Genomic DNA, 269,612 nt, shown 5'->3' on the forward strand with positions numbered 1-269,612 from the left:
TCCCAAACAGGTTTTAAGCAATGCCTTTTTTCTGGCCACTCTTCCATAAAGCCCAGCTTTCTGGAGTGTGCGGCTTAAAGTGGTTCTATGGACAGATACTCCAATCTCCGCTCTGGAGCTTTGTAGCTCCTTCAGGGTTATCTTTGGTCTCTTTGTTCCCTGTCTAATTAATGCCCTCCTTGCCTGGTCCGTGAGTTTTGGTGGGCGGGCCTCTCTTGGCAGGTTTATTGTGGTGCCATTTAAAAAATATATAATGGATTTAATGGTGCTCCGTGGGATGTTCAAAGTTTCAGATTTTTTTTTATAACTCAACCCTGATCTGTACTTCTCCGCAACTTTGTCCCTGACCTGTTTCGATAGCTCTTTCGTCTTCATGGTTCCGCTTGTTTGGTGGTGCCACTTGCTTAGTGGTGTTGCAGACTCTGGGACCTTTCAGAACCAGTGTGCATATATACTGAGAGCATGTGACACTTAGATTGCACACAGGTGGACTTTATTTAACTAATAATGTGACTTCTGAAGGTAATTGGTTGCACCAGATCTTATTTTGGTGCTTCATAGCAAAGGGGGTGAATACATATGCACGCACACTTTACCGTTTTTATTTTTTTGCAGTTTTTGAAACAAGTTATTTTTTTTAATTTCACTTCACCAATTTGGACTACTTTGTGTATGTCAGGTTGTAATTGTAATGCAACAAAATAGGAAAAACTCCAAGGTGGATGAATAATTTTGCAAGGCATTTGAGGCCTCACTCCCCCCTATCTGAGATATCTACTGCAGCCCTCATCCTTCACATACAACACCCGTTCTGCCAGTCACATTCTGTTAAAGGTCCCCAAAGCACACATCCCTGGGTTGCTCCTCTTTTCAGTTCGCTGCAGCATGCAACTGGAACGAGCTGCAACAAACACTCAAACTGGACAGTTTTATCTCAATCTCTTCATTCAAAGACTCAATCATGGACACCCCTACTGACAGTTGTGGTTGCTTTGCTTGATATATTGTTGTCTCTACCTTCTTGCTCTTTGTGCAGTTGTCTGTGCCCAATAATGTTTGTACCATGTTTTGTGCTGCTACCACGTTGTGTTGCTACCATGTTGTTGTCATGTTGTGTTGCTGACATGCTGTGTTGTCATGTGTTTCTGCCTTGCTATGTTGTTGTCTGAGGTCTCTCTTTATGTAGTTTTGTGTTGTCTCTCTTGTTGTGGTGTGTGTTTTATCTTATATTTCTATATATTTCTTTTATCCCAGCCCCCGTCCCTGCAGGAGGCATTTCGCCTTTTGGTAGGCCGTCATTGTAAGTAAGAATTTATTCTTAACTGACTTGCCTAGTTAAATAAAGGTTAAAGAAAATAAATAAATAAAAATAGTGGTAGGCCTGATTACCGACAACGTTGAGACAGCCTATAGGGAGGAGGTAAGAGACCATGCAGTGTTGTGCAAGGACAACAACCTCTCCCTCCATGTGAGCAAGACAAAGGAGCTGATCGTGGACTACAGGAAAAGGCGGGCCGCATAGGCCCCCATTAACATCGATGGGGCTGCAGTGGAGCGGGTCGAGAGATTCAATTCCTTGGTGTCCACATCACCAACGAACTATCATGGTCCAAACACACCAAGACATTTGTGAAGAGGGCACAACAAAACATTTTGCCTCTCAGGAGACTGAAAAGATTTGTCACGGGTCCCCAGTTCTACAGCTGCACCATTGAGAGCATCCTGACCGGTTGCCTCACTGCCTGGTATGGGAACTACTCGGCATCTGACCATAGTGTGGCTCAGTTTTGGCTCAGTTGGTAGAGCATGGCACTTGCAACGCCAGGGTTGTGGGTTCAATTCCCACAGGGGGACCAGGATGAATATGTATGAACTTTCCAATGTGTAAGTCGCTCTGGATAAGAGCATCTGCTAAATGACTTAAATGTAAATGTCTGTATCAGATGACCTGGTCTCCACAATCACCTGACCTCAACAAATCATTCTATCATGATTCCATATGTGTTATTTCATAGTTTTATTTCTTCACTATTATTCTACAATGTAGAAAATAGTACAAATAAAGAAAAAACCCTTGAATGAGTAGGTGTGTCCAAACTTTTGACTGGTACTGTATGTATGCATAGGAGGTAACGCCGAGTAATAAGGGAGATTACTGAGTCTGTTTGTAAATAGTACTAAGTGAATGTGGATGAGAATATTGTGTGCTAGACTAATTAACTGAACAGGGGTTTAGCCCCAGTGTGAGATTACGTGTTATCTGGATGTTTTTTTCTCAAGAGTTCAACAAGGGGATTAAGCATGGGAAACGGAAATAGTAAGAGTAGGATGGAGGATCCGTGCTGGGAACCATAAGGGCCGTGCAGTGTAATGGCAAAAAAAAATTGATAGGGAGGTACTGAACCAAACGGAAGACTGGACAAGATGGACAGATGGACATTTCCCTGTTGATGGGACACTGAGCACAGAAAGACTGGAACCAGGAGCTCATTGCGAAGAGGAAACTTACGTGCTTGGGCGTGGCGTAGTGTTTGGCCAGAAAAAGGAGTCTGGGTTGCAATGCAAAGATATTGGTGTCTGACTGTAAGAAAGCTCTATTCAGCAGGAGTTTAATCCCATTTACCATAAAACACACCGAACAGTAACATAGAGCCTCACAGTATACCACTGTTTTCGCTATTCATGACACTGAAATCTTTCTGAGACTTACTTTGGATTTCAACTCTACAGTATCATTGAGTTGTCAGTGCTGTTATGTGTTGAAAATCATTTCAAGTATTATTGCTCACAATTGTATTACATTGAGTACATCTTACTGTTATTCACAAAATGTGTCTGTTTCAATTGGAGCTCATGTTTTTATCTAAAGTACAAGTAAAATATTGTGAAGAACAAATCCAAACCACATAGAGTTATAACTATCTTCTGTGATGCCATAATTATAAATGTTCAGATTACAGATTGTGAGCTCGCTACATAGAATTCATGCATCTCTGTCTATGTGCAGTGAAGTTCATCTGTTTCGTGCAGAACATAATCTGTATTAGAAATGTATTGATGTTTTAGGCCATCATAGATTTGCCTAGAATGCTGGGCTTTTTGTTGGGCAGATTATCACATTGTGTGATGGGAAATGCACCCAGTTGCAGAGGAGGGGAGGAATTGCTCTGCCTGCAAGGCTCCGATAACAGGAGCCAAAATGGCATCTTCGTTAGAGAAAGTAAATTAAATTGACAGGGCTTGGTGTTTAAAATAGCTGGGACAGAGGGGCAGAGCCTTGACTGATAGGCAGCTTCCCAAATCTCTGATGTTTATCAGTTCTTTGAGAGTGCAGTTTTAGCACCATTTTAGTCATCAGGATTTTTGTGCTGTAAGTATTTCATCTCTCTGTGGCAGTGACGGCATGGTCATTCAAGCACACAAAAACATATTTTTTAGTATATCATTCATACTGACTCAAGCATCATTCTCATGGTATGTATCCTTGTTTGTGTTTCTTGTACTGTAATTATGCCACCGTCCTAAGGTTTAGCATTGAAGCTAGTTTAGGTTATGATAATACCATGGCTACCTCATCATATCCAGTTCCCAATTGGATCATTCAACCCCTACATCTCCTCTGAAATTCTTACCCAAGTCATTGCTGTTAATTACAATGTGTTCGAATTCAACTTGGTATACTACTGAGGGTTAATTAAACTACTGACTTAGTGAAAGAAAGCATACAGTATAATACATGGGTATTATTATATTGCCTTACCATTTCATCATTTTAATTACTGTTTTTTCGATTGTTCATAAAACTACTTAATTACTAATCCCTTGTCTCTCCCTCTGGATCACAAGTCGACACTGACTCAAATATGATATTCCCATAGGAAAGTGTATGATGAAGGCTCTCTTGGTTCGTCAACGCTAACTGGAGGGTCTTATTACATTATACAACACTAAACTGAGCGAAACCAAACTTAATATATGATGCACTTTAAACCAAGATTAAAATCTCCTCAGCTAACAGTGGTATTGAACCAGGCTAATGTCGTCTACATCCAACGAATAACAGAAAAACAAAACTGTAAGGATCACAACCAGCCTTTCAAGTTTGCAGCAGTCAGAGTTTCTTTAGGTGTATTAGAGTGTCAATTCAACGTTTTATGTGATACCCCCTTCCACCTAACCTCATTCACAACAAGGTTATTGTTCACCTAACCTCATTCACAACAAGGTTACCGTCCACCTAACCTCATTCACAACAAGGTTACCGTCCACCTAACCACATTCACAACAAGGTTACCGTCCACCTAACCTCATTCACAACAAGGTTACCGTCCACCTAACCTCATTCACAACAAGGTTACCGTCCACCTAACCTCATTCACAACAAGGTTACCGTCCACCTAACCTCATTCACAACAAGGTTACCGTCCACCTAACCTCATTCACAACAAGGTTACCGTCCACCTAACCTCATTCACAACAAGGTTACCGTCCACCTAACCTCATTCACAACAAGGTTACTGTCCACCTAACCTCATTCACAACAAGGTTACCATGCACCTAACCTCATTCACAACAAGGTTACCGTCCACCTAACCACATTCACAACAAGGTTACCGTCCACCTAACCTCATTCACAACAAGGTTACCGTCCACCTAACCTCATTCACAACAAGGTTACTGTCCACCTAACCTCATTCACAACAAGGTTACTGTCCACCTAACCTCATTCACAACAAGGTTACTGTCCACCTAACCTCATTCACAACAAGGTTACCGTCCACCTAACCTCATTCACAACAAGATTACTGTCCACCTAACCTCATTCACAACAAGGTTACCGTCCACCTAACCTCATTCACAACAAGTTTACCATCAACCTTCCTCACTCAGAATAAACAACAGGGAACAGACCTCTGCTCTCAGCATCTCTGGCATTTTTTTTTTTTTTTTTTTTTATATCTGAAAACTCATCAAAATGTAAGCAATTTCCCTGCTGATGAACTTTCATATCATCATCAGTCAGAGAAGTCTCACCTGAACATTTCTGCCATCAATATTTCAGAGATATTTTGTGATGGTCTTCTTTTGAATGCTGGTGTGATGAGCTGTGATGGTGATAGATATCTGGAGCGGTTCTTTTCCGCACTCTTACAGGGCCTAATTTCACCAATGGAAAATGTCCACATGTACATTTTCTGTGAGCACTCTTGTTGAAATACAATTTTCAACTGTAATGGACATGTTAAAAACAATAGGAGATAAAAGGGTGCAATTTCCAGAAAAAAAAAATAAGACATAAAACTCGAAAATTAATCCCATCCATGGCCCTACTCTCTTAATAATAATAAAAACATGTAAACCCCACAGATTCCCCAGATATGTGTTTAATCCATGATAGAGACCTTGGGATAAAGGTGAGACAAGTGGGTAAATTAGTTTGTTCTAGATCCAGCCATGGGACGATTTTTTATTGAGAGAATGGTCAGGTGCCTGGAACATAATTAGAAATGATTTGTAAACTGCAAATTGACCGCAAAAAGCTGAAACAGATATAATATTTGAGCAAAACAAAATCATTTAAAATCTTGCTTACATTTGTATACAATCACTTGTCTGGTTCGAAATATATAATTTATTGATTTATACACACAGGGCCTGTACGAATTACAATGACTAATACCTGCAATTTAGTTGAAATTTGTCAGTTGATTATACATTTTTTTCAGCTGCAAATTACCCTGGAAGGTGGCACTTGATGTCCAGACTTATGTCAAATTGGTCACCAACCCATGATCTGTCACTTTAAATGTGCAGCTTGCGGGCAATTCCAGAACAGCTACGTTAACCCGAGTACGTTGACGTCACTAACTTTTACCAGCAGCTCTGTGTTGAGGAGATGAGAGGACGGAATGAGAGTGTGTTGATGTGATATCGCCGAGGACCATTTTACAGGACAGCCTGATAAGTATCGTGTTGTTAGGTAAGTAAGTCGATCTTTTTCATGTATCTTTGGCTAACACTTTTCAACAGTTTTGTGTTCGGATGCTTAGTCGCATCATGTTTGTGTAACCTTTTTGTTGTTTACTCTTCAAAACACTTTCGCGCAGCCTAGTGAAGAATAAGGATTCACTTCTTGCAAGTGCAACATGTTTACATTTATTTTAGGCTATTCTATGTCAACCACATCCACATTTTGCACGGTGATATTGTCAAGAAACTTTGCACCGCGTGCGGACAGACAGGTTATTATGCTTCAACACGGCTGCGGAACGTCAAGTGCAAGTAGAATTGAAAGTTTGACTACTCGGAGACATAACGTCACGAGGCAGCGGTATCGCCAATTCGTTAATTGGAATTATGTGCCACAACTGCATGCATATAAATCAAGACACCAGCTCAGTGTTTCAGTTGTTTTTTATTTTCATTGCTGCAGTTTATAGAGACCAGTTATAACTCTGTTACGACATGGTCATTTTCACTCTGATATACTGCTTAAAAGCGTTTGTTTATCGATTTCTCAGACTTTCAGATAACAAACATGTCATTGCCATCCAAATTATACATCCCACAGCTGATTAATAAAATATTATTGATGTTACTACTAGTCTACTACTAACGTTACTAAGACCTGTTTTCAATAATGGTGATATTTCTGTTTGCAGATATCCCGTTAATAGTCGTTGTCACTCAGCAAGCTTTATTTTTCACACTGTTCACTATGGTGCCTTCACTTCACAAGCCTATTGCTACTTGCTGGTCAATACGTTGTACTATTTCCTCCATGGGGGAAGTATTTTGTCATATAATTGGATCACTCATCCAGTGGTTGGGCAGTGTAGAGATAAATACTTTGGGCACTGCAGTTTTCACCTTAGAGCAAAAGAGGAAGTCTGAATGGAAATGACATGCAGTCACTTTCCTCTCAGAGAGAACAGGTTTTGGCTTTTATTGTCAGATTTAACTCTGTCCACTAGACTAGAGGACATGTGGTTAGTATAAGCATGTCTTTGTTGGCATATTTCACATGGTAAAAGTACTGTCGGATGCTGTCTGTGTCCTATTCACCTGCCATGTCTCATACATCACTTCTATTGATGTAGATTTTGATCACTGAAACAGTATTGTACTGTCTCTGTGGTCGTTTGATGAATTGATTGACTAGTTTATTAGGAAATATCTCCACCTCCCAAACAGTGTGTGCTACACACTGCCCATTACCTGAGAAACAAGGATATTTACAGTATATAGCCTACCGTATCTGGGAAAACAATGTTTCCATTGTGATGAACTTGTTTTGGTAAAGTGCTACCAACTATTTCCCAAGCCTTGTTGCTGTTCTAAGATCTCAGAATATGCTTTTGTTCATCTCATCATGTGTTCCATTTTGTTAACAATCTAGAAGAAAAAGAAACGCACACCTATTTAGGCGAGGTGCTGGCTAGCGGAGTAGAAAAAAAACATTTTCTTAACACACATTTTAGTCAATCCCAGTTTGGCCATTATGTAGCAGAAGCCTACTGGAAACTGATATTTTCAGCTTTTTGTGTGTGCCACTTGAGCAGCTCTTAATGCCATGTGTGATGCCTTTAGGCTTTTATTGTACACAGTAAATTCAGAATTAAATTAAGGTCATAATATAAGCAAGGCGACAAAGAACCCAATCTTATTCAGCTAAAACTCCCTGAACTGACATGTAGACTACAGTGTGCCACCGCAGTATGGTTGTGCTCGGTTTAGGAACGTTCCACTGAATTATACCATTCTGATTAATGCTGAGCTCTGTGAAGGATGCACTTGAAACAAGTCAAACGCTGTCAGTCAGTTGTGTGTTGTTGTCTGCAATGGCACTTGTTTGAAGTGCAGTAGAGGGATGATAATCACAGTAATTTAGGTTGACAGGTTTGGTAGAGTTACTCAACAGTTGAGTGTGCAGATCTGATCATAGGCGTATACGTTAACTCAAAGTTGTCCTTTTCATTCTCTTGCTTCCTAGATCTTAGTCTTGACTAGCCTAAATGTTTTTTGGTAATTTGTTTCATCACATTTTTTCTGATGTTTTAAATGTTAGAGAATGCTGTGTCTGGCAATAATTGTCTTCAGAATGTCATTTTAGACGGTGACTAATTGATACGTTTTTAGGGTTGGGCAGTATCCAGATTTTCATTACGTCAAACAGTCCTTCTGTCATATCGGGATATACGGTATTATCGGCTTATACACAAGGGGACACCAAACAACGCAGAAAAAACCTATTGGGAGGCTATTACCAGAATGCTAACAAAATTAGCACAAGTAATAATGAATTTCCGTGGTAGCTGCTAGGGTTGTAAAATTCCGGGAATGTTCAATAAATTCACTGGTTTTCCTGAAATCCCGGTTGGAGGAAACCTGGAGTCAGGAGGGCATAAGCAGGAAATCTGGAATCTTCCAAAACAGGATTTCTGGAAAGGATTTTTTGAAAGTTCCCAGAATTGTGCAACCCTAGTAGCTGCTACCTAAATCTGCAAATGAGAATAAATTAATTGCAAAGACAGGCATTCCAGCTCATAAAGTTAAGCATACAGTGCATTCGGAAAGTATCCAGACCCCTTGACTTTTTCCACATTTTGTTACGTTACAGCTTTATTCTAAAATAGCTAAAAAAATCCCTCTCATTAATCTACACACAATATCCAATAATGACAAATCCTAAACTGTTTTTTAGATTTTTTTGTTAATGTATAAAAATACAAACTGAAATATCACATTTACATAAGTATTCAGACATGTTAGCTACAAACCCTGTAGCTACTGATGGGTTCTGACTTTCTAACTTGAAATATTGTTACACGGAACCCAACCCGGCTGCGCACGTGCGCCATCGTGCTCCATCATGCATACATTTATTTTGTCCCCCTACACCAAACGCGATCACGACACGCAGGTTAAAATATCAAAACAAACTCTGAACCAATGACATTAATTTGGGGACAGGTCGAAAAGCATTAAACATGTATGGCAATTTAGCTAGTTAGCTTGCACTTGCTAGCTAATTTGTCCCATTTAGCTAGCTTGCTGTTGCTAGCTAATTTGTCCTGGGATATAAACATTGAGTTGTTATTTTACCTGAAATGCACAAGGTCCTCTACTCCAACAATTAATCCACACATAAAACGGTCAACCGAATAGTTTCTAGTCATCTCTCCTCCTTCCAGGCGTTTTCATCTTTGAACTTATATGGTGATTGGCATCTACACTTTCATAGTACTACGACGACAACCGGCAAAACAGTTCGTCTTTCAATCACCCACGTGGGTATAACCAATGAGGAGATGGCACGTGGGTACCTGCTTCTATAAACCAATGAGGAGATGGGAGAGGCAAGACTTGCAGCGCGATCTGCGTCAGAAATAGGAATGGCTTCTATTTTAGCCCTTGGCAACGCAGACGCTCGTTGGCGCGCGCGAGCAGTGTGGGTGCAATGATTGAATAACATATATTCCTACATTTATTTTGCAATGCTCGCGCACGCGACACGAGCGGATTAGTCAGGGTATTAGACATCAGGGATCCTATGGAAAGGGGAAGGGCCACAGTCTGCTTGTTACACCAGAAGTTAATGGTAATCTGTAGGAGGAATGTATATGGTGGAGTCAATTTACAATTGGCTCATTCATCCCCCTCCTCTCCCCTGTAACTACTCCCCAGGTCGTTGCTGCAAATGAGAACGTGTTCTCAGTCAACTTACCTGGTAAAATAACGGTAAAATAAAAATAAAATAAATAAATAAAATTAAGGTTGGATATGAGCCAGGGGCTTGGAATGTACTGGTTGCGGACACTGATAAGGGTGCAGACACTGATAAGGGTGGAGAGCTGTGGATTAGTGAGGAATGGGGGCCCAGGTCAGGTCACATTAAGGAAGAAGGAACAGTTTATTAACCACATCACTTAACTTCTTGCCTAGCAATAAAGATGTAATGTTTAGAGGGAAGGAGGAGACTTCACCTGAATTGGGGTATATATACTTGTGCTGGTGGGAACATGTCTTTGTCTGTTCAGCTGTCTGACCCATTGGGTGAGTACACTTGGTTTGAGCTTTTCATAGTTGTCCGTCAGTTTTTACCCTGTTATTTAGAACCTAACTCTACAAATATTAAAATGTATTGAAAAACTTAAAATAAATAGTTTCAACACTATTGATGGTATTGAAAAACCATCCCGCGGCAGTATATATGATATACCGCCCAAGCCTAATAGTTTTGGTACTTACATGCTGACCAGACTGCACAAGTTGATTTTGTCCACCCACACCAGACGTGATCAGGACACGCAGGTTGAAATATAAAAAAAAAACTCTGAACCAATTATATTAATTTGGGGACCGGTCAAAAAGCATGAATCATTTATGGCAAATTAGCTAGATAGCTTGCTGTTGGTAGCTAATTTGTCCTGAGATATAAACATTTGGTTTTTATTTTACCTGAAATGCACAAGGTCCTCTACTCCGACAATTAATCCACAGATAAAACTGTAAACCAAGTTTGTTTCTAGTAATCTCTTCTCCTTCAGGCTTCTTATTCTGCTTTGGACTTTACATGGCGTTGTTTAACCAACTTTAAGGTGCATTACGACAACCAACTGAACTGGAGTGTGATCTCAGTTCATCTTTCAATCACCCGCGAGGGTATATGCTCTTAAAAACCAATGAGGAGATGGCACATGGGTATATGCTCCTAAAAACCAATGAGGAGATGGGAGAGGCAGGACTTGCAGCGCGTCGCGCATCATAAATAGAACTAAGTTCTATTTTAGCGCCTGGCTACACAGACACTCGTTGACGCTTGCGAGCAGCGTGCGTGCAATAATTGAAAAACAGGTATGTGTCAATTTATTTTGCAATACTCGCGCACACGATACGAGCGGTGTGGTCAGCATGTTAGCCATTGTGTCAAGGTTGAGCATTTCCCTTGGCCCGACTTTATATCAACAACAGTATTCTCCTCGGTGTACTCAGCATTCTCGTTCAGTTGTCTTTGCAGACACTTCATGTGTCTGTCTGAGTCAGAGACCATACTCAGTGACTGATAACATCATTACTATCAGCTGATGCTGCCTATTCTTCACTGTCACTGAGATCTCCATCACTCCGTTAATCTTCAAACAGCTTGCCTGGGAGCTGCTCCTCTAGCACTTACTGCTGCATTCTATTGAATTTGGACTTCGATGCCAGATTTAGTATCACGATACTGTATACCGAAACAAAAAAAAGTTGTATCAGCCACAGTCACAAAATGGCACTTGATCCAGACAGATAAACTCAGCTACTGCTCTGTTCAGTCATTGAGCATCTTTTGAGTTCAATATCATTACATTTAACATTGTTATGTAAAACATTTGGAGACTGTGTAACTGTGTAATTCAAGATGTAGCCTAGGTCTATTCACAAAATAGGTGAATGCATATTATTCAATAGGAGTGTGTGCATGCGTTGAGTTATTGAGGTCGTTAGCCGATTTCATGGGGCTACAGATGACAAACAATCCCTTCCATTTAGGAATTATTTAATTGGCTGCTAGGAGGACATATTATTTTATTGTACTGATCAACAACATTTGCATAGAATAAGCAATCTCTTCTTTTCTAAAAGTGTTTGCTGTCTCTTTAAGAATGTAATGACTCATTTGCAAGGCAGAATGTGGCTGTGGGACATGACATTGTGGCTATGGAATGTAGCGGAAACCAGGCAGGAGACGAAGTAGTGAATGAGTTTTTGTTGGCGAAGGAGACAAAGTGAATTAATAATTCTTTGGTGACAATCAGCTTTCAAATCAGCATATTTTGCATATATTACCAAGGAAAGTTGGCCTACATTTAAAGCTGTACACTACCGGTGTCGTCTTCCATTGTAAAAGTATTCTAGCCTGTATGGACATTATTTTGCAAACAGTAACGAACAGTTTCAACATTCCTACATGCCGCGTTGCGTCATTCAAGTGTGTTAACGTCTGTGCAGCATGAATGGGTAGCTAACAATGTAGACAGAAGTACCAAACGTAACCAAAATTCTAGTACCAAACTTTAAAAAAAGTTTCGGTATAGTGTGTAACACTACTATTGATCAGAATTTACTTTTGGCCTCATCCTTATCACAGGAAAACAACCAATTAGGCAAAAGGTAATGGACACTCAATGGAGAACCTGCGCTTATCTCACACATATGCTAATAATTAATATAATGTCTATGTGCAAACTACATGATAATGACATTTCAATGTCTGAATATTTGTCCTTTAATGCAGCACATAGTGTGGCAAGAGTCAGTCACTGAAGCCGATGTCATTTTTATTTTTGTTTTGTCTGACTTGTGAATTGACTACCTTAAATGTCAAAGCTTTGAATTTCACAGACGCAATGAGTTAATAAATCTTATCTGCACTTATTACACATCTCAATTAATTATAGCCCCTTGCAAATGAGGTGGTGGAAAGTGATTAGGTCCTGTTGTATTTCCCCTTCGGTGAGTGCAAAGTATTTGTCTTAATTTTTCCAGGCAGACGGGTATTGTTGTTATTGAATCAAGGCTTTTCAAGCTGTGATGGGACCCTTTGTTAGTCACACAATGTGTCAAACTGGAAGTATATTTGGAACACCCGAGCTACAGAATTAAAAGGCCTACAGTATAAAAGAAAATGTAAATACTGCTCAACTCCCAGGCACACATTAGAATGTATTTTAACATTCAATTGGCACTTTCTGTGTTTTTCTACTTCTGTGCATTTCCATGTTAAAGGACCCATGGGCACTAACATGTAAAGTTCATATGAACATGTCAAACTGTGTTTCAAATGAAAGCTATGAGAATTTTTGAGAAATTAAAGCATATACACTACCGGTCAAAAGTTTTAGAACACCTACTTAGAACACAAGGGTTTTTCTTTATTTTTACTATTTTCTACATTGTAGAATAATACTTAAGACATCACAACTATGAAATAACACACATGGAATCATGTAGTAACCAAAAAAGTGTTAAACAACTTTGAGATTCTTCAAATAGCCACCCTTCGCCTTGATGACAGCTTTGCACACTCTTGGCTTTCTCTCAACCAGCTGCACCTGGAAAGCTTTTCCGACAGTCTTGAAGGAGTTCCCAAATACAGTTGAAGTCGGAAGTTTACATACACTTATGTTAGAGTCATTAAAACTTGTTTTTTAACCACTCCACAAATTTCTTGTTAACAAACTATAGTTTTGGCAGTTCGGTTAGGACATCTACTTTGTGCATGATAAGGGTAATTTTCCCAACAATTGTTTACAGACAGATTATTTCACAATTCCAGTGGGTCAGAAGTTTACATACACTAAATTTACTGTGCCTTTAAACAGCTTAGAAAATTCCAGAAAATGATGTCATAGCTTTAGAAGCTACTGATAGGCTAATTGACATCATTTGAGTCAGTTGGAAGTTTACCTGTGGATGTATTTCAAGGCCTACCTTTAAACCCAGTGCCTCTTTGCTTGACATCATGGGAAATTTAAAAAGAAATCAGCCAAGACCTCAGAAAAAAAATTGTTGACCTCCACAAGTCTGGTTCATCCTTGGGAGCAATTTCCAAATGCCTGAAGGTACCACGTTCATCTGTACAAACAATAGTACGCAACTATAAACACCATGGGACCACGCAGCCGTCATACCGCTCAGGAAGGAGATGCGTTCTGTCTCCTAGAGATGAGCGTACTTTGGTGCGAAAAGTGCATATCAATCCCAGAACAACAGCAAGGGACCTTGTGAAGATGCTGGAGGAAACAGGTACAAAAGTATATTTCCACAGTAAAACGAGTCCTATATTGACATAACCTGAAAGGCTGCTCAGCAAGGAAGAAGCCACTGCTCCAAAACCGCCATAAAAAAGCCAGACTATGGTTTGCATGGGGACAAAGATCGTACTTTTTAGAGAAATGTCCTCTGGTCTGATGGAACAAAAATAGAACTGTTTGGCCATAATGACCATCGTTATGTTTGGAGGAAAAAGGGGGAGGCTTGCAAGCCGAAGAACACCATCCCAACCGTGAAGCACGGGGTGGCAGCATTATGTTGTGGGGGTGCTTTGCTGCAGGAGGGACTGGTGCACTTCACAAAATAGATGGCATCATGAGGGAGGAAAATTATGTGGATATATTGAAGCAACATCTCAAGACATCAGTCAGGAAGTTAAAGCTTGGTTGCAAATGGGTCTTCCAAATAGACAATGACACCAAGCATACTTCCAAAGTTGTGTCAAAATGGCTTAAGGACAACAAAGTCAAGGTATTGGAGTGGAGATCACAAAGCCCTGACCTCCATCCTATAGACCATTTGTGGGCAGAACTGAAAAGCGTGTGCGAGCAAGGAGCCCTGCAAACCTGATTCAGGTACACCAGCTCTGTCAGGAGGAATGGGCCAAAATTCACCCAACTTATTGTGGGAAGCTTGTGGAAGGCTACCCGAAACTTTTGACCCAAGTTAAACAATTTAAAGGCAATGCTACCAAATACTAATTGAGTGTATGTAAACTTTTGACCCACTGGGAATGTGATGAAAGAAGACCGGGAATTTTTACTGGGATTAAATGTCAGGAATGATGAAAAACTGAGTTTAAATGTATTCAAAATTCTTGAAATGTTCCGTATTGACTGACATTCATGTCTTAAGTTTAAGAAACATTGAATGTTCCTTGTATTTCCATTACCAAAAACCCACATATCTTTAAGATATTTTCTAATTTCTCTCCTTTATGAAAAGGGAGGATAATGAAAGTTCACAAAACAAGAAAAGGTAGACCTACCAATTAGTTATAGTGCTTTTACTGATAACGAGTTTGTTTATGTACTCAGAGCATGCGCTGACCAACTGGCAAGTGTCTTCAATGACATTTTCAACCTCTCCCTGTCTGAATCTGTAATACCAACATGTTTTAAGCAGATCACCATAGGCCCTGTGCCCAAGAACACTAAGGTAACCTGCCTAAATGACTACTGACCCGTAGCACTCACGTCTGCAGCCATGAAATGCTTTGAAAGGCTGGTCATGGCTCACATCAACACCATTATCCCAGAAAGCCTAGACCCACTCCAGTTTGCATACCGCACCAACAGATCCAGAGATAATACAATCTCTATTGCACTCCACGCTGCCTTTTCACACCTGGACAAAAGGAACACCTATGTGAGAATGCTATTCATTGACTACGGCTCAGCGTTCAAGACCATAGTGCCCTCAAAGCTCATCACTAAGCTAAGGACCCTGGGACTAAACACCTCCCTCTGCAACTGGATCCTGGACTTTGATGGGCCGCCCCCAGTTGGTAAGGGTAAGTAACAACACATCCGCCACACTGATCCTCAACACGGGGGTCCCTCAGGGGTGCGTTCTCAGTTCCCTGCTGTATTCCCTGTTCACTCATGACTGCACGGCCAGGCACGACTCCAACACCATCATTAAGTTTGCAGACGACACAACAGTGGTAGGCCTGATCACCGACAATGATGAGACCGCCTATAGGGAGGAGGTCAGAGACCTGACCATGTGGTGCAAGGACAACAACCTCTCCCTCAATGTGATCAAGACAAAGGAGATGATTGTGGTCTACAGGAAAAGGAGGACCGATTTCACCCCCCCCCCCCATTCTCATCGACCGGGCTGTAGTGGAGCAGGTTGAGAGCTTCAAGTTCCTTGGCATCCACATCACCAACAAACTAACATGGTCCAACAAACTAACATGGTCCAAGCACACCAAGACAGACGTGAAGAGGGCACGACAAAACCTATTCCCCCTCAGGAGACTGAAAAGATTTGGCATGGGTCCTCAGATGCTGAAAAGGTTTTTCAGCTGCACCATTGAGAGCATCCTGACGGGTTGCATCACTGCCTGGTATGGCAACTGCTCGTCCTCCAACCGCAAGTCACTACAGAGGGTAGTGCATACGGCCCAGTACATCACCGGGGCCAAGTTTCTTGCCATCCAGGACCTCTATACCAGGCGGTGTCAGAGGAAAGCCCTAAATTGTCAAAGACTCCAGCCACCCTAGTCATGCACTGTTCTCTCTGCTACGGCATGGCAAGCGGTACTGGGGCGTCAAGTCTTGGTCCAAGAGGCTTCTAAACAGCTTCTACCCCCAAGCCATAAGACTCCTGAACAGCTAATAAAATGGCTACCCAGACTATTTGCATTGCCCACCCCCCCTCCACGCTGCTGCTACTCTCTGTTATTATCTTATCTATGCATAGCCACTTTAATAACTCTACCTACATGTACATAATTACCTTGACACCGGTGCCCCCCGCACATTGACACATTGACTTTTTTACTTACTTAAACCTGCATTGTTGGTTAAGGGCTTGTAATTAAGCATTTCACTGTATGGTCTACATCTGTATTTGGCGCATGTGACAAATAAAATTTGATTTGATTTGAAACCACAGTTGCGTCACCTGCTACTATACTCATTTCCACTGGCATGCTGTTATGTTCAGCTCATAACTGTTTTCTTTCTCTTTCTATCGTCTGGGAGTCAAAGCAAGACTGTGAAAACAGTCCGGACAACCTCTCTCGCTCTGTCTCCCTCTCGCTCTCTCTCTCTTCTGTTAATGTCACCTCTCCCGGCTCTCACTGTGACCTACCATGACACCTACCACCTGCTTTCCATTTATTGTAACAAGCATCCTCAACCACGGACGTCCATGGACTTTGAAAGTAGTTGAAATTGGATCAGTCCGCCCCGGCCGGACCAAATCTGAACCAATAATGGAAGTCTACATGTATGTTTCACAAGTTTGTACCAAACAGAAGAGATAAGTATAGTACGGTAGAGTTCAGTACAATAGAGCACACTAGAATAGAGTACAGTATAATGTATTGTACTGTACGGTACTGAACTGTACTGAACCCTACTGTGCTGTACTGTGACGTCCAAACTAGTGAAACATAGACGCCTATGATTGGTTCAGATTTGGTCCAGTCTAACCAAATGTGGTCTTGTTTGGGGGCGGAGTTCATTAAAATACTAGCATGTGTGTAGAATAATACCCAAATATGCAAAGGAGCATATTGCATATCTCTACCTTTGTATCTATTCAGGATACATTACCATGAAGAGAATGATATTCACATCCATAATTATGCATTTTTTGTATGGTACAGATCAGGGACCCATGATGTAATTCTTGTTCCGTAATTCTGTTACCGGATTTAAATTCCCTTTACATACTGTACTTCAATAACCAGAAGATACTTTTTTCCAAGTCAAGGTGTCATGTCAGAGCTGACACCCCGATCTTTCTGCAGACATCTTTGAAGCTTAATTCAGAGCAGATATTTAACTTTTAACTTTGAGTTTATGGAAAATGCCACAAAAAACAGGCCGATTTTTACAAAAGTTCTGTTAGAAAACTGCATCTGCACAATTCTTCCAGTAAATGTGTTTTTAAAATGTCCCGTGGTAATTGTTCAAATCAATCGTTCTGCATAGAGTTGTATGCAAAGATGTAAACACACCCTGGATTGATGATGCTATGTATTGGCCAATGAAAGGCTTTGAAGCCAATATTGGCACTCCCCAGAAGAAGCAGTCCTCCATAGGAATGAATGGAATTCTACAGTATTTAAATTAAATGTTCCAAGGACAAAATTACAGGTATTAACAGTGCATTCGGAAAGTATTCAGACCTCTTACACATTTTGTTACGTTACAGCCTTATTCTAAATAGGATAAAATAGTTTTTTCCCCTTATCAATCTACACACAATACCCCATAATGACAAAGCAAGAACAGGGTTATAGAAATTTTATGAAATGTATTAAAAATGATAAACTGATATGACATTTACATAATTTTTCAGACCCTTTACCCAGTACTTTGTTGATGCACCTTTGGCAGCAATTACAACCTTGAGTCTTCTTGGGTATGACGCTACAAGCTTGGCACACCTGTATTTGGGGAGTTTCTCCCATTCTTCTCTGCAGATCCTCAAGTTCTGTCAGGTTAGATGGGGAGCGTTGCTGCACAACTATTTTCAGGTCTCTCCTGAGATGTTTGATCGGGTTCAAGTCCGGGGTCTGGCTGGGCCACTCAAGGAAATTCAGAGACTTGTCCCAAAGCCACTCCTGCGTTGTCTTGGCTGTGTGCTTAGGGTTGTTGTCCTGTTGGAAGGTGAACCTTCGCCCCAGTTTGAGGTCCTGAGGTCTCTGGAGCAGTTTTTCATCAAGGATCTCTCTGAACTTTGCTCCGTTGATCTTTGCCTCGATCCTGACTTGTCTCCCAGTCCCTGTCGCTGAAAATCCTCCCCACAGACTGATGCTGCCACTACCATAATGCACCGTAGGGATGGTGCCGGGTTTTCTCCAGACGTGACGCTTGGCATTCAGGCAAAATAGTTCAATCTTGGTTTCATCAAACTAGAGAATCTTGTTTCACATGGTCTGAGAGTCCTTTAGGTGCCTTTTGGCAAACTCCAAGCGGGCTGTCATGTGCCTTTTACTGAGGAGTGGCTTCCGTCTGGCCACTCTACCATAACGCCTGATTTGTGGATTGCTGCAAAGATGGTTGTTTTTCTGGAAGGTTCTTCCATCACCACAGAGGCTTTGGCCCTTCTCCCCCGATGGCTCAGTTTGGCTGGGTGGCCAACTCTTGTTTGAGTCTTGGTGGTTCCAAACTTCCTCCAGTTAAGAATGATGGAGGCCACTGTGTTCTTGGGGACCTTCAATGCTGCAGACATTTTTTAGTACCCTTCCCCAGATCTGTGCCTCGACACAATCCTGTCTCGGAGCTCTACGAACGATTTCTTCCACCTCATGGCTTGATTTTTGCTCTGACATGCACTGACAGGTGACTGCCTTTTCAAATCATGTCCAATCAATTGAATCTACCACAGGTGGACTCCAATGAAGATGTAGAAACATCTCAACGATGATCCATGGAAACAGAATGCACTTGAGCTCAATTTCGAGTCTCATAGCAAAGGGTCATAATACTTATGTAAATAAGGTATTTTAGTTTTTTATATATTTGCAAACATTTCTAAACCTGTTTTCGCTTTGTCATGAGGTATTGTGTTTAGATTGAGGGGGAGAAAATATTTGATCAATTTTGGAATAAGGCTGTAACTTAACAAAATGTGGAAATAGTCAAGTGGTCTGAACTTTCTGAATGCACTGTAAGCATTTGTGATGTTATAGTGGGGACAGTAACATTAGACCTTTCTAAAAATTATATTTTATAGGTAGACTTAGTGAAATTACGTTGCCACAAGCAGCACTGCAGATACTGAGATGACCGATATGCAAGACTTTGCTCTCACACATTCACACATAGTATCTGCGTATGTGCACGGGTTTGGGTTCACACTGTTCACAGCATGGTAGCCAGGGCACCAAAACAGAGGAGAAGTTGAGCGTCACGCTTCAATACTCTTAGTTGTTGTGGAAATTGCCCCGTTATGCTGTTTACTTTCTGCATCTACATCATATTTCTGAGTCTACTTTTAAGAAAAAAATTAAATGAACTATATTTGTGTTTAGTTCACATAGTACAATTTAAAAGTATGCATTAAGGTGTCTTTAAAAGAATAAACATGGCAAAAACAAATGTAGACATTAAAAAATGCATATCTACAGCTTCCAAAGTATGTTTTACAATGGTGAGGGTGTGCCAAGATGGCGAAGCGGTGGCTTCAACACAACGCCCACTGTTAGTCATCTAGTGTATATAAATAAATTGTTGTGTGTTTTGTTAAACTTTGAAATCAATGGTTTTTGTTTGTTAAAAATTGAACTGAAATCTGAGAGTAAGCGTAATTCTGTTACCCTCGAATTGCCCTTTTTTGGAAATAATTTTAATGGGAAAGCATTGTATAGCCTCATGGATTGTAAAAACTGAGTTGGAATAGATTAAAATACTTTATATTGTGTTGCATTCCTGCAAAGATATCAGAATATATTGAGTGTGAAATTATGTTGGAATGAAAACAAGACATTTTAATATCCATGACCTCATAGAAAAACCTCATTATGAATGCAATGAAGAACCTTATGATCTGGTAAGTAGACCATTATTGTAGATAGAACTTCTCAAATGGCCATTGGAAACAAACCAATAACATACAAAATGTCCAGACATTATAAGTGCATAGATTGGACAGACTTGTCACCGAGAATTTGGTAAATATCCAAACCTAGATGATAGCGACAATAGCTGCATTGTTGCATTGAGTATTACTTAAAATCTTGTGTATAAGTTATATTGCAAAGCACAAATCACCTGCATCTTAGAGTTATTGGGTTAGAGAGTGCAGCTTTGTAATTACGGCCTAGAATGTTTACAACAGTTGCTACTGATCCTTGAAAACACCAACTGGTATAGAGTTAATAAATCTGCCAGATGGATATGGAATAAGTAAGGCTGCAGGCCTAATGAAAACTTTCATTATGATAAATTATGCATCATATCAGTCTGGTTCCTCTGACACTACACAGTAAGTCTAGGAGGAAGGGTTACCACATCGAATGGCCTTACCAAAATAGTTAATTGTCAATGTAAATTAAATATTGATAACATTTGAATGAATACCGATAAGTAAAGTGCAGTTGTAAGACTTAGCCAAGCTAAAACATGCTTATGCTAAGATTGATGGGAATAATCAAGTCAATAAACTTTGGGTAGTTTGATGGCCTATAGTTAATAAACTGAAGTTTGATGTATAACTCCTAACGTTAGGTAGATAGCTAACATACTGGTACATACTGCTGTAATGATGTGGTTTGTAAGGACAGCGTAGCTAACATTGTCAGTCGACATAACGTGTTAGGTAACTTATTAAATTGAGTAGCAAGCTACCGCGAGGACGCACTCTATCAACTCTGCAGCTTGAGCATGCTTTTGGTGCACAGTCAATAGTGCGCTGGACTTCGGGCAAGAAGGTTAAGGGTTCGAAACCAGCTCCCTGCTTGTTTAATTTGAAGTCTTGCACAATTATCTGTTTATTATTTGGTTTATATTGCCCATTCTTTGTCAGTTAGAGACAAAGTAGTGCATTGGGACCCAAAAGCATAATCAGTGCTCTAACTCCCCCTTGGTCGTGAGGGCAAATCTGGTCTGTGATAGGACGTTTTTTTCTTCACATTTACAGTTGAAGTCGGAAGTTTACATACACCTTAGCCAACTACATTTAAACTCAGTTTTTCACAATTCCTGACATTTAATCCCAGTAAAAAATCCCGGTTTTAGGTCAGTTGGGATCGCTACTTTATTTTAAGAATGTGAAATGTCAGAATAATAGTGGAGAGAATGATTTATTTCAGCTTTTATTTCTTTCATCACATTCCCAGTGGGTCAGAAGTTTACATACACTCAATTCACATTTGGTAGCATTGCCTTTAAATGGTTTAACTTGGGTCAAACGTTTCGGGTAGCCTTCCAAAAGCTTCCGACAATAAGTTGGGTGAATTTTGGCCCATTCCTCCTGACAGAGCTGGTGTAACTGAGTCATGTTTGTAGGCCTCCTTGCTCGCACACACCTTTTAAGTTCTGCCCACAAATGTTCTATGGGATTGAGGTCAGGGCTTTGTGATGGCCACTACAATACTTTGACTTTGTTGTCCTTAAGCCATTTTGCCATAACTTTGGAAGTATGCTTGGGGTCATTGTCTATTTGGAAGACCCATTTGCAACCAAGCTTTAACTTCCTGACTGATGTCTTGAGATGTTGCTTCAATATATCCACATAATTTTCCTCCCTCATGATGCCATCTATTTTGTGAAGTGCACCAGTCCCTCCTGCAGCAAAGCACCTCCACAACATGATGCTGCCACCCCCGTATTTCACGGTTGGGATGATGTTCTTCAGCTTGCAAGCCTCCCCCTTTTATCTCCAAACATAACGATGGTAATTATGGCCAAAATGTATGTTTCATCAGACCAGAGGATATTTCTCCAAAAAGTGCGATCTTTGTCCCCATGTACAGTTGCAAACCGTAGTATTGTCACGCCCTGACCTTAGAGAGCCGTTTTATTTCTCTATTTGGTGAGGTCAGGGTGTGATGTGGGGTGGGCATTCTATGTTTTGTATTTCTTTGTGTTTGGCCGAGTGTGGTTCCCAATCAGAGGCAGCTGTTTATTGTTGTCTCTGATTGGGAATCATATTTAGGTAGCCTTTTTTCCCACCTATGTTGTGGGATCTTGTTTTTGTACAGCTCTTGTAGCCTACGGAACGGTATATTCGTTTTGGTTTCACTTTGTTGTTTTGTTGCTGGTTCTCATGTAAATAAATATGATGACCACGAATTACGCTGCGCCTTGGTCTCCTTCAAACAATGTCTTTTTTATGGCGGTTTTGGAGCAGTGGCTTCTTCATTGCTGAGCGGCCTTTCAGCTTATGCCGATATAGGACTCGTTTTAGTGTGGATATAGTTACTTTTGTACCTGTTTCCTCCAACATCTTCACAAGGTCCTTTGCTGTTGTTCTGGGATTGATTTGCACTTTTCGCACCACAGTACGTTCTGTCTCCTAGAGATGAACTTGTCTCCTTCCTGAGTGGTATGAATGCTGCGTGGTCCCATGGTGTTTATAGTTGCGTACTATTGTTTGTACAGATGAACGTGGTACCTTCAGGCATTTGGAAATTGCTCCCAAGGATGAACCAGACTTGTGGAGGTCTACCATTTTTTTTCTGAAGTCTTGGCTGATTTATTTTGATTTTCCCATGATGTCAAGCAAAGAGGCACTGAGTTTGAAGGTAGACCTTAAAATACATTCACAGGTACACCTCCAATTGACTCAAATTATCTCAATTAGCCTAACAGAAGCTTCTAAAGCCATGACATAATTTTCTGGAATTTCCCAAGCTGTTTAGAGGCACAGTCAACTTAGTGTATGCAAACTTCTGACCCACTGGAATTGTGATACAGTGAAATAATCCTTCTGTAAACAATTGATTGAAAAATAATTTGTGTCATGCACAAAGTAGATGTCCTAACCGACTTGCCAAAACTATAGTTTGTTAACAAGAAATTTGTGGAGTGGTTGAAAAACGAGTTTTAATGACTCCAACGTAAGTGTATGTAAACTTCCGACTTCATCTGTAGCTCGGCTATTAGACTATTATTTTTTAAGTTTGAATAGTCTATTATTCAGCTATGAGCCCCCTCCCCAACTTGCAACAAATGGATGTCTTTTTGTCTAGAGCAAAACTTTTTTATTTTTAATCACAAAAAAAATTCTGAAAGCAACTTTTTAAAAATTTTCAATCAACAATATTGTTCTGAAAGCAAAAACGAGGCTTTAATGTCAAAAAGGTTTTGACAATCAAATATTTTGTAGTAGAGCGCAAAACTTTATGCATTTTATTTAAAAAAAAATATTTAGAGAACAAAAAATGTATTTGAAAACAAAACTCCAATTTAATTTCGCTATCAACCACCCTCCATTTTGGCAATTTTTTGAGTGCCAGTTTGGCTACAACCAATACTGTTCAGCCTTTCTTTCCGACATAAAGGAAGTCATAGCGGACACCTACGAAGGACTGTGTGATGATGATATCTCAGGTAAGCAGCTCTGTGCGTTCTTCCGTCCAACTTCTACATAGCTAGTAGTTAGCTCCTGTGATTCAGTGTTGGTTCATAACATTCTACTATATTACATACATACATACCGTATAATTATAAGTCATGTAATTATTATTCTCAAGCTAACCAAAAACATTTAGCTACGAACGCCTGTTCTCGACATTTTCAGTTGAATTCATCCATCTTTCATGGCAACTCATAAGCAGGCCATGTCCTATTTGTTTCATAGTCGATATATAGTCATATTTCATGACAGTGTAACGGTTAGCTTTTTTTACAGAGGGTTGAAAGAACACAATATGTCTGTCGGGGAATGCAATTCTGATATGTCAGATGAAGAGTTAGAACAGAAAGTCAGGGCCATTAAGGCAAGGATGCCCCATGCAGGCTTTAGAATGGTCAAAGGAAGTCTCCAAGCAGTGGGCCATCGGGTACAATGGCGAAGAGTTAGGGGGTCTTTGCAGCGTGTAGATGGTGCAGGTATCATTGCCAGAATTATCCATCTTCGTTGCATTGTTCTGCAAAAATACTCTGTTCCTGCTCCCCTGTCTCGTGTCCACATTGATACAAATCATAAATTGATAAGGTACTAATATGTATAATGTCTCCATCAAATCTAAGAAGTTATTTTAACTTTTTTATTCTTACTTATTCGTAGACAGATTTTCAATGATGTATGAAATTGGGGTTGTTCATCATCAACTGGTTATAGATAAATAATGAAGCAGGCTAATAGGTTAAACAGTTTACTTTTAACTCCAATGCTTTTTTTCAAGATACAACATTGTCATCTTTGGCGGTATAGATGGATTTTCAAGTAAGGTAAGTATATTATTTTGTATGCATATTGCATATTTCCCACCACCTAATGAATAACCACAATACCAGTCTGGTGTTAAGCTTTCTGTGCTGTATTGACGTATCCTGAGAATGACATCTGCTGCTTTAGATTGAACGGTCATATCTCAGTTATTGTTTTAATATCTATAAAAATAAGCTATTTTCTTTACTTTCAGAGAGCAAGCTGACCACGGGGTCGAACATGTAGATATTGCCAGATGTTCACTGTCCGAGGAACAGGCCGCGGAAGCTTTATTGGTGGCAAAAGTGTCCATAACCAGAGGTAATTAAACTGTTCTGTGTTCTTTTTCTCCATGTCTGTCTGTCTTGTTGTACATGGAACCTGTCTCACATGCATTCATTTAAAAACCCTTAAGATGTCAGCTGCTAATTTTAAGATTTACACCACATAAACACTCAGCCATTTTCACCGGACTATCAAGCCCCTGTTGCTGCCAAATTTATTGTCACTAATACAGATTTGTTTCTTTTGGGTATTCCAGATTCAGCAAGGGACCTGCTTTATCAGGAGAATGATCTGGAATCTGGAAACACTGACAATGGGGTCATTGTTCCTGACATCCCATGCCCCCTGTCTACTGAGAATCTTGCTGTGCTGCAACGTCAAGTGAACCCTACAGTACCACTGGCTCCTCATCTTTTGGTCAGGACATATACATGCACGCTCTTCGATTAGTTATGAGTCTCCAGCCTTTTTAGGTGCAGTCCTCCCACACTATGTAGGATATTGTTTTAGCCCCAGTGCCACTCTTGATAATGGCAAACATTTGTATTTTTTGGAGGAGGATAAAAGGATAGCTGGCCCAGCTGTCAAAGTGAGATTGTAGGCTATTCTGGATAGAGAAGCTATCAGTTGAACAGTTGAAGTCGGAAGTTTACATACACTTAGGTTGAAGACATTAAAACTCGTTTTTCAACCATTCCACAAATTTCTTGTTAACAAACTTTAGTTTTGGCAAGTCGGTTAGGACATCTACTTTGTGCATGACAAGTAATTTTTCCAACAATTGTTTACAGATGGATTATTTCACTTATAATTCACTGTATCACAATTCCAGTGGGTCAGAAGTTTACATACACTGAGTTGACTGTTCCTCTAAACAGTTTGGAAAATTCCAGAAAATTATGTCATGGCTTTAGAAGCTTCTGATAGGCTAATTGACATCATTTGAGTCAATTGGACGTGTACCTGTGGATGTATTTCAAGTTCCTCTTTGCTTGACATCATGGCAAATCCAAAGAAATCAGCCAAGACCTCAGAAAAAAAATTGTAGACCTCCACAAGTCTGGTTCATCCTTGGGAGCAATTTCCAAATGCCTGAAGGTACCACGTTCATCTGTACAAACAATAGTACGCAACTATAAACACCATGGGACCACGCAGCATACATACCGCTCAGGAAGGAGACGCGTTTTGTCTCCTAGAGATGAACTTTGGTGTGAAAAGTGCAAATCAATCCCAGAACAACAGCAAAGGACCTTGTGAAGATGCTGGAGGAAAGAGGTACAAAAGTATCTATATCGACAGTAAAAGACGTCCTATATCGACATAGCCTGAAAGGCCGCTGAGAAAGGAAGAAGCCACTGATCCAAAACCGCCATAAAGCCAGACTATGGTTTGCAACTGCACATGGGGACAAAGGTTATACTTTTTGGAGAAATGTCCTCTTGTCTGATGAAACTATTAAATTAACTGTCTAAAATGTGCTAAATTCTCTGCAGTTGTGCGTTTGGTTTGCTAATTTTGTAGCTAGGTAGCTTCTTCAAAAATCAAGCTTCTCTTGCCGGTAACAGCAGAGAACCCCCTCCTGGATCAAGAGTCTTGCTGTCTAATATTTGTTTTGTGCTTTCAGCAAACTGTTTAAATGTATGAGCTGGGATGTCTGTCCTGAAAATAGTTTAGGTCAGAGATTGCATAAAATGTTTGCAATTCCACCATTAGCATTTTGTTAACATTCTCTATGGGATGTTACATATACTTGTTAGCATTGCTAACTTTCAGATTACAAAGGCCCATTAGGATTTGAAAATAGTGCCCCTTGTGTTCAGTGCTGGTATCACCGAATATCCCGGTATAGCACAATGTCGGTATGACAATCTGGATATCACCCAAGCCTAGTGCAGTTCCCCTTTTAACAGAAAATCACCTTCCGGTGTAAAAAACGTGGAAGTTAAAACAAAAAACGCTACATTTTAAGTGAGAAATAGACATTGGTCTGAAGTCAAAAAAAGAAAGGAAATTCACATGACCACCATAATGCCTACTCCACCCATGCTCTACCAAGGTTTTCCAGCACACAACTTTGACCTACTACAGTAGCTATGTTGGTCTATTGTACTTCAAACGATGTGCATGCAGGTTGCTAAGGATTCAAACCTTCTCAAACAGCCTAATTCACACCCTTCAGTGGAATAATGGACTTTACAGTGTACTGCTATTAAATAATATCCATTCTCATTAGGCTGTATGTATTTTTTGTTATTTGTATTTTTTTTTAATGAACTTTTATTTAACCAGGGAAAACACATTGAGACCTAGGTCTCATTTGCAAATGTGCCCAGGGAACAATAGATAAAATAAAATTACACACAATTTAAAACACAAAATAGCAAATATTATATACACAATCAAACAAACAAACACCTTTATCAATATAAACATCCCTTTCTCATAAACTGACCCAGAGACAACAGCACATCCAAATGAAAAGTTACTTGTAGATTATTCCACATGATGGAATTCCACATATTCCACAGGGCCTGGTAGGAAAAGGCATAATTGTATGGTCTCCAGCATGAACCAGCACTGTGATCTAGTGTTGTAATCCAAGTTTCTATATTTCAGCAATGATATTACGTTTGTTATTTAACTTTTTTTTTTTTTACTCTGCAAGGCAGTTAAGAACAAATTATTTTTACAATGACGGCCTACCAAAAGGCCTCCTGTGGGGACGGGGGCTGGGATTAAAAAAAATATATAGAAATATAGGATAAAACACAATTCACGACAAGAGAGACAACACAACACTACATAAACAGACCTAAGACAACAACATAGCAGGGCAGCAACACACAACAACACAGCATGTTAGCAACACAACATGGTAGCAGCACAAAACATGGTACAAATACACTGCTCAAAAAAATAAAGGGAACACTTAAACAACACAATGTAACTCCAAGTCAATCACACTTCTGTGAAATTAAACTGTCCACTTAGGAAGCAACACTGATTGACAATAAATGTCACATGCTGTTGTGCAAATGGAATGGACAACAGGTGGAAATTATAGGCAATTAGCAAGACACCCCCAATAAAGGAGTGGTTCTGCAGGTGGTGACCACAGACCACTTCTCAGTTTCTATACTTCCTAGCTGATGTTTTGGTCACTTTTGAATGCACTCTAGTGGTAGCATGAGACGGAGTCTACAACCCACACAAGTGGCTCAGGTAGTGCAGCTCATCCAGGATGGCACATCAATGCGAGCTGTGGCAAGAAGGTTTGCTGTGTCTGTCAGCGTAGTGTCCAGAGCATGGAGGCGCTACCAGGAGACAGGCCAGTACATCAGGAGACGTGGAGGAGGCCGTAGGAGGGCAACAACCCAGCAGCAGGACCGCTACCTCCGCCTTTGTGCAAGGAGGAGCAGGAGGAGCACTGCCAGAGCCCTGCAAAATGACATCCGGCAGGCCACAAATGTGCATGTGTCTGCTCAAACGGTCAGAAACAGACTCCATGAGGGTGGTATGAGGGCCCGACGTCCACAGGTGGGGGTTGTGCTTACAGCCCAACACCGTGCAGGACGTTTGGCATTTGCCAGGGAACACCAAGATTGGCAAATTCGCCACTGGCGCCCTGTGCTCTTCACAGATGAAAGCAGGTTCACACTGAGCACATGTGACAGAGTCTGGCGACGCCGTGGAGAACGTTCTGCTGCCTGCAACATCCTCCAGCATGACCGGTTTTGCGGTGGGTCAGTCATGGTGTGGGGTGGCATTTCTTTGGGGGGCCGCACAGCCCTCCATGTGCTCACCAGAGGTAGCCTGACTACCATTAGGTACCGAGATGAGATCCTCAGACCCCTTGTGAGACCATATGCTGGTGCGGTTGGCCCTGGGTTTCTCCTAATGCAAGACAATGCTAGATCTCATGTGGCTGGAGTGTGTCAGCAGTTCCTGCAAGAGGAAGGCATTGATGCTATGGACTGGCCCGCCCGTTCCCCAGACCTGAATCCAATTGAGCACATCTGGGACATCATGTTTCGCGCCATCCACCAACGCCACATTGCACCACAGACTGTCCAGAAGTTGGCGGATGCTTTAGTCCAGGTCTGGGAGGAGATCCCTCAGGAGACCATCCGCCACCTCATCAGGAGCATGCCCAGGCGTTGTAGGGAGGTCATACGGGCACGTGGAGGCCACACACACTACTGAGCCTCATTTTGACTTGTTTTAAGGACATTACATCAAAGTTGGATCAGCCTGTAGTGTGGTTTTCCACTTTATTTTTGAGTGTGGCTCCAAATCCAGACCTCCATGGGTTGATATTTGATTTCCATTGATAATTTTTGTGTGATTTTGTTGTCAGCACATTCAACTATGTAAAGAAAAAAGTATTTAATAAGAATATTTAATTCATTCAGATCTAGGATGTGTTATTTTAGTGTTCCCTTTATTTTTTTGAGCAGTGTATTATTGTGCACAAAGGGCAAGAAGGTAGAGACAACAATACATCACGCAAAGCAGCCACAACTGTCAGCTCGTTCCAGTCGGTAGCTGCAGCAAATTAAAAAGACGAGCGACCCAGGGATGTGTATGCAATCTGGTTTCTGCTCAGGTTATGGATGTGTCACTGCAACCTTAAAGGTCTTCAATGATGTCACCATTGCCCTTGATTCTAAGCAATGTTGTGCTGCTATTTTTATTGACTTGGCCAAAGCTTTTGATACTGTAGACCATTCCATTCTTGTGGGCCGGCTAATGCGTATTGGTGTCTCTGAGGGGTCTTTAGCCTGGTAACTACCTCAATGAGTGAAGTGTATAAAGTCAAACATCAGATGTCTCAGCCACTGCCTGTCACCAAGGGAGTACCGCATGGCTCGATCCTAGGCCCCACGCTCTTCTCAATTTACATCAACAACAAAGCTCAGGCAGTAGGAAGATCTCTCATCTATTTATATGCAGATGATTGTCTTATAGAGAGCTGGTCTCTCCCCAGATGTTGGTTAAACGCTCTACAACAAAGCTTTCTTTGTGTCCAACAAGCTTTCGCTACCCTTAACCTTGTTCTGAACACCTCCAAAACAAAGGTCGTGTGATTTGTTAAGAAGAATGCCACTCACCCCACAGATATGATTACTACGTCTGAGGGTTTAAAACTTGGGGTAGTCACCTCATACAAATACTTGGGAGTATGGCTAGACAGTACACTGTCCTTCCTCAACACATATCAAAGCTGCAGGCTAAAGTTAAATCTTGACTTTGTTTCCTCTACGGTAATCACTCCTCTTTCACCACAGCTGCCAAACTAACCCTGATTCAGATGACCATCCTACCATGCTAGATTATGGAGACATAATTTATAGATCAGCAGATAAGGGTGCTCTCGAGCGGCTAGATGTTCTTCACCATTCGGCCATCAGATTTGCCACCAATTCTTCTTATAGGACACATCACTGCACTCTATACTCCTATGTAAACTGGTTATCTCTGTATACCCGTCGCAAGACCCACTAGTTGATGCTTATTTATAAAACCCTCTTAGGCTTCACTCCCCCCTAACTGATATATCTACTGCAACCCTCATCCTCCAAACACAACACCCGTTCTGCCAGTCACATTCTGTTAAAGGTCTCCAAAGCACACAACAGAGAGAATACTATAGACATCAAGAAAGCCGGTCAGTTGATTATTGACAAGTTTTTCCAACACTTTTGATAAACAGGGCAAAATAGAAATAGGCATATAACAGTTAGGATCAGCTTGATCTATCCCTTTAAATAAAGGATGAACCGTGGCAGCCTTCCAAGCAATGGGACCCTCCCCAGAGAGGAGAGACAGGTTAAAAAGGTCTGAGAAGGCTTGGCGATGATAGGGCCAGCAACCTTAAAGATGAAGGGGTCTAAACCATCTGACCCAGTTGTTTTTTGGGGGTCAAGTTTCAGGAGCTCCTTTAGCACCTCGGACTCAGAAAAAGAGGGAGAAGTATCGGGGCTATTCGCTTTAGAAGGGGTGGGAGATGAGGAAATGTTGGACGTGCAAGAAGGCATTGTTGAGTCAAATAGGAATCCTGACTTAATGAAGTGGTGATTTAAAGAGCTCAGCCATGTGCTTCTTGTCAGTAACAACCACATCATCAACATTAAGGGACATGGGCAGCTGTGAGTAGGAGGGTTTATTCTCCAGGTTTGGCCTTCCGGATAGCCTGAGTGCACTTATTTCTCATTTGCCTGAAAGAGAGCCAATCAGCCTGAGTATGCGCGTGCCGAGCCTTTTGCCAAATGCAATTCTTGAGCTGGAGTAACTATGTAATTCTCACGGTCGAAACGGGCTGAACCTGTTTTTTATTCTTATTTTCTTTATGGGTGCGTGTTTGTTAACAATACCACTGCAAATATAAAAAAATAAGGTCCAAGCTTCTTCGACAGAAGGCATCAAGCTGATTCTATACCATTTTACAGAGGCCAGTTCATGAAGGAAGGCTTGTTCATTAAAGTTTTTTAGCAAGCGTCTATGACAAATCAGGAGGGGTTGTTTTACTGAGCAGCCATTACGAACACAGGCTGTAAAACAGTGATCACTAAGGTCATTACAGAAAACACCAGACTGATATCTATCAGGATTATTCGTGAGGATAACATAGAGGAGAGTAGCCTTTTCTGGGTGTTTGGAGTCATACCTTGTGGGTTTGGTAATAATCTGAGAAAGATGTAGGGAGTCCCATTGCTTTAGGACTTGGTTAGGTGGTTTAAGCATGTCCCAGTTTAGGTCACCTAGCAGGACAAATTCAGACTTAGTGTAAGGGGCCAGGAGAGAGCTTAGGGCAGGTAGGGTACAGGCTGGTGCTGATGGACTACGAGAGCACCCAGCAACAGTCAATAAAGAGCTATTTGAAAGTGTAAAGCTTAAAACTAGCAAATCAAATTGTTTGAAGACAGACTTGGTGCAGACAACCGAGCACTGGAGGTGATCCCTGGTAAAGATTGCCACTCCCCCCACCTTTGGGAGATCTGTCTTGCTGGAAAAGGTTATAACCAGAAAGGATAACATCATTATTCAAAACACTCTTCCTTAACCTTTCTAGGACACACGTTCCGCTAGCGGAACCCCCCCACAACATTCTGCTGAAAAGGCAGCTCGGGAAATTCAAAAATATTTTTGGGAAATATGTAACTTTCACACATTAACAAGTCCAATACAGCAAATGAAAGATAAACATCTTGTTAATCTACCCATTGTGTCCGATTTAAAAAATGCTTTACAGCGAAAACGCAACATATGATTACGTTAGGTCAAGTCCAAAAAACACACAGCCATTTTACCAGCCAAAGATAGGAGTCACAAAAAGCAGAAATAGAGATAAAATTAATCACTAACCTTTGATGATCTTCATCAGATGACACTCATAGGACATCATGTTACACAATACATGTATGTTTTGTTCGATAATGTGCATATTTATATCCAAAAATCTTAGTTTACATTGGCGCCATGTTCAGAAATGCCTCCAAAATATCCGGAGAAATTGCAGAGAGCCAAATCTAATAACAGAAATACTCATCATACACTTTCATGAAAGATACATGTTTTACATAGAATTAAAGATACACTTGTTCTTAATGCAACCGCTGTGTCAGATTTCCAAAAAACTTTACGGAAAAAGCACACCATGCAATAATCTGAGACGGCGCTCAGATATAAAAAACATTTCTCCGCCATGTTGGAGTCAACAGAAATACGAAATTACATCATAAATATTCCTACGCCCTTACCTTTGATGATCTTCATCAGAATGCACTCCCAGGAATCCTAGTTCCATAAAAAATGGTTGTTTTGTTCGATAATGTCAATTATTTATGTCAAAGTAGCTACTTTTGCTAGCACGTTTAGTATATATGTCCAAACGCTCGCGCAGGTCCAGGCGAACTCGGACGAAAGTTGTATTACAGGTAGAATAAACTGGTCAAACTAAGTAGAGAATCAAACTTCAGGATGTTGTTATCATATATCCAATAACGTTCCCAACCGGAGCATTCCTTTGTGTCTACAGAAGTACTGGAACGCAAGGCGATATCATTTGGAATCCGCGTGACCAAGAACCAGCACTCTGCCAGTCCACTGACTGAAACATCACAGCAGAGGCTTCATTCAATGTTCTACAGACTGTTGACATCTAGTGGAAGGCGTAGGAAGTGCAAACAAATCCATATCTTACTGGGATTTGAATAGGTGATGAGTTGAAAATCAACCAGCCTCAGAATTTCCACTTCCTGTTTGGAAGTTTTCCTGACATATGAGTTCTGTTATACTCACAGACATAATTCAAACAGTTTTAGAAACTTCGGAGTGTTTTCTATCCAATAGTAATAATATGCATATATTAGCATCTGGGACAGAGTAGGAGGCAGTTCATTCTGGGCATGCTATTCATCCAAAGTGAAAATCCTGCCCCCTATCCCTAAAAAGTTAACCACGTCTCAGTAATGACCAACACAACTGGATTGGAGCTCTGAACCCACACTTTCAATTGATCCATTTTAAATAATACGCTTCTAGTGTTAACCTCTCTTGGGTACGTGAGACGTTAGCGTCCCACCTCTTCAACAGCCAGTGAAACTGCTGGGCGCCAAACTCAAATACAGAAATACTCATTATAAAAATTCAGAAAACAAAACATATTTTACATAGGTTTAAAGATTAACTTCTTGTGAATCCAACCACGGTGTCAGATTTAAAAAATGCTTTACGGCGAAAGCATACCTTACGATTATTTGAGAACATAGCCCAGCAGACAAATCATTACAAACAGTAACCAGCCAAGTAGAAGAGTTACACAAGTCAGAAATAGAGATAAAATGAATCCCTTACCTTTGATGATCTTTATATGGTTGCACTCAGAAGACATTAATTTACTCAATAAATGTTCCTTTTGTTCAATGAAGTCTCTTTATATCCAAACATCTCAGTTTTGTTTGCGCATTTTCTTCAGTAATCCACAGGCTCAAACACAGTCAAAACAGGCAGACAAAAAATCCAAATTGTATCCGTAAAGTTCATAGAAACATGTCAAACGATGTTTATATTCAATCCTCAGGTTGTTTTTAGCCTAAATAGTAGATAATATTTCAACCGGACAATAACGTCGTCAATATATAAGGTAAACCAGAAAGGCACTCTCTCGGTCACGCGCATGAAAATGCTCTGTGACACTTTAGGGTCCACTCATTCAGACTGCTCTTACTTCCTAATTTTTCAGGATACAGGCCTGTAACAATTTCTAAAGACTGGTGACATCTAGTGGAAGGCATAGAAACTGCAATTTGAGTCCTAAATCAATGGATACTGTAATGGCATTGAATAGAAAACTACAAAAAAAAAAAAAAAATACGAAGTCCCGAATAGATTTTTCTCAGGTTTTCGCCTGCCAAATCAGTTCTGTTATACTCACAGACACTATTTTAACAATTGTGGAAAGTTTAGAGTGTTTACTATCCAAATCTACAAGTTATATGCATATCATATCTTCTGGGCCTGAGAAGCAGGCAGTTTAATTTGGGCATGCTTTTCATCCAAAATTCCGAATGCTGCCCCCTACCCTAGAGAAGTTAACGTGCATAAAACCCAGGCTTTTACAGAAGCAGAAATCAGTGAAGCAGATTTCAGAGCACAAGTCAGAATTGGGGCTTGCAACAGTAGGCCAGGGTCCACATGGGCCAGGGTGCACATTTCCAGATATCATCAGCAGTAATACAATCAAGGCACGGCAGAAGACAGGGAGAGCGCTGCAGTGCTGATTTATGACATTTGAATGTGCATTAGATGTGCAACAAGATCATATTTTACAGCAATTTCAACAGGTAACATGAATACAAAGCCGGCGAGAAGTGGTTTGAATAGGATGGGAGGCCAAAAGTTTGTGTAACCAATAGATAGTCAGAGTCCCGAGTGTGTGAACAAACAGTCTGTCTCATGGTTGGGTAAACAAGGAAGTTCATAGTCAACAAAGCATGTTGTGATGAGCTAAAAATAACAAAAAGCACAAGAAAAAAATATATAAACACTTTAGCCTAGCCAATGTAAGTACAGAGTCACTTGCCCCAACAGTGTGTGTGTGCTGGAGGCGAGTGAAAGCTTGGGACAGAGAAGGGAGTGTGGTGGGGGTACCTGTACCAGACAGGGGTAGAAAGGCCAGGGCAGACGCTGAACAGATCGCCAGGTGGAATCCAAGCAGCAGTGCAGAAGGCAACGGGAGTAGGTGTCACACCCACTTGGGATAAGCTATTATTTCTGGAGGTAGATTTCTTGTAGAAAATGCCAGTGGGTGGTCTTTGAACAGCGGGAGGGGGCTTCAAAGACTCCTGCCACTTGTTTGGCCCAAAGGCCTCGAAACCTCTCACTTCACACCTCAGTGCTAATTGAACTTGTATCTGGTATGTCCTAGCAAGCCTGGCAGCTCAATTCCAGGTTGGATGGTGTCCTCAAGTCTCTGCTGTTGGTTTGCTAGAGCACCCTCCGTATAGCTTGGAAAAAGGAATCTTTGGTAGCAATAATCCCTCCAGGTAATTTTGGGCAAAATTAGGTTGTAGGTTTGGAGTTTTGATCTGGAGCGAAGGCCATGCTGTGGAGTGTAGCATCCTGCATATGTCCCTGTCGAAAAATACAAGTTTATCTAACTCCAAATCTATCCTTTTGTAAAAATACATGTTGACAAATATGAGAGCTCACATGCAGCTCTGTCTCTCTCTCTCTCTCATAGGCATAGGATACATGCAAACTAATAACTGTCCATTTCAGTAGACCTAAGCCGAATATTGCCGTATTATTAATCTCGGTGTTATTGTTTTGGTAAAAGTGGGCCAAGTAGGACACAATGCCATGGCATGCCTTTACATGTGAGCTGTTCACCCTCCTGAGTTCATCATAAGCCCACAACCTGTTCAGTCAGTGTAGCCTAAAATACTACATGTAAACTCATAATCAGCTAGATTTGTACTGACTAGAGGTCGACCGATTAATTGGAATAGCCGCTTAATTAGGGCCGATTTCAAGTTTTCATAACAATCGGAAATCTGTATTTTTGGACACCAATTTGGCCGTTTTTTAAAATATATTTTTTTTACACCTTTATTCAACTAGGCAAGTCAGTTAACACATTCTTATTTTCAATGACGGCCTAGGAACGGTGGGTTAACTGCCTTGTTCAGGGGCAGAACGACAGATTCTTACCTTGTCAGCTCGGGGATTCAATCTTGCAAACTTACAGTTAACTAGTCCAACCCTCTAACCACCTGTCTTACATTGCACTCCACGAGGAGCCTGCCTGTTACGCGAATGCAGTAAGAAGCCAAGGTAAGTTGCTAACTAGCATTAAGCTTATCTTATAAAAAACAATCAATCAATCATAATCACTTGTTAACTACACATGGTTGATGATATTACTAGTTTATCTAGCGTGTCCTGCGTTGCATATATTCGATGCGGTGCGCATTTGCAAAAAGGACTGTCGTTGCTCCAATGTGTACCTAACCATAAACATCAATGCCTTTCTTAAAATCAATACACAAGTATATATTTTTAAACCTGCATATTTAGTTGATATTGCCTGCTAACATGAATTTCTTTGTGTCACCCCGACTCTGTTGCAAGAGAAGTATGTGCAGCAGTTTGGGCCGCCTGGCTCTTTGCGAACTGTGTGAAGACAATTTCTTCCTAACAAAGACAGCCAACTTCGCCAAACGGGGGATGATTTAAGAAAGGGCATTTGCGGAAAAAAGCACAATCGTTGCACGACTGTACCTAACCATAAACATCAATGCCTTTCTTAAAATCAATACACAGAAGTATATATTTTTAAACCTGCATATTTAGCTAAACGAAATCAAGGTTAGCAGGCAATATTAACCAGGTGAAATTGTCACTTCTCTTGCGTTCATTGCACGCAGAGTCAGGGTATATGCAACAGTTTGGGCCGCCTGGCTCGTTGCGAACTAATTTGCCAGAATTTTACATAATTATGACATAACATTGAAGGTTGTGCAATGTAACAGGAATATTTAGACTTATGGATGCCACCCGTTAGATGAAATACTGAACGGTTCCGTATTTCACTGAAAGAATAAACGTTTTGTTTTCGAGATGATAGTTTCCGGATTCTACCATATTAATGACCTAAGGCTCGTATTTCTGGGTGTTATTATGTTATAATTAAGTCTATGATTTGACAGAGCAGTCTGACTGAGTAGTGGTAGGCACCAGCAGGCTCGTAAGCATTCATTCAAACAACACTATCGTGCATTTTGCCAGCAGCTCTTCGCACTGCTTCAAGCATTGCGCTGTTTATGACTTCAAGCTTATCAACTCCCGAGATTAGGCTGGTGTAACCGATGTAAAATGGCTAGCTAGTTAGCGGGGTGCGCGCTAATAGCGTTTCAAACGTCACTCGCTCTGAGACTGCTTCGAGGTAACGCTGCTTCGAGGGTGGCTGTTGTCGATGTGTTCCTGGTTCGAGCCCAGGTAGGAGCGAGGAGAGGGACGGAAGCTATACTGTTACACTGGCAATACTAAAGTGCCTATAAGAACATCCAATAGTCAAAAGGTATATGAAATACAAATCGTATAGAGAGAAATAGTTCTATAATTCCTAGAATAACTACAACCTAAAACTTCTTACCTCGGAATATTGAAGGTTCATGTTAAAAGGAACCACCAGCTTTCATATGTTCCCATGTTCTGAGCAAGGAACTTAAACATTAGCTTTCTTACATGGCACACATTGCACTTTTACTTTCTTCTCCAACACTTTGTTTTTGCATTATTTAAACCAAATTGAACATGTTTCATTATTTATTTGAGGCTAAATTGATTTTATTTATGTATTATATTAAGTTAAAATAAGTGTTCATTCAATATTGTTGTAATTGTCATTATTACAAATACATTTGTAAAAAATCGGCAGATTAATCGGTATTGGTTATTTTTGGGCCTCCAATAATTGGTATCGGCGCTGAAAAATCATAATCGGTCGACCTCTAGTACTGACCTCACCTCAACTTAGTCTTCAATGGTAAGTGAATTGGTAGTTTATTGAGTAAGGCTTTATAAGCAAAAACATAATAATGAAGTGACCTACGTGTTTTTATTGAGGTCCAACCAACTTTATGTTGAAGGATGCAGTGGTGAGTGTCAAAACGGTCAGATATTATAAAACGAAGTGCGCTATGATAAATTGTGTCCAAGGGCTTCAAAACACTGGTATTCATGTATATAATATCGCCATAATCTATAACAGGAATAAATGTAGACTGAATGATCTGTTTTCTATTATTTAATTAAAAGCAAGCCCTATTCCTATAGAAGAACCCAACTTAATTCTTAATTTCTTGACTAACTCGTCAACATGCTTTTTAAAAGATTGCTTTTCGTCAATCCAGATGCCCAGATATTTATACACGGGGACACGAGCAATGGGGGCACCATCTAACGTACTTATTCACAAATCACCAGTTACATTATTACATGATTTGGAAAATAACTTGTACTTGGTCTTACCAGCATTTAGTACCAACTTCAGGTCAACCAAGGCTTTCTGCAAGGTAGTAAAAGCAGATTGAAGAATCAACAGAGCCTGAGCTGCCGTAGGGGCATTAGTGTAGACATACATCAGTGTCATAGATACAGATGAAAGTTACAGTTTTGTACAGATATACCAATGCTGTTAATAGAAAATAGTGAAAAGAACTGGACCAAGAATCGAACTCTGACTTCCGGTGAGTATGTGGTGAGGAGCAGCAGCTAAGGTGGCTGTGTAGCTCCAACCCGATTTTAACAAATTATTCAATTATTAATTTTGTAAACTTATTGTCCAAGATATCGGTTACATGGAAAAACAACTTAGAAACGCACAAAAGCAGACACGTTTTGCGAAAAATACATCTCTACCTGCAGCTACTGCTAGCAAGGAAAATGGCGGGAAATTAAGAAAAATCTCGAAGACAAAATTGCGAAAGTGTGCGAAGATGTGGCTGAAATAAAACATAGTGGGCGCACTGAAAACAAAAGTCGACACTATCGACAACCAAGTTACAGACGCCAAAGATAGGATATCAACATTGGAGGACAAGAACACCCACCTAAACGACACTGTTGAAAAAATGAAGACTGTGATCGAAAAACTGGAAGAACAACTTCAATACCAGGAAAATGACAGTCGAGAGAAACACACTTCGGTGCTTCCACAGACCCAAAGAAGTGTGTCGCGGACATCAATGAGCCCGAGTGGTAGGCTAGCGAGGTAGGCTATGGAAGATCCACATGATGATGGTGGTTTATTACGGAAGGACTACCATTTTTCTCTAAGCCGATAGAACTTTCCATGTTGTGAGTAACAGTTTCACTGAGTGTTTATGCTGCGAATGTTGCCTAAAATGTATCTTTCTGGTTTACAGTTGGTAAAATGATAGTACTAAATTGAGCAGAATTATAGTCCAAGCATATCATTCAGTTTCATGTTCATAGTAGGGATGAACATATCTATTCTTTTAAGTTTTCACTCTTATCGTAACAGCAATAGTTGGTCACTATAGGCCAAAACGCGTGTTCGTGCCATGCGTGATGGGCCCAAACCAAAGTGTTAGCTTATTTTATAATTATTATGACCTATACTAGTCTCCCTTTGGTGTTTATTCTCTGCTTACATTCCTGCCTTAAGGAATTAGACAGTTCATGAGAAAGGTAATCTCTTCTCTTTGCGAGTATAATGATCAGCCTGTCTTTATGCCTATATTTGGTGTTGATAAAACGTACTTATTCTGGTTGGAGCGTCAGTGCTCGGAAAACCTAAAGACACTGCACACGGATGAAGGCCTGGTATAGGGGGAGGTCGATTTTTATTTTGTATTTTCATTTTTTTTGTATCTTGTGGGTTTGGGATACGTTTACGTCATAGAACACTAAACTTTCCATAGAACAACTATGTGGGGGCCTCAGGACAAGGTGTTTTGAGAATTCCTTAAAATACATTACCATATTCTTTGAAACAAACAACGATACAGGTACATGTCTGGGAAGCTTTTAAAGCATACACACGTGGAGTAATGATACAACGATCAGATGCTATTAAGAAATTAGATAAACAGAAAATGTATAAACTTTAAACAGAGCTCAAAACTCTGGAGGGAATATTGGTCCAATCCTAACAACATTTCTCTGGTAAACCTGACAAAAACCAAATACGAGCTGAATACTTTATTCAGTTAAAAAGCTCACTATTCCCTGTTCAGATTGAAGCAGAGATGGTACGAATCGTTGAAAGGCAGGAAAACTGTTGGCCAGTCAATTGAAAGCTAGAGAAACAGATTGGCAAATAGGTGGAATTTGAAATAAGACAGGCAAGCTGATAACCAATCAAAGAAATAAACAATATATTTAGAGACTTCTATCAGGAACGTTATACTTCAGACAGTCCTTTAGATATGCAGAAAGCATAGGCATTCTTTCAGAATTTGAACTTTCCTAAACTAACAGAGGAAGACAGGAACTGGCTTGACCGACCCATTACTTTGGAGGAATTGGCCGAAACTATAAGACAAGCATCCAGTGGTAAAACTCCAGGGTTGGATGGGATACCCAGTGATTTCTATAAAAGTTTTGCAGAGCAGATTAGCCCAGGAAAAAATGAAAACATCGATTGACAGGTGAGCTCCCACCTATGAGTGATGCAGTAATCACCCTAATTCTCAAAAAGGGAAAGGATCCCCATGAGTGGGAGTTATTGTCCAATTTCTTTGATAAATGTTAATGTTATATTAAAATTGTTTACAAAACTTCTGGCAACGAGTGTGAATCATATCATTAAGATAATCCTAAATCCAGACCAGGTGGGATTTGTGAAAGGCAGAACATCATCTGACGATTTTAGACAGCTACTGCATGTCATCTGGAAGCCAAAATATTTGGATACTTCAGTGGCAGCCTTATCCCTAGATGCAGAGAAAGCCTTTGATAGGGTGGGCTGGGACTATATACTCACCTCCCCCTCCCTGCTCTGTTTTCAGCTACGTTAGCAATGTGGGTCGACACACAAGTTACTTTGGCAATCTCAATTCATACATTACACACATTATTCTACCTCCCGTCAGTAACAGTATGGTATAAGGAATACACAGACAAGCTTTCATTTTTAATTTAAGTGACGTTTATTGTACTTATCAATGTTATGGATGAGCGCGCTGTTTGTTTATTTCTGTTCTTCTCTTTCCATCTCTGTAATTTCCGGGTATGCTGGAATAAGGACCCCGAGCTGCGCAATCGGGCTGGCTTTGTAGTGCCTGTCCCGAATGGCGCGTTTATGGCAATGGGCGTATTGGAAGACAGCATGTCAGTAGTGATAGGATTCTGTAAATGTGTTATATTGCGTTATATTGTATTATGATAAACTGATTGAAAAGGTACAATGAAGATAATTCATAAGATGTTTAGCTGAGTGGAAAATGTAGGCTTTGATGTTGGTAATTGCTTCATTCATTAAAGAGTTTGGCATGTTCCGATTGGGAGGGGCTTCCACTACAAAAATGAGCCTCTCTTTCATTTCAAGGGGAGGGGGGGGGGATGTTTTGATTGAGCTGTTGATGGGGGCAGCACTGTTCCAGAATCACTATGTAAATAAACATCCTTGCACAGAAGTACTTTTGCTCCTCCGCCATCGTTTTATTTGATAGATGTTTTTGAGTCTAGCATTCTGGCCTACTCTATGTGACACGGAGGTAGGGAGAATAAACTACTGCTTTATGCAGATGACATATTACTAATAATGTCAGACCCCCAACTCTCTATCGCCTTTGCTGGACTTAGTACATGCTTTAAAGCGATATCGGGCCATAAAGTAAACCGGAACAAATCTGAAGTAATGCCGCTATCAAAACATTGTCTGAGAAATGACTTCCTCAGCTGGAGGTTTCAATGGGCCCCTAAAAACTTGAGGTACCTGGGATCGCTTTAAATCCTGGTTTAGAGAACATGATTTCTGAAAACCATGACCCACTAATGAACAAAATTCAACTCCAGTTTAAGAGCTGAGATAAGATACACATCTCATTATAGGGTAGGATACAGGTTATAAAGATGGTCATAGCTCCTAAACTGAATTTTGTCATTAGCATGTTACCACTGTCCATACCTGTCTATACCTTTAAATCCATAGACAAAATTATTACTGAGTTCGTTTGGGCCAGTAATAGGGCCAGGATGAAAGTAGCGAGATTACAGGAAATGACTGAGAAGGGAGGATTAAAGCTCCCTAACATGCAATTATATCAAGAAGCCTTTTTTGCTGCCCAAATAGGCTCTCTCTTTACTGAGAACTCTAATAGGCCAATTTGGGTGGACATGGAGGAAGAAATGAATGCCCCATTCGGAACATCAGATTATTTCAGACTTCATAATCCAATAATGTCCCATTTAAATAATATACGGAGTCAGATTCATAACAGAGAGAAATCTTCACCTTTCCTGACAAGCTCTGCTTCGTTATAGAACAACCCTAAATTGAAAATAGGGGGACACATGGTTTTTTTTAATTATTTTTTTATTTTTTATTTAACCTTTATTTAACCAGGTAGGCAAATTGAGAACACGTTCTCATTTACAATTGCGACCTGGCCAAGATAAAGCAAAGCAGTTCGACACATACAACAACACATAGTTACACATGGAGTAAAACAAACATATAGTCAATAATACAGTGAAAAAAAAAAAAAAAAGTCTATATACAATGTGAGCAAGTGAGGTGAGATAAGGGAGGTGAAGGCAAACAAATATATGTATAAATAAATAAAAATATAAAAGGCCATGGAGGCGAAGTGAGTACAACACAGCAAGTCAAATAGAAACTAAAAAAAAACACTGGAATGGTTGGTTTGCAGTGGAAGAAAGTGCAAAGTAGAGACAGAAATAATGGGGTGCAAAGGAGCAAAATAAATTAATAAATAAATACAGTAGGTAAAGAGGTAGTTGTTTGGGCTAAATTGTAGATGGGTTATGTACAGGTGCAGTAATCTATGAGCTGCTCTGACAGCTGGTGCTTAAAGCTAGTGAGGGAGATAGGTGTTTCCAGTTTCAGAGATTTTTGTAGTTCGTTCCAGTCATTGGCAGCAGAGAACTGGAAGGAGAGGCGTCCAAAGGAAGAATTGGTTTTGGGGGTGACTAGAGAGATATACCTGCTGGAGCGCGTGCTACAGGTAGGTGCTGCTATGGTGACCAGCGAGCTGAGATAAGGGGGGACTTTACCTAGCAGGGTCTTGTAGATGACCTGGAACCAGTGGGTTTGGCGACGAGTATGAAGCGAGGGCCAGCCAACGAGAGTGTACAGGTCGCAGTGGTGGGTAGTATATGGGGCTTTGGTGACAAAACGGATGGCACTGTGATAGACTGCATCCAATTTATTGAGTAGGGTTTTGGAGGCTATTTTGTAAATGACATCACCGAAGTCGAGGATTGGTAGGATGGTCAGTTTTACAAGGGTATGTTTGGCAGCATGAGTAAAGGATGCTTTGTTGCGGAATAGGAAGCCAATTCTAGATTTGACTTTGGATTGGAGATGTTTGATGTGAGTCTGGAAGGAGAGTTTACAGTCTAACCAGACACCTAGGTATTTGTAGTTGTCCACATATTCTAAGTCAGAGCCGTCCAAAGTAGTGATGTTGGACAGGCGGGCAGGAGCAGGCAGCGATCGGTTGAAGAGCATGCATTTGGTTTTACTTGTATTTAAGAGCAGTTGGAGGCCACGGAAGGAGAGTTGTATGGCATTGAAGCTCGCCTGGAGGGTTGTTAACACAGTGTCAAAAGAAGGGCCAGAAGTATACAGAATAGTGTCGTCTGCGTAGAGGTGGATCAGAGAATCACCAGCAGCAAGAGCGACATCATTGATGTAAACAGAGAAGAGAGTCGGTCCAAGAATTGAACCCTGTGGCACCCCCATAGAGACTGCCAGAGGCCCGGACAACAGACCCTCCGATTTGACACACTGAACTCGATCAGAGAAGTAGTTGGTGAACCAGGCGAGGCAATCATTAGAGAAACCAAGGCTGTCGAGTCTGCCAATGAGGATGTGGTGATTGACAGAGTCAAAGGCCTTGGCCAGGTCAATGAATACGGCTGCACAGTATTGTTTCCTATCGATGGCGGTTACGATATCGTTTATGACCTTGAGCGTGGCTGAGGTGCACCCATGACCAGCTCTGAAACCAGATTGCATAGCGGAGAAGGTGTGGTGGGATTCGAAATGGTCGGTAATCTGTTTGTTGACTTGGCTTTCGAAGACCTTAGAAAGGCAGGGTAGGATAGATATAGGTCTGTAGCAGTTAGGGTCAAGGGTGTCCCCCCCCCTTTGAAGAGGGGGATAACCGCAGCTGCTTTCCAATCTTTGGGGATCTCAGACGACACGAAAGAGAGGTTGAAGAGGCTAGTAATAGGGGTGGCAACAATTTCAGCAGATAGTTTTAGAACGAAAGGGTCCAGATTATCTAGCCCGGCTGATTTGTAAGGGTCCAGATTTTGCAGCTCATTTAGAACATCAGCTGACTGTATTTGGGAGAAAGAGAAATGGGGAAGGCTTGGGTGAGTAGCAGAGGGGAGGGCAGTGCTGTTGTCCGGGGTAGGGGTAGCCAGGTGGAAAGCATGGCCAGCCGTAGAAAAATGCTTATTGAAATTCTCAATTATAGTGGATTTGTCGGTGGTGACAGTGTTTCCTATCTTCAGAGCGGTTGGAAGCTGGGAGGAGGTGTTCTTATTCTCCATGGACTTTACGGTGTCCCAGAACTTTTTTGAATTTGTGTTGCAGGAAGCAAATTTTTGCTTGAAAAAGCTAGCCTTGGCTGTTCTAACTGCCTGTGTATATTGGTTTCTGGCTTCCCTGAAAAGTTGCATATCACGGGGGCTGTTCGATGCTAATGCAGAACGCCATAGGATGTTTTTCTGTTGGTTAAGGGCAGTCAGGTCAGGAGAGAACCAAGGGCTATATCTGTTCCTGGTTCTAAATTTCTTGAATGGGGCATGCTTATTCAAGATGGTGAGGAAGGCATTTTTAAAAAATGACCAGGCATCCTCTACTGACGGGATGAGATCAATATCCTTCCAGGATACCCCGGCCAGGTCGATTAGAAAGGCCTGCTCGCTGAAGTGTTTCAGGGAGCGTTTGACAGTGATGAGTGGAGGTCGTTTGACCGCTGACCCATTACGGATGCAGGCAATGAGGCAGTGATCGCTGAGATCTTGGTTGAAAACAGCAGAGGTGTATTTGGAGGGCAAGTTTGTTAGGATGATATCTATGAGGGTACCCGTGTTTACGGAATTGGGGTGGTACCTGGTAGGTTCATTGATAATTTGTGTGAGATTGAGGGCATCAAGCTTAGATTGTAGGGTGGCTGGGGTGTTGAGCATGTTCAAATTTAGGTCGCCTAGCAGCACGAGCTCTGAAGATAGATGGGGGGCAATCAGTTCACATATAGTGTCCAGAGCACAGCTGGGGGCAGAGGGTGGTCTATAGCAGGCGGCAACGGTGAGAGACTTGTTTTTAGAGAGGTGGATTTTTAAAAGTAGAAGTTCAAATTGTTTGGGAACAGACCTGGATAGTATAACAGAACTCTGCAGGCAGTCTTTGCAGTAGATTGCAACACCGCCCCCTTTGGCCGTTCTATCTTGTCTGAAAATCTTGTAATTGGGGATGAAAATGTCTGAATTTTTGGTGGTCTTTCTAAGCCAGGATTCAGACACGGCTAAAACATCCGGGTTGGCAGAGTGTGCTAAAGCAGTGAACAAAACAAACTTAGGGAGGAGGCTTCTAATGTTAACATGCATGAAGCCAAGGCTATTACGGTTACAGAAGTCATCAAAAGAGAGCGCCTGGGGAATAGGAGTGGAGCCAGGTACTGCAGGGCCTGGATTCACCTCTACATCACCAGAGGAACAGAGGAGGAGTAGGATAAGGGTACGGCTAAAAGCTATGAGAATTGGTCGCCTAGAGCTACTAGAGCAGAGAGTAAAAGGAGGTTTCTGGGGGCGATAAAATAGTTTAAAGGAATAATGTACAGACAAAGGTATGGTAGGATGTGAATACAGTGGAGGTAAACCTAGGTATTGAGTGATGATGAGAGAGATATTGTCTCTAGAAACATCATTGAAACCAGGTGATGTCATCGCATATGTGGGTGGTGGAACTGAGAGGTTGGATATGGTATAGAGAGCAGGGCTAGAATCTCTACAGTGAAATAAGCCAATAAACACTAACCAGAACAGCAATGGACAAGGCATATTTACATTAAGGAGAGGCATGCTAATTGAGTGATCAATAAGGGTCCAGTGAGTAGAGGTTGGTTGGGGTCGTGGCGATCCGGACAGCTGGCCGGGTATATGGCTAACGGTAGCAGCATAGGATGGAGGTCTGTTTGTAGATACCTCGTGCGTTTCCGTCGGTAGGTTAGTGGGGTTCCGTGTAGTGGGGTTCCGTGTGGTAGAGGGGATCAATCCAAATTGGCAAAATAGATAAAATAAATAAATAATAATAATAATAATAGTTGTCCGATATACTTGTTCAAATAGCAGCCGATAAGACAGCTAACGATTAGCGGGCCTCAGATGAGCGTTCAGGTAACGTCGGGACGGAGGTGCCAGTTGGATAAATCCCTCGGGCAGATAACGTCGGCAGTCAGTCGCGGCAGTCAGTCGTGAAGGCCCGGTGGGGTTCCGTATCTGCAGCAGCAACAAAAGAAACGGGTCCGGATGGTGATGGAACTCCTCAGCTGGCTAGCTCCAGAATGATTTGAGTTTGCTCCGGGGTCGACGTAAGCCAATAGTCACACGGTTTGCAGCTAGCTAGCTGCGAAATCAAGGTGCAAGTGTCCAGAGCCTGCGGCTGGAATCCGGGGAAACTGAGAGAAAAAGAGTCCCGGAATGCTCCGGTCCGAGTCGCGTTGCACAAAAGTGCCGGTAGATTATCGAGCTAAAGGAATAGCTGATGACCACTAAACGTGGGCAGCTGAAACACCAACGCTAGCCAGCAAACCGGCTAATTTCGGGGCAGCTACAGATTAGCTTCTGGCTAGCTATCGGAGTAGCTTCTGGTTAGCTTTCAGGCTAGCTTCTGAATTAGCCCCTGGCTGGCTTCCACGATGGATTTTCAGATTGAGGTAAATAATACTTTTTGTAATTGGTGAAGCGGGTTGCAGGAAAGCTTTTGCAGGAAAGCTTTTGTAGTTGAGTTCTTGGATAATAAAATAAATAAAAGATATGCGAAGAAAGGTGTAAATATATATATATACAGGACACGACAATACGGAACAGAAAAAGACGTCTGAACTGCTAAGCCACCTTGGACGTGAAGTAACAGTTTTCTGGAAAGATTGGTATAGAAAGGGGATAAAGAACATTGGTTGTCTATTTCAAGAAAACAAGTTCTCCAACCTCTAGGGATAGTACTCAATATAAGTGTCAAGTTAAAAATATGTGTTCACGCTTCCACAATCAGAAAGCTGTAATAAAAAGGGATCAAGCATGTCAGCCCCAGTAGATTTTTTGGCATCAATAGTAAGTAGTTGTTCCAGTACATCAGAAGTACAGTTGCTCCAGAGACTATTCACTGGGGGTTGCCTGGTCCTCTATCAATGTACTGGGCCGTACGCACTACCCTCTGTAGTACCTTGTGGTCGGAGGCCGAGCAGTTGCCATACCAGGCAGTGATGCAACCTGTCAGGATGCTCTCGATGGTGCAGCTGTAAAATCTTTTGACGATCTGAGGACCCATGCCAAATCTTTTCAGTCTCCTGAGGGGGAATAGGAACTTGAAGCTCTCAACCTGCTCTACTACAGCCCCCTACTACAGCCCTCTACTTTTCCTGTAGTCCACGATCATCTCCTTTGTCATGATCACGTTGCGGGAGAGGTTGTTTACCTTGCACCACACGGTCAGGTCTCTGACCTCCTCCCTATAGGCTGTCTCATCGTTGTCAGTTATCAGCAAACTTAATTGTGGTGTTGCAGTCGTGCCTGGCCGTGCAGTCATGAGTGAACAGGGACTACAGGAGGGTACTGAGCATGCACTCTTGAGGGGCCCCCGTGTTGAGGATCCGTGTGGCGGATGTGTTGTTACTTACCCTTACCACCTGAGGGCGGCAGGAAGTCCAGGATCCAGTTGCAGAGGGTGGTGTTTAGTCCAAGGTCCTTAGCTTAGTGACAAGCTTTGAGGGCACTATGGTGTTGAATGTTGAGCTGTAGTCAATGAATAGCATTCTCACATAGGTGTTCCTTTTGTCCCGGTGTGAAAAGGCAGTGTGGAGTGCACTAGAGATTGCATCATCTGTGGATCTGTTGGTGCAGTACGCAAATTGGAGTGTGTCTAGGGTTTCTGGGATAATGGTGTTGATGACCAGCCTTTCAAAGCATTTCATGGCTACAGATGTGAGTGCTACAGGTCGGTAGTCATCTAGGCAGGTTACCTGAGTGTTCTTGGGCACAGGGACAATGGTGGTCTGCTTGGAACATGTTGGTATTCAACCTACAGGGAGAGGTTGAAAATGTCAGTGAAGACACTTGCTAGTTGGTCAGCGCATGCTCGGAGTACACATCCTGGTAATCCGTCTGGCCCAGCAGCCTTGTGAATGTTTGCCTGTTTAAAGGTCTTACTCACATCGGCTGCAGAGAGCGTGATCACACAGTTGTCCGGAACAGCTGATGCTCTCATGCATGTTTCAGTAGTTTTTAGGCCGTCTGGTAGGCTTGTATTACTGGGCAGCTCTCCGACGAATGTAATCGGCCATAATCGGCGTCCAAAACTTAATCGGTCGACCTCTACTTCTAATCCCTGGCAAGGAGATGTTCCTTACCATTGAGCTTCCAATGATGAGCGCCGGTCAGATCCCCCCTTCTACCGTCTCTCCGAACAGTGACAGAAGCCTCCGAAATCGGCTAGGGAGAAGGCAGCATAGATCCCGACTGCCGGGGGGGAGTTGCCAACCGGCCGGCACACTGGACACGAGAGCCCATAGTATAGCTTGTAGTGGAGGTGATCGTCAGTGTAGAGGCTACAGCATCTGCGTACCCGGTGTCCGTATGCCCTGAGGAAGACAGCGGGGACAGTGGCTAAAAACGATTTGAGAGTTTAATATCACGACTCTGATATCCTCCTCCTGGATCCAATGTCTTTGAAAAGAGGCATCAGCAAATGTAGTTAAACTTGAGGCTTCCTTATTCAAAATTAGACGCTAATCCAGATGTTTAATTTCCTCAAGTAAAGTAATGATCCTTTTCTTGGCAGCATTTAGTTTGTGGCGTTTGACACAGGTGAAGTTTTCAGAAAAGTCCTTAACTGGGATGAATAAACTGCATTTAATGGCCTTATGGTCGGGGATAGTCAAAGGAGTTTTCACTGCTTTGTGTAGAAGCAGGAGAACACCCTTTACTCATTTCAGACATTTTGTCATCGATATAGGCCTATTATAAATGTGTATTGTTGCAGCATCACCATCTTTATTGCAAAAATAAATAAAAATATACACTAAATGACCAAAGTGTGTGGACACCTGCTCGTCAAACATCTAATTCCAAATTCATGGGCATTGATATAGAGTTTGCTGCTACAACAGCCTCCACTCTTCTGGGAAGCCTTTCCAATAGATGTTGGAACCTTGCTGCGGGGACTTGCTTCCATTCAGACACAAGAGCATTAGTGATTTCGAGCACCTATGTTGGGCGATTAGACCTGGCTCGCAGTCGACGTTCCAATTCATCCCAAAGGTGTTAGATAGGGTTGAGGTCAGGTCTCTGTGCAAGCCAGCCAAGTTCTTCCACGCCGATCTCGACAAACCATTTCTGTATGGACCTCGCTTTGTGCACGGGGGCATTGTCATGCTGAAATAGGAAAGGGCCTTCTCAAAACTGTTGCCACAAAGTTGGAAGCACAGAATTGTCTAGAATGTCATTCTATGCTGTAGTGTTAAGATTTCCCTTCACTGGAAATAAGGGGCCTCGCCCGAAACATGAAAAACAGCCCCAGACCATTATTCCTCCCCCACCAAACTCTACAGTTGGCACTATGAATTGCGGCAGGTAACCCAGATTCGTCCGTCGGACGGCCAGATGGTGAAGCGTGATTCATCACTCCAGAGAACGTGTACTGGAAAACCTTGGTAGAACATGGGTGGAGTAGGCATTGTGGTGCTGTAAAACCTTGGTAGAGCATGTGTGGAGTAGGCATTGTGGTGCTCATGTGAATTTCAGATCAATACCTACTTCTCACTTAAAACAGTTTTTTCCCCTTTATCTTCTCATTATGATCCTGTCTTAGTAAGAGCTATTTTCAATCTGTTGAAAAATTGTAGTATAGAAATAATGTAATGCTATAAGCCATATAAGACTTTTAAGAGCTCATACAGTATATGGCAAGAGATTACGCATTATACCCGTTGTTTTTAAATATGTTACCAAAATATATTTGAATCTCCATGTTACAATGTTCTTTTTAATGTGGACTTCTACATGCTTTTGTATGTTACTCAATTTGTAAAATGCTTTGGGCACAGCCTCTACTGTACTATATGGATATCCTCTAATAGCAAGCTCTCAACAGTTTGATCCCCAAGGATATGGTGACCTCTGTACAGGGCGGGAAGAGACACAAGAAATCACTTAGCATACAGTAGATTCTGTTGTTCCAACACTCTCAGCAGGGAAATGGCTTTGTAGATAGTATCATTTGTGAGACCCTACCAGTGATGAATTCTAAGACTTTTGTAATACTGCCTTCAGTAAGTCATTCTGATCTCTGAGCTAGCCCAAGTTGAAGGACAAAAGACATGCTTCATAAGGGATAAATCTCATTATATTAGTGGCTTTTTGATGAAGCCATTATTTACGGAGTCTGAATTTATAGCCGCAGGATACCTGTAGCTCTTGGCTAGCCATGATTTTAATGCTCCATCCAAATAGCATGAGTCTTATAGCCTATCACTGATTATTTAGAGTTGAAAGCAAATGTGTGAACACAGTTATTTCACTTACTCCTAACGGATATGAATTTGTGATTTTCAAGTTGAGATGTGGTTATGATGAATTATAGCAACCGTGAATAGAATGACTCTTGACCTCGTGCATTTTTTTGTGAACATTCAATTAAACAGAATTGAATGTTCACTGCAACACACTTTCCTCATGTCCTTGTAAAACTCCAGTGTTTTATTTATTTCACCTTTATTTAACCAGGTAGGCAAGTTGAGAACAAGTTAACTAAATATAAGAGTTGTAATGAAATTATTTTGCCTAATCTTTGACAGTAACAGGAAGAAACTTGTATTAGTTTGGTGTCAAAGGTGTACTGTTTAATAAATACAGACTCTGTCATACAGTATATAGTATAGTATATAGTATTATACAGTATAGTGTCAGTTCTAGACTAGCGGCTCAATTCAGTAAATTGCGGTATTTACACAGTCTTAGATTTTTTCCCATGGTTACAACAAAGTTACAGAATAGTTGTGAGTAGGCCTACTGTAAGAACCTACTTTTACTACTCCCCTCACGGGTAGTGTGGATGATTCCAGTTTTCAGAATTAGACATCTGTACGTGTGGGAGTAGCTAAGCTTTGTAATGGAGGGTTTACTCAAACCGCTTCCAAATCCACCTGCCCACTACTCTGTCTTCTCTTATGACTACACTTAGCCTCAGATTGCTTTTTGATGAATGAAGTATCTTCAAAATCTTATGTGTTGATAAATGTGTTATTTATTTTGTAGATGATGAGATAATAGGATGTGGAACATGGCATTACACAATTAGCTAGTTAGAATTCAAGACGGCTGCATGTTCTAAATCAGTTTTCCTTTCTCTTTATGCATTTGTAATAACTCATTAAGGTTCAAAATTCAAAGGTTGAATGTTGTTTCTCCTGTTCAGTTGTGAACATGTTGTTTTTCATCTGAATGTTTTTTTTACTCGTTTAGACAGTCTAAAGGCAGTTCTGCATTTTTTTACTTCTCAGATCTCTTGTGGTATAGAGTGAAAACTTTATTACTTAGCCACCCATTAGGGAGTGGATTACGTGTCAAATATCTACATTTCTTCGTAGGAGGATGTTGACGAACAGCATTCAGAGCTGGCGGCTCACCGAACCCAGCTAAGCAGAGCTAAGAAAGAGTCTGGCACTGACATAACATGGCATGTATTTTATGGACCAACACCCCTAGAGAAATTACCGTCATGTGTTTCTCAAAAGTGTCTCTATCTTGTCAAAGAGAGCTTTTAAGAGGGAATGGATGTGGGAAAATATCACAGTATGGGCAAAACGGCAGCTTTTAATGTCCACATGGTTCCAAAATGACCTTTTTTTGTTATTTTATTTCTAGATGGGTGCCAGTCATTACACACTCATTAGTCTAGATTTCCCATTCATTTTCAAGCGACAAGCTCCCCAGCCTCGAGGTGCTATGATGTCTGACAACATGTTTGTAGTATCCTACTATTCATAATGAATCAGGGAATTATCTGTATTTTATTGGTTTTGTTTAGTGCTTCAGGGGGAAAGGGCTGAGACTGCCATTCGTCCTCTATGGGTAGCCAGACTGCATATCTCATTGTGGCAGGCCTGAAACGTCTGTGGGTCATATATTTTGGCAAGGCTGCAGATGGCGTGATACATAACTTAGCTTCGATAAGTAAGTTATTCATTCTGTCTCCCCCCCCAATCAGCCAAGGCAGGAGAGATACCTCCCAGGCAGATACCCTCATAAAGTTCATCCACAATAAAACTAATGAGATTTATAGGGTAGCCTTCACAGTGCTGCTTCCTCCTGTCAATATAATCAGGTTTTGCATTGTTTAATGTTGTTGCTGTTGACCTGTCAATACTCAAGGCCTGCATATCAGGGTGTTGAATCACATATTCACATATTTTGTCTACAAGGGAGTTAGGCGTCATGAAAATGCTGACAAAATCAAAGACTTCCTCTGTCAGTGTTGACCCACTAAGGATTCGGGAGAGATGAGATTGTAATTTTCACTTCGCTCTGAAAACAATATTTATTTGAGCTGCAGCATTATAGTGGTATTATAACATTATCCTCTGGGGCACATGACTTGTCATTCACTGATGAGCTGAGAGCTTAAGTGCCACCACAGTTCCACTCCCTCAAGGGACTCAGAGTCTGCATGCGGCCGTCCTTGATGCATTTTTTTCAGTGGCTCCTCTCAGAAGAGCTTTTGGGTGTTCGATTTGCATGGCAAGTCTGTCACTGAGGTTTGGTTTCAAATGGTAATAAAAGTGTCCTGGAACTGTCTCCTTGAGACTCACACATCGTGACACATTGCGTTCAATCACTTAACACATTTTGAGTCTGGATCTATGAACTACTTTGACTGTGTATTGAGCTCGTCTTCATTAACATGGCATCTTTTATCTTCTGTTTTGTCAAACAGTGTTTGCCCTATTTACTTTGTGTCTGTTATCAATCTAGATTCTCCCTCTATTGATGTACTGTAAGAAAAAGTAGACCCGCTGCACTTATTGAGTTGCAATGATATTCTCTGTATCCAAATATCTTTAGGTTGCGTGTGGGATAATGAGCTGGCAAATTTAAATCCAGTTCCCTCTCAAATATTACATTAAACTTGAGGTATAAACATAGACTCTTCCCTAAAGATTTACTTTGTGTGAGTATGAGTGACACATTTTTTATATATATGTGATCCCAAATCCCACTGCTTCCTAAAACTTTTATTAGGCGTGAAGTCACCATGTCTATTTCCTCTACATATTTAACGTCAGATTTCAAAATATATTACAATTATGATTTTCACCTGTCTTACAAAGGGTGGGTATAGCAAAGTTAAAGAGAAGTCTCTCATTCGCTCCCAAAATGTAGCCTACACTAATCAACCTGATCTGATGTCATCATGAGGTCGCACAGTTTTGGGTTATTCAATCGAAAACTTTTCATGTCCACTACGCTTTTAGGAAGACATTCAGTCACAAATGCTTGAAAGAGATTCAAGAGGATTCCATGGCTAGTAAGCAAGAGGGCAGACCTCCTCAAAACCAATTTCTTCAACAGTCATCTAAAATCTCTTCAGACTTTGGAAAGGGAGATTCAGTTTGCTCTGCTCGGAGAGGGTCAGTGGGGGTATTGACTCAATGGTGTCTTGAGTGGTTGGCTGTCTGGCCCTTCTCCAACAGACATTGTTCTCCTGCTCAGACCCTATTCTCACTGCGGTTGATTGCACACCCCTTTCTTTTTTGCATTCAAGAGAGAGGTGTGGCCTGTGTTATAGAGGAGTGAGAGTGGGGTAAGTTGAAACAAAGGGGTAAGTTGAGCCACCCTTGTTTCCAGGAAACTGTAGGTTGGTGGAAATCCCCATCGACTAAGGTTGACAGAGAATTAGTGCAGGAGAAATTTGACCATAAAATAATCTTTGTTCATCAATCTGACTCCATTTTTATGTGAATAAATGCAACAGGCCCTGTACATCTCTGGAGGATCTAGTCAAGGTAGAGAGCCTTGCATCACCACTCAGTATGACTATAATGAGCATGTGTCTATTTCACACCGCTATGCAATTACTAAAGGAGAATTACAACATTTTGCAACTTCCTATTTATAATCTCCAGCACCACCCTAACATCAACAAATGTGAAAATGGCGCGTTTCTATGTTTTGTAGTAAAAAATATAGAAGAAGATAAGTGTTTCCAATGATATCATCTACCAATTAGTAGGTAATGCCAACTCATACTTGGTTAAAGTCACATGATGCACACCAATTTTTAGCACTGATGCTACGAACATTTTCAGTTGGTGGCAGCAGCACATGATTTGGTCGCACCATTGTTTTCTATATAAAAATCATATAAATAATAATGACCTAATAATAAGCCATAGAGGGCTCGACATTCAGGTAAATTTGCCAATGGCACACCGGATCAGTGCCAACTAAAAGCTACTGGCCCTAATAAAATAAAATAAAAATACTGGCCAAGGTCAATATCTGACAGGAAAGTTAATGATGCGTGCATAATTTAAATCGCAGGTGAATTTATCTTTCATTTGCAGGTTGAGCAAATAGACTATACAGGGTTCATAGAAACTGGGGAAAATTGGGGGAGACTTTATCAAGCACTTCATTGTAATTTTCAAAGACCTACATTTTCTATTTAATTGTTGTATTAGCCTATAAAAAAAACGAATCCAAATGTATGCAAAAAAAGTATGCATTACCACTTTAACAATAATTCATATTGCCTACCCAAGGCAGGCCTACCCAATGGCTTTATGAATTGACATATTGCCTGACTGAATAGACAGCATGCTCCCGACACAAACAAACAATGAAGGCTGTCCATGTGGTAGCTACAGTATAGTCAGTCTTGCAATTTTGAGATGTTGAAGAGTTAAGGAGGGGTTATTGTATCATGTTTTAAAACAACAACAAAAAAAGCTACCAAAAAACAGGTTCCCTTTGTAATGGAACACTTTGTATGTAAAAACAGGTTGAAGCCAACTGTTGTCTTGCTCATAATAACAGCACATGGTTTTACCGCAACAAGCGAACCAGACTAGCGAAACACCCTTCAATTGAAATGGCAGGAAATAAACAAAAGTGACAAACTGATCAGAAATTAAATCACAGAATAATTCTATTGGAGCAGTAGAACTTTTAAATTGTCTACCATAACTTCAATTACTTTTAAAGGACCAAATTGCCTAATCAGGACACCTGATTAAGGTAGGCTATCCCATGATGACTGAATTGTGCATCACAAATTGGCTTGGGTGGTATGCAGCTTGTCATACTGTCATACCGACCTTATGCCATACTGAGATATTCAGTAATACAGGCACTGAACACAAGGGGCACTATTTTCTAACCCCACCGCCTCTGTAATCCGAAGGTTGGCAATACTAACAAGTACATGTAAAATCCCATAGAGAATGCTAACTAAGTGCGAACAAGTGCATTACGGACATTTTATACAGTGTCTGACCTAAACTAATTTCATTACAGACATCCCAGCTCATAAAGTTATACAAGTAACAAAAAAATCCTACTCATAATTTTCTGCAAGCACAAACCAAATATTAGACAGCAAGCAAGGCTCTTGATCCAGGAGGGAATTATACGCTGCTACCAAAAATAAGCTAACCATTTAGCTACTAAATTAGCAAACCAAATGCACAACTGCAGAGCATTAAGCCCATTTGAGACAGTTAAATTAATAGTTATATGATATCTAGCTGGCAAACTTTTAGTTGTGAATTCCATACTGTAACTAGATCACCTGACGCATGCTGCACAATAGTGAGTGACTCACAAGGCTCCGGTCTCTCGTCGTTGTGTGCTTGTAAACAAACACCACGGGATTGGGGACAAGCTTCATAATGAAAAATTATGTGGCAGATGAAATGAAGAACGTGATCTTCTTGTTCTTCTTTATCTTCTAACCCATTGTATAAGTTGACTGCAGGTATTTCCTTAAAAAGTAGGTACAAATAATCACTTTTATAAAAAAACTTCTAAGAAATAGTTTAAACGATATTGACAGTATTGAAAAACCATTCCGTGGCTATTTCCAAATACCCCAGTATACAGTATATTTGTATTTTTTATGGATCCCCATTAGCTGCTGAGTCCAGCAAAATTAAGGCAGTTATTATATATTTTTTTATTTCACCTTTATTTAACTAGGCAAGTCAGTTAAGAATAAATTCTTATTTACAATGACGGCCTATCCCAGCCAAACCCGGAAGACGCTTTGCCAATTGTGCACCGCCCTATGGGACTCCCAATCACGGTCGGATGTGATACAGTCTGGAATCAAACCAGGGTCTGTAGTGATGCCTCAAGCACTGAGATGCAGTGCCTTAGACTGCTGCGCCACTCTGGAGTTTTATGCAATTAAAAACATTACATTACATTACATTTCACAACACAATAAGTGTGTGCCCTCAGGTCACTACTCTACTACCACATATCTAAACTCAGCAAAAAAATAAACGCCCCTTTTTCAGGACCCTGTCTTTCAAAGATAATTCGTAAAAATCCAAAGAACTTCACAGATCTTCATTGTAAAGGGTCTAAACAAATGTTTCCCATGCTTGTTCAATGAAGTATAAACAATTAATGAACATGCACCTGTGGAACGGTCGTTAAGACACTAACAGCTTACAGACAATAGGCAACTAAGGTCATAGTTATGAAAACTGAGAACACTAAAGAGGCTTTTCTACTGACTCTGAAAAACACCAAAAGAAAGATGCCCAGGGTCCCTGCTCGTCTGCGTGAAGGTGCCTTAGGCATGCTGCAAGGAGGCATGAGGACTACAGATGTGGCCAGGGCAATACATCGCAATGTCCGTACTGTGAGACGCCTAAGACAGCGCTACAGGGATACAGGATGGACAGCTGATTGTCCTCGCAGTGGCAGACCACGTGTAACAACACCTGCACAGGATCGGAACACCCGAAAATCACACCTGCGGGACAGGTACAGGATGGCAACAACAACTGCCTGAGTTACACCAGGTATGCACAATCCCTCCATCAGTGCTCAGACTGTCCGCAATAGGCGGAGAGAGGCTGGACTGAGGGCTTGTAGGCCTGTTGTAAGGCAGGTCCTCACCAGACATCACCGTCAACAACGTCGTCTATGGGCACAAACCTACCGTTGCTGGACCAGACAGGACTGGCAAAAAGTGCTCTTCACTGACGAGTTGCGGTTTTGTCTCACCAGGAGTGATGGTCGGATTCGTGTTTATCATTGAAGTAATGAGCGGTGTGTCGCAGCATCATCGGACTGAGCTTGTTGTCATTGCAGGCAATCTGAACACTGTGCGTTACAGGGAAGACATCCTCCTCCCTCATGTGGTACTCTTCCTGCAGGCTCATCCTGACATGACCCTCCAGCATGACAATGCCACCAGCCATACTGCTCGTTCTGTGTGTGATTTCCTGCAAGACAGGAATGTCAGTGTTCTGCCATGGCCAGCGATGAGCACTGATCTCAAATCCATTGAGCACGTCTGGGACCTGTTGGATTGGAGGGTGAGGGCTAGGGCCATTCCCCCCAGAAATGTCCGGGAACTTGCAGTTGACAGTGAGAGGACGTTTATTTATTTTGCTGAGTTTACAACACAAAATCCATGTGTACAGTGCCTTCAGAAAGTATTCATATCCCTTGACTTATTCCACATGTTCTTGTGTTACAGCCTGAATTCTAAACATATTAAATATATATATAAAAAAAACAATATACCCCATAATGACAAATGAAAACATGTTTTTGTATTTCTTTGCACATTTATTGAAAATGAAATACAAAAATATTTAATTTACATTCAAAGTATTCACACCCCTGAGCCAATACTTTGTAGAAACACCTTTGGCAGCGATTACAGCTGGGAGTCTTTCTGGGTAATTCTCTAAGAGATTTTCACACTGGGAATGTGCACCATTTGCCCAATATTCTTTTCAAAATTATACAAGCTCTGTCAAACTGATTGTTGATCGTTGCTAGACAACAATTTGCAGGTCTTGCCATATATTTTCAAGTAGATTTAAGTCAAAACTGTAACTCGGCCACTCAGGAACATTCACTGTCTTCTTGGTAAGCAACTGCAGTGTAGGTTTGGCCTTGTGTTTTAGGTTATTGTCCTACTGAAAGGTGACTTCCTCTTCCAGTGTCTGGTGGGAAGCAGACTGAACTTGGTTTTCCTCTAGGTTTTTTACTGTGCTTAGCTCCATTCCGTTTATTGTTTATCCTGAAAAACTCCCCAGTCCTTAACGATTACAAGCATACCCATAACATGATGCAGCCACGACTGTGCTTGAAAATATGGAGATTGGTACTCCGTAATGTGTTGTACTGGATTTTACACAAACATAACACTTTGTATTCAGGACAAAAAGTGAATTGATTGAAGTATTAGTTTAGTACCTTGTTGCAAACAGGATGCATGTTTTGGAACATTTTTATTATGTACAAGCTTCCTTATTTTCACTCTGTCAATAATGTTAAATTCTTTTTTATTTAACCTTTATTTAACCAGGTAGGCTAGTTGAGAACAAGTTCTCATTTACAACTGCGAGCTGGCCAAGATAAATTAAAGCAGTGCAACAAAAACAACACAGAGCTACACATAAACAAACGTACAGTCAATAACACAAAATAAAATAAAAATAGAAACATCTATGTACAGTGTGTGCAAATGTAGAAGAGTAGGGAGGTAGGCAATAAAAATAGGCCCTAGAGGCAAAAATAATTACAATTTAGCATTAATACTGGAGTGATATATGTGCAGATGATGATGTGCAAGCAGAGGTACTGGGGTGCAAAAGAGAAAAAGGGTAAGTAATAATATGGCGATGAGGTAAGTAATTACAATTTAGCAAATTAACACTGGAGTGATAGATGTGCAGATGATGATGTGCAAGTATAAATAGTGGTGTGCAAAAGAGCAAAAAAAGTAAATAAAAACAATATGGGGATGAGGTAGGTAGTTGGATGGGTTATTTACAGATTGGCTGTGTACAGGTACAGTGATCGGTAAGCTGCTCTAACAGGTGATGCTTAAAGTTGGAGAGGGAGATATAAGACTCAAGCTTCAGAGATTTTTGCAATTTGTTCCAGTCATTGGCAGCAGAGAACTGGAAGGAAAGGCGGCCAAAGGAAGTGTTGGCTTTGGGGATGACCAGTGCAATATACCTGCTGGAGCACATGCTACTGGTAGGTGTTGCTATGGTGACCAGTGAGCTGAGATAAGGCAGGGCTTTACCTAGCAAAGACTTATAGATGACCTGGAGCCAGTGGGTTTGGTGAGGGATATGTAGCGAGGGCCAGCCAATGAGAGCATACAGGTCACAGTGGTGGGTAGTATATGGGGCTTTGGTGATAAAATAAATGGCACTGTGATAGACTACATCCAGTTTGCTGAGTAGAGTGTTGGGGGCTATTTTGTAAATGACATCGCCGAAGTCAAGGATCTGTAGGATAGTCAGTTTTAGGTTATGTTTTGCGGCATGAGTGAAGGAGGCTTTTTAGATTAGTATTGTGGAGTAACTACAATGTTACTAATCAGTTTTCTCCTTTTGCAGCCATTTAATTCTGTAACTGTTTGAAAGTCAATATTGGCCTCATGGTCAAATCCCTGAGTGGTTTCCTTCCTCTCTGGCAAGTTAGTTAGGAAGGATGCCTGCAATGTTCCTTCTATGCTCCCCGGCACTGCCACACAGAAATATCAGCACACAGAGAGAAGGACAAGATTAAACTTCACTCAACTTTCTAGAGCAGTGGTCACCAACCGGTTGCTCGAGAAGGAGGCATTCCTAGTCGATCGCCAAACATTTCTGTAAAAAAACAAACGATAAAGCCTTCCTATTTTATTTTTATTTGTCTCGGACTGTTTCAAATGTAGGCATGCAACTTATTATTATATGTGACTTGTTAAGCATATTTTTACTCCAGAACTTATTTAGGCTTGCCCTAACAAAGGGTTTGAATACTTATTGACTCAAGAAATTTCAGCTTTTCATTTGTAAAAATGTCAAAAAACATAATTGTGTGTAAGCCAGTGACACACAATCTCAATTTTAAATTCACGCTGTAATACAACAAAATATGGAAGTCCAGGGGTGTGAAAACATACTGAAAGTACTGTAAGTGTGGGTATGCGTGTGTCTGTGCCTGTGTGTGTGTCTCTTCACAGTTCCCGCTGTTCCATAAGGTGCATTTTTATTAGTTTCTTAAATCAGATTTTACTGCTTGCATGAGTTACTTGATGTGGAATAGAGTTCCATGTAGTCATGGCTCTATGTAGTGCTGTGTGCCTCCCATAGTCTGTTCTGGACTTGGGGACTGTGAAAAGACCTCTGGTGGCATGTCCTGTGCGGTATGCATGGGTGTCTGAGTTGTGTGCTATTAGTTTAAACAGACAGCTCGGTGCATTCAACATGTCAATTCTTCTCACAAATACAAGTAGTGACGAAGTCAATCTTTCCTCTACCCTCAGCCAGGAGAGATTGACATGCATATTATTTATGTTAGCTTTCCATGTACATTTAAGGGCCAGCCGTGCTGCCCTGTTCTGGGCCAATTGTAATTTTTCTAAGTCCCTCTTTGTGGCACCTGACCACATGACTGGACAGTAGTCCAGGTGCGACAAAACTAGGGCTTGTAGGACCTGCCTTGTTGATAGCGTTGTTAAGGCAGAGCAGCGCTGTATTATGGACAGACCTCTCCTCATCTTAGCTACTGTTGTATCAATATGTTTTGACCATGACAGTTTAGTCTCTTCAACTTGGTCAATTCCACATTATAAATTAACCGATTTAGTTGAGGTTTAGTGTTTAGTGAATGACAAACTTATTTCTTGCCACCTATTCTGAAACTGACTGCAGCTCTTTGTTAAGAGTTGCAGTGATTTCACTTGCTGTAGTAGCTGACATGTATAGTGTTGAGTCATCAGCATACATAGGCACATAGTTTTTACTCAGAGACAGTGGCAGGTCATTAGCAAAGATTGAAAAAACTAAGTGGCCTAGACAGCTGCCCTGGGGAATGCCTGACTCTACCTGGATTATGTTGGAGAGGCTTCCATAAAAGAACACCTGTGTTCTTTTAAACAGGTAACTCTTGATCCACAATATAGCAGGGGACGTAAAGCCATAACACATACGTTTTTCCAGCAGCAAATTATGATCAGTTATGTCAAAAGCTGCACTAAAGTCTAACAAATCAATTTTTCTCAGCCAACCATCAGTCATTTGTGTAAGTAAGTGCCGTACATGTTGAATTATCTTCCCTATAAGTGTGCTGAAAATCTGTTGTTAATTTGTTTTAGGGCTGTCCCTGACCACAACAAAAATAATTGGTCGACCAAGAGTCGTCTGTTTTGGTAACCCTTTTTAAACGTATATTTTTCCATAAATTGACACGTCCTATGTGTTTTAATCAAATCAACACTATTCACTGAGCTTGTCTGATGCTTTAAGCACATGGTTTGATTAAATAAAAAAATCAGGTATGAACAAAAATATTCACTGTGAAAGTTTAATAGGCTACATGTAGGACATTCATATATAGCTTATGTGCAGCATTTATTGAATCACTTATTGTTTTCTTGTGCAAACCAAGAGCAACACCTGTCAAACGCAGACGTTTTTCTCAAAACACAGGGATGTCAATTCGCACAGGACTAGTATTATTAGAGGACATTGAAGTTACCCGAAAAAAACCAGTAGGCTATTCTGGTTGGAATTGTTACTCTCCTGCCATGCAAATATTACTGACATGGCAGATTCGGACGGGACAAAAATGACAGATGTTTTGTGCTCGTGCACATAATTACATTGCCCGACCTCCCAAGTAAAATGAATCCCATCCAGATAGGGCACAATAGGGCCTGACCTATAGCCAGGGCCGGTCTTTGCCGTTCTGCCGCCATAGGCAAGACCAAAAAATGCCGCCCTCCCGCAAACCTAAAATAAGCCCAGTAAGCAAAATTACATTGAAAAGATGTCTAAAATACTTATTGTCCAGACATTGAAGTTAGGTTCAATTTGGGTTCCGAATGAAAGGTGAAAAGGTATTTTCTTTATCTTTAAAATATATATTTTCCAGGACACGTAAAAAATACATATTTTCTGGACGTTGAAATCAGGTTCATTTTCGGTTCTGAATGAAATGTTGAAAATATATGTTTTTTTTCGGTGTTGTAAATCAGACTAATTTTTGGTTCTGAAGGAAAGTTGAAAATAAGTCATTTATAGATGTCGATGTTTGGACCAAATCAAGGATTGTTGAGACTGAACTCATTCTGAACCAAACATAAACATCTATGTGTAAGACCTGGGTGTCGGAGTGCGAAGTCAAGCGCAGGGAAACAGCAGGTGCAATAACAAATGTTCTTTAATGAACACGGAGAAACTAGGCCACCCTACTAACACACTGGGTGTACTCCTCAAACAACCCCAGACACGGGGGAAACGAACACAGTCCAGTAAACACGTTGAACGAAACAAACACCACCTCTTACTAACAAACAATCCCGCACAAAGAAACGTGCGGGCCGGCTGACTAATAAGCCCAACTAATTAACCCTAATACAAAACAGGTGCACCCAATAAACACATAGGGAGGGGGAGAAAAGGATCAGTGGCAGCTAATAGGCCGGTGACGACGACCGCCGAACGCCACCCGAACGGGAAGGAGAGCCTGCCTCGGTCGAAGTCGTGACACTATGATTGATTCAGATTTGGTACAGATCGGACGAAAAACCAATGTCAGTGGATGTGGAAATCAAGGCCGGTCCGGAACTGCACCAAAAAAAGACGTCCAAAGGCATCGGCGTCGGTCCATACTTTCTGAGGTCTAGCCTACAGTGTTGCCTGAAATTGAATGTTATGAATGCTGATCTGTGGTAAGCCTACTGTTTTTAAAACACAAAAAAACTACGGCTGGACAGGACCTAAAATATATGTCCAAAAGACGTCTGCTCGTGCTTACTAGGTGGTAGCCTACCACGTCGGGCCACAATGGAATTTTATGAATACTCATCCATGCGGTAGGCCCACCGTTTGTAAAATAGGCCATTGCATTGGCTTTATTAGTCCTGATTCCTGTGACTAATCAATTTGCCTATTTTAGCACTGAATATCAGCTACCCAACTTTATCAGGAGTTATTTGCAATATGTTTACAATATGTGTCAAAATATATACGGATACCAACTTGAAACCACTGATCATGACAATGGGGTGAAACTCCTGGACAGTCGTGATTGTCCATTTCATAATGTCCCTTTTACTTTGGCCTGTCCTGTTTTTAGGATATGTTGCTTTGTTAACATGACAGCAATTTTTTTTATTTGATTGAGCGCCATTTAGGATAGGCTATTTGACCGGAGAGACCTGCATGATGTAATACATTTTGTCATACATTTGATCTTCAGCTTATATTCTACAGAAAAGGCTCTTTCTACCATATCCTATATCTGCTACATGATTTATGTTAGATAATTGTTTTGACTGAACGTTGGTGGAGCGCTGCAGAGATGCGTCTCTCCAACAGCACCCTGGAGAGGCACACTGGGAAATCACAAGTAAAATATTTTGCTCCCCTGCCTTTGACAAAGTGTGCACTGCTTATTAAAGCGTGGCATCAGCGCTCACCTAAAACGCCCAAATGCCACTGGTTGAGAAAAATGGTCATTGTTTTTGGGTATAATTATGTGGGTGTTATGTGTTGTTGTTGGAGGTGCGTCTTGGTCAGTTTAACCCTCGTCAATCTGCTGCCATACGCGGCCGCCTAATCCTGCCTAATGAGCGGGCAGGCCGTGCCTGTAGCATTTCATCATAATCACATCAATAAATTGGTTATAACAAACTCTGAACAACACTTAATAAAGTATAAGCATACCAAAGAGAATATTGTGATGTTTTTTTGTTAAGCCTTTATTACAGCAATGATTAAAAACAGTCACATTCATTCTTGAATGCAATGGAACAGTTTATTTATTGTTTAAGCTAATTATTCAAGGCTCACTTTATTTTAAAACTAAAATGCTTGATTGCATTTCAAATCATGTGATGACATGAACAAATGAATGATTGATACAGTAGCCTTTAGAAGTATTAACATTTAGGCCTAAGTAAGTTACGGTATTAAGACTAAACAGGATGTGCTCTTAGGCCTACAGCTCAATCAATGGTGGTTATACAAGGCTGCTGTACTAAGCCTACTAATGATAATGACATACCTTATTATTATAATAGTAATAATAACAATAAAAAGGAGATCAAGAAAAATAAACGTTATTATTATAAGTATTATTTTTCTGACAATTTGAAAATGTGTAAACACTAAAAAAAGTATTATGAGAAAGACTGTTCTAATGAAAAAAAAAACCTGTAAAGCCTTTATTACAGCAAAGATAAAAAAACTGCCAAATTTGTGAAATTCTTTACTTCCTAACGTTGCGTTAGGCTTGTTGCTCACGGAATCAGTAGGCTATTAAACAAACACTCAAACAGGCCACAGAAGCAGGATCTGTCTTATTTCTGTGGATATATTGATGATTTATAAATAAAGTCAAGCACATTTAAAAGTTAAGCTATTGATTTCTTAGACAATAAGGCAAGAGCTGTTTTCTCATCTACTCATTCTGCTGCTGCCTCCAGCAATGTTGTCAACACCAATATGCTGGTTAACTTTGCTATTATTAACATAGCAACATGGTCTAGGAATAGGCGCCAATTCAACAGTGCACTGATGTGTTTCAGAACCGTGGACAGCGACCGCTATCCAACGAGGGAGAAAGCGCATTTGTCATAAAATAATACAATTTTTATTTGTGTTGCACCATTGTTCTTATGTAATATAACCATATATCATTTCAGTAGCACGTCTTAGACTGATGTATTGTGCCATCCCTACGGCCTCCACAATGGGTCAGTCCACTCAGCATCAATCAGACAGGTGTCTTGTACACCATGACATTTTTTTAAGTAAAACGTTTTGCTACTGTTCAACTAAAGTAATCTCGGTCGACCAGCAGTGTATCGGGGGTCAGCCCAAATTTGTTTACTGTGAAATAGCATTGTATCGTGTCAAATACTATTTTTTCCAAACGTTTACCTAAGGTTTGGTAACAGGCTGATTGGTCAGCTGTACGAGCCAGTAAAGGGTCTTTAAAGGTAAAGGTCTTTACAATGAAAAAATCATTAAAGTAGTGTTGTAACTTTCCACCCTGGAGACCAAAAGAACACTGTCCCAATTCAAAATATCTTAACTCTCCTCATTTGGTAATACAGGAAATTGCCACAACAGTAGTTGGCAATATCAGTGGGTTTTGTGATGAATGAGCACTCTGATTCTATGAATGATGGAGCAGAGTTTGCCTTTTTGCACAACATTTCATTTAAGGTGCTCCAATGCTTTTTAGTCTCATTCTTTACATTATTTATCTCTATTTCATAGTTTAGTTTCTTCTTCTTTTTGTTCAGGTTAGTCACATGATTTTTACATTTACATTATGTTTGCCAATCGGCTGTGCACCCAGACTTATTTGCCATTATTTTTGCCTTTCACAAATATTCAACCAAGACTTTGAACTTTTTAAATACCTGGTTTGTATTAAGGCTGGGCAATATGGCCTAAAAATCATATCATTTTTTTTTTAAATTGATGGGCTATTCACGATATATATCAACATTTAAAAAATAGTTATTTAAATAAGCTTTGTTGTACAATTAAATGTAAAATACACTGCATTTCAAAGCGTCAGCAATAATCAAATTAATTCGGTGCTTGTGAAATTCTACCTAGGCTAAATAAAAGCCTACCACAACCATAAGACCCACTAATAAATGAATGATTAGTGATTTTTTTCAATAATCACTGATCTGGCTTTCAAGTCTGTCTATGAAAATGCCGTTTTGTTACAAATTTAACCATACATAATGCACATTCACTAAAAATAAGAACTTATTTAAGCAGGTATTATAGAAATGATTAACATCGGTCTCATAAATAATTTCTCAAGCACAAGTGCTAAGCCAACTTGGATCTATTTTCTAGCTAACAGGGCAGAACAGTTACATTGTTATGAACACACCCTTCTGTTTGTCTCTAACTGTTTGAATAGCATGCAAAACTGTTCACATGTTGAAATTGTACATTTGAGTCATTTAGCAGATGCTCTTATCCAGAGTGACTAACAGTAGTCGCTCAGAGTTCATACATCTTCATACTTGTTTTCAGACTGGTCCCTCATCGGAATCAAACGCACAACCCTGGCGTTGCAACCGGCATGCTCTACCAACTGAGCCACACGGACCTACCTTATTTCTCAGAATGAGAACGAGTTGCCAGTTCCTTATATAATTGTGTTTTATGCTTATTGCACATGTACAAAACACAGACTAGACAGCTCGTATAACAGTCTGGCTAAAATCCTGCTCGCATGACAAACTGAGCATAAATTGTCTAGAATCAATGTTCATTGATACTCCCATTTTGTAGTGTATGCTCTGCATGCAATTTGAACAGTTGAGACATAAACAGGGTATTGTTAAACAAGTTAACTTCTCTATTACAGTAAAATAATGTCTCAATGCGTTTCAGTGTCCATATGACCCATTCTGTTGGACCAAACCTCAAATGCCATCTCTCATCTTTGTTGTTGTGAATGGCAGGAGAAGGAGCTTAGTGTGTGCATGTATGTGTGTGTAAATCGGAAGGTGCACAGCCACAGCAGAAAAAGCAAAGTCAGGGGTTAAAGGTCTCCATCACTGCGACGGATTTCCGACATATTGATTCTGGAGAGGACATGGAGAGAGAGAGAGAGGGGGGGGGGGGGGGGCTGGTTTGGAGATGACTAGTAGTACACACAGAAGCATATATATTCTAGTACACACAGAAGCATGTGTCTAGTACACACAGAAGCATATATATTCTACTAAATATATTCCCAAATAAATGTTCTCAAATATTGTATTTTTTCTGTTACGTTGTGTGCACTGAACTATGCATGATAGTTGATGACACTCTGATGTTAAGATGAAGGGAAATACAGTATATAATCTATAATGTGCACCACAGCAGCGCTCTACTCAGGCGTGTGTACCCTACTGTAGCTGCTGGCAAAGTCATTCAAAGCCTATACTTTATCAATCAGGATGTAACTTTCCAGTGCTACAATTTTTGCAATGTAATGTTTCATTATAACTAAATCAGACAACCCGATAGTATAATAGTTTACCTTTTTACCTAGTCAGCTTGTTGTGTTCTATGTGAGAGTAATATTCATCTCGAGGTGCATTCAATTTGGGAGAGCCATTGGAGTGAAACATGTATTCAAGCGGTGAATGCACAATTATTATTTTTTGTGAATATAAAATTTTTCAATTATTCAACAACAGAACATTACAATACAGCATGAGTAAGTACTACAACAAAAGGTAGTTCAACCCTCCCCAAACCCCAAAACAAAACAATTATAAAAACAATGACAAAATAAAATAATTAAATTAGAATTGTAATAATACTAATAATGACTAAATAAGACACATGACAAGAGAGACCAACATATACACAAAGCAATACAAACAGTACATTACAGTGAGACAATAGCTACATCGTATACATGGATCTACCAGCTCACATCCACCAACCCCAATGGAAGTGTTTCCATCTAGTCCAGGAAGGGTAGCCATATTTTCACAAAGTAGTTGAATTTATTTGTTAAAGCACAAGTAATCTTCTCGGGATCTTCTTTGGAGAGAGGAATCTGATTTCCAAGTCAATGCAACACATTTTATTGCAGTGGCAAGGGTGATTTCTGTACATTTTATGTTGAAGTTATTCCTCAAATTCACATTTGTGAAGTTACCCAGAAGGTGTAAGGGTCAAGTGGGAAAGGGACCTCCATAATAAAGGCCAGGGTATCATAAACATCATGCCAGAAGGCTTGTCATTTAGTAGAATGCAAAAAAGTGCCTTCTGTTTTTCCACATCTAAAACACATTTCTGATATTTCAGGGTTTTATCTATGTAACCTCTGAGGTGTCAGAGTTGGTGGAGGAAGTTGAAATGTTTTAGTCTGTGTCACAGATCCCCCTGTACTGCTGCTTGTTCTGTTCACCAGCTCCGGAGGTCTACTTCACCGGCCTTCTAGGCGTCACTGAATTGGATTAATTACCACCAACCCCGGACTGTCTTGTCCTCATTACGCACACATGGTTCCCATTCCCCCTGATTAGTATGGTTATATATGTGCCCTCTGTTCCCCATTGTCCTTGTCGATTATTGGCCCATGTCCGTTGGTCTTATGAGCACTTGTGCTCTGTTGTATCTGCTTTCGTGCTACGTGTTATTGTGCACTTGTTAAACCCCATATTACGTATTCCTGCGCCTGTCTCCTATTATTATAAAACGTGACAATCTGTATCTAGAGTTGATGGTCACTGACACATTATCTTGGCATAGGTCCAAACATAGCCCCTCATCAATTGTAGTATTTAAATTGGATTCCCATCGCTCTCTTGACTTATGTACATCTGGTTTTGGGCATTGTTGCGTTAGCAATGAGTACACTCTGGATATAAATGTATATGAGTAATGGTTATTATGGAGTAGTTGTTCATATACTTGATAGATTTGGTAGAGTCATATCTCCAAGAGTGCTTCTGAGAAAATGTCTTAACTATAAATAACAAAATAAATGATTATTGGATAACTGGTATTTCTCTTTTAGTTGCTCAAATGACATAAGTACCCCATCTATATAACAATGTTCTAAATGTGTTATTCCCTTCTCATGCCAACGTTGAAACATTTTGCTATCCAAGATTATTGGCAGGAGTCTGTTTTGCCACAAGGGTGTTTTGGGTGACAAGTCTTGTTTCAGACCAAATAACTTACACATTTCATACCAAGATCTTACTAAATTGATGGTACAGGGATTGCTAGTTTTTGTTGATATAGTCTTGGGGTTCCACTTGTAGATAATATTACTCCCAACCTCTTAATTAAGATCAAACATTTCCATCTGAGTCCAAGAAGGGGCTGGTTCAGTTTCAAATAGGAATGAAATTAATCTAATTTGCGCTGCCCAGTAAAACATCTTGAAATTTGGTATGCAGAGACCTCAAAGACTATAATCCCATGTTCATTTGTTCAGGCTCACCCTTGGAGTTTTATGGTTCCATACAAATTGTCTTCTAGTCTTGTTAAGGGACTTAAAGAAACTCTTGGGTAGGGATATGGGTAAAGATTGAAATAGATACATCATCTTAGGCAGAACGTTCGTCTTAATACAGCTAATTCTACCAAATAATGTAAGAGGCAAATCTCTCCGTCTATTCAAGTCATCCACCACCTTATGAACCAAGACAGAACAGTTTGTAGACATTTCTTAAGTCATTATCAACTGTGATTCCTAGATATTGAACCCTTGTGGCGACCATCTAAAGGGACCTGTTCGTTTACAGATGCTATGGTCAAAGCGAGTCAGTAGAAGTATTTCACTTTTGTCCATGTTGACTTTGTAACCTGATATAGAGCTGTATGTACACAAAAGCATCTGTAGTTTTGAGAGGGGTCGGGTAAGAGAGGAACAAAATAATGTAGTCTGTGAACAATGAGATCTTGTGCATTATCTGGCCCACCTGAAAGCCCTTCATTCCAGGATCCGTTCTTATGGTCCCCACCAGGGGTTCTATGACTAGCACAAAAAGGAGTGGGAAAAGTGAACAGCACTGTCTACTACCGCTAGTGTGGGAATGTGGCTGACGTCATGCCATTAGTGGTGATCTTGGCTTGCGATTTATGGTATAAAGTCTTAACCCAGTTGACAAACGAAGGACCAAAGTTACATTTAGCAAGGACCTTGAATAGGTATGGTCACTCCAGCCTATCAAAGGCCTTTTCAGCGTCTAGAGATATTGCTATACTAAGATCGCTCCGCACACTGGCCATATGAATTACATTGAATAACCTGCGCAAATTATTGATGGATGATCTTTTCTGTATAAAGCCCTTTCGATCGGTGTTAATCAGGTTTGGCAAAGATTGTCCTAATCTATTAGCCATCGCCTTAGAAATCAATTTATAGTCGGCGTTGAGGAGCAAGATCGGCCTATAGGAAGAGCATTGTAGAGGATCTTTATTTTTTTAAATGTATAACTGTTATAATAGCCTGTGGAAAAGGAGTCCGGTAGGCTCTGCGTCTCAGCAGCTACATTTAGAACATCTATCAAGAGAGGAATAAGCAAATCCTTAAACTCCTTGTAGAAACTTGTAGGGGGGAAATTGCCTTTTTCGATTTCTGTTTTTGTAAAGGGGCGATCTTTTGTCTTAGTTCAATGGTAGACAGAAATGTGTCTATCATTACTGGTTCCATTCCATCAGAAGTGTATAACTTAGAATATAATTGTTTAAGTGAATCATTAATCTCTTCTGGGTTGTAAGACACTTGACCGTTCTGTGTTTCAATAGAGTTGATGGTTCTCGAATTCTCCTAAGCTTTTATCTGCCAGGCCAAAACCTTGTGTGTTTTCTCCCCCAATTCATAATATCTTTGCCTAGTTCTAAGAATAGCCTTTTCAGTTTTGTAAGTACTTAGGGTATTATATTTTTGTTGTTTTATTCACCAATGAGCGGTATGTTTCTTTAGAGACATTTTTAGTGTTATTTCTGTGGTAATAGGATTTCATTCAAAAATTCATTCAATTCAGCAGGGCATTTCTTTTTGAGACCTTTGGTATAGGAAATGATTTGACCCCTAAAGGGCCTTTAATGTATCACAGAGTACAAACTATTGGGAGAGGACGGATTGTTCGTTTAACAGAAAAACGTAATTTGGTCTCTGATAAATTGACAAAATTCTGCCTGTTTCCAAAGAGTTGGGTTTAGGTCCCGTCTATAGGTGCCTTGAACTCCATCCGACATCCAAACAGAAAGTGTGAGGGGAGAATGACCTGAGAGAGTTCTGGATAAATACTCAGTTTCCACAACTCTATGGGTTACCTGTGCTGATAGGAGAAACTAATCAATCCGAGGAATGAGCGTTATGCGGGCAGGAGTAGAATGAGTAATTCCTATCTTGGGGGTGGAGCTGTCTCCATGTGTCTTTCAAATTGAAGTATTTCATAAATGATAGAGTGCATTTGGCTGAGTTAGTCAATGACGTTGCTTTAGTTGAGGATCTATCCAGAAAGCGTCCCCAACTAAGAGTGTTCCCTGAAATGACACTACCTTGAGGAATATATTTTGAATAAAATAATTAGGTGCATATACATTAAGCAAGGTCCAAGATTCAGAATACATTCTGCCATGGACCACTACATAACATCCCAGTGGATCAATAATTGTTTTTGTTACACAGAAGGGTAAATTCATATTAATCAACACAGCTGCTCCCAGTATCTTTGTGTTATATGAAGAGGCAAAGACCTGTCCTAATATACCCATTCATTCTTTAACTTCTTATTTTCTGCCCGTTAGATGTGTTTCTTGTATAAATGCCGTCTTCAGCTTTTTCAAGTACATAAGGACTTGTTTTTGTTTAACAGGCCCGTTCAGTCCATTGACGTTTAATGATGTATGATTTACTATCTTAGCCATATTGTTCACGCAATACATTAATGCAAATGTCAGGAGTCCAATAAGGGTGTGGGATATTCTATTGCCAGTTTTCGGTGAGCCTGTAGTCAAACACATATTAAAAGCGAATGTCTTTCACAAAACAATACTGTAATATAAAGTAAACAAAACAAACAAATTCCCTCCTCCCCCCCAGTGTTGTTATTGAACGCGCCCAGCACAAATCCAACCTGTAGTGGAGCTACGCTCCCAGCATCGGTATTCCTAAATTCAATTTCTAACATGAATGCAAACATGAACTTGGAGCTCGAGCCCAGTAAATCAACAAAAATAGAGAATTGTTTACCTATCCTAATATGATGCAACTCAAAAACCAGACCAATTATGGGTTGATCGCAACACACCTACTATGACAGGAAGCAAAATAAAAATATAACACTTTATACGGCTTAGCCATATAAAAAGGTATAACAAATCATTTTGACGCTTCTGATGGCCATGCCTGTCCCGAATAACAACTTTTAAAAAATGTCACTCTGGTAAAAACAAATAGTTTGTTTACATGGATATTGGGATCTTACCTTATTTATCTGTCAGTAAGCTATCACATAATCCAGTAAAGCAGTCTTACTGGTTATGCAAGCAATAAGGCAGGCTAGTGGGACACAGCCCAGCTAGCAGGGAAATTAACCCAGTCTGCTAGCCAATCAACCATGTTCTGAGCCGGTTGCCTGCAGTCCGCGGAGAAAGGTTGCGACTTCTTTGGACGTTTTCAAGAATCTTCTCTGTCCGCCATGGATGATTCTCATCGTTGCAGGTTGAAGCAGCGCAAAGGGAATGTTCTTGGAAGTAAGTTATTTTTACACCTGGTCGAATTTCTTCCTGCGTTTGACCATCCCGGGACTCATGTCTGTAAAGAATTGAATCTCCTTCCCGTTGTGTAGGATCACCTCTTTCTCCTTGAAATATTTGGCCGCGGTTCTGAGAACTTTCTCTCTGTCCTGGTACCTCAAGAACCGAACAAGGAAGGGTCATGGGTTCTGATCAGGGGATGGGTGAGTGACCTGTGTGTCCGTTCGATAACCAGGGGTTCAGCAAAATGTTCTTTGCCCAGTAGGGAGGAGTTAATGGCAGCAGAGAAATCAATGGGGTCCATCCCCTCACAGACCTTGCGGAGGCCGATAATTCTAATGTTGCTTTGCCTACTGAAATTTTCCAAATGGTATTAGTCAGGTATTCATTGTTCATTATTCATTATTTTTGCTCGGTTTCTGTAGTTCCGTCCCCATTCCCTCTAACTTGTCCTCAGCAGTGCTGATGCGCTCTTCAGTTTCTTCCATTTGTGATCCTAGCGTGTTGATAGTCGTTGTCGAACATGAAATGGAGTTTTTGATTTCAGCCAACTATGCTGAGATGGAGCAGCTGAACTTGGCTGTTTTCAAGTTAAATTGTGTTGTGAGGGAGTCAGTGCCTTCTTTGATCACTTTGAGGATGTGAGCTAATCTAGCTTCTTCCTGAGGTGTCATGGTGCCATCTTGGGTTTCTGAGGAGGCCATGGTCAGAGGTTCTTTCTCCGTTGTTTCTTGGTCTGTTTCGGTGCTTCCCTTGCCTTTTTTTGTCTCGTAGGCATATCACCACTCTTGGCTACAGTGTAGTAATAAGTATGGGTGAAGTTATCAAGTTTAAGGATAAGTTTGTTAAAGATTTTTCGGGAGCTCTCGGTCACGCTTTTTCATAGCATCATGTGGGTCACAATTCTTAACGCAATCGCAGAAAAACACTTTTGAAGGCAGTTTTGGCAAATGTACATTGAAAGTAGTTCTGGCCTTTGTTAAAAAAGAGCTCTTAAAGGGACAATGGCGTCTTAATAGGGAAATTACATACTCTGTAATGGATATCCCAAAATATATTTTTTGAGTAAGTAATAATGATTTCTAGATTCATATTTATAATAAAAGTATTATTATTATTAAAAAGAACAATCAGGATGTTGTGTCCAATGGGGTAAATGCAGATGTCTACAGGTGATGATGCCTATTGCTAATAGCACATCTGATAATATAGACCATGTATAGGCTATATGCATGGTCCAATATGTCTTTTTCTTTCTTCTTCAAAACATACTTTTTACCAATATGTTATTGGGACCATTTCTGGAAGTAGAAATTATATTTTAGATGGTGTCAGCATCATATTATTTTAATAAATGTCCTTTTAAAAAGTCACCGGACCACCTAAACAAGAGGACTGGCAAACTCGCAGTTTAATACATGTAAAAAATGATCTTCTTGATGGTCATGACTTTCTTACATGAAAGGGGTTAACTTGGCCCCAATCGATCTGAGATCAACTTAAGTTTCAGTCATGGGAGGTTTTTTTTAGCTTTAAACCTTGAAGGAAGGAAACGAGACCAAAAAGACAACACGAGAACCAGTATAATATAATAAACACTCATAATTATATAAAAAAAACATTTTTAGAGATTCTTGTGATACAAGCATTTGAAATATTGCGCAAAAACATGCATACTGTATATCACCCAGCCCTAGTTTGCATACCCATTCTTGCCTTAGGATTTACTGGTAGATACCATAATTTGGAAAATCTTTCCTCCTGCTTTCCTACCCCTACCGCTGTCGGTCTTTGGTAAGCTGCTCCACGCAACAACTAATATAGGGGCTAATATAGTCAAAATGTTTGCGATGGGGTAAATTGAGCCAATGATTAAGCCAATGGCAAGTTTAGCAAATTGAAATGTTTTCTTCCCAGTTATAATGCAAGGCATTATTGCTGGAATATGAAGTAACAACAGGGCATGGCCTATGTCAAAAGCCTTTTTTAAAGTGTTTGTTAGGTGTTAAGCCTGTGCAAAAATATGATTAAAATTATTAAAAAAAATAAAAAGCAATTGTGATTGATTGACAGGGTTTTAAAAGGTATTGGTAGTATTTAATTAAGTACATAAATGTGTATGCTGCTTAACAATAGAACCGCCATAGGCCAATGGCCACTGACATTTGATTTTGTAAATTTAAAAAATCTTCCAAAAATTGCTATTTCCTTCCTGCTCCTTCCTTGACTTTTCCCAAATGTATTTTCCTAAACTGCTAATTTATCCGAATTTTGCAGAAAAGTATTTATAGCCTTTTTACCAGTTTTTTTCCCTCACACCTATTCCTAACTTAAAACCTCTAACGAGTCTCCCTCCCGGATCCGGGATCCTCCTCATCAAAAAAGCTGACTAGCATAGCCTAGCCTAAAGCGACAGGGATATCATATAATATAATTTCATGAAATCACAAGTCCAATACAGCAAATGAAAGATAAACATCTTGTGAATCCAGCCATTATTTCAGATTTTTTAAATCTTTTACAGCGAAAACACAATATATATTTATATTAGCTCACCACAATAACCAAACACACAACGCCATGTTTTCACCATGTTTTCACCGCATAGGTAGCTTTCACAAAACCCACAAATAGAGATAAATTAATCACTAACCTTGAACAACTTCATCAGATGACAGTCTTATAACATCATGTTATACAATACATTTATGTTTTGTTCGAAAATGTGCATATTTGAGGTATAAATCGTAGTTTTACATTGCAGCCACCATCACAAATAGCACCAAAACAGCCAGAATAATTACAGGGAGCAACTTGAAATACATAAATACTCATCATAAAACATTTATGAAAAATACATAGTGTACAGCAAATGAAAGATAAACATCTTGTGAATCCAGCCAATATTTCCGATTTTTTAAGTGTTTTACAGCGAAAACACAATATATTAGCTCACCACAATAGCCAAACACACAACGCCATTTATTCACCATAAAGATAGCTTTCACAAAACTCAGAAATAGAAATAAAATTAATCACTAACCTTTGGACAACTTCATCAGATGACAGTCTTATAACATCCTGTTATACAATACATTTATGTTTTGTTCTAAAATGTGCATATTTAAAGCTACAAATCCTGGTTTTACATTGTGAATACGTAGCCATAATGCACAAAATTCCCCGGAGATATTTTGGACAGTTACGTTATCTACCCAAAGAACTCATCATAAACTTTACTAAAAAATACATGTTGTACAGCAAATGAAAGATACACTTGTTCTTAATTGAACCGCTGTGTTAGATTTTTTAAAATAACTTTAGGACAACGTACAGCATGCAATATTGTGAGACAGCGCTCACATATTCTCCGCCTTGTTGGAGCCAACATTTACCACAAAAATACGAAATAACATCATAAATATTCTCTTACTTTTGATGATCTTCCATCAGAATGTTGTGCAAGGAGTCCTAGTTCCAGAATAAATCGTTGTTTGGTTTTGAATGTCCATTTCTTCTGTCGAATTAGCAACTTTGGCTAGCCATGTGGAGCTCACGTGTCCAAGAAATCGTTGCGCCTGGAACGAAAAATTCCAAAATTCCCAATAAACGTTGAATAAACTGGTCAAACTCGGTTGAAAATCCTACTTTATGATGTTTTTCTCATATGTATCCAATAAAATCAGAGCCGGAGCATTTCGTCGTGGAAACGTAACGCATTTCAGAAGACAATGTGGAGTTCCCCTGTGCGCCGTTGAAAACTGACAAAAGAGCGGACCTGTCACTCCAAAAGCTCTCATTCGGTCTCACATCAAGCTAGACACCCTATTCAACCTTCTACTGCCTGTTGACATCTAGTGGAAGGCGTATGAAGTGCATACAGATCCATAAATATAAGCCAGTTGAATAGGCAGGCCCTGACACAGAGCCTCATTTTCAGAATTTTCACTTCCTGTATGGAAGTTTGCCTCCAAATGAGTTCTGTTTTACTCACAGATATAATTCAAACAATTTTAGAAACTGAGTATTTTTCAGAGTATTTTATATCCAATAGTAATAATAATATGCATATTGTATGATCTAGAACAGAGTACGAGGCCGTTTAATTTGGGCACGATTTTTTCCCAAAGTGAAAACAGCGCCCCCTATTAACAAGAAGTCCCACCTAGACAATGGGCTGTAGGACGTTGTTACCCAGCGTGTCTCTCTCTCCTCACTGAATGAATGACAAATGGATGAATGGGCGATAATTGTGCACCTTACTTCACAATTTAATTTAAATTAGGCCTTACTGAATAATAAGGAGGATGAAGCGGGATGATTTAATTTAGAAATACAATAGTTTAATGATTGTTATGCCTATTTATCAGCAGCAAATAATTTAACTCGCGCCTTGAGGCTTAATACCATTCCCTTTTATGTTTTACTTTGTAAAAAAATAAGCTATTATGGGACAGTTATATTTACTATAACTCTATTACTAAAAAACATAGTACATGTTGCAGTAGGCCTTTGGAATAATGCAAAACGTATCCTTTACTCCATCCAACGAAGCAAACCGTCCCTGCCCCACTAAATGAATGACAAATGCATGGAATGGGCGATAATTGTACAAGTCACTTCACAATCAAATTTAAATTAGGCCTAACTGAATGATGAGGGTGAAGAGGTTGATTTAATTTAGAACATCAATAGTGTAATGATGAGTTTTTGTTTTGCCTATTTATCCGCATTGGCGCACATGTTAATAATTTGACCATGCGCCTTGCGGGTTGATACCATTCTCTTTTGCGTTTTACTTTGTAAAAAGAAGCTGTTACAGGACTGTTTTACTTACTGTAACTCTTACTAATCAAATGTATTGTAATGGAAACGAAAACATGCTATGTGTTGCAGTAGACCTTTTGAATAATGCAAAACATATCCTTGACTCTACCCAACTTGATGAGCGGGAAACAAACAATGCCATTCAGCCTGCACAGCTGGCCCATCGAATCTACACCAAAACTAATTTCACACATAATAAGAGTTAGCCTATAGACAAGATTACATTGACACTAATCTTATGAGTACCAATAGTAGGCCTATCAGTTATAAAATTTTACATGAAGAGATGGGCGTATCTAGTAATTTACAGATGCAGGGAAGATCATCACATTATCAAATCCTCCTTCAGAGTCACATGCAGGTAAAACATTCAGGTAAAACATTCTATATAGTATCAGAAAGAGCATATTCTGCAGTTTCTATTACACTTATGTTTGTCAAATAACTCTCATAACTCAAGAGGTGCAGCTCTATTTCTAAATTTCACTTTTCCAAGAATATCCCTGCTGTCCATGCATTCAGCACATGACCACTCACATTGCTCTGGCTACTAAGCAAAAACTAGTAACATAATAAACGTAAAGTTAAAATATGCTATTGTCGTGTCTTTACTTTAATTAATCTGATGACTGTTATTTATCAAATCAACTAACTATGTTTAATTGTTACATGATTTAAATTAATAATGTAACAGTTAACTCATTAGGAATTTGGGGCACCACGAAAGCAGTTGTTTAAAGCGTTACCATCTCCCGAATTAAACTGTAAAGGTCTTTACCTATCACATCCATAAAACAGTCAGCGTATTAATCATAATCTCATATCATATCATCATTCTGAACAGTCGTAACCTCCTGCATCTGCAAAAAACCCAGCCTTACTTATGATTCAGTACTAGACTTAATTATTTATTTACTAACTAACTAAATGATAAAACAGGATAACATACACACTTAATATATGAGAAAAAGGTCCCTAGTGGACTGACACAACATATGGCGGCATTCTACAAAGAAGACAAGAGGGAGGGAGAGAGAGAGAGAGAGCGAGAGAAAGTGACACTTATCGTTGATACATTTTAGAAACTGTTCTCATAGTAATCATATACTTTGCACACAAACCGCCGCTCGTTTGGAGTAAGAAATCATTAATGTATTTACGTGTGAATGCCTTTGTTCGCCATCTATCTCTGTTGGAACCAGGCCTTCTTAGGAAGGATGTGGGCCTTTCAGCAGAACGCTTGTAAGGCTCTGATTGTCCAAAAGGGGTTCCCCCGTCTTCTACTGTTGTTCACTCTGGAAGATGCTCCTTGGAAGATAGGCTAGCCAGCCATGTTGACAGTTCCTATTATTGATTAGAGTAGTAAAATACGGTGATTTGAGAAGAGTAGTAGGATGGTCCCACAAATGTGCTTTTCTAGATATTTAACTTAGGACAGCTAATCAGTGATTGTCTGGGAGGTGAGCTTCTCGCCTATACCTCGTGTTGATATTCGGGGATCAAACCACTTTACACGCGCAGCTGCAACCTGGCAATGTTCTGGTCTGGATGTTAATTTTTTTACCAAACCATTGATGCACTCTGGTTGAAAAGGATGGTTCCGTCAGGCTGACACGCTCTCTGACGTCACTCGAGGTGTGGCTACTTACAGTGCAAAGTTTATAGATATTATCTCTTATTACTCCTCAAATCACATTCCTATCTTAACAAAAATACATTAATATTATATGCACAAGGTATTGGATGGAAACTTGACAGATAAAGGGGATATACTTTCCATGTCACAGTATTTCCTTTATACCATTTTTAATGACATCAGAAAATAACAAACTATATGAAAGTTTTATTCTTTAGATCATCTCTGACCATTCCCCACATTCTTATGTTAGAAATATGGTTCCAGTATTCGCTTTTGAACGTGTTAGGGTTTTGGTGGGAAAGTCTGTTAACAAAATACATTTGGTTAATACTGGAGGGGGAGAGAGAGTCTTCTTCTCCTTTAATTTACAACAGGGTTGAGTTGAGTTTTTTTTTTTCTCATGAGTTGTCAACCCAGCCCAGTTACCCCCTCCCCCTATCGGTGGGTGAAAGGGGGTCTGGTTGAGGTATTCATTGCAAACCTGATCTGACCCATTTGGATCCTCACAGGACAGTCATGACTATTTATTTGTGCAATTCATCTTTTACAATATTACCACTACCTTTTAAAACCATGTCAATCAATCACAATCACAAGCTAAAAGTAGTCCCCGAAAATTGCGTACTTCGTCACATATGTGCAGATATGTGCACCACGTCATTGCTCTCTCTCTACTGTGTCTACTGTGCCATTGGGCCCGCCCTGTAACCTCATTGTCACTCAAATACGAGGGAATGAAGATTATTGGCTAGAACTCTAATTGCTAGGGGGCTGGCCCACGTAGGGGGCAATGTAGGGAAAATGGCACGGCACAGCTTCAAGAAAGCAGTCGCTTTCAAACTAGGGATTTTGTGGATAATTGAGGTAAAACAGTAATTCTGCTCATAGATTATGCATGTATGAACTACACATTGACACATTCTTGAAGCTGTGCCGTGCCATTTTCCCTACATTGTCCCCTACGTGGGCCAGCCCCCTAGCAATTAGAGTTCTAGCCAATAATCTTCATTCCCTCGTATTTGAGTGACAATGAGGTTACAGGGCGGGCCCAATGGCACAGTAGACACAGTAGAGAGAGAGCAATGACGTATGTATGAGGTAAATTGAGCCAAGAGACCACTTTTTTGGAACAAGGAATGTTTTCAAAACTGTAATGTTTACACTAATTCTGATTATTTCCAGGGATACACAATATCCTGAAATATATGTAGATATCTTTGCTGGTAGAAGGATACTATGTTTCCCTTGACAGAGTGATGCTGAATGTAAAAAAAAAATTGCTCAGTTTACCCCACTGTCTAACATTTTGAAATACATGTGGTGTCCATAGTCTTAACAATGAATGCATCAACACATGTCAAGGGAGCATGGTTAAAATGGCTTCTGACTTGTAAGCAAGCTTGTCAGATTGCTCTTCTCTGTATCTTTTCACCAGACCTAGCCATATAACATACTTCTCTTAGGCAGTATGCAAGGCAAGCCATGGGAGATGGACATATTCGCCTTGAGAAGTTTCCCTTGGTGACTCACTGAACAGCGACTGACTTGCAATCAAAGGGTTTTCACAGACCGTACAGCTTGTTGTGGTAGAAGACATGCTCAACAGACATGCATACATGGACATATTTTGTTTACTTTACAATCGTATTTGTGTTGCACAGTCTCAGTGCTCCAGAAAAGGCAGAAAATGAAATCAGTCCTTTGTATCATTAGCGTAATGCATGTCATTAGAAGCAGCAGGAATTGCCAACCTTGCCCCCTGGACTAGACAGTCAGTGACTGATACTTTTTGAATCAATATCCAAATGCATGAGCATGATAGCATTTTTCAACAATATTGTGACCCACAAAGTAATTTTGTCCTATTTCTTTAGAGCTGCTCCTTACATAGAAAAATGCGCTTAGGTCAAACAATTGGTGCACTAATGGATGACGATGCACTTTCCAGGATTTGCATGGCTATAGTTATTTGGATGTATTTCAGTGTGCTCATTCAGTACACATCAGATCCAAATGTCATTTGGATGTGGATATGTTTTGATAATGGCTCTTATTGAATTATGTTACCTAGCCATTATGGATACAAACATCTCATTGGTCTGTGTTTGTGTAATATTGTGTGAGAGAATAATGCAATAACCCTTAATGTTCTTTGTAAATCTCAAACAGCATCCGTAAATGTCAGTTAAAGATGGATTGGTTTGTATGATATTAGACAGTTTGCTAGATTTGTTTATACGATCCCAGTCCTTCAGGGGTATTTTCCTTCAAATTATATCTCCAAATCAAAATATATCTCCCATCATTTCTATTTGATCTTATCTCCGAAATGTAATAAGGAAACTTCCAAAAAGAATAGCCTTTCAATAAAGTCACCGATATCAAAGTACCTTGATGGTGACATTGCAAACATTTCATACGTGGGCCCTTGTCAATCACATTTTTGCACAGCAGCTTTGTTGTTGTTTTTTTGTCCAGCCTTCGAAATACTGTAGCTCAAGTCTGCCTGGGGGTCAGTGTGAAGTGGCTGTCTGATTGCATTGACCAACTCAAGGTCTGTGAGGACATCCAGTGTGTAATTCTGGCGCTAACATTCTGGGAGTTAGCTCTTTGTGCAGGGGCTAGATACAGACCTGGAGGATTCCTCCTCTGAAATGTGCTCAGCCAAGCCTTAGCTGACACTTTTTGTGGCCAGACGACACCCTAGCTGAGAGAGCTCCTCGGGTGGAATTACAATCAAAATTGTCCTTCTCCACTCGAACTAGTGCAGTGCAGGAATCTCTCTCTCTCTCTCTCTCTCTCTCTCTCTCTCTCTCTCTCTCTCTCTCTCTCTCTCTCTCTTTCTCTCTCTCTTTCTCTGTTTCTCTTTCACACACACAAACACACACATATTTTCTTTCCTTTCTTTGTCCATCATAGGTTGATGACTATGACACGATTCATTGGGATGAGTCTGCGGTACGGTGAGTGCGCAGATGGCTGATGAGACCAATCTGAGCCCGGAACACTGTTTGGCACACTGGACATGGTATCTTGTTAGCAGTCTCCTGTGGGATGGCTCTGTTAATACTGGTATTCTACTGTTGTCTCTACACCATGCCATTTTTGGTCCTGCTGGTTTCAGAGGTAGTAGCGCCACCCCAGATGAGATTCCGCCAGGTGGGACGATTCTGAGTACGGCTTTCCCATGACCTTAGATTGATGTTAAAGCTCGAGGGAGACCTTCAGGGTGTCTTTAAAGTGTTTATTTGGCCCACCTTCTCTCACTTCCCATTCTTCAGCTCTCCGAAGAAGATCTGCTTAGGGAGACTGGTAGCAGGCATCCTGGTCACATGGCCCTCCCATCTGAGCTGTGCTTTCAGTGCCACTTGATCCTCAGCAGGTTCCTCAAACAGTTCAGGTGAAAAGTGATTTCGTTTCCTGGCATGGGGTTGGTAGACTGTCCAGGTTTTGCAGCCATAAGTAATGATCGGTAATATGACTTCCTGCTAAACCTTCAGTTTTGTTGCCAGTTTGATGCCAGTCCTTTCCAACACCGAATCTAGCAGGCGACCAAAAGCTGCACTAGCCTTGGGTCCACGTAAGGATTACTGGGGTCAGGTTGGTACACAGTGATGTAAAGTACTTAAGTAAAAAATACTTTAAAGTACTACTTAAGTCGTTCTTTGGGGGTATCTGTACTTTACTTTACTATTTATATTTTTTACTACTTTTACTTTTACTTCACTACATTTCTAAAGAAAATAATGTACTTTTTACTCCATACATTTTCCTTGACACCCAAAAGTGCTCGTTACATTTTGAATGCTAAGCAGAACAGGAAAGGGGTCCAATTCACACACTTATCAACAGAACATCTCTGGTCATCCCTAATGCCTCTGATCTGGCGAACTCACTAAACACACATGCTTCGTTTGTAAATTATGTTGGAATGTTGGAGTGTGTCTCTGGCTATCCGTCATTATTTCTTTTTACCCGAAAAATGGTGCCGTCTGGTTAGCTTAATATAAGGAATAAAAAATGATTTATACTTTTACTTTTGATACTTAAGTATATTTTAGTTATGACATTTACTTTTGATACTTAGGTATATTTTAAACCATGTACTTTTAGACTTTTACTCAAGTAGAATTTTACTGGTTGACTTATACTTGAGTCGTTTTCTATTAAAGGTATCTTTACTTTAACTCATGTATGACAATTGGGTACTTTTCCCACCACTGTTGGTAAATAACTTCAGTCTTTTTTGTACTGATTGTGAGGCAGAAGTTGCCACAGGAAGATGAAACATGGTGCCAAAAAGCTTTTGTCAGGTTGACAAAGGTGAGGTGCAGGTCAGAGTGTTGTGCTTGACACACACACACACATAAACAATTGTCAATTCAACTGAGCGTTAATGGCATGAATGCACCTTCTGCTGCCAAAGCTATGCAATTACACCAGAAGTGACAAATTAAACTGATTTTGTTCATCTGTCAAAACATATTTGGGTAATACACTATTTCTCCAAAGTTGTGTTAAGTTAGCTACCAGGGGGCCAAGCAGATGTTTTAAACATCCAACTAGAGGTCTGTGCAGGACTGATTTCTACTTCCCGGTCCATCTGACTTCTTGTCCGACCCACCCGCTCCTGCAATAACTACTGCAGTCTCGCAAATGTTATTTTAAGTATGTGACGCAGCTCGCCTGGCAGCCGCGGTACCAGTACTTTTGCGCCATATACAGAAAGAGGTTAAAAACACCACATGGCCCATTATATTAGGCTATCGGTATTATCTGGCTATATCAGCCAATAAGCTGAGCATAATTGTTGAAAGAGAGCAGAGTTGGGGCGAAATAGAATAGGTGAGCGGACACTTGCACTTGACTTGAACTACGTTTTGCATAACCTTTAGCGGCGGGACGATTTACAAATAGAGTAAATGTGCTATTAATATTTAATTCCAGTCGATGTTGGAACTTTAACTATAGTTGAAGCCGGAAGTTTACATACAGTTAGGTTGGAGTCCTTAAAACTAGTTTTTCAACTTCTCCACACATTTCTTGATAACAAACTATAGTTTTGGGAAGTCGGTTAGGACATCTACTTTGTGCATGACACAAGTCATTTTTCCAACAATTGTTTACAGATAGGCTAATTAATATAATTTGAGTCAATTGGATGTGTATCTGTGGATGTATTTCAAGGCCTACCTTCAAACTCAGTGCCTCTTTGCTTGACATCATGGGAAATTCAAAAGAAATCATCCAAGACCTCAGAAAAAAAATTGTAGACCTCCACAAGTCTGGTTCATCCTTGGGAGCAATTTCCAAACGCCTGAAGGTGTAACAGTCCTGACCTATTTATGTTAGTTTTTATGTGTTTATGGTCAGGGCATGTGTTTTGGGTGGGCAGTCTATGTTATCTGTTTCTATGTTGGTTTCGGTTTGCCTGGTATGGCTCTTGATTAGAGGCAGGTGGTTTGCATTTTCCTCTAATCAAGAGTCATATTTAGGTAGGGCATTCTCACTGTTTGTTTGTGGGTGATTGTCTCCTGTGATGTCTTCGTGTCGTTATCGATGTTATTCACTTTCGGAGCTGTTTGGCTGTTCGTGTGTTTTGATGTAACGTTCCTGTTCGTGAGTTTACGTTTGTCTATGTAAGTTTATGTTCAGGTTCCGTTTGTTACGTTTTGTTATTTTGTAAGTTTTGAAAGTGTTTGTTTTCGTGTCATCGGTTTTCGTTATAAAATAAAGATGGCATATTTCCCTGACTCCGCATTTTGGTCCGAAGATCCTTCTCTCCTCACCTCATCCGAGGATGAGGAGAGCGACAGCTATTACAGAATCACCCACCACCAAAATACAGAGACCAAGCGGTATGGGAATGCTCGACGGAGCAATAAGGATTTCTGGACTTGGGAGGAGATCTTGGACGGTAGAGGACCCTGGGCGCAAACTGGAGAATATCGCTGCTCTCGTGAGAAGAGTGAGAGAGCCACAGCCCAGGAGCGGTGGTTTAAGGAGGCAGCTAGGAGACGTGGATGGAAGCCGGAGTATCAAGCTCGTAACCGGAATTATGAGGGGACACGTCTTGCACGGAAGCCCGAAAAGCCCGTGAGTAACTCCCAAAAATTTCTTGGGGGGGGGCTAAAGGGTAGTGGGCCAAGGGCAGGTAGGAGACCTGCGCCCACTTCCCAGGCTAACCGTGGAGAGCGGGAGTACGGGCAGACACCGTGTTACGCAGTAGAGCGCACGGTGTCTCCTGTACGTGTGCATAGGCCGGTGCGGGTTATTCCACCTCCCCGCACTGGTAGGGCTAGATTGGGCATTGAGCCAGGTGTCATGAGGCCGGCTCAACGCGTCTGGTCTCCAGTGCGTCTCCTCGGGCCGGCATACATGGCACCTGCCTTACGCATGGTTTCCCCGGTTCGCCTACACAGCCCGGTGCGGGTTATTCCACCTCCCCGTACTGGGCGGGCGACCGGGAGCTTTCAACCAGGTAAGGTTGGGCAGGCTCAATGCTCAAGAGAGCCAGTACGCCTGCACGGTCCGGTATTTCCGGCGCCACCTCCCCGCCCCAGCCTAGTACCTACAGTGCCTACACTACGCACTAGGCTACCAGTGCATTTCCAGAGCCCTGTTCCTCCTCCACGCACTCTCCCTATAGTGCGTGTATCCAGTTCGGTGCCTCCAGTTCCGGCTCCACGCACTAAGCCACCTGTGCGTCTCCTAAGTCCTGTACACACTGTCACTTCTCCCCGTACTAGTCCTGAGGTGCGTGCCCTCAGCCAGGTGCCACCAGTGCCGGTACCACGCACCAGGTATAGAGTACGCTTTGAGAGTTCAGTGTGCCCTGTCCCTGCTCCACGCACTAGTAGGAAGGTGCTTATCATTAGCCCGGTGCCTCCAGTTCCGGCACCACGCACCAGGTCTACAGTGCGCCGTATCCGGCCAGAGCCATCCGTCTCCCCAGCGCCATCTGAGCCATCCGTCTCCCCAGCGCCATCTGAGCCATCCGTCTCCCCAGCGCCATCTGAGCCATCCGTCTCCCCAGCGCCATCTGAGCCATCCGTCTGCCAGGAGCCTGCAAAGCCGCCCGTCTGCCATGAGCCTGCAAAGCCGCCCGTCTGCCATGAGCCTACAGAGCCATCCGCCAGACAGGAGCCGCTAGAGCCGTCAGCCAGACAGGAGCCGCTAGAGCCGCCCGCCAGACAGGATCTGCCAGAGCCGCCAACCAGACAGGATCTGCCAGAGCCGCCAACCAGACAGGATCTGCCAGAGCCGCCAACCAGACAGGATCTGCCAGAGCCGCCAACCAGACAGGATCTGCCAGAGCCGCCAGAGAGCCATGAGCAGCCAGAGCCGTCAGAGAGCCATGAGCAGCCAGAGCCGTCAGAGAGCCATGAGCAGCCAGAGCCGTCAAAGAGCCATGAGCAGCCAGAGCCGTCAGTGAGCCATGAGCAGCCAGAGCCGTCAGAGAGCCATGAGCAGCCAGAGCCGTCAGAGCGCCATGAGCGTCGAGAGCCGTCAGCCTGCCATGAGCGTCGAGAGCCGTCAGCCTGCCATGAGCGTAGAGAGCCGTCAGTCTGCCATGAGCGTCGAGAGCCGTCAGCCTGCCATGAGCGTCGAGAGCCGTCAGCCTGCATGGACCTGCCAGAGCCGTCCAAACAGGACCTGCCAGAGTCCTTCAGCCGGGATCTGCCCCTTGTCCCGGTGTTGCCCCTTGTCCCGGTGTTGCCCCTTGTCCCGGTGCTGCCCCTTGTCCCGGTGCTGCCCCTTGTCCCGGTGCTGCCCCTTGTCCCGGTGCTGCCCCTTGTCCCGGTGCTGCCCCTTGTCCCGGTGCTGCCCCTTGTCCCGGTGCTGCCCCTTGTCCCGGTGCTGCCCCTTATTCCGGTGATGGTCCTTATCCTGGTGCTGCCCCTTGTTTTTGTGCTGCCCCTTGTCCCGGTGCTACCCCTTGTCCCGGTGCTGCCCCTTGTTCCGGTGCTAGCTGTTTATTTAGGGGAAGGTAATGTTTGGGTGGTCAGTGGAAGGGGTAGAAAGAAGAGGGGAGTGACTATGGTGGTGCGGGGACAGCGTCCTGAACCGGAACCACCACCGTGGTCAACTGCCCACCCGGACCCTCCCCTGGACTTTGTGCTGGTGCGCCCGGCGTTCGCACCTTGGGGGGGGGGTACTGTAACAGTCCTGACCTATTTATGTTAGTTTTTATGTGTTTATGGTCAGGGCATGTGTTTTGGGTGGGCAGTCTATGTTATCTGTTTCTATGTTGGTTTCGGTTTGCCTGGTATGGCTCTTGATTAGAGGCAGGTGGTTTGCATTTTCCTCTAATCAAGAGTCATATTTAGGTAGGGCATTCTCACTGTTTGTTTGTGGGTGATTGTCTCCTGTGATGTCTTCGTGTCGTTATCGATGTTATTCACTTTCGGAGCTGTTTGGCTGTTCGTGTGTTTTGATGTAACGTTCCTGTTCGTGAGTTTACGTTTGTCTATGTAAGTTTATGTTCAGGTTCCGTTTGTTACGTTTTGTTATTTTGTAAGTTTTGAAAGTGTTTGTTTTCGTGTCATCGGTTTTCGTTATAAAATAAAGATGGCATATTTCCCTGACTCCGCATTTTGGTCCGAAGATCCTTCTCTCCTCACCTCATCCGAGGATGAGGAGAGCGACAGCTATTACAGAAGGTACCACGTTCATCTGTACAAATAATAGTACGCAAGTATAAACACCATGGGACCACGCAGCCGTCATACCGCTCAGGAAGGAGATGCGTTCTGTCTCCTAGAGATGAATGTACTTTGGTGTGAAAAGTGCAAATCAATCCCAGAACAACAGCAAAGGACCTTGTGATGATGCTGGTTTGCACAGGTACAAAAGTATATTTATCCACAGTAAGACGAGTCCTATATCGACATAAACTGAAAGGCCGCCCAGCATGGAAGAAGCCACCGCTCCAAAACCGGCATAAAAAAGCCAGACTACACATGGGGACAAAGATTGTACTTTTTGGAGAAATGCCCTCTGGTCTGATGGAACAAAAATAGAACTGTTTGGCCATAATGACCATCGTTATGTTTGGAGTAAAAAGGGGGAGGCTTGCAAGCCGAAGAACACTATCCCAACCATGAAGCACTGGGGTGGCAGCATCATGTTGTCAGGGTGCTTTGCTGCAGGAGGGACTGGTGCACTTCACAAAATGGATGGCATTATGAGGACTCAAATTATGTAAATTAGCCTATCAGAAGCTTCTAAAGCCATTACATACATTTCTGGAATTTCCCAAGCTGTTTAAAGGCACAGTCAACTTAGTGTATGTAAACTTCTGACCCACTGGAATTGTGATACGGTGAATTATAAGTTAAATAATCTGTCTGTAAACAATTGTTGGAAAAATGACTTGTGTCATGCACAAAGTAGATGTCCTAACCAACTTGCCAAAACTATATTTTGTTTACAAGAAATTTGTGGAGTGGTTGAAAAACGAGTTTTAATGACTCCAACCTAAGTGTATGTAAACTTCCAACTGTACCTTTGTTGGGTTGTAGTGTGTAATAGTCTTCGTTTTTCTCAATATTGTGTCCCAGTCGATGGCAACTGTCGGATGCATAACACAAACTTTCTTTCTTGCCTTGCATTGATAAAGTCTGAGTGTGGAGTATAGCTGCTGTGTACTGGCTTTGTTTTGTGCAGAGGAAGGGAGCTCCAGTCTCGCTTTGGTCATGGTGCCTACCAGGCTTATTTCCTATGCATTCTATGCTTCCTCTTACTCATCAACTCACCCATTCCCCCCCTTTCGCCCTCTTCATACTTTACTTCATGTATTTTGTCTGTTGTTATATGTATGAAATTAGTTTCGGTGTAGTTTATTTTCAGTTTCGAAGCAATTATCGGGGTGATTATCTGGGCATGGCACCTTCAACTATCGGGGTGATTATCTGGGCATGGCACCTTCAACTATCGGGGTGATTATCTGGGCATGGCACTTTCAACTATCGGGGTGATTATCTGAGCATGGCACCTTCAACTATCGGGGTGATTATCTGGGCATGGCACCTTCAACTATCGGGGGAAACCATTCCACAAATGACATGCCTTCCTAAAACTGGTTATAACTCTAGTTCTGTTTGTGATATTAAGATTCTAACAGTGTGTTATATAGATGTCTTTAGGAAAAGTCTAGGATGGGGGGAAAAGACTTTAAAAATCGCAGAGTAATACAAAATTTACATTTGTTTTGCTTCATTATGACACTCTCTGCCTTTCTAGTGTTAATGCAATACAAACGGAAAGACAATCATTTCAACAATCTGCGGGACAAAAAAACAAATTTCAAAGTTGTCAGTCTGACCACCCGCTCCTGCCGCAGCATGAAAAATGCGGACTGCACCGCAATGATCTATGTCATTGCTCTCTACATCCAACCACCACTAATTATATACTCTCTATATAGCTCAGTGGTGGAGAAAAATAAGACCAGTGTAAATATACAGCAAATTGTGTAACAGGGTTGTAGCCTTGAACATGGGTTCCAAATATTTCATTTCCTGTTTATATATTGCATCCATTCATCAATCCCCCTATTTTATCCTTCACCCTCAGAAGCATCCAATGACCTGTCACCCTTTCCCATTTAATTGGCTCTGTTTCAATACAGCACATATGAATGAATCCCCTTAGATGGTTTAAGTCGCACTGCTGCGAAGGACAATGTGGGGTGTTTAGATGAAGGGAGCAGCGCTGAAATTAACGTGGAAGATCTGTGGCATTATCCGATGATCCAACTTTGAATTAGCCACCTGGGCCCCCGATGATCAGGGACACCTCATTTCCTACCCAGTTAAATATCATCACTGATGCCTATGATAGCAGGTTTCTATGGAAATGACCAAAACAGCTGATGCACGAAGTCTGGAACCAACTGGGCCCTGAACAGCTTCTACCCCCAAGCCATAAGATTTGTAAATAGTTAACCAAATAGCCTCGTGGACTATCTGCATTGTCCCTTTTTGCACTAACTCTTTTCTCATCACATATGCTGCAGTTTCTGTTTTTTTTCTATCCTGTTGTCTCGTCACTTTACCCCTACCTTCACTGATTCTTTTTAAAATGCAACATGCAGCAATTTCAAAGATTTTACTGAATTACAGTTCATGTCAGGAAATCAGTCAATTGAAATAAATTCATTAGGCACTAATCTATGGAGTTCACATAACTGGGAATACAGATTTGCATCTGTTGATCACAGCCACATACAAGCCTAAGATCACCATGCGCAAGTGTTGGCTGGAGTGTTGTAAAGCCTGCCGCCATTGGACTCTTGAACAGTGGAAACACGTTCTCTGCGAGCCTGGCCTAATCGCCCAACATCAGTGCCCAAACTTACTAATGCTCTTGTGGCTGAATGGAAGCAAGTCCCTGCAGCAATGTTCCAATATATAGTGGAAAGCCTTCCCAGAAGAGTGGAGGCTGTTATAGCAGCAAATGGGGGACCAACACCATATTTATGCCCGTGATTTTGGAATGAGATGTTCGATGAGCAGGTATCCACATACTTTTGGTCATGTAGTGTACCTTAAAAAAAAGGTAGTGGCGTGGATCAGAAAACCGAACAGTATCTGGGTGGCCACCATTTGCCTCATGCAGTGCAACACATCTCATTTGCATAGAGTTTATCAGGCTGTTGATTGTGGCCTGTGGAATGTTGTCACAAATGAACATTACATTCTCTGTCAACAGCTCTGGTGGACAATCCTGCAGTCAACATGCCAATTGCACGCTCCCCAAAACTTGAGACATCTGTGGCATTGTGTTGTGTGACAAACATATTTTAGAGTGGCCTTCTATTGTCCCCAGCACAAGGTGCACCTGTGTAATGATCATGCTGTTTAATCAGCTTGTTGATATGCCACATCTGTCAGGTGGATGGATTATATTGGAAAAGGAGAAACCCTCACTAACAGTACAACATTTTTGAGAAATAAGCTCAAACTCGGTACTGGTACCTTGTGTATATAGAGCCAAGTTCTGTATTTATTTATTGTGTTATTATTTGTCTATTATTTGTCTCTCTGAATTGTTCGTAAGTAATAATTTCAATGTTAGTCTACACCTGTTATTTAGGAAGCATGTGACAAATCAAATTTGATTTGATTGATATCCGGCATTTTATCAACAAACAACAGGAAAAGGGTTTTAAAAAGATAAGGCAAACACAAAATGTAGCAATACATAATTAAAGCTGTATAATTTCGCTATGTGTAATCATCCACTGGGTCAATCAATCGTTTTCCATAGCTATCTTGAGTGATCTGAGATGTTGGACATAATGCAGGGCTGCTGCAGTAAGAAACTGGCTTGTCAATGGGTTATTCAGTGAGTATTGCATCTTTGTGGGGTACCACAAAGAAAGAATGCTCAAGGACATATAATTCAATGCCAATTTAGTCTGTAATTTCACCCGAAGGAGCACTCTCAGCTAGGGTGACATCTGGCTACTGAGAGTGTCAGCTAAGGCTTGGCTGAGCACATTCTCTGAGGAAGAACCCTCCAGGTCTGTATCTAGCCCCTGCACAAAGAGCTAACTCCCAGACTGTTAGCGCCACTCTTGCACATTGGATTTCCTTACAGTCACAGACCTTGAATTGGTCAATTGCAATCAGACAACCAACCAAACCACAGCAGTTGTGTAGTCAACTAGTGTGTGTGCAGAGAATGCCCCTATGGAAACGTTCAGTGTTCTGGGTTGTCTATAGGCTGACTACAATAATGCAAATTATACAAATTAAAAAACACAGCACCAATCACATTTTCAATGTTTACTGACAACTATTGGGTTGACAGTGATGCTCAATTACCAGGTATTTAATAATTTGTTGCAGTTAGTTACCATTTGTTACTTGAAGTACTAGAAATTACCCATTGTTTTTACATGATGTCCAATGAAATACCAGACAAATAGGGTAATAGTACCGTATAGTTAATGTCTACCTATATTCTCATACAGTGCCCAATTTAGATGAAAGCTTTGTGATTCATTCAGATCGCCTCTTGCTGTTAAATAACTGCGTTGTTTTGCCTGTGAATGTAGTTGATTAAGGCTGCAAGGCTGAGGGTTTCTTTCAAACCTTTTTCAAAAATATTATGGACTGCAGAAGTTCAGCCTTAATTGAAGAGTGCCTTGTGGACCTCCTGAACATTTAGCCTTAAAGGAGGTCATGCTAAAAAGATCATTTATGATGATGATGATGATGATGATACTGTATGCATACGTAGGCCTAAATAACGCACATCATTTCAACTGTAATAATTCAAATCAAATCCAAATGTATTTGTCACGTGCGCCGAATACAACAGGTAGGTGTAGTAGACCTTACCGTGAAATGCTTTCTTACAAGCCCTTAACCAACAATGCAGATAAAGAAATAGAGTTAAGAAAATATTTACTAAATTAACAAAAGTATATATTTTTTTTCAAAAAGTAGCACAAGAAAATGACATAACAATAACGAGGCTATATACAGGGGGTACCAGTACTGAGTCAATGTGCAGGGGAACAGGTTAGTCCAGGTCATTGATCATTCATGTTAGTTTACTCTTATTAAAGACATCCTTCCTATGTTTTCTTCTCACCTCAAACCACCTCAGTCTGTGTATGTGTTGGTATATCAACACATTAGATCTCTGTCTCGGATGTTGCATCTTTCTGTGACGTCTGTTGCAAATATATCTCATGCATCTTTCTCACATGAGATACAGTACATCGTTTGATGAATTGTTTGATGTCTGATCTCATCAAGCTTTTTGATCCCATTTGATCTTAGAAAATTCTAGCATTGTAGACAGTGTCTAAATTGTGTTATTTTTTTAGGGGGGCTGTCTTGTCTTATTTCTCCATCCCTTTTTCCCATCTCAATTTTGTGCTCCCTTAAGTGTCTCCTTCGTCTGTCAGAGCTCAATCTGTCTGTCTGAGGTAATAGACTGGGATGGATGCTAATCACTCTGGCCAGGCTGCCTCACAGACAGAGCCCAGGCAAGGCTCCCACTTCACGCTATGAATAAATTACAATTTTCTCATTGCTGGTCGATCATACCCATTAGGTGTAGGTTACCCTGTTATTCAGATTGATGGCTGCCAAGGTTAAATCTGCAGGTCCAAGATCTGAGGCCAGCTGTCGGCTTGCACAAGGCTTTAGCTCAAAGTGTTAATGCTGTCTTACTTGGTGGTCTGGATGTGGTGCGTCTACGACCGAGGTTGGAGTTCCGGGCTGTACAGTGTATACAAATACTCTCCAGTAGATTAAACTTTGCAGGTAATAGCAATATGGTGGTAAGCCACTCTTTCCCTGCAGGCCCCTCTATGATGTTAAAATAATGTAAATTGAGTTTCTACCATATTGCTTTCACCCATTCTGCCTTTAGAGATCAATGCTTATAAACAAAAGGAAATGGAAGGAATATTTTCAGCAGTACTGGAAAACAGGCATCTTTTGTGCTTGGTTGCATGTTACACATGTTACAGACACACTTTGAGCAATTGTTTGAGTTGTATTACTTGAAACAGATTTGTAATCTACTTGAGTGAGTGGTCTGCCAATCGTGAGTGAGTGGTCTGTCAAAATTGACTCATCTTCACAAATTAACATTATTATGAGCTTTTCTACTTGTTGGCTTGCCAGCTGCCCTCATGATTCTTTCCTGTTCTTTTGGAGCTAACAATCTAAAATATTGATGACAATATTTTGATGGCACATATTTATTGTCATCTAACTGATTAAAATCTTGTTTTAGCTAGTGTTGTCTCTGTAAAGGAAAAATGAGATGTGCGCTTGCTTTGTGGTTTGCAACTAATTGACAACATCATGAATAGAAAGCAAGTTCATTATCCTTAACCATGATGTGAATTATATTTGATCAATTGCAATGTTTTGTGAAACCCTACACCAGTTCTAGATTATCAAATCAATTAAAGTAGTGAGCTACAGAATTAAGCTGTTGGCTAATGAGACCCTAGGCTAAGAAATATTGCTGGCAATTAAATAACCCTGCAAAATGAGTCCTATGTCAAATTGCTGAAGGAGAGAGTTAACCATCTAAAATGAGGACTGCTCATTTGAACCATTAGTCCTCAAGAAAATGATGCTGCCTAGTGAAATCTTACACAATTGGTGCTGCTATACACATTCTGCATGGCATTGATTCAGAACATGGACACAATGTATAAATTATTACATTTTGACTTATTCAGCTGGTCTAGCTTTCAGCGAAACCCAATGACCTGAAACTGAGGACTATTATATTCTACACTGGACTTCTACACCGATGCAGTGGATTCACTCTGGGTGGTTAAGCTGCACAGTTATTTGTCCCTGTCTGTTTTCTTAGTGGCCTTGGAGTTTAAAAGTCTGTGATAGATATGACTTCACCTTGACTGTCAAATGAAATAGCAATGTTTATTTGTCACAGTATGCAATGTACCATGCAGTAACATCGGCAATGGGCCAAACAGATGATCCAGGGTCCCTGTTGGTTTGAACATCTTTTCAGCTCCCTCTATCAATCCCTCCATCTAATGTACATATTTTTCCTTCCATGAGAATACTGGTCTTATTTTGACCTAAAATGTTTTGTTGCTTTCTGTCTTAATGCATATTGCTCAGTCATCTCAAGTCTTTGATAGTACAATTACATAAGTTAGCTTTTTTACAACCAAATCAACATTTTTGATGTAAATAGCACCCAATTACTTATTTTTTTGGCAATTTCACTTATTTTTGAGAAACTGACCCTGATCAGCGATTAATTTCCTCAGTCTTGTTGTGTAATACAGGGGCTCTAAAAAACATTACAAAATACTCTAAAAACACGAAAATACATCCTTTTAGAAACAGAAATGTTCCGAGCATAGTGATGCATGTCTTTAGATGTTGTACACATGAAATTGTCATTCCGAACTTTATCCGCAACGTCGTATTCCATTTTGTGTGACTAGAGCTGTTTTCCCTATACAGCTGTTCCATTCTCTGTGTAGCCTGCTGCTACAGTTAACTGCCAAAATAATGGAAACATCAACATAAAGTATCTTAATAGGGTGTTGGGCTACCACGAGCCAGAACAGCTTCAATGAGCCTTGGCATGGATTCTACAAGTGTCTGGAAATTCCTGTGTGGAAGCACCTGCTTTCTATATACTTTGTGTCCCTCATTTACTCAAGTGTTTCCTTTATTTTTGCAGTTACCTGTAGAATGGATGGAGAGGTATCGCTGAAGTTTCAACAATATGGAATATAACTTTACGGATAAAGTTTGGAATGACACAATTTCATGTGTACAACATCTAAAGAACTGTGTCACTATACTATTAGCTTTTCCGTTTCTAAAATGACATATTTGGTGTTTTTGGAGCCTTTGATCATGTTTTCTGGATGAATATGTATGAACTTTCCAATTTGTAAGTCGCTCTGGATAAGAGCGTCTGCTAAATGACTTAAATGTAAATGTGTAAATGTTTTCTTCAGAGCCCCTGTACTGCACAACTAGGATGAGGAAATTCATCCCTGCTTGGGGTAGGTTTCTCAAAACAAGTGAAATTGTAAGAAAACGTGTCTGGATTATTCTATTACATCTCTTTACATAAAAAATTGAGATTTGGTTGTAAAAAAAAAAAAGAATGTTCCTTTAAGATATGCAGGCTGTTTTCCATATGCTTTTTATTTTAACTTAAAAATTACTCTGGTTGGGAAATACATTATTGATTAACAAATCTAAAAACTTCAAGCAATTGTCCAAAGCAGCACTTTGAATAGATCCGTGATTGATTTACTATTTATCAAGTTATCCATGTTTCTGTTTTCCTTAGCACGGTATTATGCCTAATATGCCCCATAGAGCCAAATGTTCTGCATAAATCCAGTTCTAGGAGTGTCTGCATGGTGAACAGCGGTGACAGTAATTGATATACACATTTAAATAGCTGCTCACTTCAAAAGTCTCAAGGTCCCAAATAGATCTCTTCTACAGCATATGACCTTCTCAAAACTGAAGGGCACACTTTATGTTGGATTGATATACCAGATGTTTTGATATACTGTTTACTGGCCACGTGAGCTTCGAAGGTATTGTGTCACAACAAATAAACAAGACATAGGCAAGGTTATCTTGTATGTTATATCTGTCAGTGACAAATGCACTGTAAGGTTTACTCCTGGTGGCAAAGTGGCCCTTTCAGTGTTTTTGTGCTTCTTTTGGACATTGTGCTAACTTGCCATAAGCACAATATATTTCACTAGTTTAACTGATACATAAAAAACACTGTCTGAGATATTGATTAGTAAATTCTGCTAAGGCAAGTAAATATGTTAAGACCTTGAACTAAGTTGTCCTTTGTCCAGCCTCACATCTACCATCCCCTTTGATGTTTCAAGGATTCTATTAGGGCTCATGTGCCTATTTTGAAGCTAACGTTCAAATCAAGACAAGTTGAAAATCAGTTGAAGTTGTGTTTGCTAAACAGTTCACTGTAAGGCCACACTCTGTCAAAGCTAGCCTGCTTGCTGACTGAAAAAAAGATAACCCCAATGCAGATTGAGTTGGGCGTCTGCCTGTCCGTACACTAAACTTTAAAGTCGCTGTAGGACCTGTAGGCCTATACAGATTTCAATACAGAACTGAAGTTCTGGCTTTGCAAGTACGAATTAGAATGTAGAAAAAAATCGTCAATGCACATTATCTTGTAGGACCTAGCATCAGGCATAGGACGTAGGACCATGCAATGGACCTAGGACTAGCCATACCAAGAAGAGTAGAAATGACTGTCAAGGAACATTTGATGAAAGAAAATATACACACGTACACGTATAGGCCTACACATGACATTGGTTTAGATGCCGGACAGAAAAAATAATAGAAAAAGACTAAAGTGATTTAAGGTGGCCTATATGTTGCTCTGTTATTGATGTCAAGTGATGTAGAAAAGCCACAATGTCAATCTTTAGCTGATTAAACTTCTAAACATTCTAAACACTTCAGCTAGGAGGCCTCTAATCGACCTGGCCCGGGTATCCTGGAAGGATACTGACCTCATTCCGACAGTAGAGGATGCCTGGTTATTCTTTAAAAGTGCTTTCCTCACCATCTTAAATAAGCATGCCCCATTCAACACATGTAGAACCAGGAACACCTGACTGCCCTTGACCAGCACAAAAACATCCTGTGGCATACTGCATTAGCATCGAATAACCCCCGCGATACGCAACTTTTCAGGGAAGTTAGGAACCAATATACACAGGCAGTTAGGAAAGCAAAGGCTAGCTTTTTCAAACAGAAATTTGCATCCTGTAGCACAAGCTCCAAAAAGTTCTGGGACACTGTAAAGTTCATGGAGAATAAGAGCACCTCCTCCCAGCTGCCCACTGCACTGAGGCTAGGACACACTGTCACCACCGATAAATCCATGATAATTGAGCATTTTTCTACGGCTGGCCATGCTTTCCACCTGGCTACCCTTACTCTGGCCCACAGAAACTTGCCCAAGCCTCCCCCATTTCTCTTTCACCCAAATCCAGATAGCTGATGTTCTGAAAGAGCTGCAAAATCTGGACCCCTACAAATCAGCCGGGCTAGACAATCTGGACCCTCTCTTTCTAAAATTATCCGCAGAAATTGTTGCAACCCCTATTACTAGCCTGTTCAACATCTCTTTCGTATCGTCTGAGATCCCCAAAGATTGGAAAGCAGCCGCGGTCATCCCCCTCTTCAAAGGGGGAGACACTCTAGACCCAAACTGCTGCAGACCTATATCTATCCTACCCTGCCTTTCTAAGGTCTTCGAAAGCCAAGTTAACAAACAGATCACCGACCATTTGGAATCCCACCGTACCTTCTCCGCTATGCAATCTGGTTTCCGAGTTGGTCATGGGTGCACCTTAGCCACGCTCAAGGTCCTAAACAATATCATAACCTCCATCGATAAGAGACAATACTGTGCAGGTGTATTCATCAACCTGGCCAAGGTTTTCGACTCTGTCAATCACCACATTGTTATCGGCAGACTCAACAGCCTTGGTTTCTTAAATGACTGCCTCACCTGGTTCACCAACTACTTCTTAGACAGAGTTCAGTGTGTCAAATCAGAGGGCCTGTTATCCGGACCTCTGGCAGGCTCTATGGGGGTGCCACAGGGTTCAATTCTCGGGCCGACTCTTTTCTCTGTATACATCAATGATGTCGCTCTTGCTGCTGGTGATTCTCTGGTCCACCTCTACGCAGACGACACCATTTTGTATACTTCTTGCCCTTCTTTGGACAATGTGTTAACTGACCTCCAGACGAGCTTCAATGCCATACAACTCTCCTTCCGTGGCCTCCATCTGCTCTTAAATGCAAGTAAAATGAAATGCATGCTCTTCAACCGATCGCTGCCCACACCTGCCTGCCCGTCCAGCATCACTACTCTGGACAGTTCTGACTTATAATATGTGGACAACTACAAATACCTAGGTGTCTGGTTAGACTGTAAACTGTCCTTCCAGACTCACATTAAGCATCTCCAATCCAAAATTAAATCTAGAATCGGCTTCCTATTTCGCAACAAAGCATCCTTCCATCATGCTGCCAAACATACCCTCGTAAAACTGACTATCCTACCGATCCTTGACTTCAGCGATGTCATTTACAAAATAGCCTCCAACACTCTACTCAGCAAATTGGATGCAGTCTATCATAGTGCCATCCGTTTTGTCACCAAAGCCCCATATACTACCCACCACTGCAACCTGCTCTCGTTGGCTGGCCCTCGCTTCATATTCGTCGCCAAACCCACTGGCTCCAGATCATCTATAAGTCTTTGCTAGGTAAAGCTCCGCCATTTCTCAGCTCACTGGTCACCATAGCAGCACCCACCCGTAGCACGCACTCCAGCAGGTATATCTCACTGGTCACCCCCAAAGCCAATTCCCCCTTTGGCCACCTTTCCTTCCAGTTCTCTGCTGCCAATGACTGGAACAAACTGCAAAAATCACTGAAACTGGAGATTCATATCTCCCTCACTAACTTTAAGCACCAGCTGTCAGAGCAGCTCACAGATCACTGCACCTGTACATAGCCCATCTGTAAATAGCACATCCAACTACCTCATCCCCCAAACTGTTATTTACTTCATTTATTTTGCTCCTTTGCACCCCAGTATCTCTACTTGCACACTCATCTTCTGCACATCTATCACTCCAGTGTTTAATTGCTATATTGTAATTATTTCGCCACTATGGCCTATTTATTGCCTTACCTCCCTTATCCTACCTCATTTGCACAAACTGTATATAGACTTTTTCTACTGTATTATTGACTGCATGTTTGTTTATTCCATGTGTAACTCTGTGTTGTTGTTTATGTTGCACTGCTTTGCTTTATCTTGGCCAGGTCACAGTTGTAAATGAGAACTTGTTCTCAACTAGCCTCCCTGGTTAAATAATAATAATAAATAAAGGTGAAATTATTATTATTATTTTTAAACAGATGTTCACATTTTATTTCAAGGAACAGGTTTAACTAAGGTTTTGAAACCCTTAGATTACAAGACAGTTAGGAATTACCTGCTTTGATCAGTTTATCACTGTGCTTTTTCTTTAGTTTTAAACTTTATTTGGCCCGTGGTTGCAATTGCAGGAATACTTTTTTCAAGGATACAGTTACATGTTAAATGTGCAACCAGAGGGAACAAAACTCTTGACTACTTTTACTCCACACACAGAGAAGCGTACAAAGCTCTCCCTCACCCTCCATTTGGCAAATCTGACCATCATTTTATCCTCCTGATTCCTGCTTACAAGCAAAAACTAAAGCAGGAAGCACCAGTGACTCACTCAATAAAAAAGTGGTCAGATGAAGCAGATGCTGAGCTACAGGACTGTTTTGCTAGCACAGACTGGAATATGTTCCAGGATTCTTCCGATGGCATTGAGGGGTACACCACGTCAGTCAGTGTTTTCATCAATAAATGGATCGTTGACGTTTTCCCTACAGTGACTGTAGGTACATACCCCAACCAGAAGCCATGGATTACAGGCAACATCCGCACTGAGCTAAAGGGTAAGAGCTGCCGCTTTCAAGGAAGCTTACAAGAAACCAGGAAGCTTACAAGAAATCTCGTTATGCCCCCTGACAAACCATCAAACAGGCAAGCATCAATACAGGACTAGGATTGAAATGTACTTCACTGACTCCGACGTTCGTCGGATGTGGCAGGGCATGCAAACTATTACAGACTACAAAAGGAAGCACAGCCGAGAGCTGCCCAGTGACACAAGCCTACCAGACGAGCTACATTAAGTCTATGCTCGCTTTGAGGCAAGTAATACTACCTAAATGACGACCGACCCGTAGCACTCACATCTTTAGCCAAGAAATGCTTTGGAAGGCTGGTCATGGCTCACATCAACACCATTATCCCAGAAATCCTAGATCCACTCCAATTTGCATACCGCCCCAACAGATCCACAGATAATGCAATCTCTATTGCACTCCACAATGCCCTTTCCCACATGGACAAAATGATACCCCCTGGTACAGAGGGTAGTGTGTACGGCCCAGTACATCACTGGGGCCAAGCTTCCTGCGATCCAGGACCTCTATGCTAGGCGGTGTAAGAGGAAGACCCTAACAATTGTCAAAGACTCCAGCCACCCTAGTCATAGAGTGTTTTCTCTGCTTCCGCACGGAGTGCCAAGTCTACGTCCAAAAGACTTCTTAACATCTTCTACACCCAAGCCATAAGATTCCTGAACAGCTAATCAAATGGCTACCCAGACTATTTGCATTGCCCCCCCCCTCCCCCTCTTTTACACTGCTGCTACTCTCTGTTTATTATCTATGCATATTCACTATAACTCTGTTATTTTTCAGCTGCTCTTTAATTGTTTGTTACTTAAATTTTTTTACTTAACACAAATTTTTCTTAACTGAATTGTTGGTTAAGTGCTTGTATGTACAGTGCCTGGCAAAAGTATTCATCCCCCTTGGCGTTTTTCCTATTTTGTTGCATTACAACCTGTAATTTAAATAGATTTTTTATATGGATTTCATATAATGGACATACACAAAATAGTCCAAATTGGTAAGGTGAAATGAAAAAAATTACTTGTTTCAAACAATAAAAATAAAAATGAACGGAAAATTGGTTCATGCATATGTATCCACCCCCTTTGCTATTAAACCCCTAAATAAGATCTGGTGCAACCAATTACCTTCAGAAGTCACATAATTAGTTAAATAAAGTCCACCAGTGTGCAATCTAAGTGTCACGTGATCTCAGTATATGTACACCTGTTCTGAAAGGCCCCAGAGTCTGCAACTCACTAAGCAAGGGGCACCACCAAGCAAGCGGCACCATGAAGACCAAGGAGCTCTCCAAACAGGTCAGGGACAACGCTTTGGAGTAGTACAGATCAGGGTTGGGTTATAAAAAAATATCAGAAACTTTGAACATCCCCACGGAGCACCAATCCATATATGAAATCCATTATTAAAAAATGGAAAGAATATGGCACCACCACAAACCTGCCAAGAGAGGATCACCCTGAAGGAGCTGCAAAGCTCCACAGCGGAGATTGGAGTATCTGTCCATCGGACCACTTAAAGCCGTACTCTCCACAGAGCTGGGCTTTACAGAAGAGTGGCCAGAAAAAAATAACCAAACACGTTTGGTGATCGTCGAAAGGCATGTGGGAGACTCCCCAAACATATGGAAGAAGGTACTCTGGTCAGATGAGACTAAAATTGAACTTTTTGGCCATCAAGGAAAACGCTATGTCTGGTGCAATACCAACACCTCTCATCACCTCGAGAACACCATCCACACTGTGAAGCATGGTGGTGGCAGTATCATGTTGTGTAGATGTTTTTCATCGGCAGGGACTGGGAAACTGGTCAGAATTGAAGGAATGATGCATGGCGCTAAATAGAGGGAAATTCTTGAGGGAAACCGGTTTCAGTCTTCCAGAGATTTGAGACTGGGACGGAGGTTCACCTTCCAGCAGGACAATGACCCTAAGCATACTGCTAAAGCAACACTCGAGTGGTTTAAGAGGAAACATTTATATGTATTGGAATGGCCTAGTCAAAGGCCAGACCTCAATCCAATGGAGAATCTGTTGTATTACTTAAATAGTGCTGTACACCAGCGGAACCCATCCAACTTGTGGGAGCTGGAGCAGTTTTGCCTTGAAGAATGGCCAAAAATCCCAGTGGCTAGATGTGTCAAGCTTATAGAGACATACCCCAAGATACTTGCAGCTGTAATTGCTGGAAAAGGTGGCTCTACAAAGTATTGACTTTGGGGGGGGGTGAATAGTTATTCACACTCAAGTTTTCAGTTTTTTTGTCTTATTTCTTTATTGTGTCACAATAAAAAATATGTTGCATCTTCAAAGTGGTAGTAGGCATGTTGTATAAATCAAATGATACAAACCCCCCCAAAAATCTATTTTAATTTCATGTTGTAAGGCAACAAAATAGGTAAAATGCCAAGGGGGTGAATACTTTCGCAAGCCACTGTAAGCATTTCAATGTAAAGTCTACACCTGTTGTATTCAGCACAAGTGACAAGTAACATTTGATTTGATTTGATCAAGCAGCATGCGTTTCAGTGTTTTGCCATTCACCCAATTTACATAACATAGATAGTTCAGTTCAGTATGTGTCATTTAGCAAATCATTTAGCTAATCAAGTAAAATGTTTGATGTACTGTATATGCCAGTAGTTTTATGTTTACCTATGGAGCATCCATCTTTTTAGCATTCAGTTTGCAATATCCAGTTCGCCACAAGCTTCGGGCAAAAATGTTTACTGTAGTTTTGCACATTAAACACAGTGGGAGAGGAGAACACTGTTGGAACTAGCAGCATGCATGGGCAGCTCTGTTGATTCTAAATTAAAGAGTGCAGGTAGTGTTTAATCAATAACACAAATCTGTTGGGTCGCTGTCTGCAATTGAAGGATTGAGTCGGATTAATTCTACTTTGCTCCCATGGAATTACAGTCCAACCTCTCTTGACTGCAGTTGACATATTAAATCAATGATCTTTTAAATGGGTCAGGGAGGTCGCAGTGCGGCCCATACCTCTGTTTAAACCCACTCTTTTCTAATGCATGCAAGAGCGATGCAATGGGTTGTGTAGCATACCTTGGCTTTAGAAGAGCAGTCTCGAGTGGAGCAGGGGGTTGAGCTAATATCTTTAAAGGTAATGTGTGATACACGCAATATGACTGCTCGATCCTCCTGTTGACTTGGTAGTAGTAATTTAAGTAGATTACGTTTCACCACAGATTGGCTACTTGTTTTGCATGGTGAAAGTATGCATTTTATAAAGCCTCTGTGGTCCCAGGTTGGGAGGAATTTGTGAAGGCTCGAGAATGGTTTTCCATGCAGCATATTGTTTCGCACATTGCTTTGTCTTCACGCATACTGTCCCTCAGTGCTTTAAAAGCTGTTTTATTCATCGTCAGTATAGTTTTATTTGCTACTATAAAAAAAGAAAACAGCATAAGCTATTTATAAATTCCTGGGGCTTGGAGTCGATACATCTGCATCTGATCAACATTGCTTTATACAACAGTGTATTTTCAATGGTTTTATGGGTTGACTTTTGTCATGTTTTTATAATTGGCAACAGTAATGCATATGATGCCAGTTTTAGCCTCAGCTAGCTTCCAGTAAGTGTTGTGGTGTATTTTAGAATGCTTGGTCCCCCTCCACACTAGTAGGACCCTGACAGTGCAGGCCCGGGGTCTTCCCCTCAGGAGATGAGCTGGCTAAAGGATGGCCTGCCTAGCTCTGCCTCAGCCTCTTATCTACCCCCGGCAGCAGCCCTCAGGCAGTGGAGCTGCTGCTGGGGCTCGAACACACAAACCTGTCCAGATGCTTGGAAGAGTAACCGATGTTGCCACATCACGTCTAACACCTTTTGGAATGTAAAGAACAGCAGGAGAAACACTTTCCCAATGTATGAGAATGAGATGAAAGGGAAATAACTTTTTTCCAACATGTATTTTTAAAGCCAGTGTGCTGCTGGCCCTGCATATGTAAGTCCCTGTGGGGTTTTCATACTACACTTACACAAATACACAAAGATGGATACCTTGCACCGAGTAGGAATATTGGCTTGTTGCCAATGACTTTTGCTATGTTCAAGGAACTCATCTAAGGACTATGGGGATCCGGTTTTGATACTCTATTTCTACAGTTTCAAGTTGGCGGTTGTAGTTGCAATACTCTCATCGTGTTGCTGTGTCGTTCTTCATTAAGAGTATTCTATGCACATACTGCCTATATTTTCTAAAGAGACTTACCCAACTGCATTTTTTGTTCTTTTAATCCATGTTTCTGTTAGAAATTGTAACCCCCTTCTGCTCCCAGGTGGTCTATTCTCATAATGGATTTAAAAGCGTCTCTGAAAGGTGCTCGCCTTGGCTCAGCAGGGCTTGCATTTAGAACTATGTGATTTGTTCTCGTGCAACATTACGCCTTATTATTTCCTGCCGACAAGAAACCATGGTCTGCCAGATTCACATTTAAGTCGCACTGTCCCGCTAGCTGGAGGGTCTGTGAATGTGATGACTGCGGCAGGACCAATGAAGCAGCCAGGGAGAGGGCCCTAGGACAATGCATTAACAATGTCTCCCTGTAGAAGTTTTGGGTATGTCTATGCTGCAGGCTCCTTCTGTTCACACACAAGCAGCTGCTGAATAGCAGATGTGTTGGAGGTCTCCATCAGTCCCTAGGCAGTATTGAGATACTAAAGTCTCATTTGAACAAATGAGGCCCTCAAATAGTTCTACAACTTGAAACTTGAATTTCAAACTATATGGCTTGGTTGTGAAATGTATAGCATGTCAGCACTGAAGCAAAACCTTAACTTTTTCCAACTTAGGGGTATAAACCATGTAACTGTTCAACTGAATATTGAAATATTAATTTCAGAATATGTGACTGTGAAGTAGGACGGTGCATTACCACTATTCTAGGCCAAGAACATATGCAGAGCTTGACATTCAGGTAAATTTGGCAGTGGCAAAACTATTTTCAGGTCTTGCCAACATTTTTTAAGCAGATTTAAGTCAAAACTTTAACTCGGGAAAATTCACTGTCTTCTTGGTGTATATTTGGCCAGTGTATATTTGGCCTTGTGTTTTAGGTTATTGACCTGCTGAAAGGTGAATTAACCTGTTTGGGCTGCAGGGGCAGTATTGAGTAGCCAGATAAAAGGTGCCCATTTCAAACGGCCTCGTACTCAATTGTTGCTCGTACAATATGCATATTATTATTACTATTGGATAGAAAACACTCTCTAGTTTCTAAAACCGTTTGAATTATATCTGTGAGTCAAACAGAACTCATTTGGCACAAACTTCCTGACCAGGAAGTGGAAAGTCTGAAATCGATGCTCTGTTCTACTTCCTGCCTATAAATGGGCATGATACGTATGAGTATACATGCACGTCATACACCTTCCCCTGGATGTCAAGAGGCGGCGAGAGAAGCAATTTAGTGTTTATCTTGGTCTGAAGTGGAATACAAGCTCTTTGTATGACGTGTCCCCATTTCCTATTTTCTGGAGAGCGCGAGGCGGTACCTGGATTTGCCTTCTGTTTAGCTGCCGTTATAGGCGACTACTATCTCCGGCTTTGATTTTATTTGATACATGTGACCATATCATCGTAAAGTATGTTTTTTCAATATAGTTTCATCAGATTATTGAACATTTTTCAGGAGTTTTGCCGTGTTCCGTTCTCTGACTTTGTTGACGATGGAGCGATTCGTGCCACTTGGCTAGTGCGCTTGCTAAATCGAGAGGGAAAATGAACGTTCTAAATCCAAACAACGATTGTTCTTCACAAAGGACACCTTGTCCAACATTCTGATGGAAGATCACCAAAAGTAAGAAACATTTTATGATGCTGTTTCATATATCTGTCGTGCATGTGAACTAGTCGCCGGCTCCCAACTTTGGGGTACTCAGCTATACCGAAGCTGGATGTCGTAATGAAGTTATTTTTTAGAATTCTAACACTGCGATTTCATTAAGAACTAATGGATCTATCATTTCCTATACAACATGTATTTTTTAGTTATGTTTTTTATATTTGGTGGTGAGCTAACATAAATATACGTGTTGTTTTCGCTGTAAAACATTTTAAAAATCGGACATGTTGGCTGGATTCACAAGATGTGTACCTTTCATTTGCTGTATTGGACTTGTTAATGTGTGAAAGTTAAATATTTAAAAAAATATCTTTTGAATTTCGCGCCCTGCACTTGAAGTGGCTGTTGTCATAAGTGTACCGGCACCGCCCTGCAGCCATAAGAAGTTAATCTCCCAGTGTCTGGTGGAAAGCAGATTGAAAACTCCCCAGTTTTTAACGATTACAAGCATACCCATATGTTGCAGCCACAATATGCTTGAAAATATGGAAAGTAATACTCAGTAATGTGTTGTGCAGGATTTGCCCCAAACATAACACTTTGTACTCAAAAGTGAATTGCTTTGACACATTTTTTTGCAGTATTACTTTAGTGCCTTGTTGCAAACAAGATACATGTTTTGGAATATTTATATTCTGTGCTTCCACTAATGTTGAGTGATTAGACCTGGCTCGCAGTCGCCGTTCCAATTTATCCCAAAGGTGTTCAATGGGGTTGAGGTCATGGCTCTGTGCAAGCTAGCCAAGTTCTTCCACACCGATCTTGACAAACCATTTCTGTGCGGAACTCGCTTTGTGCACGGGGACATTGTCATGCTAAAACAGGAAAAGGCCTTCCCCAAACTTTTGCTACATAGTTGGAAGCACAGCATCGTCTAGAATGTCATTGTATGCTGTAGCGTTAAGATTTCCCTTCACTGGAACTAAGGGGCCTAGCCCAAACCCTGAAAAACAGCCCCAAATCATTATTCAACCTCCACCAAACTGTACAGTTGGCACAACCGAGGACAGACGATTTTTACTCATCACTCACTTCAGCACTTGACAGTCTCATTCTGTGAGCTTGTGTGGCCCACCACTTCGCGGCTGCATTTCCATTTCACAATAACAGCACTTACAGTTGACCATGGAAGCTCTAGCAGGGCTGAAATATGACGACTTGTTGGAAAGGTGGCATCCTATGACGGTCCAACGTTGAAAGTAACTGAGCACTTCAGTAAGGCCATTCTACTGCCAATGTTTGTCTATGGAGATTGTATGGCTGTGTGCTAGAGTTTATAAACCTGTCGGCAAAAGGTGTGGCTGAAATTGCCAAATCCACTAATTTGAAGGGGTGTCCACATACTTGTGTATATAGTGTACATCCTCATTTTTCTCCTATCACAGCCATTAAACTCTCAAAGGGATATTACTTCTTTTTTTTACCCATCTAGCAATAGGTGCCCTTCTTTGCGAGGCATTGGACAATCTTCCCTGGTTTTTGTGGTTGAATCTGTGTTTGAAATTCAATGTTCAACTGAGGGACCTTACAGATGTGTGGGGTACAGAGATGAAGTAGTCATACAAAATTCCTGTTACACACTATTATTTCACACAGAGGGAGTCCATGAAACATATTATGTAACTTTGTTACTCCTGAAATTATTTAGGTTTACCATAATAAAGGGGTTGAATGCTTATGGACTCAAGACATTTCAGCTTTTCATTATTTTATGTGTTTTATTTCTAAAAACATAATTCCACTTTGACATTATGGGATATTGTGTGATGGCCAGTGCCACACAATCACAATTTAATCTATTTTAAATTCAAGCTGTAACACAACAGAATGTGGAAAAAGAAAAGAGGTGTGCATATTTCTGAAGGCACTGTATGTCCTGTATGTCCTGTATGTCCTGTATGCCTGTATGTCCTGTATGTCCTGTATGTCCTGTATGTCCTGTATGTCATGTATGCCTGTATGTCCTGTATGCCTGTATGTCCTGTATGCCTGTATGTCCTGTATGTGCTGTATGTCTGTATGTCCTGTATGTCCTGTATGTCTGTATGTCCTGTATGTCCTGTATGCCTGTATGTCCTGTATGTGCTGTATGTCTGTATGTCCTGTATGTCCTGTATGTCCTGTATGCCTGTATGTCCTGTATGTCCTGTATGCCTGTATGTCCTGTATGTCCTGTATGTCCTGTATGTCCTGTATGTCCTGTATGTCCTGTATGCCTGTATGTCCTGTATGTCCTGTATGCCTGTATGGCCTGTATGTCCTGTATGCCTGTATGTCCTGTATGTCCTGTATGCCTGTATGTCCTGTATGCCTGTATGTCCTGTATGCCTGTATGCCTGTATGTACTGTATGTCCTGTATGCCTGTATGTCCTGTATGTCCTGTATGCCTGTATGTCCTGTATGCCTGTATGTCCTGTATGTCCTGTATGCCTGTATGTCCTGTATGTCTGTCAGTTTTTTTCTGAGGTATTTGACACAGGGGGCTATTTAAACATTACCAGAATCTACAGGTTTCAGCTGGATAACCAACTCAAACTGTTGTTTTCAAAAAGATCTGCACTTTTTTGTTTATATAGGCTATATTCTCTTGTTCTTGTGTGGTATCGACCAATGGCAGATGATGGTACAGAATCAATTCAGTATTCCCAAAGCCTCAATGCTGTAGGACTAACCTTTCTTCTCTTTCTCTTCTTCCCCCACAGAAGACACAGCACTCATGAAAATTCTGAGGCCATTAGATGAGTGAGGCCCAACAGAGGATCCTGGTCGTTCACAATCAAAATTATCGGTAAGGCACCTTATCCGCTGTGGAGCTGTCGGATTACTGCTCATCTTCAAATCTAGCTCACCCGAGGAGCTTCCAAAGCAATCTTTATGTGCTTGGTGTTACAAAACAGCTCATAGAGTGGGTAACAAAATTGGAGGCACCGCTGGAATGTATTTGTAGCTTTTAATATTATTATTTTTATCCCACATACTGTTATTAGAAATCACAAGGGGATACTACTTTTCTTTTTTGTTTATGTGAGCACAAAGCAAATTGCTAGCCCAGGAGGTAAACTATTAAGAAGGATTGTTCAACTTCTCCAACCTTAGTCATGGCTCAATTGTCTGTCCAGCAAGCCCTCCCCTGCAGTCCGGTCTCAAGGTCTCCGGCCATCACTAAGGCATCGTAATAATGACACGAGTCAGATAAAGGTCTCACCCACCAGGCAGCTCAGCTAATGTTGAATAGCAGTAACCGGGTATCCGAGATTTAAAGAGATTTCTCGGCCAAACCAACATCCTTTTCCCGGGATAAATAACTGTGAGAAACCAGTAAAGTATAATAAATGATTTCAATGAACAGCATGATGTGAAATTGAACTGTTAAATTAGCCTATATGTGATGTCTAAATCTGGCTTCTCTACGGCCTTCTCTCTTATATCTGCATGATCAATCATCAACGCTGAGGTGGGGACAGACAGCGCATCCTAATATTCTTTTATCAAAATGTTTTTTTGGGCAGAAATGCCTTCTCGAACATGTGAACTTTCATGTGCCTTAATAACAAACCTGTATGCCATCTGTAAATACGAATAAAAGTATTAAATTACGAGACTTGTTGGTTAAGCCACAGAAAAAGTTAGCAACCTTCCCACTAGCCATGATTGGCTGAGATAATGAGTGGCCTGGACATGCCGAGAGAGGATTTTGGATTGATCTGCCATATTGACGGCTTCTGTCTATTTGAGCTCGTCAGTCTGTGTTGGTAATGCTGTTGAACATGGCTTTTAAGAAATATATATTGTGTAGTGGAGCTGCATAAGTGTTGCTCTCCACTTTCTGGAGGATCAAGTTTTGAAATCAGTGGAATTAGAGTATGATGGCTAAAGAGATGGAGAAAACACCTGTCTCCGGGTTACATCTTCAAAATAAGGGCAACCGTGGTATGGCATTCCTGACAGGGAGGGAGACGCGTTCATCATGCATGATGATGTATACAGGTAAGATAGTCTAGCGCTAGCTAGCTACATTTTGAGATATTACACGTTTCTAGTTTTGAAAGAAAGTAGTTTCATTTCAAGATAAAGTGTACTGACGTTATTTGTTTCCCAAAGCCATTTGCTTTTCTAGTCAACCAGGTTGGTTAGCTCCCAGCACTGTGGCATTGTTTGCACTTTGTTCATTGTTGCTTAACTAGCTGACGTTAGCTGGCTGGCTCGTGACGTGACGTGTGTGAAAGGTACACATCTCGTGAATCCAGCCAACATGTCTGATTTTTAAAATGTTTTACAGGGAAGACGAAATATGTAAATCTATTAGCTAACCACGTTAACAAAAGACTCCACTTTTATTACTCCATCAGTTTTTGACTCCATCAGTAGCTATCACAAATTCGGCCAAATAAAGATATAAATAGCCACTAACCAAGAAACAACCTCATCAGATGACAGTGATAACATATTTATTGTATAGCATATGTTTTTTTTCTCGAAAAATGAGATTATTTCAGGTATAAATCATAGTTTACATTGCAGCTACATTCAGAAATTACACCGAAAGCAGCCATAATATTTACAGACACCAACGTCAAATACCTAATTACTCATCATAAAACATTTCTGAAAAATACATAGTGTACAGCAAATGAAAGACAGGCATCTTGTGATGCCAGACAATATTTCCGATTTATTAAGTGTTTTACAGCGAAAACAAAATGTAGCGTTATATTAGCTTAGCACAATAGCCAGAAACACTTGGGCGCCGGCGACTACGACAGATATATGAAACAACATCTTAAAAGGGGTCTTACTTTTGCTGATCTTTCATCAGAATGTTGAACAAGGTGTCCTTTGTCCAGATGAGTCGTTGTTTGGATTCAGAATGGCAACTTTCTCTCTCCATTTAGCAAGCGCGCTAGCCGGGTTGCACGGATCTCTCCATGTAAACAAACGGAAGAGAACGGAACACGGCAAAACTCCCGAAAAAATGTCAATAATCTGATGAAACTATATTGAAAAAACATACTTTACGATGATATGGTGACATGTATCAAATAAAATCAAAGCCGGAAATAATAGTCGCCTATAATGTCAGCAAAACAAAAGGCAACCCCACTGTCCAAATCACGTTCTTCAGAGTACCGGAAATGGGGTACACGTCATTCCAAGAGGATTTATTCCATCCCAGATCGAGATAATCACCTCATTTCTTCTCTCACAGCCTTCTTGACACCCAGAGGAAGGTGTATGACGTGCATGTATACGAATAGCTCTTGTGCCCATTTATAGGCAGGAAGAGGAAGAGAGCATCGATTTCAGACTTTGAACTTCCGGGTCAGGAAAAGTGCTGCAGAATGAGTTCTGTTTCACTCAGAGAAATAATTCAAACGGTTTTAGAAACTAGAGAGTATTTTCTATCCAATAGTAATAATAATATGCATATTGTACGAGCAAGAATTGAGTACGAGGCCGTACTAGCTAATGTTACGTGACGTTTAATATGGCCATTGAATATGGCCGGTGTCAGTAAATGTCTGTTAAAAAGCGTAATGATATTGTTGCCAGCAGAGCTGGTTAGGCTGTTTTCATGTAATCCAGAGGTAGACAAATCATCGGCCAGAGCGTCAAGTGTGGGCTCTGCATGCTTCGAGAGCGAAATGAGGTGGGTGGGGCTAAAGCTTAAGAGGGTGTGTACAATGCTGAATGGGTGTAGACAACGAAGAGCTCTTCACTAGATACCAAAACATTCAAATGCCATTTTCTCAAAAGTGAGTTTACAAGTTGATCAACTTTCAAAGCAGAATGACTTTCCCATTGTTCCTCAAATGTAGTGTATGATATACCATTTTGTAGCTCTGAGTCTCTACTTTTATTCAATGTAAAAAACACCATTTCACATTTTGCTACATAAGACCGAATCCAGGTGGTGAGTCACACATGGTGTTCGATGGGGTTGAGGTCAGGCCTTCACACTGATCTCGACACACCATTTCTGTATGGACCTTGCTTTGTGCACAGGGGAGTTGTCATGCTGAAACAGGAAAGGACCTTCTCCAAGCTGTTGCCAGAAAGTAGCATAGAATTGTCTACAATGTCATTGAATGATGTAATGTTAAGATTTCCCTTCACTGGAACCAAGGGGACTAGCCAGAACCATGAAAAACCGCCCCAGACCATTATACCTCCTCCACTAAACTTTTCAGTTGGCACTATTAAATGGGACAGGTAGCGTGATCCTGGCATCCGCCAAACTCAGATTCGTCCTTCGGTCTGCCAGATAATGAAGCGTAATTCATAACTCCAGAGAACGTGTTTCCACTACTCCAGAGTCCAATGGCGACGAGCTTTACACCACTACAACTGACGCTTGGAATTGCGCATGGTGATCTTAGGCTTGTGTGTGGCTGCTCGGCCAAGGAAAACGATTTCATGAAGCACTCGACGAACGTTTGACATTGCTTTCAGAGCCAGTTTGGAACTCGGTAGTGAATGCTGCAACAGACGATTTTTACGAACTTCAGTACTCGTCGGTCCTGTATTGTGAGCTTGTGTGGCCTACCACTTCGCGACTGAGCCATTGATGTCTCCTAGACATTTCCTATTCACAATAACAGCACTTACAGTTGACCGTGGCAGCTCTAGCAGGGCAGAAATTTGACAAACTGACTAGTTGGAAAGGTGGCATCCTAAGCTTTTCCAACAGTCTTGAAGGATTTCCCACATATGCTGAGCACGTGTTGGCTGCTTTTCTTTCACTCTGCAGTCCAATTAATCCCAAACCATCTCAATTAGGTTGAGATCGGGTGATTGTGGAGGCCAGGTCACCTGATGCAGCACTCCATCACTCAACCTCTTGGTCAAAAAGCCCTGACACAACCTGGTGGTTTTTGGGTCAGTGTCCTGTTGAAAAACAAAGGATTGTCCCACTAAGCACACACCAAATGGGATAGCGTATCGCTACAGAATGCTGTGGTAGCCATGCTGGTTAAGTGTGCCTTGAATTCTAAATAAATCACAGACGGTGTCACCAGCAAAGCACCATCACACCTCACCCTCCATACTTCACGGTGGGAACCAAACATGCGGAGATCATCTGTTCACCTACTCTGCATCTCAGAAAGACACGTTGGTTGGAATCCAAAATATCAAATTTGGACTCATCAGACCAAGGGACAGATTTCCACTGGTCTAATGTCCATTGCTCATGTTTCTTTGCCCAAGCGAGTCTCTTCTTACTGGTGTCCTTTAGTGGTGGTTTCCTTGCAGCAATTCGACCATTAAGGTCTGATTCACGCAGTCTCTTCTGAACAGTTGATGTTGAGATGTGTCTGTTACTTGAACTCTGAAGCATTTATTTGGGCTGCAATTTGTTGAGCTGGTAACTCTAATGAACTTATCCTCTGCAGCAGAGGTAACTCTGGGTCTTCCTTGCCTGTGGTGGTCCTCATGATAGCCAGTTTCATCGTAGCGCTTGATGGTTTTTGCGACTGCACTTGAAGAAACGTTCAAAGTTCTTGAAATTTCCCTTTTGACTGACCTTCATGTCTTAAGGTAATGATGGACTGTCGTTTCTCTTTGTTTATTTGAGCTGTTCTTGCCATAATATGGACTTGGTCTTTTACCAAATAGGGCTATCTTCTGTATACCACCACTACCTTGTCACAACACAACTAATTGGCTCAAGCACATTAAGAAGGAAAGAAATTCCACAAATTAACTTTTAACAAGGCACACCTGTTAATGTAAATTTATTCCAGATGACTACTTCATGAAGCTGGTTGAGAGAATGCCAAATGTGTGCAAAGCTGTCATCAACGCAAAGGGTGGGTACTCTCAAATATGACATATTTCTATTTGTTTAACACTTTTTTTGTTACTACATGATTCCGTATGAGCTATTTCATAGTGTTGATGTCTTCACTATTATTCTACTATGTAGAAAATAGTAAAAAATAAAGAAAAACTCTTGAATGAGTAGGTGTGCCCAAACTTTTGGCTGGTACTGTGTATACTGAACAAAAATATAAACGCAAGATGCGACAATTTCAATGTTTTTACTGCGTTACAGTTCATAGAAGGAAATCAGTCAATTGAAATAAATTAGTTAGGCCTTGAACTATGGATTTCACATGACTGGGCCTCTGCCCAGCCAGTCAAAATTAGTTTTTCCCCACAAAAGTTTTTTTTTACAGACAGAAATACTCAGTTTCATCAGCTTTCCGATTAGCTGGTCTCAGACTATCCCGCAGGTGAAAAGCCTGATGTGGAGGTCCTGGGCTGGTGTGGTTGCACGTGGTCTGCAGTTGTGTGGTCGGTTGGACGTACTGCCAAATTCTCTAAATGACATTAGAGGCAGCTGATGGTAGAGAACTTAACTTCCAATTCTCTGACAACAGCTCTGGTGGACATTCGTGCAGTCAGCATGCCAATTGCACATCCCATCAAAACTTGAAACATCTGTGGCATTGTGTTGTGTAACAACGCTGCGCATTTTAGAGTGGCCTTTCATTGTCCCAAGCACAAGGTGCACCTGTGTAATGATCATGCTGTTTAATCAGCTTCTTGATATGCCACACCTGTCAGGTGGATGGATTATTTTGGCAATGGAGAAATGCTCACTAACAGGGATGTAAACAAATTTGTGCACACAATTTGAGAGAAATAAGCTTTTTGTGTGTATGGAACATTACTGGGATCTTTTATTTCACCTCATGAAACATGTGACCAACACTTTACATGTTGAGTTTTTAATTTTTGTTCAGTATAGATATATAGATGTCTTAGCCTAGATTTGACTAATGAATGTTGGGATGTGCATAAACTTCTAACTTGCACAAAATACACTTGCGCTCCCCTGGCCACTCTCCTTAAAAAACAGTCCTTGGCTCTTGGAGTCCCAGGAAAAGCTAGACTACAATTGCTTGCAGGACCTTTGTTGCAATCTTTTGTTTACTGAACGCTAAAGACCTCATCCAATAAAAGTCACATGCAATTTGAAAGAGAGCACGCACGATGGCAGCTATAGCAGTTGTTTATTCAGACCATAACCATTCAATCTTTGTGATGAGAAGTGAAAGCCGTTTGCATCTTACTGCAGTCCTAATTTATTCAAACTTGTCATTACAGTGATGAAGATGAGGACAATCAAAGGTATTTAATTTAACTATTGAAAGTGAGGTAGGAATGAAGCAACAATCGAAAGAAAGAGAAGGTAGGCTAATACCGACGTCGCACAACATTAGGGGAAATATTATGAATGTTAGCCCAATAATTATCAACATTTAAAATGTTTTCAAAATGTAAATCAAATTGCTGGCCGAAAATGTTTACTTTGTAAGCCTCTTGTCCTGCACCAGCATATCATGTTCTCTCCCAGCTTCATGGTTTTGAACGAGGTATGTAATTCCAGTCCATATAATACAGTATTATACAGTACAGTACAGTAATACAGTCCACACTCAAAAAGATTAGCCTACTGGAGCTTTCATTTTCATTTGTTTACCTAAGGAAGCATAGCTACATCTATGGGCTTTTATGTTTTTCTGTCACACGTAATATAACGGCATAATCATTTCATTTGGCCTTTTTTGGGCTTGGGCTCATAAAATGTATAATTTATGGCTAATCGGGCTCAGGTAGCATCAGGCTGGAGTTTTCATGCCTATCAAAGCTCGCATCAAATCCAGACATATGTATGTGCTTTAGAATGACATTTCCGGTTTGGGCTGGAAATACCTGGTTACCCGGGAGAAAAGTGATTTATTCTAGGGACGGAACATTTGAAAAATACCAGGAAAATATACACCCCTAATCTCTACCCCTGCCGCTCCAATTTATTCAGATAAATTGTGAGTGATCCCAGAGGTTACTCAGGGTAGCCCTCCCATCCATTCGTATATACTACTAGGATATGGTGAACAACACCTTGCCTGCCTGCCTGCTTGCAGTGCTCCCACAGCTTTGGAACTCCATGTAATGCATCAGCGGGTGGTAATCGGATTTCCAATGACTACACAAGCAAATCTGCAATGCTATTGTGCTTAATAAAAGGCTCCCAAATAGGTTAAGTTGATTTAAAAAAAATCCTATATGGAATTGGCTCACTCATTAGATCCCATTGAGAAGCAATAGGCTACATGCAAAAATCCCAAATAAATCTTATCAATTGCTACACCCCCTCATGCAAATATGTTTGTCTCACTGTGGGGGACGGGTTAATATGAAGATGGGCAATGGATTGAAATCAAAAGTTGCACTATGTGTTGCAGATGAATAGTTTCAACAGTGTGTGTGTTTGAGGGGGAGTGTGTGTATGGAAGTGGGTGCTGGGTTTTCTAACAACAGGAAACGAAGGGAACAAGTGGAGATTAGTGTATTTCCAGCTATGTGTGTGGTTGTGTGATGGCTCTTGTGAAATGGGTCTGTCGTGATGATACACAGCCCACCCTCCACTTCCCCAAACTCTATAAACATGATGATGTCACAACATGAGAAAACCAACATTTCTGTGTTTGTGCATGTGTATTTAGTGCCAACCTACACACATTTTGGTCCAAAACAATGTATGAAGAAGAAAAAGTGGAGTTTGCATTATTGACAGCAACAACAACAAAAAACTATCTGGCAAACCTTTTCTCCTCAAATATAGTCATTGAATTAATGTTTTCATTTGTTCAAGAATACTGGCCAACCTCAGCAGCAAGGTAGGCCCGCATTTTTCATATGTAAATATTAGAATAGGATGACAGGTGTTTATGATGAAGGCATGTTTGATAATCTAACAAAGCATCTAATTAGATACCATTCTCTATAAAGCACAGCTCCATTCAACTAATGCAAAGATGTGTAACCTCTAACCTCCTCTAACCTTTTCCTGCTGAACCCTCTTCGTCTTCATCAGATATTACTTTGACATATTGAAAGTGGGCCATCTCTTTACACTCACTTGAAGCACTTGAATGCATAGAATTCTATGAATATGCATTATAAACTACAAAGTAGAACATATTGAAATCCTGTCAGGTATAATCATGGCAATCATCCAATCTAGAATGCGTTATTTAAACCTTGGGGAGAAAGTGGCACTGACATATATAATTTAATAAGTGATTTTCACATCACTGTTGTTATATCAAGCAACTTGCGTACAATTTTGAGATTTTAAGAACCATTAGGAAAGTTGATGGGGGTTAATAACTAAATGTTCCTGTCATCCAACGTCAAGGTAAATGTGCATAAACTTTTTAGCACAAGTGTCAAATGCAATGTGTCCCACAGTTTGTACCCAGAGGTCCTAAGGCAGTGTAAATTGGAAACTTGATAGAATGTGAATTAAGCTTGGAGTTAATCACTATGTCAGCAAAAAGTAACAATGTCAATGAATTGTTACCAAAAATGACTCTGCAGAATATCTGACCTTGTTGAATGGATGCTTGAAAGATGCTTGACTGTGGGGGTTGAGGGGGAAACTATCTGTGGATTTCCTGATGAAGCTGAAGCAAGATACAAGGGAAGCATTCAATTTATCAGGGCTGCCAGACAATGACCCTTGACATATTAGATCATTTTGTTCAAACATTTCAGAGAAGTTGACATGCCTTTCCAGAAATGGTGTGCTTTGTCAGCTGTTTCCACTTTCTGTTTCCAAGATTCAAATGACCCCATTGAGCAAGACTTTAAAAAAATTATATTTTTGGATGGATTATTTTATTTTTAACAGTGACTCAATCCCCTCTCCCCTCATTGACTTACTGTATCAGGAGGACAGTGCTTTCTGGAATGTCGATGGCCTAATAACTGTTTAACTCTTTACTCCCAATGAATAATTCTCTCTGCTTGTGTGATTTGTTTGACTTTTTTTATCAACTCTAGACTTGTGTTGAGTTACCCTTTTTCTGTGCCAGGTTGTTGTACATTGATATTAAGTTACAGTATGATATGATGGAACAGTCTAATGTGACGGGGCGGCAGGTAGCCTAGTGGTTAAAGCGTTGGACTAGTAACCGTATAGGTTGCAAGATCAAATCCCAGAGCTGACAAGGTAAAAATCTGTCGTTCTGCCCCTGAACAAGGCAGTTAACCCACTGTTCCTAGGCTGTCATTGTAAATAAGAAATTGTTCTTAACTGACTTGCCTTGTTAAAAAATGATGAGGATTTGTTAGTTGATGATTTTTTATAGATTTTACTAAGTTAATTGAAGGGATGCTCACAGTCATATTTCCCACATTTTCCACTTCTCTCTTAAGGTATTAGTTAAATGTTGGTAGATTTCAATGTATTCTTTTGATCATTATATTTCTCTGATATTGAAGCTGTTTTTCAATATCCTCTGTTTTCTACTCTCCTTTGTAGCTTTGAAACACTATTTGTCAGTCCTATATGTTGCTTTACTGATTGTCAAATGTCCGCTTTTAATTTATCTCTGGTAGTCAGACATATACACTACTGTAGGTGAGACTACTTGAATAATTTTCTCTGCGATGTGGTTTCATTTTTTTTTTGCTAAAGGACAAAGGAGGGCAAAGAAAACACAGCTGTGATTTAGTTTTATAATGGAAAAGTCAACACATGCCAGCACTTTTCATAACTTTGATACTAACAGTGTAGTACAAGGAATTTATAGAAATATTAATTGATTTACGGTATAATGAGCAACAATGCAACAGCATACTGAGCAAAAATTCATTGATTCAATGTTTTCCATGAATTTTAACCCAAAAATACAGTTTTATTTTCTTTTGTCATTTAGGTTAGTATTGTGGAGTAAATACAATGTTGTTGATCCATCCTCAATTTTATTCTATCACAGCCATTACACTCTGTAATTGTTTTAAAGTCACCATTGGCCTCATGGTGAAATCCCTGAGAGGTTTCCTTCCTCTCCGACAACTGAAAGGACGTCTGTGCCTTAATAGTAAAAGGGTGTATTCATACACCATTCAAAGTGTTATTAATAAATTCACCATGCTCAAACGGATATTCAATGTCTGCTTTTTTTATTTTGACCCATCTACCATTAGCTGCCCTTCTTTGTGAGGCACTGGAAAACCTCTGTGGTCTTTATGGTTGAGTCTGTGTTTGAAATTCACTGCTCGACTGATGGATCTTACAAATAATTGTATGTGTGAGGTACAAAGAGTAGCTTTTCATTTTTAAGTAATTTATTTTTAAAAATCAACTTTAATATTAAAGTGTATCGTGTGCAAGAGACACAAAATATTAATTTAATCAATCTTAAATTCCTGCTGTAACACAACAAATGTGGAAAAAGTCAAGGGTTTGAATACTTTATGAAGGCACTGTATATTGTTGACATTACCTCATACAATAACAAAACATCTTTCATTCTCCATTCAAGTCACTTTATTGTGCCATCCCTGTGCTCTCATCTCAGAAACTTTTCAAACTTTTATGGTGAGTGGTGGTAGATATGATCTCTGAAAATAAATATGAGATAGGATTCCAAGAAGATACAAAACTGTGACCTTCTGAAAGCCTTCAAACTCTTGACATACCCTGAAGACATCTGTTATTTTCTGAGGAATATCTGAGAACTTAATAAAAACTGCTGTTGGGCAAACTTTTGATACTACTCGATGACATATTTATTTGCAGAGGGCCGGTGTATTTTTAATCAGGTGTGTAACTGCTTAGTTGGAACAAATGCCTGCACCCACACTGGCTCTCTGTGGATAAGATCAAACCCTGATCTAAGCAGTGTGAAAGCAACAGCTACTTTGAGAGTGACATCAATGGGTCTCTCTGGCTGCTTGTACACAGGCAGTCAAATTCTGGTATTTTTTTCACTAATTGGTCTTTTGACTAATCAGATCAGCTCTGCCTGTGTAAACGCAGCTCAGATAAAAGGTGAAACTCATTTCCTAATTTCTGAAAGAGATTAGCCTTTGTTTTCATTAATGCATAATACCACATACAGTGGGACAAAAAGGTATTTAGTCAGCCACCAATTGTGCAAGTTCTCCCACTTAAAAAGATGAGAGAGGCCTGTAATTTTCATCATAGGTACACTTCAACTATGACAGACAAAATGAGAAAAGAAAATCCAGAAAATCACATTGTAGGATTTTTAATGAATTTATTTGCAAATTATGGTGGAAAATAAGTATTACAAAGTGTACATATACATGTACATGTACATACAAAGTAACACAGTTACAAATTTAAGATGACAGAAGTTCAAATCATCAATTCAAATGAAATCTGATTTGTCACATGCACCGAATACAACAGTTGTAGATCTTACAGTGAAATGCTTACTTACAAGCCCTTAAAACAATGCAGTTTTAAGAAAATACATATAAAAAAGTAAGAGATAAGAATAACTAAGAATTTAAGAGCACCGGTAAAAATCAATAGCGGGACTATATACAGGGAGTACCGGTACAGAGTCAATGTGCAGGGGCACCGGTGTCGAGGCAGTTGAGGTAATATGTATATGTAGATAGAGTTATTAAAGTGACTATGCATAGATAATAACAGAGTAGCAGCAGCATAGAAAGGGGGGGCAATGCAAATAGTCTGGGTAGCCATTTGATTAGCTGTTCAGGAGTCTTATGGCTTGGGGGTAGAAGCTGTTTAGAAGCCTCTTGGACCTAGACTTGGCGCTCCGGTACCGCTTGCCGTGCGGTATTAGAGAGAACAGTCTATGACTAGGGTGAATGGACTCTTTGACAATGTTTAAGGCCTTCCTCTGACACCGCCTGGTATTAGAGGTCCTGGATGGCAGGAAGCTTGGCCCCGGTGATGTACTGGGCCGTACTCACTACCCTCTGTAATGCCTTGCGGTCGGAGGCCAAGCAGTTGCCATACCAGGCAGTGATGCAATCCATCAGAAAGCTCTCAATGGTGCAGCTGTAAAACCTTTTGAGGATCTGATGACCCGTGCCAAATCTTTTCAGTCTCCTGAGGGGGAATAGGTTTTGTCGTGCCCTCTTCACGACTGTCTTGGTGTGCTTGGACCATGTTAGTGTGTTGGTGATGTAGACACCAAGGAACTTGAAGCTCTCCACCTGCTCCACTACAGCCCATCGATGAGAATAGGGGCGTGCTCATTCCTCCTTTTCCTGTAGTCCACAATCATCTCCTTTGTCTTGATCACGTTGAGGGAGAGGTTGTTGTCCTTGCACCACAAGGTCAGGTCTCTGACCTCCTCCTTTTAGGCTGTCTCATCGTTGTCGGTGATCAGGCCTAGCACTGTTGTGTCATCAGCAGACTTAATGATGGTGTTGGAGTTGTGCCTGGCCGTGCAGTCATGAGTGAACAGGGAGTACAGGAGGGGACTGAGCACGCACCCCTGAGGGGCCCCCATGTTGAGGATCAGCGTGGCAGATGTGTTGTTCCCTAACCTTACACCCTGGGGGCAGGCCGTCAGGAAGTCCAGGATCCAGTTGCAGAGGGAGGGGTTTAGTCCCAGGGTCCTTAGCTTAGTGATGAGCTTTGAGGGCACTATGGTGTTGAACGCTGAGCTGTAGTCAATGAATAGCATTCTCACAAAAGTGTTAATTTTTTTTGTGGAGTGCAATGGAGATTGCATCATCTGTGGATCTGTTGGTGCGGTATGCAAGTTGGAGTGGGTCTAGGTTTTCTGGGATAATGGTGTTGATGTGAGCCATGACCAGCCTTTCAGAGCATTTCATGGCTACAGACGTGAGTTCTACGGGTCAGTAGTCATTTAGGCAGGTTACCTTATTGTTCTTGGGCACAGGGACTATGGTGGTCTGCTTGAAACATGTTGGTATTACAGACTCAGACAGGAAGAGGTTGAAAATGTCAGTGAAGACATGTCATGCCCTGGCCATAGAGAGGCTTTTATTCTCTATTTTGGTTAGGCCAGGGTGTTACTAGGGTGGGCATTCTAGTTTCTTTTTTTCTATGTTTTCTATTTCTTTGTTTTTTGGCCAGTGTGGTTCCCAATCAGAGACAGCTGTCTATCGTTGTCTCTGTTTGGGAATCATACTTAGGCAGCCTTTTTACCCACCTATGTTTTGTGGGTAGTTCTTTTCTGTTTAGTCTCTGTTACCTGACAGAACTGTTCGCTTTCGTTTTGTTACTTTGTTCGAGTGTTTTTTGATAATAAATAAAATCATAAACACTTTTCACGCTGCGCTTTGGTCCACTCCTTCCGACGACAGGCGTTACAAGACACTTGCCAGTTGGTCAGCGCATGCTCAGAGTACACTTCCTGGTAATTCGTCTTGCCTAGCGGCCTTTTGAATGTTGTCCTGTTTAAATGTCTAACTCTCATCGGCTGCGGAGAGCATGGTCACACAGTTGTTCGGAACAGCTTATGTCCTCATGCATGTTTCAGTGTTACTTGCCTCGATGTGAGCATATCATTTATTTAGCGTAGGCTCGTATCACTGGGCAGCTCTCGGCTGTGCTTCCTTTTGTAGTTTGTAATAGTTTGCATGCCCTGCCACATCCGACAAGCGTCAGAGCCGGTTAAGTATGATTTGGTCTTAGTCCTGTATTGACGCTTTGCCTGTTTGTTGGTTCGTCATAGGGCATAGCGGGATTTCTTATAAGCTTCCGGGACAGAATCCCGCTCCTTGAAAGCGGCAGGTCTAGTCTTTAGCTCAGTGCGAATGTTGCCTGTAATCCATGGCTTCTGGTTGGGGTATATACGTACAGTCACTGTGGGGCGGATGTCCTCGATGCACTTATTGATAAAGCCAGTGACTGATGTGGTGGCTCCTCAATGCCATCTTAAGAATCCAGGAACATATTCCAGTCTGTGCTAGAAAAACAGTCCTATAGTTTAGCATCTGCTTCATCTGACCACTTTTTATAGATTGAGTCACTGGTGCTTCCTGCTTTAATTTTTGCTTGTACGCAGGAATCAGGAGGATAGAGTTATGGTCAGATTTGCCAAATGGAAGGCGAGGGAGAGCTTTGTACGCGTCTCTGTGTGTGGAGTAAATGTGGTCTAGAATTTTTTCCCTCTGCACATGTAACATGCTGATTGAAATTAGGTAAAACAGATTTAAGTTTCCCTGCATTAAAGTCCCCGGCCACTAGGAGCGCCGCCCCTAGATGAGCGTTTTCCTGTTTGCTTATGGCGGAATACAGCTCATTGAGTGCGGTTTTAGTGCCAGCCTCGGTCTGTGGTGGTATGTGGAGAGCTACAAAAAATACAGATGAAAACTCTCTAGGTAGATAGTGTGGTCTACAGCTTATCATGAGATACTCTACCTCAGGCGAGCAAAACCTTGAGACTTCCTTAGATATCGTGCACCAGCTATTGTTTGCAAATATGTATAGGCCCCAGGCCCGTGTCTTACCAGAGGCTGCTGTTCTGTCCTGCCGATAGAGGGTATAAGCCACCAGTTATATGTTCTTAATGTCGCCGTTCAGCCACGACTCGGTGAAACATAAGATATTACAGTTTTGAATGTCCTGTTGGTATGATATACGTGCTTTCAGTTCGTCCCATTTATTTTCCAGAGACTGACTGTTAGCTAGCGGGATGGATTGCTAGGGCAGATTAGCCACTCGTCGCCTGATCCTCACAAGGCACCCTGATCTCTTTCCGCGAAACCTCCGTTTCCTTTTCCATCGAATCACGGGGATCTGGGCCTGGTCTGGTGTCTGTAATAGTGTATCCCTCCCGTCCAACTCATTAAAGAAGAACTCTTCGTCCAATTTGAGGTGAGTATTCCCAGTTTTGATGTCTTGAAGCTCTTTTTGGTCATAAGAGACGGTAGCAGCAACATTATGTACAAAACAAGTTACGAACAACGCGAAAAAACAAACAAAATAGCGTGGTTGGTTAAGAGCTGATAAAACAGCAGCCCTCCCCTCCGGCGCCATTTTCACAGTTCTGTTCCCATCTTGGGCAAAGGGTCGATCAAACCCATTATAATGACACTGCGATAGATGAAAATGTTCTCTCCCCGCATTTGGTTCACCTCCAGTCCAGGGTTCCCTCCTAAACTACTGCTAATTGCCAATTAGGTTTCCTCCTCACAGTGTTTACTTCTCTCACATTCCTCCCTCATTATGTTCCATAGCAGAGCAGCCAACTAGACAAATTATTCCATCAAGAAATAGCAGCCGATAACCCCTCCGCTACATCAACTCCATGTAACGGACACTAACATTCTCTGAGAATTCTGTATGCAGACCTACATTCAATTTCACTGTTCTGGAAGTGGTGGATTAGCCTTAAGCTTTGGACACAACAGCTGTGTATTGATATAATAAGACAGTCCCAGCAGATGGTGGTTTTGCCATTAACCATAAGATGTTTTGGATGTGGGGGAAACCAGTTGTTACGAGCATTCAGGACTGCTTATGCTGCTGGATCAGCATGCATGACCTTGGGACAGCTTGGGAATTGGCCCTGGGAAGTGGATGACTCTATCTGATTGGCTGTCATGTTTTATTGTTGGAGGGAGATGCAGCCAAATCCCTAGTGACCGTTGGATAAAGTAGTGTTTTCTAGTTTCTATCTAGACAATAAAACAGTGGTGAAAAGTACTTCAGTACAAATACTTTAAAGTACTACTTAAGTAGTTTTTGGGGCATCTGTACTTTACTATTTATATTTTTAACTACTTTTACTTTTACTCCACTACATTCCTGAAGAAATTAATGTACTTTTTATTCCGTACATTTTCCCTGTCACCCAAATGTACTAGGTACCTTTTGAATGCTAAGCAGGAAATTGTCTAATTTGTGCACTAATCAAGAGAACATCCCCAGTCATCCCTACTGCCTCTGATCTGGCAGATTCACTAAACACAAATGCTTTGTTTGTAAATGATGTCTGAGTGTTGAAGTGTGCCCATGGATATTCATAAATAAAGAAAATAAAGAAAATTGTGCATTCTGGTTTGCTTATTATAAGGATTTTGAAATGATTTATACTTTTACTTTGACTTTTGATACTTAAGAATATTTTAGAGATTACATTTACTAAATTAATGTATATAATTTACTTTTTATTTTTTTATCAAGTATGACAATTGAGTACTTTTTCCACCACTGTACTTAAGTACATTTAAAACCAAATACTTTTAGACTTTTACTCAAGTAGTATTTTACTGGGTGACTTTCTTTTGTACTTGAGTCATTATCTTTTAAGGTATCTTTACTTTTACTCAAGTATGACAATTGGGCACTTTTTCCACCACTGCAATAATACATGACACAGCGTATTATTTGAGCAACTCTATGACATGTGCAGAGAACTAGTGTTGGTATGCGTTGCGAAGGACTAGTGTTGGTATGTGTTGCGAAGGACTAGTGTTGGTTTGCGTTGCGAAGGACTAGTGTTGGTTTGCGTTGCGAAGGACTAGTGTTGGTTTGCGTTGCGAAGGACTAGTGTTGGTATGTGTTGCGAAGGACTAGTGTTGGTTAGCGTTGCGAAGGACTAGTGTTGGTTTGCGTTGCGAAGGACTAGTGTTGGTTTGCGTTGCGAAGGACTAGTGTTGGTATTTTACATTTACATTTAAGTCATTTAGCAGACGCTCTTATCCAGAGCGACTTACATGTGTTGCGAAGGACTAGTGTTGGTTTGCGTTGCGAAGGACTAGTGTTGGTTTGCGTTGCGAAGGACTAGTGTTGGTATGTGTTGCGAAGGACTAGTGTTGGTATGTGTTGCGAAGGACTAGTGTTGGTTTGCGTTGCGAAGGACTAGTGTTGGGTTGTGTTGCGAAGAACTAGTGTTGGTTTGCGTTGCGAAGGACTATTGTTGGCATGCGTTGCGAAGGACTAGTGTTGGTATGCGTTGCGAAGGACTAGTGTTGGTATGCGTTGCGAAGGACTGGTGTTGGTTTGCGTTGCGAAGGACTAGTGTTGGTTTGCGTTGCGAAGGACTAGTGTTGGTTTGCGTTGCGAAGGACTAGTGTTGGTTTGCGTTGCGAAGGACTAGTGTTGGTTTGCGTTGCGAAGGACTAGTGTTGGTTTGCGTTGCGAAGGACTAGTGTTGGTTTGCGTTGCGAAGGACTAGTGTTGGTTTGCGTTGCGAAGGACTAGTGTTGGTATGCGTTGCGAAGGACTAGTGTTGGTATGTGTTGCGAAGGACTAGTGTTGGTTTGCGTTGAGAAGGACTAGTGTTGGTTTGCGTTGCGAAGGACTAGTGTTGGTATGTGTTGCGAAGGACTAGTGTTGGTTTGCGTTGCGAAGGACTAGTGTTGGTTTGCGTTGCGAAGGACTAGTGTTGGTATGCGTTGCGAAGGACTAGTGTTGGTATGTGTTGCGAAGGACTAGTGTTGGTTTGCGTTGCGAAGGACTAGTGTTGGTTTGCGTTGCGAAGGACTAGTGTTGGTATGCGTTGCGAAGGACTAGTGTTGGTTTGCGTTGCGAAGGACTAGTGTTGGTTTGCGTTGCGAAGGACTAGTGTTGGTATGTGTTGCGAAGGACTAGTGTTGGTATGTGTTGCGAAGGACTAGTGTTGGTTTGCGTTGCGAAGGACTAGTGTTGGTATGTGTTGCGAAGGACTAGTGTTGGTATGTGTTGCGAAGGACTAGTGTTGGTTTGCGTTGCGAAGGACTATTGTTGGCATGCGTTGCGAAGGACTAGTGTTGGTATGCGTTGCGAAGGACTAGTGTTGGTATGTGTTGCGAAGGACTGGTGTTGGTTTGCGTTGCGAAGGACTAGTGTTGGTTTGCGTTGCGAAGGACTAGTATTGGTTTGCGTTGCGAAGGACTAGTGTTGGTTTGCGTTGCGAAGGACTAGTGTTGGTTTGCGTTGCGAAGGACTAGTGTTGGTTTGCGTTGCGAAGGACTAGTATTGGTTTGCGTTGCGAAGGACTAGTGTTGGTTTGCGTTGCGAAGGACTAGTGTTGGTTTGCGTTGCGAAGGACTAGTGTTGGTTTGCGTTGCGAAGGACTAGTGTTGGTTTGCGTTGCGAAGGACTAGTGTTGGTTTGCGTTGCGAAGGACTAGTGTTGGTTTGCGTTGCGAAGGACTAGTGTTGGTATGCGTTGCGAAGGACTAGTGTTGCGAAGGACTAGTGTTGGTTTGCGTTGCGAAGGACTAGTGTTGGTATGTGTTGCGAAGGACTAGTGTTGGTTTGCGTTGCGAAGGACTAGTGTTGGTATGTGTTGCGAAGGACTAGTGTTGGTTTGCGTTGCGAAGGACTAGTGTTGGTTTGCGTTGCGAAGGACTAGTGTTGGTATGCGTTGCGAAGGACTAGTGTTGGTATGTGTTGCGAAGGACTAGTGTTGGTATGCGTTGCGAAGGACTAGTGTTGGTATGCGTTGCGAAGGACTAGTGTTGGTTTGCGTTGCAAAGGACTAGTGTTGGTATGCGTTGCGAAAGACTAGTGTTGGTTAGCGTTGCGAAGAAGACCGCAGATATTTGAGTTTGCAGGACCACGCATACATAATGGACCACAGCTTGTCTGTATGCACAATATCATTGTCTATGAAGTTTGATTTCAATACATTTTTTACAATTGAACAGAATCAACAGTTGGCTCATCTGTCAAAAATGATCTCCCTCCTAGTATTTGTACTTTCATTTTGCTTGCTTTATGTAAGGACATGTTTTTCAAGAAGCATAGCCTGCATCCATGTAGAACTATAGTTAGAAAGACCGCGTGACTATAAGCTAGCTTTCCTTTTTCTGCTTTGTGTGCTCTAGTTTGTGACTGTGACATGAAGACCTAACACAACCTTTCCTGCCCTGTAGCACACCATGGTTTAAAACAAATGCTCAGCTGAATCAGCTGAAGCCTTACCTCAAAGATGTGCTTGCAGTTTTCAGGAAACGGCTGGCTTTGTTGACTTACGTGGAAGACTTAGACTGGGGGGTGGAAAACAAAATCAAAGCCCAAATGCTCCTGGTCACTTTATGTGGAAAATATGTACACAGGTTCCTGCATAAGAGTATAAAAACATGTTTGTTTGCTTTCTTAGTGTAGTAGAGTATTGTACAATGTAAACTGCTCAACCAAAATATATCTGCAGTTCACGAAATGTCTCCCGTGTCTGTGGTAAACCAAAGTGTAAACAGATGGTGAGTGTGTTTTATTGTTGTACCTGCGGTTGATGTCATGGCCATGCAACGTGTGATGACCGAGGGAGTGTACCAATGGGTTTCCTGACAACTGTCCTCTTACAACCAAAACATTGTTTGCACTCTAGAATTAGACTCAGCTGACATTTCCGGTCTTTATAAAAATGTATATTGTTTATTCGCCAGTCACACGACTCACACTTCGACTTAGACACTCTGGCCTTTCCAGCTGTCTAGAAAGCGAGACCTTGTCTTACAGGGCCGTACACAGACCTTTCAGGGAGCAGGTCCTCAAATTGAAAAAGGGCACCCCCAAAACGACTTTCATAATTCATATCTCGAAACGCAAAACATACCAATTGCCTCTGTAGCAAAAAAAGATACATTATGGAGCATAGGCCTATTTGTATCTATGACAACACACTCACTCATCACAAACTGTAAGTGTGCCTCTTAAGTTCATGATTGACGTCGGGAAAAGAGTGTGGGCTATCATCTGATCATTGATGTTGATGATTGATGTAAATTTGCTATTTAGCAGCTCAGTGTTTTGTTTTTACTGATTGTGATTTATCTTCAATGCTCTTAAATAATAACTTCATAATATAATATTTATAATCTTCTAACTTAAGATATATTGGCTGGCTGGCTGGCTAGTGGTTTGCGGGATATTTTAGAATATGATGGTTAGAGTCTAGACTACCAGTTTTGCTGCTGTCGACTGAAGAAGAGAAGGAGTTGGGTTGGAGCGAGCTCCTATCTGTCTTTCTGCCTCTCTCTGATGTGCGTATCAGCCAACCAGACTGATATTGATATTGATGATGATGTTAATCAAATGTTATGCTGCAGTGGCAGTAGGGCTGGGAATTGCCAGGGACCTCACAATACGATATTATCACAATACTTAGGTGCCGATATGATATGCTTTGTGATTCCTATGATTCTATATGTATTGCGTTTTGGTTCTGTGATTTTATTGCGATTCGATGTTCCAAACATATTGCTCACCATATTCCTGCTGCAGCAGGACAATTGACAGTCAAGAGAAAATTAATTTTGATCAGTCATGGAAATAAAAGTGCTGAAAACAAATTGGCTCCCTATTTAAAAAGAAGATGGAGAAGAAGCTATGAAGAAAAATACTAGAGTTTTTCCAACTAGTCCAAAAATAATATTGCGATGCTTTCAAAACTATACGATATATCGCAAAAACATTGATCCCGATATGTAACTGTATCCACCATCACCATGTGGCAGTACTTAAAGCTGCAATATATAACTTTTTGGGCGACCTGACCAAATTCACATAGAAATGTGTGTTATAGGTCTGTCATTCTCATTGAAAGCAAGTCTAAGACGTGGTAGATCTGTTCTATTTGCACTATTCTATGCTTCCTGTTCTTAAGTTGAGTTTTTGTGTCTTCAACTTTCGGTTTTATAATATATAATGTAAAATATATTTCAGAGCGGTTTAGATCGTACACTTACCACATTTAGATGTGCACAGTATTCCAGATAGTAGCTCATATATAGGTCTTATTCGGGATAAGATGTTTACATCCAACTTTGATATCCCATTCACGAGTATCCCTGTATCCATGAATAAACAGAATATTCCTCAATTAAAAACATATCGTTAAATGGAATACTAACTGAAATACGGACACTGACTTTAAGCCTATACCTCTCACATGTAGCATAATATAAAAATAACTCCTATTGAAATTAGGAATTTCTTGCAGTGAAATTATACAACAAATGTTAGTTTTTTGTCCCGGTGAAAAGTGGCAATCTTATACTGTAGTGTTGGGTGTAGATGTTATTTGGGTCATAGTCATTTATATTTTTACTCATAGATACAGTATTTCTGACTGTATCAGGGATATGTATGTGGTGAGACACTAAAGGTTCACTTAATCATGAGATCTTTTAACTTTACAGAGAAGGTGCGTTGGTGTCAGCGGATCTTCTAATGGCTGTAAATTATTTCCATACGTGATCTTGTACTTTGCAATGTGTTGAAGGGTCTCCACTTTGAGAGCTGGAAAATGTCTGCTGAAACCTTTTAACACTCTACCTCACCCCAGCTGTCCATACAAGATCGAAACATGAAATGATGGAGGGCGAAACAGAGAAAAGCGTAAGGAAAATAAAGTGTGAACAGTACCTCAGAATCCTGAGAACAGGTCTCTTCCTGTTTTAAATTGTACTCAGAAATCAGAGACCTGGGAACTCCCAGCCAAAACAATCATGGCAACACCTTGGGGCCTGTATTAAATCAAAACCAATACACAGGATTCGGGGGTAGATCAAATCCAACATTTTGTTCCCAAGAGCGAGAAGGCTTTTAACATGCAATTTTGTTTCTTTTTGTTTCACACTGTGAACTGTGTTTGTTTTCGAACCTGACTTGCTGTGCAAGAATTCCAGGAAACCTGGTTACCAGCTTTGATTGAATAAGGACCCTAATGTCAGATAGCCTGGACCTCTCAAAAATAAGTAACACAATGGTTTTTGGTCAATGGTGTTTGTTTGTCAGTTTCAGCGATGTGTTATCCTGCCTGATGAGCAGTTCATCTCCAAGCGTTGAATAAGACATGGAAGTGTCAGATTTCACAAAGGTATAGCACAGTTCAAGCTGCTAGGATCCACTGTTCCTACGCTTAAGTATTTCTACAGCCGCAGTGGAAACACTTTTTCATAGGATATTGTCTTCGCCAATTCTCAAAATGAAGCATTTTCTTTTGCTTTTTATAGACTCAGGGTTTCTTTTCAGGCACATTACATGGTGATTTGAATATCTAAAGACAAAAAGATATTGGCATGTCTCTCCAAAAGTGATATAAGTCAAAGAGATTTACAGTTTGGACTGAAACCACTGGAATGTTATAGGTTACCTCTGGTATGTTTCCTCTTTCTTTAGGAAGCAGTTATTTTTGCTGACGTTTTTTTAACATCCTCCCAGAAAAGTTAGCAAAAAACTACTTTTGCATAAATTGTGGGTGGAGGTATTTTGACTCTGAAATCCAGCTATCGTGTTTCTGTAAAAAAGCCCTTGTTGGAGTTTTTCAAACCCATCATCTCCTCTACCGCAGTCCTGAATGTATCTCCATCTGGTCCACAGCTGAAAACTATTAGACTGTGCTTGAACTTCCTTCTTCTCAGTATTCCACACGGTTTCAAAGCAAGTAAGTCACTTTTATTTTGGTCCTGCCGCTTGGTCGTCTTTGCATGTTTCTGTAATACCACTCTTAAGCCACTCTCTTATTTTCATTCCTCTTGGCAACAGAGTAAAGGATTTCTGTGCTTGGTTTAGGTTCCCGGCTGATTCAACTGTGGAATGTTGGGTTAAATTAATAAACAGATTGTTTTGGCAATGTCTAACGTGTTGCGCTTAGCAAGCTAAATTCCAGAGTGGGTGAAAGCGAGTGTAGAAACAAAGAAGCATTGTTGTTTTCCGAGCGGCATTATGTTAGGGGACTGCATTATGTTAGGGGACTGCATTATGTTAGGGGACTGCATTATGTTAGGGGACTGCATTATGTTAGGGGACTGCGTTATGTTAGGGGACTGCATTATGTTAGGGGACTGCATTATGTTAGGGGACTGCATTATGTTAGGGGACTGCATTATGTTAGGGGACTGCATTATGTTAGGGGACTGCAGTGCTTGTTTTCATCTCATGTCAAATGCTAGATGCCTTTCTATGCATATGGCTCAGATTAGCGGCTGCTAGAGAGACTTTTATAGGGGACATCAACTTTTGGGTTTTTCAACTTTTTTTTTCTCCATAAGGTGTCACATGTTTTCACACTGCTTTTTGTTTGCGGGTTGCTTTTTGGGCATGAGAGATGACTTGTTCCTTGGGGTCAAAGTAGGTATATTTTGTTTCCCAAAAGTTTGTTTCCCAACCTAAATTCAAACTGTTTGAGTTACTGGAGTTGAATTGCGCAACTGACAGCGTGTTTGTCTGAGCAAATGACCAATGATAAACCTCGTTAATGAGTTGATGCCACGCTTAGTGAAACATTTGCTTATAAGTGTTTGCCTCATTATGTAGCAGTAATGCAAAATACATGCATTCTGGTATGTTATTAGTGTTGAAAGATTGAATTGATCGTTGTTGTTTTAGTCTTTCAAACATTGCGCTTATATGTTTGCACATCTTTGCTCCCAACTAATATACTGTGTGTTGTACACTGATCGGAAGCTGTTTAGCCCCTAAAGTGTCAAGTGGCATTATTTATGTTCCATTTGCTTTGATAATCAGACCTGATGGTGTTTATTCACTACTGTAAGTGCGCCGAGGATCAGTGGTTCTTCAGATGCTTTTGGCCATGTGAGCGTATTGTAAACTATGGTCTTTGGCGTTCCTCGGGTACAATCCATTCCTTCTCACTCTTAACACTCTCGGCTATAGGCTATGTTACAAGCATGCTCTCAGGGAATTTGAAACCTGAGCAACGGCCTGTGAGAATAAGCATTACTCAGACTGCCTGATTCTCCAGACGGCTGTGTATTACCGCAACCGTGGGCTCAAACATGCCTGACCTCGATGCTCACACAGTTGCACTGCAGATGGTAAATAGCAGTGGGGAAGTTTGAGACTCTGTGCTAAGACTGAGGATACGGTTCTCCCAAGACAGGGTGAATCACCAGCCCAGGAAGCCATTAAAAAGAGCAAACACAGCTTCTGTCAATCATAAGGAGTGACATCACAGCCAGGCATACACAGTCCAACACTATAGTAAGAAAACATCCACTGTTAGAGGGTATTGCAGTCTGCTCCCCTATATTCCCTTAGTGGTTGCTGTTAGATATAGGCTAGCACTTAATTGTGCCTCTGGATAATTATATTTTGCAGTCAGTCTTTTGGAAGAAAGTTATTGCTTTGAATTGGGTTGACTGATATGATTCTACTGAAATAGTGACTCCAATTGAGTGTCGGTCATGTGTATCTTAGTCCTGACGTATTCAAATGGAATGGTGTAGTAGTAGGCATTATAGGCAGTAATGCGGCAACATATTGGCATGAACAGACAGCCAACAAGGAAAGGGGGAGAAAAGGATATTGGCACTTACTCCAGCTATCCATGGCACATTATTTTGACGGAGTTCTCACCTTTAATGACATAATACTGCAGTGTGACTTGGAAGAGTTTTGGGAAAAAGGGAATTAGGGCTCACACCATGCTGTAAGTGTGTGTTTGAATACACTGTAAAGTGTAGCCCAGTTCTTAATCAATTGACTTGAACTTGAATATAGCTTTATGCATGCTCAGTTTAGTGCACATTTTTATTTATATATCGTGGAAGGGATACTTTAGGTTTAATTTGATTAGTTACGGTATTATACCGTGGTGCCCCAGGCCGTGAGTTGGTTTAAGGTTAATCCCTGAAACAAATGACTTCCTGCAGAAGTAGGTCGAGGTGGAAGTTGTTATTATAGCTGTGGTCTATGGGTCTAAAGTCCTATTGGTTAAGATCATGATCAGGAGAAAGAAGGTACAGGGACAGCACTTAGGGAACACTTCCCCTTGAGCATTGGTCTACAGAGTAATCAATCCATACGCTCCAGTGAATGATACATATGGTTGTCCAGGTGTCCGCTGTTGATCGTAGTAGGCTGTTATTTAAAGGCCCAGTGCAGTCAAAATTATGATTTGCCTGTGTTTTATATATATCGCCACACTGAGGTTGGAATAATACTGTGAAATTGTGGAAATGTTGATAATGCGCTTTTAGTGTAAGAGCTGTTTGAAATGACCGCCTGAAATTACAGCCTGTTTTGGTGGGATGGAGTTTTGGCCTGCCTGGTGACATTCCCCTCCCCACTCAGAACACTCCCAATCAGTCCTAGCAAAATTCTTGCTTGAGAAATGTATCTTCGCTAAGAAGCTATTTTTGTTTCTTTTTGACCATTTTAATTTAAAACAATCACAATTGTACTTAATTGTTACTCAGAAATTATTTAATTTCAAATCGGAAACTCCAGATATTGAATGGCTGTTTCAATCTACCACTCTTAAATTAGACTAACCATAATGAATCATATTCCCCTGTTAATCTGGACATCACCTGCTTAAGGCCCTTAAAGACTGTGTAAAAAGCAGTTTTGGTACCATTTTCATCATGCTCGGGATGATATAAATAAGTGACTTGGCGCTAAGCCTATTGTTTATGTCTAACGTATTGAGATGTGCAGAAAAGTTGCCCTGTCTCCCCTCAATTGTGGACATGGCTGCTGTCCATGTTCATTTGACTCTGCATTGCTCTGAGGCGGGTACAATATTTGTCTGTAAAAAAACAAACACAAGCTGTCTTTTTAAGCAGCAAAGCTATTCTGTTTTGGCATACTGGTTTGGAAAAATCCCAATCGACACTCTATAGCTCATTTCAGTTGAACTTTGCCCCCTGAAGGACCAGTATAGATAGAAAGAAAACATCTCCAAACATCACAAGGTGGTTTTAGATCTTTGTGAAATAAAGTTGTCTCTGTGAAAAATAAATCATAATAATTGCATGTCTAATTGCATCATCTTTTTGTCTATTTGACATTATCCATTTGACATTATCCTAGTATCCTTAGCTACATAGTTATTGTTGGAAGCTTGTTGCTATGTAATTACAGAAATTAAAGAGGTGTTGGTGCTATAGTTCTGTTTATGAAAGGAAAATTGTTTTAGTTTAATGTGGAGGAATCATGTTTCTCAGTGGCATGCTGAAGGTGTTACACAATAGTCAGTCAGAGCAGGCATTTCCATGTGGCGACTCACATAATGTCATTTAATGTCATAACAATAAACTGTCAACCACATATAATACAGCATATCTTAAAGCTAGACTAATTGATATGGGTAATGCTAAATAGCTAATTTCAGTTTGTGAATTATATCTCTCAAATAGGACAGATAAGACATGGGAACACTTGCAATTGCTTTCTGTCATGTTTTTGGATTAGTAATACTAAAGCTTTCGTCACAGTTTCCAGCTCACAGTTCACGTTCGTTAACTTTGAGACTACTCTCTGCATGGAGTAAGGAAACATTACTGCTCTCTGATTTCTATCGCTATTAGCACATTTTATTATTGTACAACAGCTCAGTCTCTCAGGTCTGGTTGTCAAATAGCATGTTTGTCTTCTCTCTTCAGACTCCTGCGTTGCGTGAGCCCCAGTGTAGTTAGCACCACACCACTCTTTAAAAAGTAGCTCTGAAATCATAGACCTATTCACAGAGCTAGACATGTGATTTTCTCCCCCGCATGTAAGAGTCATTATATCCTGAATGTTGCAATGTTCCTCTGCATATGTCAGCGAATAAAAATGTCCTTTCTGAAGTTAGAGTTTGTCAGTTTGTCTCAACTTATGAAAAGAGAAATGCCTGGAACTACTGTCTTTAGCTGGACTATTGTAAGCATTTTTATATACAGTAAATGTCACATATTATATCTGCTAGTGTCACAGAAGATGGTATAGCACGTGTTTTAGTATGTTCTTGGCCTGCTGCAGTGTCAAATAAAATACATCACCTTCAGGGCCTATAGAGTACACTTACTCATCCTATGCAACCTCTGTTGAGCATCTGATTAAGGTTACTAAAGTATATGCCTGCCATGAACTCTTCAGTGTGATGCGTTACACACAATGGTCAGTGTCATCCTCATTGCAATGCATACAATTCACCATTGAAAGAGTACTGTAGCCCGATGCGACATTTTCCATCTAGAAAGGAAGGTCTCATCCTTCCGTTGTATCGAAAGGATACCTAACAAAGACAAGAGCCTTAATTATTTTAAAGTGGACTTTTCATTCAAGTGGACATTTCAATTATATTGTTTTTATTGACAATGGCTCGTATGTCTGGAAAATAAAGTAATTTGTATCCTTGGAACTCATCTGAGGTATTCCATTTGTTTCCTTAGCAGAAAATTTGGAAATTGGCCTTTGGAAGATACACCAGAACCAGAAATGATCAATAACCTACCTTAATGATCAACTCAATGCTTCCTCATCTCGTGATTCTCATGGTTTATCAGAATATGTTTGAAGCACATGTAGCCTACCTAATGAATAAAGAGTTAAATCAGTACTTCATTCTATTTAAGTTTTATCAGAGTGAGAGGTTTTGAAGGAGAAAAGATTTAAGGAAAATTAAGTGAAATTAGAAATGAGTTTCTACCTTTTTCTGAAATCACTTTAAAGCAAATGATAAATTGGCTTAGAAGGAACTTAATCACTATATATAAGGAAAGAGATAAAAAAAAACAGAAACTGTCAAAATAATTGAGTCAACCTATTCTGAGGCAGAACTTACTTACTTGGCTATCTGTATGAGAGTTGGTTTTAGAATTTAAACCAAAAACAGTTGATAGCCTATGTGCTGTTAATGCCTTATTGCATGCATAATGTTTTGGCTTCTCAGCTGATGTTTCTCACAACATCTTCTTTGATACACTATGTTGGAGTTTTTGGGGGGGAGAGATTGCAAGGTTGCAACAAAACATGTACATGTACCTTTGGTATTAAAAGGTGTCACTTGGTTGGGATTATCAGTGAATGGTCAGAGATAACATGTAGATAACCAAAGTGTGCCATGCCTATTCACTGTTCATACATGTATATCCAGCAGAGAATATGACAGCATATAACTCCGCTTTATGTGAAGGTTAAAACGGACATTTCTGATATCAGAACTGATGTTTTGCTACAGTAATGCATCTACTTTGGTTTGATGTATTCAGGCAGTCATCGACAAGCATATATCGCCATTCTCCCAGGAAGATTAGACTGTAATGCAACATATTGTGGCTGAGAAAAATGTAAAAGTCTTAAAACCTTTTCCAGAAAATGGTCTCAAGCAATATTCACTGTTACTACGAAATCAACCAGCAGTAGTAGTCTTTGTCATGTTTGGTGTGCTAAATTGACAATGACAAATTATCCTACTAACAAGACTAGCCATAAAAAAAAAAAATGGTCACCTCCCATACTCAGATGGTAAATCACTTTAACCCAAAGGTAAATACAACGTGTTTTACTGGTCGGTTTAGGTTTTCATTGGCGCATATTCTGACTGACTAAACATTAGCTTTCTGTGAGAGGGTGCGTTTCCTAAAGCAGAGGCTGACACCTGGCCAGTTGTTTAGTAAAATTTTCCAGGTTTTGTTTGTTGAAGGCCTGAGGTTTTAAACGATTCTAAAACTCTGTTTTTTTCCCTCCTGAGGTGGAGTATTGGCAAATACACAGAAGGGACCACAAAGGCGCAAGGTTTTCCAGTATGAACCGGGCCTTTAACAGGAAAAAAGGTAAGCACTCAGACAGATTTTAGTTCTGTTCCCCATCTGTAAAGCCCAGTTTCTCCACGCCGTCGCTCATATTATGACTGTGCATGTTCGGTGAGCTACTTGTTCTTATACCTGGAGATAACTACGTAATCTACATGTGCACTGTCCTACTGAAAATGTCTGACGCAACCACTGCGGTTTCGCGACAACAGCTTTACGTATTTGCCATCTGTCCTACCACTCCAACTCCCTCCACTCGCATGAATCAACAGACCTGGAAATGTCCAAAGACCCTGCTGGACAATTTTTGGGCCCAGGTGACCCTGAGTGTTCATATGATATTTCAGTTTTAAAATTTACCTCAGCCCTGTCAGGCACCCATGAGGAGATAAAGACTTATCAGGTTAGGCAGATCTCTACTCCTGGTTCAGATTAGATTTCCCTTTCATGGACAATAATAAAATACAGCTTGGTGCTAAGGTGCTCCACTACTGCTGCTACTGTCCTTTTTTCATAGGTTTTACTTTCTCATGAATCTAAGTTGATACTTTGTCATATTTTGAACTCAGACTCTGGAGGGCACGTTTAGGGAGTCTGTTGAAAGATTGGGCATAACAGAGAAGTAATGGCTTCACAGCTGACACAGAAAGTAGTCAGTGAATTAGACACTGTGGCCCCGGTTACCATTCCCCATCTCTCGCACTGATGGGCCCACAAATGCTTCCATACATACTTGCACACAGTCCAGTTCTGTGTGATTGTAGAGAACTACAGAGGCGCATCCAGCCATCTGGCATAAAGAGGGCATTAAAGCCTTTTAAGCGAAGGACAAAGGTCCCTCCGAAACCTCCCCGAACACAACCAATATTTTCCACCAGACCGACACAGAACACAGGGCTTTTGGAGACAACCATTAATTACCAGAGCATTGCTCATAACTGATTAAGAATAGGGCTTGGTAAGGAAACACAAAAGAGGATGACAGATCTAGTTGCTCTGAAGTTTCTTATCCAGATTATAATTTTATTTTCCAGGTCTCATTAAGGTGCATGACTGTGCAGATTCATCGCTAGCTATTCATCAATATGTTGAGTCGATATTGCACTCTCAGCACGCATGCATTTGTAGTAGTTATTAAAAGCCTCCTGTTGAGATAGAATGTTTTAGCACAGATTCTTCATTGTACTTTTTAAACACTGGGACTTTCATCCTTTCACAATTGCATTTGGGAATTAGCATTATTGCATCTATATTTCTAGTGTCCAATGAGCAAAGTTGCTGCAGACCCGTGTCAATCACTTTGTTATAATTAGTAGTTAGAAAATATTCTTTATTTCTTCTACGTTCCTTCATCCTATATTTATTCATTTGAACTGATGACAAAATGTGGTTGTAAAAAGAAAGAAAACTAAGTAAATTACTGTTCCTCATTCACCTTAATATGCAAGTTATTTGTTTGGTCTGTCTGGCTACATACTGGGCATAATTTTTGTCTGACGTTATCTTGCTGTTCCTATAAGGCATTGATGAATTCCAATTAGATTACTGCCTCTTTTCATACAGTGCCTTAAAGTATTCGCACCCCCTGACTTTTTCCATATTTTACAAAGTGGGATTAAAAGTGGATTTAAATGTCTTTTTTTGTCAAGGATACACATACACAAAATGCTGCAATGTCAAAGTGGAAGAAAAAGTATAACATTTGTAAAAAAAAAAATATATATATATATACATGAAAAATAAAACAATAATATATCTTGATTAGATCAAATGTACAAATATAATTTTTAAATACAGGGCCTTCCGAAAGTATTCATAGCCCTCGGCTTATTCCACATTTGTATGTGTTAGCCTGAATAAAAAATTGATTAAACCAGCGTTTCTTAAAGTATGGGTCACGACCCAAAGTGGATCGCGGACTTGTTAATGGTAGGTCGCGACGTAAATGTATAATTAATTAATGAATTACTGGAATTGATTTGGCCAAGCGCAATTGCGCTCTCGGTTTAGTGTGCTCTCTGTTTATCAGCGGTCTCTGCTCAGTTTGGGAGCTGCGCAAGTGGGAGAGGTAGATATAGATGCCCATGTGCTTCGCTGTTTACCGGATCTTTTTTCTGCAGTTTTCTTGAAGATCACTCCGCGACCCACACGCTGCAGCGATATCGTTCAAGCCACTGACTTGTTATTCCCACTCGCCATCACTCACCGCTGTCATGAAATGGACTCATGCTAGCCACAAGTTCTGACTGAGCTCAATCGTCATGAAACGCAAACACAGTGATGAATTTTTGTCTCTTTCATACAAACTTTGAGAAATAACGAGGAGCGCCCGTAATGTGTTTTGTGTGGGGAAGTGCTTAGTAATGATTCTCTCAAAACAAACAAATTAATAAAACGACACATCCTGACCAAACATCCAGGCACAACATGACAGTAAACCCAGGGAGTTCTTTCAGAACAGGGCAGAATGCTTCAGTGCTTTGCAAGTGGAAAAGTAAGTCAACTAGCAAGACATTGTTGTCATTTTGTAACAGGTGATGATAAGCCGAAATAAGGGAGTACAGTCGTGACCAGAAGTTTTGAGAATGATACAAATTTTAATTTTCACTGCTGCTGCCGTTTGTATGATGGCAATTTGCATATACTCCAGAATGTTATGAAGAGTATTCAAATTAATTGCAATTAATTGCAAAGTCCCTCTTTGTCATGCAAATGAACTGAATCCCCCCCCAAAATATCCACTGCATTTCAGCCCTGCCACAAAAGGACCAGCTGACATCATGTCAGTGATTCTCTCGTTAACACAGGTGTGAGTGTTGACGAGGACAAGGCTGGAGATCACTCTGTCATGCTGATTGAGTTCGAATAACATACCGGAAGCTTCAAAAGGAGGGTGGTGCTTGGAATAATTTTTCTTCCTCTATCAACCATGGTTACCTGCAAGAAAACACGTGCCGTCATCATTGCGTTGCACAAAAAGGGCTCACAGGCAAGGATATTGCTGCCAGTAAGATTGCACTGAAATCAACCATTTATCGGATCATCAAGGAGAGCGGTTCAATTGTTGTGAAGAAGGCTTCAGGGCGCCCAAGAAAGTCCAGAAAGCGTCAGGACCGTCTCCTAAAGTTGATTCAGCTGCGGGATCGGGGCACCACTAGTACAGAGCTTGCTCAGGAATGGCAGCAGGCAGGTGTGGGTGCATCTGCATGCACAGTGAGGCGAAGACTTTTGGAGGATGGCCTGGTGTCAAGAATGGCAGCAAAGAAGCCACTTCTCTGCAGGAAAAACATCAGGGACAGACTGATATTCTGAAAAAGCTACAGGGATTGGACTGCTGAGGACTGAGGGAAAGTCATTTTCTCTGATGAATCCCCTTTCCGATTGTTTGGGGCATCTGGAAAAACGTTTGTTCGGAGAAGACAAGGTGAGCGCTAACATCAGTCCATTGTGTCATGCCAACAGTAAAGCATCCTGAGACCATTCATGTGTGGAGTTGCTTCTCAGCCAAGGGAGTGGACTCACTCACAATTTTGCCTAAGAACACAGCCATGAATAAAGAATGGTACCAACATATCCTCCAAGAGCAACTTCTCCCAACCATCCAGGAACAGTTTGGTGACGAACAACACCTTTTCCAGCATGATGGAGCACCTTGCTATAAGGCAATAGTGATAACTAAGTGGCTCGGGGAACAAAACATCGATATTTTGGGTCCATGGCCAGGAAACTCCCCAGACCTTAATCCCATTGAATTTGTGGTCAATCCTCAAGAGGCGGGTGGACAAACAAAAACCCGCAAATTCTGCCAAACTCCAAGCATTGATTATGCAAGAATGGGCTGCCATCAGTCAGGATGTGGCCCAGAAGTTAATTGACAGCATGCCAGGGCGGATTGCAGAGGTCTTGAAAAAGAAGGTTCAACTATGCAAATATTGATTCTTTGCACCAACTTCATGTAATTGTCAATAAAAGCCTTTGACACTTATGAAATGCTTGTAATTATACTTCAGTATTCCATAGTAACATCTGACAAAAATATCTAAAGACACTGAAGCAGCAAACTTTGTGAAAATTAATATTTGTGTCATTCTCAAAACTTTTGGCCACGACTGTACTATCTCTCATAGTAGTAGATGTGAGTTTTTCTTTCAAACAATTCCCTGGCTTTGGAATGTTACAGAGCTAATAGCTAACGTTAGACAAAGCAAGCAAACTAGCTACTGATAGTGCAACCCTAAGAAATAGTACAGATGAATATGAAAAATTAAGTCTAGGTTGGAACAGTTGCTTTTATTCTGAACTGGAATAAACTGATTGAAGCTGATGCTTTTTGACACTCACACAGTTCAGGGTTGCTCATCTGCAGCAGGAAGCAGTCTCCTGCCGGACGGAGAAAGTAGTAGATGTTCTGATCCAGTTTGGCACCACGTACCTATGCAAGTCAGGGTTGGCATTTCCATGTGGTGTCTCACGTAATGTAAAATAATGTCACAATTATGAACTGTCAACCACATATAATACAGCATATCTTAAAGCTAGAGTAATTGATATGGGTAATGCTAAATAGCTAATTTCAGTTTGTGAATTATATCTCTCAAATAGGACAGATAAGACATGGGAACACTTGCAATTGCTTTCTGTCATGTTTATGGATTAGTAATACTAAAGCTTTTGTTTCAGTTTCCAGCTCACAGTTCACATCCATTAACTTTGAGACTGCTCACACCCCTGAGTCAATACTTTGTAGAAACACCTTTGGCAGTGAGTGTTTTGGGGTAAGTCTCTATGGACTCACTCTGTGTATAGTAATAGTGTTTTTAAAAAAGCAGACATTGAATATTTTATTTTTATTTATTGAACCTTTATTCAACTGGGCAAGTCAGTTAAGAACACATTCGTATTTACAATGACGGCCTACCCTGGCCAAACCCTAACCCGGAGGACACTGGGCCAATTGTGCGGCGACCTATTGGACTCCAAGTCATGGCTGTTTGTGATACAGCCTGGAATCGAACCAGGGTCTGTAATGTTGTTTCTAGCACTGAGATGCAGTGCCTTAGACCACTGCAACACTCGGGGAGTATCCCTTTGAGCGTGGTGAAGTTATTTAATACACCCAGTCACTACAAAGATTCAAGTGTCCTTCCTAACTCAGTTGCCGGAGAAGGAAACCCCTCAGGGATTTCACCATTAGATCAATCGTGACTTTAAAACAGTTACAGAGGTTATTGGCTGTGATTGGAGAAAACTGAGGATGAATCAACATTGTAGTTACTCCACAATACTAACCTAAATGACAGAGGGAAAAGAAGGAAGCCTGTACAGAATAGTACACAATAATCCAGGTGTGCACAGCTTTTTGAGATTACCCAGAAAGACTCACAGCTGTAATCACTGCCAAAGGTGATTCTAACATGTATTGACTCAGGGGTGTGAATACTTATGTAAATTAGATATTTGTGCAACAATGGCCTATAGGTGGTGCTGTTATAAGCTGTTTCAAACCCTCACATCCAACGCCCGGTTTGACCTAGATACTTGTAAGTATGTAGGTGTCTTTCCTCGTGCTTAACAAATTTGCCTCAAGGACCAATTAGAACCAATCTTGGACATTTTTGAAAACCTTTGAAAAACATATTCTCATGAACCATGAGTCCAAATAACACCAATTTGGTATGTAGGCCCATGGTACATCTCTTAACTTCGTTTGAGAAAAGCTAAGGGATTGGTTAAGAGATAGCTGAGTTATTGATAAATCAGGAAATCTGATTTTACGTGTCCATTTAAATCCTTTGTAAATTGACTCCATAATGGCCTATCAACTTGAAACATTTAGGGTCACCAAAGACATTACCATGAATAACCATGTTAAGTTTGGCATTAATATTTTTAGATGTAAGGAACTATTAACAGTTAACTTTTTTGACATAGTCAACCTAATGCTTAAAATAATCATATTAGATCTTCTCATGGACTAATAGTCAGATTCACTCCAAATTTGGTCTATGGACACATCACAATAGTCCCTAAAGAGTTTGAGAAAATATCGTTGATGCATTTGAAGATGAAGTTAAATGCTAGAATATGCAAAAAATACTTATATTTTCTTCTCATGAAGAATTGCACCTAATGAAAGATAGTTCCTACACAATAGTGCTTGCTTTGTAATCCAACTGATCGTGTGTCCTTTCTGCCATCCTGTTAACCCCATTCATTGCTGCTCGCAGCTATATTTTCAAATAATATTTTCAAATACCTGGGTTAAATGCAGGGGAGTGTATTTGAATCAGTGTATTTGAGTATTTTCAAATACAATGTACTCTCCAAGTTTATTTCTAAATACATTAAAATACCTGAATACTTACTTTGAATTTACAGTGCCTTTGGAAACTATTCAGACCCCTTGACTTTTTCCACATTTTGTTACGTTACAGCCTTATTCTAATATTGATTAAATGTTTTGTTGTCTCATCAATCTACACACAATAGCCCATAATGACAAAGGAAAACAGGTTTTTAGACATTTTTGATAATTTATTAAAAATAAACTGAAATATCACATTTACATAAGTATTCAGACCCTTTACTCAGTACTTTGTTGATGCACCTTTTGCAGCGATTACAGCATCAAGTCTTCTTGGGTATGATGCTACAAGCTTGGCACACCTGTATTTGGGGAGTTTCTTCCATTCTTCTCTGCAGATCCTCTAAAGCTCTATCAGGTTGGATGGGGAGTGTTATTGCACAGCTATTTTCAGGTCTCTCCAGATGTCAAATCAAATCAAAGTTTATCTGTCACGTGCGCCAAATACAACAGGTGTAGACCTTACAGTGAAATGCTTACTTACAGGCTCTAACCAATAGTGCAAAAAAAGGTGTGTGTGTGTGTGTGTGTGTGTGTGTGTGTGTAAAGAAATAAAACAACAGTTAAAACACATTTGAAAATAACAGTAGCAAGGCTATATACAGACACCGGTTAGTCAGGCTTATTGAGGTAGTATGTGCATGTAGGTATGGTTAAAGTGACTATGCATATATGATGAACAGAGAGTAGCAGTAGCATAAAAGAGGGTTTGGCGAGTGGTGGGACACAATGCAGATAGCCCGGTTAGCCAATGTGCGGGAGCACTGGTTGGTCGGGTCAATTGAGGTAGTATGTACATGAATGTATAGTTAAAGTGACTATGCATATAAGATAAACAGAGAGTAGCAGCAGCGTAAAAAGAGGGGTTGGGGGGTGGCACACAATGCAAATAGTCCAGAAACCATTTGGTTACCTGTTCAGGAGTCTTATGGCTTGGGGATAAAAAGCCTTTTTGTCCTAGACTTGGCACTCCGGTACCGCTTGCCATGCAGTAGGAGAGAGAACAGTCTATGAGTGGGGTGGCTGGGGTCTTTGACAATTTTTAGGGCCTTCCTCTGACACCACCTGGTGTAGAGGTCCTGGATGGCAGGCAGCTTTGCCCCAGTGATGTACTGGGCCGTACGCACTACCCTCTTTAGTGCCTTGCGGTCGGAGGCCGAGCAGTTGCCATACCAGGCAGTGATGCAACCGGTCAGGATGTTCTTGATGTTGCAGCTGTAGAACCTTTTGAGGATCTCAGGACCCATGCCAAATTTTTTAGTTAGTTTAGTTTCCTGAGGGGGAATAGGCTTTGTTGTGCCCTCTTCACGACTGTCTTGGTGTGTTTGGACCATTCTAGTTTGTTGTTGATGTGGACACCAAGGAACTTGAAGCTCTCAACCTGCTCAACCTGCTCCACTACAGATGTTCAATCGGGTTCAAGTCTGGGCTCTGGCTTGGCCACTCAAGGACATTCAGAGACTTGTCCCGAAGCCACTCATCAAATCAAATCAAATGTATTTATATAGCCCTTCGTACATCAGCTAATATCTCGAAGTGCTGTACAGAAACCCAGCCTAAAACCCCAAACAGCAATCAATGCAGATGTAGAAGCACGGTGGCTAGGAAAAACTCTCTAGAAAGGCCAAAATCTAGGAAGAAACCTAGAGAGTAACCAGGCTATGAGGGGTGGCCAATCCTCTTCTGGCTGTGCCGGGTGGAGATTATAACAGAACATGGCCAAGATGTTCAAATGTTTATAAATGACCAGCATGGTCAAATAATAATAATCACAGTAGTTGTCGAGGGTGCAGCAAGTCAGCACCTCAGGAGTAAATGTCAGTTGGCTTTTCATAGCCGATCATTAAGAGTATCTCTACCGCTCCTGCGGTCTCTAGAGAGTTGAAAACAGCAGGTCTGGGACAGGTAGCACGTCCGGTGAACAGGTCAGGGTTCCATAGCCGCAGGCAGAACAGTCAACACTCATGTGTTGTTTTGGCTGTGTGCCTCGGGTTGTTGTCCTTTTGGAAAGTGAACCTTCACCCCAGTCTGAGGTCCTGAGCGCTCTGGAGCAGGTTTTCATCAAGAATCTCTCTGTACTTGGCTCCATTCATCTTTGCCTCAATCCTGACTAGTCTCCCAGTCCCCGCTGCTGAAAAACATTCCCACAGCATGATGCTGCCACCACCAAGCTTCACCGTAGGTATGGTCCTCCAGACGTGATGCTTGGCATTCAGGCCAAAGAGTTCAATCTTAGTTTCATCAGACTAGAAAATCTTGTTTCTCATGGTCTGAGAGTCTTTAGGTGCCTTTTGGCAAACTCCAAAAGGCTGTCGTGTGCCTTTTACTGAGGAGTGGCCACTCTACCATAAACGCCTGATTGGTGGAGTGCTGCAGAGATTGTTGTGTTGCAGATATTTTTTGCTACACTTCCCCAGATTTGTGCCTTTTAAAAACTTTTTTGCTTCATCATTATGGGGTATTGTGTGTAGATTGCTGATATGTTGTTTTAAAAAAAAATCTAATTTAGAATAAGGCTGTAATATATCGAAATGTGTGAAATGTCAAGTGGTCTGAATACTTTCCGAAGGCACTCTATGTGAAAATATTTGAAGAAGTATTTGAACCCAGGCCTGGTGTCAATACAAGCAATTCCCACTGTTCAGACTGCGTTAAAATTAGGTTGTTTTAACTCATTGTATAATGCAGTATGTGTATGTATGAAAGACACCTAATTATCAAAGTAGTGCATGTGATTCATCAAACACATTGCAAGTGTTTTCAACCCTGGATACAGTACTGAATGTGCATTTTTCTTTTAATCCTACATCCTTGACCATACCAGAATCAAATGGTAGGTTTGAAATTGCTATCCCCAAATAATAATAATGAAGTATGCAGATATCCCTTTAAACGGCATAAGCCGCATGTGGCTAACCCATTCATGCTAACCTTTAAACTAATGAGGTGCAAATTTAAATAATACACACATCTCTATGTCCACCAGCAACAATTTTCAGGGTATATGATTCTATCATCCATGCAAAGATTTCCTAAGACTTTGCAACTTTAAACTCAACAGGTAAAAATATACTTGTGCCTCCAAGTGAAACAGGCTATCCTGTAGTCACCAGGGGCCAGTGGCAAAGAGACACTTTTGTGTCTGATGATGACAGAGAAATAATTGGGTACAAATCTCTCTCGTCAATTTCTTTCCGGACTTGTGCATCCAATTACCAGTCACTGAACATTGAACGACAAGACTGCTGTGATTTAGAGATAAATGAAAGCAAGAGGATGTTTGGAATCACCAAGGAACCATAGTACATGTCTGGCTGCACAGTTATGTCCCGTTGTGAAGCCTTGTGTTCAACTGACCAAATGATTATGCTTATCAAACTATTTGATGTTTTTGTCATTGTAATATTAGTATCATTCTGGTACAGGTTTGGTTGACAATCTGGAGGTGACAACATGGGGGCCTTTATTTCTGTGTTTTGTTGAGTTGATCATATCTAGCAAGTGCTGCCATGAGGGGTTTTGATCATTTTTATCACCTATGTTTATTCCTGATGCCCAGAGACAAGACTGGGTGGTCTTGTGATGATGTTGGATGCAGCTTTCCTGGAGGAAGATGATCAAGGAGAGTTGGAGACTTGCAGAGCAGTAATAAAATAGAATGTACTGTACAGTCTTGGAAAAATGTACAACAAAAGATAAGCTTTGGTGTATGTTGATGTTGTGCATAAGCATGCACGCATGCGCACACACACGCACACACACACACACACACACACACATACACACACATACACACACACACACCACACATACACACACAAACACACACACACACACACATACACACACATACACACACACACACCACACATACACACACAAACACACACACACACATGTCCATTTTCCAGGAAGGAAAATAATGTATATAGGCTAACTCAGAAATAGCTAAGATTTCAGTCCACAATTTGTTTTATTCAGCGTTGATACTGTGAGTGGGGCAGTTTTGATCCTGATTCCATGTGCTATTCCACTTCTGAATTGGAATTGACTTCAGTCCTTGTAACAATGGGCTTTCCATATAGTGAATATAATGTCAAAATTATTCATGGTGCTCAGAGAATGACCTCCTTTGAAACAAGGGTCACATTATACTTATTAAAATATGTCATTTTGACTTCCTCAAAGAGGCATCATAAGTGTTTGGATTGACCAGGAAATATATGTTTATGTAATCATCAATGCATTGGGAGTAAGATATCAGGGCAGTCCACCAGATTGTTTTATATCCATTGAATGACAAGATGGGGAGGATTAGAAACAAAGAAATTAAATGTGAGATTGTGTACACTCGCAACAGTATTGGGGCATACTGTATATCCACTACTATTTCCCTTGATTTGTCATTTGGAGATCAACAACACTCGTGAAGAATTTGTTTTAGCGGTTACCAGAGGCTTTTCAATTTCGCTGGACCACCTTGGCAGTTGGCAGTCCAGACAAACTGTAAACCAAAGTATCAGAGGTGCTAAACCATTTGAGTTTAGCTTAACTCATCTGACCAGCAGACAAATGAGGCAGCTGGACAAGTAATATAGGGAGCTGTGCCTTGTAAAAATTATTGACAACTATTATATGCTCGCTTTTTTATGGGGATGGAAGACTGATTGTACTAAATGTGTTTGGGGCCTGTTAAGTCCAATTTTATTTGGAATGCCATTCATCCCAGAGATGACAAAGTATACCTGTAGATAAATGTCAGAGGTCATCTATAAAATTATTATATTTTTTTTTTCAACAGAGCTGTTCCCTATAAACCATTTGGGTCATTCATTATACAGCTACTGTCTTTTCAAAAGCTGCTTTTTCTTTGACAGGGAAATTATTAATGAGCATCTCTCTGGAAATGGTTCCCTCAAAGGGCAGTGCCTTAATGTCATTGTGACACTTATGAATGTTACCTAGCCTATGACATTTCCCTTAGCTTTAGGTGTGAACCACTGCTTTTTGTCCAAGCACTACACAGTTGATTCAAATAAATAGGAAGTTTTGATTATTTAAATAGGGCAAAAAGCAAAATGTGCAACGGGGGGGGGGGGGTGGGGGGGTCATGACCAAATTTGGGAAAACCCTGAGAAAACGGACTTGACTAAGGGTCAAAGCAGCCATGCAAGCAGTGGTTCACATCTAAAGCTAAGGGAAATGTCATAGGCTAGGTAACATTTGTAAGTGTTACAATGACATTAAGACAGTGGGAACCATTTCCAGAGAGGAGAGATGCTCATTAATAATTTTCCTGTCAAAGAAAAAAAAGGGGGGGAGACCGAGTTTGGGGAAACCCTGAGAAAATGACTTGACTAAGGGTTTGCAAACCCAGCAAACTCATTGTCAGTTTTGACTCGATAGAATGCAGTGTTGAATTACTGTTTCCTGCATTGAACAACCTTATCGAAGCGATTGTGCTGCAATCACTGTACCTATGCAGTGTATGCTAATTAGGTTTAAGCTTACAAGGTGTTTTTAAAGGGCTTTCTCTTGATTGAGCAAATCAAAGTTGTGCTCTTCTCACTCTGACCTTTGAGTCTTCCTCTGGAAGGATGATGATGAGTAACCTTTGGGATAATGGAAGGCTTTACTCTTGTAGCTTCAACAAACAACATATGTTGAAAAGGTCTAAATATGATTCAAAATGGCCTTGAGATCAGTGCAACATATATATAAAACCATTATTGACTGTTGAGACAAAATTCTCAGTATCTTCATTACCCTCAGGTGATGATGGTTGGAAATCTATGTGCAAAAGGAACACAAGGACGGTCTCCACTCTGTCCTATTCACTGGCAAATACGCTCCCCTCATTGTATTGCATTGTTGGAGGAGGTCCATTGTATTTTATTTTACCTTAATGTTTAACCATTTGTATCTGTCCGCTCCATTTAATTAAAACGGATATCTAGAGGCTTTAAATACTGCTGGAGGTATTTTAGACTTCAGTCCCCCGGAGCGTACTGATCGATCCAGCTGAACTCTAAACGAGACAAATGGGAGATTAATTGGACATTGTTTTGCTGTATGAGCCGAGTGCTGGCAATGGCTAGCCTGGCCCATGAGCGATGCATTGCTGCCGTCCCAGATAACATTACCTGTGTAATTCATTAGAGTGAATATATATAGAGAGGAGATAATGAGCTCAGGCTTGGGCTTGGTCCGTCTGGAACTCCAGAAGGCTTTACTACTAACTGTAGTTCTGAAAATGCACTTGTTTTAAGTTCACACAAAGCACTAGCTTGTATGTACTATTATTGTTTGATTACTTTCAAATACTTTGAAATATGTTTGATTTGAGCGGGTCTGCAGTGCCAGATGGGCAGGGGTTGTACTATTTGGAAATTACAGTGGTGTCATTGTGACAGGCAAGCTCAATAAAGCACATCTAAAATATTTGAAAGAAAACAGATACTATTTTAATCCAGCTCTGTATTACTGTATCATATCTTTACTCGTGTGGTGCTGTATAGGCAGTCAAGCTAGCTATATGAATATGCTCAGTTAGTTTTTTTTATAGGAATAAAGCATTGAGATGCATCATCCCCTGTAGTCTCCATCAGGCACCTTTTTTTAAATGACATGTAAACTTAAAGCTGTCACTGATTCAGACTGTTTAGGACACACGCCACATGAAACGGACCTTCAGACTCTCAGACGCATCCTCTCATGCCCGCAGCGCTTTATTTCCCCCGTCAACTTGTTTCCCCCCGGTGCCAATCCATTTTTTGAGCGATTGTACAGTCCGCCTTTTGCAGCTTTATATCAAGTGGGCACGAGAGGTGGGGACGCCTCTATTAATCAAGACTGGGTGCTGACGCATAGAAAAAGTGTCTGGGCTCCCTGCCTTCTCTGCTGCAGTGACTTCTGGACCTGCTCCAATTCATCATAGTTAGAACTTGGGGGGGGGGGGGGGGGGTCGGTTCGGTTATAAAAAAATTATCACAGTTTTCGATTTCGGTTTCTATTTGAAAAATAATTACAACATTAAATGCATTATGAAATAAATACATAAAAAATATTTGAGCTTTTAAAAACCTGTCTGGGATAAGGGGCAGTATTTTCACGTCCGGATGAAAAGCGTGCCCAAAGTAAACTGCCTGCTACTCGGGCTCAGAAGCTAGGATATGCATATTATTAGATTTGGATAGAAAACACTCTGAAGTTTTTAAAACTGTTTGAATGATGTCTGTGAGTATAACAGAACTTATTTGGCAGGCGAAACCCCGAGGACAAACGATCCAGGAAATAAAACATTTGAGGTCACTCTCTTTTCAATGGGTTTTCATTGAGAATCTAGAATTCAAAGGCAATTGCTTGCAGTTCTTATCGCTTCCACTGGATGTCAACAGTCTTTAGAAAATGGTTGATGTTTTTCCTTTGTGAAATGAAGAAGTAGCCCTGTACAGAACGAGGGTCGAGGGAAGTGTATTGTTTGATGGAGCGGGCGACCTGAAAAGCACGCTCCACAATGTTTTCCTCCGGTATTGAACGCAGTTTATCCCGTCTTAAATTTTATCGATTATTTACGTTAAAATATACCTAAAGTTGTATTAGGAAAGTTGTTTGAAATGTTTGGAAAAAGATTACAGGTAACTTATGAGATATTTTGTAGTCATGTTACGCGATTTGGAACCAGTGTTTTTCTGGATCAAGCGCGCCAAATAAATTGACATTTTGTATATATAATGACGGAATTAATCGAACAAAAGGATCAATTATGATGTTTATGGGACATATTGGAGTGCCAACAAAATAAGATCTTCAAAGGTAAGGCATGAATTATCTTTATTTCTGAGTTTCGTGTCGCGCCTGGCGGGTTGAATTATGATTGTCTGTCTTTGTTTGATGGGGTGCTATCCTCAGATAATAGTATGGTTTGCTTTCGCCGTAAAGCCTTTTTGAAATCTGACACAGCGGCTGGATTAACAAGAAGTGTATCTTTAATCCTATGTATAACACTTGTTTCTTTCATCAATGTTTATGATGAGTATTTCTGTAATTTGATTTGGCTCTCTGCAATTTCAACGGATGTTACTTGAGACAATGCATTACTGAACATAACGCGTCAATTTAAACTGAGGTTTTTGGACATAAAGAGGGACTTTATTGAACAAAACAAACATTTATTGTGTAACATGGAGTCCTGGGAGTGCCACCAGATGAAGATCATCAAAGGTTAGTGATTCATTTAATCGCTATTTCTGACTTTTGTGAGCCCTCTCCTGGCTGGAAAATGTCTGTATGGTTTTGTGGCTAGGCGCTTTCCTAACATAATCGCATGGTGTGCTTTCGCCGTAAAGCCTTTTTGAAATCGGACAATGTGGCTGGATTAACAAGAAGTTAAGCTTTCATTTGGTGTATTGCACTTGTGAATGTTGGAAAGTTAAATATTTATAATATTTTATTTTGAATTTCGCGCTCGGCCAATTCACAGGATGTTGTCGAAACGTTCCGCTAGCGGAATCCCTAGCCATAAAAGGTCCCAAAATAGTGAACATTCAATTGACAAAACATTGAAAACATTCCAGTGTCTCTGTCAGATCCACATTGGGGAAACATCAATAGAAAAAGAGGAAGTTACTATAAAATAAAAAATATTTCAGTTGTGTATATTACTTAGTTTTTATTTGACGACTTTATTATTTTAAATATTTTTTGGTCATCTCATCTCTGCTCAGGCAGTAACAGCTTGTCAGGAGACAACCATCTAACGTTATCTCTGTGCTCCTAATACCATCTTTGGGTCATCCTACGTAGCTAGTATGCTGCAGAGCTGTCTTACAAAATAATTTGACTAGTTCTTCAAAGTACATAAGACATACTTTGAAGACTGCTTATTACCAACTACCAATCGGGTAGAGCAACTTCACAGACTGTCTCCATAACTTTCATTGTTGTGTTGTGTACATTCCTCTCACATGTGGTCTGTGTGTAGGCTATCAGTCTCTGTCCAATCAGGGAAGAACAGGCACAATGGATTATGGTCATTCTAGTTAATTGCCACGTTTCTGTGCTGAACTAGCTTGAATATTTCCCTAATGAAAACTACAACTCCCTTCAGCCCACCGACCTACATACCTCTTGTCTTAATTTATCTTGTGAAATATTTTATTTCTCTCTATAGAAACGGTGCATTGAGCTCACATAAGAACAAACTAAATGGAATTCAAGTAATTAAACCGACTTTGGTCAATTAGTTGTTTGATAACCAAAAATCCCCAGAAACTTTGGTTAATCGCTCAGCACTACCCCGAGGCACTACCAGGAGATTGATCTCACTCATTCACTCTTTGATGATATGTAGTATGGTGGTTATGGATAGAGCTAGTGCTGTGTCACTGCTTAGCAGATGGGTCAGCTGTGTTGGTCAGAGATGTTGTGGCTATGGTATAGGTACTTTCATTCACATCATTGGCTTGTTGGGAAAGGTTCTATCTAAATGACCAGGCCTCCACAGGTTTAATGCTGTTCAAGGACACTTGCAGGTATAATTGTTTTGCGCTTCATTCAGACATACAGCCCCTCCACAATTTATTCACACCCCTTACAGCCTGAATTTGGATTAAATTGAGATTTGTTTTCACTGGCCTACACACAATACCCCATAATGTCAAAGTGGAATTATGTTTTATTATGACAAATTAATAAAAAATTAAAAGCTGAAATGTCTTGAGTCAATAAGTATTCAACACCTTTCTTATGGCAAGACTAAATAAGTTCAGGAGTATACATTTGCTTAACAAATCACATAATAAGTTGCAAGGATTCACTCTATGTGAAATAATGGTGTTTAACATAATTTTGAATGACTACCTCATCACTGTACCCTACACATACAATTATTTGTAAGGCCCCCAGTTGAGCAGTGAATTTCAAACACAGATTCAACCGCACAGACCAGGGAGGTTGTCCATTGCCTCACAAACAAGGGCACCTATTGGTAGGTCAGACATAAAAAAACAGACATTGGGTATCCCTTTGAGCATGGTGAAGTTATTAATTACACTTTGGATGGTGTATCAATACACCCAGTCACTACAAAGATACAGATGTACTTCCTAACTCAGTTCCTGGAGAGATTTAGATTTTGGAGCTTCTGAGGCTGAACCTCAGTTATGAATAATCGTCTTAAATAATTGTATTATTCGACTGCCTTTACAATGTAATTCCCATAACTTTAAGTTGGCCGTAGCTGTTTCCAAGGATGGTTAAAGTTACATTTCTTTATTTTGGATTTGTCTTAGATTCTCTTGATTCGTTCTTTATATATATATATATATATATATTTCTTTTTAAAGAACTTTGATTTATATCAGTTTAAAAGATAAATGACTTTAAACACATTTGTTGTATTTTTAAGTGACACGAGACCCAACTGTGATATCTCTTTTCAGATAAATCCTGGATGCACACTCCAGAAGCTCTGGCAAAGCATTACATACCCTACAATGCCAAGGTACGTATCATGACCTCCCTTTCCAAAGCAATCAAGATCAAGTTCCCTCACAGGTTTTTGGAAGTTAGATGAAAAATACTTTTTACCTTTCACTGATTCAGATTGATGTTCAGCATACCACCATGCATACCTATTTACAGGTCTCACACCTAACCAAGGCTTTGAAAAAGACATGTTTACTTGGGAATAGTTCTCTGATTGTTTTCTGTTATACAAAGTTTTTGACTTTGTCAAAAAATAAAACCCTTTCAATGAAGCGATTGAGTTTTTCCCTAGCTCTGAACAAGGTGTCTGCTTCACACTACAGTCAAAGAGTAAAAACACACACAGGCAGCCGAGAAAAACTTCCTGACTGACTGCAAAGTAAACACAACAGTAGATTTTGACTGGAAACCCACAGACCGTTACAAAACAACTGATTTGTTTAGTCTTCTCTGTCTTTGTTATGCTGCACACATCTTAAAGGTAAACTCCCGGGAAGAGAGTCTCCCATCTAAAGGTGTTTTCTGCTCTACTTCACCCAAAGACTCCCCTCATATTGGAGGCAGAGCGCCTGTCGGTGAACATCCAGCAGCTCCCGAAATGTCTTATTGAAGTGAACCGAAAAAAGGCTAAAGTAGAAAGTCCAAACTGACACATCTGCTGCCGCTCAAGACTGGAACTGCAGAGAGGAGAGCAAACCTTACGTCAGGCATTGGATGGGAGTGAGGTGCAGCAGAGAACAGTACCTGTGCCAATAACCTTCCCAAGATGATGGATCACCCCAGGCTGGGCTTAGACAGTGGAACAGCCTCTACAGTCCAGCAGAACAGAATGCATAGGTCAGGAACATCCCATGTAGCGTATCTGTCATTTGCTGCATCCACTTGCAGAACCCGGCTGCGCTCATATGTGTCCTTGAGTGCGGACAGCATTTGTCACGGCGGTGCAAATGCTGACACCATTTGAATACAGGCCCATCCGTCTTTCCGCTCTATTGATAGGAGGGTGAAGTGTCGTTTTTGGCACCGTTTGCCCAGATTTTTGGCATTGTTTGCCCATTGTGTACCCACTGTGTGTTCTGTAGTGGAATTAAATCATGAAGGAAGTAAGTGGATACAGTGTCAGAGACCAGTATACAGTATGGGCTGAACCACCGATGTCCATGGTTTGAATTTTTAAACAATTGTTGCATCTTATTATGTTGATGAATGAAGAATCTTAGGAAACCTTAAATTGCTGTATTATTTGATATTACTCCCCTTGTCATGTTGAAACAACCTGGTACCATTACATTGGGAAACACTAACGGGGAGAGTACAGAGTCTCCTTACTAAACCAGGCAAGCCATATTGAGAACAACTGTTTCTATGGACAGATGGAGTTTAGGTCTGAAGGTCCTTGGCTCCATCTGTTGGATAGCAGCAGTAGTGCTGCCCTTTTTGGGGGGGAGGGGCGGGATTCCTGCAAACCCCTCCTATAATCTGAAGCCTTTTTTTTCTCTTTTATACAGATATATAGAGACACTGTAAGGCATTCATATATACTTTAACAGTCTTATAGTGCATTGTGACTTAGTTCTGTATAGCTGTATGCCTAAAGTAAAGTGACACTTTATTATTTTCCCTTTTTATTCCAGTTTCTTGGAAACACAGAAGTTGATCAACCGAAAGGCACAGAGATTGTTAAAGATGCTGTTAGAAAGTTAAAGGTAAGTTAGCGATACACTTTTTTCCCCTTGGAAACCTGAATTAAAGCTGTATTACATCACTTTTTCATCTAGGGGTCATGGTGAGTATATAGACGGTCCCCGAAATTGGACTTCATTGGACAGAAAAGTGCACTCCAGTGCGGGCCTCTCTATGCCCACCAGCAACAGCTTAGAAGTTTAGGTCAGTTTTGATTTCCACATGTTGATACCCTAAAACTCAGGATTTTGCGGTTAACTGTAATCAGATCAATTTAACCATACTGTACATTCTAGCCAGAATCAGATAAATGTAACCATACTGCACATTCTAGCCATAATTCAAGGTATACTAATAGCAACTATCTTCCAAGTTATACCTTCATTTTGAGGTCTGAGGATGTGAGAAGGAGCATGTAGCATGTTGTAGCCAGGAATTTACTATAGCATGAATCATAATTACTTAATAGTCTACTAAAAAAGACCACTACTTATAGCTAACCTCATTTTCGTAATCTTTAGAAATATAGTTTCCCCCAGCTAGAGTTCAGCCAGCTTTGCCGCCACCAATCTCCTTTGCACTGCCTCGTTCTGCTCTCAGCATGTCAGCTAATCTGGTGTTTTCTTCTGTAATCATTTCAATTGTCAAACCATTCAAGGGGAAACTTATTTTCATACCCATCCACCCTTCTGTTACTTCGAGGTATTGAACACTTTGCTGTCAGGCTGTTCAGTGAATGGGTCATGATAGTTGAGTCATCATTGGCCATATCTTTGACCATTGGTCAATGCCAGACCCAATCGGTACAGCACACTCCAATTCACCCTGCCCCATCTCTCTTTTGATTCTTTCCTTTCTTTCTTTGTGTGCTTCTCCCTTTATTTTCTGAACCTTACCTTAACACCACTGCCAATGGATCTCAAGTGTGGAGTTCAGGTCAGACCAAGGTAAGATCATTGAATACAGTCTTATTTTGGGGATTCTGCCTCTTGGTATGTTGAACTCCACACTTGAAAGACTGTGATTATAGTATTTGTGTTCTTCTTTTTTCGCTCTCTCTCTGTTGTCTCCATATGTAAATGAAAGTGCTTTTGTCATATGGCCATAATAAGTCTAACTTGATCTGGACTGGTGAAACCATTTTATAGCATGAACGATCAGTCAGATTCATGTAGTCAGAAAATGAGTGTGAAAAAAAGCTCTGATTGCACAATTTACATTTGTCCTAATTCAAATGAGTATTGCACTGTGTTGGAAGAATGCCATTTTCTAATTTACTTTGGATATCCTTTTTCGGTAAATGGGGCTGGTTATCATTATTTTATGATATCATGTTGATATCATGACTTTCACCACTTTCAATAAAAGACTACACTTCAGAATGAGCTAGGGCAAGTTGGAGTACCATGACCATCAGACTGTAGCTTTGATAAGTGAATTCTAATGTTTCTACTCTACCCTCTCTGCAGTTTCAAAGGCATATCAAGAAGTCAGAGGGACAGAAGACCCCGAAAGTGGAATTGCAAATATCCATTTATGGAGTAAAGATCTTAGATCCCAAGACAAAAGTATGTCCACATGACATGGATACTTTTAATAAGTGCTTCAAGTTTTTTTAATGCATATTATGGAAGCATTCGAGTGAAGGCCTATCAAGGAGGTATTGTTGTCTTAAACCGAAGCATTTGTGTTTCTTTTTATTTTCAGGATGTCCAATATAACTGCCAATTGCATAGGATATCCTTCTGTGCAGATGACAAGACGGATAAAAGGATATTCACCTTCATCTGTAAAGACTCAGAGTCAAACAAACACCTCTGCTACGTGTTTGACAGTGAGAAATGTGTAAGAAATACAAACTTTGAGAGTTAACAACTTGAGTTCATGTTCTATCTGTATAGATCCGGCTATATGTGACAATCACTAGTCAATTATAAAGATAATGACCTACAATTAAGAATTGTTTCTGGTGAATAATCGATGCAAATGTATAATTATGTTCAGAACAATTGTTCCTATGCAGTTCGAAATACCATTTTATAAGAAGTTTTGTACAAAAACTCATGGATGATGCTGTTGTCTTCCAGGCAGAGGAGATAACACTCACTATTGGCCAAGCATTCGACTTGGCCTACAAGAAGTTCCTTGAGTCTGGTGGAAAAGATGTGGAGACACGGAAACAGATAGGAACCTTACAGAAAAGAGTACGATTCAACTGTTGGACAAGGGTGATATGGGAGAGACTGTTCCTTCTTATGGGATAGGGATTGGATATACACTACACCCCCATTCAATAGTATTGATGATAACAGATTATATTTGTATTGAAGGTAGGCAGCTAAAGATCAATTCCAAAACAAGCATCCTTCTTTTTCACAGATTCAAGAACTGGAAACTGAAAATTCTGAGCTAAAGAAGCAGCTTTCAGATCTGGAGGAGCAGTTGATGATTGCTCCTGTACCACCAGTAAGAACTGCATGGACATCCTTTCCGGTCTCTAGACTTCCCTAAGTAACCCATAATACCCCAAATAAGATGTTTGTCATGTTCTGTGTGAACTAACTAGCCACTTTCAGTCTTCCACTAAATCTTCTGCATGCAATCTCTTCACAGCTGCTGCACATAAACTCTACTAATGAGGCCTACATGCTCTCAAGGCCCTCCTCGCTCTTCTGGTGTCATAATCTGACGTCCTTCTCGTGTCTTGAGATCTCCTCGGTCACACTCACCCCTATGAGCTCGCCAGAGTCCAACCTCTCAGCAGGGCTACTAACCCCTCCTCCGGCTAAATCCGCTCTCCTTCCAAAGACTGCCGACGGATGCAGCATCCCCCGACCTCGCGTACTGTACAACTACCTTTCTCCTCTTGCCTTTTATTTCATTCTTAATACATTTTTAGTTTTTTTTTTAATACATTGATTTTATTTCTTTATTTTCTTATTAACAATAGTCCATTTTAACTCGTATACACTGAGTGTACAAAACATTAGGAACAATTGCTCTTTTCATGACATAGACTGACCAGGTGAAATCTACAATCCCTTTTTGATATAATTTGTTAAATCCACTTCAATTTGTGTAGATGAAGGGGAAGAGATAGGTTAAAGAAGGACTTTTAAGCCTTGAGACAATAATGAGACATGGATTGTGTATGTGTGCCATTCAGGGGGTGAATGGGCAAGACAAAATATTTAAATGCCTTTGAACGGAGTATGGTAGTAGGTGCCAGGCACACCAGTTTGAGTGTGTGAAGAACTGCAACGCTGCTGGGCTTTACACGCGCAACAGTTTCCCGTGTGTATCAAGAATGGTCCAATATCCAAAAGACATCCAGCCAACTTGACAAAACTGTGGGAAGCATTGGTCAACATGGGCCAGCATCCCTGTGGAATACTTTCAACACCTTGTAGGGTCCATGCCCCAATCAATTGAGGCTATTCTGAGGGCAAAAGGGGGTTCAACTCAATATTAGGAAGGTGTTCCTAATGTTTTTTATGCTCAGTGTATATTGTAGAGTAGACAATGCAGGTACATAAAGTATGCTCATTAATATTTAATCAACTTCTAAGTCTTATCTCAATAAGTTAGATTTTAAGTCAGACTGTAGTTCTAATATATCTTCATAACTCTGACTTCAGAATATACAATGAGCTTCAAAACTATTGGGACAGTCACACATTGTTGTTTTGGCTCTGTACTCCAATACTTTTGATTTGAAATGAGACAATGACTAGAGTGTCAGCTTTAATTTGAAGGTATTTTCATCCATATTGGGTGAACCATTTAGAAATTACAGGACTTTTTGTACATAGTCCTTTGTACATCAAAAGTATTGGTACAAATTCACTTATATGTATTAAAGTATTAAAAAGTTAAGTATTTGGTCCTATATTCATAGCGCACAATGACTACATCAAACTACAGCTGTTGGATGCATTTGCTGTTTGTTTTGGTTGTGTTTCAGATTATTTTGTGCCCAATAGAAATGAATGATAAATAATGTATTGTGTCATTTTGCAGTCACTTTTATTGTAAATAAGAATAGAATATGTTTCTAAACACTTGTACGTTCATGTGGATGCTAACATGATTACGGATAATCCTGAATAAATCGTGAATAATGATGAGTGAGAAAGTTACTGACGCACAAATATCATACCCCCCCCCCCCAAAGAATATAACCTACCCGAATATTACAATGGTGAGAGGTTAGAGTATAGTGCTGGAGTACAGAGCCAGAACAGCAAAACATTTGTCCTTGTTCCCACTACTTTTCGAGCTCACTGTAGCTCAGAATAAAGCTCATTTCATAAGGGACTAATTGGAATGAACCAATTCCCTCTACACTCACAGGCTGGCAGCATCTCCTTGAAACCCCAGACATCCACAGATGTTTTTGACATGGTTCCCTTCTCTGCTGTCACACCCCTGGTGCCAATACCCGCAAGCAACGGCACACCCCCTCCACCCCCTACAACATCTTCTTCAGACATGAGTGAGTACACTTCTCTGGTTACTTTACAGTTTCAGGATGACAGTGAGATTAAAATTAGAATTCAACCACACACAGAATAGGGGATAAAACACAGGTCGTGGTCGTTAGGGAGAAAATGTTTTGGTTACACTATGAGAACATAAACAATGCCTACATAATAAATATGTGTTACCAATGAAAGCCCATTTAAACACTACTACGTTGTGGCATCTCCATCAGTATCTTCCTATCTCCCTTACAGGTAAAGACCTTTTTGGTGCAGCACCTTTCGATCCGTTCACCTGTGGGCAAGCCGACTTCCCCCCGGACATCCAGTCCAAGCTGGACGAGATACAGGTGACTGCATGTCTGTGAATGATCTTAAGCTATTATAAAGGTTTGGAGAGTAGACCTCCGTCCTAGTAGCGGGACCCCTACCCTCTCAAGTTGATATAGTAGGAGAAAAATCCCTTAAAAGATTTGGTTGAGTGCTAGAGAGCTCATATTTGTTTACGACCATTCAGCATCCCTCTTAAGCCATAGACCCACCAATTTCTTTAAGAATTGACATGTACAGTTGAAGTCAGAAGTTTACATGCATTTAGGTTGGAGTCATTAAAACTCGTTTTTCAACCACTCCACAAATGTCTTGTTAACAAACTATAGTTTTGGCAAGTCGGTTGGGACATCTATTTTGTGCATGACACAAGTCATTTTTCCAACAATTGTTTACAGGCAAATTATTTCACTTATAATTCACTGTATCACATTTGTAGTGGGTCAGAAGTTTACATACAAGATGACTGTGCCTTTAAACAGCTTGGACAATTCCAGAAAATGATCTCATGGCTTTAGAAGCTTCTGATAGGCTAATTGACATCATTTGAGTCAATTGGAGGGGTACCTGTGGATGTATTTTAAGGCCTACCTTCAAACTCAGTGCCTCTTTGCTTGACATCATGGGAAAATCAAAACAAATCAGCCAAGACCTCAGAAAAAAATTGTAGACACCCACAAGTCTGGTTCATCCTTGGGAGCAATTTACAAATACCTGAATGTACCACGTTCATCTGTACAAACAATAGTATGCAAGTATAAACACCATGGGACCATGAAGCCGTCATACCGCTCAGGAAGGAGACGTCTTCTGTCTCCTAGAGATGAACGTACTTTGGTTTGAAAAGTGCAAATCAATCCCAGAACAACATCAAAGGACCTTGGGAAGATGCTGCAGGAAACGGGTACAAAAGTATCTATATCCACAGTAAAACGAGTCCTATATCGACATAACGTGAAAGGCTGCTCAGCAAGGAAGAAGCCACTGCTCCAAAACCGCCATAAATAAGCCAGACTACGGTTTGCAACTACACATGGGGACAAAGTTCGTACTTTTTGGAGGGAAGGACTGGTGCACTTGTAACAGTATAACTTTAAACCATCCCCTCGCCCCGACACGGGCGCGAACCAGGGACCCTCTGCACACATCAACAACAGTCACCCACGAAGCGTCGTTACCCATCGCTCCACAAAAGCCGCGGCCCTTGCAGAGCAAGGGGCAACACTACTTCTAGGTTTCAGAGCAAGTGACGTAACTGATTGAAACGCTATTAGCGCGTACCCGCTAACTAGCTAGCCATTTCACATCCGTTACACACTTCACAAAATAGATGGCATCATGAGGGAGGAAAAGTATATGGATATATTGAAGCAATATCTCAAGACATCAGTCAGGAAGTTAAAGCTGGGTCCTCCAAGTGGACAATGACTCCAACCATACTTCCAAAGTTGTGGCAAAATGGCTTAAGGACAACAAAGTCAAGGTATTGGAGTGGCCATCACAAAGCTCTGACCTCAATCCTATAGGAAATGTGTGGGCAGAACTGAAAAAGTGTGTGAGGGCAAGGAGGCCTACAAACCTGACTCAGTTACACCAGCTCTGTCAGGAGGAATGGGCCAACATTCACCCAACTTATTGTGAGAAGCCTGTTGGAAGGCTACCCGAAACTTTTGACCCAAGTTAAACATTTTAAATGCAACCAACTTGCTACCAAATACTAATTGAGTGTATGTAAACTTCTGACCCACTGGGAATGTGATGAAAGAAATAAAAGCTGAAATAAATCATTCTCTCTCCTATTCTTCTGACATTTCACATTCTTAAAATAATGTGGTGATCCTAACTGACCTAAGACAGGGAATTTTTACTAGGATTAAATGTAAGGTATTGTGAAAAACTGAGTTTAAATGTATTTTTCTAAGGTGTATGTAAACTTCCGACTTCAACTGTAAATGCATGGCCAACCGTCAGCATGGTCAACTCCTCCATTATCTCAGCCAATCTCCCTATAAAGCTCTTTCTCCTTGGCTAAACTAGGCTCATGATTGATCTTTTTTATTTATATTTACAGATCCCATACAAGTTTGTAATTAAGGCACATGAAAGTTCACTTTTTCAAGTAGGCATTTCTGCAACAGCAACAAAACGTTGCTACTGTGAAGTAGGTACTAGCGTCATCTGCCCCCTGTCGGGCAGGCATGTTACATTTATCATTTTAATCTAATCCTCATTCACTTATCTATAATCCTTATGGGATATACTATAAGTATTTTGTAACATTTGCCATGATTTTAGGGCTTGAGTGGAATGTCATTCTATATTTTAGCTATTTCAAAGCAATTGTTACAAATTATTAGTTGTCACTGATTGATTACAGATAAAAAAAAAAAAAATGTTGTCATCGAAGCAAAACAACAACTGTTAGTAGTTGTGTTAAGGATGCGTGAGGAATAATATTATATTATGTTCCCTTTTATTGAATAGGCATGTTGGGCTTTTTTTAACACATTCTGTTGCACCACATGAATAGGTACTTTTGTTAATAACTGTCATTATCATAGTTGGAGCATATCTTATCTGTAATTACAAATACAATGTCAGTTTGAACCGCAATGCTCCCCGTCTTTTACATAAATGCCCATGCTGACTGACTGAAGCGTGGGGGTTGTTTTTATATTTCAAACTCTTTGTTTTAATTACAATTGTACTTTGGGAACCTAGCATCCAGATGCAAATTGCTATCTGCAAACCTTTACAATAACCTTTCTGCATGATTATGGGATTCTACTGTAGTTCCAGTAGGAGGCATTGGTTTACTAGCATGCTGCTAAGCATCTCTTTCTTCTCCTTCCTGCCTTTTTCTGTTTTAACTGTTGGTTTCCATATATTTTTTCCCCCTTTTGCTGCAGCGTCAGAGATGGTTTGTACCTTTACACTATTTTGACCCATAAGAACCCTTCTTGTGGCTGCCGGTACTGTGACTGTGACCTTGTCATCGTGAATGAATGTGCATGTGTTCAGTTTGACTCTGTTGTATACTCTGCATACAGTCCGTCCGTGAAGTACACCCAGCAGGCTTTTTGAAACGTCACCCTTTCATAATGCTGTACACATCTATTGTATGGAGTTGAAGTTACATTTGCCTGTAAACAATGTGATTAATAGCATTAACCTTGTTTTAACTTGTATCAAGATGATGCATATGAGTTAAAAGCGGTTGGCTATGGAAGTTTTACTTTTCTCAGTCAGTCTCTTTTATTTGATCTTTCGTGTCAACAACAAAATATGAATAAATAACAAATCTGATCTAATACTGTGTTGGGTGTACTTGGCTGCAACTAGTATTATCTTTGTCCATCGTTTTGCAACTGAAAATGTGTGGCAAATGTGAAATTGCTTGTCAATCCGCTTCATCATATTTGTATTACTTGTTGTCTGGAACATTCTAGGGTAACATAGGGTCAGATTTATTCAAAGCCCTGTAGTTCTTATTTTCTACATCCATAGGTCAGACAGATTCTTGTTTATATATGATGTTTCTACATTTATTTAGAGGGATTTGGACCAAAGCTTCCTCAGAACTTGTCATTTTTCGGACTGCTTCTGAAAAGGACTTGGGCATTCTAGATTTCACATCCCCTAACCATTATTTTGTAGACTTGGATGCATGCTATTTTGGATCAAACAAGAATAAAAACTTGGGGCCAGTATGACTCTTATGTACAGTGTCTTGGTTACAGTTTGCTGACTTTAAGAAACTTTGTTATTGATTATATTGACTACCTCCGTTTGTTATCTTTCCTCCTTTAGAGCAAGTTGACATGGGATAGATTCTTTCTAACAGCCGTTCTCCCCCTTGTTTTACAGGAGGGGTTCAAAATGGGACTAACCCTAGAGGGCACTGTCTTTTCTCCTGACCCACTAGACAGTCGCTGCTGATGCCAAGTAGACATGTTGCTTTTACATACTGTTAAATCATTTGTATTAAAAGTGCCAAAATTGGGTCTAAAATTCAAGATGCCAATGTTCTTCTCATCTTGAGGTTTATATGTATTTGCATTTGAATTTGGTTTTAGAATAATCAAAGGTATATTCAAATCTGATATAGAAAGCACTATTTTTGTAAGAACTCACATGGGAAGGAGTAGTTTTGAGACCTCTTGCTTGTACAGGCAATGATGGGTGTAAATAGTGTGTCCAATGGTACCCTCTGTGGCCGAATTTTCTTATGTGTAGAATCAGTTTTATTGAATATACACCACTTAGAACGACGCTGTTACCACATTCTTATTTGTCTGTCAGACGTGACTTGCTTATCATCAAGTCACAAGACACGTAAATGTAGTCAGTCTTGTATTAACACTCATATACCAAACTCTCAGCTTGCCCTTCATTTGACATATCTTCTATGTTCTTTTTACTCATATATATCTTTAGTTAACTGAAATTCATTTATTCTGATAGTTTTGTCCGGACATCGGATTTAATAGTTTTATTGTCTTGATAAACATTTAGGTATGTATTGCCGTTTATTTACTTTCTTATGATATATATCAGTATCCTCTTGCACCAGAAAGCACTTTTGAAAACCTCTGTCCATATACAGTACTATATACTTGTTATTTTACTTTGTATGCAATATGACTTTGCTGTTACAGTTATTAAAGAAAACATTACGGCATCAATTATCAACACTCAATCATTTTTTTATGTTATACAATGAATAAACATGATTTGTTTTTGTAATTTAAAAATGTTATGCATTTAAAAATGTATATATTTGATATGTGAAAGTCTGCGAGATTAAGTGTGTTGGGTAACACTTTACATTCAATTTGTTACATAGTAATTTTGTAATGGTATTACTAAAGTGCTATGTAACAACATATTACAATGTTACTAGTGTAATTACAGCATTACTACAGAGGTATAAATAAAGGTAAAATAAAATAAAAAGTATAAGAAAAGTGCAAATTAACATGTTAACATGTTGGTCATTCTGAAAATGTACTGGGGGTGTTCAAGCATGGATCTCTACTGATAGATAGGCATCAAGAAGAAACGAGCCTATTGCTTGTTTTCTTGCTAGGTGGCATCACACTGACAGTAAGTAAGACCGTTTTTCAGTCGCTTGTATACATACTTACTTATAAGACTTGATGAGCATATCAATTTAGGACATTCTTTCCTTCACTCTTATTAATTATGTATAAAGTATATCATACAGTATTATGCCAGCTTGATTTAAAGCTTATGTACCCCATCAAGTACCAAGAGCTTGGGGTGAAGAGAGTTGTTGAAGCATGAAAGACAAAGGCTAGTTTCGCTTTTTGAACACTTCCATTGGTCCTAACTTGTAAGCTTTGCCCTTTTGTGTGCTTACTGAAAAAATGAATTATATAGGTATAAACTGTTATAGTTGTAAGCATCAAAGGTCAGCTGCGGAAGATATTGTTCCAGCTTCCAGCATTGTTCAATACTAAAGAATGACTTATAAACAAATAAACTTTGAAATGAAAACAAGCAGAACAAAATAATTTCAATATTTATTTCAGTGGATGGAACTGACTTGATTCCAGGATATCTTATTGATCTGCCTCGGAGATGGACCTATCAGCCACCAGAATATTTACAGTTTGGAAATATTTAATAAATACTATCATTATGGTAAGTTACCTCAAACAAAGAAATCAGAAAGTTGATGAAGGGGGAAAAAAACGCAACTAAAAAGGGACATGAAGCAACAAGACAATGGACATAATACATTTATAATTACAAAGCTAAATATATGTTCAATCCACATGTAATCTGCCTTCAGCAATATTTAATTTATCTCTGTGCAAACAAATTACTTAGTAAATGCAGTCAGGCACAGCTTTACCTAAAAAGTAGGACCGTAGCTAATTAATGTGACAAGAAAAGAGCTTTGGGGATGGACAAGCTTTTTGTTTAATTTGTTGCACAGCAAAAACACATGAAGCAAATAGGCTTTCAAGGTCATCTTATTGAATGTCTCAAAAGCTGCTATAAAATAAAACTAAGAGAAAGTGACTTAAAGGGCAACATGCAGAAAAAACATTACGCACTTGTAGTGTTAAAATGATCATGAATTTAAAATATAACACACTCAAAGTTTTAAAATGACCACAAATTAAATTCTTCTTTCACAATCACCACACTTTCCAGGAGACACCGATTCCACCTCTCCATCTTTATTTTTAGCCGCAAACCCTATCATGTACCGTAGCTGAGAGAAGAGCACATGATCACCACTTACAGACAGCACCAAACCTGTGGCATCCCAGTTTGTGTCGACGAGGTAGCTAACACTGAGGAATCGACAGTCTGGTTCGATCTTTAATTTGTATTCAATGGAGTCAGTACAGAGTTGATAACTTGGATACAGACATCAGTTGTATTAAACTGTCTTTCAGTTCTGGAAAGAAAAAACAACAATGTATGCCAATGAAAGCATTTAGCTGAATTAATTTCCTCAATAGCACCATAAACATTCATTTGACATTGAAAACACTTTATACATTTTTTAAAAACCAATTATGTAAAACAAAAGGTTAGGAAATCTAAGAGGTGGAATATACCATTGTAGTTATATTCTCTCAGAATGAAGCTCTCATCTTACGAACAGCAGTTAATGACTACATTTTTGGTAAAGCATTCATATTTGTCAAGGACTTTTGGCAGCTTTTTATCTTCGTTCCATAAAACCTAATATTGTATCAATGCACTGGATCTTTGTACCTTGGCATGAACTAAATGTAATTACAGATGAAACATGCTCATACTATATTTCTCAAGTGCAAGCAAAGTTTCTAAATGTTGCTTGCTTACTCTTTATTTCTCCCAAACATTCATCTAACGTACACGGGGCGAAAACATATCGACTACGATGGGTAATGGTTGGAAAGGCACAATAAATATCTTGCTACGGGGCGAGAATAGTCCACCAGTACTTGTATGTACAAGGCTGATCGTGTCAGCTGTCAGTTCAAGAGTCTCTGGATTCTCTTCTATGCATCCCTGTTGTTGTTGGCTTTTATAGGAAGCAAACCGGCCCAATATCGATACCAAACTCCTGATTCGAACCACCGATGTCCACAGGGGCCATATCCATGATGGGTAGTCTGGCTGTTTTCTGTGTCCTGTACTCAAACACTGTCTTGCCCCATTTACCATTGGATTGCTTTAAAGAGAAAGAAATTACAAAGGTTCAATTAAGATCTCAGGAAGTCACTGTTTCCAGTGAGGACCCACCCTTACCAAACAAATATTAACAAATCATGTGAAAAAACTTGGTTTTCAGACTACCACAGATGTGTGAAGTTTCACATGTATGTTTTTTCCGTCATGTGGAAACTCCCCCGCATATGAATAATTTTTTAGACTACGCTATGGATGCAAGGACTGACCATCCATCAAATTAAAATGATAGTTTTACCATGTTTTTAGGCTATACAGTGGTTGTTTACGTTTACTTTTACCAAATCATTCCCCTAGCCCAAGAGTGGAAACATTGCTACTGCAATATGTTAACACCATCTTTTCACATGTGAGGAGAATAACATTATTTCAACCCTACATGTGAATCTGTAATTCCACATGTTAAAGTGCGATTTTTAGATGTGGAGTTTTCTTACATGTGAAACTGCAACAAAAAAAAAGTACTTTCACATGTGGAATTGCAAGTTCACATGTGAAAAATAATCACGTGGAAGATTTTCACATGTGAAAGTGTGATTTGCACATGTTTTTTAAAATGTGAAGCAGCAAAAGTTTTTCGTGTGATTTTTACGTTAAGTTTTTTCATGTGAAAATGCAGTTACACATGAGAAAGTGAGATTTTCACGTGAATGTTTTTCACATGTACTACTGCATATCCGATTTTCACATGTGAAAGTTTTTAACACGTGAAACCGCAAATTTCACATGTAAAACGGCAATTCACGTGTGAGGTGAAAGCATGTTATTCTCTTCACATATGAACAGGTTGTGTTAACATGTGAACTCTAATTTTAATAAATGTGAAAATATGGTTTCACATGTGAAATTTAAGCTCAACATGTGAAAACAGCTATTTCACATGTGGAAATAAAATTTCACATGTGAAACTGCAAATTTGACATGTTTTTTTTGTAAGTAAAGATTGAAATGTTTCAGGAACCAAACTTAAACTGCCACAAAACATCTATAGAAAATACTCACTCCACAACTGTCCTCCACCACGGTGTATCTGAAGCGGTTGTTTCCCTCTGCCTTGAGCTCCAGGTCATTCGACCCCTTGAGGATGACTGCTTTCTTTAGGTTCCCAGTCGCCTCATCCTTGTAGCCCACTGTGTTCTTGCAGTGGTAGGTGATGGTCTGAGAAGCCTCTTTGGAGAGCAGACGGATGAATGTCATCTGGACGGTGACCGAGTTGGCAGGTTGATCTTTGTTACCATAGGTGAACTGCAAAAACACAAAAAGAGAAAACAAAACAGCGGCAAATGATGAACTCACTTTTCAGATACATTTCAATATGATGTTATCAGCAGTTATCGGTCAGGTCGTAGTTATGTACATGTGTCACATTTACATAGCAAATATTATCTGTGATTGTCAAATGTGTGTCTATTACTAGATTTAGTCTTCAGACTTGCTTTACAACGAAAGTATTTTTCCTCAGCAATACCGCACTACCATACTTTTATCCCATAATTTTGGTGGAATGCATGGAAGCAGAATTCCCACAGACTTCTGAAATTAAACCACTGAAGGGGAACATTTTCAATACCCAGTGATCCAACGGGTCCCAGAGCAGTTTCCTTTCTAATTAGAACGCTAATCACAGTAATAAATTATTATTGTGGTGAAAAATTGTCCTACTTGTGTTCCTCTATTGATATCAGCTCCAAACCACACAGGCTTCTTCCTTGAGGTGTTCCACCATACTTTCTTAGGTATGCTGTCGGGGTTGGCCGAGATGCAGGTCTCTCCAGTCTCCATATTACAATGTACTTTGATAGCATCCTCTGAGCTTCCTTGGTTTGGATCAACCCAGTATTCACCTGGAATAGAGAAAGGGAATATTGTCCCACAATTGTCCCATCTGCCCTGGTCTATTGACTTCTTTTACTAAAGAGATGTTTCTAATGTGATTTAGGCATCCTTAGGGGTAGAAGTTTTGCCAAAATACACACCACCCCACATCACATGAAGCAATGGCTGCATGATAAGACATGGTCTGAATACTGAAAAACTACAAAAGAAACACCTCATTGATGTACTTCCCGCCTCATGGAAACAACAACTCACCACTTTTCTTCAGTGGGTAGCACTGCTTCAAGTCCTCACAGGTCCTGGCCGGGTGCTTCCTGCTGCCGTCGGGACTTTTCATGCTGTCGATCTGGCTGCTGAGGGCCTTCAGAGTGGCCTGAACACCTGGATCTAGCTGCTGAGTGGCATTGCTGTTGGGCAGAGCCTCATCCTCATTGAACTCTGGAAGAGGGGGTCCAGCATCATAGTCATGCATGCCGCCAAATAGGTCATCCATGGCAGCTGTGGGGGGTCCGGGAGGCCCGGGAGGACCATTGGGACCAGGCTCTCCGGGAGGTCCCTGCAAACCAAAGAGTTATGGTAAATAGAGAGTAATTACAAGGTGTGAACAAATTAAGTGTTTTGACATTGTGTGCCAAATGTTAATGATGTTTGTGCTGACTTCCCAGGAAATGTCCATATCAGTTGTCCATGTAGGTGAAACGGTTTTGAAGTGGAAATGTACATGCCTCAGGTCCGATTTCGCCACTAATTCCACGGGTTCCAGGAGGTCCCATTGGTCCAGGTTGTCCGATGTACCCTTCTTTTCCTGGGGGTCCAACTGGTCCAGGGGGTCCCTATTATATCATACCATGATGAAGATCCATTATAATGAAATAAATACATTATGGTTGACAACATGGACCATAATTTAACAGTCTGATATGATACCTACTCTTTGACCGCTTGGTCCGATGATTCCTGATGCTCCCTGCTCTCCTGTTGTACCCTAAAAATAAAGGAGTAAATTATGAATACTGAGATTGATATCAACTTTAAAGGGTACACATACACTCATTGTTAAAAACATTAAGGACACCAGCTCTTTCCATGACATAGACTGACCAGGTGAATCCAGGTGAATGCTATTGTGCAACTCGATATTAGCAAGGTGTCCTTAATGTTTTGTACACTCAGTGTATATAAGTTCTACTCAATTAAAGATAAGTATTGATTTGACATACAGGTGGTCCAGGTAGACCCTGCAAACCGGTGAAACCTCTGTGTCCTTTCTGTCCTCTCTCTCCATGGACTCCGAGGTCACCCTTATCACCCCTTGGTCCTTGTGGTCCCTGTTGTTTAGAACGACACCATGCAATCACATTTTATGGGACGCCCAATGAAAAACGAGAAAGCTCATTTCTGTTTGTGGTTACGTGTCACCATACAAATATGCAATGGGCAGTTGTCACATGAGTCAAGCCTAATGCTTTAGTAGTCAAAACCACAGCGTGCTGTGTTTTCATTTCTGTGACTGCTCATTTCTATTTGGACATCGAATATGTTTGACCATAAAAAAACATTTATTGGTGGTTTAGGCATTAAAGTAAAATTAAATGATAACCATTGATCATGTATATGTGTATGATGGTCTTACCGTTAACCCTCTCTTTCCTGCTGAACCAGGTGGACCGTTTGGTCCTCTGGAACCCTGTGTATGAATAGGATACCAACATGAGTTAACTAGATATATATATTATTTTATGTTTATTTAACCTTTATTTAACGAGGCAAGTCAGTTAAGAACAAATTCTTATTTACAATGACAGCCTTATGCCTGTATATAAGGAACATGTACACATTGTCAGGACCCTTTTCTTTTTCCATCTTATCTAATCTTGGGATTCTCATGTGTTGACAAGGAAATTCCTTACATAAATGAAAAGGGCATATTACGTACAGCGTCTCCTCTCTTTCCAGAACCACCGGTGGCACCGACTGGACCTGGAGTTCCTGGTTGTCCTGGGGTCCCAACCAGACCCTCTGGACCATGGTCCCCTCTATCTCCCTGTTGAAATCATCGAAATCAGAACCTTTAAATGAACATTACCAAAAAAGGCATATGACATATATACACAAACACGAAACCATTCCCTCAGCCATCACATGCGGAAACGGTCAGAAAAGTTGGGGGAATGGGGCACAGTTAGTGTGACGTCGCTCTTCTTCAGCTCCAGCAGTTTGTAGCGTCTGATGTATATGCTACAAAAGGTTGTAAGACATTTGTCTTGCTGTTTCAACACGGTTGGTCAAGCACCATAAACAATACGAGACATTCTGGACACATTGTTGCACTTACCCTTTGACCAATGACTCCACCTTTGCCTGGCGGCCCATCAGATCCAGCAGGACCCTGGAGGAAAACAACGTATTGTGAATAAATACTATAACCTGTACGAAATATGTGAGGAATAATCAAAGAGGGGCTATGCGTTCTATGGAAAATAATGAACAACGTGGGAGGTGTGTTCCATGGCGCGCTGGCGGACTGGAACAACCTTCCACGGAGTTGCATTGTTTTGATTATCCCTTTTATACCATGGCTATAATTTAACATATTTGCCACTAGAAATATGTTCATTTGCATTTACAAATGTGAACATCCACTAAAGTAGCTAGCAAATGTACTATATATTTCTACAGTAGTTGCCTTGGTAACCAAACAAACAGACTTGCTAGTTTAGCTAACCAAACCATCAGTCCTTGCATGCTATTATGAAAATCGAATTCAACAATGCCAATAATGTTTTAAATTTGACTTTTGCTTTCAAAAGTAGCTCAAATAGAAAATGTAAGAATGAACTATAGCCATTGAATTCTACCGTGCAGATATACCGTGCGTTATAGAGAATTATAAACTGGGTGGTTCTAGCCCTGAAAGCTGATTGGCAGACAGCTATGGTAAATCAGACTGTATACCACGCGTATGACAAAACATTTATTTTTACTGCTCTAATTACGTTGGTAACCAGTTTATAAAAGCAATAACGCACCTCAGGCGTTTGTGGTATATGGCCTCGGGGGTTTGTGGTTGTCACGTTCCTGACCTATTTATGTTAGTTGTTATGTGTGTTAGTTGGTCAGGACGTGAGGTTGGGTGGGCATTCTATGTTTTCTGTTTCTGTGTTGGTTTTGGGTTGCCTGGTATGGCTCTTAATTAGAGGCAGGTGTTTGGCGTTCCTCTAATTAAGAGTCATATTTAGGTAGGCGTTGTCACAGTGTTCGTTGTGGGTGATTGTCTTCCGTGTTTGTGTTATGTTTGCACCATACGGAACTGTATACGGTTTGTTCGGTTTATGTAGTCTGTTTCCTATTCGTGCGTTCTTCGTGTCTATGTAAGTTCTCATGTTTAGGTCAGTCTACGTCGTTTGTTATTTTGTATCATTTCAAGTGTAGTTCGTGTTCGTTTTTCGTCTTGTTTAATAAATATGTGTTCAAGCTTCGCTGCGCCTTTGTTCAATCCCTGCTCCTCCTCTTCGGATGAAGAGGAGGAGGACAGCCGTTACAGTGGTATACTCCGCGTTGTGTCGTGCGAAAGAACAGCCCTTAGCCGTGGTATATTGGCCATATACCACACCCCCTTGTGCCTTATTGCTTAAATAATGCACGCTCTAGAATTCCCTTTTAGCCAATCAGAAACGAGTATTCGACAATGCCATGGTATAAACTCTCTTACTGCTAGCACCAAGAGGACAAATAGTGAAGTGAAAAGTTTTGGCGAAAAAAAAACGTAAGGGGAAACTTACATCGGGACCAGGATCACCACGAGGTCCGTTGGCACCGGGAGAACCGATTGGGCCAGTGGGGCCTTTGTCTCCCCCAGGTCCTGCAGTCCCCTGTTTTCCTGGAGGACCCTACAAACACCACAGGGACAATGGAATCATGAGGAGCACTGTGTAACATGCAATGTGGAAGCAGCTCAGATTGCGGACACATTAGTGGGATTCAAAAAAAATTGTAGAAATCAGAACATACTGCTGGTCCTGGAAGTCCCAGCATTCCACGCTCTCCCCTTTGACCAGGAAGACCCACAATGCCTCTCTGTCCTGTTGTTCCGGCTGGACCTGGAGGTCCATCAGGACCCTGTGGAAACAAATCCAGTTGATATTGTCTAGATATTGCTATGTAACAGGGTTATGGTCAATCCAATTCAACAAGACTCAAACTCCAAATTCAGTTATGTTCATGAATTGGATGATTCCTGATATTTTTGTTGAGTTTTGTTTTTCTTATTTCAATTCATATCCTGACTTAATGGACAAACAATTATACAGCAATGTGTTTCTGTACAAACAGTTCCTGAGCTGTACTTTTATGTTCTAAACCGGCAAGAACACATCCGATCCAACTTATCAAGGACTTGGTGATGTGCAGCCCTTGGGATTCTCCCAGGAACGGAATGAGAAACATTGTTATTCAGCAAAACGTAATAGTTTACCGTGGGTCCATCTTCCCCAGAGTCTCCTTTGTCTCCTGAGCCCCCGGCTGGTCCTGGGGGGCCTCTTTCTCCTTGTCTTCCAGGGGATCCATTCTCTCCACGAAGGCCAGGAGGACCCTCTTTCCCAGGGGAACCAAGGGGTCCGGCCTCTCCATCTGGACCCTGTTACAAAGAGAATGTTGTTTTGTTACTGTTGTTGTTATTCTTTATCTCTGAGAATAATATGAAGTGTGTAAGTAACGGGTGATCAGTGGTTATAATTTTTGTATTCAATAGTGATTGGCATATTGAAATGATAGCTGGTGGCTACTTCCAAATTGATACATTAACCAATAGAACCAATAGTGGTTTGATGACTACTTACAGTTGAGCCTGGTGGTCCAACCCTGCCTGCAGATCCAGGGAAACCAGTGGGGCCCTAAGAGTAAAAAGATGAGAAGATCCACATGGTTACTATTCATTCATTACATGGTTATATACTATCTGTACCACATGTGTCAATACCTGGGCACAATTCTGTCACAGTCCCAAGAGGCTTTGGTCATAATTCATAACATGAACTTACAGGTGCACCCTGGGTTCCTCTTCCACCCTTCAGTCCAGCCACACCGACAATACCCTACGGAGAGATGAAGATTGCTGAATGAGATAGTTCCTCCTGTTTAGTCTGTTGTCTGATAATGTAGCACAAGATAATGTAGCTTGTTAACTCACAGGAGGTCCATGGGATCCAGCCAAGCCCTGAGGCCCTGGAGAACCAGCATCACCCTTCTGACCAGGCTCTCCAGGCTCCCCCTTGACTCCTGGTTGACCATCGGGTCCCTGTATAAGAACAATAACACAACAAGCATGAGAGCTGGAAACAGCCCAAATTCACTACTTATCTTACTAGAAAGCACAAAAGGGGGTCTAAGAATATGAGATTATGAAAAGCATTATAGAAATTGTACAAATTATTATTATAGTTATTACAACATGATACACTGATATGATATGCAGTACAGATGTAGGATCTTAATTTGAGCCACTTTCTACAGCAGGAAAATAATTCTGCAGCAAGAGGAAATGTGAATAATTATGTGTATTATAATTCATGGACATTTCTGTAGGGGTTGATACAATTTTCACAAGGGAAAATGTATCGCAGGAAGGTTCTCCTGCAACAGGGGGATCAAATTAATATCCTACATCTGTATGACATGAATTGTTATGATCACTATGACTCAAAGAAAATCTGTTTGTCGTCTCATAGGCATGGGTTACAGAAAATAATGACTTACGGGTGGTCCACCAAACCCAACAGGACCAATAGGACCAGGTTCACCACGGGGTCCCTGGTGGAACAGAATATAAATCTAGCATTACAATGCCATAATACCTGATATGATCATTTCAAGGTAAATGTGTCATTGTATACTTTAATACTCAATGTCCAGTTGTCCACTCACAGGCATAGCTCTTGATCCATGAGGCCCGGGAGGACCTTTAGGTCCAGCTTCTCCCTGCAATTACAACAAGCTTTAGTTCTACCGTAACAACAAAAGATGAACTAACTAATAATTTTAGCTTTGGCAAACTATGTCTTTACTTTTTCACCGCTAGGTCCATTGGGTCCGGGTGGGCCGAGAGGACCAGGAAGACCCTGAGGTGAGAAAACATATTTTTAGGGGAAATACGTTCATACAATTTTTGACTTGAACAGACAATTGTTTCTCTGACAGAATATGCAGCAACATGTTTCCAAGCTGACTCTTACTGTAACACTCCCCTGTAAATACCTAGGAATAAGGTAAGGAGTAAGGAACACCTAGGATAGGATAAAGTAATCCTTCTAACCCCGCCCCCTTAAAAGAGTTAGATGCACTATTATAAAGTGGTTGTTCCACTGGATATCATAAGGTGAATGCACCAATTTGTAAGTCGCTCTGGATAAGAGCGTCTGCTAAATGACTTAAATGTAAATGTAATGTAAAACAACTCATCCCTTATAAAAAAGTGTCCTTTTTTTTTACAACCCTTAAGGTCAGAACTTTTCCTGTTCTGACACAATCACTGCATGCCAGCAGGGCTTGCCAACTGTATGAATAAGCTTGGTGAGAACCTGGGGCAAGCACTTTTCAAATGAGACAAATCTGCTTTCTGTCTTCACATGATCAAGACACAAAACTATTTGTCTTAGGCCAAAATTAGAAATTACAAAATGTGCGTTAGTGTTACATTGAAGTGAAAGAAGTCACGTGTAAATTTGACTCACTCTTGCGCCATCATTTCCAGGTGTACCTTCTGATCCCTTCTCTCCACCAGACCCCTAAATGATGGAGAATGTCACATGTGAAAATCTGACAGTTAATATTATTTATTGTGTTATCATATATATACACAATTGTTTACTTCAGTCCCCATTAGCTACTTGTTATTTCAACAATAGCTACTTCTTGGGCTCCACACAAAAGAAACGGTAGAAAACAATCTTACAAATACAGCAGACGGAAACAAAGACACAGATAAATATACATAATCTCCCATGGATATGATAGGATGAGAAGCTGATGATGTAGTGTGTGAATACTTACTCTGTCACCTTTAGGCCCAGGAGAACCAGATATCCCTCTCTCGCCAGGCATCCCCTGAAGACCAGGAGGGCCTAGGTCACCAAGACTACCAGTGGGACCAGGACTACCCTTTGGAGAGAAAAAAGCAATGGGTTCATATTCCTATCCAATACACATAACCCTCCATAGTGGCTCCATATTACTATATCTCTATACATGGACAACAAATACCTTTGGTCCATCGGGTCCTGGTGCTCCGGGGATTCCCTTGGCTCCAGCCAAACCGTGAGGTCCGAGTTCTCCTCTCTCCCCTGGGATTCCACGCTCTCCCTGTTAGACACAAAATGTCTGTCAGTCATGCTGTGTCTACTGCAATACTACATTGTATATATGTGCAATATATTCCATATATATTGATATTAGTAAAATGATCAATGTACCCTTGGTCCAATCTGGCCAACAGCACCTCCTTCTCCAGGGATACCCTAAACAAGAGAAAGAAATTAATACTCCATCGTCATGATGTCACAAATGAGTATTGCATCCCAAGAAATAGAGGATCTACAGTATTTATCTCATTAGATATAAACTTCAGCTAATTCAAACAGTGCAAGTGTTCATGAAACTCACCAGATCACCTGGTTTTCCTGACTCTCCAGGAGGGCCTGGGGGTCCAGGTAATCCCTAATACACAAAAGCATATACACTTTAGATGACGACAACCGTGCCCAGTTGATTCAATCATCCCTTATGAGTTACAATCTTTGTTGCCACTTTCAGTGAGCAACTGCTGCTAGGGAACATCATCCATGCATCTATGACAAAATCCAGAATGACCTACCTGGAAACCATTCACTCCAGGTGGTCCCTGTTCTCCTCTTTCACCTGCAACGCCCTTCAGACAAAGAGAGAATCAACATTTGTTGAACATGAAGAGTATGTTATGAGAGAGTATACTTTACAAATCAGATGTGCAGTGGCGTTACATAATATTGACTGCTAGGAAAATGCTGTACCAAAATGTCAGTACGAGATATGAGTCATAACGACAATCAGAGACAAACAGTTGACTTACCGGAGGGCCAGCGGGACCGGCAGGGCCAACTTCCCCATCTTTCCCAGGGGGACCCTAGAAAGGAAGTCATCATTAGTAAACGTCCTCATGAACACAATTTTCCCCATAAACATGTATGAGGGCAGAGGTAATTTAGTGCTCATTGACATCCGTACTCACTCTTTGTCCTGCCACTCCCAGAGATCCTTGTTCACCTGTCTTCCCTGGGTCTCCCTATGATTTGAAAAGACAAGAAGTCATTCAAGTAATCATGAGGAGAAAGGAGAAATTTGAAAGCAAGACATGTTGAGAAGGTTAGAACTTCTAAAGTTCCTTACGTTAAAGCCCTTTGGTCCAGGTGTTCCCATGGTTCCTGCAGGACCTCTGGTTCCAATCGAACCTGCTGGTCCTGGGCGGCCATCTTCTCCTGCTGGACCCTTCAGACAGAGGGCACGAAAACAACTCTTACCTCTGGCCTTTCATTCAGTGCTATGACTACTGATACCAATGGTCAAACTCGAAAATAGGTATTCTCCGGTCATTGATCACCTGACAAATAGCCTGTTGGTCTAAACCTTGTTTGTGTATCACTGAAAGCATTAATTTAAGAACACTTGTTGGAGAGGTGACAATCACTGAGTGCATTACCTTTTTCTCTACAGTTGTTATTTTTTGTTCAGCTCTGACCTAAATTGGATGTGTGTAGACACTCTTTTGTCAACCTTACCAGTGGTCCTGGTTTGCCCTCTGCTCCCTGGACTCCTGGAGTGCCAGTCAGACCCTGCAAAACAGACAAAATGATGAGCTTCAGAAACAAAGACAACAATCTTGGAAAGCTATTCATGATATTTTCACATTACCCGTGCGCCTGGGAGGCCAGGTTCACCAGTGCGCCCGGGATCCCCTCCGGAACCTTTAGGCCCAGATATGCCAGAAGGTCCACGATCTCCTTGAGCACCCTTCAGGAGAAACATATTAGTGAATTAGGTTCGGGCTGGGGCTCCTGTCCTAAGAATCCAGTCTAACGACCACCAATGTAGCTGTAATAGAGCTCTGTCTGTACCTTAGGTCCAGGTAATCCATCAGCACCAGGGAAACCTCTGTTACCAGGAGACCCCTGCAATACAAATGCCCATCCATATATGAAATGAAGACACATACAATATACCAAGATTACATCTATGACACAATATACTTTCTGCACAGGGTTGAGGATATCAATGTCAGCTAAATCAATTGGATTATGAACTGGGATAAATCTGAGATGGACGACTGAAATCCATCGTGAGAAGTCCTAAGTTATAGTCACTGACCTAAATCCTAATCATCTAGAAGTGATCAGTAATAGGGGCCAACGGTAGACTCACCCTCTCACCAACAGGACCGAGTGGTCCTAGTGAGCCAGAGTCACCCCGAGTTCCTCTCTTTCCCTCCTCCCCCTGCGGCCCGATTACTCCTTGGGAACCAGGGGGACCCTATGAATCAAAACAAACTATATTTAACATTTGTTTAACCATCTCAATACACTTTGCTCCATTTATGACAGTGTCTGAATTTCATTCAATGGGAAATAATGAGCATTTAGACATCCAAGTATTGTACAATATAACAAGTACTGTACATAATAGCATAAATATTGTACATATTCTCTGTGAATGGTCACATATTATTTAGGCTTACAGGTTCTCCTTTGGGTCCGGCCTCTCCTTTGTACCCAGCTATACCAACATCTCCCTGAAGAAAAATGAGAGCCATAAATATACTGTATCACTATAGTAACATTTTATTCTGCACCTGAGATAATGAATAATGTATCATAAAATGAAAATCAGCATTACCATCTTGTCAATCAGTCAAACAATTGTTCTGCAGTAATGGTACATTAGTTAGGTGATCTGGGCCATATTATCTGTGCTTTGGTAAAGTCATGCATGCATGTCATAACATTGACAGTGTATGTATACATCTACAGTGGGGCAAAAAAGTATTTAGTGTGCCACCAATTGTGCAAGTTCTCCCACTTAAAAAGATGAGAGAGGCCTGTAATTTTCATCATAGGTACACTTCAACTATGACAGACAAAATGAGAAAAAAAATCCAGAAAACCACATTGTAGGATTTTTAATGAATTTATTTGCAAATTATGGTTGAAAATAAGTATTTGGTCATCTACAAACAAGCAAGATTTCTGGCTCTCACAGACCTGTAACTTCTTCTTTAAGAGGCTCCTCTGTCCTCCACTCGTTACCTGTATTAATGGCACCTGTTTGAACTTGTTATCAGTATAAAAGACACCTGTCCACAACCTCAAACAGTCACACTCCAAACTCCACTATGGCCAAGACCAAAGAGCTGTCAAAGGACACCAGAAACAAAATTGTAGACCTGCACCAGGCTGGGAAGACTGAATCTGCAATAGGTAAGCAGCTTGGTTTGATGAAATCAACTGTGGGAGCAATTATTAGGAAATGGAAGACATACAAGACCACTGATAATCTCCCTCGATCTGGGGCTCCACGCAAGATCTCACCCCGTGGGGTCAAAATGATCACAAGAACGGTGAGCAAAAATCCCAGAACCACACGGGGGGACCTAGTGAATGACCTGCAGAGAGCTGGGACCAAAGTAACAAAGCCTACCATCAGTAACACACTACGCCGCCAGGGACTCAAATCCTGCAGTGCCAGACGTGTCCCCCTGCTTAAGCCAGTACATGTCCAGGCCCGTCTGAAGTTTGCTAGAGAGCATTTGGATGATCCAGAAGAAGATTTGGAGAATGTCATATTTTCAGATGAAACCAAAATATAACTTTTTGGTAAAAACTCAACTCGTCGTGTTTGGAGGACAAAGAATGCTGAGTTGCATCCAAAGAACACCATACCTACTGTGAAGCAGTTGGGGGTGGAAACATCATGCTTTGGGGCTGTTTTCTGCAATGGGACCAGGACGACTGATCCGTGTAAAGGAAAGAATGAATCGTGAGATTTTGAGTGAAAACCTCCTTCCATCAGCAAGGGCATTGAAGATGAAACGTGGCTGGGTCTTTCAGCATGACAATGATCCCAAACATACTGCCTGGGCAACGAAGGAGTGGCTTCGTAAGAAGCATTTCAAGGTCCTGGAGTGACCTAGCCAGTCTCCAGATCTCAACCCCATAGAAAATCTTTGGAGTTGAAAGTCTGTGTTGCCCAGCAACAGCCCCAAAACATCACTGCTCTAGAGGAGATCTGCATGGAGGAATGGGCCAAAATGCCAGCAACAGTGTGTGAAAACCTTGTGAAGACTTACAGAAAAGGTTTGACCTCTGTCGTTGCCAACAAAGGGTATATAACAAAGTATTGAGATAAACTTTTGTTATTGACCAAATACTTATTTTCCACCCTAATTTGCAAATAAATGAATTCAAAATCCTACAATGTGATTTTCTGGATTTTTTTCTCTCATTTTGTCTGTCATAGTTGAAGTGTACCTATGATAAAAATTACAGGCCTCTCTCATCTATTTAAGAGGGAGAACTTGCACAATTGGTGGCTGACTAAATGCTTTTTTGCCCCACTGTATATGGTACATGAATGAATGGACCTCCCATGAGTAGAAAATTACTTCTATACAAAGTAAACGGACGCCACATTACCAGTTGACCTTTGATCCCAGGCTGTCCAGTGCTTCCCTGAGGTCCGGGTGGACCATGGGGGCCGAGGTGACCCCCGGGACCCTGCACACCCATAGTACCCTACAAAACAACAGGAATATCTCTCAATAGACATCAATCTTGATCGTATGAATCTATCTATGCTATGTGATAATACAATTATGTTGATGATACAATTATGTTAAATTAGGGGTACTAGATTCATGATAATATACGTACCACTGGACCCTTAGTACCTGGGCCCCCGTCTGTTCCTGAAGGACCCTAAATATAGCAAATATATCATATTAAAAGTACAGCACAATGATGTTTAACAAAGAGAGTAGGTGTTATAAATAAGACCCTTACTTGTTGGCCAGTTGATCCTGCCCTGCCTTGGTGTCCTGTCTCGCCCCTCTGTCCTTGTTGCCCCTCGGGCCCCCGCACTCCTGTGGCACCAGGTTGGCCCTGGAGAATAGAAACAGAAATCCTCATTAGTTCATTTTATGTACATAGAGTAGTCCTACATTACCTTATTAGTTAGCTATATACTGCATGTTATTAGGTTGCATTTACAACATTTTGCATACACTGCTACATATACAGCCTCGGAAGTTACTATTTAAATCACATTGATTTGAACATGTATTGAATACTTAATGTTCTACTTGATAGTCTACAGTACTTGCCTTCATTCCTGGAATTCCTGGATAACCTGGGGGACCATTGATACCTAATGGACCCTGCAAGTATAATACCAGAAAATTGAATTAATGAATAGCTCAAATGCTGTATTATATTAGTAGCAACTGCAGGCCAACTTACCATCGGACCAGATTTACCAATGTTCCCAGGAGGACCTTTCATTCCCTACAATCCAAAAAATAAAATAATTATTGGATTCACACAGAATACAGTCTACAATTACAATTCTTGTAAAGACATGCATCGGAAATGTGTATCGTGTGCACTTGTCAAATACATAATATATATTTGAAAAAATAATTGAGGACTTGTAATGGTGTGAGTGGATGTAACAATATCTTGTTATTTGGAGTCATTACATTTATACTCTTGTATATAAAAATGAGCAATACAATTGAGAATGATATTAACCTTAAGATCTAAGTAACATAATAAAAAAAATGTCCATCAAAATCCGACAGTTTAAGCTAGAGATACTTTTTGCATGGGCTGCGTCTCAAGGATCCACCGCATCCACCCATGTCAGCCTTCTGCATCTGCTTTGGAAGGTGGTCGAGCTAAAGTGGTGTTTGTCAGACCATGAGACATCCCGAAAATCGGTCTTCTCACTAAAACGTCTGTGGCGTCCCAACAGACCACTCTATAGATGAGACTCTCACAAACACGATGGTGTTCTTCATTTTGCTCTACGACCCCACAAGCCCCACGGGACTCGTCTAAAGTCGGTAATGCTGATGTGCCAGCTTCTGTCTGTAGCGTCTGAACCGTTTGGGCTATGAACTGAAATGAGCCCACTGTCGAAAGAGGAAACTCTCACGAACAAGATGGTGTTAACCCCCCAACTTTAAGTGTTCTCATTCTTACCGGCACTCCATTTGCGCCTAAGCGACCTCTCTCCCCAAGCATGCCTCTAGGGCCCTAAAAGGAGCATTTAATCATGATTACTTTTAGTGTGGCAGAGCAATAAACATATGAATGTATTGACAAAATTACCATTAAGCAATAAACATATAAATGTAAGGAAAAAGGAAAAGTTGAAAATAGGTGTTAATTGGCAGAGTTGATACACTAGGACTAGTCCTGCAAATAACAAAAGATGCTACAAACAGTCCCATGTTATTATTATACTTTTATTTATATGGGGGATCAACTGAGACCAATGTCTCATTTGCAGTAGAGCCCTGTTTTCAATACAAAGAAAAAAAACACACATACTGTGCATTCTGAAAGTATTCAGACCACTTTACTTTTCCCACTGTTTTTACGTTACAGCCTTATTCTAAAATTGATGACATTTTTTTCTCTCATCAATCTACACCCAGTTCCCCATAATGACAAAGCAAAAACAGGTTTTTGTTTCTACAACTTGACCAGGCCATGAGGTCGAAGGAATTGTTCATAGAGCTCCGAGACAGGCTTGTCTCGAGGCACAGATCTGGGGAAGGGTACCAAAAAATGTCTCCAGCATTGAAGGTCCCCAAGAACACAGTGGCCTCCATCATTCATAAATGGAAGAAGTTTGGAACCACCAAGACTCTTGCTAGAGCTGGCCGCCCGGCCAAACTGAGCAGTCGGGGGAGAAGAGCCTTGGTCAGTGAGGTGACCAAGAACCCAATGTTTGCTCTGAAAGAGCTCCAGAGTTCCTCTGTGGCGATGGGAGAACCTTCCAGGACAACCTTCTCTGCAGCACTCCACCAATCAGGCCTTTATGGTAGAGTGGCCAGACAGAAGCCACTCCTCAGTAATAGGCACATGACAGCCCGGTTGGAGTTTGCCAAAAGGCACCTAAAGGCTCTCAGACCCCGAGAAACAAGATTATCTGGTCTGATGAAACCATGATTGAACTCTTTGGTCTGAATGCCAAGCGTCACGTCTGGAGGAAACCTGGCACCATCCCTACGGTGAAGCATGATGGTGGCAGCATCATGCTGTGGGGATGTTTTTCAGCGGCAGGGACCATTCAGGATAGAGGGAAAGATGAATGGAGCAAAGTACAGAGAGATCCTTGGTGAAAACCTGCCCCAGAGCGCTCAGGACCTCAGACTGGGGCGAAGGTTCACCTTCCAACAGGACAACGATCCTAAGCACACAGTCAAGACAATGCAGGAGTGGATTCGGGACAAGTCTCTGAATGTCCTTGAGTGGCCCAGCCAGAGCCTGGACTTAAATCCGATCGAACATCTCTGGAGAGACCTGAAAATAGTTGTGCAGCAACGCTCCCCATCCAACCTGACAGAGCATGAGAGGATCTGCAGAGAAGAATGGGAGAAACTCCCCAAATACAGGCGTGCCAAGCTTGTAGCGCCATACTCAAGAAGACTTGAGCCTGTAATCGCTGCCAAAGGTGCTTCAACAAAGTACTGAGTAAAGGGTCGGAATACTTACGTAAATGTATTATTCCATTTGTTCATTTTTAATACATTTGCATAAGTAAAAAAAAACAACTGTTTTTGCTTTGTCATTATGCGGTATTGTGTGTAGATTGATGAGGGAAAAAATCTATTGAATCCATTTTAGAATAAAATAAAAATTGTAATAATTCATGAATTTAAGCATACCTAAGTTAGTTAAGCACATTGCACTGTTTATTTTAGACAGCTGAAAGAAATCTATCCAAAGGTTATGTACAGTACAGGCATGGCTCCTCATCATGGGCTGCATCCATATAGTGCCTTCCAATGCTTGTCTCCTTTCATTCTTCTTCACTACACTATGAAGAATCTAGACTGGTCAAAGCTAACACTAGGTAGGCATCCACCATTTTGCTTTAACCTATCTTATCTTTTGTGAACTGTGCAGACGGAGAGGAGTCTTCCAAAGAACCAATAGATCCTTATCAATAAAACATCACAATAAGGTTCAGTGCGTTTTGTCAGTGACTGCATAAGTTGCTAGTACACAATACTGTACATTTGAAATATTTTCCACTTACCATAGGGCCAGGTGTGCCAATCGGACCAGTGGGACCTAATGCACCCTAAGAGATCAATTACAAAAACATTGCATTCATTAATACATGCTTTTCAAAACTTTACAGTATGCATATACGTAATATCTACTGAACAAAAATATAAACACAACATGTAAAGTGTTGGTCCCATGTTTCATGAGCTAAAATAAAAGATCCCTGAAATTGTCCATACGCACAAAAAGCTTATTTCTCTCAGATTTTTGTATATTATAGACTCATCTATATACTATCTATATGATTATCACTGTCATATCATGACAGGAAATGACTATGATGTCAATATGAATCATAAAAACATAGTGAGTGAGTTATAGATATAACATCATATAGATGCTGTACCTTAGATCCTACAGTTCCAGTTTCACCTCTTAGACCCATTGGACCTGCGTGACCCTGAAACAACAAAGTGTTATTTCTCCATTAGTGGACAATAATGGCGTGACACATGAGTTCACAGTGAGGTTCTTTGAATGTTTGTTTGGGGGGGGGGGGGGTCATACTTACTCTATGGCCTTTCAATCCAGGAGGCCCAGGTGTCCCTGGAAATCCTCGAGCTCCCTGAAATACATGGTATTTTAGTACAGTTTCAATACAGTATTCCAGTCATTTTAGTCATCATTTCAAGTTGAACACTTCCATTGATATATAACTTACCGCTGATCCAGGGAATCCCATCTCTCCCGAATTTCCTGATTTTCCTCCTTCTCCCTAGGATGACATCATAATAAATAAGTAACATGGCCATTACCACTAGCCCACTAAAACCATGTCTTTGATATGCAGGGGGGCGTCAGTACTCCGGCTGAACAGAGATGAGTGTTTACTCACGTCTTCACCCGGCTTTCCCGGTGGCCCTTCAGGTCCCCTTTGTCCAGGTGTACCCTACAACAGAAGAGAATTATAAGACCTTGTATAAAGGGGTTATACATGCTTATGACAAGTCCTACAATGCATTAGAATTGCATCATCATTTATTATACCTGTCTGCTTTATGAAAAGTGTGACCAGGAGATTAAATAGTCAACATAAACAGTTGCATAGAAATTGTGTCTACAACAATGTATGCCTTCTGACATTCTACAGTCTGTCAGTTTTGTGTTGTTTAAGAAGATGAATGTGACTACTGTGGTGCCAACATGATTCAAGGTGTTATCGTCATAGACACATTGTTGAAAATTGTTGCAACAAACAGGGAACACCTGACTAGAAACATGACAAGGAGAATGTCCTACCATGTGACCTGGATCACCGACTTCCCCATGGGGTCCTTGCGGTCCAGCATGGCCCTGAGAGAGAGAGTGAGAGAGAGAGGTTGGTGAACGGCTAACTCCAAATATAGTTGTTTGAAATGATTTCATCATGGGTTGCTTTTAACTTACAGGGTTTCCATTTGGCCCAGGAGGTCCTCTTGCTCCTGCCTCCCCCTAAAACACAGATGACATCAATGCACTCACAATCATTATTGGTAAAAAAGTATGGCCCCACAGACTCAACAAATAGTTGTTTCAAACATACATTAACATCATTAAGATAAAAACATTTGCTACATCACAAAAGTTTAATTATCCAAGCCATAGCAAAGAAATATGGCACAAGAGACTTAAGTGACCCAAGATAGTGTCACTGCGCCCTTCTTACACTAGTTCCTTGCACCATGGCCGTTTGGCCGGCAGATTTCTCATCCCCAAAGCCTCCAGCCATCTGAGCTCCCAGTCCCTGGAGAAACAGAACCGTGATTTAGAGTATTAGAAATGCAATCTGCAACTCAGGGAACACTCAGCATCTCAATGGGACAGCTAACAGTCAGGGGGGCTGCCCTGTCCCCATACAATGCTTCTCAATAGGTGATAATCAATCTGCTAATGTTTTATGGTTAGGTACGTTCATGCCCCCCCCCCCCCCGATCCCATTATCACCTCCCCCCACTCCACTCCTCTACTTCACGCCTGGTATCAACTGCTGCCTCATTAGTCAGGTGAAGCTTCCTGCCATCCAGGATCTTTATACCAGGCGTTGTCAGAGGAAGGCCCTAAAAATTGTCAAAAACTCCAGCCACCCTAGTCATAGACTGTTCTCTCTGCTACCGCATGGCAAGTGGTACCGGAGTGCCAAGTCTTGGTCCAAAAGGCTTCTTAACAGCTTCTACCCCAAAGCCATTAGATATCTGAACAGCTAATGAAATGGCTACCCAGACTATTTGTATCCCCCCTCCCCACCCCCGCTACACTGCTGCTACTCTCTGTTTATTATCTATGCATAATCTCTACCTACATGTACATATTACCTCAATTACCTTGACTAACCTGTGCCCCCGCACATTGACTCTGTACCGGTATCCTCTGTATATAGCCTCGCTACTGTTATTTTAATGCTGCTCTTTAATTATTAGTTATTTAAATTTTTTCTTATCTATTTTTTACTTAACACTTATTTTTCTTAAAACTGCATTGTTGGTTAAGGGCTTGTAAGTAAGCATTTTCTCTGTTGTATTCTGCACATGTGACAAATAAACATTTGATTGGATGCAGTCAGTCTCTCCTCAACTCTTAGCCAATAGAGACTGGCATGTATTGCATTTATATTAGCCCTCTGATTACAATGAAGAGCAAGACGTGACTCTGTTCTGGGTCAAACAAGGACATTTCTAAGTGACCCCAAACTTTTGAACGGTAGTGTATATTTAACCAATAAGGCACGAGAGGGTGTGGTATATGGCCAATTTACCACGGCTAAGGGCTGTTCTTATGCATAACACAACGTGGAGTGCCTGGATACACCCCTTAGTAGTGGTATTTTGGCCATATACCACAAACCCCAGTGCCTTATTGCTATTATAAACTGGTTACTGTAATTGAGCAGTAAAAATAAATGTTTTGTCATACCCGTGTAATACCACAGCTGTCAGCCAATCAGCATTCAGGGCCACCCAGTTTATAATTCCCATTATACATTGTTTATGAGGGGTGGATATTGTGGTACTTACCCCTGGTGGACCCTGGTTTCCTGCAGGTCCGGGTTCTCCTGGATTTCCAGGCACACCAGGCTCTCCGTCATATCCTGCTGCTCCACGTAGCCCCTTCAATTAGAGAATGTCATGTTCATATAAACAGAACGAAGCAAAGCATTACAGGTTCATACGGTGTCATTCATTATGTGCCAAATCATAACTGGATGTGAGACCTACATTTCTGCTCAAATCATGTATTGATATCAGTGAGACTTGAGTTACGGATCTCCATTTAGGTTTAGTAATATATGTGTAGACATTCATATTGCCTTCTGGTTCTAAAGCATGTTTTCTAGTTGATATGCAATGACAGTGGATGATGAAAATGGCCACAAATGAGAGAGAAAATGATTACAGCGTATGCTTGACAAAACCGATAAATTGAATCAAGGGTGTTAAACATAATATGAGGCAGACCAGCAACATATGTTATAAATCATAAAGACTAATGTTGTTTTGCTAAATAATATTCTGCTTAATGTATGCCCTCAATATGATCAGCATTCCAATGAGGGCAGCATATACATTCATCATTTATGTTTTGTTGTGTGCTGAATTTAAACAAAATACATACGTTTGCGGAATGGGTCTATCGGAATGTTTTCTAATGCTAATGTATTGTCCAGTTTTGTTTGCGCAATCTCTTGATCATCAAGACATAATTCATCAAAGAGACAAATCTCCAGAAAGTGCACAGCACATCAACTTGAACTATCTTCAAGTCATGTAGTCGCCATTATCTTTGAAGACATTGTATTATATTTAAGCATGACAATGAAAGCCATTAATAAATTAATCCATCTAATTATATTATAGTTATCACATAAAGTAGTTGCTTCTCTGAAATATTCTAATTCAATAGTGACCAAGTAGTAAGTTTATTATCATGTCTCAGCTTGATTAGCCTCAAGAAAAAAATTAAGGCTATGCTATACTTTAAAAAAGGCTTGAGGGGGTGTGGTATATGGCCAACATACCACGGCTAAGGCCTGTTCTTAGGCACAATGCAAAGCGGAGTGCCTGGATATAGCCCTTAGCCGTGGTATATTGGCCATATACCACAAACTCCTGAGATGTCTTATTGCTATTATAAACTGGTTACTAATGTAATTAGAGCAGTAAAAATAAATGTTTTGTCATACCAGTGGTATACAGGCTGATATATCACGGATATGAGGTCATGAGCGCTCTGGAGCAGGTTTCATCAAGGATTTCTCTGAACTTTGCTCCATTCATCTTTCCCTCGATCCTGACTAGTCTTCCAGTCCCTGCCCCTGAAAAACATCCCCACAGAATGATGCTGCCACCACCATGCTTCACGGTAGCGATGTTGCTAGGTTTCCTCCAGACGTGACGCTTGGCATTCAGGCCAAAGAGTTCAATCTTGGTTTCATCATTTAGGTGCCTTTTGGCAAACTCCAAGCGGGCTGTCTTGTGCCTATTACCGAGGAGTGGCTTCTGTCTGGCCACTCTACCATAAAGGCCTGATTGGTGGAGTGCTGCAGAGATGGTTGTCCTTCTGGAAGGTTCTCCCATCTCCACAGAGAAACTCTGGAGCTCTGTAAGAGTGACCATCGGGTTCTTGGTCACCTCACTGACCAAGGCCCTTCTCCCCCGACTGCTCAGTTTGGCCAGGCATCCAGCTCTAGGAAGAGTCTTGGTGGTTCCAAACTTCTTTCATTTAAGAATGATGGAGGCCACTGTGTTCTTGGGGACCTTCAATGCTACAGAAATGTTTTGGTACCCTTCCCCAGATCTGTGCCTCGACACAATCCTGTCTCGGAGCTCAACAGACAATTCCTTCGACCTTATCTCAGCTCACTGGTCACCATAGCAACACCCACCCATAGCACACGCTCAAGCAGATATATTTCACTGGTCATCCCCAAAGCCAACACCTGCTTTGGCCGCCTTTCCTTCCAGTTCTCTGCTGCCAATGACTGGAACGAATTGCAACTTTAAGCATCAGCTGTCAGAGCAACTTACCAATCGCTACAGCTGTACACAGCCCATCTGTAAATAGCCCATCCAACCAACTACCTACCTCATCCCATATTTGTTTTTGTTTTTCTGCTATTTTGCACACCAGTATTTCTACTTGCACATCCTCATCTGCACATCTATCACTCCAGTGTTAATTGCTTAATTGTAATTACTTCGCCACTATTGCCTATTTTTTCCCTTACCTCCTTCTCTTCTTTTGCACACACCGTATACAGATTTTTCTATTGTGTTATTGTGTTTGTTTATCCCATGTGTAACTCTGTGTTGTTGTTTTTGTCACACTGCTTTGCTTTATCTTGGCCAGGTTGCAGTTGTAAATGAGAACTTGTTCTCAACTGGCCTACCTGGTTAAATAAAGGTGAAATAAATAAAAAATACATTTAAAAAATTGCTTGGTTTTTGCTCTGACATGCACTGTCAACTGTGGGACCTTATATGTGTCTTTCCAAATCATGTCCAATCAATTGAAATGATCACTGGTGGACTCCAATCAAGTAAATGCGTGTCAAGGATGATCAATGGAAACAGGATGCATCTGAGCTCAATTTCGAGTCTCAAAGCAAAGGGACTGAATACGTATGAAAGTAAGGTATTTCTGTTTTTTATTTATTTATACATTTGCTAAATGTTCTAAAAACCTGTTTTCGCTTTGCCATTAGGCAGTATTTTGTGTAGATTGATATGAAAAAAAGTTATTTAATCCATTTTAGAATAAGGATGTGGAAAATGTCAAGGGTTCTGCATACTTTCTGAATGCACTTTACCTCAAACATCTTTCCCAAATCAATCAACATTTTTATGTAACAGTCACTGTGTTGACTGGACAGGTGGGTCCACATGGATCATACTACTTCTGAGGTGCTGTCACATAAAAGCGATGGGTAATCACACTACTGCTTTAGTCCCAGGACAAGGAATGATAAAGGATTTGAGATTTGGCAAAGATCCAGTTTGAATCAAAACGCTTTTTTTTGTCAATGTGCCAATGGAAATAATTATGCAGTACAGAACTCAAGCTTTGCTAAAGCATAATGGATTTTCTATGTGAGTCATGTTTGGAACGTACAGGTCTTCCTTTCTGTCCTCGGTCCCCTCTGAATCCTGGCGATCCGGGAGGCCCCTGTTTTAGGACAAACAGATGAAAAATTCACAATAGCGTAGACACAATAATGTTCCTCCATAAAGCCCATGATAATATCATTACTATGGAAACAGAGTAAAGTCATTCCGGATGCTCTGTCAAGTACAGTTGTACTACACAGGAATGCTTTCAGGTCAAGTTAAAGGTAACTGCTCTCTTCTGCCATCTAGTGTCGACTCAAATAGTTTTACAAAATCAACACCACAGCTGAGAAACAGCTGGTTAAAGCTATATGCACCAATAAAGCTGTATGTTGTTGAATCGCAACAAAGTTCCATATCATAAACTCAATTTATAATAGACTTTGAAAACAAAGTGAACTATAAGCTTACCATAGGCCCAGGACGACCTCTGATCCCAGTCACCTGTGGTACTTCTCCAGGTTCTCCTTTCTGACCCTACAAACGAAGAGCAAGAAGACAGACATTGCTCCACCGTTTAAATTCAAGTAGTAATACGATTTTATAAAGATGTATCACAATGATATACTAAAGCTTACCCTGTAGACTCTGCCACCATCTGAAAATGACAGAACACAACAGACATAAAGAATCATGTCACAAAAGCATCTAGTCTACGGAGTGGAGTTAATTCTTATTTTCTTCATAGCGGAGCACTGGGTTCACACGTAGTTACATTAGTAGTTACACATTCATGAACAGTTCACACTGGGTTCTCTCGTAAGAAATGTTTTTCATGACTTGGGGTCACAACAAATTTTAGGTCACGCTTTCTAACCACTCACCGGGTCTGCCGTTGCCACTGGTGTCTGAGCCGCCCTCGCTCTGGCAGATGGGACAGCACTCGCCCTCGGGGATGGTCACCTTCTCACAGTTGGACAGTTCATCGCACTGGATCTCATCGCACAGGACGGAGCCGCTGTCGCACACGCAGATCCGACATGGCTCTGGTTTCCAAATGTCTCGGTTGGTGTACACCTGGCCGTCGACCGTGCAGCCCGCGTCATCTCCTGTGGAAGGCGGGACCAACAGGACAGGTCAGACAAAGGTCAGAGGTCAGCCATGGGAAGTCAAACTTAATGCCCCCCTTCCTAAACATATTTTCTGAATGCCAGGATATGAAATGAAACAAAATAATGGCAATAGGAAAAAGAAAACTCATGCTCTACAGAAATATTTTAAGTGGACGACAAAAAATATTAAATACTTAGGATGCTTAATAAGTGACAACAAACAACAAATATATAAAGATAACTTTATCCCATTTCTCAACAACATGAAAGCAGATCTAATTGAATGGTACATACCAAGAGTGTGCAAGGCTGCCATTAAGGCAAAGGGTGGCTATTTGAAGAATCTCAAATCTCAAATATATTCTGATTTGTTTAACACATATGTGTTATTTCATCGTTTTAATGTCTTCACTCTCATTCTACAATGTAGAAAATAGTCAAAATAAAGAAAAACCCTTGAATGAGTAGTGTAGATGTTCTAAAACGTTTGAACGGTAGTGTATATGGAGACTTTAGTGACAAAAATAAGAGGTTACATATATGCAATTTAAAAAAAAAATGTTTCCTGATCTTTCTTAAATCTCTTAGATATAGGATAGACACATTAGAACAAACTTCCTTTTGCGTCTATCTGTTGTTTCATGGACTTCATCTGTTAATTGATGCATTTATATGGTCTAATAACAGTAAGGTCAAATAAATGTTTTCAGCAAATCATTTTGGTATATATTTTTTTGATACGTCAAGAGGTCTTAAAATTCAAAATCAAATAGCAAAAATATCCTTGGTATGACCGTCTTAAAACAATTCCATATAGCTTAGTAGTATTTTGGACTGACCAATGTAGATATTTTCAAATAAATGCAACTTGAGTTTCACAACAGTTTTATTTGAAATCTTTTGGACATCAGAGCAATCTTAAGGGGATCCTATTTTATTCAGAAAATGATATTCATATGATAGTTAAGATATAAAAAACCTTGCAGAGAGCATATCCAACTGACAATTTCTTTGAAAAAATAGAAACTTTTGGCACTAATACTAAAAATAACTGATATTGCACAAGATGGAGGGAATGTTGGAATATACTGTATCTAACAAAATTACAGCGAAAATGTAAGCTTAATCAAGTATAAACTAATGTATAGAACTGAAGAGACAAAATGCACAAATTCTACAGTACAACGGCAGAGTCATGTCTGAAGTGACAATAATGCATCCATTATTTGTCCGCGGTCAAACGACCACCCCTCATCACTGTCAAACTCTCCCTAAAACACTTCTTCTAATCGACCTGGCCTGGGTATCCTGGAAGGATATTGACCTCATCCTGTCAGTTGAGGATGCCTGGTATAAATAAGCATGCCCCTTTCAAAAAATGTAGAACTAAGAACAGATAAAGCCCGTGGTTCACTCCAGACCTGACTGTCCTCGACCAGCACAAAAACATCCTGTGGCGTATTGAACTAGCATCGAATAGTCCCCGCGATATGCAACTTTTCAGGGAAGTCAGGAACCAATACACACAGTCAGTTAGGAAAGAAAAGGCTAGCTTTTCAAACAGCATTTGCATCCTGTAGCTCTAACTCCAAACATTTCTGGAACACTAAAGTCCATGGAGAATAAGAGCACCTCCTCCCAGCTGCCCACTGCACTGAGGCTAGGTAACACTGTCACCACCGATAAATCCACGATAATCGAGAATTTCAAAAAGCATTTCTCTACGGCTGGCCATGATTTCCTCCTGGCTACCCCAACCCCGGCCAACAGCTCCTCACCCCCCACAGCTACTTGCCCAAGACTCCACAGCTTCTCCTTCACCCAAATCCAGATAGCAGATGTTCTGAAAGAGCTGCAAAACATGGACCCGTACAAATCAGCTGGGCTAGACAATCTGGACCGTCTATTTCTAAAATGATCAGCCGCCATTGTTACAACTCCTATTACTAGTCTGTTCAACCTCTCTTTCATATCGTCCGAGATTCCTAAAGATTGGAAAGCTGCCGCGGTCATCCCCCTCTTCAAAGGGGGTGACACTCTAGACCCAAACTGTTACAGACCTATATCCATCCTGCCCTGCCTTTCTAAAGTCTTCGAAAGCCAAGTTAACAAACAGATCACTGACCATTTCGAATCCCACTGTACCTTCCCCACTATGCAATCCGGTATCCGAGCTGGTCACGGGTGCACCTCAGCCGCGCTCAATGTATTAAATGATATCATAACCACCATCGATAAAAGACAGTACTGTGCAGCCGTCTTCATCGACCTGGCCAAGGCTTTCGACTTTGTCAATCACCACATTCTTATCGGCAGACTCAACAGCCTTGGTTTCTCAAATGACTGCCTCGCCTGGTTCACCAACTACTTCTCAGATAGAGTTCAGTGTGTCAAATCGGAGGGTCTGTTGTCCGAACCTCTGGCAGTCTCTATGGGGGTACCACAGGATTCAATTCTCGGGCCGATTCTTTTCATTGTATATATCAATGAGGTCGCTCTTGCTGCGGGTGATCCCTTGATCCACCTCTACGCAGACAACACCATTCTGTATACATCTGGCCCTTCGTTGGACACTGTGTTAACTTCTTGCGACTATAGGGGGTGCTGTTTTCTCATTAGCATAATTTGCATTACAGATTAAACGGCTTCCTACTCAATTCTTGCTCGTACAATATGCATATTATTACTATTATTGGATAGAAAACACTCTCTAGTTTCTATAGCCGTTGGAATTTTGTCTCTGAGTGAAACAGAACTCAATCTACAGCACTTTTCATGATAGGGAGTCAGATTTCAAACGTTTTGGCCACTGATCTGGAGTTAGTTTAAAGCTCACTGTAAATGCTATGGAGAAACAGACACTTCTTACGTCTTCCCCTGGATGTCAGTGCGTGATGACGCTTTGAATGGTGTCGATTGCGCATTCAGTTTCTCTATAAGACACCAAATAGCGGAAGTAGCTTCCCTTTGCTGCCTGCGCCTTGCGCGCGAAGGACATCGGACTCGCCTCCTTCCAAGCGTTAGTTTAGCCAGTAATATTTCTCCGGTCATGTTTTTACCCGTTATAGGTGTTAACAGCATCATAAGGTAGTTAATTTGAACCGTTGTATAGCAATTTATATCCTTTTAGTGCGATTTTGAGGCATTGCTTTGTTGTGCACTTTGACGCGCTGGGCACATTTCGGGGTCCCGGTCGTACGTTAGTGGGCATTTCGACGGACAAGTGGACATCTTTCGACCAAAAGAAGATTAGACCCAAGAAAGGATTCTTTGCCCAAGATTCTGATGGAAGAACAGCTCACAGTAAGAACAATTTATGATGATAAATCGTGTTTCTGTCGAAAAATGTTAAACGCTTACGCCGCCATTTTGTTTTGTATAGCTTCGCTTGGCGCAACCTGTATTGAAAAGTAAGGATCATTTAAAAAATGTAAATAAGCGATTGCATTAAGAACTAATTTGTCTTTCGATTCCTGTCAACCCTGTATTTTTTAGTCAAGTATATGATTAGCTATTGATTAAACTAGATCACTCAAAGATGGCGACCGACATTTCCAGGCTTGTTTTGCTACTATTTTCATTGTATAACCACGTTTTTTATGGCTAAATATGCACATTTTCGAACAAACTGTATATGTATGTTGTAATATGATGTTACAGGAGTGTCATCTGAAGAATCCTGAGAAGGTTAGTGAAAAAATTAATATATTTTGGCGATGATACGATATCGCTCTCTTTGGCTAGAATCAGTGCTCGGGTAACGTTTGCGTATGTGGTATGCTAATATAACGATTTATTGTGTTTTCGCTGTAAAACACTTAGAAAATCTGAAATGTTGTCTGAATTCACAAGATCTGTGTCTGTCCATTGCTATGTGCTGTGTATTTTTAAGAAATCTTTTATGATGAGTAAATTGGTAATACATGTTGCTGTCTGTAGTAATTCTAGGAGCTTTGGTGAGATTTGTGATGCTAGCTGCAATGGCAAACTATGATTTATACCTGAAATATGCACATTTTTCTAACAAAACCTATCCTATACCATAAATATGTTATCAGACTGTCATCTGATGAGGTTTTTTCTTGGTTAGTGGCTATCAATATCTTAGTTTAGCCGAATTGGTGATAGCTACTGGTGTTGAGAGAAAATGGTGGACAAAGAAAAATTGTGATTTTTGCTAACGTGTTTAGCTAATAGATTTACATATTGTGTCTTCCCTGTAAAACATTTTAAAAATCTGAAATGGTGGCTTTATTCACAAGATCTGTATCTTTCATTAGGTGTCTTGGACTTGTGATTTAATGATATTTAGATGCTACTATTTAATTGTGACGCTATGCTAGCGATGCTAATCAGTGGGGGGGGGGGGGGGTGCTCCCGGATCCGGGGTAGAGGCTCGTTAGAGGTTAACAAACCTCTAAACGAGCTTCAATGCCATACAACACTCCTTCCGTGCCCTCAAACTGTTCTTAAATGCTATTAAAACTAAATGCATGCTCTTCAACCGATCGCTGCCTGCACCCGCCCGCACGACTAGCATCACTACTCTGGACGGTTCTGACTTAGGTATTTGTGGACAACCACAAATACCTAGGTGTCTGGCTAGACTGTAAACTCTCCTTCCAGACTCACATTAAGCATCTCCAATCCAAAATTAAATCTAGAATCGGCTTCCTATTTCGCAACAAAGCCTCCTTCATTCATGCTGCCAAACATACCCTCGTAAAACTGACTATCCTACCGATCTTCGACTTTGGCGATGCCATTTACAAAATATCCTCCAACACTCTACTCAGCAAGCTGGATGCAGTCTATCACAGTGCCATCCGTTTTGTCACCAAAGCCCCATATACCACCTACCACTGCAACCTGTATGCTCTTGCCGGTTGGCCCTCACTACATATTCGTCGCCAGACCCACTGGCTCCAGGTCATCTATAAGTCTTTGCTAGGTAAATCTCCGCCTTATCTCAGCTCACTGGTCACCATAACAACACCCACCCGTAGCATGCGCTCCAGCAGGTCTATCTTACTGGTCATCCCCCAAGTCAACAGCCACTTTGGCTGCCTTTCCTTCCATTTCTCTGCTGCCAATTACTGGAACGAATTGCAAAAATCGCTGAAGTTGGAGACTTATATCTCCCTCACTAACTTTAATCATCAGCTATCTGAGCAGCTTACTGCAGCTTACCGATCGCTGCAGCTTACCGATCGCTGCAGCCCATTTGTAAATAGCCCACCCAACTACCTACCTCATCCCCAAATTGTTTTTATTTACTTTTTTGCACACCAGTATTTCTACTTGCACATCATCATCTGCACATCTATCACTTCAGTGTTAATTTGCTAAATTGTAATTACCTCGCTCCTATTGCCTATGTATTACCTTACCTCCTTATTCCATTTGCACACACTGTATACAGATTTTTCTATTGTGTAATTGACTGTACCTTTGTTTATCCTATGTGTAACTCTGTGTTGTTTTTTTCGCACTGATTTGCTTTATCTTGGCCAGGTCGCAGTTGTAAATGAGAACCTGTTCTCAACTGGTTAAATAAAGGTGAAATAAAGAATCCATGCCTTCTGGGAATGCTATAATATCCAAAAGTTATGGGTAGAGTTAGAATAGTTGGCTGTCAGAAGTATTACAATGTAAATGTAATTTTTATCCACCTGTCTGCATAATTTCAAGATAGGGCATATGAGGGAGCAGTGAGAAACCTCATGGGATGGACTATACTTTTCCCATCAATCATCTTGATAAAATGCATTCTTAAAAACTGGAAATCAACCAATCCTCCATTGTTAACACAATGGAAAGGTCAAATCCTTTATTATCTAAATGTAGAAAGTGGGTGGGCGACAGAGAGAAACAAAACAGTGCAGTTTGAGGCCATCTGGCGGAGAGTGATGCAGGCCCTGGAGATGGGAGGGTGAGTATGGGGGTCTGGGTAGGTGTGATGTCGTTGATGTTTGTGTGTGTCTGTGTGTTGTCATTTGTATGTGTATGTTTTGTATTTTTAAAGAAATATAATAAAAAATATTATCTAAAAAGATCAAAGTGATTACCTCAAAGGAACTTTGATGGTAAAGAGCATATTAGTGAGATCTGCTTTCTGTGTAAAAATGTATGAGAACAGGGACAGGAAAAAATTGAACGCTCAAAATTACACCACTGCTCTTGAAATTCACTTTAAAGATTATGTGGTGTCATTTTTACAATATGTTATAGCTAAATGCTACAAATCATGGCACAGAGGATGGCACAGAGAGATGGCACAGAGGATACCCAGTTCTGGGTTACTATTTTAAGATAGGCTAGATGTTAAATGTTGAAAAAGAGAAAGTAACATGAAGACACTAGAGCAAAGCCCTGGTTAAATGTTATACTTCAGACATGTTTTCATAGCTCACTTCCTATTAGCTTTATAATAGATTACAGGTTTCCTCCCTAGACCTTGACATCGCTAAACCTTCTGATTTCTTTGCTATCATGCAGTATCACTGACAACAAAATTAACACAAACCCAATTGGACACTTTAAACACAGAAGAGTTCATGCAGGGCCTCCTGAGGGGCGCAGGGGTCTAACGCACTGCATTGCAGTGCTTGAGGCATCACTACAGACCCGGGTTCGATCCCAGACTGTGTCACAACCGACCGTGACCAGGAGTCCCATAAGGCGGCGCACAATTGGCCCAGCATCGTTCGGGTTAGGGGGCTTTCCTTGGCTCATCGTGCTCTAGCAACTCCTTGTGGCAGGCCGAGCGCCTGCAGGCTTACTCAGTTGTCAGTTGAACAATGTTTCCTCTGACACATTGGTGGAGCTGGCTTCTAGGTTAAGTGGGCGGGGTGAAGAAGCGCAGTTTGGCAGGTCATGATTCAGAGGACGCATGACTTGACATTTGCCCCCCCCCGAGCCCATTGGGGAGTTGCAGCGATGAGACACGACTGTAATTGGATATCATGAAATTGGGGAGAAAAAAGGGGGTAAAAAAACAAACAAATAATAAATCAACAACAGTTAACTGTAAAGGTGTGTTAAGCATTAATGTGGAACATATCTTTTCCATTAGGTACTGGATAAAATCTCAGTTCAACTGCAGGGAAAAGAGGGTTCTGGAAAAGGTGATTGTTGGTTATAGTAAAATCGCCCCACTGTCAGACATTAGCTAATTTCCTCCAAACTAATTCCTCTAAAGCTTGACTTACAGGAAAAAAGAAAGACCCAGACACCAATGAAAAATGTCTCTGCATGCAGTTCAAGTCGAAAGTTTAAAGACACCTTAGCCAAATACATTTAAACTCAGTTTTTCACAATTTAACATTTAATCCGAGTAAACATTCTCTGTCTTAGATCAGTTCGGATCACCACTTTATTTTAAGAATGTGAAATGTCAGAATAATTGGAGAGAGAATGATTTATTTCATCTTTTATTTCTTTCATCGCATTCCCAGTGGGTCAGAAGTTTACATACACTCAATTAGTATTTGGTAGCATTGCCTTTAAATGGTATAATTTGGGTCAAACGTTTCGGGTAGCCTTCCACAAGCTTCCTACAATAAGTTGGGTGAATATTGGCCCATTCCTCCTGACAGAGCTGGTGTAACTGAATCAGGTGTGTAGGCCTCCTTGCTCTCACACGCTTTTTCAGCTCTGCCCACACATTTTCTATGAGATTGAGGTCAGGGCTTTGTGATGGCCACTTCAATACCTTGACTTTGTTGTCCTTAAGCCATTTTGCCACAACTTTGGAAGTATGCTTGGGGTCGTTGTGCATTTGGAAGACTCATTTGTGACCAAGCTTTAACTTCCTGACTGATGTCTTGAGATGTTGCTTCAATATATCCACATCATTTTCCTCCCTCATGATGCCATCTATTTTGTGAAGTGCACCAGCCCCTCCTGCAGCAAAGCACCCCCACAACATGATGCTGCCACCCCCGTGCTTCACGTTTGGGATGGTGTTCTTCGGCTTGCAAGCCTCCCCTCCCCCTTTTTCCTCCAAACATAACGATGGTCTTTATGGCCAAACAGTTCTATTTTTGTAACGTCAGACCAGAGGACATTTCCTCAAAAAGTATGATCTTTGACCCCATGTGCAGTTGAAAACCGTAGTCTGGCTCTTTTATGACGGTTTTGGAGCAGTGGCTCTTCCTTGCTGAGCGGCCTTTCAGGTTATGTCGATATAGGACTTGTTTTACTGTGGATATAGATACTTTTTTGCCTGTTTCCTCCAGCATCTTCACTAGGTCCTTTGCTGTTGTTCTGGGATTGATTTGCACTTTTCGCACCAAAGTACGTTCATCTCTGGCAGACAGAACGCATCTCCTTCCTGAGCGGTATGATGGCTGCGTGGTCCCATGGTGTTTATACTTGCATACTATTGTTTGTACAGATGAATGTGGTACCTTCAGGCATTTGGAAATTGCTTGAAGGACGAACCAGACTTGTGGAGGTCTACAAATCTTTTTCTGAGGTCTTGGTTGATTTCTTTTGATTTTCCCATGATGTCTAGCAAAGAGGCACTGAGTTTGAAGGTAGGCCTTGAAATACATCCACAGGTACACCTCCAATTGACTCAAATTATCTCAATTAGCCTATCAGAAGCTTATAAAGCCATGACATAATTTCCTGGAATTTTCCAAGCTGTTTAAAGGCACAGTCAACTTAGTGTATGTAAACTTCTGACACACTGGAATAGTGATACAGTGAATTATAAGTGAAATAATCTGTCTGTAAACAATTGTTGGAAAATGTACTTGTGTCATGCACAAAATAGATGTCCTAACCGACTTGCCCAAACTATAGTTTGTTAAAATAAGTTTGTGGAGTAGTAAAAAGCTTGAGTTCTGTACTGCATAATTATTTCCATGGGCACATTGACAAAAAAAAGCATTTTGATTCAAACTGGATCTTTGCCAAATCTCAAATCCTTTATCATTCCTTGTACTGGGACTAAAGCAGTAGTGTGATTACCCATCGCTTTTATGTGACAGCACCTCAGAAGTAGTGTGATCCATGTGGACCCACCTGTCCAGTCAACACAGTGACTGTTACATAAAAATGTTGATTGATTTGGGAAAGACGTTTGAGGTAAAGTGCATTCGGAAAGTACTCAGACCCCTTGACTTTCTCCACATTTTGTTACGTTACAGCCTTATTCTGACAATACCCTATAATGACAAAGCAAACGTTTTTGCAAATGTATAAAAAAAAAAAACTGAAGTATCACACTTAAATAACTATTCAGACCCTTTACTCAGTACTTTGTTGAAGTACCATTGGCAGCGATTACAATCTCAAGTCTTCCTGGGTATGACGCTACAAGCTTGGGACACATATATTTGGGGAGTTTCTCACATTCTTCTATGCAGATCCTCTCCAGTTCTGTCAGGTTGGATGGGGAGCTTTGCTGCACAGCTATTTTCAGGTCTCTCTAGCGATGTTCGATCTGGTTCAATTTCGGGCTCTAGCTGGTCCACTCAAGGACATTCAGAGCCACTCCTGCTTTGTCTTGGTGAAGGTGAACCTTTGACCTAGTCTGAGGTTCTGAGCGCTCTGGGACAGGTTTTCATCAATGATCTATCTGTACTTTGCTCTGTTCATCTTTCTCTCGACCCTGACTAGTCTCCCAGTCCCTGCCGCTGAAAAACATCCCCACAGCATGATGCTGCCACCACCATGCTTCACCGTAGGTATGGGGCCATGTTTCCTCCAGACGTGACGCTTGGCAATCAATGGAGTTAATCTTGGTTTCATCAGATCAGAGAATCTTGTTTCTCATGGTCTGACTCCTTTAGGTTCCTTATTGCAAACTTTGTGCCTTTTACTGAGGAGTGGCTTCTGTCTGGCCACTGTACCATAAAGTCGTGATTGGTGGACTGCTGCAGAGATGGCTGTCCTTCTGGAAGGTTCTCCCATCTCCACAGAAGAACTCTGAAGCTCTGTCAGAGTGATCATCTGGTTCTTGGTCACTTCCCTGACCAAGGCCCTTCTCCCCCGATTGCTCAGTTTGGCCAGGCGGCCAGCTCTAGGAAGTCTTGTTCGTTCCAAACTTCTTCCATTTAAGAATGATGGAGGCCACTGTGTTCTTGGGGGCCTTCAATGCTGCATAACTTTTTTTGGTACCCTTCCCAGATCTGTGCCTTGACACAAGCCTGTCTCGGAGCTCTACGGACAATTCCTTCAACCTCATGGCTTGGTTTTTGCTCTGACATGCACTGTCAACTGTGAGTCCTTATATAGACAGCTGTGTGCCTTTCCAAATCATGTTATCACTTGAATTTACCACAGGTGGACTCCAATCAAGTTGTCGAAACATCTCAAGGATGATCAATGGAAACAGGATACACCTGAGCTCAATTTAGTCTCATAGCAAAGGGTCTGAATACTTATGTAAATAAGGTATTTCTGTTTTTATTTTTAATACATTTGCAAAAATGTCAAAAAAACTGTTTTTGCTTTTTCATTATGTGGTATTGTGTGTAGATTGATGAGGAAAATATATAATTTAATCAATTTTAGAATAAGGCTGTACCGTAACAAAATGTGGAAAAGGTCAAGGGGTCTGAATACTTTCCGAATTTACTGTATAACATAAAAATATGACATTTTTATTACACTCTACATTTTGAATTCTTATGTGAATTTACAACACATCTTCATGGGTTTACCTCATTTACCTACTCCAAAGGCAGCAGAGAGTAGGCTATATCAAGAAAAGTTCCCATACGTTTTAACACAATTTATCCACAGTTACAACCAAATACTTATTCATTATGATGAATCTTTTTATCTACTTAATTATTTATTGAACTTCAATTCTACCAGGTACGTAAGTTGACTGAGAAGAACACATTCTCATTTACAGCTAAACCTGATGAAGAGATGCAGGGGGAAGGAGAGTGGTTGAACTGTACTGTAAGCTGCATTAGCATGTCTAGGTAATCATGATAATTGACAAAAGAAACAAGCTAATTTATCAAAGAGCTAAGTAGTGTAAGCTCATGGAGTAGAAGTGACATGCAGATCCTTTACCTGTTACCATTGTAAACACCAGGTGGCACCCCTGAGCTTCATAGGTAACCCCTTGACAAGAACACACCTCACAGACTGGTCAGTGCCAGACTGACAGTGGAACATGTCTACCAGGCCAACAGCTCTTACAAAATACTAATTTTATAGCGTTCAAATGTTTCCATTTATTCAAATGTGTCCATGTATATATTTTCTTCAGTGAAACCTGTGCTGTGAGGTCTGACTGGTTGGAAACAGACTGAGCAGTCGGCTATGTCATCACTTTGGCATTGTGGGGTTAATGGCTCATTCCAGATAATCTTCTAAATGAACCATGTGTTAGTTCACTCCACAACATATACAAAATGACCACAGGCAGAGTTTTCCCTGAAGTCAGACTTCCTAAAATGGATGCCGTAGACCATGACCAAAATTTAACAAAAGTATGAAAAAATGATGACAAAAACTATACACAAAAATATCATCCTGGAATATTTGGTTCACCAGGATCTTATGTTCTATATTGGAGGGAGATATAGTGTGTGAAAGAGTTTGACTATACAGTGCTGTGCTGACTACTCAGCAAAGAGAAGAGAGAACAGATAAGGAGAAACTAAAACTCTTATTCTGGGAACTGGATCAAACAAAAGCAAATAAGTCCATGATAACCGCGTAGAAAGCCTGTGGGAGGATGTTACTGATACCATCAATCACTTTTGCCTTAACAAGGAACAATGAGGACCATATGGCTATCCCGGCACAGCCCGAAGAGGACTGGCCACCCCTCATAGCCTGGTTCCTCTCTAGGTTTCTTCCTAGGTTTTGGCCTTTCTAGGGAGCTTTTCCTAGCCACCGTGCTTCTACACCTGCATTGCTTGCTGTTTGGGGGTTTAGGCTGGGTTTCTGTACAGCACTTTGAGATATCAGCTGATGTACGAAGGGCTATATAAATACATTTGATTTGATTTGATTTGATGTCAAATTAGAAGGAACTACAGTCTTGTCCAGCTACAATATGGCGTGATCAAATATACTGTAAGTAAATTTAAGTGATTGACTGTGGCAGAATTAAAGGTTTTTCCCATGCCCCAATGAATGTCTGTGGTTATGAGTCATGCCGCCCCCATCAGCCGCCACACACAGCAACCCCCCACCGACACCCACCCTTATGTCTCAGAAAGCCGTATGGCGGTGGTGGTGGAACACTCCCCCTCCGTGGCAGCGTTGATCCGTAGAGCCTGTCCTCCACCATGTCTCCATTCTTTATCTGTGGACCTCTCTGTGGAACCAGTTCTTCACTCTACACTAGTCTAGGCTACTTAATAAACAGTAGATAGGCCCTCAGGAAAGATTCTAGGTTGTCCATGTTCTAAACATTTGATGAGTCTAAAAAGTCCCGGGATGGGTTAAGTTGCTTGCTAAAAGCTCTGCTGTCCTGCCTCCAAGTACCATCCATAACTAAAGCCGGGACTTTCGTCAATGAAAACCAGTTTCCAGGCTATTGCTCTGTGAGAATGGACATTTGGAATAATTGAATCAATAAAACACTGGAACAAACAAAGAAGAAAATCATCTTCATATGAATTCATACATCAAACATGTTTTTGCAAACCACAATGACATTTTTGTTGTTATTGCCGTAACTGACTGATTGAAAAGGTCTTGGTTTGGATTCCTGTCCCCATGTATTTACTGTGTTTCTGTAACCTTGCAGATGTATTGTTATTATTTGTGGCAGATTCAAATTGACTACTGTCACATAGGACATTTCACATCAGCTATATACAATATGCACATAGTTTGATTTAGTTCGCTTTTCTGAAACTCTCCCACAGAAAGTATTGCGCAACTGGAGAAGTGGCGGCCTGGCTTACTATAGGTCACGCTCATTGTGTAGTGTCACAAATATGACAGAAATGTAGTCAATAGTTATAATCAATGACATTTAAGCTATGGAGCCTGTAAGAGTCTTTAATAGCCTAGTTGTGCTCATCCTGTCGAGCTGATTGGTGAGTGTTGGTAGGTGCAAAAAAGGATACACTCGTATGTTGTAGTGGGGCCCATTTTTTTCTGTGTTTTAATATAAAACAATACTTGTTGATGTGTACATTTCAGAACCATTTTGTACATCTGAATAGCAGTTTGACCAATCTACCTTGTTTTATTTGAGCGCTAAAGCAATACTTTTTGTACTTTTTTGATTTAAAATACGCTCTCAGACATGTCATCCTGGAGCCAGGCCTACTCGTGCCCTCATAAACGCTCTTTGCAAGTGCACCCAGCAGCATTGGGTTGACTCTTACAGGTAGGATGAAAACAACTACATTGACCATGATCCTTTGCTTGTTATGGACACTTTCACCATGATCCTTAGTGATTTTTTGGTACCATTCAGCCCCATTCAGCAATATGGCATGCTTCAAATTCAAATACTTCCAGCTTCATGTGCCATCAAGGGTTTTCCATAGGAATACGTGGATGATGTCAGCGCTATCACTATCTAAGCTGACATGTTGACCACACCGCTCACATTACATGCGCGAGTGTTGTAAAATAAATGTACACATACATGTTATTCAATCCAAACTGCCCGTACAATGAGCGTTTGCGTAGCCAGACTCTAAATAGAACTTGGTTCTATGTATGATGCGTGATGCGCTGCAAGTCCCGCCTCTCCTGTCACCTCATTGGTTTTTAGGAGCATCTACCCACGTGGGTGATTGAAAGATCAACTGAGGTCCACTCTCCAGTCCAGTTGGTGGTGGTAAGACACCTTAAAGTTGGTTGCCAACTGCCATATAAAGTCCACAGAAGAAGAAGAAGAAGAAAAAGAAAAAGATTACTAGAAACTAACTATGTTTCCCCTTTTATCTATGGATTAATTGTTGAGATCACACGATAGAGATCACACAATTTTGTGTGACTCAAAATGGGTCAAAATTCTACAAAGATCCAGAAAAGGGACCTTGTGCATTTTAGGTGAAATAACATCCCAATGTTTACATCCCAGGACAAATTAGCTAGCAACAGACAAAATCGTGCGTGCCCGGTCTAGTCAGTGCAGAGCTTGGAAAATGCAACCCCCCACCCCCTCTCCTCTCAGATTAATTCATTGCAGGTTCCATACTTTCCTCGAACAGGTAAAAACCTGCTAACAGTGAAAAAACATGCTGCCCCCCTTTTGTGGAGTTCGTCTGAATACTAATGTATTTCTCACTCAGACGGACCACTCCTGTTTGAGAACATGGACTTTCTCTAGGTTACTGAGAATGACAGAATGTTTAGTTGTGTTCTTAGTAAGACTCCCTAGACTGTTAAACTACCTCGGGGGAAACAAAAGCCAGATAAAGCTTACTACAAGCTCTATGGAGACGCAAGATTCGGAGCGTAGCAATGTATTTTTTGTCACAAAAGGTGATCCTTGAAATCCAGAATTCAACATACTTTTGTATTACCTGAAAATTGAGACTCGTCGTATCATTCATTCCACAGCCGTGGGGGGCAGTGTTGTTGCTTGGTTCCTTGATCTGATCAATAGGCTTTATAGGCTATTCATCAAAGTAGTCTGTTTTGCATTGATAACCAAATATAATCTCAGCGACTGTTCAAACTGTAAACCAAACAAGAATCCATCCAAAAAAAAAGTAAAAACAAATGATTCCAGGCTATTGTGAAATGGTTGAACCTGCTGTAGCCAACTAGCTAGCCATGTTTTATCTTTCTCCGTGACCAATAAATGATGACGTTCTATTTGTAGCTGATATGGGAATTAATACACAAGCAGCATATCAAACTGGGATAATGTTTAAGGTTACACCAGCAAGTATAAGAATATTTTCCACAGCATATTATTTTATTATACATCTGATTATTTCACATGGAGATGTGGGAAGCTAATAAGGCTAGATAGCTTGCTATATTTTTAGCCAGGCTAAAGCCAGGTAGCCAGGCTGCCATCTAGCTACTACTGGCAAGGGAAGGGAAACACCATATTCACGCCACTTCGATACTGAAGTGAATTTTTCTTAGCAGTGTAGGGAAACTTATGCAGCAGGCTAGGATAATTAATGTAGCAGGTTAGGAGACTATGGTTAAGGTTAGGGTAAGGGAACATTCTCTCCTAACCTGTTAAGAAAATCACTTTGTATCGAAGTGGCGTGAAAAGTGTGTCCCAGCAAGGGACACACTTTTCCGTGCGTTCACAAAATGAAATGACAAGCAAAAAAATTTAACTTTGCTATCACCCCCTTGGGAATGGGAGTGGGACTGGTGAGGATATCATGTTGCCAAAAGGTGTCCGCTGCTCCAAAAATCCCCCTCCACCCACGCACATGCACGTAGATCGTTGGAGCGGAGCTTGTAGTGACCTTAAAAGTGAACCGCAGCATCCAAACTTGAACGATGTCAAACATCTATGATCAAATTCCAGTGAATCTAGCAGAAGGTGAAAATTAATGGGTACTTCATGGATTTTCCTTGGCTAATGTGGAAATACTCATAACACGTTGTGTTTGGGGAGTAGACTATTGCAGCCAGAAGTGTAGAGGTTACAAAATGACCTGATGGAAACAATGAGTCATTTATACTCAACTCTCTCTTTCCCAAAAGCAAAAAAAACTCAATGCCAGCCAAACTGTTTCAGATAGTAGGCTTACGTTTGTTCAAATAGCAACATGTCCCGAATGCTCTGTCAGGTGTCAGACACATCCAAAAGCAGCCTAATCCTTTTGATATGACTTAGTCATTTTATTATTGTTTGTTTTCTATGTAGGCCTGAACAGATCTTCCATTTGGGAAGACCAGAGTGTTCCTGCTGACAGTGTTGATCCTGTAGGAATACTGTCAGCTTTTTCCAGGTCATCCTGATGAGTTACAGATGCTGGGTGGCTTTGCGGCTGCTGTGGTGCCTGCTGTGGTGCCTGCTTTGAACCCTTTGGTGTCAGAGCCTACATAAATCTCCCAGTTTCTCCTCCCCTTTGACGCCCTCCTGTCAATGGTTTACTGAGAAAGCTATCCAGGACAATGATTGGTCACACACAACTGGGTCACTATTGTGTCTATGAAGCTTAATGAAGGCTTCCTAACCATTTTTAACCTCCCGGGTGGCGCAGTGGTCTAGAGCACTGCATCGCAGTGCTAGCTGCGCCACTAGAGTCTCTGGGTTCGCGCCCAGGCTCTGTTGCAGCCGGCCGCAACCGGGAGGTCCGTGGAGCGACGCACAATTGGCATAGCGTCGTCCGGGTTAGGGAGGGTTTGGCCAGTAGGGATATCCTTGTCTCAGTATGTAAAAATGTAATAAAATGTATGCACTCTACTGTAAGTCGCTCTGGATAAGAGCGTCTGCTAAATGACAAAAAAAGTAAAAATGTAAATTAACACCTAGGTAGATGTTTCACAAATAATTTATAAGTAAATGCCATAAAGGGCGATTTGACAGGTCCTTACACCTGGCATTATTGCCACGTAGCAGACGGCGTATTATGTGTGCAGCTTTTGAAGGCTTCATTAAGCCTTTTTATAAAACGGGTGGGACTAATCCTGAAAGCTGATTGGTTAAAATCAAATTTCATCCGGTGTCTATTCCACAAGTTACCACCGGCTAAATCTATGACGTTGAAATGCCTACTCTATTCCATCTCACTGTACAATCCACTGTCTCATCAGCCCAGCCAGGCAATTTAATAAACTTGATCCCCACTGTAAAAAGCATCTCGACATTATCTCCCATTTCATTTAGACTAGCAATTGGTTTTCAGTAGCAAATATTTGTATAAACCTTGCTGTCTATCTCCCTGACATTTGCAACATTGTTTAAATATTGCATTTCAGTCTCCAGCTGTCCCATAGTAATGAATGTGTAGGGGTCGGGACTCGGGATGAGTCAGATAGGCAGGCAGCTTTTCTCAGTCAGTCGAAATCATGAATCAGCTTAATTTTTTGGAATATATACAAAGAAACGGCAAAGAAAACAAGTCAAACTAAAAGAGATGCAGTTAGTTTGCAATCTTTCCAGCTTCAGTTTGAAGTGATTGTGTTAGCTGTGATGTTGGCTAGCTCTGAACAACAGTGTCCTGATGAGAGAGCACATTTCTATGCCAGGTGAAATATCGCATCATTAGCTCATTGTTATGGATGTATTCAAATATATGTCACTAGAAAACAGATTAAACAAATGCAAATGCAGCTACTTTGCCGTTATTCTGGATGCAGTGTTTGACGTGACTGTAAGTTAGCTGTAGTTGGCTTGCTAGCAAGCAAGGGATAAGAACATTGCCAGTCAGTATGGCAATAGAACATTTAGAACGAACAACTGGATACAGAACAAAAAATACTTAACTGGGTAGCATATCTGGCAACCGAACCAATAGAATGAAACACCAGCTGGCTTGGGTAGCAACCCTAGATTTGTGTTGGGGCTATATCTTGTGGAAAAATGAAATAGTATGATTAAATTCATACAAATAATTTTTTTAATGAAAATATGTCAATCAATATTTGAATATGTTGGTAACCCGTTGTATAAAAGTGATAATGCCCTCGAAGCCGGTGTTTGGAGTATATATTGGCACGCTTTGCCGGTCCTCGACTTTGCCTCGGGCCTATATATCCTCCAAACACAGGCTTCTCTGGGATTATCACTTAAATGACATACAGTGGGGAGAACAAGTATTTGATACAATGCTGATTTTGCAGGTTTTCCTACTTACAAAGCATGTAGAGGTCTGTAATTTTTCTCATAGGTACACTTCAACTGTGAGAGACTAAATCTAAAACAAAAATCCAGAAAATCACATTGTATGATTTTTAAGTAATTCATTTGCATTTTATTGCATGACATAAGTATTTGATACATCAGAAAAGCAGAACTTAATATCTGGTACAGAAACCTTTGTTTGCAATTACAGAGATCATAGGTTTCCTGTAGTTCTTGACCAGATTTGCACACACTGCAGCAGGGATTTTGGCCCACTCCTCCATACAGACCTTCTCCAGATCCTTCAGGTTTCGGGGCTGTCGCTGGGCAATACGGACTTTCAGCTCCCTCCAAAGATTTTCTATTGGGTTCAGGTCTGGAGACTGGCTAGGCCACTCCAGGACCTTGAGATGCTTCTTACGGAGCCACTCCTTAGTTGCCCTGGCTGTGTGTTTCGGGTCGTTGTCATGCTGGAAGACCCAGCCACGACCCATCTTCAATGCTCTTACTGAGGGAAGGAGGTTGTTGGCCAAGATCTCGCGATACATGGCCCCATTCATCCTCCCCTCAATACGGTGCAGTCGTCCTGTCCCCTTTGCAGAAAAGCATCCCCAAAGAATGATGTTTCTACCTCCATGCTTCACGGTTGGGATGGTTATCTTGGGGTTGTACTTATCCTTCTTCTTCCTCCAAACACGGCGAGTGGAGTTTAGACCAAAAAGCTCTATTTTTGTCTCATCAGTCCACATGACCTTCTCCCATTCCTCATCTGGATCATCTAGATTGTCATTGGCAAACTTCAGACGGGCCTGGACATGCGCTGGCTTGAGCAGGGGGACCTTGCGTGCGCTGCAGGATTTTAATCCATGACGGCATAGTGTGTTACTAATGGTTTTCTTTGAGACTGTGGTCCCAGCTCTCTTCAGGTCATTGACCAGGTCCTGCCGTGTGGTTCTGGGCTGATCCCTCACCTTCCCTATGATCATTGATGCCCCACGAGGTGAGATCTTGCATGGAGCCCCAGACCGAGGGTGTTTGACCGTCATCTTGAACTTCTTCCATTTTCTAATAATTGCGCCAACAGTTGTTGCCTTCTCACCAAGCTGCTTGCCTATTGTCCTGTAGCCCACCCCAGCCTTGTGCAGGTCTACAATTTCATCCCTGATGTCCTAACACAGCTCTCTGGTCTTGGCCATTGTGGAGAGGTTGGAGTCTGTTTGATTGAGTGTGTGGACAGGTGTCTTTTATACAGGTAACGAGTTCAAACAGGTGCAGTTAATACAGGTAATGAGTGGAGAACAGGAGGGCTTCTTAAAGAAAAACGAACAGGTCTGTGAGAGCCGGAATTCTTACTGGTTGGTAGGTGATCAAATACTTATGTCATGCAATAAAATGCAAATTAATTACTTAAAAATCATACAATGTGATTTTCTGGATTTTTGTTTTAGATTCCTTCTCTCACAGTTGAAGTGTACATATGATAAAAATTACAGACCTCTACCTGCTTTGTAAGTAGGAAAACCTGCAAAATCGTCAGTGTATCAAATACTTGTTCTCCCCACTGTATACCGTGTGTAGTGTGACCTAAAACTGCCTTTGCATTTTCAGTGTTGAAATTGGTGTTAAGGACTCCGAAATGTCTTGTCAGCAACTAGTTACTACAAAGTGTCAGTTCAAAGTGAATGTAAACCCTATGATACCTGGCCCTCTGTGCTTTGTTAGAGGTGTCCAGAGGAGTTGCCTCCCTTCAGAAGGTTATAAACAACATTATTTCATATTCCAAAGTTGAGGTATGAGAGCTGGGGATTATAGGCAAACCTTGTTGGCACAACAGAACACTGTTGCTTCCGGTTTGAACACGCACTTCACCTTCCCTTCCATTCCATAAACAAGGTTAGGCTGGGGTAGGGATGGGGAGTGAAATGAATAAGTAGCTGATTACATGCCTGTGCTTATTTTTCTTCTGGAGCTGTCTCCGACGGTCGGGGCTTCCTTTAAAGAAAAATGAAACCCTTGAGTGGTTCCAACGATGTTTGCCTGGGGAGGATGCAGTCATTCTAAATGACTCCTATCCCCCTTCTACTGACTACTAGTTTTCAATTGTCTTTGTTCCACAGAGCTCGTCTGTGGTCAAGTACCGTCTACACTGCAGGCCTGGGTTTAAATAGCATTGAAATCTAATAATTACTTGTGTTTTGCTTCATTGAACTTGCCTGGGAAAAATTGCATAGTCCTAAAAGCGCAAACCCTGCCTCCAGGCAGGCTCAAAGAAACGGTCAAAGACTTAAAAATCTTAGAAATCATTTAAATACGATTTGAACCCAGGTTTGCCACACTGAGATGTCCCTCTTAATTAGATGCAGAATATTTACAGTAATTCTATGGTGTTCAAGGAAGGATTGAGTAACTATAATATGTGGAAAACGTATTTATTCGGCTATAACATATACTTATACTGGATTAAAAATACAGCCCTAGCAAGCCAGAACAGAAAGTAATGGCGCCTGGGGAAGGTTATGGGATAAGATCAGTATGGTAATTAATCCTTCACATAATCATATCACACATGACTGGAAGCTACAGTAACAAGCTAGGTTTTCTCTTTTGCACGACTAGCTTTCTGCAAAATGCAGTGAGTTTAGACCAATGCACAGCAAACCATCCAACTGCAAACCAGTAGTGCTCAAAAGGGAGAATAGTAATAGCTACATATGTCCACACTTCTACTAGCAAGGCACAACAATATGCCAGTTACTGAAAATAATAACATTTTCAAGTCATCAACTTGACTTCAACCTTATCTGGCCATGTGGTTTACCTCACGATGGCATTTGGCTCTATAACTGTGTATGGTTTGTGTGTTTGCTTTTTTCCCTTTCAGATGAATTACAGTGCTCTGACCACAAAGCCAATGATGTTGAGCATATAACATATAATTTATGGTATTATAACACACCTGGCACATAAAAACAGGCATGAAGAAGAATTCCAGGTCAAAGTATATATTTCATCTCTATGTTAAAGCCCCTATTAAATGCTCCTTAACCTGAACCAGCTGTGCTATACGTTGCATGTCTATTACTGTAATCAATTTCCATTTCACTCCAAAGTGGTCTTATATGGCATATCTTACAATTTGTGAGATAAATGTGCATGTCATTTCTAGACAGAATCAACAAAACAGCACTTGCACTATCTATAGGTCGAGTGTGAGGCAAGTTAGTCTATGTTACGGGCCTAATATCTCCTGTGTGTATAGTGTTAACAATTGTCATATCATCATTTGCATACATTTTTTGGTGTGTAAACTAACCATATACAGGTACAACATGCTCTTTGGTTTCCACAGGTGTAGACTACCTGTTTCATTTGTAACCATGTGTTATCTCTACAGTGTTCGGGCTAGCAGTAAAACTTCTCACCTCTCAGGTGGTGTCCAAAGGTACACTCGATCAAACCAAGCAGAACATGTTGACACCCTTCAAGTGTAGCTGGGCACATTTTTTCTCTTTGTGAATACATACAGGCTATCCTGTATCATACCTTCTGAATCAAACTCAGATACATTACAATCCAGAAGTTCTCTGTCTCTGGTGTTTAATTCATTTGGTGTCAATTGAGCCTCATAGACTGCAAGCACCAATCAACAGACACAATGTACACCTTAAAAACCAATAACAAGCACCTCATTGATCATGACACAGCTGGAACAAACTTCCTCATTACTTCGATAGTGATTTCAAGCTCAATTTCTTCCTTCCATCTTCCATGCATGAGAACCCAGCCAGTCCATACATCACACCAGGTTCATATATATTAGGGCATGTAATAGACTTTTTTTTTTTTTTTTTTACATTTTGGAACTGAACATTTAAATGAATGTTTCTTATTGGAGGTAGTTCCTCCCAGTTTCAGTTAATTTCTTCCTCTTTAATGCCAAATGAGGACAACCCACAATGCAAAGGAAACTTTGCATGGTGACGTACAACATTCCAGTTTACCAGCCTGCACTTTAACAAATCCACAAGGTCACGGGATCCTGGTGTTTTATATCAACTAAGTGCATATCCAGATGTGGGAGAATAAACTCTCTGCTCTACAGCGAGGAGGAGGAACAGTAAGGGGATGTCTACCGCGATGTTTCCCATATTTTTTACATAAAAAAATAGAGTGAGAGTAAATGTTTGATATAAATGGAGATCTTAACAGAAACACTTACTGAAACAACTCACTGAAACAACTCACTGAAACAACTCACTGAAGCAACTCACTGAAACAACTCACTGAAACAACTCACTGAAACAACTCGCTGAAACAACTCACTGAAGCAACTCACTGAAACAACTCACTGAAACAACTCACTGAAACAACTCACTGAAACAACTCACTGAAGCAACTCACTGAAACAACTCACTGAAACAACTCACTGAAACAACTCACTGAAACAACTCACTGAAGCAACTCACTGAAACAACTCACTGAAACAACTCACTGAAACAACTCACTGAAACAACTCACTGAAGCAACTCACTGAAACAACTAACTGAAACAACTCACTGAAACAACTCACTGAAACAACTCACTGAAACAACTCACTGAAACAACTCACTGAAACAACTCACTGAAACAACTCACTGAAACAACTCACTGAAACACTCACTGAAACAACTCACTGAAACAACTCACTGAAACACTCACTGAAACAACTCACTGAAACAACTCACTGAAACACTCACTGAAACAACTCACTGAAACAACTCACTGAAACAACTCACTGAAGCAACTCACTGAAACAACTCACTGAAACAACTCACTGAAACAACTCACTGAAACAACTCACTGAAACAACTCACTGAAACAACTCACTGAAACAACTCACTGAAACACTCATTGAAACAACTCACTGAAACAACTCACTGAAACAACTCACTGAAACAACTCACTGAAACACTCACTGAAACAACTCACTGAAACAACTCACTGAAACAACTCACTGAAACACTCACTGAAACAACTCACTGAAACAACTCACTGAAACAACTCACTGAAACACTCACTGAAACAACTCACTGAAACAACTCACTGAAACAACTCACTGAAACAACTCACTGAAACACTCATTGAAACAACTCACTGAAACAACTCACTGAAACAACTCACTGAAACAACTCACTGAAACAACTCACTGAAACAACTCACTGAAACAACTCACGGAAACAACTCACTGAAACAACTCACTGAAACACTCACGGAAACAACTCACTGAAACAACTCACTGAAACACTCACGGAAACAACTCACTGAAACAACTCACTGAAACACTCACGTAAACAACTCACTGAAACAACTCACTGAAACAACTCACTGAAACAACTCACTGAAACAACTCACTGAAACACTCACTGAAACAACTCACTGAAACAACTCACTGAAACAACTCACTGAAACAACTCACTGAAACAACTCACTGAACTTGAACAACTGAGGGGGATAGAAGCATAAATCTACATGATTTAATCATTAAAAGATAATCATGTCTTCACTTGATCCTTCCCTAACAACTCCACCTATAACAGTCTCTTTCTACAGCATATAGTTTGTCATCTGTCCTACTACCAGCACCATGTCATCAGGCTGAGGGTGATATCATTCTAAATGACACAATAACACTGAATGGCTAAGAAAGCATGTCAGTCATGGGAACTGATGTCTCACCTCCTAGGATATAATATGTCAACTGACACCAAACAAAATGGCTCACATGCTACCCAGAAACATCAGTGACAATATCCACTAGGAAAAGTAAACAATCACCGGCGTGTTTATAACAGAGCAGCAGCTCTTGCAACTCATCCCTCAAGAAAACTGCTCACCTGTCTTCGATTAGGCCTACTTCTACAATAGGGTTTTTCAGATCATTGGCCTCCTTGAACTAAGAACATAGTAATTACTGTGTAATTAGCATCTAATTGATGCTTGGGATAAAACCAATTCTATGTTTTTACAGTGGTAATGCTGCTCCAGCTGACCTCAAACCCTCTTTATGCATGCCACAAAGCAGACAACAAATCAGAGTTTTTAAAAACTTTTTCAAAGGACTTGATTTGTTTACAGAGCTGTCTAAGTTTCTGTGTGGATTCGTAATTGTCCTTCTCTGGAACGGAGAACTACAACTGCAGAGGATGTACTCAAGCTGGACCTCTATCTGGCTATACTTCTTAAACCTTGAATAAGCTAAACTCCAGTTGAAAGATGAAATCACATGTTCGATCATAGTCATAATTTTTTGAGGGACAGACTTTGAGTTGTTGTATGTGGCATCGTATATATGTAATGGGAAACATCCCTGGGCTATTGAATATATACTTACACCACCTTTCGTTTGAACCCTAGGCGCAATAATTAAATAATGCCATATTCTCTCCCTAGCGAGGGAAACATCCTTGCCTGTTGTTTCCTAATGCTAATTATCTTGGTCTCGCTCTCTCTTTCTCTTCCTCTTTTCCATTCCATCTCTCTTTGTTTGTAAGGTCTGAAAGCTAGCAGAGCTGATGCAGCTGATTTGCAATGACACTGACTTACATTACAGTGTGTTGATCAGAACAGCCTAGGGCAAGGCAAAGATGTGGTCTAAATATTTACATCTCACGACTGCACCGCAGATTTGCGTACTTTAGTCATGCATGTTCATGCACTTCATTCATGCACTTTAGTCATGCACAGTCTAGAAATGAATGGGAACTTGTTCACAGCAAATTCTCCAGTGTTAAATCAACACGTTTCATTCATTAAATTAACACTGGAATAGTGTTAAATTAACACACTACTTGGTGTAAAGCCTTATTTCCTGGTGCCTTGCCTTTCGAGTGAATTGCAGAGTTACTACCAATGATTGTATTTGTTAGTGACAGAGACATGGCTGTTGCGTTCATCCATTTTCAGTCCTACGGACTTCACCAAGTGAGATCCTGAGCGAATATGTCATCATTAAAATGTTATTATTGAACACAATGCAATGTATTTCATAAGGCCTTATTTTAAAGGCCTACACTCTAAACATAACAATTAACTCTGTAAGTGTTTAATTAACACTCATTGGTGTAAAATAACCCCAGTGTTGGTGTTAATAACAACAGTTGAACCAAAACCACACCAATCATATTTCACAGCATGCTCTATTGCAGGTTGATTTTTAAGAATTGTTTGTTTCAATATCTATGTTTTGGGATTTACATTGACTGATTCATTAATCTATGCTTCTCCAATCTAAATGACATACATTTTCTAAACTAATCCAATATGTTACTTGGACTTATTGCATCCGTTACTGAAATGGTGTTCCAGTTTAGATGCTTTAGCTAGTCTCATATTTCAGTCTTCTCAATTCCGGCAGTCTTGCTGAATGCAGGTTGCGGGTGATTAAAAATGATCAAGTTTGGATATCCTCTCTCTGGCTGGATTTCAGTAGGAATTACACATCACTTTGCAAGACATGACAGATTGCGTGAATAACCCGAATAACCTGACCCAAACGTGGGTTAATTTAACCATCAATTGGGGTTTTGCTCACTTTCATGCTGGGTTGACCAAGCAGCTGGGTTTTATTTATGTAATCCATAGGTTATTTTCAGGAGGTGTGGCTTATTACGAGAGTGGTTTTAGTTATTTTTGGCCACCCGTGAGAGTAAATGTAATTACTGTTGATCATGTTAGGTTCGTACACACCGATGTAAAATTTTCCTTGAATATTATTGAAAATTACATACTTTAATACAAAAATACTGAATTACCATTATTATATAAATATTGCACCTAAGTGGTTACTATTCCATGAGGGATTTCAAATTGGAATCTGTATAGGCTTTTAAGGAACTCATACACTACTGTAAGCTTTATTAAAGCTACGAAATTGTCTGTGTTCAGCCGTAACATGTGATAACAATTCTACTGACAGATGAATCAGAATGACATTTACTTTCCCGGCTCGACAAAAATACATTTACCGATATCGAGGCCCCTACTAAGCCAAACATCCGGTCTTCTGAGCTGACCCGCTTGGTCATATCTCAATAACCCAGCATTAAAAACTACCCAACTAAGTGACCCATTGTCTGCAACCTAGCTGTTGAGTCATCCAAACAGTCCAGTATATTACATTTTATAATTATAATAACATATGAATGATAACATATTCACTTAGGACTGAAAATGGATGTATGAAAAAAGCATTTCTCTGTCACTAACAAATTCAGTCACTCGACAATTCACTCGAAAGGCAAAGCACTCTAGGAAATATGCAAATGAAGGTTTGCAGTAAGCAGGGTGTTAATTCAACACTGTTCAGTGTTAATTTAACACTGGGGAATATGTTGTGTAGGAATTCTGACCAAAACTCATGGAGGAAGAAGGAAGAAGAGATAGAAGGCAGTTTGCAAGAACAACAACCCTTTATCTAGGGATAGCCCCCCTTGCCTTCGGTGACATCACTCAAACTAATGCCTGGGGTGGGGGAGTGACATAATGTATGGTTTTCACTTTATTAGTAAATGGACCCCTTCAAGTTTACGGCGTCCTACAGTATATCTCTGTTAAACGTGGAGAGAGCTCTAGAGCAGTCAAAATAGTGTTATTATAGATACAGAGTAGACTCCAAATTGCTCTCTTTAAAATACTAGCATACACTTGGTGCTTACATTACTTTTGCGTTAAAACAATACTTGAACGGATTCTGTAACTGCAGTATCCAACATAGCATAAAGATGCAGTACATGTTCTCACTTCCCAGTAGTGAGACCCAAAATGTTGACTCGAATCAGCCTCAAGAAATACATAATACATAAAACAAGGATTTAATAGAATTTCATGTTTTGAGAGCAAATCAAGTCATCATTTAAATGTTGAAGTCAAATCCCAAACACAATGGCTTTGAGTTCTAGGATGGATGAGTGAGAGCTGTGGGTGGAACATTTTAAACTATATGTTCTACTGACCTCTTGATAGTGGTAAAAGGTAAAAAAGCGACATGAAAGTTACATTCCAAACATACTTACTTAAATAGAACTGCCTGAAAGGAGGCCAGGGAATGTCTCTTTTCCTCTCCTCTTATGAAAAGTAAAAAAATATTCTTAACTGTAAAGTTTGCATTCAATCAATCAATATATTTAATCAATATATTCAATATATTCATATACTCTGTCAATATAATGTATTACTGCCAAACTTTGAATTCATTCTTGGCAAGTTGTCTCCACTTATTTTGCTGCAGCTCCTCCCTTCTATCAGGAGCCATTGCATATTTTCTGACTATGTCATCAGCAGCTGTGTGAGCTTCAACAATTCTAAAATGTCTGGTCTGCATTCAGAGTAGGGTGGACCTTTTCCCATTAGGAAACAAGTATGTTCTTCAGTTTTAAAGGAGAGTTCATCCATATCTCCTTTTAGAAATAGACCTAATTACATGGATAACCAGTAATAAATCCTATTGACGCTGAGGTACAGTATATACACCAAAATGGTTGACTCAACCACTCACAATAGCATTAACATTGTTGCAATCAAAACAACATGATTGGTATGCCCATAATGTCATGCTCCAAATGGTATGCTTAAATCAAACAGAATGCTTGAACTCTAGATTATAGAATCTAAGTAATACATCCTCTTAACACATATCTGCATCACCATGTGTCCTCGTACACAATATCCCCTAGAGACGTAGACACAAAATAAATGTTTCCTTTATCTCTCCAAGGTTTTACAGGGGGATAAACAACTGTGGATATGAATAGCCCCATCCCAGAGAGCAAACACGGAACTCTTCCAGAGGAAATTCCGCTGTGACAGGGCTTCCTGTGATGGAGCTAGCCCAGCCTGTGGGGAGGAGACTGGGCTGAGAGAGAAGGAATCTGCCCTGGATAAAATGTGCTACACAGGGCTATCCCACCACATATCCACGCACGCATGGATGCACACACAAGCACAGCCCCCCCCCCCCAACCCAACCCTAAACCTAACCTTAACTCCCACCTCTAACCCTAATTGTAACCCTAACCCCTAAACCTAAAATAGCCTTTTTCCTTGTGGGAACAAGCGAAATGTCTGAATTTTCCTTGTTTTACTATCCTTGTGAGGACTTCTAGTCCACACAAAAATAGTAAACCACACACACACGCACACACACATATCTGTTTTACTATCTTTGTGGGGACTTAACAATTGATTCCCATTTAAAAGGCTATTTTCCCAACCCCTTACCGTAAACCTTAACCCATAACCTAACCCTAAACTTAACCTTAACCTTAACCATAACCCCAACCATAACCCTAACCTGAACTCCTAACCCTAAACCTAACCCTATGTCTTAACCCTTACCCTAATACCCTAACCCTAATTGTAGCCCTAACCCTAATTGTAACCCTACACCTAACCCCTAAACCTAAAATAGACTTTTTCCTTGTGGGAACCAGAGAAATGTCTGAATGTTCCTTGTATTACTATCCTTGTGAGGACTTATGGTCCCCACAAGGATAATAAAACCAAACACACACACCCACCTTAATAACCTGCCAACACACATAACTGGGGATGGAAAAGACAGCATGACCATGTCTTCAGTCAGACAAAACCATTAAAACCAAATATCAAGTACTTTAGTGGCCTCACTGAGTCTGGGTGGGTAAATAAAGATTTGTATGACTGGAGCCAGAAACCCTGTACGGTTGTGTAGATGCCGTGTTAACTAGAGATCATCCACGGCCTATCAAGCATTGCTTGAACGGAAAATGTAAATAGTTTGTCTTTTCACAATGGCAATTACGAGGCAATTTTGCAAGCAATTGTTCCCCACAGAAAACACACGTGGAACCGCTTTCAGCACCGCACACATTCACAGCATCCAGAAGCTGCACTCAATAATACTTCACTCACTGAGCCTTTTTTTTGCCAGTAAATGACTGCTTTCAGATGTTTGATCACTGAAAACAGCCATCAATCTTTCTTAATAGCTGTTGTATAGGTTAAGAAGTCTATGTCATGTGGTTAAATGTCACATCTGATGTATAATATGTCATATAAAGTAGTTATAATATGACATCTCTGCATAAGAAAAGGCAACACAGCCTGTGAGATTTTCAAAGTTATTAAACAAACCAAACGTATCGGTTAACAGCCCGGCTCTTTCAAATCATAGCGACCCTGGTGAAATCATCCAGTTTAGTTTCCTAGTACCCATGACTCACAGTGAAACTTGCAGACATTTCCATGGCCAGACATTCCCATTGGTCTGGCTTACTGTGTAGTCTGCTTGTTGGGCGATGCTGTAGTCTGCTTGCAGGAAATTAGCTCTAAAACTGAATTTCTTTCTCTCTGCCCCATGGCAATATATGTAGAATTGCAGGAAATTTGCTTTAAAACAGCTATAAAACATCCACCAAGAACTACCCAGATTCAAACTGGCAGCATGCTAAACTGGTCAGTGTTGATTTTTTTAGTGTAACATTTCTGGTGAAATTAACACTCTTTGGTGTAAAATAACACCCAGTGTTGGTTTTAATAACCAGAGTTATTGTTTTACACTTTGGAAAGTAAAACAGTCCCATCAAAACAATTCCCATCATTATCATATTCCCCAACATGCTCCACTGCATTTTTTTGGTGGGGGGAATATCTGTGTTTTTGCATGTAAATTGATTTTATTAATCTTATGCAACACAAAAATAAATAACATTCATTTTCTAAACTAATCCAAACAGTTAGTTAAATATATTTTGCCCGTTACTGAAATGGTTGTTCCAGTTTAAATGGTTTATGTCTTCTTATCAACTTTCTGAATGCAGGTTGCAGGTGAAAAGAACTTCCAACTGTTGGATATCCTAACTCCGGGTGGATTCCAGTTGGAATTACACAGCAGCATAATGTGACTTGCAGGCCTGATGTGGCCTGTAAACCAGTAGTTTACTAACACCACTGTTTTACATACAATTTAGCCAATCAAAGTAAGACCTGGTGTAGGTATCATCAAGTTACAGTTTAATGATAGCATTTGCCTAGGTACTCATTTGGTGAAAGACATAAGAAGTCCATAACCATTTTTCTGTCACTAACAAATACAGCCATGAGTGGAAACTCTAAAATTCACTCTGAAAGAAAAGGCACCCTGTGAAATATGCAAATTCAGTTTTTCACCATAAAGTGTTAAAACAACATCCCCCCCAAAATACTGATATAAAGGTTCATTTCCCAACACCTTGAGAGTTACAACTCACAACACTGAAAAGTGTCATTGATATATGGATTAACACTGTAAGAAAGTACATGAGTGTTAAGAGCACAACACTGCTTAGTGTTGATTTCAAATATGAACATAGCTAAAATATACATTTCATAACACCTAGACCAATATAAACACTAAGAAAGTGTTGATTTTATAGAAGATACATGTAGAATTTTAGCATTGTAATTTCAGAAATCGTCCATAATATATCTCCAGTAATGGTAGAATGATAGTGTTTCACAATAACTTTTTGGGCCAATACAAAATCGTAATCTAAAATGCTAATTTCTGTTTCACAACTGCACCTTCCCTCACTTACATTTGCATCAATATAAGGTGTGGTCATCTACTCCTCGAGCACAACTAACAATGGCATACTGGGGCAAGCAAATAGAGAATGATAGAGGCCTCTAGTGGCCAAAAGGCTTCCACCATTTTAATGTAGTCAACTCGGTGGGGCTTCCAACTTCATTGGCTGATCTCTCCTGGTGACCCTGTTGGAGTCATGTCCAACTGGAAAATTGACATCTTTAAAATGGAGATAACCTCAATGGCGCTGCCATTTCTGTCACGGATGCTATGATGGCACAGATACAAAAGATGAGGGAAGACGACTCCTTGCTCCTAACTGATTGTGTTTTTATGTTCGTTTTTTTTCGTTGTTTGTAACTTATTTTGTAACTTATTTTGTATATAATGTTGCTGCTACCATCTCTTATGACCAAAAATAACTTCTGGACATCAGAACAGCGAACATCTTTTTTTTCCTTTAACGAGTTCGACGTGAACAACATACTGCTTTCCCGGGAACAGGCCCTCATTTGCGTGAAGAGACGTCAGAGAAAAAGAAGAGAGAGGTCGGGCTGCCTTCTAAGAATTCGTAGGCGATGGAATAAACCCCCTCTGCCCTCCGTTCTACTATCTTATACTTCATGGAGTCGTGGCTGAACGACGACATTATCAACATACAGCTGGCTGGTTATATACGCTGTATCGGCAGGATAGAACAGCGGTGTCTGGTAAGACGAGGGGTGGCGGACTATGCATATACAGTGGGGAGAACAAGTATTTGAATCACTGCCGATTTTGCAGGTTTTCCTACTTACAAAGCATGTAGAGGTCTGTAATTTTTTATCATAGGTACACTTCAACTGTGAGAGACGGAATCTAAAACTAAAATCCAGAGAATCACATTGTATGATTTTTAAGTAATTAATTTGCATTTTATTGCATGACATAAGTACACTGCTCAAAAAAATAAAGGGAACACTTAAACAACACAATGTAACTCCAAGTCAATCACACTTCTGTGAAATCAAACTGTCCACTTAGGAAGCAACACTGATTGACAATAAATTTCACATGCTGTTGTGCAAATGGAATAGACAAAAGGTGGAAATTATAGGCAATTAGCAAGACACCCCCAATAAAGGAGTGATTCTGCAGGTGGTGACCACAGACCACTTCTCAGTTCCATGCTTCCTGGCTGATGTTTTGGTCACTTTTGAATGCTGGCGGTGCTCTCACTCTAGTGGTAGCATGAGACGGAGTCTACAACCCACACAAGTGGCTCAGGTAGTGCAGCTCATCCAGGATGGCACATCAATGCGAGCTGTGGCAAGAAGGTTTGCTGTGTCTGTCAGCGTAGTGTCCATAGCATGGAGGCGCTACCAGGAGACAGGCCAGTACATCAGGAGACGTGGAGGAGGCCGTAGGAGGGCAACAACCCAGCAGCAGGACCGCTACCTCCGCCTTTGAGCAGGAGGAGCACTGCCAGAGCCCTGCAAAATGACCTCCAGCAGGCCATAAATGTGCACAAAAATTGTTTAAGTGTTCCCTTTATTCTTTTGAGCAGTGTATTTGAATCATCAGAAAGGCAGAACTTAATATTTGGTACAGAAACCTTTGTATGATTTTGGGGTGCAAAGGAGCAAGACAAATAAATAAATACAGTATGGGGATGAGGTAGGTATAGATGGGCTGTTTACAGATGGGCTATGTACAGGTGCAGTGATCTGTGAGCTACTCTGACAGCTGGTGCTTAAACCTAGTGAGGGAGATATGAGTCTCCAGCTTCAGAGATTTTTGCAGTTCGTTCCAGTCATTGGCAGCAGGGAACTGGAAGGAAAGACGACCAAAGGAGGCATTGGCTTTGGGGATGATCAATGAGATATACCTGCTGGAGCGCGTGCTACGAGTGGGTGCTGCTATAGTGACCAGTGAGCTGAGATAAGGTGGGGCTTGACCAAGCAGAGACTTGTAGATAACCTGTAGCCAGTGGGTTTGGCGACGAGTATGAAGCGAGGGCCAAACCCACTGGAGCATACAGGTCGCAATGGTGGGTAGTGTATGGGGCTTTGGTGACAAAACAGATGGCACTGTGATAGATTGCATCTAGTTTGTTGAGTAGAGTGTTGGAGGCTATTTTATAGATGATATCACTGAAGTCGAGGATCGGTAGGATGGTCAGTTTTACGAGGGTATGTTTGGCAGCATGAGTGACGGATGCTTTGTTGCGATATAGGAAGACGATTCTAGATTTAATTTTGGATTGGAGATGCTTAATGTGAGTCTGGAAGGAGAGTTTACAGTCTAGCCAGACACCCAGGTATTTGTAGTTGTCCACGTCTTCTAAGTCAGAGCCGTCCAGAGTAGTGATGCTGGACGGGCGAGCAGGTGCGGGCAGTGATCAATTGAATAGCATGCATTTAGTTTTACTTGCGTTTAAGAGCAGTTGCAGGCCACGGAAAGAAAGTTGTATGGCATTGAAGCTCGACTGGAGGTTAGTTAACACAGTGTCCAAAGAGGGGCCAGAAGTATACAGAATGGTGTCGTCTGCGTAGAGGTGGATCAGAGAATCACCAGCAGCAAGAGCAACATCGTTGATGTATACAGAGAAGAGAGTCGGCCCATTAATGCTAGTTAGTGCTAAGAGGGCCACCAGAGGGCGTCTTTGAGAAGAATTTGATAGCCTTCAATAGTTGCTGTACTAGAGAATTTTTTGTAAAAACATAGTATATGGGACTGATTTTAAGAAATTTTGCTTAATTAATTTGATTAATATTATGGTGTTTCTATTCCAAGAAATACAAAAAACCCTTTGGGTTTCCATTAGGATGGAATGGAAGATATGGCGCTGTACAACGTGACTGTCGGGAGTAGACTACAGTACTTGGCTATTTAGCTAAAGAATCCCTGTGTCATGCGGGAGACTGTGGTTCAATTCCTTAATGGGGAGGAAGGAGTAGGCTGCACTTGTAAATAAGACTTTGTTCTTAACTGACTCGCCTACCTAAATGGAGATTCAGTGAAAATAACAATCTCATTGATTTATCAAGACCAGTCCCCATGCTTGTCTCAGAGCAGCACAAAATGGTGCTGAAATAGTTGACCACACGCGGGTAGGCTATTGCTTCAAATCTTATTGCTTCTAACTTCAATTTGCTTTTTAAATAAATAAGACCTACACCACTTTTAACAGCATATTACTCAACACTAATCAGACTCATGTGACCTATGGTAGGCCTACAGTATATTGAAAAATATGACGTGCCTCTCCGCCAATAATTACATATAGAGGATTGGAGGATATTTCTGTAATTCAGTGAACTTTAATCCCTTAGTAATTCGTTATGAATCCATAACTAAATAAACATCGGCATTTTGAAAGAGTATTTTTATCATTATTTTATTAACGAAAGCATAAAGATGCCATCATTAGTTACATTGTTTTAGATTTAACATGCAGATTGGCAATAAGCCCCTTAAAGTGTTGCTCTGTGCTACCCAGTGTGGCAGGGTGGGGGTCCACCCCCCCTTCCTCATGGGCTAGGTCAGTCTTCTGTGCGCGGCTCTGGGGCCCATACCGTGCCCCCTGCCCTCACGTCTTGATCCTTGCGGACTTTCCGTGGATACAGCTGGGGAACTGCAAGGCAATCCCATTGTGCGCGACTCGGGAGCCATGACCAATATGGCCAATATATATTGTCCTGCTAATAATAACAGGGTTAATAATATATCTGTGAGAATATCCAAGGGGCTTTTATATAATTCTAAATTAATAATAATAATAATTGCTTTGTTTAAAAATATATATATATTTTGGAGATGATTTTGTTTTCAAATAACGTAAAATGAGTGAGAAATAGCCAATTTTTGAACATGGGGTGAGACATTGTTACTAACTTGTAAATAAATAAAGCCAGTTTATTATTTAGAATGATTTATTTCTGTTTTTAGAGGGAGGGTAACCAAAAACCTACAGTCATCTTATGGTTCTCCCAGTCGAGGCCAGCACAGGTATTGAACTAGCATCTGCAGCAACACAGCTTGCTCTGTCATGCAGTCTCTTAGACCATTGCGCCACTCAGGTGGTGTACAACATGACTGGTCGGGTGTGAGCTACATAATACTGAAGTTGTGCACAATTTTCAGTTTCTATTTAGGTTTATGTCGCCCATACATTGTCAGTTAGAGACACAGTAGGACCCAAAAGCATAATCAGTGCTCTAACTCCCCCTTGCCTTGGTCTGGAGCAATGAAGTGGTGACGCAGGGTCCCGTACTAAACCACAAATAACCTCTAAGTACCGCAGCATACTCGCAAAACCTTTAGTTGAGCAACCACTGTAGAGTTTTCATCTGTATTTTTCATAGCTGTCTACTTACCACCATAGACCGATGCTGGCACTAAGACCACACTCAATGTGCTATAGTCCACCATACGCAAACAGGAAAATGCTCATCCAGAGGCGGCGATCCTAGTGGTCGGGGACTTTAATGCAGGGAAAACTTAAATCTGTTTTACCAAATTTCTATCAGCATGTTAAATGTGCAACCAGAGAGAAAACTCTACACCGAAAACTCTACACCGCCTTTACTCCACACACAGAGATGTGTACAAAGCTCTGACCATAATTCTATCCTCCTGATTCCTCCTGACAAGCAAAAATTAAACCAGAAAGCACCAGTGAGTCAGTCAATAAAAAAGTGGTCAGATGAAGCAGATGCTAAGCTACAGGACTGTTTTGCAAGCACAGCCTGGAATATTCTTCCGATGCAAAGAGGAGTACACCACATCAGTCATTGGCTTTATCAATAAGTGCATCGATGACGTCGTCCCTACAGTGACCGTACGTACATACCCCAACCAGAAGCCATGGATTACAGGCATTCGCACTGAGCTAAAGGCAAGAGCTGCCGCTTTCAAGGAGCGGACTCTAACCCGGAAGCTTATAAGAAATCCCTCTATGCCCTCCGACGACCATCAAACAGGCAAAGTGTCAATACAGGACTAATATCGAATTGTCAATAACCAGTAGTTTAAAGTACTTAAGTAAAAATACTTTTAAGTACTACTTAAGTCATTTTTTGGGGGGGTATGTATACTTTACTTAACATTTTATATTTTGTACAACTTTTACTTTTATTCCACTACATTCCTAAAGAAAATGATGTACTTTCTACTCCATACATTTCCCTGACACCCAACAGTACTCTTTACATTTTGAATGCTTAGCAGGGCAGGAAACTGGTTAAATTCACACATCTGATCACCCCTACTGTATCTGTTCTGGCGGACTCACTAACACAAATGCTTAATTTGTAAATTATGTCTGAGTGTTGGAGTGTGCCCCTGACTATCTGTCAATTTAAAAACAAGAAAATCGTGCTGCCTGGTTTGCTTAATATAAGGAATTTGAAATTATATATATTTTTACCTTTGATACTTAAGAAATACTTTAGAAATTACATTTACATTTGATACTTAAATATATTTAAAAACAAATACTTTTAGACTTTTACTCACGTAGTATTTTACTGGCTGACTTTCACTTTTACTTGAGTCATTTTCTATTAAGGTATCTTTACTTTTGTTCAAGTATGAAAATGTGATACTTTTCCCAACACTGTCAATAACAAATATATAATTTTTAAGGCTGTTTGAAGTTGGTGGACGAAACTGAAAGTAAAATAATCTCCACCATGGTCCATACTAGATAGAATTCTTGGGATGTAATCAAGATGGTCCGTGCTATCTGGGGTCCTTGGGATGTCGGATAGCACTAACCTTTCCTCTGTATTGCTGGGAAATGGGATACGGGGGACAGAGGAGTGTTGTTTATATTTAGCTTTAGTGTTGTTGCAATTCACCTAGCTTCCACATGGGTGAGACATTCTACATGTAGCGCCTTTAACACTCCTGGTGTTGAATCCTGTTTATTTAATTTAAATTGCTGTGTAGTTTTGCAGAATCTAAATTCCCTTATTATTGAGTCTTTAGAGAACTGATACACATGTATATCTGATACACCATCTCCCCAGAGAATGATCTCTCATGCCTTGTATGAGTGTGTGTGTGTTTGTGCATGTGCATATGTGCATGCGTGCATCATTACAGATGTAGGATCTTAATTTGACCTATATCTCAGCAACAAGTGATCAAATTAAGATCGTACATTTGTACATTCATGATGTGTACAAATGTATGAGGTAGTGTCATTCAGTAACAGTTAATCAACTAACAAATCCATTGTATGGTAATGAGAGCCAGAAATGGATATAAAATCCCTTTTTTGTCACCACATCTGATATAATCTACATGTCACAGCACTCAGTACTTGACTCTGTGCTGAGTCTGAAATGGATCTGCTTTGCCTACCATATGAGTGTAATTGCGAGGAACATTACAGAAACGGTCATACTTGGAACTGGCAGAGAAGTAAAGTATTCTGCACTTGCAGACAGTGTTGTAACTTTAATGGGTTACAGAGTTAATGTTTAAGTTAATTCATCGAGCTCTATCTAAAGATATTTGTAATTGTATTAGAATTTGTGTGTTGGAGATTGAGAGAACTACATACATATTTTGTACTGGTTATTATTGAATTAGGCTTTTGACTGCACGTTCCAGAATGCCTTGCGACAGGAAGTAGAGAGAGAATGCGCTAGTTAAGTGCAATTGACAGGTGATTATCCTGATCTTTCCGCTAGCAACTCATTATTCATTGTTCTGTAGAATCTAAAGTTTGTAAATGTAAGTATTATTACTAAAAGAAGCTTTCATATCAAACCCGACGTCCCGAGTCATTACTTTGAAGATAGTTATTCTATAGACAGACAAACTACCTGAACCTTAGCAGTCAGTAGTAGTATAGTAGACACAGAACAGTTGTAATCCTTGGCTTGACTCAATGCCAAGGAATTCTCTGAACATATGTGTTCCAAATCACCCGAAACTTCAATTCAGCAAATGTTCTGGTTCTGGTATTTGACCAGGAACTCTAGAATCATGCAATCTGTATCGCAATATTTTTTTCCATGGCAAAAATGAAAACACGAAGCAAACCTTACTCTGGTCCTTTAAAAACCTGCTATATGTAAAATGTTGTGCACTATAGCTTGGAAAATAAATAAATGTGACTCTGGATGACAAAATAGTTTGTTTCCAACATTAGGGCTGTTTTCCTAAATCTTCATGTTTTGCTTCCTTGCCATGAAATTGATTGCGATACTGGTATCGTCCCGACCCTAATTATGTTGTCTATATAGCTCTTTGGGTCTCAAAGTCATGCAAACAGAGTTTACATTTGATGTCAACATTAGCAAATTAGCCAACATAATAGTGCTTCAGTGAAAATCATTCAAGTAATTGAAGAATCTAAACTACTCATGGAAGGGTCATATATTTGCCATGCTAACTGACAACATTGGAACCCTTTTCACTTGAGCCAGTAAACTTTCACCTGTGAAAAAATTAGATCATGCCCTACATAGGCAAGAAAATAGACGAGCAACTGGCACCCGATTTAAATCGTTGAATGGAGTTGTTAAGGCCAATACAATGAATACTCAAATATTGAGCAAACATGGCGGACAAGCTAAGTTTAAAGGGAGATAACACATATCAGACTGTCTGACTTCCATTCGACTTCCATTCCTTTATTCATTAGTCATATACTGTGTCATGGACCTGACTGAGCCACTAGATGTTCTTCTGGGTAAGTGCTCTGCAGAGGTTGGTGGGAGGAGCTATAGGAGGATGTGCTCATTGTAATGGCTGGAATGGAATTAATCGAATGGAGTCAAATGTGGTTTCCATATGTGTGATATGTTTAAAACAGAGGAGGTTGGTGGCAACTTAATTGGGGAAGACGGGCTCGTGGTAATGCCTGGAGTGGAATAAGTGGAATGGTAGCAAACATGTTTTCAATGTGTCTGATGCCATTCCATTCGCGCCGTTCAAGCCATTATTATGAGCCGTCCTTCCCTCAGTAGCCTCCACTGATTTAAAACTGTTCCATGTTGACACACGAGAGGAAGACCATGCACATGGAAGGAACCTACCTCTAACCCCAGTCAGCTGTCAATCACGTTTCCTACACAACAAGAGCATGGAACTTAAACATGACCACCATAACCATTGCCACCTACTAGTCTTTGCAGGCAGCAACCATAGACCTTAACCACAGAATCAAGCCTAGAATTTAGGTTTGTGCAGGCCACATGTACTCAAACATCGGGCAGCACATGGCCCGCAGAAGGCACAGTACAGACAAGAACCTATAAGAAACGACTTCTGACATCATACAGTCAGTATCTAACGAGTATAACTGTATATCAACAAGGTTTAATAATTGCACTGATCAATTCAGGGAAGTACATGTTTAGTTGTGCTGCAGAACTGGGTTCAAATAGTGTCTAAAATATTTGACTTCTGCCTGAGTGCCAGATGGGCACTTTTGGGACTATTCTATTGGTTTCATTATGCCAGGCTCAACCAAACACAGCTAAACAAATACTGTTTTAACCCAGGTATGTAGTGCTGACTCATTACCTGGGTCTCAAGCATTGAACCTGCATGGCAGAACCTCCCATAATGTGACATGACATGTCATGAAATTGGACAATTTAAACCAATTACGCAGGCTTTGAAATGGTCACCAGGGGACAAATAAAGAACACGCTTAGTGGAAGAGAACAGTATATTTAAGACTGCCAACCTCCAGTGGATCAACTCCAGAGGGCAGACACCCCTCCTGATCTCCTCTGACAAAATACAACCAGCTGTATAAACATTCAAAACCTGCAAAGGCAACTCAAAATGACAGACGCACACCATTTGCCAGCCAGTTTGTGTTCATGAACGAAGCAGGTGCTAACAGACCATCTTGTCTGGACAGGTTGTTGAATGGATCACAGAGACGGTTCAGAACGAAGTGCCATTCAGAGCTGACGCAACATGTGCAAAATGGATGATTTCTCACTTTAAAACAGTGGAGGCTTGGGGGCTGGAAAGAAGAGAGGGGGCTCCCTCCCTTAAGCAATGAACCTACATATCCACAATTTCCACATCCCCCAGGCCCCAAGCCATACCTTGACACACCACATCTTACATCAGCTCTATAACTTCCTCCCCAGCCTCCCTCCTTTCAGCCAATGCTTGTTTTAATACTTTCCAAATACTGCCAAAGCAACTATTTTAACATCTGGAAATCATCCCCCCTCCACCCCACCGTTTGCTGACTGCCGTCATTTGGTTTATAAGTAGTGGCCTTTTGGGCACGAGCTGTATTAAAAATCTATCTGCTCCGTCAGTCTGTGGTGCCAGTGAGTCATCCAGGTTCAATGCCATGGGCTATCATGCTAGGCAGTTGATAAAACAAGGATATCTGGCACTCTGGTTGAGATATAACCCACAAAGTACAATCTGGATTTATTTTAGTCCAACACGGGGAATAAAAGATGCATGTAATCAAGTCATACGGCAAAAATACAGCACATGGTTCTAATCAGTGTCGTGTCTGGTGGACCTGGTTGAATTCAAGTTTGGACATTTAGTGTTTAATGAGAAAACCGTCCATTTGATGCAATGTAACTGATGTGGCAATAACACCTGGAACCGATTTGCGAGTCAATGTTACCTCATAGAGTATAGGTTTTTTGATTCAGTATACCAGCTTTGTTTGCCCGTTGCAAATTACCCGGCAGAGAGAGAGAGAGAAAGTATCCCTTTGTCTCTTTGGCATTTGTCCTAAATAAATACCAAAAGGTTCACAAAAAAATAACAAAATCTAGTATAAAGACGTTTATAAGTAAATAAAAATAAGGTTCGACAAGAGTTAAAATGGTTTAATGTAAAAAGTGAAGTCCCTTTGATGTACAGTGTTAAGTGGCCATCTTTGAAAATGTTTTGCAGGCGTATCAGTCTGCCCTTTGGGAGGGGGAGTGTTCACACACTAACATATTCTTGAATGGTTTCTCACAGCTCTACTGCTGGGCACGAACTGCTGCTTTTGGTTACTTGGGACAGTGATCCTTGCACAGTATATACTCAGAAAAAGACTAACAGGACATATTATATTGTGCCAGTAAAGATCTACCTGTCAGAGAAACGATGGTGTGTTTTGTTTGCATGTGTGTGCCAAGTTTTGACCACTCGTTTGTCACAAGACTATTAAGAGTTTGAGACCCTTCAGCAAGCAAACTTCCAACAAGCGCATACACATACAGTATGACATTAATCTAAACTGTAAAACTCAACTTAACATTTGGATTTCAAACATTTGCTCTAAACATGTTTCCAGCCTTCAAAGGTTCATCTTGAACCCAAATTCTTTCCAAGTCTCCCCCTCCTCTCAGAAATCTAGCCAGTTTTTTAATATATTTTTTTTACTTTAAAACCCTCCACCATCTTCCTCTTCATGGTTACAGTCTTTTTTTCCAGAACAGATAAATATTACTGTTATATGCCTATTACTCACTTTCATCAACATTCAACCACACCCAATTTCAAGTTGCCATTTTCTCCATATAAAATCAAAATTAAACCCAGTCACACTGCATATTATAGATGAGGTCATATATGCTTACTAAACTGAAAACAAATCTTGGAATATTATACAATACATTTACACTTTTGACAAAGAGCCTTTAAAATGTGCAAAAGAGCACAATGAATCTTTGAGTGTGTCTCGAGTTTTCCTCAGTAACACCTCAACATATTCAGCAGCTCATTGCTGTCACCACATTAGAGACTTTATTTTTCATAAAATCTTTATATAATTGCAATACACAGATCTTAATTTAAGTCAGTTTCACACAGCAGGAAAATAATCCTGCAGAAACAGGAAATGTGAAGTGTTATGTGGATTATAATTACAGTGGCTTGCGAACGTATTCACCCCCTTGGCATTTTTCCTTACAACCTGGAATTAAAAAAGATTTTGGGGGGGATTTGTATCATTTGACGTACACAACATGCCTACCACTTTGAAGAGGCAAAATATTTTTGATTGTGAAATAAACAACAAATTAGAAAAAAAACTGAAAATTTGAGCGTGAATAACTATTCACCCCCCAAAGTCAATACTTTGTAGAGCCACCTTTTGCAGCAATTACAGATGCAAGTCTCTTGGGGTAAGTCTCTATAAGCTTGACACATCTAGCCACTGCGATTTTTGCCTATTCTTCAAGGCAAAACTGCTCCAGCTCCTTCAAGTTGGATGGGTTCCGCTGGTGTACAGTAATATTTAAGTCATACCACAGATTCTCAGTTGGATTGAGGTCTAGGCTTTGACTAGGCCATTCCAAGACATTTAAAATTTTCCCCTTAAACCACTCAAGTGTTGCTTTAACAGTATACTTAGGGTAATTTTCCTGCTGGAGGGTGAACCTCCGTCCCAGTCTCAAATCTGTGGAAGACTGAAACAGGTTTCCCTCAAGAATTTTCCTGTATTTAGCGCCATCCATCCATCCTTCAATTCTGACCAGTTTCCCAGTCCCTGCCGATGGAAAAACATCCCCACAGCATGATGCTGCCACCACCATGCTTCACTGTGGGGATGGTATTCTCGGGGTGATTCTTCTGTAAAGCCAAGCTCTGTGGAGTGTATGGCTTAAAGTGGTCCTATGGACAGATACTCCAAGCTCTGCTGTGGAGTGTTGTAGCTCCTTCAGGGTTATCTTTGGTCTCTTTGTTGCCTCTCTGATTAATGCCCTCCTTGCCTGGTCCATGAGTTTTGGTGGGCGGCCCTCTCTTGGCAGGTTTGTTGTGGTGCCATATTCTTTCAATTTTTTTTATAAAGGATTTAATGGTGCTCTGTGGGATGTTCTAAGTTCATGATTTTTTTTTATAACCCAACCCTGATCTGTACTTCTCCACAACTTTGTCCCTGACCTGTTTGGAGAGCTCCTTGGTCTTCATGATGCCGCTTACTTGGTGGCGCCCCTTGCTTAGTGGTGTTGCAGACTCTGGGGCCTTTCAGAACAGGTGTATCTATACTGAGATCATGTGACAGATCATGTGACCATTAAATTGTACACAGGTGGACTTTATTTGACTAATTATGTGACTACTGAAGGTAATTGGTTGCACCATCATATTATCATATGCACCATCATATTTAGGGGCTTCATAGCAAAAGGGGTGAATACACATGCACAAACCACTTTTCATTTTTTTTTTTTCAAATATTTTTTTGAACCAGTAATTTTTTTTATTTCACATCATCAATTTGGACTATTTTGTGTATGTCCATTACGTGGAATCCAAATAAAAATCAATTTAAATTACAGGTTGTAATGCAACAAAATAGGATAAATGCCAATGGGGCTGAATACTTTTGCAAGGCACTGTAACTTACATGTTTTGGAGGGGTTGATACGTTTTCATTAGGGCAAATCAAGTCTGACATTTTTAAGTAGAAATTGCAAACTTTAGAAGCCTTTTTAAACCTTGAATGCAATACAACTTTTAATTTCTATCTGTGCAGGAAAATTCCTACAACAACAGTATGACCAAATTCAGGTACAGCATCTGTAGTCTTGTTCTGATTCAGAGTTTCAAACAGAGTTTGATGGGTTCTTGAAATGACAAAGTTCTAAATACAGGAATTTGTTGCTGACGTTCTAAGGACTCATAAACACTTTGGAAAATAGGATGGCTATACCTTCCTGCTCATAATGATGTAAAGTGGCTTAGATTGTAATCCATTCAACACTGACCAACTCTCTATACTTAATAGTAATTTAATGATAGCCATATACTAAAACATCCCTCAAAAACAGTTGACTCCTTTTTGACTTAGTTGTAAGAATTTGAGTCAACATTCTGCTGCTTTGACAGGAATACATCTTTGATGGTCTTTTCCCTGGGCTGACATAATTTGTCAATGTTCTGTGGGAACATGAGTTCAAGTTCTCAGTGCCTTGTTTCATATGGACAAATATGGAAACCCTGGCATCCACCGAGAGCAGAGAGGAAAACGATAGACCCTCTGGGACTAGTGCTCTGAAATAAAATAAAATGTGAGGAACATAATTTTCCTCTGAGGAGGAGTCATCACCAGTCGTCCATTTTGAAGAGGCATTAGGTCAGGGGCCCTACTTAAATATGGCATATTTCAAGAGTATTGGATTTATTTTCCCATCTTGTCAGGCTTCATAGTTGGCCATATATTCCTATAATAGCTAAAGTAATACATACTATGGAAGAGATGGCTCTATAGCAACATTATTTTCATAACGGTAATTAACTCAACATAAAATGTGCCGACATGTCGAACATCATTGCGCTTTATACATACACAGACGTAAAACAGGCATTTTAAAGTTCCTGTTCATTCCACCACATGGGGGCTCCCTATCTAGGTTACACCGGTGTCATGTTTTGGGTGAATTACTTAAAAAAAAAAAACTAATATATACAGTATCTATGGGTACTTGGAAAACAAACTCCAATTGAGCTTAAGCTACAAATCAAACATATTGTTTTGACAGCTCACAGAGCTGAAATCAGGAGCCACTCAAGCGCCACAAAGATCCTTTTCAGTAGCCTGCTTTATGGTTTTCCCCTCATGACATCATACAATGAACAATATTCCATGACATCATAACATTTAAAAAACATGACGTCACTACAACAATAACACTCAGCTCTGGGTTTTTAAGTGCTGGGTCGTTAGTCTGTAGGCTACCTATAGAGAGCTCCAATGACTCTGCATTAGAAGGCAAGCTGTGTTCCATCCGAGACGCATGGTGTTGAAATAGTCTAGGCAGATGTAGAATGAAGAGACAAAAATCTGGTTGCTGGTAACACTTAATGAACAAGAGATGAGGAATAAAGTTAGTCCTCTGGCACTTTTTTTCTCTCTCAGGGCTTTCTTCTGGCACCTTAGAGTAACATGTAACATCACTGGCAATCACTGACATACTGTATGTCCATACAGGACAGTACAGTATATGATTGAGAGCTGATTTGCCGCTTTAAGATAATCCACACTATAGTTACTCTCATCCAAAACTGGAATACATTTTTGAGATCCTGCCAGCTAAGGTCTGTGCCAATCATCCTTTACATAAATGTATCTTAAATGTTCCATGCCTTCACTGTGTCCTCAGCTGCTATCCATTAGAATGTCAAAAAGAACCCACCCCCTCAAAGGTAAAGGTGAAAATTCTATTTGTCATGTCCTTGCTATCTACTTTGGCAAAAACAGATCCAATTCAAAAAACATTTTTTTTTCTTCTATTTGGAAACAACATCAAAAAACACAAATTATTCTGTATAATGAAAAGTGCATTACAAATGTAGTACACTATTATTATTATTTATGCTTTATGTTTTGTTTAATTGTTATCTGTATTTAGCAGAACACACTCCAGAACTACCTTAACATCCAACAGTTTGAACCAAATGAGGCTCTTCACAGATAAATGTTCAAATTCAACAACAGAAAAATCATATCAATTCCTAATCCAACAAGCTCATGTTTAAAGTTCAACTCATCGTGGAACCAGCAGCCACACTCTTAATGCTATACCAATCAGCAGTTATTTGTTCAAATAAACAAGCAGGGATCTACTTACCACTGTTTCCTTCCTGGCATTTCACTAACAAAACCTGAGCCACTGAGACAACCAGAAAAAGGCAAATCCTTGAATGCACAAAGCTCATCATGTCTACAAGAAAGACATGGGCTCTACTTGTGCACAAAGTGGGAAAAAAAGGGATGAGAAATGCCCAGTTTATCACTGTACCATGTAGCCAGAGAACACTTCCAATAAGCAGTGAGCAAGGCAGACCCAACCCAGACTGCACGAGTGCTTTTTTGGGGTAGTTACAGCTTTAAGTGAGAAGAATGCTGGCAACCCTAATTTTCCTCCCCCTTTTGTCAGACCTCTCTCATAACCATCCAATCACAGGCCTTTGTGGCTCTGAAAACTACACCCTTGTTCCCATCTTTCGAATCATAATTTTTTGTTACTTGAACAACAAGATCAAAATTAGAGCAGAGATGAGAAGAAACAGATAAGAAAAGCTTTGTTTGTTTAAAACTGTCACTGATTTGCTCTTCCCCACCCCCTCCCTGGAGTGGTTGCTAAGCAGGACTGTTAAAGTGCTGTTTTATTGTCTTCAAGGCACCAAACTTAGCAGGGGCTGAAAGGCAACGTTTAATTAGAAGAATAAGAATAGAGTTCATGGCACATTGTCGAAAGGTGATAGGAAATCTGAACAGAAAACATGTAATAACGTTGCTTAAATGCTCTTAGGCAGGTCCTTTGACTTTGATTGATGGGCCCTCAGAAATGAAAGGAATGACAGTTTGATTCTCCTTTTACAATAACAGCAGCCAATGCAGACTCGCCAGAAAAGGCTAACATCCGGTTTTCAGGGATACAGCATTTTCCCCTGAAAAGCTGAAGTAGGAACTCCACTCAAGAGTCTTTCTGTGCCTGCTATGTTAGGTTATAATATCAACGTAGAGTAGGTGGCAGAGCAGCTGTATCCAATATGGAACTCAGAAGGCTCAGCAATTTACAGAAGCGATAGGGGAAGGGGAAGCCTTGTCAATTTGTCACACAACCTTATGGAGCAAGAGAATAATTTCATTGCTCTGGAAAGCCTCTGCCATATTGCTTTCACCTATTTGATTCCTTCAGATCTGCAAACCTCAAAGAGGGACGGACTGGAGGGAGTAGTCTCTTGAGACAGCCTTAGCTTATTTGGTTCTGAGTGCTGAGATTAGGAGGGAGGAAATATTTCTGGACCAGGCCTGGAATCAAACGAGCATATTACACTTGCATTTGGCAGAGCCTCTTCTTTCAGATTCAAGACAAACCTGTAGTAACCTTTCCAGGAATTAGCATAACTTGGAGAGGAGCTATGATCATTCCTAGGCAATTTTTTCTTAAACTCATTATTTGTTTAACTCAGAGGAAGTTTTCATGGGCATTCAATGACCATCAATTCAGGGTAAAATATTGTCCCCATGGAGTTTGTTAATTTAAAGTTGAAAATGGAAAGGTTTTCTTGATTCACTTTCTGTGACAAACTATATTTACTGTAAAATGTCTACTGTGGTTTTCAGGAGCTGAACAGATGTGAATAAGATTTTCAGCACTAGCTCCTTTAAGTGTCTTGAGTCGAGAGAGGAGTGAGGTGCTGGAATATGCTGTCAGCAAGACATACTTTGTTCTGAAGTTCAACAGTTATGTCTTACCTGTGTATGTGTTCTCAATACACATAACCGATCACAGAATGTGGATTAATCCATTGACGTAACAATGCAAGGGTTGTGTTCAGTATGTCGAAAACGTGAAATGGGGAGGTACTACCTGAACTCGTCCAATAAGAACACATATTTTCATTATTTGTTTCAACATTTTTTGCCACAATGAACCCTACTGAACAGGACCAGGATTTTAAGCGATAGAGAGGCGTCTACATCTGAAGTTGACATTTAAAGTCCTTTTGACGTAACATCTCAAACCCATGAAATGGGTCACATACTGTACAGTTGAAGTCGGAAGATTACATACACCTTAGCCAAATGCATTTAAACTCAGTTTTTCACAATTCCTGACATTTAAATCCCAGTAAAAATACCCTGTCTTAGGTCAGTTAGGATCACCACTTTATTTTAAGAATGTGAAATGTCAGAATAATAGTAGAGAGAATTATTTATTACAGCTTTAATTTCTTTCATCACATTACAAGTGGGTCAGAAGTTTACATACAGTCAATTAGTATTTGGTAGCATTGCCTTTAAATTGTTTAACTTGGATCAAACGTTTCGGGTAGCCTTCCACAAGCTTCCCACAATAAATTGTGTGAATTTTGACCCATTCCTCCTGACAGAGCTGGTGTAACTGAGTCAGGTTTGTAAGCCTCCTTCCTCGCTCACGCTTTTTCAGTTCTGCCCACAAATGTTCTATAGGATTGAGGTCATCGTTTTGTGATTTCAAACTCCAATAGCTTGACTTTGTTGTCCTTAAGCCATTTTGCCACAACTTTGGAAGTATGCTTGGAGTCATTGTCCATTTGGAGGACCCATTTGCGACCAAGCTTTAACTTCCTGACTGATGTCTTGAGATGTTGCTTCAATATATCCACAGAATTTTACCTCCTCATGATGCCATCTATTTTGTGAAGTGCACCAGTACCTCCTGCAGCAAAGCACCCCCACAACATGATATTGCCACCCCCGTCCTTTACGGATGGGATGGTGTTCTTCGGCTTGCAAGCCTCCCCCTTTTTCCTCCAAACATAACGATGGTCATTACTTTTTTATGGTGGTTTTGGAGCATTGGCTTCTTCTTTGCTGAGCGGCCTTTCAGGTTATTTCGATATAGGACTCATTTTTACTGTGGATATAGATACTTTTGTGCCTGTTTCCTCCAGCATCTTCACAAGGTCCTTTGCTCTTGTTCTGGGATTGATTTGCACTTTTCGCACCAAAGTACGTTCATCTCTGGCAGACAGAACGCGTCTCCTTCCTGAGCGGTATGACGGCTGCGTGGTCCCATGGTGTTTATACTTGCACAGTATTGCTTGTACAGATGAACGTGGTACCTTCAGGCGTTTGTAAATTGCTCCCAAGGATGAACCAGACTTGTGGAGGTCTACAAATTTTTTTCTGAGGTCTTGGCTGATTTGTTTTATATTATCCCATGATGTCAAGCAAAGAGGCACTGAGTTTGAAGGTAGGCCTTGAAATCCATACACAGGTACACCTCCAATATACTCAAATTATGTCAATTAGCCTATCAGAAGCTTATAAAGACATGACATCATTTTCTGGAATTTTCCACGCTGTTTGAAGGTACAGTGACCCACTGGAATTGACCCACTGGAATTGTGATACAGTGAATTAAAAGTGAAATAATCTGTCTGTAAACAATGTTGGAAAAATGACTTGTGTCATAAGTAGATGTCCTAACCGACTCTCCAAAACTATACTTTGTTAACAAGAAATTTGTGGAGTGGTTGAAAACGAGTTTTAATGACTCCAACCTAAGTGTATGTAAACTTCCGTTTTCAACTGTATGTGTAACAGTTCCTCTGTCACAATCACACTTCAGACTCCTGGCTGTGTTGTACGTCGTGGGTAGTTAATGAGAGGAAAGAGCATTGGACTGTGTTCTCAAAGTGCAAAAAGCTTCAGGTGATTTACTTGCCATCAGGACTGGATGCGTGGTGAACCACTGGGACTGTGGCGGAAGTAGAGGAGAAAGGCAGCTGTTATAGGCCTGTCATCAGAGAAGGTTGCCAGAGGGAGGCTATATTGTAGCTGCACAGGGAGCAGACATTAGCATGAATCATGGCCTGTCTCCCCTCCTTGTCTATGTTCCTGGCTGTCTGGCAATGGATTGCTGAAAGTAAGGCAAATGCTTAAAATACATTTTTTGACCCCTTTTGATGAAAAAGTACAAAGATGTTAAATTAATGTCTGTGTAAGTGTATGTGCCTGAATGTCTGTCTGTCTACCTGTCTCGCACTGGGGAATAACTGGTGGAATCAACGTTGTTTCCACGTCATTTCAACACAACAAATCAATGTGATGACGTTGAATCAAACTGATTGGATTTGCAGAAAGTCATCAACGTTAGGGCATTTCATATTTATTTCACCCAAAACAATGACATGGTGACCGTTTTTTTTGAATTCACGTTAGTTGAAAACTCAACTAAATGTAAATCAAAACGAGTCATTGAACTGACATCTGTGCCCAGTGTGCTGTCTCTCTCTCTTGTCTGTCAATATTAGCATCTCTGCTGGATGTCTTTATAATTAATTGTAAAGCTAGTTGGAAGCTTTACATTGCCTTCATATTGTACATACCCCTTGACTTTTTCCACGTTGTGCTACCTGAATTCCAACTCGATTACATTTTATTGTTTTGTCACACATCTACACACAATACCCCATAATGACAAAATGAAAACATGTTTGTACATAAAAAAAAACTAGTATTACAAATGAAATACAGTATCTCATTTACATAGATACTCACACCCCTGAGTCAATACTTTTGTAGATGCACGTTTGGCAGGGATTACAGCTGTGAGTCTTTCTGGGTAAGTCTAAAAGCTTTCCACACCTGGAGTGTGCAACATAGCCCATTTTTTTTTTCAAAATTCTTCAAGGTCTGTTGAATTGGTTGTTGATTTTCAGGTCTTGCCATAGACTTAAGTCAAAACTGTAACTCGGCCACTCGGGAACATTCACTGTCTTCTTGGTAAGGAACTCCAGTGTAGATTTGGCCTTGTGTTTTAGGTTATTGTCCTGCTGAAAGGGGAATTCATCTCCCAGTGTCTGGTGGAAAGCAGACTTAACCAGGTTTGCCTCTAGGATTTAGCCTGTGCTTCGCTCCACTCCAATAATTTTTTTATTTTGAAAAACTCCCCAGTCCTTAACGATTACAAGCATACCCATAACATGATGCAGCCACTGGTATGCTTGAAAATATGAAGAGTGGTACTATGTAATGTGTTGTATTGGAGTTGCCCAAAACATAACACTTTGTATTCAGGAAAAAATTGAATTGCTTTCCTACATTTTTTGCAGTTTTACTTTGGTGCCTAGTTGGAATATTTTAATTCTTTACAGGCTTCCTTCTTTTCACTCTGTCAATTAGGTTAGTATTGTGGAGTAACTACAATGTTGTCTATTCATCCTCAGTTTTCACCTGTCACAGCCATTAAACTCTGTAACTGTTTTAAAGTCACCATTGGCCTCATGGTGAAATCCCTGAGCGGTTTCCTTCCTTCCTGGAAACGGCGTTAGGAAGGGTGCATGCATTTTTGTAGTGACTGGGTGTATTGAAACACCACCTAAAGTGTAATTAATAACTTCACCATGCTAAAAGGGATAGTCAATGTCTGGATTTGTACCCATCTACCAATAGGTGCCCTTCTTTGCGAGGTATTGGAAAACCTCCCTGGTCTTTGTGGTTGAATCTGTGTATGAAATTCACTGCTCGGCTGTAGGGACCTTACAGAGAGTTGTATCTGTGGGGTACAGAGATGAGGTAGTCATTAAAAGGTCATGTTAAACACTATTATTGCACACAGAGTGAATCCATGCAATGTATTATGTGACTTGTTAAGCAAATGCTTACTTCTGAACTTTTTTAAGCTTGCCAAAGGGTTTGAATACTTATTGACTCCATTTTGTATTCATTAGTAAAGAAATTGACATTATGGGGTGTTGTTTGTAGGCCAGTTACAACATATCTCAATTATATATATTTTAAATGCAGTCTGTAACACAACAAAATGTGGAAAAAGTCAAGGTGTGTGAATATTTTCTGAAGGCACTGTATGTAAATAGTCCCTAGAGTCATCCCACAGGAGCAAACAGTCCATGTCAATACAATATACAGTAGAAGGAAAACCTGTTGGAACAATGTCCAGAAAAAAATGCAAGGCCTGGTATTTCCATTGAGCATGACAGGTTGTGCAAAGCACTCTACTGTGCTGTACATGTGATGAAAAGAGTTGTGAAAGAGACTGTATTATGGGCAAATACCAATCATGCTGCCCGCTACAAAGGAGAGGCTCAATTGTGTATGTAGGAGAGCATGCTTATGTCCTGGGATTGTGAGTGGCACCTCTACATTTGAATGGGGCAATCTGTTGTTCAAACAACAACAAAGCGGGCACCCCGCCACGTTTTTAGATAGACAGCTTAGGGATGGGCTGAAGAAATGTAACCACTCTCAAATTCGTGTAGACCTTACCGTGAAATGCTTACTTAAAAGCCCTTACCCAACAGTGCAGTTCAGGAAAGAGTCAAGAAAATGTTGACCAAATAAACTAAAGTAAAAAATAATCAAAAGTAACATAATATAATAACAATAACAAGGCTATATACAGGGGGTACCGGTACCGGGTCAATGTGCGGGGGTACAGGTTAGTCGAGCTAATTTGTATATGGAGGTAGGGGTGAAGTGACGAATGTGGCTATGAATGCAAGGACTGACTCACTATCCATGAGTTAAAAAGTATGGTTTAAACCATGTTTTGAGGCTATACAGTGTTTGTTTACAATTACATCTTGGGATATTTAAACCTATATAGCAGTCCTAGGCAATAACTATAATGCATCTTTGCATTCTCCTTTATTATTTTCTCAAAAATCCCTGTCCTTTCCTCATAAGAGAACAGTGTTAGGTATCATAAAATCACTTTCCATTACCAACTTGAAAAAACGACTTATGTGGAAATAATAGTGTGTGCTGAAAACAATAGATAACACTAACAATACTTTATGCCAAAAAATTGTTGTCTAAGGAAGAGCTTTGGCCATACTAGTTTCACCCATCCAGTCTTCACAGATAGATTAGGGAAGCATTATATGAAAACTATGATAGGGCTCGACTTGCATCCATTCTTGATCTGAATCCTGAATCCTTATCTGAACCGCCCCTAAAAGTAGAATACCAATGGTAATAGCGGGAGAAACCATTTAATTCCATTGGTTGTTCTACAATCTAGCACCTCCCCTTACTGTAAGTAAGCTCCAAGATGGAGGAAGATTGAGCACCTGTTTACCAACCTAAAGATTTCTGGATAAAGATGATTCCTCCCAAAACTGTTTTTCTTAAAAGATGTCCTAAAATGTTACGTTTTTGACTTTCTTTGTTTTCTTTACTGTTACAAACTACATTAAAACATTTTATTGCAGTGGGGTAAATCCGGGTCACAGAGTGTTTCTTGGTAGTCTTAAACAAATCCACTTTGACAAAAAGTATATTCTTCACAAAAATGGTTATGGTCTTAAAAAAAATAAACACCTTTACCATGTCAGATATAGAGTTGAAATGTAGAACATTTTGAGTTTGAATCCCAATGTTACACTTTATATACATCTCAATAGACTGAAATATAACAAAACTGTTTGACATAAAAACACTGGATTTCCGGTGGGCTTTTTGAAAGAATGTTTATTAATTCAAAAATTATTAATAATATTAATAACATTCCACCCTTGAGGCCATGAATGGAGATTTGGTCATTTGACTGCAGGAAAGGTATGTGAGAATATGTTCCTGCTGTAGGATGCATCTACAATCCTATGAACATAAATTCCATACTTCCTTCCAAGAAATGGTTGACTCATGTGGATCAAATGTTAGGGAATTTTATAGTGGGCTTCTTTGGCGAAACAACTTTAGACTCAGCTAGGCGACCTGAATGGAGAATGGAAATAATTAGCTAGGTCTCCAAGGGAACGTCTGCCAAATATTGCAATAAACAATTTCTCCAACCAGAGCTAACACACCATCATGAAGTGAATTATTCCCACACTTTTGTGGCAGTCTACTACCAAGACACCAGCATTGTTTCCAAGTATTATTTTAGCAAAATTTTTTTTTCAAAGTTTCTTTTGACTCCTGTTTTCTCCTTTACATGCATTATGTTGGGCAGAGGATTTATACAGCAGATGGAAGACATATGTACAGGAAATACACTGTCTTCGGAAAGTAAATCAGACCCCTTGACTTTTTCCAAAATTTGCTACGTTTCAGCCTTAATCCAAAATGGGTTAAATAAAACATTTTCCTCAGCCATCTCCACACAATACCCCATAATGAGAAAGCGAAAACAGTTTTTTTAGAAATGTTCGCACATTTATAAAAAAAGACAAAACAAAAGACAATACCTTGTTTACAATAGCATTCAGACACGTTGCTATGAGACACGAAATTGAGCTCAGGTGCATCATGTTTGCATTGATCATAATTGTGACATTTCTACAACTTGACTGAAGTCCACTTGTGGTAAATTCAATTGATTGGACATGATTTGGAAAGGCACACACCTGTCTATAAAAGGTCCCACAGTTGACAGTGCATGTCAGAGCAAAAACGAAGCCATGAGGTCGAAGGAATTGTCTGTAGAAACCCGAGAAAGGATTGTGTTGAGGCACAGATCTGGAGAAGGGTACCAAAAACGTTCTGCAGCATTGAAGGTCCCCAAGAACACAGTTGCCTCCATCATTCTTAAATGGAATACGTTTGGAACCACCAACACTCTTCCTAGAGCTGGCCGCCCGGCCAAACTGAGCAATCGGGGGAGAATGGCCTTGCTCAGGGAGGTGACCTAGAATCTGATTGTGATTCTGACAGAGCTCTAGAGTTCCTCTGTGGAGATGGGAGAACCTTCCAGAAGGACAACCATCTCAGCAGCACTCCACCAATCAGGCTTTTATCGTAGATTGGCCAGACAGGCGCCACTCCTCAGTAAAAGGCACATGACAGCCCGCTTGGATTTTGCCAAAATGCTCTGACCATGAGACACAAGATTATCTGGTCTGAAGAAACCAAGATTGAACTCTTCTCCTGAATGCCAAGCGTCACGTCTGGAGGAAATCTGGCACCATCCCTACGGTGAAGCATGGTGTTGGCAGCATCATGCTGTGGGAGATGTTTTTCAGCGACAGGGACTGGGAGACTAGTCAAGATCAAGGCCAAAATGAACAGAGCAAAGAACAGAGAGATCCTTGATAAAAACCTGCTCCAGAGCGCTCAGGACCTCAGACTGGGGCAAAGATTCACTGTCCAACAGAACAACAACCCTAAGCACACAGCCAAGACAACGCAAGAGTGGCTTCAGGACAAGTCTCTGAATGTCCTTGAGTGGCCAGAGCCCGGACTTGAACCCCATCGAACATCTCTGGAGAAACCTGAAAATAGCTCTGCAGCAACTCCCCCCATCCGACCATACAGTTTGAGAGGCTCTGCAGAGAAGAATGGGAGAAACTCCCCAAATACAGGTGTGCCATGCTTGTAGTGTCATACCCAAGAAGACTCGAGGCTGTAGTTGCTTCCAAAGGTGCTTCAACAAAGTAAAGGGTCTGAATACTTATCTAAATGGGATATTTCAAAAATGTCTAGAAACCTGTTTTTGCTTTGTCATTATAGGATGTTGTGTGTAGATTGATGAGGGGAAAAAACGATTTAATCATTTTTAGAATAAGTCTGTAACGTAACAAAATGTGGAAAAAGTCAAGAGGTCTGAATACTTTCCGAAGGCACTGTATATACCCGTAACCAACTTTTTACTACATTATTGTCAAATGGTCTTTGCAGAGTGCATACCCTATCCTTTGTAAAATGTGTAATGGTGTCAGGATTAGAGCAGTTACTCATATTCCATTTCTATCACCCCGTTTCTTAAACTTTTAAATTAAACATTCTCTTCCTGTGACAAATGCTAACATGTAAAAAACATTGGTTTCAGGGAAAAACAGTCTCTCCTTGCAGCAAGGATTGTAGGATTGGTAATTCTCCATGGTAATGTAAGCTGTGAGCAGACTTCCTATGGAGGAAACCTCCCTCATGCTATCTCCTGCCTGTAACAACCCCCTCCACAACAACACCAGGTTCACAGAAACAGTTCTATACACGGCCGAGCTGCCCTGCCAACAAGACCATAATCGCTTTCCCACTTTCAACGGGAAGTTTCAAGGGTCTTGTTCATCTGCGAAAGACATCTACCTCCTTAACCCGGAGGACCTGTGTGGCCAATAAATGACTGAACAAAAACAGAAGATACCCGGAAGAAGGTGTTTTATAGGAGGAGAGAAATACATTTTCAAGGTGCTCCTGTTTATACTCATTGGTTTGTATCTAAGTAAACATAAACCACAACATTTTTGGGGAGTCTCCCATACATTTTTTGTACCTGTATGTTCTTACTTTTCCCAATATCTTTAAACTATGGAGGCCCTAAGGCGCAAAGTAAATTAATGTGGCAGGTTTTAATTCATGTCATGTTTCACACAAAGTTCTCACGAAAGTAGCGAACTATACATGCAAGATTCCTACACATATGAATGATTCTAAAAAAAGAACATGCACAAAGTTCAGAATTAACCAATATTATTGTAAACATGAAACCGTGACCTGCGTTTCCCATTGTAACTGATGAAGATGAAAATGGTTTTCTGCCTCATTGGCTGCTTTGATCATGTAATTTGAAACCCATCCATTATGTTGCTTTTATCCCCTGGCAGGCATGTTTCTGTTAGGCATGTGTTCAGGGGAAGCCCCCCAAGCCCTTCAGGGCCCACATATGAACACCTCCTGCTTCAGTGAACCCAGCGTTGACTTACAATTCCCCAATGAGAAATGAATACTTCCTTCTAAACTTTCCTCCTGAACCGAGGCGAAACTTCCTGCGCATTTTCAGCAATTCATGAACCATCAAACTGTTCTTAAACTAACTGCCACTTGTTCGTGGGCTTAAAAAAATAATAATTGGGGATTCTGTCATATGTTGCTACGGATAATGATTTATTTTCAAAGAGCAAGTTAACTGTCAATATTATGTTTGTTTTTTATGCAATTTAAAAAATATATTTTATATGTATTTTTTACCGTTAATAGGTTAGTGGTAAGTGTATTTCTAAACAGCCAAATAGTCCCCCTTGGATATTCATCTTAAACTGCAATTAAGTGGAATTGCTGTATACAAAGTAGGTAGCCTACAGTACGTGAGTCTCCTCTGACCTGAGGTCTGACCTGTCTGTTTCTCGTGCTCTCCTCCTATTCGCTCACACTGACCACAATGATTCTTTAATGGTGATGAACAACCCTAAACAGATTTTCATGGTGCTGTTGGAGCCCTTGAAGCGCATCCAAACAGGACTTCTCAAACAGACCGGACACTAAGGCTGTATGCAGTGACAGATGAGGAAATCTTAGTGCAATTTTGTTCATCTTAGTTTATCTTAATTAACTTAATCCTATGTCTATGTTGAACTATACATGCAATATTCCTACATATACGAATGATTCGGGGGAAAAAAAGAACATGCATAAAGAATATCAGTCCTCAATTATAAGAGAAGACATGGTTCCTCCAAAAGATCATGAAAAGATCAAAGAATACCTTCATCAATCATGAACTGAAAGTTTTAGGGAAACCGGACTAAAGGTAGTACAATGCAGAACTAATACATTAAGGCTGAAAATGAGAGCTGCGCAAAATGTCTTAGTTTGACGAACATAAAAGCGCAGAAGAGACTGGTTCAAATGCTTACGTAGCTAAACTTCAGAACCACATGTACAAATTGTTTTACATGGTTGTAGGGAAATTATTTGCATCTTGTGGAAAATTTGAGGAGAGTTGGAACCACTGAGTATGACTCACTGCCCAGCTATTAGAGGGGGGATGGAGGGCCGTCCAGGTTTTTCCATGCTGGACTGAGACCTTTGTTTAATTTCCAGACAGTGTAGGCTCGAGGAGCGAAACCATAATGCAGTCTAGTCAGGAGGCTTGAGGAGCGAAACCATAATGCAGTCTAGTCAGGAGGCTCGAGGAGCGAAACCATAATGCAGTCTAGTCAGGAGGCTTGAGGAGCGAAACCATAATGCAGTCTAGTCAGGAGGCTCGAGGAGCGAAACCATAATGCAGTCTAGTCAGGAGGCTTGAGGAGCGAAACCATAATGCAGTCTAGTCAGGAGGCTCGAGGAGCGAAACCATAATGTAGTCTAGTCAGGAGGCTCGAGGAGCGAAACCATAATGTAGTCTAGTCAGGAGGCTTGAGGAGCGAAACCATAATGCAGTCTAGTCAGGAGGCTCGAGGAGCGAAACCATAATGCAGTCTAGTCAGGAGGCTCAAGGAGCGAAACCATAATGCAGTCTAGTCAGGAGGCTCGAGGAGAGAAACCATAATGTAGTCTAGTCAGGAGGCTTGAGGAGCGAAACCATAATGCAGTCTAGTCAGGAGGCTTGAGGAGCGAAACCATAATGCAGTCTAGTCAGGAGGCTCGAGGAGCGAAACCATAATGCAGTCTAGTCAGGAGGCTCGAGGAGCGAAACCATAATGCAGTCTAGTCAGGAGGCTTGAGGAGCGAAACCATAATGCAGTCTAGTCAGGAGGCTTGAGGAGCGAAACCATAATGTAGTCTAGTCAGGAGGCTTGAGGAGCGAAACCATAATGCAGTCTAGTCAGGAGGCTCGAGGAGCGAAACCATAATGCAGTCTAGTCAGGAGGCTTGAGGAGCGAAACCATAATGCAGTCTAGTCAGGAGGCTCGAGGAGCGAAACCATAATGCAGTCTAGTCAGGAGGCTCGAGGAGCGAAACCATAATGCAGTCTAGTCAGGAGGCTCGAGGAGCGAAACCATAATGCAGTCTAGTCAGGAGGCTCGAGGAGCGAAACCATAATGCAGTCTAGTCAGGAGGCTCGAGGAGCGAAACCATAATGCAGTCTAGTCAGGAGGCTCGAGGAGCGAAACCATAATGCAGTCTAGTCAGGAGGTTCGAGGAGCGAAACCATAATGTAGTCTAGTCAGGAGGCTCGAGGAGGGAAACCATAATGCAGTCTAGTCAGTAGGCTCGAGGAGAGAAACCATAATGCAGTCTAGTCAGGAGGTTCGAGGAGCGAAACCATAATGCAGTCTAGTCAGGAGGCTCGAGGAGCGAAACCATAATGTAGTCTAGTCAGGAGGCTTGAGGAGCGAAACCATAATGCAGTCTAGTCAGGAGGCTCGAGGAGCGAAACCATAATGCAGTCTAGTCAGGAGGCCCGACGAGGGAAACCATATTGCTGGGCAAAAGAACATGACTCTTCAGGGTTCTTTGACTCAGAGATCGGGGTCAGCACTAAGCTACAGCTAAAGCTAGGCCTGTACATAGGGGTGTACATATTCTGCATTATGTAGGATGTACAGTATAATAAGCAGGAAAACTTTTGTCACTGCCTTCCAGCTCAAGCACTAGCCCAGTCTTGTTAAATGTATAACACATGCTATGCTAGCCTTATCACACAGTCGTATAAGTCAAGGAGCATGACATGCAAGAAAATAGATATTGGAAATATCTTTGAGAAAAAAATGGATGATACATTGCAAAGAAACCTTTATTGTAGTTAAAAATCTATACATAATCTTTTACTTTTGACAGAATTATGATAGTTGGTCTTTGTCACTCCAGCCAATATTTTATTGAGGAACATAATTGTCTCAGGGGAGTAAGACATGTGGAGTATCATCATGTTTTGTGAGACAGACGAGACAGAGCATGGCTCAAATATGCAGAGCAACAGACTGGGAAATGTTGACTACCGCTCCAGTCTCAGGAACTCAACCAAAACCTTGCTGAGATTTCTGGTGGGTTCACCACAAGGCATATTACCAGTGGTCTAAAGTATTTCAGTAAAAACACTTGAAAGTACTACTTAAGTAGTTTTTTGGGGTATCTGTACTTTACTTTACATTACTATTTATAATTCTGACAACTTTTATGTTTACTTCACTACATTCCTAAAGAAAATGATGTACTTTTTACTCCATACAGTTTCCCTGTACTAGTTACATTTTGAATGCTTAGCAGGACAGGAAAATTGTCTAATTCACACACTTATCAAGAGAACATGCCTGGTCATCCCTACTGCGTCTGATCTGGCGGACTCACTAAATACATGCTTTGTTTGTAAATAACGTCTGAGTGTCAGAGCATTCCCCCGGCTATCCGTAAATGGTTTGCTTAATATAAGGAATTGAAAATTATTTATATTTTTACTTTTGATACTTAAGTATATTTTAGAAATTGCATTTACTTTTGATACTTTAGTATATTTAAAACCAAATACTTTAAGACTTTTACTCAAGTAGAATTTTACTGGGTGACTTTCACTTTTACTTGAGTCATTTTCTATTAAGGTATCTTTACTTTTACTCAAGTATGACAATTTGGTACTTTTTGCTCAGTTGAAACACAAGTATATCCACAAGCTTGATATAGAAAAACTACATTTGTCATGCCCTGATCTGTTTCACCTGCCCTTGTAATTGTCTCCACCCCCTCCAGGTGTCGCTTATTTTCCCCAGTGTAGTTATCCCTGTGTTCCCTGTCTCTGTGCCAGTTCGTCTTGTACGTTTCCAAGTTAACCAGTGGGTTTCCTGTTCTCCTGCTTGTTGCATTCTCATTTTTCTAGTCCTCCCGGTTTTGACCCTTGCCTGTTTCTGGACTTTGTACCCGCCTGCCTGACCATTTTGACTGCCTTGACCACAAGCCTGTCTGCCACTCTGTACCTCCTGGACTCTGATCTGGTTTAGACCTTTTTGCCTGTCCACGACCATTCTCTTGCCTACCCCTTTGGATTAATAAACATTGTAAGACTCCAACCATCTGCGTCCTGTGTCTGCATTTTATTTTACCGTTATTTTACCAGGTAAGTTGACTGAGAACACATTCTCATTTGCAGCAACAACCTGGGGAATAGTTACAGGGGAGAGGAGGGGGATGATTGAGCCAATTGTAAACTGGGGATTATTAGGTGACCATGATGGTTTGAGGGCCAGATTGGGAATTTAGCCAGGACACCGGGGTTAACACCCCTACTCTTACGATAAGTGCCATGGGATCTTTAGTGACCTCAGAGAGTCAGGACACCCGTTTAACGTCCCATCCGAAAGACGGCACCCTACACAGGGCAGTGTCCCCAATCACTGCCCAGGGGCATTGGGATATTTTTTAGACCAGAGGAAAGAGTGCCTCCTACTGGCCCTCCAACACCACTTCCAGCAGCATCTGGTCTCCCATCCAGGGACTGACCAGGACCAACCCTGCTTAGCTTCAGAAGCAAGCCAGCAGTGGTATGCAGGGTGGTATGCTGCTGGGTTGGGTCTCACCTTTATAACATTTTACCTTCACTTTTCTAAATACCAGGCAATTAAGAAGAAAACAGCAACAACCATGACACAGCAGTGAATCAGTACCCATACAGTATGTAGGCCTACAATATGAACTATTCTGAAACAGTATCACTTGTTAGTGTTTTAAGCAGGAGACTGTTACTTTCATTAAAAAACTTGCTAAAAACTATTAATGGAAAGCAGGAATGAACATGTTTTTGAGTTCTAGCGGGGGATTTAATAAAGGCTTAACACACTTTGAATGTCCTCAAGGCTTCCAATAGAATTGTCAGAGACTGTTAGGAAATTGGCAAGCAACCTATCTGTTTTCTGTTTACTGATATTTGACAGGGGACGGACTTGACTTGAATAGTTGAAGAAATACTCAAGTTCATATCCTTCAACTTAATCTGACACTAAACCCTAGAGGAGAAAAGACTAACCATGCAGAAAGGATTTTGACAATGATAGATGGTCATGATGGGACCAAAAGCACTGCTATGGTATTTGACTTCATACAGATGTAGGATCTTAATTTGATCACCCTGTTGCAGGAGAACTTTCCTGCAATGCAAGAAATGTAAAACTTGTAGTGTCTTTGAGGTTGAACATTTTTGCAATTTTCACTTAGAAATTTCAGACTTGAAAAATGTATCAACTCCTACAAATTATAATCCATATTTCCTGTCTCTTCAGGATTATTTTCCTGCTGTAGCAAACTGGCTCAAATTAAGTTTCCAGATATGTACTGCAACAACGCCCGATCTTTGAATAGTAAAGTTGTAAGTTTCTCAGCGTACACATCACGGACAAACTGAAATTGTCCACCCTCACAGACAGTGTGGTGAAGGCGGCGCCTCTTCAACCTCAGGAGGCTGAAGAAATTTGGCTAGTCACCTAAAGCCCTCACAAACTTTTACAGATGCACAATTGAGAGCATCCTGTTGGGCTGTATCACCGCCTGGTATGGCAACTGCACCGCCCACAACCACAAGGCTCTCCAGAGGGTGTCACGGTCTGCATAACGCATCACCGGGGGTAAACTACCTGCCCTACAGGACGCCTACAGCACCCAATGTCACATCAAGGCCAAAAATATCACGAAGGACAACAACCACCCGAGCAACTGGCTGTTCACCCCATTACCATCCAGAAGGTGAGGTCAGTACAGGTGCATCAAATCTGGGACTGAAAAACAGCTTCTGTCTCAAGGCCATCAGACTGTTAAACAGCCATCACTAACACAGAGAGGCTGCTGCCTACATACAGACTTGAAATCAATGGTTACTTTAATAAATGGATCACTAGTCACTTTAATAATGCCACTTTAATAATGTTTACATATCTTACATACTCATCTCATATGTATATACTTTATTTTATACCATCTATTGCATCTTGCCTATGCCACTCGGTAATCGCTCATCCATATATTTATATGTACATATTCTTATTCCATCTCTTTAGATTTGTGTGTATTAGGTGGTTGTTGTGGAATTGTTAGATTACTTGTTAGATATTATTGCACTGTTGGAACTAGAGGCACAACACTCGCATTAACATCTGCAAACCATGTGCGTGTGACCAATAAAATTGGATTTGATTTGATTTTAGTAACTTTTCTCTTTAAGAGGCTTAAGTCACTTTTCAAACAGAAAAGTAAATCAATGAAGATTTGTGAACATAGGCAATTCTGTGACAAATACCATTCTAAACCACCCCAAGATGGTATGCAGGCCCAAGTCTGAGGATGGATATTTTTTTCTCTTAATTTCCTGAAACAAATTACTTTCCCAAAAAGGCACACAAATTACACAAAAAAATAATACAATCTCTATTGCCTCAGTAATAGCAGAGGTTTGAGTGATTTGCTTTGATCCCAGCCCATACACAGACTATCCTGCTCTTATATTATGAAGAACTGGGAGCAATTAGGCTTTTTTGGCATAGTGACAAACATTGTGTTCCTCCAAACCCAAGTGGCCACAAGTTGAGGAAGAATTCTGCAGATGCAGAAAATCTTAAGGCTTCATGAAACTGTGGTAATAAAGCCATATCTCCTTACATTAGACAATGAGGTCAAATCCAAACTCCAGGGTTCCTGGGAACTTTCACTGGCAGAGGATTCTCTGCCCTCTAAACCAAAACCTTAGGCTAAATCAAATTGCATAGCCTACATATTTATTGTATAGCCTTTATTGTATAGTTTACACTCCTCCAAAAAGCCAGGATAATCACTAAGTATAAAACTAATGTGCATGTAGCTGATGTCAAACTTTTAGAGCAGGGCCATGTGAGTGAGCTCCTTTTTTCCATAGAAGCGAGAGAAAAAAAAGTTGATTCCAGATGCTTCCACAGATACATTAGTCAGCCCCATGTGTCCAGTGAGAGGGGGGTACCCTATCCTACAATCCACAATGGAATGTGCCAGTGTGGTTTATCATGTCTGTGAGTCACGAGGAACCAAGATCTATTATTTCCTTCGGAAAAAGTAATGAACAAGTTACTGGTAACTTTACACTGGTAAAGTTACCCGTAACCCAGGCTACCTTACATATGCACATGTAACATTTACCCAGAAAAGAAAGTACTAAATAAATCAGTGAATATGTGGTGAAATACTGGAGCATTGTGAGCTGGACTACTTTTTCATAAAATCCTGTCTAGGTAAAGTATTCTTTCCTAGGGTGGTTGGAAAAGCCATAACTCCTTGTGACATCACCTTGATTGCTGCTGCAAAGTGGAGCTGATTGATAGAAGGATAGATGGACGGAGAGGGAAAGCAGAGCCTCGGAAGGTTATGTTACAAATAGCTGATAGGTGAGTAATGACAGCTCGATACAACATTATTTATATAATGTTGCCGGGGCTGTGATTGCTACAGGTAAAGTATTTGCTGTGTTGCTAACTGCCTGCCTGCAGAGAGATTTGTGTGCGTGTCTTGTCATTGGTCTTATTTTTGTTCCGAGGTGCTGTTGATGTGCCACTTCACGGAATCAAATCCAAATCATAAATCACAGCGCTCGCCTACCTAGAGACATCCATTTGATCTTTGGTTTTATTTAGCTCCTTTTGAATCCCTTCCCCTTGAGTCCGCTTAATTCAAGATTGAGCACTAAATGTGTTTCTTGTTTCCTTCAATACTAGCTGTGCTTGGCACCCATCACACCTCCTATTCCATGCTTTCACGGTGGGAATCACACATGCGGAAATGATCCGTTCACCTACTCTGCATCTCACAAAAACATAGCGGTTGGACTCATCAGATCTCAGGACAGATTTCCACCGGTCTAATGTCCAATGTTTGTGTTTCTTCGCACAATCAAGTCTTCTTATTATTGGCATCCTTTAGTAGTGGTTTCGTTGTAGCCATTTGACCATGAAGGCATGATTCATGCAGTCTCCTCTGAACAGTTAATGTTGAGTTGAGTCTGTTACTTGAACTCCCTTTGCAGCCCTTTATTTGGGCTACAATTTCTTAGACAGGTAACTCTAATGGATTTATCCTCTGCAGCAGAAGTACCTTTGAGTCTTCATTTCATGAGGCGGTCCTCATGAGAGCCAGTTTCATCATAGCATTTGATGGTTTTTGCGACTGCGCTTGAATAAACTTTCAGTGTCTTAAAGTAATGATGGACTGTCGTTTCTCTTTGCTTATTTGAGCTGTTCTGTAGTAATATGGACTTGGTCTTTTATCAAATAGCACTATCTTCTGTATACCACCCCTACCTTGTCACAACAAAACTGATTGGCTCAAACGCATTAAGGAGGAAAGAAATTCCATAAATTAACTTTTGACAAGGCATACCTGTTAATTGAAATGCATTCCAGGTGACTACCTCATGAACCTGTTTGAGAGAACGCCAAGAGTGTGCAAAGCAGTCATCAAGGCAAAGGGTGGTTACTTTGAAGAATCGAAAATCTAAAATATATTTTGATTTGTTTAACACTTTTTTGGTTAATACATATGTGTTATTTCATAGTTTTGATGTCTTCATTATTATTATAGAATGTAGAAAATAGTCAAAATAAAGAACAACCCTGAGTAGATGTGTCCAAACTTTTGACTGGTACTGTATCTTTAGGGCAAATCAAGTCAGGAAATTACAGATTGAGAAGCCTTTTTAAACTTTGAATACAATACAAGTTTGCATTTCCTAGAAAATTCCTGCAACAACAGGATGATTAAATTAAGATACGGCATCTCCCTTATAGAAAAAACACGATTTCACATGTTTTGCGCATGTAAAATTTGATTTGACATGTGAAATTTCATATGTGAAATCATGTGAAACAATGTGGTTTTGGAACACTTCACATGATGATATTTCACATGAAGTTTCACGTGGAAATATTTCAGGAGATTTCACAGGTGATGCCCTGCAAACAAAAATGTGTTGTTAGGATGTCCCCGGAACGTCACACATCTCCAGTGTTTCCAATGTACATACTGTATTTGACACACTTTGACATACATGATGTATGTCTATTTATACAGTAGTTAATATCCTCACAACCTGTTGGTTTACGGCATTCCAGTCTTCCTGCTACGCCACCATGTCTGTGTCAATAACACATTTCACCTTTATTCCTACACTTTGGACTTCAAAGTAAATCTCAGCTTTGTTAAAAATACACTCAAGAAAAACAATAATATTTATCATAGTGATTCAGGAGTAACACTTCAACAGAATAATATGCCCCATCAACATTAGACAACTATACAGAAAATCACTCAAATTCTTGAAATAAGTAAATGACATCAATGATCAGAGAATAGTCAGATTAACTGATAAAGATCAGCCTACCCCAAATCCAGAGGTTGTGAGTTCAAATCCCAGGTGGAGTCATATTGAAAAGCCAGTGATCATGTCAAATGTAAACACAATGAATTAAGATGTTTACGCTATATTAGATGAACAGCGTACCACTTACCTTAAAACCCCCAAACCATTTCATTACTAACCTTACAACACAACATGTTAAATCACATTTTCACATGTGAAATAGGCCTAGCTGTTTTCACATGTTGAGCACAAATGAGACACATGTGAGGTCAGTTGTTCACATGTGAAACCATATGTTCACATTTACAGTGCCTTCAGAAAGTATTCACACCCCTTGACTTATTCCACATTTTGTTGTGTTACAACCTGAATTCAAATCAAATCAAATCAAATGTATTTATATAGCCCTTCGTACATCAGCTAATATCTTGAAGTGCTGTACAGAAATCCAGCCTAAAACCCCAAACAGCAAGCAATGCAGGTGTAGAAGCATGGTGGCAAGGAAAAACTCTCTAGAAAGGCCAAAACCTAGGAAGAAACCTAGAGAGGAACCAGGCTATGAGGGGTGGCCAGTCCTCTTCTGGCTGTGCCGGGTGGAGATTATAACAGAACATGGCCAAGATGTTCAAATGTTCATAAATGACCAGCATGTCAAATAATAATAATCACAGTAGTTTTCGAGGGTGTAGCAAGTCAGCACCTCAGGAGTAAATGTCAGTTGGCTTTTCATAGCCGATCATTAAGAGTATCTCTACCGCTCCTGCGGTCTCTAGAGAGTTGAAAACAGCAGGTCTGGGACAGGTAGCACGTCCGGTGGACAGGTCAGGGTTCCATAGCCGCAGGCAGAACAGTTGAAACTGGAACAGCAGCAAGGCCAGGTGGACTGGGGACAGCAAGGAGTCATCATGCCCGGTAGTCCTGACGCATGGTTTTAGGGCTCAGGTCCTCCGAGAGAGAGAAAGAAAGAGAGAAGGAGAGAATTAGAGAGAGCAGACTTAAATTCACACAGGACACCGGATAAGACAGGAGAAGTACTCCAGATATAACAAACTGACCCTAGCCCCCCGACACATAAACTACTGCAGCATAAATACTGGAGGCTGAGACAGGAGGGGTCAGGAGACACTGTGGCCCCATCCGATGATACCCCCGGACAGGGCCAAACAGGAAGGATATAACCCCACCCACTTTGCCAAAGCACAGCCCCCGCACCACTAGAGGGATATCTTCAACCACCAACTTACAATCCTAAGACAAGGCCGAGCATAGCCCACAAAGATCTCCGCCACGGCACAAACCATGGGGGGGGATGCCAACCCAGACAGGAAGATCACGTCAGTGACTCAACCCACTCAAGTGACGCACCCCTCCTAGGGACGGCATGAAAAGAGCACTAGTAAGCCAGTGACTAAGCCCCTGTAATAGGGTTAGAGGCAGAGAATCCCAGTGGAGAGAGGGGAACCGGCCAGGCAGAGACAGCAAGGGCGGTTCGTTGCTCCAGAGCCTTTCCGTTCACCTTCACACTCCTGGGCCAGACTACACTCAATCATATGACCTACTGAAGAGATAAGTCTTCAGTAAAGACTTAAAGGTTGAGACCGAGTCTGCGTCTCTCACGTGGGTAGGCAGACCATTCCATAAAAATGGAGATCTATTGGAGAAAGCCCTGCCTCCAGCTGTTTGCTTAGAAATTTTAGGGACAATTAGGAGGCCTGCGTCTTGTGACCGTAGCGTACGTGTTGGTATGTACGGCAGGACCAACTCGGAAAGATAGGTAGGAGCAAGCCCATGTAGCGCTTTTGTAGGTTAACAGTAAAACCTTGCTGGCAATCAGCCAATCAGCCCTTGCCTTAACAGGAAGCCAGTGTAGGGAAGCTAGCACTGGAGTAATATGATCAAATTTCTTGGTTCTAGTCAGGATTCTAGCAGCCGTATTTAGCACTTACTGAAGTTTATTTAGTGCTTTATCCGGGTAGCCGGAAAGTAGAGAATTGCAGTAGTCTAACCTAGAAGTAACAAAGCATGGACTAATTTTTCTGCATCATTTTTGGACAGAAAGTTTCTGCTTTTTGCAATGTTACGTAGATGGAAAAAAGCTGTCCTTGAAACAGTGATGATATGTTCGTCAAAAGAGAGATCAGGGTCCAGAGTAACGCCGAGGTCCTTCACAGTTTTATTTGAGACGACTTTACAACCATCAAGATTAATTGTCAGATTCAACAGAAGATCTCTTTGTTTCTTGGGACCTGGAACAAGCATCTGTTTTGTCCGAGTTTAAAAGTAGAAAGTTTTCATCCATCCACTTTCTTATGTCTGACACACAGGCTTCTAGCGAGGGCAATTTGGGGGATTCACCATGTTTCATTGAAATGTACAGCTGTGTGTCATCCGCAAAGCAGTGAAAGTTAACATTATGTTTTCGAATGACATCCCCAAGAGGTAAAATATATAGTGAAAACAATAGCGGTCCTAAAACGGAACCTTGATGAACACCGAAATGTACAGTTGATTTGTCAGAGGACAAACCATTCACAGAGACAAACTGATATCTTTCCGACAGATAAGATCCAAACCAGGCCAGAACTTGTCCGTGTAGACCAATTTGGGTTTCCAATCTCTCCAAAAGAATGTGGTGATCGATGGTATCAAAGGCAGCACTAAGGTCTTGTAGCACGTGGACAGATGCAGAGCCTCGGTCTGACGCCATTAAAAGGTAATTTACCATCTTCACAAGTGCAGTCTCAGTGCTATGATGGGGTCTAAAACCAGACTGAAGCATTTCGTATACATTGTTTGTCTTCAGGAAGGCAGTGAGTTGCCGCGCAACAGCTTTTTCTAAAATTTTTGAGAGGAATGGAAGATTATAGGCCGATAGTTTTTTTATATTTTCTGGGTCAAGGTTTGGCTTTTTCAAGAGAGGCTTTATTACTGCCACTTTTAGTGAGTTTGGTACACACCCGGTGGATAGAGAGCCGTTTATTATGTTCATCATAGGAGGGCCAAGCACAGGAAGCAGATCTTTCAGTAGTTTAGTTGGAATAGGGTCCAGTATGCAGCTTGAAGGTTTAGAGGCCATGATTATTTTCATCATTGTGTCAAGAGATATAGTACTAAAACACTTAAGTGTCTCTCTTGATCCTAGGTCCTGGCAGAGTTGTGCAGACTCAGGATATCTGAGCTTTGGAGGAATACGCAGATTTAAAGAGGAGTCCGTAATTTACTTTCTAATGATCATGATCTTTTCCTCAAAGAAGTTCATGAATTTATTACTGCTGAAGTGAAGAGCCATCCTCACTTGAGGAATGCTGCTTTTTAGTTAGCTTTGCGACAGTATCAAAAAGACATTTTGGATTGTTCTTATTTTCCTCAATTAAGTTGGAAAAGTAGGATGATCAAGCAGCAGTAAGGGCTCTTCGATACTGCACGGTACTGTCTTTCCAAGCTAGTCGGAAGACTTCCAGTTTGGTGTGGCGCCATTTCCGTTCCAATTTTCTGGAAGCTTGATTCAGAGCTCGGATATTTTCTGTATACCAGGGAGCTAGTTTCTTATGACAAATGTTTTTAGTTTTAATGGGTGCAACTGCATCTAGGGTATAGCGCAAGGTTAAATTGAGTTCCTCAGTTAGGTGGTTAACTGATTTTTGTCCTATGACGTCCTTGGGTAGGCAGAAGGAGTCTGGAAGGGCATCAAGGAATCTTTGTGTTGTCTGAGAATTTATAGCACGACTTTTGATGCTTCTTGGTTTGGGTCTGAGCAGATTATTTGTTGCGATTGCAAACGTAATAAAATGGTGGTCTGATAGTCCAGGATTATGAGGAAAAACATTAAGATCTACAACATTTATTCCATGGGACAAAACTAGGTCCAGAGTATGACTGTGGCAGTGAGTAGGTCCAGAGACATGTTGGACAAAACGATGGCTCCAAAAGCCTTTTGGAGTGGGTCTGTGGACTTTTCCATGTGAATATTAAAAACACCAAAAATGTTAATATTATCTGCTATGACTACAAGGTCCGATAGGAATTCAGGGAACTTAGTGAGAAACGCTGTATATGGCCCATGAGGCCTGTAAACAGTAGCAATGAAAAGTGATTGAGTAGGCTGCATAGATTTCATGACTAGAAGCTCTTTTTGTAAATTGAAATTTGCTATCGTAAATGCTAGCAACACCTCCGCCTTTGCAGGATGCACGGGGGATATGGTCACTAGTGTAACCAGGAGGTGAGGCCTCATTTAACACAGTAAATTCATCAGGCTTAAGCCATGTTTCAGTCAGGCCAATCACATCAAGATTATGATCAGTGATTAGTTCATTGACTATAACTGCCTTTGAAGTGAGTGATCTAACATTAAGTAGCCCTATTTTGAGATGTGAGGTATCACAATCTCTTTCAATAATGGCAGGAATGGAGGAGGTCTTTATCCTAGTGAGATTGCTAAGGCGAACACCGCCATGTTTAGTTTTGCCCAACCTAGGTCGAGGCACAGACACAGTCTCAATGGGGATAGCTGAGCTGACTACACTGACTATGCTAGTGGCAGATTCCACTAATCTGGCTAACAGCCTGCTGCCTGGCCTGCACCCTATTTCATTGTGGAGCTAGAGGAGTTAGCCCCGTCTATGTTGGTAGATAAGATGAGAGCACCCCTCCAGCTAGGATGGAGTCCGTCACTCCTCAGCAGGTCAGGCTTGGTCCTGTTTGTGGGTGAGTCCCAGAAAGAGGGCCAATTATCTACAAATTCTATCTTTTGGGCAGAAAACAGTTTTCAACCAGCGATTGAGTTGTGAGTCTCTGCTGTAGAGCTCATCACTCCCCCTAACTGGGAGGGGGCCAGAGACAATTACTCGATGCCGACACATCTTTCTAGCTGATTTACATGCTGAAGCTATGTTATCGCTTGGTGACCTCTGACTGTTTCATCCTAACATCGTTGGTGCCGACGTGGATAACAATATCTCTATACTCTCTACACTCGCCAGTTTTAATTTTAGCCAGCACCATCTTCAGATTAGCCTTAACGTCGGTAGCCCTGCCCCCTGGTAAACAGTGTATGATCGCTGGGTGATTAGTTTTAAGTCTAATACTGCGGGTAATGGAGTCGCCAATGACTAGGGTTTTCAATTTGTCAGAGCTAATGGTGGGAAGCTTCGGCGTCTCAGACCCCGTAACGGGAGGAGTAGAGACAAGAGAAGACTCGGCCTCAGACTCCGACTCGCTACTTAATGGGGAAAACCGGTTGAAAGTTTCTGTCGGCTGAATGAGCGACACCAGTTGAGAATTCCTACAGCATTTCCCTCCAGAAGCCATGAGAAAGTTGTCCGGCTGCGGGGACTGTGCGGGGGGGATTTATACTACTATCTGTACTTACTGGTGGCACAGACACGGTTTCATCCTTTCCTACACTGAAATTACCCTTGCCTAACGATTGCGTCTGAAGCTGGGCTTGCAGCACAGCTATCCTCGCCATAAGGCGATCGTTCTCCTGTATATTATGAGTAAAGTGACTGCAATTAGAAGGCATCATGTTAATGTTACTACTTAGCTTCGGCTGTTGAAGGTTCTGACGAACCATGTCCAGATTAAAAAGTTGAACGAGGGAAAAAGTTGTGAGGGAAAAACTAAAAATATAAACGGTAATTAAAAAGTAAAAACCGTAAAGTTTTCAGCTAGCAAAGTAAGGTTGGCAACAAAACGCACAGCAACACGTCTGCAAGTTTGATTAATTGATTAAATGTATGTTTTTTTGTCAATCTACACACAATCCCCCATTCCCCACAATGACAAAGTGAAAACATGTTTTTAGATTGTTTTGCACATTTATTGAAAATGAAATATCACATTTACATAAAACTTCTTTGGGCTAGGTGTGCCGCTAGTGCACCACCTCGACAACATCGGTGAAATTGCACAGCGCGAAATTCAAAATACAAAAATTGTAATATGAAACATTCATGAACATACTAGTGTCCTACATAATTTCAAAGCTTAACTTCTTTTTAATTCAACCACGTTGTCAGATTTTAAAAAGGCTTTACAGCGAAAGCATACCATGCGATTATCTGAGAACAGCGCCCCGCATACACCAGCATTAAAAACATTCTTCCAAACCAGCAGAGGCGTCACAAAAATCTGAAATAGCGATAAAATAAATCACTTACCTTTGAAGATCTTCCTCTGTTTGCAATCCCAAGGGTCCCAGCTACACAAAAAATGGTTGCTTTGTTCGATAAAGTCCTTCTTTCTATCCAAAAAAGTCAGTTTAGTTGGCGCGTTTGATTCAGTAATCCATCAGTTCCACTTGTTCAACACGCAGACAAAAGGAATCCCAAAAGTTACCAATAAACTTCGTTCAAACAAGTCAAACAATGTTTTTAATCAATCCTCAGGTACCCTAATATGAAAATAAACAATACAATTTAAGACAGAATGTAGTATGTTCAATACCGGAGATAAATAACGAAGTATGCGCCCTCATCCACGCGCACCACAAGACTACAGTCAAAATGAGAGCCACCTTGAAAAACTATAACTACTAACTCATTTTTCAAAATACAAGCCTGAAACCCTTTCTAAAGACTGTTGACATCTAGTGGAAGCCATAGGAACTGCAATCTGGGAGGAATTCCTTTGAATATACCATAAACAAGCATTTGAATGGACTGTGACCTCAAAAGAAAAAATCTGGATGGATTCTCCTCTGATTTTTGCCTGCTATATCAGTTTTGTTTTACTCACAGACAATAACAGTTTTAGACACGTCAGCGTGTTTTCTATCCAATGCTACCAATTATATGCATATACTAGCTTCTTTGCCTGAGTAACAGGCAATTCAATTTGGGCACGTCAGACATCCGAACATCCGAATACTGCCCCCTAGCCTTAAGAAGTACATAAGTATTCACACCTCTGAGTCAATACATGATAGAATTACCTTTGGCAGCGATTACAGCTGTGAGACTTTCTGGGTAAGTCTCTAATAGCTTTGCACTCCTGGATTGTACAATATTTGCACATAAAAAATAAAACGTTCTTCAAGCTCTATCAAGTTAGTTGTTGATCATTGCTAGACAGCCATTTTCAAGTCTTGCTATAGATTTTCAAGTCGATTTAAGTCAAAACTGTAACTAGGCCACTCAGGAACATTCAATGTTGTCTTGGTAAGCAACTCCAGTGTATATTTGACCTTGTGTTTAAGGTTATTGTCTTGCTGAAAGGTACATTTGTCTACCAGTGTCTTTTTGAAAGTTGATTGGACTAGGTTTTCCTGTAGGATTTTGCCTGTGCTTAGCTCTATTCCATTTATTTTTATCCTAAAAAACCCATAACATGATGCAGCCACCAACATGCTTGAAAAAATGGAGAGTGGTACTCAGTGATGTGTTGTGTTGGATTTGCCCCAAACATGGTACTTTGTATTCAGGACAAAAAAGTTTTTTGCAGTTTTACTTTAGTACCTCATTGCAAACAGGATGCATGTTTTGGAATATTTTTTATTCTGTTCAAGCTTCCTTCATTTCACTCTGTCAATTAGGTTAGTATTGTGGAGTAACTACAATGTTGTTGATCCATCCTCAGTTTTCTCTTATCACAGCCATTAAACTCTGTAACTGTTTAAAAGTCACCATTGTCCTCATGGTGGTTTCCTTCCTCTACGGCAACTGAGTTGGGAAGGACGCCTGTATCTTTGTAGCGACTGGGTGTATTTATACACCATCCAAAGTGTAATTAATAACTTCACCATGCTCAAAGGGATATTCAATGTCTGCTTTCCCCCATCTACCAATAGGTGCCCTTCTTTATGAGGCATTGGAAACCTCCCTGGTCTTTGTGGTTGTTTCTGTGTTTGATATTCACTGCTCGACTGAGGGAGCCCACATTTAATTGTATTAGTAGAGTACAGAGATGAGGTAGTCATTCCAAAATCATGTTAAACACTATTATTGCACACAGAGTGAGTCCATGTAACTTTTTATCTGACTTTTTACTCCTGAATTTGTTTTAGGCTTGCCATAACAAAAGGTTTGAATACTTATTTACTCAAAACATTTCAGCTTTTCGTTTTTAAATAATGTGTGAACATTTCTAAAAACATAATTCCACTTTGACATTATGGGGTATTGTGTGTATGCCAGTGACAAAAAAAGAAAGTGTAATCCATTTTATATTCAGGGTGTAACACAACAAACTGTGGAAATAGTCAAGGGCTGTGAATACTTTCTGAAGGCACTGTATTCAATTAAGAGTTCACATGTTAACACCAAATTTTTCACGTGTAAATAATAGCATGTTTTGACCTCACATGTGAACTGTGAAAACCTAACCCTCACATGTGGAACTGCATTTTCATATGTAAAATCTAATTTGCACTTTCACATGTGAGAAACATTCATGTGAGTATCTAATTTGCACTTTCACATGTGAGAAACATTCATGTGAAAATCTAATTTGCAGTTTTAAATGTGAAACACTTTTGAATGTTGTCACGTGCAGTTTCATGGTGTCACAATTTTCCATCCCATGTCACATTTATTTCACATGAGATCGTGTTTTCAGATGTGCTCAAATGTTTTCACGTGTTGTTTTATGTTATTACTTTGCTTTTACATGTTGACGCATGTTTTCACATTAACTTCACATAAGATCACGTGATCACATGATGTGATTCATGTGATTTTTCAATAAGGGCTATACTTCTAACCTACTTTTGTTTTGTCAATCCACAGATGTGTAACTCACAATAACAATCCATAATAACCGACAAAGCTTTTAGAAATATTAACAAGTAAGTGGTGGAAAATACCCCCCCCTTTTTTCTCCCTCTGGCCTTCTCTGGAGTAGACTTGCACAGGGGACGTGGTGGGGAGTGGGAAAGTGGAAATGCTAGAGGATGGGAGAGACAATGACCTCAGCACTAAGATCTGTTCACCACATTATGCTAGGAGGCCGGAGAGACTGAGAGGCTGGGCTAATTATCTCGTTTCCTGGAGCCACGGAGGGAGCAGAGGCCCTGGCCTGGCCTCATGGGCTGAAAAGTGGTGAAGGTTTACACCACTGGGTGGTACTGAAATTTTGAGTCAGAGTTAACTTTCTTTTTAGAGAAGATTTGGGGGTGGGGGAGGTAGGAATTCCCCCTGTCAGGGCTGATTTACTGATTTACTTTAGCCTTCAGACACCAATGGGTTTTTGTCAATGCTTATTAAATGTTGTAAATGTATATCTTTACTGTCTTCACAATGAAATGAAATGTCCTTTGGACCAACTGAATATTGAACTGCATCAGGGAAGATACATGATGTGAACACAACAACAATAGCCGTTGAAAGGACAGCACATTTTAAATTCAGGTAATTACAAAGGTTCAACGGAGTCATCTGTCTAACATTTGTTTGACATTCTGTGGTCTAGAGGAAGCCTTGAGCTGATTATAAATCCTCTGATGTGGCCTTTACTTCGAACAGTACCACCAAAAGCATTCCCAAGTCTAGACGAGAAGCTAAACAATAGATTTTAACTGCAATACAATGTACCAACTTCAAACCATTCCCTGACAGTGTGTACTTTGATATTTTCCCTCAAAGCAGCCTGGTCTGATAGACTAGATGTAACATAGTAAATGTAAATCCGGGACACTCAAATTAGCATGATATGTAAAGCTTGGAAGGGTTACACAAGACAGATGGTTACTTAAACCTTTAACCTAACTACTAAACTTACCCCCTAAACTCTAGCTTAGGTAACGTTAGCCAGCTAGCTAACATTAGCCACCTTGCTAGAATACGTAACATATCATACTTTGAGAAAATGTGTAACATATAGTACGTTTTGCAAATCTGTAACATTTTCTACATTTGGAAATTTGTAACATATGAGTTGTAATTCAAAACATATACAAAATGGGTGATGGACATCCACAAATTAATACATACCATATGAAAATTACCATATCATAATACATTTAGTGTCTTCGATTTACATACAAAATAATACGAAATGCTCTGAGACCAGGTTGCTCAAAGATGTGTTGGTGTACGCAATAGATGGAACTGCTCTTAGCCTGACAAAGGCTGGGTGAAGCTATTATACTATTTCCTGTCTAGTGTGAAGGCATTCAAATAAAAGAGCACTCCTCCAGATGTGGGACATGTTGGAAGGTAGGTGGGTTAGAGATAAAGCCTTCAAAGGTCTAGTCTGAAGATGATACATGTTGGTGTAAAATCAAATTGCGACTCTTCACAATAACAGAAAATCATATAGCTTAGAAAGGTTCCAGCAAACCTGGAACATTCATCAAACATGATCTTAGATCCCCATTAAGTTCTATTTATGGTCTAGGTAGAGTGTTTTTTATAACAAAATGTTTTTCAGGAAATGTTAGCTAAGACACAGGTAACTGACAAAATAATGGAAACACTTGAGTAAGTTAGAGATATAAAGTATATTGAAAGCAGGTGCTCCCACACATGGTTTCTGAGTTAATTAAGCAATTAACATCCCATCATGCTTAGGGCAGGCCATTATTTTGTCTACCATGGCTATGCACACATAGGATGACAATGCCCCCATCCACAGGGCACAAGTGATCACTGAATGGTTTGATAAGCAAGAAAATGATATAAGCCAAATGCAATGGCTCTCTCAGTCACCAGAACTCAACACAATTATACCCAATTGGTAGATTCTGGAGTGGCACCTGAAACAGCGTTTTCCACCACCCTAAACAAAACACCAAATGATGGAATTCCTCGTGGAAGAATGGTGTCGCATGCCTCCAATAGTGTTCCAGCCACTTGTAGAATCTGCGCCAAGGTGTATTAAACGTGTTCTTGTTCGTGGCCCAACACCCTATTTAGACACTTTATGTTAGTGTTATCTTTATTTTGGCAGTTACCTAGCTACTCTAACTTGATTGATAGCCTGAAATGACTTCTTGGTAGATAATTATGAGGTTGGAAGATTGGGAAAGTACCCGGTCTAGCTAAAGCAAACTTCTTACAATTTCTTGGTGGCTAGTAGTATTACAGAGAAATAACAACCACCATATTATTTAAACAAACATTGAACATCTCATTCCAACATCATGGGCATTAATATGGAGTTGGTCCCCCCTTTGCTGCTATAACAGACTCCACTTTTCTGGGAAGGCTTTCCACTTGATGTTGGAACATTGCTGCGGGTACTAGCTTCCATTCAGCCTCAAGAGCATTAGTGAGGTCGGGCACTGATGTTGGGCGATTAGGCCTGGCTCGCAGTTGGTGTTCCAATTCACCCCAAAGGTGTTCGATGGGGTTGAGCTCAGGGCTCTGTGCAGGCCAGTCAAGTTCTTCGTCACCTATCTCGACAAACCATTTCTGTATGGACTTCACTTTGTGCACGGGGACATTGTCATGCTGAAACAGGAAAGGGTCTTCCCAAACTGTTGCCACAAAGTTGGAAGCACAGAATCATCTCGAATGTCATTGTATGCTGTAGCGTTATGTTTTCCCTTAACTGGAACTAAGGGGCCTAGCTCGAACCATGAAAAACAGCCCCAGGCCATTATTCCTCCCCCACCAAACTTTACAGTTGGCACTATGCATTGGGGCAGGTAGCGTTCTCCTGGCATCCGCCAAATGCAGAATCGTCCGTCAGACTGCCAGATGGTGAGTTCTCACTCCAGAGAATTGCTCCAGAGTCTAATGTCGGCGAGCTTTACACCACTCCAGCCGATGCTTGACATTGTGCATGGTGATCTTAGGCTTGGCCATGGAAACCCATTTCATGTAGCTCCTAACGAACAGTTATTGTGCTGACATTGCTTCCAGAGGCAGTTTGGAACTCGGCAGTGAGTGTTGCAACCGAGGACAGACAATTTTTACACAGTACGCGCTTCAGCATCCGCCGGTCCCGTTCTGTAAGCTTGTGTGGCCAACCACTTTGTGGCTGAGCCTTTGTTGCCCCTAGACATTTCCATTTCACAATACAGCACTTACAGTTGACCAGGGCAGCTCTAGCAGGGCAGACATTTGACGAACTGACTTGTTAGAAAGGTGGCATCCTATGACGGTGTCACGTTGAAAGTCACTGAGCCCTTCAGTAAGGCCTTTCTACTGCCAATGTTTGTCTATGCAGATTGCATGGCTAAGTGCTCGTTTTTTTTACACCTGTCAGCAAAGGGTGTGGCTGAAATAGCCAAATCCACTCATTTGAAGCGGTGTCCACATACACTATATATACAAAAGTATCTCTTGTCATATTCCCACAATGCTCCCATAACCTAAATATATGTTTTTGGAACTTTTAAAGAGCATAAAACATGTTCTGCAAACGTTATTGCAACATCAGGCTAATGTTTTTTCAACCTAGTATCAGCACAACTGGATAGTTTTTGTGTTTTGGGAACACATCTTGTCATGTCCCCACAATGTTACCACAACCTACAGAAATGTGTTAGCAACTTGTAAAGAACATGTGTTCTGGGAATGTTCTTGTAACATCAGATGAATGATTTTTGCACCATAAATGAAACATTGTATATATTAATCTGCACATCTGGACATTTTTGTGTTTTGGGAACATACTATATATTTTGTTATGTCCCCACAATGTTCCCACTAGACCAGTGGTCACCAACATTTTTGAGTCAAGATAATTTTTTCAGTCAAAAAGCAAGCCAAGATCTGCCGCTTAGATTTTTTCTTTACATCAATTTAA

At 40.7% G+C, this 269,612-nt stretch overlaps 2 protein-coding genes across 7 annotated transcripts; one reads left to right on the forward strand and one right to left on the reverse strand.

Moving 5' to 3' along the window:
• The first annotated feature begins 5,851 nt into the window (after window positions 1-5,851).
• On the forward strand, window positions 5,852-165,336 carry LOC129816152 (PTB domain-containing engulfment adapter protein 1). 6 transcript variants are annotated; one of them, XM_055870369.1, is made up of 14 exons: window positions 5,852-5,980; window positions 108,755-108,840; window positions 113,795-113,860; window positions 137,245-137,326; window positions 154,112-154,173; window positions 155,792-155,863; window positions 157,310-157,408; window positions 157,548-157,685; window positions 157,928-158,044; window positions 158,220-158,306; window positions 158,454-158,681; window positions 160,194-160,335; window positions 160,577-160,671; window positions 164,519-165,336. In XM_055870369.1, the coding sequence occupies exons 3-14, from the start codon at window positions 113,831-113,833 to the stop codon at window positions 164,588-164,590; spliced, it is 1,224 nt and encodes a 407-aa protein (XP_055726344.1). In that variant the 5' UTR covers window positions 5,852-5,980; window positions 108,755-108,840; window positions 113,795-113,830; the 3' UTR covers window positions 164,591-165,336. The 6 variants fall into 6 exon arrangements, with proteins under 6 accessions (XP_055726344.1, XP_055726346.1, XP_055726347.1 ...); XM_055870371.1 differs by lacking the exon at window positions 113,795-113,860; XM_055870372.1 differs by lacking the exons at window positions 5,852-5,980; window positions 108,755-108,840; window positions 113,795-113,860 and adding an exon at window positions 130,692-131,208.
• Window positions 165,337-166,185: 849 nt separating this feature from the next.
• col5a2a (collagen, type V, alpha 2a) lies at window positions 166,186-237,313 on the reverse strand. The gene is made up of 53 exons (XM_055870366.1): window positions 237,069-237,313; window positions 191,990-192,214; window positions 191,744-191,763; window positions 191,577-191,642; window positions 191,170-191,223; window positions 188,076-188,168; window positions 186,731-186,808; window positions 186,472-186,516; window positions 186,325-186,378; window positions 185,921-185,974; window positions 185,747-185,800; window positions 185,597-185,650; window positions 185,432-185,485; window positions 185,054-185,098; window positions 182,986-183,039; window positions 182,242-182,286; window positions 182,106-182,159; window positions 181,786-181,884; window positions 181,657-181,701; window positions 181,420-181,518; window positions 179,466-179,519; window positions 179,153-179,260; window positions 178,849-178,902; window positions 178,646-178,744; window positions 178,513-178,566; window positions 178,124-178,222; window positions 177,966-178,019; window positions 177,807-177,860; window positions 177,573-177,626; window positions 177,362-177,415; window positions 177,172-177,216; window positions 176,963-177,061; window positions 176,753-176,860; window positions 176,434-176,487; window positions 175,768-175,821; window positions 175,628-175,681; window positions 175,460-175,513; window positions 174,894-175,001; window positions 174,745-174,798; window positions 174,544-174,597; window positions 174,180-174,341; window positions 173,717-173,824; window positions 173,488-173,595; window positions 172,041-172,094; window positions 171,642-171,749; window positions 171,339-171,392; window positions 170,926-171,033; window positions 170,637-170,690; window positions 170,431-170,538; window positions 169,961-170,261; window positions 169,532-169,713; window positions 168,872-169,114; window positions 166,186-167,852 (listed from the first exon to the last, which is right to left on the reverse strand). The coding sequence occupies exons 1-53, from the start codon at window positions 237,157-237,159 to the stop codon at window positions 167,706-167,708; spliced, it is 4,488 nt and encodes a 1,495-aa protein (XP_055726341.1). The 5' UTR covers window positions 237,160-237,313; the 3' UTR covers window positions 166,186-167,705.
• Between the last annotated feature and the right edge of the window lie 32,299 nt (window positions 237,314-269,612).

Source organism: Salvelinus fontinalis, chromosome 19 (assembly GCF_029448725.1).
Source record: "Salvelinus fontinalis isolate EN_2023a chromosome 19, ASM2944872v1, whole genome shotgun sequence".
In the NCBI taxonomy this organism is placed as follows: Eukaryota; Metazoa; Chordata; class Actinopteri; order Salmoniformes; family Salmonidae; genus Salvelinus; species Salvelinus fontinalis.

Coding starts and splice junctions, on each gene's coding strand:
- LOC129816152 (XM_055870367.1), top strand. CDS start 131,823: ATGTTTTCACACTGCTTTTTGTTTGCGGGTTGCTTTTTGGGCATGAGA. Junction 155,864..157,309: donor ATGCTGTTAGAAAGTTAAAG/GTAAGTTAGCGA, acceptor CCCTCTCTGCAG/TTTCAAAGGCATATCAAGAA. Junction 158,682..160,193: donor GCAGCATCCCCCGACCTCGC/GTACTGTACAAC, acceptor CTACACTCACAG/GCTGGCAGCATCTCCTTGAA.
- col5a2a (XM_055870366.1), bottom strand. CDS start 237,159: ATGATGAGCTTTGTGCATTCAAGGATTTGCCTTTTTCTGGTTGTCTCA. Junction 191,643..191,743: donor ATGGTGGCAGAGTCTACAGG/GTAAGCTTTAGT, acceptor CTTCGTTTGTAG/GGTCAGAAAGGAGAACCTGG. Junction 179,520..181,419: donor CTGGGATCAAAGGTCAACTG/GTAATGTGGCGT, acceptor ATTTTTCTTCAG/GGAGATGTTGGTATAGCTGG.